The sequence below is a fragment of the Pyrus communis genome, chromosome 2 (genome assembly GCF_041283825.1).
Source record: "Pyrus communis isolate YQ-2024b chromosome 2, ASM4128382v1, whole genome shotgun sequence".
NCBI lineage: Eukaryota > Viridiplantae > Streptophyta > Magnoliopsida > Rosales > Rosaceae > Pyrus > Pyrus communis.
The window spans coordinates 21188404-21437451 of NC_142566.1; the positions used below are offsets into that span (position 1 = coordinate 21188404).

Sequence of the window (249048 nt, forward strand, 5' to 3'; positions counted from 1 at the left end):
CTGCAAGGCCTGATTGAATTTTTCAAGGTGAAGAAAAAGGAAAATGAGGAAGTTGATGAGGCTAACAGGAAACAAGAACTAGAGGCTAAGGAAAAGGAAAGCAGGGTTTCTCAGGAAGCTAAGAGTGAGATGAAGGGCAAGAAAGCAGATAATGATGAAGATATTAACGAGAAAGTAGATGATTAATTAATGATGAACGTTAGATTGATTTAATCGTAGTAGTTGGAAATCAAACCCTTGACTAATTTCTTTGTGGTTGTCACTTCCAAAACACTGTTGAGTTCTTGTAAACTATATATGAGCCCCTGTGATGCTTTATTTTAGTTTAAGTTTGTATTGTCGTATAGGGGGCCAATAATTAAGAATTATATGTAACCATGATTGGATGAGCTAACCATGTTATGTGTGTTCTGTCTTTATCTGTGATCATAAACTTTGTTGGAGTTCGTAATTTTATTTGTGAATTGGGTTGATATCTACTTTTATATTTTTTAATCTAGTTTTTGGACTGAACAAATAAAAGCAAAATTGAGGGACAACATTAATAGAGATTGCATAGTGTATACATAAATTACTCACTTTTTTATAATAAAAACCTTGTATATATCATGAACTGACGAGCTTTTATTATACAATCAGGGTATACACACGTATATTGCAACCAAATCAACGAAGCTGCGGAGATTTATTTGTGCATGAAAATCAGCTCCAATACTAAGAGGACCAAAGTTAGCAGGAGCCCCAAGGAAGAACTCGACAATCCCACTCGAGAAAGGCGATAAATTGGTCGATTGCTATGAAGGGATTGAGCTCAAATCATGTGATATGAACCTCTATATATTCCATTTATGCTTTGTCATTCAGTATATACAGTGGACCATCTCATCAAATGAAACTCAATTTGGAGGAAGCTCAATGGCTTTTACATCGAAAGGAACTTAAGCTGAAGCTGCCGGAAAGTCTGTCTTTGGATCTTTTCTACTTCGGACAAGAAATCCAATTTAATTAGATACTGTGTGTCATGTATAGGAAAATGATCCACTCTGAATTTTAGTGTTCGGAACCTCCTCATTAAGCAATATGTACTGTTGATTAGTGTGCAAATCAAATCAGGACCATCAGTTGTATGTTATGGACCCTAGATTGTTTAATGAGGAGGCTTCGGACACTAAGGTCCGGAGCGGATCCTCTTCCTCCTGTATAGTGCATATATATATAACAAAAAGGCCAAATTCTTTGACTGGCACAAGTCCTTTTGACCAAAGAAAACAGAAACCTAACATATTCGTTATCCTTCTTTTGGCACAAGTCTTTTTTTACTGTTACTCAATACTACGGTCAAACGGTATTCATTTTCATTTAAAAATAAGAGGTCTTAGGTTCGAATCTCGTGGATGGTGAATTTGATATCAAATTAGATTACTTATTGTGTAGTTCAGCTGAATTTCCCATCTTGTTAATATAAAAATATCAATGTACTAAAAAAAACGTATTCGTTATCATTCATTTTTTATTTTTTTAATATTAAAAAGTAATTTTATCAGTATACACAAAGGAGCCTAAAAAAATACATGGACCCAAAAACACACAAAACAAGCCCAAAATTTACACACACAAACCAGAAAACAGAAAAAACATGTATACGTGTGAACGCGTGCATGAAGACTAGTACTAATGTATATGAATCATGAGGAAAATGTTTGAGCTTGATATTTGTCATGGCTCAAGTATGAATGGAATGATGAAAAACAAGAATTAGGCTTTTTTTTGTCATATGCCCTGTATACTTGCACACAGCATCTAATTAGATTGGATCTGTAGACCAATGTAAAAAAAAATCCAAATACAGAGACTTTTCGGCAGCTTCCGAGACAGTTCCTTTAAAATATCCAAAGACAAAGACATTACGGCAGCTTCCAATAAAGTTCCTTTCGGTGCATTAAAAGCCATTGCGTTTCCTCCGAGTTGAGTTTCATTTGATGTGATGGTCCACTATATACTGATTGTCTCTTCCAAGAGATTTTTCAATAGGACTAGAGGATAAAGGGGTATACCACGTACTATTATATCAATAGTAAAATATGTGTGTTAAAATTAATAACTTAAAAAATACAATTTCTTACCATTTATATAAAAATACGTGATATACTACTTATGTTCCTATCATAATGAAAAATTTCTTATCTCACACATAATACTTTAATCATAAATGGAATTTACCATTCATATTTTACGTTAAGATCTAGGGAAATGGATATTCGGATCCTTATGCTAAGGATTTCCACATTGTATATCGTGCGATCAGTTTTCGTTAGGTACTATTTATTTTTAATTTTAAATAATAAAAGTCAAATGATTTATGATCGTACGATACACGATAAATGACTGAGATGTGAAGTATCCTCACATAATAGATCCGAAGATGATCAATTTCCAAGATTTAGGGATCTCACACTAGTAGATCACTTAAAGCCTCGTTTTGATTTATATTGCACTATAAACAATAAAGTTGAGTTCAATGCTATATTTTGTCACGCAATAAGTTAAAGAAGACCAAACTAAATAAGTATAAACAAAAACATCATAATTGCGTCACATTTTTATTGACGTTGTTGATCACATCTTTGGCAAAGTAGCTAGAGCCAATTAACGCGAGCAACTTTCAGCTCTATAAAAAACGTGATAAAACATTGTCATGTTTGTCATATAGATTCATATTCTTTTCCAAGCTAATTTTAGTCATGTATGCACTAGGTGACACTGTCAGGATTGCTTAATTTCATCGATGGCCCTTGGTCTAGTTGTGGGGACGAGAGAATTATCGTGTACGTTCACAACCAATCACAATAACAAGTTCGACCCTGCACTGGTGCGCCCTAGTTGCATGGACGTTCATGTTCACATGTCCTATTGTACCCCAGGTGGTTTTAGGCTTCTAGCTTCAATTACCTTGGAATTAAGGAGCACATTTTGTTTAGTGAGATTGAGGAACAAATTGAAGCCGTTCAAGTAACTTCGACAGAAGTGGCTGAGCAGCTGATCAATAGCGACGAGCCTGGCATTGCACTGCAAGGCCTGATCGAATTTTTCAAGGCGAAGAAAAAGGAAAATGAGGAAGCTGCTGAGGCTAAGAGGAAACAAGAACTAGAGGCTAAGGAAAAGGAAAGTAAGGTTTCTCAGGAAGCTAAGAGTGAGATGAAGGGCAAGAAAGCAGATAATGATGAAGATATTAATAAGAAAGTAGATGATTAATTAAGGGACACTTTGGATGCGGTCCCTAACTATCAATATTCTTTGACTGAAACCTTGTTAGTTTTTAGTTTTTTATCGAAGTTCCTGACATTAATGTAATAATGTAAGTTACTATATTTTTTAAATTAAAAATTAAAAAATTAAATTTGTAATTGTTTATATTAATGAGATTTTAAATAAAACCCCATAATTTGTGGGATTAAAAATAATAAAATATAAATTATACTCTATATTATATTGTGTGTATATATACATACATACATATATATATGGGTACATTCAGCAAAATTAACAAAAAAAAGTTATTGTACCAAAACATGAGTACATTCTTCAAAATCACAGAAAATAAGATATCAGGCTTAATAACATTAGTAAATTTCTTCGATGAAACTTGACATGGATACATTCTCAAATCAACAAAAAAGAATGTACCCATAGAAGTTTAAAAATGAATTAAAAAAATGAATATATTTAAAAAATGGTACATTTTACATATAATAAATTGGTATATCTAAGAATGGGTACATTTAAGATTAAAAAAATTGAAAAATTATATGAATGGGTATATTTAAGATTAAAAAATTGAGAATCTTTATATATATAAACCTAATAGGTACAAACTTTATCTAATTTTATTTTTTTATTATTTTGGAAATGTTTGAATTGAAATTAATTAGGAGTTTAATAGAGTTGTGAGTATTAAACCCTAAATTAATTACTAATTTTTATATTAAAAAGTTATGTAATAAACACTGTTCTAAAAAACACCCTAGACGGCGCCGTGGAATTGAGGAGATTTTGTGCAAAATGGCTGGAAATATCAAGGTGGCTCTACGCTGCCCTAGACAGTTGGGTGGTTTTTTTTTTTTTTTTTTTTTTTTTTGAAATTTGTTTAAAGTCTAGGTTCTAATTATACCTTGAAATTTTGTTAATTTTATAGAATAGGTGTGTTGTGTATCAACTTAAATTCCGGGATGCTAAAGATAAGTATCTTACATTACTAAATTTCCTTATTTTCCTCCTATTTTCCATTTTATGTTGTTTTAAATTGTGAACTTGTTGTACATGTGCCATCCTACAATACTCATCACTATGGTTATATGGCATATATGCTTAATGTGTTTTTAAATTTTGGACATGTTGGATACTCTTTTTGCATTTTATCATTCTTTTATTATCTTATCCATGGATTTCATACAAGTATACTTTTTTGTAAGTGTCAATATGCACTTATTTACAAGATATACAAGAAATTTACCTAAATTCGCCTAGCCCGCCTAAGCGCCGCCTAGCTGCCTAGGCGCTAGGTGCTAGCCCGCCACCCGACTAGCGCCTAGCGTTTTTAGAACCTTGGTAATAATCATGTAAATTCATTATCACATTAATGCTAGGGACTTTAATCAAAATTTGAAAACTAATAAGGTCTCAGTCAATAAACATTAGGAACTAGGGACCGGATACTGATTTTTCCATTCGGTTCTGGTCCTTAATCAACCTAATTGTTAGACTGAAACTTTGTTTGTTTAAATATTTTGATCAAGGTCCTTAACATCATTTAAAGATTTTAACTCATGCATTTATGCATTTAATGTCCCACAAATTATGAAATTTAAACAAATTCAAATAATATTTTAAAATATAATAAACACTTAAAAATAAATATTAGAGTAATATTGTTCTTCACAAAATTATAGCAAGAAAATAATGTACCCATATAATTATTAACATAATTTAAAAAATAACCACTGATATATTTTAAAACATAAAATGAATACATATAATTAGCATGGGTACATTTAGCAAAATTAAAAATAATTTAGAAGAAAAAGTTTGTGACAACCCATCCATAATTTTAAGTTTTTATAAATTTTAAAAGCGTGAATTTGCGAAAATGCCCCTAGATGCAAGAACTTTGACTTCCGTTGACCATCGTCTAGAGGAACGTATGACTTATTCATTTAAGTTATTGTGTAGTACTCGTTGGTACGAACGTATAGGCGAAAGCCGTTTGTGAGTCCGGATTATAACGGTATAATTACGAACGTTTGAAATTGGTTGTTTAAAGTTTGGTTATAAATTAATTAAACTCCCATCTTGTAGGAAAGAAGCCCAATCAGTGTCAAGGAAAGAAAATAGGGACCAATCAGATTTGTTAGAAGAAGAGGGAGCAACTAATCAGAAAAAGGAAAAAAAAAAAAGGGAAGCTCCCAGCCTTTCCGTCGCCCGTGTACTTGTGCACCAACTCGACTCCATTTCCAGCAATTTTTTCCATTCTTCCTGTTGAACCACCATCATCCAACACCTGAAATCCCTTCCACAACCTCCCATCTACCATCTCCACCCAAATTCAAGGGTTTTTAGGTCCAAAACCGTGTAGAATCTCATAAGAGCACTAAAGGTGCTCGATGGTGATTTCTCCGATTCGGCGAGTTTCACCACCCACCACCCCCCTTAATCAACTCCTCTTGGACATAGGAATAAGACCCAACTAATTGTAGGGGCGTCGGAGCACCGAGGAAGGAAAATCGAAGCACACCCATTCTAGGGTTTCCGGCGGGTTCATGGTGATTTGGGATTTTTTCCGGCCAAATTGGCCTTGGCCATAGGTAAGAAAGTTGTTCCTCTTATTGTGATCTTCATTTATGTGAAATTTGAGAATTTTTAGAAACAATAAAATTTTCTAACAAACCGTGGTGGCAGGCCACCACGCGCGGCGGCACGTGGGCCGATATCCCGTCTGGTCATCCTAGGCTAATTTTGAAGCTCCGATTCCATATTTGACATCCGTTTAGTGAAATTACAATGTTTTAATGTAGTTTCGTGGTTGACCATCTAGTTGGCCGCCACAGGATCTTTGCATGAATTGACGATCCGACCGTTGGATCGTCACCAACCCTTAATACTTTATAGTTCATTATATTTGAGGACCTTAGGAATTTACGGATCAGGAATCTGATGTACGAATCTTTTCAAATTATATTGGTAAGTTTGTAAAATAAAACGTCGGCTGCTACTTAATTGTAGCAATTGGCGGAGATCCGACCGTTGGATCGTTCTGAAACTTTAGGATGTTGTTCTAGAAGTATAATATGTATCTTTGGAAGTTAGGGATCAGAAATCCGAGGTACGGATCTTCCAGATCGAATTACGTAGGGTTGCAGACTCTACCGCTGACCTTTGACCGACGGTTGACTTTTAGTCAATGGGTTTCAAATCATTCTACAACGTCCTGGGGGATATGTTTTACATAAATTACACGTTCAGTTGATAAGAATTCTGAGTTGTGATTTGATAATTGTTCTAGGTGCAGATCGTTTGAGATACCTCGATATTTGTGATGAGGAGTTGTAGCGCGAACCCCAGGTGAGTAGGCAGTTTGTTTTTATACTTATATATAATTATAGTTTCCATGAATACATATTTACCTCATTTTTACGCTTATATTGCCAAGTATCGTTATTGTGATATTAAATGTGATAAATGCTACTCTATGGTTGGGATATTACTGTCATGACATTCATACATATTGTACTTGCTCATCATTACTGCACTGGTGTTAGTACTCGTCACAGGGCCAGGGCTAATCCTTCATATGTATGTTCACATCGCACCACACACTCACCTTGGATCCAAGTTAGGTACTAGTTCTGTCGTACATATTGCATTAGGCAATTCTGACTCGTATGTGACGCGCCTTAGTGACAGCCTTTACATGATCGTAGTACTAGAGTGTATAGATTACACCAGTCTTGTTCGTGTCAGAAATTATTTGTACGAACTCGTGTGCTAGCGTAGATGGATGAGCACCTAGTTATACTTGATTATCACATGATTATATTACTGTGGCATTTGATATATCATGACTTGGCATATTTCTGGTTATATTACTGTTGTACTGTTGTTACATACTTATGTAGTATGTTTTAAGGAAACTATACTTGTTTTACGACGATGAGTTACTATCTTCAAAATTAAAGGTTTTTACAAAACGTTATTTTGTTGACCTATTCAACTTTGTTTTTCGCCCTTCTAGGTTTAGTAGCTGTGCTTAAGACTCTGGCAAGATCTCAATAGATGGTTACCTTCAGTGGTATAACTCTCACCCTAATTACTGTATTGTTCTTATGCTCTAACATCACATGTGAAATGAGTTCAATCCCACTCACCTACACACTCTCTTGATTAGGCACCTTTAGGTTTAAATTTATTCACATTCTTTTTCCACTACACTACATTTTATGGCTTCGTCACCTTCCAGGTGTCGGCCAACATAACTCAATTCGGAGTCCAAGTGGACATTCTGGGTCAGGGTGTGTCAAAGTTACAATGGTAGTATAGAATAAAAGTTGGGAACATGGATTAAGGAACAAGAGAAGAGAATGTACCCAATGAAATTAAAATTGCGTTGATAACAATATAATGGTGATTTTTATTATTTTGCAATATGATGGTCATGAAGAAAAAGTACGTTTGAAATTTTTTTGGCAAATTTTATTTGAAGATACATATTTTGACACACCTCGACCGGAGTCAAGGAGCCCTGGCCGTCACCCGAAGGTGAAAGAACCAAAGTGCAGGTAAAGTAAAAAGGTGAATAAATTAAAACAGAACTAGAACTTAAATTAACTACTACAAAGAGTGGGCGGAGGTGGTTAAACCCGAAAGATACAATGTCAGAGCATAGATAACAAATAGTGCAGTCGAACTAGTAAATGTACGTAATACACAACTGGAAAACAGTTCCTACATTAAGGTGGAGATATGTCAGAATCGCAGGGTGATCCTCGTGAGCCATATAAAAGATCAACTCACTAGGACCTGGAGGGGCGAAAAACAAAAGGGTGAGTGGGCATAAAAAATAAAGATTTATAAAACCATTTATTTTTCCGAACATACTAACCCCTCGCTGTAAAACATATATACTTTCCAAAATATCATACTACGTATAAGTATGAAATCAAATGCATGCTGAATGTAAGTTCAAAAGTATGTCACAGCAGAAATTCTCAACAACAGTATAGATATGATCATGTGCTGTAATCTATACTAACATGTCAGTCGGAGTCACCTAATATGACATGTACGACTGCACCTATCGCTCATCAGTCATATGCTAACACACGAGTCGGAGTCACCTAATGTGACCTGTACGACATGACTAGGTGTAATAATAATCGCTTTAGTGATACAATCAGGTGAAGACTAGCGCTATGTACGGATCACCTACGAGTTGGAGTCACCTAATGTGACCTGTATGACAAGACTATCACCTACTTGGATCCAAGGCGAGCGTGCGGTGTTGGAAGGTGAGCATACACGTGAAATACTAGACTGGCCTAGGGTTGAGCACTCACCTGGGGTGTAGTAGTGATAAGCAGTCTATATGCAAAAGCATGCCATAGTGATTCAACCATTTCAATTCACCACATAACCTTACTTGGACTTACTGTAGACATCGAAATTTCAGTAAAACAAATGTTCACCAACGCATTAAAGTTTTGACATGTCAGGGCATACATGGCATACGCCACGTGTCGTACAAATTGTACACATGGCATGTGACTCAACAAAATAGGAAGAAATACCCTTGGATGATTAAACAAGTTTTTTCTTCTCAATTTGGGCAATGACAAGGCAAACACATTTCAATCCATTGAGGATCAAAACAAGTTTTTCTTCTCATGTTGGGCAATGACAAGGCAAGCACACTTCAATCCATTACGGATCAAAGCAAGTTTTTCTCATTTGGGCAATGACAAAGCATACACATTTCAAGTTTAAAATGGTTTTAAGTGGGAAATTAGGCCATAAGTTAGACCACTTCAAGTTTAAAATGGTATTAAGTGGGAAATTAGGCCATAAGTTACACCACTTCAATTTCAATATTGCATTAAGTGAGAAAATTAGGCAATGGTGCTTGGAAAGGAAAAAAATATTTTGTGGTGGTGATTCATTCTCAAAGCCTATAAATAGGCTTCTCCATCAAGGTATCAAGCATCAAGGAATTCACAAATACATTTCTCTACTCCAAAATTAGAAGAGAATTCCCCAAATCCTTGAAGCTTTGAAACTCCAAAGCTTCCAACCATCCAAATTTCCAAGAATTCCGAAGAATCAAGAAAGCTCTCTTCGTTCTTCGTTAAATCCTCTTTCAAGATCAAGCCCCGACGGCCCTTGAAGAAAGTGTTCATCGTTCATCCTAAGATCAAGCCCCAACGGCCCCTTGGATCAACAACACAAACAAATCCACACATCCAATCGTTCTTCAAGATTAAGCCCAAAAGCCCTTGAAGATCCGCTCATCCATCAACCTTCAAGATCAAGCCCAAAAGCCCTTGAAGAAATCCACACAACCATTATTCAAGATCAAGCCCCGACGGCCCTTGAAGAAAGTGTTCATCGTTCATCCTAAGATCAAGCCCCAACGGCCCCTTGGATCAACAGCACAAACAAATCCACACATCCAATCGTTCTTCAAGACTAAGCCCAAAAGCCCTTGAAGATCTGCTCATCCATCAACCTTCAAGATCAAGCCCAAAAGCCCCTTGAAGAAATCCATACACCCATTCTTCAAGATCAAGCCCAACGCCCCTTGAAGATCCGTTCATCAACTGTTCATCCTTAGATCAAGCCCCGACGGCCCTTTGGATCAACAACTCATCCACAAACCTACACCCTACGAAGATAGAATCAGAGGACCAAATTTGAGAGAGATCGTAACCCCAAAATCATAAACACAAAAATATTATTTTGTACACGTTATTCTGGTTTCTTGTTTCAAGGAAACTTTCGTGTTCACAAATTTGGCACGCCCAGTGGGACATCTCTACCTCTCATCTTTATCCTCAAATCATCGAAAAACGCAAATGGCATCAAGAAAGGATCAAGCTGTTCCTGCAATCAAAGCAAAGAATAAGAACATCATCGCCGCAAGTGGTGATATTTCGGGCACCATAACCCGAAGTAAGGCAAGAGCTCTTTTTGCCGCAGCTTCCGCCCCTGCATTAACTCTGTCAAAGGAACAAGAGCACCTGAGGCACGAGCCTGTGATCACCCTAGCCTCGCTAAGGGCATCAAGAGGGGAAAGCCTGAGGAAATACTCAGAGTCCCTACTCTCCGACGCTGATTCGAGCGGCAGTACAACCATGCAAGTCATGACCACTGGAGTAACTTCAATCGAGGAGCAGCTAGCTCAGATGAATGAAGCAATCGCAAAGCTCACACGGACTGCAGAGGAGAAAAACTTGCAAACCGTCGGACTCATCAACCGTCTGGAGGCACAACATGGCCTCAAAATGAAACCAAGCTCTCTTCCAACTAAGAAGACCGAAGAAGGCTTTAACCCAAATGCCTACGAACTCATGTCAAAGGCTAGGCATGACTTTGCTTCCTCTTCAAATCTTGGAAAGAAGGTTTCAAACACCGTCAATGACAAAGATCGTGACCTCACCGAGACTCAAAAGAAGTTGAAGGAGCATGATTACGGAGTTGACAACAACAAAGCTGGACTTGGCTTCACACCAAATAGACCCGTGAAGATTTCAAGCAAAGTGAAGAAAGCTAGCGTTCAACACATCAGCGTGAGCATTGAACAAGACCAAAAAGAGCCTAAACCCGCCCCTCGGACGTCGGTCTTCGATAGGATGAGCCATTCAAGCTCCAGAATTTCAGTGCTTAATCGCATTGGTAGTCAAGGCCGAACCTCTGTCTTCAAGAGGCTTAACGCGCCAACATCCCAAAGCTCTGTTTTTGAAAGGTTGTTAAAGCCTAAGAAACAAAGCAACACAGCTATCTCTCCTCTGCGACGATCAGCTTCGGAAAGATTTGAAGATAATGAGAAGCCTTTTGGAAAGAGGAAGACAACACCAAAGGAAGAAAAGTTCGATGGGTTAGCAGAAAAAGGCGACATTCGAAGCTTGATTCCTTCAAGGATGAAGCGCCAAGCAATCCTAGAGGTCAACACAAAAGGACCACTGAAAATAAGGAGGCGCATCATCGTCCACACTGGCAAATCTTCATGCCAACAAACCCAAGAGGACGGCACTGAAGATGAAATCCCTAAGAAAGATGTCACTTCTGGCTCTTTCGACTCAAAGTCTTCACCTCGATTGTTGGGGGCATGCTCCAAGTCAAGTGAAATTGAAGGATGGACTCATGTCACTCCGAAGAAACTGCACGAGAAACATATGTCTTCTCCACAAGTGCACCAATCAGAAAGGAGGGAAAGCAGCTTTCGCCAACCTCCAAAGCAATGTGAAAATGTTGAAGATAAGAAAATTTCAACACAAAGATCGTTCATGCGCGATCTCTTATTCATCGAAGACTTATTCAATTTCTCGATCAAGGCTCCTTGCTATGAAGATTGTGAGGAATGCCTTTCGAAGATCGCTTCAAAGAAATTGGACAAGCAGCAACCATCTTGTCCACAAGCTCCTTGTCTGCACGAGTTGAAATTGCAAACGACACCACAAGCTCCTCGTTCGCACGAGCCTAAAAGGTGACACCAAACGCTCCTTGCCTGCACGAGCTGAAACTGCAAACGGCACCAAAACGCTCATTGCCTGCACGAGCTGAAACTGCAAACGGCACCAAACGCTCCTTGTCTGCACGAGCTGAAACTACAAACAGCACCAAACACTACTTGCCTGACGAGGAGGTGTTCTACATCGACATCTTCCCAACATGGACGATGTTCTTCGACGGATCCGCACGAGCAGACGGAGCGGGGGCAGGAGTAGTATTCATGTCGCCACAAAGGAAAATACTACCTTACTCCTTCCAACTGAATGAGCTATGCTCCAACAATGTTGCTGAGTACCAAGCATTGATCATCGGGCTCCAAATGGCGATCAACATGGAAATCACAGCTCTTGAGGTATATGGCGATTCCAAGCTCATAATCAATCAACTCTTAACTGAATATGAGGTGAGGAAAGATGATCTCGTCCCATACTTCCGGCTAGCGACCCAACTGCTACAAAAGTTCGAAGCTGTGACACTAGAACATGTGCCAAGAAAGGAAAATCAAATGGCAGACGCTCTCGCCAATCTAGCCTCGAGTATGACACTAGGAAAAGATGAAGTTGCAGACGTGCCAGTTTGCCAAAGATGGGTGATTCCGCTCGTTAATGAAATGTCACTAGATGATACAAATGTCATCTCAGTACTTCCAGTCGATGCTGAAGAGTGGAGACAGCCGCTGATCGACTACTTAGAGCACGGAAAGCTTCCAGATTATCTCAGACACCGTTCTGAAATACGTCGACGAGCACCTCGCTTCCTTTACTACAAAGGAACACTCTATCGACGCTCTCTTGAAGGAGTGCTCCTGAGATGCCTAGGTGAGGAAGAAGTTAATCTAGCCATGGAAGAAGCACATTCAGGTGTGTGTGGGGCACATCAGTCTGGACCAAAGCTACATTTTCGGCTTAAAAGAATGGGTTACTACTGGCCGAGCATGGTGAAGGACTGCCTGGAACACGCCAAAAGGTGCCAAGCCTGCCAATTCCACGCCAACTTCATACATCAACCGCCTGAACCATTACACCCTACAGTTGCTTCATGGCCGTTCGACGCATGGGGATTGGACGTTGTAGGACCAATTACGCCAAAGTCATATGCAGGGGAAGCTTACATCCTAGCTGCAACAGATTACTTCTCCAAATGGGCTGAAGCCATCCCTTTAAGGGAAGTAAAAAAGGAAACTGTTGTTCGTTTCATTAAGGAGCATATCATCCACCGATATGGGGTGCCTCGCTACATTATCACTGACGACGGAAAGCAGTTCTCCAACCGACTCGTGGACGAGCTTTGCGACAAATACAAGTTCAAGCAGCACAAGTCTTCCATGTATCATGCTCCGGCCAACGGCCTCGCGAAAGCATTCAACAAGACGCTGTGCAACCTCCTGAAAAAGGTAATCGGCCGAACAAAGAGAGATTGACATGAAAGAATAAGTGAAGCACTTTGGGCATATAGGACTACGCATAGGACTCCTACCCAAGCTACACCTTATTCTCTCGTATATGGCGTAGAAGCTGTTCTACCGCTCGAAAGTCAAATTCCCTCACTAAGGATGGCTATACAAGAAGGCTTGACTGATGAAGTTGCGCCTTCAGGAGTTGGAAGCGTTGGATGAGAGAAGGCTCGAAGCTCAACAACACTTGGAATGCTACCAAGCACGGTTATCCAAGGCATTCAACAAGAAAGTCCGCCCAAGGTCTTTCCAAGCCGGAGATCTCGTGCTGGCATTGCGTAGGCCTATCATTACAACTCATAAGACAAAAAGCAAGTTCACATCAAAGTGGGATGGACCCTACGTAATACAAGAGATCTACACCAATGGCGCCTACTTAATCATGGCAGAAGACGGGTTGAAGATCGGCCCCATCAACGGCAGATTTTTGAAGCGCTACTACCCCTAAAGTAAACGAACCAGCTCCTGGCCCGCAAGAGCATAAACTGTGTACGGCAAAATCATCAAAAAAAAAAAAACCATCACTCATTTAAACTACGTCATGACTTGATCCCTCCTCAACCAAGGGTACGTAGGCAACTTGAAACTTCAAAACTTCAAGTACAGTCACATCATCAAAATAAAAAAAAAATAAAAAAAAAAATAAAAAAGGGAAATAACACATCTTGGTGATGTATATGTTTTATTTGTATTTAGCACAATACACTAAATAAAGTAAAGCATGTTCATTGATCTCCGAGAAATTACAAGTGCGTACAAAAAAAAAAAAAAAAAAAAAAAAAAAGAGATGGAGCTTTCATAAAGGTTGTTCATGTGAAGCCCCACTACTTGGGAAAACTACAGAAGCGGGAGGCATCAAAGAAGAGGCCTCAATACTTGGTGGAACGCTAGATGAGCCAGGAAAAAAGTGCCTCTGGAAGAAAGCAGCAAGCCTTTGACGGTCACTTTGAATTCGACCACTGGATTCTTGCAGCTCATCAAGCTTCCTCTTCATGCCCGTCGAATAGTTATTTGCAAGCACATGCAAACTTCTATTCTCGTTCTTAAGCTGTTTGATCTCTTGCTTAAGAGTTTCCACCTCCGTCATCAATGATTCCACTTGGCGGGATCGAGCAAGTAGGCGTTGGCCCATGTTGGACACAGAGCCTGCGCACTGAACACTGAGAGTTAGGGACTCTTGAACGGCCAACTCATCGGATCGTTCTGAAAGCAACCTACTATCTTTTGGAGTGAGGAAGTTCCTAGCTACTATCGTAGCTGTTGTTGCGTCCTTCATCACAGAATCTTCACCTGTCAAAGGGCCATTAGAAGATAAGAAAGAAGGGCACCATACATTTACCTGACGTGGCGCACTCGGATCACTGCTGAGACTCAAATCTAAGCAAATGTTAGACGGGTTAGCCATTGTCAAAAGGTTAAAAGAGAAAGGTGGATGGAGTAAAATCAGAAAGGGCCGAAGACGATTTTCACAAACGGGCGATCTTCAAAGTGTGCATGTTGGAGGTGATCGATACCTCTATAAAAAGCCAAGGCGACACGACCACCGATTCAAAAAATCAGATTTTCCTGCGTGAAGTTCGGCGACGCTTTCGCGGCTTTTCAGATAACGCGTTCAACTTTGTCAAAAGATCTCTGACAAAGTTGAAAACACGTGAAGGTTATCATCCCAACTACGCGCCTTTGCCAACAAGCGTGGTGACAGAGCCGCACCCGTGACTGCTTTTTCGAAGAGGCGCTCGCTCAGAAATCGAAGAGACGCTTGTTAAAAAATCGAAGAGACGTTTGTCGACAAGGGTAAAAGAACAGTACCACCACTTGCTATTGGGAAATCCCTATATATGTCGACCTTCATCTTTTATGGCAAGGCAGACCTGCAAAAAAAAAATGCCCAACTCTTCCTCACTTCTGAGGGCGCACTCCCAGCAAAGCTTTTCGAAATACTCAATTTTTTCTTCTTCCCCAAAGAAGATACCAGATGCCTGGAGTACAGATGACCCAGGAGGAAACGGTAGATTGAAGCATGTGGAGACAAGTACAACAAATACATGTGCTGATCCATTCGCCGTTTCTTCAAAAGCAAAGGTATCTCATATCATCAAGGGCGAAAGCAAAGGTATCTCATATCATGCTTTTTCCCTGTCTTTTCCTTTGCCCTTGTTCTCACCTGCCAAGACAAGGACAGAGAAAGCAATATGTCGGAACCTCCACTCAAACTTGCGCTGCCACCAAGAAGTGAGGGTCCATTCAAATGCAAGGTTTGCATTCAACTCCTGCATCAGAGGACAAATACTACAAGAGAAGATGCTAAACCTGCATAAGGAAATACCACTTCTGCAAAGGGAGCAAGTAAGGCAAGTGAAAATGATACATCGAAGCATGTGGAGACAAGCACAACAAATATATGTGCTGATTCATTCGCTGCTTCTTCGAAAGCAAAGGTATCTCATATCATGCTTTTTCCCTGTCTTTTCCTTTGTCCTTGTTCTTACTCGCATGGCAAAGTGAAAGAAGCAATCAGCCGGCACTTAGAGTCAGTCTTCCGATCTGGAACCGACTGCCTGGAATCTATTCCCTGGTTGCTTACCTAGCATTGCTCTCGAGTAGTCATCTTTAACGGTTGATACACTTCCAGAGAAGGGACCACTTCTGCAAAGGGGAGCAAGTAAGGCAAGTGAAAATGATACATTAAAGCATGTGGAGACAAGCAACAACTGCATATGCTGAGCTATCTTCTAACCCTCTTCAATACGAATTGGATAGATTGAACAAAGAAACAGAAAAAAGGAGTAAAACTCAGACCTTCGGGGGAGACCAAAAGAATCCTGCTGCCCAGTTCAAGAGTAGCACAAAGGAAAATCAACGATTGGAGGAAACCAGAAAATCTTCCAGTCGAACTCAAGATCAAGCCTCGATGACCCTTGAAGAAATTTCCAGCCCAGTTCAAGACTAAGCCTGTGGAAAATCAACGATTGGAGGAAACCAGAAAATCTTCCAGTCGAACTCAAGATCAAGCCTCAATGGCCCTTGAAGAAATTTCCAGCCCAATTCAAGATCAAGCCTCGATGGCCCTTGGGTTGACATCTACATTAAGGGACTTCAAAACGCATCTTCTACACGTGACAAGCACATGTCTACGATGCGCCTTGAAGTGGGGGCATATGTAGACATCGAAATTTCAGTAAAACAAATGTTCACCAACGCATTAAAGTTTTGACATGTCAGGGCATACATGGCATACGCCACGTGTCGTACAAATTGTACACATGGCATGTGACTCAACAAAATAGGAAGAAATACCCTTGGATGATTAAACAAGTTTTTTCTTCTCAATTTGGGCAATGACAAGGCAAGCACATTTCAATCCATTGAGGATCAAAACAAGTTTTTCTTCTCATGTTGGGCAATGACAAGGCAAGCACACTTCAATCCATTACGGATCAAAGCAAGTTTTTCTCATTTGGGCAATGACAAAGCATACACATTTCAAGTTTAAAATGGTTTTAAGTGAGAAATTAGGCCATAAGTTAGACCACTTCAAGTTTAAAATGGTATTAAGTGGGAAATTAGGCCATAAGTTACACCACTTCAATTTCAATATTGCATTAAGTGGGAAAATTAGGCAATGGTGCTTGGAAAGGAAAAAAATATTTTGTGGTGGTGATTCATTCTCAAAGCCTATAAATAGGCTTCTCCATCAAGGTATCAAGCATCAAGGAATTCACAAATACATTTCTCTACTCCAAAATTAGAAGAGAATCCCCCAAATCTATGAAGCTTTGAAACTCCAAAGCTTCCAACCATCCAAATTCCCAAGAATTCCGAAGAATCAAGAAAGCTCTCTTCGTTCTTCGTTAAATCCTCTTTCAAGATCAAGCCCCGACGGCCCTTGAAGAAAGTGTTCATCGTTCATCCTAAGATCAAGCCCCAACGGCCCCTTGGATCAACAGCACAAACAAATCCACACATCCAATCGTTCTTCAAGATTAAGCCCAAAAGCCCTTGAAGATCCGCTCATCCATCAACCTTCAAGATCAAGCCCAAAAGCCCTTGAAGAAATCCATACAACCATTATTCAAGATCAAGCCCTGACGGCCCTTGAAGAAAGTGTTCATCGTTCATCCTAAGATCAAGCCCCAACGGCCCCTTGGATCAACAGCACAAACAAATCCACACATCCAATCGTTCTTCAAGACTAAGCCCAAAAGCCCTTGAAGATCTGCTTATCCATCAACCTTCAAGATCAAGCCCAAAAGCCCCTTGAAGAAATCCATACACCCATTCTTCAAGATCAAGCCCAACGCCCCTTGAAGATCCGTTCATCAACTGTTCATCCTTAGATCAAGCCCCGACGGCCCTTTGGATCAACAACTCATCCACAAACCTACACCCTACGAAGATAGAATCAGAGGACCAAATTTGAGAGAGATCGTAACCCCAAAATCATAAACACAAAAATATTATTTTGTACACGTTATTCTGGTTTCTTGTTTCAAGGAAACTTTCGTGTTCACACTTACATATGCGTCCCGTGATACCTTAGCATTTCAAACATGCACAACATTTATAAGCAGGTAAAATGCATATAAATATGCCATGATGATGCAAAAACTCAATCATAATATAGCATTTTAAAATATATAAGTCATGGCATAAAATGCATAAAACCATTTTAAAAACATTTATGGAAACTATAAAGTATATACGTAATGCCCACTCACTAGTATGTTGATGGATCGTAGCCCTCTAACCTTACTTGTCCACGTACGTCCTCGGGATAAGTCTCCCCTATATGCGAAACAACTAATAACAATTAGTTAATAAGGACATACGCTAAAAGCTGCCAAATTCTTTGACTGGCACAAGTCATTCTTTTGACCAAAGAGGGCAAAACAGAACCTAACATTATTCTTTATCATTCAATTTCCATTTTTTGGTGTGTAATTGTATTACCAACAACGAAATAGTACACGCAAAGAGGCCCAAAAAACACACTAAATACAAGAAAACATGTACCCAAAAACACACAAAGCCCAAAGTCTACTTTGGAGCCCAACACACTCAAACCAAAAAAAAAGCAAAAAACATTAAGAATCCACAGCTACTGTAGCTGTTTTCCTCGCCACCGACGCTCCCCACATTGAAGCACAGAAACCTTCGCTCACCACCGTCACAGTCATCAGACCATCCAGATTCTCGAAGTTAGAGAAGAAATAGGCTGCACCATCCTCCACGGACCACCAAGACGAATGCCACTAAGAAACAAAGGAAGCCTGCCGGAAGAGAGATCCGACGAGCAATGTCAACAACAAAGGCGAACACTGGGAAGACCAAAAGGGTGGTGGTGTAAACACCCGAGCCAAACCTCTACACACCCTCCCGTTACAGCGAAAATCGCAAGCAAGGGAATCGAATTGAGAGAGAGTGGAAAAATAATGAAGCCAAATAGTGAAGATGGTAGATAAAAAGCACGATCTGCACATGGGGCTCAAAATGGTGGAATCAGCTTCAATTAAGGGGTAGATCGGAGAAACGGGACGGGGCTTATTGCAAAAGACAGTAAGGGAAAGGAAAAGTAAACAGCAGGAACTGCCACCAACCCTGGCCATAGCAGGACCGGCGGCTAAGCAGGAAACCTGAAATGAAAACTAGAACTCACACTACGGTGAGAATGTCTCTCACCGGAGGAGAGAGAAAACATCCACATTATCAATCAAGTTAAGCAAGCCATTACATCAGATTCAGAATTTTCGAATCCAACGATCCCTTTGCCGTCGTCGTCAACATAGTCATCACCATCTGTTTTCTACATTGCTGCTTCCCGATCTTTAATTTGGTTACTCTCTTCCTCCTTTTTTCGCTGCCTCTCGGCCTCCTTACATTTAAGGAAATCGACAAGTCCTTCAAGCACGACATCAGCGTCCTCGCTCTTCATGAGCTGCTCAGCAACTTCTGCAGGGGTCACCTCCGCGCTCTCTATCAACCCTTCAATTTCCCCACACAGCTGATGAGAATTTTCGTCACCAATGCCAAGGTAGTTGGAGGCCAAGACCTTGAATCCACTTGCGGTGCAGTAAGACAAGTGAATGTGCACGTCCATTCGTCCCGGACGCAACAATGCGGGGTCTAACCGATCCTTGTGGTTGGTAGTGAACACAATAATTCTCTCGTCACCGCAGCTCGACCACAAACCATCAATAAAGTTCAATAGGCCCGAAAGCGTCAATTTGGTATTAGAAGATTGTTGCTTCTCCTCCTCCGATTCACGATTTTCAACATCAATGCTGGAATCAATGTCCTCAATTGTTAAAATCGAACGATTTTTAGTAGACAACAATATCCTCTTCAATTCCGAGTCGTTGTGAATGCTAGAAAGCTCCAAATCATATATGTTAAAATGGAGATAATTTGCCATGGCCGCGATCAAGCTAGATTTTCCAGTGCCGGGAGGACCGTACAACAAGTAGCCTCTTTTCCAAGCCTTCCCCACCTTCTTATAGAACTCCCTCCGCCTCACAAACCTGTCCAAATCATTTTTAATCATCATCTTAAGCTCGGGGTCCATGGCCATTGTTTTAAACGTAGCCGGGTGCTCCAGACTTATCGAACCCCAATCACCATTGTCATCATCACTGTAGTACGAATATGAATGTCGTGTATAAATTTTCACAACTGTGTCTTGTTCTTTAATTGCATTGGCTCGATCAAGCACGTAAGGCAAGTAGGAGAGGACAACTTTGTCCTTGTGCCTCTTGTGGAATATTAGCTCGAATTGACGCTTTTGATCACGACCAGAGTTATTATCGGATTCAATGCAAACGTAACGCCATTTTAGGACAATGTTATCGAAGGTATCGATGACTTCTTGGCCTTTTTCGATGGCGAGGCTGATGATTTTCTGTCGAGGTGTTTTGCTGACCCGAAGATGTTCGTTCGAGGGACCGATCTTGGTTTGGAGGTAGACATCCGCGGCCTCGTAGACTTCGTTTCTTGTCATGCCAGCGTTCTCATCAATGACGAGAGTTAGGTCATGGGAAGCCAAGAGAGGGGTGAATACACGGAGAAGGACGGATTCTATGTATGCGTGGACCCTGTCGGGTACAAGGTTCATGAGTTCATTGGCCATGGTGCGGACCAACATCATGAATGCAGCGAATGAAGCATAGGCTGAGAACAAGGAGGACGCGTTTGTTGGCATTTCTTTGAGATTGAGAGAAGAAAACATTGTGTTTTTTTCAAGATGTGCAGAAACATGAAATGATGAGGCGTTTTTATTTCAATTTTTTTTGCGTAGTTTCGAAGCTATTCTGTCTTCTGAGTATAGATGCGGTTTTCTACTTGCTTAGTCTCTTCTGATTATTCATACGCGGTTTTTATATAGAGTAGTACTACACTTACCATTTTACTATAACATTATTTGTATCATCTTTTTAATAAAGATAGAGTTTGTCAACGCATGTAAATCTTATCTATATTAGAGAAATAGTACAAATAGATGATAAGAATAATATTTTTGTTATATAGAGTAGTACTACACTTACCATTTTACTATAACATTATTTGTATCATCTTTTTAATAAAGATAGAGTCTGTCAACACATGTAAATCTCATCTATATTAGAGAAATAGTACAAATAGATGATAAGAATAATATTTTTGTTATATATATATATACACACACACTAGTCTATTATGGGGGCGTTTGTTTGCCCTCATTAAAGTGTACTGGACTGGATTGGACTAAGGATTAGTCCAGTCCTATGTTTGCTCCTAACAGGGACTAGTTTTAATGAGACTAAGTCTCACTCGCCTAGACTAAATTCGGGACTAGCTGGCCTTAACGAAACCCCTTGAAAACCATGGAACTAGCTAAGATTGTCCCATCTCTCCCCCTCTCTCTCCCTCTCTCCTCCTCGCCTTGCTCCTCGACCACTCACCCTCGAAAACCATGGGATGCTTTTCACAACCAATTTTCATATAAAATACCAAATTGAAGATGGGAGTGAGGGGATTACGATTCTACCTGAATCGAGGCCAAAAGGTGGTCGGAGGTGGCTAAAAAATGGCCTGGAAGTCTTGGCCAATTTGGGTTTTTTTGGAATACATGACAGATCGAGCATGCAAAGCTCGAATATGGGACTAGAGATGGGGAAGAGTTTGTTAGTGGTGCAAACCTCGTCTAATCCGATGAGGTTTAGTTGGAAAACTCATCGGGAAACCTCAACTCATCGGAAACAATGAGGTAGGAGGTGAGGTGCAGAGGCAGTGAAGAGTCAAGAGGGAGAGGTGAAGTGTAGAGGCAGGAGGCGAAGAAGATGAAGTGAAGAGGTAAAGGATTTGCAATAAAAAAAAAAAAAAAAAAAGGAACAAAAATGGGAGAAAAGGGGAATGGGGAGGGAGAAGCGGAGAAAAAAAAATGAATGAAGAGATATGAAAGGGTTCTAGAAAAATAGGGAAAATGATAAAGTAATAATAAAATATTAATTGATATATTAAATTAAAAATAAAATATTAATAAATATAGATTAAATAATATAATATTATAATCCTCCTTTTTAGTTTGACACTGCATCAAACGCTTCACTAAGTCAGTCCAGCTTAGTCTAGTCTAAGCCAGTCCAGCTTAGTCCCTGAAGTTAGTCCAGTTCGAGACAGTCTGGTGCAACAAACGCACCTTATTTGTTATAAAAATGTTATATCATTTTTCTAAGAAAAAGAAAACATGTTTTAAATGAAAAAAAAAATTGTGTGTGGAAGGAGGGGAGAGGTTGAACGTTGAAGTGGGGGATATGGGGTTAAAGAAAACCTTCGCAATTATTTTTATTTAATTTTTTAATAGGATGTAGTATGTTTACATGGATGTGGGGTTTGTCTAAAAGAAAAACTAATCCTACACTTATTATCTAGTTATGCTCAGTGTTTGAAATATTCTAGATATGCTCAATATTTTCACGGAAATATCCAAAAATTCAGGGAACGATATAGAAAGAGGGGGTGAAGTCTAAATTTCACCCCATATCAACGATATTTATGGAAATCAGTCAATGTCCTTGATATTTTTGATATTTTCAGGAAATATCAAGTGTTCGCAAACAATTTGCAAAAAGTTTGCAGGAAATATCCATGAGTCTATGTATTCTTTATTTTTTAATTTCTGTCTTTATGGTATTGGTTTACTTTAATAAAACTTATGTTGCTTTCATAACGAAAATTTCAAATAAGTAATGTATAATTTATTCTTTCTAATGAAACGCTTTATTTTATTACTTGTCATTATAAGGAAGTTTTTCTTCTCACATATCACATACTTATTGTTTACGCTGTATCTAATTATTAATTCTTGATTTATACGTGTGTTGTGGCTTTATATGACATTCCCTAAAAAATAATTTTAAATTTTCATGTTTTTGAGCAAATTTTCATCATTTCCATCAAATGCAATCAATATCGATATAGATATATGATATATGATATATCCAACGATATTTCTACACATTTGCCTATCGATATTTCCATCGATAACAACCAGTCCCGGAATTTACGGAACGGAAGGGTATTTTCATAACTTTCACTTTGGGTTTAAGATATTTTGAATTGGGATGCTTTTGGGCCTTGTTTGGTGTGCCCAAAGGGGCCCACCTTTTGATTTTGTTCCCCCGGCCCAACAACTCACCTTCTTTCCTCTTTCCCCGTAAGGACTTCTCTATCTCTTCCCCTCACTTTATCTTTTTCTCTCTTGCTCTCCTCACCTCTCCCGAGCTACACACACACACGACACCACCACCCACACCACCCACCATCTCTGGCAAGCCCTTAAACCACACCCTCATATCACCACCCCTTGACGTTGGACCTCGCGAGCCACGGACCACATGCCATGGAACCCCACAGTGACAATCACTATTCATCAACTTTTCTCGATGAACTCTGACAACTTTTGTGGGTTTTCCGACGTGGCTAAGCTTTTAGAAACCTTGGAGTATGTTCTAGGGTTAGATCAAGGCTTGTTGTATGTTGTTTAAGCTTGTTACATGTTAAAATAACTCGGAGTAGGCTTTTCCCAGATTCCAGCGATAACCCGTGACTTTCAAGGCCTTTTTTGACCAAACCACGATGAGTTAGTCATCATGCAAGGTACCATTCTCTACATTTCATTCAGTAATACAACTTTGGTTTTTGAATCAATTGATTTGGTTGAGTATCGGAGAAGTTATGGGCGTTTGAAGTTGTGCCTAGAAACCGGGCAAACCTTGGCCTGAAAATGGGTTAAACCTAGATCCATAAACCGTAGCCGGCCCAACCTAGACCTTTGGGCCATGCTACCAAGCCCAAACCCATATCTGTGACCCATAACTCAGTCAAGAAACCAGCCCAAAAACCCTTGGGCCAGCCCAAAACAAAACCCCGGCTTTGGGCCATGGAATCCAGCCCAATACTCTAGGCCCAGACCCAGTGAACCCATGCCCAAACCCTAGAGAGAACCGGCCTACTAACTCTCAGCCCAGCCCAGCTGAACCGGCCTAACCATAGAACCCACGCCGCGTGTGGGTCTACGCATGGGCGTTTGCCTTGGCCGATTCTTGGAGCACACCTCCACCGGACGTACTGTGCTCTGCCGCCGTCCACGGCGGCACTGGCGACCCAAAATGGTGCTTGGCGGCACGTATGGCAGCATGTGGCCGTTGGGGCCGCCACCCAGTGGAGGAGCATGAGAGCACGTGCGGCAATGCGTGGGGGTACCCGAGGTCCCCATTCATGTTTTTCGACGTCCTAAATCCTGTTATGACATCCGTTTTCTGAAATTCAATCGTTATGGTAGAGTTTTATTAATTGGACCCTTTATGTGCTTAGGTGCATTTGTTAGTGGCGTTTCCATCCACCCTTGTTTGCACGGCTCTTCGCCAATGGTGTAAGGTGAGTGGATCCCTTCTAAAATGCATATTTTACTATTAGAAATACATACATGAAAAGCATGATTTAATGGGTATGTTTTATGAAACGCTTTATGATATTCATGCTTTATCGATTTTACGTTCTTCGTAGTATATATGATTGATGACTATATACTATGAATAGGTTTTATGTTATGACGTTTTAGCTACTGAACTCCGATTATATATATATATATATATATATATTAGAAATATTATGTTAATATTCTTATGTACTTACTTAGTGGTTATTCATACGATCTGACTACGGGGCGTATGTCCTGCCTATGGGCGATTGATACATATGCTTTCGGGTGGGTGCTGTAGGAGTATACGGGCAATTGAAGGCCTTCGGGCGAATGAAGTGTTCCAAATGAAGTGTTCTGAACGAAGTATTTTAAATGAAGTGTTCTGAATGAAGTATTCTAAATGAAGTGTTCTATATGCCTTCAGGCGATACTGATACCACTACTTTAGCACACTACATATAATATATGTTTTATGAAAGGTTTTATGGCATGCTAGGGTTTTTGGGAAAAAAAACCTATTATTTATTATGCTATACAAGTTTTCTAAACCTGGAGATTAGTACGTTAAAAATTACTGTTTTGCGTATTACTTATATATATTAATTTAGTCCACTCATGTTTTGTTTTGCGCCCCCTCAGAACTTAATATCGAGGCTTACAATCCCAGCGTCAATGATATGAACCACCTAAATTTTAATTCATCACTCACATATCATTCTTGTAAAAAAGAAATTAGACAAATCTAACTTCATTGAGACATTCTGGACAAAACATATATATATATATATATATATAAACAAGACTTATTGAGACATTCATTTTTAGTAAAAGAAAATTGACAAATACAGTTTTACAAAGAAATATTAAATTTAATTTAACTGTCATATGACTTTAGATTTGAATGATTTTTAGTAGACATGATCTTTGACGTAACACATAAAAGATAGACGGTTAGATCATGTCTCATAAAAATATGTGCCAAAAATGTATATCTCTGGATTCCAACCCATTAAAGATATAATAAACACAAAATACTTTTTTTTTTCTTATACACATCCAGGTTTAATCATATGTATATTATTTCTGTTAGTGTGAGAGCCTGTGATAATAGCTCCCTATATACTAATATATATGAATCATGAGTAAAATATTTGAGCTTGATATTTGTCATTGCTGAAGTATGAATGGAATGATGAAAAACAAGAATTAGGCTTTTTTTGTCACATGCCCTGTGTACTTGCAGACAGCATCTAATTATATTGGATTTGTAGACCAATGTAAAAAAGACCCAAAGACAGAGACTTTCCGGCGGCTTCAGAGGAAGTTCCCTTAAAAGAGCCAAGGACAAAGACTTTCCGATAGCTTCCAAGAAAGTTCCTTTCCAAGCATTAAAAACCATTGCGTTTCCTCCAAGCTGAGTTTCATTTGATGTGATGGTCCACCATACACTGATTGTCTCACACAAAACACTTCAATCACAAATGGAATTCATCGTTCATATTTTCAGCAGCGGAGTGAGAATTCTGAACGAGAAAGAGCCCTTCACAAATAAATAAATATATACACACACTTGTATGTAAAAGTTGAATTCATAACATGTTAATATATATAATTTCTGTAATCTTCACAAAATTGAAAGACTTCTATTAAATTCATTACTAAGAAGAAAAATATGTACAAACCTAGACAACCAAGTAAGAGGTAGACTGTGGAAGGCTAAAGAAAATACGAAGAAGTTGAAAAAGAAGGATAAGGGGAAGAGGTCTGCAAATAAAGAAGAAGGTGGGTTGCTTTAGAAAATTATAGGGTGTATGTTACCATTAGCTGAGAGAATCGAACCAGTAGTGGGGTTGCTTTTCCCATTTAAATTGCACGTCCCTTTTAAAAATTCCCCTACCAAACTCATCATTTCATTAAATAGTTAAAACAAATTCAAAACCAAAATAGCCTAATGACGTCGTTTGCTTCATCTTCTTCCATGAGGTTCACACCTCCGCAAATAAAAATTTGGGGCCGCTGGTTGATTTCATACACCTTTCATAGAAATCAGGATGGGCCTGAGACTACCCTAGTCTCTTGGTGGCTCTGCCCTGCATATTTTACATTAATTTTAGGGTTCTCACACTAGTATATCACTTAGGCCATCTCCAACCAAAGGGTTCAGAGGGCCAGAGGGCTGAAAATAGCTCAAAAACCGTCTCCAACCGAAGGCTAGGCCAGATGGCTCGTGGAATTTGAGAGGGCCCCACGGATTCTGAAAGGGTTGGAGGACTGGCTACATGCAGCCAGCCAGCCAGCTTGGGGCTGGCCAAAAAAATAAGAATTCCTGTCGGTTATACGTTAGCTAGCCGTTGCTAGTTGGTGACAATTACCGTTGGATTCAATTTTTTTTTTTTTTTTTGGGCCTTTTAAAAAAAAAATCTATTTTTTTTTCTATAAATACTTAAACCATTCCTCACACAATTTTCACCATTCCTGCACCATTTCTGTGACAACCCGTTCCAAATTTTACGTTTTTATTTTATTTTAAAAATGTGAATTTACGAAAATGCCCTAGAGGCAAGGATTTTGACTTACGTTGACCATCGTCTAGAGAGACGTATGACTTATTCTTGTAACATATTCTCGTAGTACTCGTTGGTTTGAATGCATAGGCGAAAGCCGTTTGCGAGTTCGGATTATAGCGGTATAGTTATGGGCGTTTGAAAATGGTTATTTAAAGTTTAGTTATAAATTATTTGAATTCCCACCTTCTGGGGAAGCGGCCAATCAGATTTTAGGCACAAATAGGAAAGACCAATCAAGTATAAGGTCAAGGAACCAATTAGAATTAGAGGGAGAGGGTGAGACCCAATTAGAAAAAGAAAAAAAAAAAAAAAAGGGAAAGCTTCCCGTCCACCCTTGCCCAACCTTGTGTGACCACCCATTTTCCAAGGCCGATTCCGGCCAACTCCGGTGGAGTTTTTCAACGCCACCACCTCCAACTTGAAGCTCTCATTCCCCTCTACAAAATCCGCCCAAGAACCACCTTGATTAACCTTTATATGTGGCGGTTTGAGGCCACGAAAGTTAACGGTTTTCACGGTGCCCTGGCCACCCTTTTTGATTTTCCGGCAAAACGGCAAAGCGATGGCCGATGCCACCACTTGGGCTTTGTAGCCCATCATCCCAGAAGCAAATCCCAACCAACATTGACCCCGTTGGTCCACCGTAGACGACGAATCGACGGCGGGAAGTTTTAGTCACCGTCGGCTTTGTGGGCAAAATTGATCATCTTCCGTCCACTTTTGAACTTCATGGCAGGTATAAAAGTTGCTCTACTGACTGAGATCTTCATTTTTGTGAAGTTTGAGAATTTTTGGAATTAGTAGGATTTTCCGGCGAGTCAGGGCGGCTAACCGCCACCCACGGTAGCGCGTGGCCAGTGGGCCACCAATGCTATTTTTAGGCTATGTCGAATGTCTTGAATTCAGTTTTGATATTTGAATGACGTAGGTTGATCGTTGGAACCTAAATTTGTTATGATACGTTACTTAATAAAAATGTGAATCGACAATCCGATCGTTGGATCATCACCAAACTTGGATACATTATAATACGTAATATTTAAAGATCATAGGAATTTATGGATCGGGAATCCGACGTGCGGATATTCTCGAATTGGATTTGTAAGTTAGTAAAATAAATGTTAACCGCCACTTGGTTTTGGGCAATTGGCAGAGATCTGACCGTTGGATCGTAATGAAATTTTAATATGTTATTCTAGAAGCATATGGTGGATCTTTGAGAGCTGCGGATTAGAAATCTGATATGCGGATCTTCCGGGTCGAGTTATACAAGGTGTAGACCCTACCGTCGATCTTTGATCGACAGTTGACTTGTGGTCAATGGGTCTTGAACTATTTTAGAATGTCCTTGAGGATGTGTTTGACATGAATTACGTATTCTATTGATAAGAGTTCTGAGACGTGATTTAATAATTGGTCACAGATGTCAATCATTCGGGACGCTTTGATGCGTGCGCTAGAGAATCATAGCGTGAACTCCAGGTGAGTAGATCTTTTCCTGTTTATCGTACATATTATTGATAGTTCCATCGACACTTTTAAATTGATTTAGGTATATTACCTTCATATAATTAATGTGAATGCTTGAAGTACTAATATGAACTACGAATGGCTTGATCCCTATTTAGGGTACGTAGGTAGTCTAACGAGACGTTAGATGCAGCCATAATATATTTGAGACAAAAGCCTTATTTGGGAAATTGAGTAATGCGAAGGAAATTGGTTAAGACAAGTTTTAGTTTTGTGAATTAGTTAGTTAAACTAATGTTAATTGGGCTTGTCACGGATAATTATCTCTGAAAATAAGTATTTCGGGAGTAGGTGTTATTGATTGTACTTTTTACACCGTATTGTATGTAATTGGAAATGCTATGACATGGTTGAGTATTAGATTGCATCATGGTATATCCATATGTATATTACCTGCACATAATTATTGTGAATGCTTTGAAGTGCAAAGGTGAACGCAGGACACCCAGGTAAGTACAAGTGAGTTTATGGTATGAGTTGAATCGATAGAGTTATAGCATGACTACAGTTATGTGTTAGGCAACTCCAACACTATCGTACTGGTTGCCCATGAGTTGTACATGTTATATTAAGATGATTGGTGAGATATGGATACCTGCACTCCGGTGTTAGTGCTCCCGCCCATGGACAGGGCACAATCCTTCACGTGATGTCACCTCCCGCACCTTACGCTCACCTTGGACTTAAGGTAGGTGCACAGTCCTGTCGTACAGACCACTATAGGTGGTTCCGACTCGTAGGTGACCCGCGATTATTCGCACAGTCTTTACGTGATCGTAGCACTTGAGCGTACTTATTTACACCCAGTCCTGTCGTACAGACCACTAGAGGTGGTTCCGACTCGTGTGCATGGATGATTGGTGAGATATGGATAAGTCGTACAGATCATTATAGGTGACTTCCAACTTATATGCTAGCATTGATTGATGAGATATGAGTACAGTCATACGGGTCATATTAGATGATTCCAGCTGATATATCATTTATATTGATCAAGTTCATTTAGCCTACTTGTTAATGCATGGTAGAGTTGATGGACATGGCATACCTGTGGTTTTGGCCATTTTGAGCATGAGTGGATATATATATATATTTGTGTAGTATTGTCTTATAGAAAACAATAAGGGATTTATAATGAGGAGTTATTACTGTTAGAAAGGTAATAGTTTGGTTTTATTGCTTACTCACGCTTTCTTTTTTGTAGCCCTTCAGGTTTTAACTGCTGAGTTCGTATCAACAAGGATATATGGCTAATCTTAGTATTGGTGGCTACTTTTAAGGGTTTGATTCTTACTCACACTACTGTACTTTACTTATACTCTGACATCGCGTGTGAAATGGGTTCGCTCCCACTCGTAGCGCACTCTGGTATTTAGACACTTTTAGGTTCAAATTTATTTACATTATACACTATCACATTTTACGGCTTCGTCACCTTCCAAGTGTCGGCCAGTACAGCTCGATTCCATGTCCAAGTGGACTTTCCAAGTCAGGATGTGTCAATTTCAATTCTCATATTTTCCTTCCTCTTTCAAATACAAGAAAGGAAGTGTAGGCATGAAGAACGGGCCAAACAAATACAAGAAGAGATGGATGATAAGAATATGGAAAGGAACACTTTGAATTACACTCCAATGAGTAAGGCCTATTTTGATAGGAAAAAAAAAGAAGAAATTATGAGCCGACGACAGTTATTTACCTCTGACTATACTCTTACGATGCCGGATGATGAAGATGATGTTAATTATGGATATTAAATTTAAGTTGTTGTAGTTTTTAAATTTAAGTTGTTGTTTTTAAATTTAAGTTGTTGTAGTTTATAAATTTAAATAATAAATTATGTTTGGCCTTATGGTCCTCGGTTGGAGACGGTTTTTTGTGACAGGGCTAAAACGAGCCCTCTGGCTCTTGGTTGGAGATGGAGGCAAATATGGGCATGTACTGTTCATTAAAATATTAATATCTTGGAGGGCCAGAGGGCTAAAACGAGCCATCTAGCCAGCTTTCGGTTGGAGATGGCCTTAAAGCCTCGTTTTGAGTTATTTTTTTATTGCATTATAAATAATAAAGTTTTGTCACTTAGTAGTACGGTCTAGTGGTATTCCACTTTATTTGTAAGTGAGAGGTCTTATATTCGATTCTCACCAAAGGCGAATTTAAACCACATTATTATAACTCGCCCATTGTGAGGCTTAGCCCACCACCCCCTCCTCTTAGTGTAGATAATATCGCTTGATCCAAAAAAAAAAGTTAACAGAATCAAACTATATTACAAAAAATTTGACCAAAAAAAAAATGTTAATAATAATAATAAAGTTTTTTTTTTGTAATATAGTTTGATTCTTCAAGACTTTATCACTGATATTACAAGTTGTGGAAGACAACTAAATAAGTATAAATAAAAACATCATAATTGGGTCACATTTTTATCAACATTGTTGATCACATCTTTGGCAAAGTAGCTAGAGCCAATTAAAATGTGAGTAAATTTTAGCTCTATACAAAACGTGATAAAAATTGTCGATATTGTCATGTTTGTCATAGATTCATATTCTTTTCCAAGCTAATTTTAGTCATGTATGCAATAGGTGACACTGTCAAGATTGCTCAATTTCATCAACGGCCTTTGGTCCAGTTGCGACGACGAGAGAATTATCGTGTTCACAACCAATCAAAATTACAAGCTCAACCTTGCAGTGGTGCGCCCTGGTCGCATGGACGTTCATGTTGACATGTCCTATTGTTACCCCATTTGGTTTTAGGCTTCTAGTTTCCAGTTACCTTGGAATTAAGGAGCACATTTTGTTTAGTGAGATTGAGGAACAAATTGAAGCTCTTTAAGTAACTCTGGCGGAAATGCCTGAGCAGCTGATCAAGAGCGACAAGCCTGACGTTGCACTGCAAGGCCTGATTGAAATTTTCAAGGTGAAGAAAATGGAAAATGAGGAAGTTGCTGAGGCTAAAGAGGAAACAAGAACTAGGGGATAAGGAAAAGGAAAGTAGGGTTTCTCAGGAAGCTAAGAGTGAGATTAAGGGCAAGAAAGCAGATAATGATGACGATATTAACAAGAAAGTAGACGATTAATTAATGATGAATGTTAGAATTATTTAATTGTATTAGTTGGACATCAAACCCTTAATTAATTTCTTTGTGGTGTCACTTCCAACACACTGTTGAGTTCTTGTAAACTAAATATATAAGCTCATATGAGGCTTTATTTTAGTTTATGTTTGTATTATCATAAGGAGATTAATTTGTGCACGAAAATCAGCTCCAATACAGAGAGTATCAGTGTTAGCAAGAGCCCCAAGGAAAAGAACCTGAGAAATGCGATAAATTGGTCGATTTCTATGAAGGAATTGAGTTCAAATCGTGTGATGTAAACCTGTATATGGTCCATTTATGCTTTGTCATTCCGTATACAGTGGACCATATCATCAGATAAAACTCAATTTGGAGGAAGCTCATTAGCTTTTTACATCGAAAGGAACTTTCTCAGGAAGCTAAGAATGAGATTAAGGGCAAGAAAGCAGATAATGATGAAGATATTAACAGGAAAGTAGATGATTAACTAGTGATGAATGTTAGTTTTATTTAATTGTATTAGTTGGAAATCAAACCCTTAATTAATTTTTTATTTTTGGAGCAATTAATTAATTTCTTTGTGGTGTTGCTTCCAACACAGAGTTCTTGTAAACTAAATATATAAGCTCATATGAGGCTTTATTTTAGTTTATGTTTGTATTGTGATAAGGGACAAATAAGCATGATGTCTTACCATGATTGGATGAGCTACCCATATTATGTGTGTGTGTTTTTTTTTTGTCTTTCTCTGTGATCGTAAACTTTGTTGGAGTTCATAACTTTATATGGGGGGGTTTTGATATCTACTTTTATATTTATTTAATCTAGTTATTAGACTAAACAAATAAAAGGAAAACTGAGGGACAAAATTAATAAAGTTTGTATAGGGTGTACATAAATTACTCACTTTTTTTAATAAAAACCTCGTATATCCCAAGAACTAAAGATTTTACTATACCACAAGGGTACACGCGCGCATTTTGCGCAACCTTGTCTACGAAGCTGCAGATAATTATTTCTGCACGAAAATCAGCTCCAACGCTGCGAGTATTAGAGTTGGCAAGAGCCCTAAGGAACAGAACTTGACAATCCGACCAGAGAAAGGCGAGAAGTTGGTGGATTTCTACTGATTTGGATCCTCTTATGAGCTAATTGAGAGGATCCTACTGATGAATCATTGTGGATCGTTGAATAATTATTATAACTTTAAAAGAATCTTCTATTTGTAATCGTTGAATAAAAATCTAACGGTTCATAATAATTGATTAGAAGAGAATCCAAATCCGATTTCTATGAAAGGGATTGAGCTCAAATAATGTGATATACACGGGTATATATTCCATTTATAAATGTTTGGTCATTCAGTATACAGTGGACCATCTCATCAAAGGAAACTCAACTACTTGGAGGAAACTCATTGGCTGTTTATGCATCGAACGGAAATTTCTCTGATATGACAAAAAAGACCGAATTCTTTGACTGGCACATGTCATTCTTTTGACCAAGGACGGAAAAATAGACCCTAACATAGTCTGTGTCGTTCAAGTTACGCAAGCCATTACATCAGATTCAGAGTTTTCGAATCCAACGAGTCCCTGCCGTCGTCGTCAGCATTGTCATCACCATCCGTTTTCTGCATTGCTGCTTCCTGATCTTTAATTTGGTTACTTTCTTCCTCCTTTTTCCGCTGCCTCTCGGCCTTCTTACATCTGAGGAAACCGACAAGTCCTTCGAGCACCACATCAACGTCATCGCTCTTCATGAGCTCCTCAGCAACCTCTGCAGGGGTCACCTCCGCGCTCTCTATCAACCCTTCAATTTCCCCACAAAGCCTACGAGGGTTTTCGTCACCAATGCCAAGGTAGTTTGAGGCCAAGACCTTGAATCCACTTGCCGTGCAGTAAGACAAGTGAATGTGCACGTCCATTCGTCCGGGACGCAACAATGCAGGGTCTAACCGATCCTTGTGGTTGGTAGTGAACACAATAATTCTCTCGTCACCGCAGCTCGACCACAAACCATCAATAAAGTTCAATAGGCCCGAAAGCGTCAATTTGGTTTTAGAAGCTTGCTGCTGCTCCTCCGATTCACGATTTTCGACATCAATGCTGGAATCAATGTCCTCAATTGTCAAAATCGAACGGTTTGTAGTAGACAACAATATCCTCTTCAATTCCGAGTCGCTGTAAATGCTAGAAAGCTCCAAATCATATATGTTAAAATGGAGATAATTTGCCATGGCCGCGATCAAGCTAGATTTTCCGGTGCCGGGAGGACCGTACAATAAGTAGCCTCTTTTCCAAGCCTTCCCCACCTTCTTATAGAACTCCCTCCGCCTCACAAACCTGTCCAAATCATTTTTAATCATTGTCTTAAGCTCGGGGTCCATCGCCATTGTTTCAAACGTAGCCGGGTGCTCCAGACTTATCGAACCCCAGTCCCCATTGTCATCATCATTGTAGTGCGAATATGAATTTCGTGTATAAATTTTCACAACTTTGTCTTGTTCTTTAATTGCATTGGCTCGATCAAGCATGTAAGGCAAGTAGGATAGGACGACTTTGTCCTTGTGCCTCTTGTGGAATATTAGCTCGAACTGACGCTTTTGATCACCACCAAAGTTATTGTTGGATTCAATGCAGACGTAACGCCATTTTAGAACAATGTTATCGAAGGTATCGATGACTTCTTGGCCTTTTTCGATGGCAAGGCTGATGATTTTCTGTCGAGGTGTTTTGCTGACCCGAAGACGTTCGTTTGAGGGACTGATCTTGGTTTGGAGGTAGACATCCGCGGCCTCATAGACTTCGTTTCTTGTCATGCCAGCGTTCTCGTCAATGACGAGAGTTAGGTCATGGGAAGCCGAGAGAGGGGTGAATAGACGAAGAAGGACAGATTCTATGTACGCCCGGACCCTGTCGGGTACAAGGTTCATGAGTTCGTTGGCCGCTGTGCGGACCAACATCATGAATGCAGCGAAGGAGGCATAGGCTGAGAACAAGGAGGACGCGTTTGTTGGCATTTCTTTGAGATTGAGAAATGAAAACATTGTGTTTTTTTCAAGATGTGCAGAAATATGAAGTAATGAGGCGTTTTAACTTCAATTTTTTTGCTTAGTTTCGAAGCAATTTAGACACGGTTTTCTACTTGCTTAGTCTGTTCTGATTATTCAGACGCGGTTTATATGTATACTAGTCAATTATCTGTTATAAAAAATATTATATCATTTTTTTAGTACATCGAGATTTTTATACTGAGGATGTTGAGAGTTGTTACACATTGGTAAGAGACAAGATTTACTATGTGCTTATATAGTCTTAGGCTACTCCTTATATTGCCAATTGATTTTACGATGGAACCCTAGTTTCATCATGGTATCAGAGCGGGTTGTCCACTTGCAGGCTTGAAAATCCGCCACACATGCAGGAGTGTGTTGAGAGTTGTCCCATATCGGTGAGCAACAAGGTTTGCTATGTGCTTATATGGTCTTGGGTTACTTCCTATATTGTCAATTGATTTTATGATGGAACCATAATTTCATCAGGGGATGGAGATTTTGATTAAGCCACATAATAGACAACCTAATTTAGTATCGAAATTCGCAATCCAAGAGATTCGAACCTAAAATCTCTTAGTCTGAGTGGCATCTTTTTTTTTAAATAACGAACACTTTTTTTTTTTAAATGAAAAAAAAAAATGTGCGTGGAAGAACGGGAGGGGTTGATGTGGGAGACCTGGCGTTAAAGAAAACCTTCGCAATTTTTTTTATTTAATTTTTAAATGGATGGAGTATGTTTAAATGGCTGTGATGTGAGGTTTGTATAAATAAAAAAAGCAAAAAATTTGTGTTGTATGTAATCACAAAATTGCCCATGCTTTTTGTTTTTGTTCAATTTTGATGAGAGGTTTAGAATGGTAACTTTATGAAGTTTTAATTGACAAAGAAAATTCTATTAACATATAATTTAGAATAAAATTTTGGTTGATAAAAAGAGTTCTATTAACAAGTAGGCTAAAATGGTAATTTTATGAAGTTTTGGTTGACAAAGAGAGTTTTATTAACATGTAGTTTAGATGTTAAAGAAGGGGTATGATATAGGACACATGCTTTTGACTATATTTTGACACACGCTTTTGTGGCTCTCATACCATAATTTTTTTCAAGGATCCAAACCGTCTATATTTCAATTCATTCACAGGTCATTTTTGTAAAAAAAATTAGACAAATCTAGCTCTATTGAGACATTCCTTTGTAGTAAAAGAAAATGGAAAAATACGGTTCTACAAAGAAACGCTAAATTTTGTCCAACGGTCATATATCTTCAAATTCGGGTATTTTTGGTAGACAAATATGATCTTTAAGAGATAGACCGTTAGATCATTGAAATGCATTACGAAGCAAACCCCATAAAAAAATGTGTGCCAAAAATATGTATCTCAGAATCCTAACCCATTAAAGAAACAATAACACAAACATACTATTTTTTTTATACACGCCCATGTTTAATCATGTTTATTTTTTCTATTCGTGTGAGGCTAAAAGAGCGTGTGATAGTTTACTCCCTGTATATAGTAATGTGTATGAATCATGGGTAGAATATTCGAGCCTGATATGTTTCATGGTTGAAGTGTGAATGGAATGAGTCCGGATCCTTGTTGGATCCTCTTTGTGAGGATCCCGAAGATCCGTGAATCTTATTCAATAAACATAAATAGTATTTGATAAAAATTAACTACACGATGTATGATAAATGAACATAATTCACGAATCTCTAATACTCTCACCAAAAATATCCGGTAAGGATCCTGTTGGGAATGGAATGATGTGAATAAAGAATGTGCTCGACTGACTTAGATTACTCTCTACTTGGTAAACTTTATCAGGAACTTCTCTCTTCCACGCCGAAAGTAGCAAGATGTGCCCCATAAGTCAAGTTTTAAGCAATATAATATGCATGTTATAGACTTGATAAGTGGTTTGTGTTGTTTGTGGTTTTGTGGATGACGACACTAAAAAAAAGGAGACCACTCCAAGCTAATAAAGTTAAAAGTAAGAAAAAGTCCAAGCAAAACCCAATTTGTTCAAATGATGCATTTAGAAAGAGAACATTAACCTTTTGTTGTTCACTTGTGTGTTGTAGGATTTTCAATATTTTTTTTAAGTATTCAGTGATACGTAGTGTTTGATAAATATTTGAGCATTAAATTTAATCTATTGGTTTAAACTGAATAATTGAAGACCGTTAAATCAAGTTTTGTATCTTTGAGAAGATCATTTCGAGCCCTCTCTTGGAATGATTTGTGCCGGTATTAAGTAACTTTGGTTTAACATGTAATGCCTAAATTGTTTCCGATCAGAAAGCGTGGCCTTCATAGGACAATCTTTGCAGGCCCAGTTTAATGGTAATAATTTTAGTGATATATAGTTTGATTCTTTATAGAAAAACTCTTCTCTAGAGTGGATGGGTGGCTTTAGGAAGATATGCATGACATCCTCATATATCCTCTCAACCAAATGAAGTTGGCTCTTTAGCCTGTACCTCAAAATTCAAGCACGTAACCCTCAAAGATTGCAAACTCAGAATTTTTTCCCTACCATAATGATGAAATTTTCTACGGTGCTCCAAAATATTTTATATCATGAATCGGTTGTTTTTAAACATTAATTTGTTTAACATAAGATACTCAAGAGCGTCAAAAACTTTTGCCGTAATAATTCATAACACCAAAAGATAAAAGTAGAAGCAAATCTTTGGCTCGTCAATTTCTTTCATTCTTACTTACTTTTCTTGTGAAAAGAGTAGTGAAATGGTTTTTAGACGTGTACCTATCATGCAATTAATTTTGATGAGAGGAACTTTGTGTATATACGTTGTATGGAAGAACTTTACATCAATTACTTGCGCTCGAAGCTTTTCGGAAACTGACCTTAGCTTTACCTTTTCTAGTGTTTGAATACAATAATTGAACTAGAGAAGAAACCGAAACGAGACATAAAAAGGAAGATATTAAATTAGAATGGGATGGAAAGAAAGAAAGAAGAAACATGGGATGATGGGATGCTGGGGTCTATCTCTGTTTTGGAATCCACTCACGCACACGCACACATCCACAAATGTACATTTTTATTGACTACCTAAAATTCCAAACAAAGAAGAAACTTTTGTTATATTATATAGTCATTATTCACACACCTCTCCTCTACACAAAAACTTGAGAGAAAACACAAGCTTGTAACCATGAACTTGTTGTCCTCCAGAGAAATGCCTTCTCCGTCGTCGTTGTTCTCTGCCTACGCCTCCATGGCAGCGTCAATCATGCTCTTCCGGTCCATGGCGAACGAGCTCATTCCTCAACCAGTTAGGGGCTACCTTTTATCTACCATCAGATACATCTTCAAGACTCATTCTCCTAAACTCACCCTAGTCATAGAGGAATCGAGCGGAATGTCGCGCAACCAAGTCTACGAAGCTGCGGAGGTTTATTTGTGCACGAAAATCAGCTCCAACACTGAGAGGATCAGAGTTAGCAAGAGCCCCAAGGGGAAGAGCTTGACAATCCGACTCGAGAAAGGCGAGAAGTTGGTCGATTTCTATGAAGGGATTGAGCTCAAATGGAGTTTTATTTGTACAGAGTCCAAACAGAACAACCCTAATGATCCATGTCCTCCTCCGAGGTCCGAAAAGCGCTACTTTGAGCTAACATTCCACATGATGCACAAAGAAAAAATTTTGGGATGTTATTTGCCTTATATTCTTGAAAGGGCCGACGCAATGAAAGATGAAGAAAGGGTATTGAAGATGTATACATTGAATTCCAATTATCCTTACAATGGCATCAAATGGGAGTCCATCAATCTCGAACACCCTGCAACGTTCGAGACTCTGGCCATGGACCAAGAGCTCAAAAATGCGATTATTGATGATCTTAACAGGTTTGTGAAGAGGAAGGAGTTCTACAAGAAAGTAGGAAGGGCGTGGAAACGAGGGTATTTGTTGTATGGTCCTCCGGGCACTGGAAAATCGAGCTTGGTAGCAGCCATGGCTAATTATCTCAAGTTTGATGTCTATGACCTGCAGCTGGCTAACGTTCTTCGTGACTCGGACCTGAGAAAACTGCTGCTGGGCACCGCGAACAGGTCGATTCTTGTGATCGAGGACATTGACTGTACCGTTGATCTGCCCGATCGTCGACATACAGACGGAAAAAAGCAACATGATGTACAGGTTTGTCATCTTTTCCTTATATAAATTTGTTGAGTTTAATGCTTTGAACTGATCTTTGTGATTTGGCGGATCTTAATTAAGGGTTATATTAGTATCCGATTGGTTGTATTAGCAATAGCATCTTACAACTAGCTCAGCAGCACCAAGCATTTCACAAAACCTTAAAGATAGATACTTTCACAATTAACCAACCCCACCTCACTGTCTTTCTGCACTGCTGTTTTGTTTTTTTATTCGAAGGGGGAAGCACTAGCACCCTCAGAGTTTGGTAGGAAGTCGCTTTCTTTCTATTTCCCTTCAAGATTGTTGTTTTCCCAATGGTTTAGAAAGAAAATCGCTTGTTTTTACTCCGAAAATTTTACTCTGCACCGGTGGATGTATTAGAGCATCAGATGGTTAGATTCTAGTATGGCGTTGTACTAAAGTGGTGGAAAGTAATCATGTCTATGCATCCTAGTGCGGGTTTGATTCCCACTGATCCCCCTCCTTCTAGCAACTATCAATTTAATCCACTAACGTTATTGGTTGTCCCCAAAATAAAAAAACCCTATAAAAAACCCCTTTTTTCTCCAGCTTTAATTAACCCCGGAAAATGCACTCAGTACAAAAGAATTTTAACTCTAACGTCTTTGGCTTCCTGCAGTTAACACTATCTGGACTACTAAACTTCATAGATGGCTTATGGTCTAGCTGTGGGGATGAGAGGATCATAATCTTTACCACTAACCACAAGGACAGGCTAGACCCCGCCCTTCTGCGGCCGGGGCGCATGGACATGCACATTCACATGTCCTACTGCACATACCACGGATTCAAACTCTTGGCCTCGAACTACTTGGGCATCCATAACCACCATCACCTCTACGGAGAAATCCAAGACTTACTCAAGGAAACGGAGGTGACTCCAGCGCATGTTGCGGAAGAGCTGATGAAGAGTGAAGATGTTGATACTGCACTCGAAGGGGTTGTTAAGCTTCTAAAGAGGAAGAAATTGGAAGGTGATGAATGTGAGGCGGAGGCTGAGAAGAAGACTGCAGCAAAAAGGCAGAAAACTGGGAACCAACCGAAGAAATCTCTGAGGAATAACAGAAGAACCGCCATGAAAAGAAGCAGCAAACGTTTGTCCGCTAGAAAACCCATTTTGGGTTAAACCAATCATCTGTTTAGATTGAGATTATCTCTAATCCTATTACAAACCGATGCTAGATGTTGGGGCTTGGTATCACTACTACTGCAAAATAAATGAGTACGTTCATTCAAATATTAGTCGAAAAATATTTTCTTTAGCTCTGTTATTATGCTTTATGCTGCTAAAACAATAGCTAATATCATGAAAAAAAGGGGCATTCGCCTACGATTGGAGTACTTGTAGGCTGCCGCCGGGAATAAGTTCAAAAACTAAACTCTGTTTCTTTCAAGAATAACTTTCTACTTCTCTGAAGAAGTCCAAAACAGAACAATCTTAAAAAAGGTTAGTATGTTTGCATCCACTCTACATATTTAAGTTGCCAGATCGCCACGATACAGAATCTGCCACTCTAGGTGGAGAAGAAGGGTTCTTTTCCTGTATTTTGGATATCCCAACGAGATTAAGCTATTTCTCCTGTGTCTGGAATTTTCGGAAGATCTAGGGTACGCTGCTACCTCGGCATGGATGACAAAAATAAACTTTGTAAGGGATAGCAGGAAGGTGAAAGTGTATCCTTTCTTGCGGACGGTCTCAATTAGTTCTTGTATTTGATGTGTCAGTATAAATACTTCATCAACGATCTTCTAGCATCCTACATACCATTATCTTATAAAATTAGAGGACAAGGAAAACAGACACTGGAAAGAGAGTATACATAAAAATTAATCAGAACTAGATAAACCTCCATCGCATAGCAGACTAAAACACACGAATTTACTAAGCCGGAAGAAAAATGCATTCCTCTTTGTCCTTACCCCTAGATTTGCATCATTTTCCAAGATGAGCTGTGAATAAGAATTTGAATTTTTTTTTTTTTTTTTTTGGGTTAAAATGTTCACAAAAATATTTTACGAAAACTTAATGTTAACATAAACAAAAAATGTGCACCTAATCAAATTATCACATAATATTGTAAAAACCTCAAATTTAGGGATTCTATTATAAGGACTCTCCCATTGAAGACAATATTCTTTTAAGGACACAAAGATTCCATGTAAGTTCTTAAATGAGTACTCAAAGATGGTGGTAGGAGTCCCTAAGAGCAATTCCACCTCTAAAGACTTTGTGTCAGCACCCAACGTATTTATCCACTTAAGTGAACAGTAATAGACCCCAATGAACAGTAGTAGGCCAAAGCATCTCCACCCCTAAAAAAATGTATTGGCACAAACGATATCCACCCCTACAAAATGCGCTGGCACCCGGTCCATTTAAATTTTTTTATAAAAGAATAAATAAATAAAATAGTTTTAATTTCGGATAAGATTTTAACCAATCTCGTAATGTCACGTGTCATTATCCAAACGTACTATTTGATCAATAGATTTCCGCTAAGATTTGCAACCAATCCCGATGCGCCACGTGACACTATCTGTTTACAATATTTAGCCAAGATTATGATAAGATTTTCAACCAATCTTATTACGTCACGTGTCATTATTCGAACGTACTATTTTGTGGATAGATTTCTAATTAGATTTTCAACTAATCCCGACACGCCACGTGTCACTTCCTGTTTGCAATAATTTAGCCAAGATTTCGATAAGATTTTTATCCAATCACATAGTGCCACGTGGCATTGTCCAGAACCTCATCATTTCTTTTTTTATCCATATGAACCCTACATCTCTACATCCATCCTCACACCAAATTCAATCCTTCTTTTTAGCTCAGAATCTTTCTTCATCGTTTTCAAATCTTGAGTTTTTTTTTTTTTTTTTTTTTTTTTTTTTTTACAATGTCTTCTTCAAGAAAAGTGCATAAACAATTTGTGGAGCAACAGAAAAGATTGTTGGCACAACAAGAAGAATTGATCAATCTCGAGGAAGGTGGAGGTGGAGATGAGGCTTTCGCAATGGAGGAGGACTTGAATGATGACCATAGAAGGCAGATGGCCTCACATTCCTGCCGTGTCATGGAAGTTATGGGTCAGATAGCCAAATTCAGACGTGTCGCAAACTTCGATAGAAAAAGGGAAAAACGAGGTAAAAATCTCTCGGAAGATTATTTTATTCACAATAGCGTATTCCCTGATCATGTTTTTAGATGTCGTTTTATAATGCAACGAAGTTTGTTCAACAAAATCATAAGTGCTATTTGCAACCATGATCCATTTTTTGTGCAAAAAAAAAGGATGATTTTCGTGTTCTAGGTCTTTTTCCAGAGCAAAAAATTACGGCTGCCTTGCGAATGTTTGCATATGGAGCATCTGCAAATCAAGTGGATAAGATCGCGAGGATGGGAAAAACAACTGTTTTGAAGTCCCTGATGTGGTTTTGCTCTGCAATTGAAGCCCTGTACACCAATGAGTACCTCTAAACACCCACGCCAAGGGACATGCGAAGGCTTATGAGGAAGGGTTAGATGCAAGGCTTCCCTGGCATGATTGGAAGCATCGACTGCATGCACTGGACTTGGAAAGACTATCCAAGTGCTAGGCAAGGAGCTTATGGCGACAGAAAATGAGACAAATAAATAAACTAAAATATTGATGCAGGTGGAATACATATAAATAAATAAAAATATTGTCACATGATCCGCTAAACTTGTCCCACTACGTAGATTACCGGAAGCATGAGAGATGGCGTTTTTCCAACAAGTAAAGGATGCATTGAGTTTTTTCCAACGACCTTGAAGACCTTGACTACTTCTAGCGTCTTTTCCATGTACATCACAAAATGCTTTCATAATTTTACTCCACATTTCTCGCTTATTCATCTCATTACCCGTAATCGGGTCATGAGTTGTGTGAACCCAACATTCACACAATGCAACATCTTCAATGAGCTTCCACGTAGACATTTTTTTCTCTCAAAGTGTAGAAAATATTTAAATGTAGAAAGTGTAGAAAATATTGAAATGTAGTGTAAGGTGGAAGATGAGGGTTAGGTATTTATAGAAAAAAAAAATTAATTTTATGTATTTTTTAAAATAAATTTTCTGTATTTTTTCATAATTTTTAAGAAATTTTAATGTAGTTAATTAATTTGGACCGTTGGATTTGAAAAATATTCAAATCCAAGAGCCAAGGAGCTGCCACGTGGCCAACGGTCATAATTCTGACCGTTGGGCCTTTTTATTTTTATTTATTTTTTATTTTTTTTTTTTTGGGGAAAAAAAGTGGACCATTGATCTGTGATCAAACAGCAAGCCGCGCCGCCTGCACCTATGTCCCCTACTTGCACCCACTGGCGAGTGAACTGCATGAGCTAGCCAAATGGGCTGGTCTCTGGGTCTGTCAAAAATGGGCTGGTCTGTTGCCTAGCTTGGACTGGGTGCCAGGCAAGTTTGTGGGCTGGAGTGAATGGACTGACCCCCAACTTGGTTTTTTGACTGGGTGCTAGCACATTTGCACCTCGGTGGAAGTGCTCTAAATAGGAACTCCCATTAGAGATATCCTAAGGCACCTTGTGCTAACAAGAGTTCACCACTCACTTTCATTTCAGGGGGAGGTTGTGAGAGGATCCTGCATCCCAACAGCTACATTCATAAATAAAGATTGAAATTAATATCACAAAGAAACATGAAACTTTCAATAGTTAGGTAAGTACAATTTAACTAGCTCAAACAAGAAAACAAATTCTTACCTCAGGGGACTTGCAGTCAACTTGAATCAGCAATTTCTGCAGTAAAAGTGAACTCCTCTACACGATAACAGACTCTTCGCAGCAATTTTGTTTATAAAAACCACAAGAAAAGAAACTAACAGTCCCGGTTGACAAAAACAGAGGCACGTCATTATACAGAAACCCAAAGAAAAGGCATTAACATAACAAAATGTGCACACTTTCCACATGATAATTCATGTCCTTAAATATCTGTAATAATAGTAGCCCAGAAAACCAATGTATTCGTCAACAATTACCAACAATGGCCAACTCATGAAGCACCGAAAAGACCACAACTTTGATAGGACTTTGTTCAATCACTCCATAACTTTGGGCACCTGTGCTGTCTGCGGATAACTTTGGGCACCCGTGCTGTCTGCTGATAACTTTGGGCACCTGTGCTGTGCTGTATGCTTATAACTTTCGGCACCTGTGCTGTCTGCCGTGCATCTTTTGAGATAAATTTGAAGCTCCATCTCTTCCTGTTAGTGTTTTTGGTCCCGTATAAGGGGTGCTGTATGCTTATAACTTTCGGCACCTGTGCTGTCTGCCGTGCATCTTTTGAGATAAATTTGAAGCTCCATCTCTTCCTGTTAGTGTTTTTGGTCCCATATAAGGGTAGTCTATTATATTATGTGTTAATGACTTAGAGTAGTTGGTTTATGATAGTTAAGTTCTATTATTTAAATAATTTATCATCTTATAAAGAATATTGCAATTATCAACCAAGAGCATCTCCATCGACGTGCTCAATCTAGCTATATATCTAGACTTTCCTAACCATAATTCCCAATTTCTATGCAACAAGAGAGACAAATTAACCTTACGTGCCAGACCGACGTGCACAAGCTCTCTTTTTTGGGCTTTATGAAATTTAACCCACTCAAGTGAGGAAATAAATTGGTATCGTATTCATTATTCACGAGATTCGTATTAAGTTCTCTCACTTAAAATAGAAAATAAATATTACTATATTATAATACTAAATGACCACTTGAGAGCAGTAGGACTTGGAGCATTTCTCAACTAGTCTTGAGAGGGGTCAACTCTTTTTCTTTTTATGAAGGAAATGATTACCATATCTCAGTTTCTTCCTTTTACACATTCATGTTTAATTTAATATGATGGTCAAAAACAAAAGCTTATGGACATATAAGAGAAAAAGAAAAAAAAAAACATGTGTGTTTTTAAACTTTAAATTTTTTTATTTTTGGTTAAAACAACAATATTCTACTCTAGGATACGAGATTGTGCCAAGTCACATAATGAGCCATTGAGTTCAACAAAAACATTTACGTTATGGTCATTACCATAGGTACATATCTAGTGGCTATATATCATATTCATAGATTGGTCAAGTTGACCTTAGTTTTTGCTTTCAAGTTCTTTTGATTTGAGGACCTGTCATATTTAAATGAATAGTGTTCTCTTTGAAGCTTGTATTTTTTTTCTTAACATTCTAATAAAACCAGATTTGAATGTTAAAGAAACAAAATGCAAGCTTCAAAGAGAACATTATTGATTGAAATCTCAAGGGTCATTGAACCAAATGGAAAAAGGAATATAATTACTAATTAGGTTATAATTATTTGAAATTATTCCTTAGTTTTGATTAATTACATAATAATTGAAAAATATTATAATTAATTTTAGTATAGTATGATTGTGTAACCCTAAATAGAGATTGTAAGTAAGTTGTAGTTCAGTTGGTTAAAGCATTTGCTTATTCACTTGAGGCCGCAACCAAAATACTACATCACACGAGCCTTCTCCTTCCTCTCTCTCTAAAATCTTGGCCGCAACAGAAATACTACATCACACGAGTCACACCCATACCTTGTTTGTCCAAGTATAGGCTATAAACAATATTACGGCAAATTGAGGAGAAAGTAATCAGAAGAGAGAAATTGCTTCTAGACTAAGCAACTAGAGAACTTAGCCGCGTCTAAATAATCAGAAGAGAGAAATTGCTTCGAAACTAAGCAATATTTGATTCACAAAATTTAATTTTGTCTCTCATACTTCTCACTACAAATTAAAACGCCTCATTACTTCATTTTTCTGCACATCTTGGAAAAACAAAATGTTTACACCTCTCAATCTCAAAGAAATGCCAACAAACGCATCCTCCTTGTTCTCAGCCTATGCCTCCTTCGCTGCATTCATGATGTTGGTCCGCACCGCGGCCAATGAACTCATGAACCTTGTACCCGACAGGGTCCGGGCGTACATAGAATCGGTCCTTCTCCATCTATTCACCCCTCTCTCGGCTGCCCATGACCTAACTCTGGTCATTGACGAGAACGCCGGCATGACAAGAAACCAAATCTATGAGGCCGCGGACGTCTACCTTCAAACCAAGATCAGTCCCTTAAACGAACGTCTTCGGGTCAGCAAAACACCACGACAGAAAACCATCAGCCTCGCCATCGAAAAAGGCCAAGAAGTCATCGATACCTTCGATAACATTGTCCTAAAATGGCGTTACGTCTGCATTGAATCCAATAATAATCCTGGTCATGATCAAAAGCGTCAATTCGAGCTAATATTCCACAAGAGGCACAAGGATAAAGTTGTCCTCTCCTACTTGCCTTACGTGCTTGATCGAGCCAATGCAATTAAAGAACAAGACAGAGTTGTGAAAATTTATACACGAAATTCATATCCGAACTACGACGATGATGACAATCATGATTGGGGTTCGATAAGTCTGGAGCACCCGTCTACGTTTGAAACAATGGCGATGGACCCCGAGCTTAAGACGATGATGAAAAATGATTTGGACAGGTTTGTGAGACGGAGAGAGTTCTATAAGAAGGTGGGGAAGGCTTGGAAAAGAGGCTACTTGATGTACGGTCCTCCCGGCACTGGAAAATCTAGCTTGATTGCGGCCATGGCAAATTATCTTCATTTCCACATATATGATTTGGAGCTTTCTAGTATTTACGGAGACTCAGAATTGAAGAGGGTATTGTTGTCTACTACAAATCGTTCGATTTTAGTAATTGAGGACATTGATTGCGGCATTGATGTCGAAAATCGTGAATCAGAAGAGCAGCAACAATCATCTCAAACCAAATTGACGCTTTCGGGCCTATTGAACTTTATTGATGGTTTGTGGTCGAGCTGTGGTGACGAGAGAATTATTGTGTTCACTACCAACCACAAGGATCGGTTAGACCCTGCATTGTTGCGTCCAGGACGAATGGACGTGCACATTCACTTGTCGTATTGCACTGCAAGTGGATTCAAGGTCTTGGCCTCGAACTACCTTGGCATTGGTGACGAAAACCATCATTGGCTTTGTGGGGAAATTGAAGGGTTGATAGAGAGCGCGGAGGTGACCCCTGCAGAGGTTGCTGAGGAGCTCATGAAGAGCGATGACGCTGATGTGGTGCTCGAAGGACTTGTTGATTTCCTCAAATGTAAGAAGGCCGAGAAGCAGCGAAAAAAGGAGGAAGAGAGTAACCAAATTAAAGATCAGGAAGCAGCAATGCAGAAAACGGATGTTGAGGACAATGTTAACGACGACGGCAAGGGCTCGCTGCATTCGAAAACTTTGAATATGATGTAATGGCTTGCTTTACTTGAATGATACAGAATATGTTAGGTTTTGTTCTGCCCTCTTTGCCAAATGAATGACTTATGCCGGACAATGAATCTGTCTTCTTATGAGAATTTTTAGAGATTCAAATTATTCAACTGGTTTTCTAAACTAGACACATGAATAATTTCATTCGCATTTTGATTTTCCATTAAAAAACAAGACACTTGTGGGCTTCCAACAGCTCGAGTGATAAGAGTATTTACTTCTCCACGTCATATTTCGTTTTTTTATTTTATTATCCTCTCAAACAATAGAAAAATAAAACAAGCCTCAATCTACTTAGTATTGTCGAATAATATTTCTCTTCATTTATAAATTAGATGTCAAAGTTCAAGTATCATAAACTGTGAGTTCGTCACTAATTTATTCGTCTCACGTAAGCCTCAAAGATCTTTGATAGTAAATAGGCTATTGGGGATTTAGGCTTTCTTATTGTCCCTATCCTGTTTACATTTTGGGCCTCATCCGTATTGACTTTGACGACCTCGCATTAACCACACACGTAAATCACGGCTATGGGCCTTTAAGCGTTCAAAGGCTCAATATATCTTCCATTTTACATCTCAATTGTACTTAAGAAACCAACCACGCACTTATCTTTCATAAGGTTTTAAAAGATGTTACGTGCTAGTCGGACAGTAAATTGGGACCTAACGCTTAGACGGTTAAACGGGATCTAGGTGGATTTAAGTAAATTTAATAGATATCGTATAAATAAGTGTCTGCTTATACTTCCTAATTGCACTGTGATACATAAATTGAAAAGTAGAATGACATACCGTGTATAAGGTATTAGAACATAATGGAAAGTAAAAATTATCTATTTTAAATCTAAGTGAGAGTTGCAATCTAGACAGATGCCTAACCGGATATGGAAGGACTAGGCAGTCTAGGCACTATTTTTAATTTTCAAACGCTTATGGACTAATCGGAAGCAATTATATTGAATAAATCCAATTGAAACTACAAACATGATAGAGGGAGAAAAACAACGCATTGTTATCGTTTCTTTGTACATATACCCTAATTTTCAATTCATACCTAACTGGTATTCATTCATATAAGAAATGCTAATATTAATTGATCATAACTATTCTTGCTTGGGTTCACAGCTAAAATGAGGTGAAGGAGATATTTTTTTAGTGTGATTGGAACATAGGATATTACATCACATGTCACTATATAAATGGTAGAATATGTGTGTTAAAGTGTTGATAACTTAAAAAATAAAATTTTCCACTACTTATATAAAAGGAAGTTTTATACTACTCATATTTCCGTTACAATAAAAAAAATTCCGAGATGAAGGTGACGCCTGACAGGTGCATCAAAATTTAGAGAGTCCCAAATCAAACTTCTAAGGTCATCTCCAACCGATCAAGCCAGAGGGTCATAGGGCCGAAAATAGCCCAAAATGACATGAAAACCGTCTCCAACCGAAAGCTAGGCCAAAAGGCTTGTGGGTCCATCGGGCCACAATTGGATTTGGGTCAACCGACTCACCCAAACCAGCCAGCCAACCAGCCACGGGCGGTCCAACATTTTGAATCCTAACGGCTAATTGCTGACTTCAACTAGCCGTTAAATTTGATTTTTTACAATTTTTTTTTTTTAAAAAAATTTAATTCTTTTTTTCTTTTCCTATAACTACCTAAGCATTAAACAACATTAAATAACATTAAGTAACATTAAACAACATTAAATAACATTAAGTAACATTAAACAACATTAAACAATATTAAAAAACATTAAATAACATTAAGTAACAGTTAACAACATTTAACAACATGAAACTTAAACAACATTAAAAAAAAAAAAAAACATTTAACAACATGAAACTTAAACATCTATTTTATGCGTCTTTTGACCCAAAGATGTGCAACAAGATCCTGTTATAGGTACTTGTTTGTGGCACGCCAACGTATCATCCTATCGCGTCTCATGTACTCATTTAAAGAGATATTACCAGTTCTTGGATTCAAAGGCAAATTAGGCACATTGTATATTTTTCCACGAGCTTTTCTTGACCTATTTGGATCCTCTTGGTCATCATCAAACTCTCCATCAATATACCCATCTCGCTCATCCTCCACAATCATGTTGTGTAATATGATGCATGACATCATGATGGAATTCAAATTTTCTCAACTCCATCCTCTTGTTGGTTCCTTAATGATCTTCCACCGTGCTTGTAAAATACTGAAAACTCTCTCAACATCTTTCCGGTATGCCTCTTGGTGTAAGGTAAACCAACTTTCGGCGTCATCCGCAGGGTTTGCAATTGATTGGACAAGTGTCGCCCACTTTGGGTATATGCCATCTGCCAAGTAATACCCCATGTTATATTGATGTCCGTTGCCGTAGTAGTCAAGTTGAGGTGATTTACCCTCTATCAGGTTATTGAAGAGGGGTGAACGCCCAAGAACTGTAATATCATTTTAGGATCCCGAGACTCCAAAGAAAGTATGCCAGATCCATGTGTCAAACGACGCAACCGCCTCTAACACAATAGTTGACTTTCTCAATCTTCCGCTAAAGCCTTTTTGTCATCTGGTGGGACAGTTCTTCCATTGCCAATGCATGCAATCTAATGACCCTATCATGCCCGAAAAGCCAGGATCTTCAATTTTGTGAAGGAGCCGATCTCGATTTGCTTAATTTGGTTGACTAAGGTACTCCTCTTTGTAAAGCTGAACAACTGTGTGACAAAATTCACCACGATTATTAAGGCATGTAGACTCAAACATATCATATGTTGGAATTCATTGCAAATTTGAATTGAAAGAGATATTGGAGAGGGCAAAGCTGAAGGTGTGTGAATTATAGGCCAATATCCACCCTATTTATGGACATTTGAAGCTGAAGATAAGAAGTGTCACGCAGATAAAAATCCTATCTAAAATTCCCACAACCAATTACATCTCAGTATGTGACACTTGAAATCCTATCCGAAAAATTATTGAGATTACTTATCGACAAGAAATCTGCAAAGTTACTCACAGATCGACACGTGACACTCAAAGCTTGAGACGTAAAATTATTGAGATTCCTTATCGACAAGAAATTTGCAAAGTTACTCACAGATTGACAAGTGGCACTCGAAATCCAAGATGTAAAATTATTGAGATTCCTTATCGACAAGAAATCTGCAAAGTTACTTATAGATCGACACGTGACACTTGAAATCTGAGACGTAAAATTATTAAGATTCCAACTCGAAAAATTATTTAGATTCCATCTCGAAAAATTATTGAGGTAGTTTAATTTAAGTAACCATATTCATTCAATTAAAATAACAAATTATGTTTGGCCTTATGGTCATTTGGCCCCCTCAGTTGGAGATAGTGTTTTGTCACAAGGTTATGTTTGGCTTATGACCCTCTAACCCCTCGGTTGAAGATGGTAAGAAATATGGCTTGACACTGTTCATTAAAATATTAATTTCTTAGATGACTATAAGGCTAAAACGAGTCATCTGGTATTCCTTCAATTGGAGATGGTCTACGACCATAGTGACTATTTTACTTTTACTCCACCTTTCCTTTGGCCGTAAGAAACCGCAGCTGCAACATCAGCTCGATAACCCAATTTAATTACAAAACAGTCCATACCATTCTTCTCTTAGCGAAAAAAAAAAAAAAAAAAAAAAATCATCACATCTATGAAAAATTTAAAACTCTGCATCGAATTTGGATTCTTGCCGCCGGATCCTTTTGTGAGGATCTCAATGATTTGTAAATTACATTCGTTCATCATATATTATGCGGTCAAAAATTATTTAAATATTTTTATTTAAAATTAAATATAAACAGTATCTAATAAAAACTAACTATATAATATACGATGAACGGACACGATTTACGAATCCTCAAGATTCCCACAAAAAAGATCGATCATGTTGGCTCTGCATCAAAGCACATGTCTCAAACTCTGAAAACAGACCTTCCCTCTGCTTCCACAACCACCAGCTCCATAAATTACAAAAGCGCTTTATTGCACTGTCAAAAAGTAATTATATTTATGCATTATGTGACGAGTTTGATCCTTTTTATTTCAACAATTAACTATTTAATAAAATAACGCTATTGCTACTGTTGGTAAAAAAATTAAAAAAAAAAAAAGAATTTTAATGAAAAATCCGCGGTATTGTTTACTTTAACGAAAAATCACATTTTTACATTAAAAAATCAATTATGATACTATTCACTTTACTCTTTATTTTATTCTTATCATTAAAATTTAAAATTTTCAAATTCTTTTTATTAGTTTTCCTAAAAAATAAAACAAGCTTTATAATTTAAAATTTAATTCCCATCAAATCCCTCTATATTTTCTCCATTTCTATCTCCTCCATTTTCCAACCCACCATTTTTCAGAAAACCGCCAAAAAATGTTCTCTCTACAACCTGAAGGACCAGATGCCGACGACGGCGTCGTCTATGTTCTCCGCCTACGCCTCCGTCGCCACATTCATGATGCTCTTCCGCTCCGTCGCCAGTGAGCTCATCCCCGCCCCCTTCCGCTCCTACATCTACAAAGCCCTAAACTACCTTTTTGCACCTCTCTTCTCCTGCGACCTCACTCTCGTCGTCGATGAGCTCTCCGGCATGACCCGCAACCAAGTCTTCGACGCTTCCGAGCTCTACTTCCAGACGAAGATCGGCCCCCACACCGAGCGCCTTCGTATCAGCAAGGCTCCCCGGAAGAAGAACATCGGCGTCGCCATTGACAAGGACGAGGAAGTCTCTGACACTTTCGACGGCGCCGTCAAGCTCACGTGGCAGTTTATCACGGAGACCAAGAAGGGGAAGAACGACAGGACATCCGAATGCGGTATTTTGAGCTGACGTTTCACAAGAAACACATGGACAAAGTGATTTCCTCATACCTGCCTTATGTTCTCACTCAGGCTGACGCCATTAAAGCAGCGGAGAAGGTGTTGAAGCTCTACACCCGCCACATCTGGTCGAGATACAACGACGATGACGTGGCGAATTCTGAATGGGGGTCGGAGAACTTGGAGCACTCGGACGTTCGACACGATGGCGATGGACCCGAAGATGAAGAAAATGATTGTGGAGGATTTGGAGAGGTTTGTGTGGAGAAAGAAGTTCTATAAGAAGGTGGGGAAAGCTTGGAAAAGGGGCTACTTGCTGTACGGGCAACCGGGGGCCGGAAAATCGAGCTTGATGGCCGCCATGGCTAACTACCTCAAGTTTAATGTGTATGATTTGGAGCTCATTAGTATTTATAGTGACTCTCAGTTGAAGAAGGTTTTGCTGTCCACTACCAATCATTCTATTTTGGTCATTGAGAACATTGATTGTTGCAGGGTGGTTGTTGGCAACCGGGGTTTAGATTCCGATTCGGATTCCGATTCCGATTCTGATCCCGATTCGGACAGGAGCCGGGTTGGTACTCGTTTCCTGAATTTCTTATGTTTGATGAAAATCTTTTACTATATGTAAGGCTAAATTACGATTTTTTACTGCAGTAGGCTGAAACCCTTTTCCAATTAGGTTGTTTTAGTTTTGCCTTTATAATATACAATTGCAATTAATTCCTAATCAAGCTCCAATCTTTGTTATATAAAAGGGTAATTACAAGTTTTGATTGCAGTAGCTTGATGATCCCTATTCCTCCTAGGTTCTTTTAGTTGTAATTTTGTAATTAACAATTGTTATTAAGGCCTAATTAGGACTTTTATATGTTAGTCTGACGGAATTTGGGCCTGTTTCTCGTCACGTAACTATGATTACACTGAAGGATCTTCCTTATTTATCGTATTACCGTTAAATGGGCATTGACATGGTGTTAGAAGTTTACGTGTGATGATCTAATTTTCAGGTTACACTATCAGGCCTACTGAACTTCATAGATGGGTTGTGGTCAAGCTGTGGAGATGAGAGGATCATTGTGTTCACCACCACCCATAAGGATCGATTAGACCTGGCATTGCTGCGTCCAGTTCGAATGGACCTGCATATTCACATGTCCTACTGCTCCACAGCTGGGTTCAGGACCTTGGCCTCTAACTACCTTGGCATTCAAGACAACAACCGCCATTGCTTCTGTGGAGAAATTGAAGGGCTGATTGACAGCACAGAGATCACCCCAGCAGGGGTTGCTGAGGAGCTGATGAAGAGTGATGATGCTGATGTTGCTCTTCAAGGACTTGTCAATCTGCTCAAGGGTAAGAAGGCCAAAAGCAAGAAGAAGAAAACATCGCTGCTGCAGGTCAAGAAGCAATGTCGTCGCAGGAAAGGGATCAAAAAGTTGCAGCACTTCCGTCTTCAATGGTCTAAATTCTGATGCTCCCATGTCCAAGTTTAATGTTTCAATCTTAGATAATTAACCCTTAACCCTTTTGGAAAGCCATAGATAGTTTCAATCTCTCTTTTGTGATATCTTACCTGATGTAGTGACTTGCTCAACTTGGTTCTGTGAATTCAAGAATGTAAACACAGGAAAATTAGAGGGAATTGCAGCAACAGAGTTAGACCTACCTTTTTCTTTGGTCAATGTTAATGGATGTGCAAATTTCTCATGGAGTGTATTTGGGTGTCCTTTGCACTCACGGTGGCGGCTGATTAGGTTGCTTAATAAGCAGATGATTTATTTTATTTGTTTGTCGTGACGAGGGATCAAATAAAATTAATCATTTTGCATAAAATGTAATTTGTTGCTTGATGAGTAAATAACCTTTCATTGGTGTCATCATCCTTCTCCCTATCACACCAATCTGAAATTACCAAAATGTTTTCGTTTGATCTAAAAAATCTGCTCACAATAGCATTCTCCCTGTTCTCAGCCTATGTCTGCGTTTTGCAGGATGTTGGATATTTATCACCAAGAAGAAAAAGAAGAAGTCCGGCCAAAGTTCGAAGCGCCAGTTCTTTGAGCTGACATTTCACAAAAAACACAAAGTGACGGACACCTTCTTGCCTTCGGGCGAATGCCATTAAAGAAGGTTGTGAAGCTTTGCTCTCGTCATTTATGTTCGTACGATGATGGCGACAATGGTACATAGGGCTCGATAAATGTAGAGCACCCCGCTACGTTTGAGACGATGGCAATGGACCCCGAGATGAAGAAAATGATTGTGAAGCCTTGGAAAAGAGGCTACTTGTTGTATTGTCCTCCCGGCACTGGAAAATCGAGCTTGATCGCTGCCATGGCTAGTTATCTCAAGTTTGATGTGTATGATTTCGAGATTAGTAATCCTTCCACTGACTATATATTGAAGAGGGTGTTGTTGTCTACTACATATCGTTCGATTTTGGTGATCGGGGACTGGGGATCGATTGTTGCAGCGTTGATATACAAAACCGGCAATGAGAGAAACAAAACCCAACTTCTAACACCAAGGTTTGCTTCAATTCCTGCGGACGGTTTGAGCGGTCGGAAAATGATCAGGCCGAGTGTTCATCTTCATCGTTAATGATTAAGACTGAAGAGTTGGTAGGCTGGGCGTATTTGTTACATCACTCGGTAACCTACGTGTGGCGCTCGGTGATGAAGCCTCTCGGGTTGATATTGTGGGCCTTGTGACCCGGCCCATCTTTCTTTTAGATGTTTGTGGATCAAGAGTCAAAGACCATGTGTTATTTTTAATGAGACCAAAAGGGTTATGTGTGAAATGGACTTGTATCGATGTTAGTGTGAAAAATTAAAAAGATACGCGGTAGTTTTCTTTCACGTGTCATTGTATTATTAATGTAAGAAATAAGTTAAATAATCATGATAAAATGTCTATATCATATAAGTTGCTTTCATTGATCCAACTTGCACGTCAAAGATCTGTGAGGAAAATTCCCTTTTATTCATACGATTCAAATCATGTGGGACATAGCAATATTGTGCTCTTTATTATTGAGTAATACTACACTCATCATACTTTTATACCACATTTATATTATCTTTTTAATGAAATAAGACTCACCAACACATGTAGATTCATCTCTATTATAGAGGTGGTAATGAATGTGGTGTGAAAAAAAATATAATAAGAGTAACATTTTTACGATCTCAAGTATACATATTAAGATGTTAAAGACCTAGATTAATGACAGTAAAAAATAAAAATAAAAATAAAAACATTTTTGTTTTTATTTTATTTTTTGTCTGGTCAATTTATCACGCGTTTTAAGGCAATGAAAGGTTGGCATATTTGTCTGGAAAACTCCTTCTCTTGGAAAAAAATTGACTACATCTAGCCGCTCTCTCTCTGCAGGTCTGAAACTCTGAAGAAAAAAAACAGACAGAAAAAAGATATCGCTCTGCTTGGAGATTAAGCAACTTCCAATAATTAGTTGATAAATATAAATTGAGTAAATTATAGCAATGAACTTTTAACTTTAATTCAATTGGAACAAGGTTTCTCAACTTAAAATCTATTATCATTGATCTCTCAACTCATCAAAATGTGCAACTATGGTCCCTCAACTAAAAATTCATTATCATTGGTCCCTCAACTTTTATCCAACTAGAGAAATGGTCTCTCAGCTTTAACTCAATTGGAGCAATGATCTCTCAATTTTAACCCAATTGTAGCAATGGTCATTCCAACATAACTCATTTTGACAAAATTCTGACGAAGTTGACGAAAATGATCATAGTTACAGGTTTTGATGAGTTGAGAGATCTCAATTGTAACCATGATCCTTCCAACATAACTTATTTTGACAAAATTCTGACGAAGTTGACGAAAATGACCATAGCTACATATTTTGATGAGTTGAGTGACCAATGGTAATAGATTTTTAATTAAAAAATCATTGCTCTAGATTAATTAAAGTTGAAGGATCATTACTACAATTTCCTTGTATAAATTATACATACAATTCACTCTCGACTTCTCAACTTCTTAAGACACCACTTTGTAAGAAGAAGATTACAACACATGTTTTCTCTTAATAATCTTAAAGAAATGCCCACCACGGCGTCGTCTCTGTTCTCAGCCTACGTCTCCGTCGCCGGATCCATGATGCTGGTCCGCTCCATGGCCAACGACCTCCTCCCGCCGCCCCTCCGCTCATACATTTCCTCCAAACTCTCTTACCTTTTCACCCCACTCTCCTCCATAACTCTCGTCATCGAAGAGTACTCCGGCGCTGCCTGCAATCAGGTCTACCAGGCCGCCGAGGTCTACCTTCCGACCATCAACATCAGCCCTTCTACCAAAAGCCTCCGTGTCCGAAAAACAAACCGGCAGAGGAGCGTCAGCTGCGCCATGGACAAAAACCAGCAAGTCGCCGACACCTTCGAGAACGTCAATCTAACATGGCAGTACACGGTGACGGAGAATAAAAAGTACGGGAACACATGTCAGTTCGAGCTCAGCTTCCACAGGAAGCACAGGGACAAAGTGATAGGGTCCTACTTGCCGTACGTGCTTGCTAGGGCTGACGCCATCAAAGAAGAGGAAAGGGTTGTGAAGCTTTACTCCAGCCATTTGTGCTCCGAGTACGATCGTTCGTACAGCAAGAGGAAATGGGGTTCGGTGAATCTGGAGCACCCGTCGACGTTCGACACGGTGGCGATGGAACCGGAGATGAAGAAGATGATTGTGGAGGATTTGGACAGGTTTGTGAGGAGGAAGGAGTTTTATAAGAAGGTTGGGAAGGCTTGGAAAAGGGGTTACTTGCTGTACGGTCCACCGGGAACGGGAAAATCGAGCTTGATCGCCGCCATGGCTAATTATCTCAGGTTTGATGTGTATGATTTGGAGCTCAGTGGCGTTCAGAACAACAGTGATTTGAGGAAGTTGTTGTTGTCCACCACGAATCGTTCGATTTTGGTGATTGAGGATATCGATTGCACTGTGGATTTGCAGAACCGGGATAACTCGGAGGATAAGTCTCAAGACCCTACACGTTCTACTTCTAACAAGGTCAATCTCTTCAGTTAGTACTTGTGTTTTTGTAATCGCTTATATCTAATCCGATTTTTATTTCATACTTTGGTAATTTGTACATATTAAAGCCGTACTATGTTAGATTTTCGTCTCTCAACTCTTTGTTAATTAGATGATTTCGGATTAGATGTTATGTTCATTTGTTAACCCTGAAAAATTGGCTGCCGCAGTTGACGCTTTCGGGGCTACTGAATTTCATCGATGGTTTGTGGTCGAGTTGTGGCGACGAGAGAATTATCGTGTTCACGACCAACCACAAGGATCGGTTAGACCCTGCATTGCTACGTCCAGGGCGAATGGACGTGCACATTCACATGTCATACTGCACTCCAAGTGGATTCAAGGTCTTGGCCTCTAATTACCTCGATATTCATGAGGACAGCCCTCATAGTCTTTGCGCGGAAGTCGAAGAGTTGATCAAGAGCACAGAGGTGACCCCTGCAGAGGTTGCTGAGGAGCTCATGAAAAGCGACGATGTTGATGTTGCCCTTGGAGGACTTGTCAATTTTCTCAAACGTAAGAGGATCGAGAGCGAAAAAAGAAAGGAGGAGGAGGAGGAGGCCAGAAAAGCGAAGAGGCCGAAGACGGATCACAATGCCAGTGATGAAGGTGAAGCAGTCGAGTAATAGCTGGTTCAACTTGGTTTCCAAATTACTAAAAGGAATCAAAGTACAACGACATGCAGTGAACTTGAAGGTTGTTAATTAGATATAGAGTTAGTAATTGAGAACTACTTAATTAAGCTAATTAATTGGGTTTGATATATGCTTTTTGGTATGCAGTTTGAAACTGGAAATAGTAGTAAACGTGGTAATTGGTTTAATTTAACTCAAGTCAATTTCTAGTCCTTTTCTTGTTGGGACTACCATTATTGTTTGTTGAGCTGGAAGGAGCAGGAAGGAGCTGTTGTCGTGCGATGCACATTGCACAGGCACAGTCCAATTTGGTCCGGAGGTTTGACTCACGTCTAATATTTGGAGGACATGGATACTCTCCCGATTCAGTTGTCCTAATTCACCTAGTCAAATCATTCGGGCTATTGAAATTTGATCTAGTGGCTACAATCAGAAGCTCACTTTAAAAATTATAATAACTTTAGTCATTTGATCAAATTTAATGTCTCGGATGATTTGACTAGATATATTAGAACAACTGGATACAGAGAGGATCCATGTCCATATTTGGAAGTTGCACATTGCACATGCAACCTTTGGAGAGATTTTTCAGTGCGACTAGTAGACGAGATGATACATCACGTGTCACTATACAAATGGTAGAGTATATGTGTTAAAAAGTTAATAATTTAAAAAATAAAATTTCTCACCACTTCTATAAAAACTCATGATGTACCACCCGTGTTCCCATCACAATAAAAAATTTCTCTAGTCTTTAGAAGTTGTTTTTGGGCTGTGGGTTATAATATTATGGGCTCAAAAGTTCTGTTTTTGTTCTTGTTGGTTGAATAGGAAATTGTGAAAATTCTCTTCTTTTTTTTTCGCAAGTGAATAATTGAGATTTAACTAAATGAGCTTTAATTTAATGTTGGCCGCTTTGTTGACGAAAAAAAAAAAAGTGTTGGTCATTCTCTTCTATGAAATAAATGGGCAGGAGAACAAGGCTTTAGAAATTGATACATTAATTGTGGAGGTTTAGTTGCGGTTGAGCATGATTTAGTTCAATTTGAATTTCTTTGAACATCTTAAAAATCGAGCCCTATATTTAACCGGATAGGTACATTTGATCTTCCACAAGAATGACCGTATCAATTTGATCAACTGAACCAATATACAAATGGTTTGATTTGGTTTGGTCGAGTTTAGTTTGGCTCACATTTATTAGACTTTTGAGAAATTGGGTTTAATATATCTCTTGTACAAACCCACCAATCGGGAATATCCTTGCTCCCTTCAGATTTGCCAACCGTTGCTCCCTCAACCTCTCTGTGTTGTTTTTTTGTTTGTTTGCTACAAGTTTAGAGGGAGATTGGTTACTCTCACCACCAATTTCAGGGTATATTCACAACTTCGAGCTGGAAAGGTTTATGCGTGGCACCTAACTGCTAGCTGCCACTGATTTACGTAGAAATTTACAGGTCGTGCACCAACAAAAACTGCTGGCAATAGGACTCAAACCTTGGTGGGGCGACACACAAGGTAAGGACCTTACCAACTAAGCCAACCCTTGTTTGCCTGAGCATTTTCATCATGATCAATTCTATAAGATTCACTATAGAATCACCCATCAAGAATAAGACATGTAGAAAATAAAATTAACAAAATAAAAATAAGATAAACCGGTCTACTTAATTTCATATTAGATTAATTAGCCAAGAATCGTAAACCAACCCGAGTATACCCGGTTCAGTTTGATTTTGGGAGGTTCGAGCATCTCCAATGGGAGTCCCTATTCCCATCACCACTTTTGAGTACTTAAAAAGAATCTTTGTATCCTTAAAGGAATATTGTCTCTAATAGTATAGAGTTCTTATAATACAAGCCCTAAATTTGAAATTTTACAATTTCATGTGATAATTTGATTATATGCACATTTTTTGTTTATGTTAATTTTTTCTTGAATTAATTTAACATTACGTTGTTGTAAAATATTTTTATAAACATTTTAATTAAAAAAATTCAAATCTTGACACCAAATGTTTTTCGCTTGTCGACGAAGTTTCCAAAAAACACTAGCATTCAAAACCTAGATTTTGTTTTTGGTCATCATTCAAAACCTAAATTTATGCTTGTCTTTTTACCACAACTTGAAAAATGATTGCGAGATACCAAACAAGCCCTTGAGAAATAATCCACAACGTTTGAAATTTTAAGGGGAGACGTAGGTCATTACCAATGTTTGTGTTTTTCACTTTTGTAAAAGGCCATGTGCGCTGGGAGTTTGGGACAGCAGCAAGCAAGTTGTTGGGCCAGCTGCAGGCGAGCCGTGGGAGGGGACCAGGATTCTCTTCGGATCCTTTTTATGAGGATTCAGAGATTAATTAATCATATATGTTTATTGTATTTCGCACGATCAAATCAGTTTTAGTTAGATATTTTTATATTTAATTTTAAATTTAAAATATAAAATGATTTTAAACTGTAAAATGTACGATGAACGAACACGATTAATTCTAGATCCCCACAAAAAGAATCCGAAGAGGATCCTATTCCCGTGGGAAGCGATTGAACTCCAACCGCACAACAAAAACCAAGGTTGTTGGTCTTGTTTTCTAACGAAGGTTGAGCCCCTATACAGTCCTTATATTTAGATATATACACCAAGTATTCAGTGAGTCTCATATACTTTAGAGACTCATTTGCCGATCCATTAGAGATTCATTTTGTCTCTATATTTATTTTATACTCATTTTATACCGTGATTGTTCTTATTTAAGAACTCTGCTGGATGGATTGAGTTTGAGCTGGAATTCATACTGACACATACATTAATGTTGTGCTTACTAACAAGCATGCGAACTTAAGAATAAAAGTACACAACCTCATGATTAACTTTCGGTTAGCTTAATTAAGTTCAAACGAACTAACCAAATTAACGGGCACATATGAACAACAGATGGATTAACAATCCCAGGTTCAAACTGATACGACATGAAATTAACGTTGATGTCTATAAAAGCATAGATGAAAGAAAACTAGCTTAATTAATTACTCCTCTGAACCTTAATCTCCTTGCTTTCCCTTAATCCTCCGTTTCATTGCTCTTGGCGGTCTTCTTACATTTGAGCAGATTGGCAAGTCCTTGAAGAGCCACATTAGGATCATCATTTTTCATCAGTTCCTCAGCAACCTCTGCCGGGGTAATCTCTGTGCTCTCCATCAGCGCTTCAATTTCTCCGCAGAGGCGATGACGGTTGTTTTCTTGAATGCCAAGGTAGTTGGAGGCCAAGATCCTGAACCCAGCTGCGGTGCAATAGGACATGTAAACGTGCAGGTCCATTCGACCTGGACGCAACAATGCAGGGTCTAGCTGATCCTTGTGGTTGGTTGTGAACACGATAATTCTCTCGTCGCCGCAGCTCGACCACAGCCTATCGGTGAAATTCAGTAGGCCTGAAAGTGTCAACTGCTATATCCAATTTGTCATAACATGTCAATGCATCATCATTAGGGGTGGGTTCAAAAAACAAACACAAAAAAAAAAAACAGCCAAACTGAGGCTTAAAAAGAAAGGAAAAAAAAAAAAAAAAAAAAAAAAAAGTAGTGTCGAATAAAAAGAAATCCGAAACGAATCGAACCAAAATGAACGTAATGTAATATCATCTTCACCTAGCTTTATATGTGCAATGCAAGCCTTATCCCAATGCATATAACATTTTGTGCCTTTCAACCAACTGATTTTGTTTCAGAATTTTTACTTTAATCTACTGTATTAGAGCGTGTAAATTTGTTACTTAATGTTACTTAGTATAATTGAGCTACATTAGATAAGCGTCTCGATGATTCTGATACCATGTTAATTGAGTTATAACATCTTGTTGACCCTAATAATTACAAAACCTACGTGGCGCGCAGGCCGAGCAACTAGTAAGCTAACTACGTCCTTCGGTTGAATGCGGGGCGTGCCAACTCGTCGGCCGAGCTCGGCCGAGGAGTACAATTTGTTGATGTCGCTTGGAGCGCGTCGTTGACTTCTGTATCTTGCGATTGCGACCGAGGAAGGAACGCTCTCGGTCTCTGAGTTCTACAGCCTGAAGACAAGGCTGCCAATTCTGCGGAGTTCAATAATCGTCGGAGCCCGATTCGGTCACCGTGATTATATTCGTGAGAGTATAAGCACGTCGAATCGAGACCAAGGTGTATGGGCACAGGTACTCGAACGTGATGTATGTCTTGATGGTAAACGTAGTTCGGCCGTCGGAATGCCGAACCCTGAAACCTACTTGCGAGTATCCAATCATAAAACCACTCGGCGTCCTGTACGCCGAGCAAAGCGATTCGTAACACCTAACTATGCCGAGAAAGCTTAGCAAGGTGACCTCTGCCAACAAAGGTTCGAAAACCTTTCTCGACCGAGACTTGGATAGATAATCGGTCGACCTCGACGCAGTGCTGTTTATCCAAACTGAAGGTGCTTCTCGGTCGGCTGATTCTGCGGCAGCAGTGCTGTTTATCCAAACTGAAGGTGCTCGCCGGGCGCTTCCACAGTGCTGTTTATCCAAACTGAAGGTGTGTCGGCAGGAAAAGAAAAGGAAAAAACTCAAGGTGTTTGAGAGGTTTTGCGTAGGGCAATTGTATGCTGATTGTGAAGGTCTTTTTCTGTTGCATGATTTCTTGTATTTATAGTCCCCCATTCCTTGAATCTGACTCCGATTTGGATCGGGAGTCCTTTTCCCAATTCGCCTCTTCCTCGAACAATCCTACTCCTACTGGGATTCTGAATTTTCCTTCTTTTCGGGACTTCATTCCTTGCTGGTCGAGAATCCTAATTGCATCAGGATTTCCTCGACCTTTCTATTTATCCTGATTACCTCTGATGGGATTTGGCCGACCCTGCCAGCTGGCCCGGGCCTTATTATTCGGCCCATAGTATTTATCATCTCCTTGGGCCGAGCACATCCTGCTGCTCGGCCCAGCAATAATATTTCGGGCCCAAACATTGCCCCCTCGCTTCTGAGGTCGCCGACTGTTAGCTCTTGGTCGGGCCTCGACCTTGAAGAAGCGAAAACGTTTATTGCTTTTTTGAACTTAATGACCGTTATTCCTGCGCATTTATGAAGCATGATTGCACTTTTCTTGCTGCCCCCAAAGCGTGGCCATGTGTCGATTCTCCGCCGCTCTTAAAACTTTCAATCGTGGGCCTCGAAACCGTGCGCTAACTGAAACGTCTCATCCTTATTAATGCCTTAAAACTGGCGTCGCACGCAATCGTGCGTCCTGGATTTTCGACTCCTCGATCCCCTCTTCGCAGTTTCCCAAAATATCCGAAATGATTGAGCCTTTCCCGGTTAAATTTCCCCCCAATTTGAACCAGTGCCTTTTGAATCCCAGACGTTTGATATTCATCCTGAAAGGCCTATAAATACCCATATTTCTGCCATTTGCCTTTTACGCTTTCAGAAATTCTAAAATCTCAAATTCCTCATCCTTGTTCGTTCAAATCAAACCTTCCAGTTCTTCTGCAATACCTTCTTTTTCCAGAAACATCTCTTCTCCACAAATGGCCTCCTTCATTTCAAAGTTCTCTGATGAGATCAACAAGTGCAAGGATTTCGTCGACCGGAGCGCCGTCAAGACGCTACGATTTGAAGAAGACATGGCCACGACCCACCAAATTCTGGGTCCCCTTTTCAGAGACACAGTGCCGTCGTCTGTCACTAACCTGCTCAAGGAACAGTGCCTAACACCCCTGCTGCAGGGGTTCGACTGGTCGAAATGGACTCTGGCGCGGCCTCAGGGAGCCTGGCCGTCGACTACTGCGGCTTGGGCTGCCTGGGTCGACCGGATGAGCACATTCTTCTCCAAGGAATGGAAGGCTTTAGGTATTTATGATGCCATCATCCTGTCGACCATGGAGGTCGCCATGGATAAGGAGCTGCTTATGGCGGCCCTGAGTCTATGGTGTTCGGCCACCAACACCATGATCCTGCCTTTCGGCCCACTCGGCCCCACAATCCTTGACGTCTCGGCCATCCTTGGGACTTCCCCGACCGGCCTTCCTATTGACGCTGCCCTTTCCGGATACCCTTCTCCTCTCGACCTGAAGGCACTATTCGACGAAAGGGCCGTCGAGACGCTAAGCCGGGACGACCGGGAGCCCTCAAGGGAAGAAGTTCAGAAGCTGCACAAGAATTTCTTCAACTATAACACGCTCATTCTTCACTTCGCCGGCCGAGGCGAAGAAGGTCTTAGGAAGGGAGAGCACGAGGCCTTCCTCTTCTACTGGTACAACAAATTCATCTGTTGTACCAGGTCAAATAAATGCCTGGTGGAGAATATGCCGGTGGCCCAGGCACTGGCTAATGGTCGCTTGCTGGCGCTCAGTCCAGCCATCCTCGCCAACCTCTACCGCTGCCTGGCCGAGGCGACCATTGGCAAGATTGACCCGCACCAGAACGGACCCCTCTGGGTGTTCCAACTCTGGTTGCAGGTCTACTTCTCCACCCTTCGACCGAAGGTTCCTGCCTTCCAGCGAACGGCCGCCCTCGGCCTTCAACTGGCCTCTCGACCAGCGCCACCTCACCGGGCAGCCGAGGTTTTCAAACACTTCCTCAGCCTCGACGTCCTCTCGGATGACGAGTTCTTGGTGTGCCGGCGCCAGGAGTACCCATCCTCGCTTAGACTCCCTACGGCAGCATGGGCCGAGTCTGAGGATGCGGGCATCCGCCAGCGCTGGGGGTCGTTTGTCTTGGCTCGCGACCTTCCTCTTGGTTGCGATGCTCGCCGAGCCAGCTGGGAGGTTTATCACCCTCATTTTCTCGCCCGGCAGCTCGGCTATCTTCAAGGCTGTCCAGTCCCCCTGCTCGCCTCTCGGTCGCTCCTAAGTCGGGGACGTCTTACTGGTTCCTCTGAAAGGGAATGCAAGACGTCAGACCAGGAGTTCCAGGAGAAGTGCAGGAAATTTCGGCTTCGGCCGACGGTTCCTGAGTCTTTGGGAACTGACACCTTCGGGGATTGGTGGGAGGAATATACCGGAGACTTCTTCGGCGCCCCGGCCGAAGATCTGGTAAAGAAAATCTTCGGCGATCGGCCCAGATCAGCATCCTCGACTCACCCTAAGGAGTCGGCCCAAGGTAGTATTTCCGTTTCTTTCCTCCTTTTGTTTTATTTCTCGTCCCTGTTATTAATTACTTTGCTCCAGGGGGTCGTGGGTCGAAGGCGGTCGAAGTAATCGCTGCGGTGCCAAAGGCGAAGAAGCTAGTGCCCAAGAAGGCAATCCTTGTCACCGAGCGAACGGTGCCTTCCAAGCGCCCCCACCGAGAGGCCGAGCCTGCGGAGGAGACCCCTCGCCCTTCTAAACGTGTCAAGAAATTGGCGAAGAAGGGCGACCGGGAAATTCATGTCGTTCCCAGTGATACTACTGGGACGCCTGCTCCCGCCGGCTCTCCATCTGTGCCGGCAGCTGCGGCCTCCCCAACCTCGAATCCTCCAGCCGTTTCCCCGGCAGATCCAAACGCCGCACCCGCTCTAGCTTCGGAGTCGGTCGCGGCACCTGAGGCACCCTTGTCTCCACCGGTCGTTTTGGAGGTATAATTCTGTTTTCACTTGCTTCCTTAGGTTTCTGATCGTAATGCTAACTGTTCTCTTTTTGTTCAGGATGTCGAGAGCGAGAGTGACGAAGTCCCGCTGCAACGCCGCCGTCGACCAGTCAACTCTCCTCCCGTCCATCCTCCTCCTGTAGTCGAGGTGACCGCTCGACCACGTCCTACTGCGGCGGAACGTGGCAAGAGACCCATGGTCGATCCTGAGGCCACGGCTGAGTCACCGATCCACCCGCAGGACGAAGACCCTCCCATTCCTCCACAGGAAGTCTCTTCGGCCTTTGTAAGTATTGTTTCTTTTGTGTTTTGAGTTTTTTGTGACATTGTTTTTGAAACGATATTAAATGTCAGGTGCCTGAACATTCATTTCACCGGCAATTTTACGCGCCGAGGGGCGTTGTCTATATTTCCTGGCCGCCGTCGTGGCCATCAAATGTAGATAAACTCCATCGGCCGCGTGAATTGCGTAGCGGTCTAAGGCACTGGGCTCGGCCATTAAGCTCCCTGGGTTCGAGCAATGACCCAGAGGGCATGGCCGAAGTCTCCTCTCAGCAGGTCTAAAACAATCCCCTTTTTCTTTATGCACCATATCACGCCTTACTTTCCCTAATATTTTCCTTTTATGCGCACAGCCATCGTGGGAAGTGGAACTTGACGCTCTGCTTCAAAGCACGACCGGGGAGGTCGGCTCCTCTGCAGCTCCGGCCGAATCGGCAGGAGACACGCCCGCCGAAGTCTTCGTGAAGCTGCACGAAGTCCTATCTCTGACTGCTTCCCAAGCTCTCCGGAGCAAGGGCCTTGACTCTGTTGGGGAGTGTCTTAATGACCTTGCCAGCGGTGGTCACCTGAGCCCGGAGGGCATCTCTTTCCTGACCGACCTCCTGGAGCGGACTCGACAACACTTTCTTATCTTTGAGCGTGCCCTACAGGCCGAGGACGATTTGAAGGTGGCCAAGGTTGCGCATGAGGCTGGCCGAGTAGAGATGGAGGCTTTCAAAGCGAAGAAAGCAAAGCTGACCGAGTTTGATCTCCAGATCTCTGACCTCCAGCGTCAGATTTCTGACCTTCAACGTCAAAGGTCGGCTGCTGCTTCCGAGCTTGAGAAGGATTTTGAGGCTAACAAGGCTCGGCTGACGGCCTTCGCTGCCGGCGCACGGCGTATCCAGCAACTGCAGTGCAACAAGAAAACGCGGCAGTCTGAGATAATTTTGAGCGAGGCGAAGTGGCTGGAGCTGAAAGCTGCCCTTGAGACTTACCTCCCCTCGACCCCTTAGGAGTTCATCATTGTATTTGTACTTGTAATGATTTTCTGTTATCAATACAATGGTCGTTTTGCTATACAATGGTCGTCTTGCTCTCAATACAATGGTCTTACTCTTGCATTTCCCATGTAATTGGATAGTACTTCTTTAAAAACTTTCCATTAATCGGTAATTTGTGAACTGAACCCGTCCGATCTCTTAGATGATATGCCCCCTTGCCGAGGACTTTGTGAACGATGAATGGCCCTTCCCAATTTGGCGACCACTTGCCAAATCTGGGGTCTTTTATTCCAACAGGCAACACAGTTTGCCAAACCAGTTCTCCCTCGCCGAACGTTTTTTGTCTTACACGCTGATTATATGCTCGCTCGGCAATTTTCTTTTGTGCTATCAACAAGTTACCCGCGTCGATTCGACTTTCTTCCAAGTCTTCTAACTCTTGTCGCATCGCTTGACTATATTCAATACTGCACAAATCATTCTGCTCAATTACTCGCAACGAGCTTATACTCAATTCGACTGGTAACATAGCGTCGTGTCCATAAGTCAACGCGTAGGGAGTGGTTCCAGTAGCCGACCGGGGTGAAGTTCGGTATACCCATAATGCTTCATTTAACTTCAAATGCCACAACCCTGGTTTCTCTTTTACCATTTTTTCAAGGATGCCGATCAACACTTTATTGCTTGCCTCGGCCTGCCCGTTTGCCTGTGGGTAATACGGCGTAGATTGCTCCAGTCGGATATTCAAACTTGCCGCGTATTCCCTAAACCTATCGGCCGTAAATATAGTGCCATTATCAGTTATGATCGTTTCTGGCACGCCGAATCTGGTCACAATATTCTCTTCTACGAAGTTGCATACTTCTTTAGCAGTTAATTCGGCGTATGACCTTGCCTCGACCCACTTAGTGAAATAGTCAGTTGCTACCATTATCCACGCGTGTTTCGCTGCCCCTGATGATGGCGTGATTTTGCCAATTACGTCCATTGCCCAACCCCTGAACGGCCAAGGTTTAGTGACCGAGTGTAGTAATTCGGCCGGGGCTCTCTGTACAGGTCCATGAATTTGGCATGGGACGCATCTCCGTGCATATTCGATACAATCTTTTAATATATTGGGCCAGAAATAACCGTGTCGTCGGAGCAACCAACGCATCTTTCGTCCGGACTGATGTGCCCCACAAATTCCTTCATGTACCTCGGCCATTACTTGGGTGGCCTCTTGTGGGCCGAGGCACAATAGTAGTAACCCGTCCTCGCCCTTGCGGTATAACTCATTTTGGTACGACACGTAATTCGTGGCGTGGACCTTCGTTCTTCGGTCATGTTTCCCATTGGGGTTATCGAGGTATCGTAACATCGTCCTTCTCCAATCATCTGGTTCTACTTCGACAGCACATATTTCCACGGGATCTCCTCGTTCTAGTAAGGATGGGAGAGACATTACCCTTGTGCGTATTACGTGTGCGCGCTGGAGAGTTTGCCGATTAATCAAGGCTGGGTATGAGCGCAGACTTGTGACTGCAATTCGGCCTAGTTTGCCCCCCTTGAGTTGTGCTCCGGAGGCGATCTGGGCGAGTTCGTCGGCGTCTGTGTTGTGGATGCGTGAAATGTGTTCAAATGTGATCCGTTCGAACGACTCGGCCAGGTAGGTGGCGACCATGTGATAGGGCGCTAAAGTACAACTCATGCAACGAAACAGGCTGTTTATCTGGTTAATCACCAGTTCGGAATCACCGAGGACGAGAACGCGGGAGGCCCGTAGATCGTGTAAAACGTGGAGGCCGATAATGAGGGCTTCATATTCGGCCTGATTATTGGTGCAGCTGAAATCTAACTTGAGGGAAAAATATCATCGGCAGTGGTCAGGCGATTGAATTGCAATTCCCACACCCGCCGAGGTCGAAGTGCTGGAACCATCAAAATGCATAGTCCAATGACTATCGCGCGTGGTGATGAAACCGATATCGACGTTGTCTCCCTCAGAACCATAAGGAGAAGGGTGTTGGGCCAAGAAATCGGCGAGAGCTTGCCCCTTGACGGCCTTTTGGGGTACATACTGAAGGCTGAACTCGGATAACGCGAGCGTCCATTTCCCGATTCGGCCTTTGACAATAGGCCGAGTGAGCATGTATCGAATTACGTCTGTTTGGGCGATGACCTGCGTTACTGATGGGAGCATGTAATGCCGAAGCTTGGACGCAGCAAAAAACAAAGCTAAGCACAGTTTTTCGACAGGGGAGTAATTGAGCTCTGGTGAATTCAGATTTCGGCTAAGATAAAAGATCGCTTGTTCACGCCCTCCATTGTTGTCTTGAGCGAGGAGACAACCAATGGATTCAGTAGCTGCCGAAATGTATAATTTCAAGGGTTTGTTGCGACATGGTGGAACGAGCACGGGTGGGGTTGAAAGAGCCACCTTGATTTGTGTAAATGCCATTTGATGTTCTTCGCGCCATTCAAATTTGTCGGTATCCTTAAGTTTCAAGAGCGTAGAGAATGCCTTCATCTTACCCGCCGAATTGGCGATGAAGCGACGGAGGAAATTTATCTGCCCGAGTAACGACTGGAGCTGCTTCTTTGTCGTTGGTGGTGGGGCGCTAATGATGGCGCGAGCTTTATTTTCGTCGACTTCGATACCGCGGTGGTGCACTAAAAATCCTAGGAAATTACCGGCCGAAACACCGAAAGCACACTTGGCCGGGTTCATCTTGAGGTTGTTCTTGCGCATGCGAAGGAACGCTTGCCTCAGGTCGTCCAGATGTGTTTGACGACGTTTGGATTTCACGACCACATCATCGATATAAACTTCGACGATTGTACCGATTAAGTCGTGGAAGATCATATTCATGGCTCGTTGGTATGTGGCGCCGGCATTCTTGAGGCCGAAAGGCATGACGACCCATTCATAAGTACCAAGTGCCCCCGGGCATCGGAAAGCCGTCTTGTGGACGTCAGCTTCGGCGATGAAAATCTGGTTATAACCCGCATGACCGTCCATAAAAGAGAGCAGTTCATGATTAGCTGCGGCATCAATTAATAAATCTGAAATCGGCATTGTATACTCGTCCTTGGGAGTAGCCAGATTTAGATTACGGAAATCGATGCAAATGCGAAGGGCACCGCTTTTCTTTAACACGGGGACGATATTGGCCAACCATTCGACATACCGTGCGGTCCTAATAAATCCGGCTTTCAGAAGCCGAACTAATTCTTCCTTAATGCCGAGCTGTACTTCGTTCGAAAATCGTCGAGGAGGCTGTCGAAAAGGTTTACACCCCTCCTTGATGCGTAGCTCATGCTCTACAAGGTTTCGGTCGAGGCCGGGCATTTCATGATAGCTCCACGCAAAGCAATCTTTAAATTCGTGGAGTAACTTCCGTAGTTCGACCTTCATGGACGGTGGGAGTAACGCGCTAATAAACAATGTTCGAGGATCCTCGGCCGTGCCTACGTTAACTTCCTCCAACGGGTCCTTGACTTGAGGCCGATGGTCTTCGAGTTCGGCCGGCGCAGCCTGAACTTTATCGAAAGAAAGAACGGGGCCGTTATCTGCTTCGGCCAGAAATTCGATTAAATTGACGCCCGAGTGCGGTTGCTTGGTAATGGCGTACCAATGGGCCAGCAGACGTTCCATTGTAGATGAAACCGCGGCCTGACGCCTTTCTTGCGTGGTGTGCTCAATCATCGGCGTTGGTGACTAGATCTGCCAAGCCAAGTCTCGCCGAATCCTGTTGGACAGTCTCGGCGCCGACCTCAATTACTTTCTGTACCGAAATTCTCGTCGGCCGCCCATCCTCGTTAAGGCCTTGGAGGGTGATGTAGCCGACGTGATCATCGTAATAGCGAGCCTGAATCATGTTGGTTTCAAATGGCTGGTTATCGGCTGGGTGGACCACGACCGATTTGCCATCCCAAAAGATGAGGACTTGGTAGAGTGATGACGGAATGCAACTGGTTTGGTGGATCCAGTCGCGACCAAGTAATGCGTTATAATCGGTCTTGGAATCAATGACAAAGAAAGCTGTCATATGTTGACGACCGGCAATGCTAACTTCCAACGGAAGTACGCCTTTGGTCTGAGACTTGTCACCGACGAAGCTGCTCATAGTAATCCCTGACGGAATGAGTTCACTATCAGAACGGCGTAAAGCCTTCATGACGGAGATTGGCATAATGTTGACTGTGGCACCGCAGTCGACGAACACCTTAGAAATGGGGAATCCTTCGATATGAGCCGTGACATACAACGGCTTCAGGTGTTGGAGATTAACCGAAGGGGAGCGGGGAAATAGCTCGGCCAAAGCCGCCGTAAGGTTGTCCCCGCTTCGGTTTTCTCTATCGTCGTCGTTTGCGACGAAGTCTACTTGCGTTGCTTCCTCGGTAACTACGTCCCCGTCCAAGAAATTCGACTGGTGGGTACCTGGCTGGAATTCGGCTGGTAGGACGTGGACCATACTGATCTCCATATGTTCGAGGACCGAGGGACCCATTGGCTCGTGGTCATCGTCGTCTGCAGAACTAGCCTCAGTAGTAGTTGGCGGAACATCCTGAATTAAACTTTTGAGTTCCTCGGTAAGAGCCGGTATCTGAGAAGTAGGAACCAAATCGAATGTGGGTGGGCGATTTCCTTCGACAATGTTGACTGCCGAAGATTCATGTTGATCCTTGGTTACACGGGCTCGTTCTTCATAGGCAATACGGGCGTTCCTCGTGTCTAGATACGTATCCAACCGTGCTATCCGTTGTTCCTCGTCGGCCGTGAGGCCAAAAAGCGATACAGCCGAGAAAACTTCGAAATGATAACGTAAATGCTGGAGGTCTTCAAGCGAGAAGGGTAATTCGGCGGTGTCGATATCTGTATAAGGATCGACCTCAAAACCCAGGACCCGAGCCTCCCGTATATGTTGAAACCGAGCTTTAATGGCTGGATCAGAAGTTTTCTGGATAATTTGCTCGGCATCAGGACAAGTCAGCGCTAAGTCGAGGGCTTCCTGACATGCCTTGGGGAGTCCGTACAAATCATTTGCGGAGTATTTCTTATGAAATTCTCGCATGTATTCCATGGATGCACCGAGGAATGGAGGGTGTAAGTTGCGCCGTATTTTGATAAACGACTCGCGCGGTGGTAACGGAGACAGTTTCCTTTCGGCCTCTTGTGTAAAGTACTCTAGACGAGCTCTCGTTTCCCCAGGCCGGAGAAGGATCTTAATACGTTTCTCAGCCTCCTCAATGGTGGTTTCGAAATTAGCATCCGCTACTTTCTTGCCTTCGGCTAACTCGGTCATGATAGTCGGGGTTGGCCGTTCGCTACTATCTTCCACGGCCTTTTTTGGTTGCCATTTGTTGGCCGGGCTGGCCTGCGCTTCTCGTCGCCGAGCCATGCAATCTATCCGTTGACGACGACGTTTTTGGGATTTGGACAGCGCCGTATACAAACCTGTCGGAGAATTGTAACTGTACCAGCGTTGATCCGATGTCCTTGGTGGTTTGAAAGTTTTGCGATCAACTGGCGAGCCCGAACTGTTGGCATTGCGCGAATAATAATCCTCATTGTAGAAGGGTGCGGCGAAGTCAAGACGCCGCCTGACCGAGGTCTGTTCTTTCGGCTTTACTTGTGGGCCGAGTCGGTCGAACACTTGACGTCGTGGACCTAATCCCTTTGATGACGCCGTAGGGGCCGTTGGTGGGGTTGAAGATTTCTTCCCAGGTTCAACTGTTGTTTTACAATGGTCACATAAAACCTTCGATCCACAAGTTTCGTCGGAATTTGACCTCGTCATCGGCTCATCGGCGGGTCGCACCGATTGTTCCGTTGGTGGTGCATTTGAAAATATATCAAGCTTTAGTCTTGTTTGACCATTCCTTTTACGGATATGCTGCACCGGGACATATTCGGCCTTCCCTTTGTTTCTGGGAAGGTGAGCATCCACCATACCAATCGTTGCGGAAGGGAAAGGATTAACATCGACCGCCATCTTTTCCGGAAATTTCAACTTTCCTTTTTCGATCCAACTTTGAATTGTGTCCCGGAACACAACACAATTATTGGTTGCATGCTTATTAGAATTATGATATTTGCAGTATATCTTTCCTTTTAATTCATCGGCCTTAGGGATAGTATGTCCCGGCCGAAGCTTGATGATTTTTGCTGCCAATAATTGATCGAAAATTGCATCAGCCTTGGTGATATCAAAAGTGTATACTTTTGATGACTTACTCGTTTCCTCGGTGGCCAAACGGGTTTTGGCGTCTTTGGTATTTACTTGCGCCAAGGCCTTGCAAACATAGGGTTTGTCTATTATTATCTCGGCCGCATCCACACTAACATACTGAGGGTCTTCACTTTCGGCCGATGCATAGCTCACCGTGGGGTTCTTATACAACGTCCCCCGGGATGGTGACTTGGATATCTTTTCTTCTCGGAGCAGATACTCATATTGTTCGACGTGTTGAGCAAGTTCGTACATATCTCGAATATTTGCCCCCAGAAACTTCTTTTTGTACTCCACGTCTAATCCGTTAAGGGCGATCCTGACGAACTCCACCTCCGGGAGTGGTACTCGGCACCAATTCCTGGCCGACTTAAACCTTGTTAGGTATTCCATTGGAGATTCGTCAGATGCTTGAGCCATCCTGGCCAACGATGATACGGACATCTCCATCCCTGGCCGATAAAATTGTTCATGGAACTTTTCGACCAACTCTTCCCAACTTTGCACGGAGTTGGGTGGAAGATTAATGTACCAGGCGAAAGCTGAGCCTGTCAGTGAAAAGTTAAACAACCGTAGTTTGTAGAAATCGCTATTGACGTCCCCACACTGCGCTGTGAACCGAGCCACATGTTCTAGTGAGGATAAAGATGATTCACCGGCGAAGAGGCTGAAATCGGGGATCTTAAATCCTCGTGGGTATTCAAACCTTTCTACATAAGCTGGGTATGGATGGATAAATTTTGGAAACTTCGCCCCTTTCTTCAGGGCCGAGTCAATCATCCTCTGGACTTCGGAGATGTTTACGGAAGCGGCTTCTTCTCCCTGGCTTGGTCCCTCGGCTCTATTTCCTGGTCCTCTTCTTTCCAAGAGGACTGGTTGTGGCCGAGCGGACCCTCTCTCGGCTGGGATGGGCAAATTCGTCGGGAGCTGCCGAGGCTGGCCGACCTGGCCATCTTCGAAGGCTTTACTAACCAGTAGTTCAAGCATTCTGGTCTGTGTATCGCTGTTACTACGTATTGCGTCTAGCAAATCATTCATCTTCTGACCAATCGACTGCTCGACCTGACGATATTGTTCATCTAGTCGTCTCCGAAGGAATGTCCTAGTTGGTGGATCGGAACCTTCCCCACCATCGTCATCACAATCTTCCACAATCCCTTCCATGAACATCCCAGCTGTTTGATTCGGGACTGCGGGGTTGTAAGGTTGCCCGCCGAGACAGACCTCATTCTCCCGGCGTGTTACACTTGTGGCCTCGGGCGGCGCAATTATGATCGGATTTTTTGTAGAGTGCAAATCCTGCCCAAGGCCTTGCACTGGCAAGTCAGTCGTTGACTTTCCCATGGTTGTTTTCTGCTTCGTAGACCGTGTCTCAATGGTCATGAACTCCGAAGGTTTAGCACAAATGGTCCCACTGGGCGTGCCAAAATGTTGACCCTAATAATTACAAAACCTACGTGGCGCGCAGGCCGAGCAACTAGTAAGCTAACTACGTCCTTCGGTTGAATGCGGGGCGTGCCAACTCGTCGGCCGAGCTCGGCCGAGGAGTACAATTTGTTGATGTCGCTTGGAGCGCGTCGTTGACTTCTGTATCTTGCGATTGCGACCGAGGAAGGAACGCTCTCGGTCTCTGAGTTCTACAGCCTGAAGACAAGGCTGCCAATTCTGCGGAGTTCAATAATCGTCGGAGCCCGATTCGGTCACCGTGATTATATTCGTGAGAGTATAAGCACGTCGAATCGAGACCAAGATGTATGGGCACAGGTACTCGAACGTGATGTATGTCTTGATGGTAAACGTAGTTCGGCCGTCGGAATGCCGAACCCTGAAACCTACTTGCGAGTATCCAATCATAAAACCACTCGGCGTCCTGTATGCCGAGCAAAGCGATTCGTAACACCTAACTATGCCGAGAAAGCTTAGCAAGGTGACCTCTGCCAACAAAGGTTCGAAAACCTTTCTCGACCGAGACTTGGATAGATAATCGGTCGACCTCGACGCAGTGCTGTTTATCCAAACTGAAGGTGCTTCTCGGTCGGCTGATTCTGCGGCAGCAGTGCTGTTTATCCAAACTGAAGGTGCTCGCCGGGCGCTTCCACAGTGCTGTTTATCCAAACTGAAGGTGTGTCGGCAGGAAAAGAAAAGGAAAAAACTCAAGGTGTTTGAGAGGTTTTGCGCAGGGCAATTGTATGCTGATTGTGAAGGTCTTTTTCTGTTGCATGATTTCTTGTATTTATAGTCCCCCATTCCTTGAATCTGACTCCGATTTGGATCGGGAGTCCTTTTCCCAATTCGCCTCTTCCTCGAACAATCCTACTCCTACTGGGATTCTGAATTTTCCTTCTTTTCGGGACTTCATTCCTTGCTGGTCGAGAATCCTAATTGCATCAGGATTTCCTCGACCTTTCTATTTATCCGGATTACCTCTGATGGGATTTGGCCGACCCTGCCAGCTGGCCCGGGCCTTATTATTCGGCCCATAGTATTTATCATCTCCTTGGGCCGAGCACATCCTGCTGCTCGGCCCAGCAATAATATTTCGGGCCCAAACACATCTATTCCAAAGTCATCTAGCTAACAAAGAGTTACAAACAACAAGATTTGACGATAGTAAAATACTATTCATCTAAGATTATGGATTGAAGGTTAGTTAAATATCCACTAAAAATTAGATTAGACTAAAAAAATTACGAGAACTATTGAGGACTCTAACCTTGTTAGAAGCAGATCGTTGAGAGATATCTTGAGACCTTTTATTCGATTCCCGGCTCTGCATATCCACAGAGCAATCGATATCCTCAATTACCAAAATCGAACGATTTGTCGTGGACAACAAAATCCTCCTCAGCTCATTGTTGTTTTGAATGCTAGTGAGCTCCAAATCATACACATCAAACTTGAGATAATTAGTCATGGCGGCAATCAAGCTGGATTTTCTGGTCCCGGGCGGACCGTACAGCAAGTAGCCTCTTTTCCAAGCCTTCCCCACCTTCTTGTAAAACTCCCTCCTCCTCACAAACCTCTCCAAATCCTCCACAATCATCTTCTTCGTCTCGGGGTGCATCGCCATCGTGTCGAACGTAGACTGGTGCTCCAGATTCACCGAACCCCATGTGCACCTGCCTTTGAAATCAATATCAGACATTAAATGGCGGGAATAAAGCTGCACAACCCTTTGCTCTTCTTTGATGGCGTCAGCCCTAGCAAGTACGTAGTGTTAAGCATTAGCCATTAACCAAGAAAACGAAAGAATTTAGAGAGAGACAGAACTTAGAGAGAGGAATTTCTATAAAACTGTATTTCTATATTTTCTTACTTGAGCTATTACTTCAGACTATTATTTATAGAAAAGCCATTACATCACAACTGACTCTCCAACAATCCTAACTAATTGCTCATATCTTGAGCTGACACGTGGCAGTATATCTACTCTTGATTATACTCTAACATCCCCCCGCAATCGCATGTTTGGATGAGCCAAGCATGAGATTGTTACAATGAGTGTGAAATAAGGGTGCACTAAGACCCTTAGTGAAAATATCTGCAAACTGTTCCCGAGATGACACAAACTGAACTCCAAGCTACTTCTTGGCAATCCGCTCCCGTACAAAATGAACATCCACCTCAATATGTTTCGTCCGTTGATGCTGAACAGGGTTAAAGGACAACGCTATAGCCGACAAGTTGTCACAAAAAAGGACAGGTGGAGAAGATATTTGAACCTGCAGAAACTCAAGGAGTTGTAATATCCAATCAATCTCAGCAGAGGTAGTAGACATAGCCCGATACTCAGCCTCTGTGGAAGACCGAGAAACAGTTTGCTGTTTCTTGGAAGACTAGGAAACGGGATTTGAACCCAGAAACACTACCAATCCAGTGGTTGACCGGCGATCATTCGGATCACCCGCCCAATCCGCATCACTAAAAGCTCGTATTGTCAAGTCACTCTTGGAGTAAGTAAGACCAAGCTGCATTGTGCCTTTCAAATAGCGTAGGATTCGCTTTACGGCAGTAAAGTGAGAAACCATAGGATTTTGCATAAACTGACAGACTTGGTGTACAGAGAATGAGATATCTGGACGAGTAAAGGTAAGATATTGTAAAGCACCAACAATACTTCTATAGGCAGTTGGATTATTATACGGAATGCCATCATCTTTCAAAAGCCTGTTATAGGGTAAGCATGGAGTATCACAAGGCTTGGCCTCGAGCATTTCTGTCTTCTGCAACAGGTCCTGAATATATTTAGACTGGGAGAGAAACAAACCAGAATCTGTTCTAGTGATTTGGATGCCAAGAAAATAATGTAACTCCCCAAGATCCTTAAGATCAAACTCAGAAGTAAGTGACCGGATAACCTGTTGGATAACAGTGATGGAGCTTCCAGTAATTATAATGTCATCAATGTAGAGTAACAGAATCACAACATCACTACCAATGGTGTTTAGGAACAGAGAAGAATCAGAATATGTTGTTTTGAACCCAATTGTTGGAAGAAAGGCAGTGAACCGTTCATTCCATGCTCGAGGAGCTTGTTTCAAGCCATAGAGAGACTTATGAAGCTTACAAACAAGATGGGGATGGCTAGAATCTTCAAAGCCCGGAGGTTGTGACATATAGACCTCCTCTTGCAAAACACCATGCAGGAACGCGTTCTTCACATCTAATTGCCTAAGAGACCAGCCAAAGTGAGCAGCAAGGGATAAAACTAACCGAACTATAGTTGGTTTGACCACAGGGCTGAAGGTCTCCCCAAAATCTAAACCAGGTTCTTGGCTAAAGCCCTTTGCAACCAAACGAGCCTTATGTCGACCAATTGACCCATCAACATTCCTTTTGAGTTTGAACACCCACTTACAGCCTACAAGATTCTTCTGAGATGGTAAGTAAACCAGGGACCAAGTGCCTTGAGAGTGAAGTGCATGAATTTCTTCCTGCATAGCCTTGTACCAAACTGGAACCTGAAGAGCAGTCTTATAGGATGTGGGTTCAATAACAGATAAATCCACTTCACTGGATTCCTCCAAGGTGGCAAGTAATGCCTTTCTTTTGACAATACCACTTTTGCTCCTAGTTTGCATAGGATGCAAATTAATGGGAGCAATAGGCAGGACCACTGGCAAGGGCTTAGGACTAAATGTGGAGCCTATAGAATCAACATGACTATGTATAGAATCCACATGGAGCGTGGAGGAAACATTGTGACCAGCAGTAATGGACTGTGATGGTAACTGAGGCTGAGATCCTGCAGGAGAAATAGATGCTAGTGGCACTGACTCGTGGGTTGCAGAAACAGTGTGTGTATGATCTGAAAGAGGGCGGGTAGAGGAGGAGGAAACCAAAATGGTATCTAGTGTGGGAATTAATGAGGAATGTGAAATAGTGCTAGAAGACTCAGGTAGATAAGACTGATGCTTCTGAGACAACAAGGCTTTGTATGGAAACTCTAACTCATTGAACACCACATGCCTGGATATGTAATACTTGTGCCATGAGACATCAAAACAAATATAACCCTTGTATTGGGAAGCATAACCAAGGAAGACACACTTGATGGTCTTGGGTTGTAATTTAGATGCATTATAAGGGCTGAGAAATGGAAAACATGAACAGCCAAAGATCTTAAGATGTGAAATGATAGGGAGTTTACCATACAAAGCTTCAAAAGGGGATTTATTTTGTAAAACAGTGGTAGGCATTCGGTTAACAAGATACACAGCAGTTTGACAACCAAAAGACCAGAATTCAGGGGGTAAAAAAGCATGTTGAAGTAATGTGATTGTGGTTTCAATAACATGCCGATGTTTACGCTCAGCTAAACCGTTTTGTTGAGGTGTATAGGGACAAGATTTGTGATGTAGAATGCCTTGATGTTTTAAGAAGGAATGCACCCTGTGATTGACATACTCACCACCACCATCAGTTTGTAATATTTTGACAGTAGTAGAAAATTGAGTATTAACAAAAGAACAGAAACTCACAAAGGTGTCAAAGAAATCTGATTTATTTATAAGAGGGAATATCCAACAAAAACGAGTACACTCATCAATTAGTGTGACATAATACTTGAAACCATCAATAGAACTACAAGGAGCAGGACCCCAAAGGTCACTGTGTACAATTTCAAATGGAATGGAAGATTGATGAGTTCTAGGGGAAAAATGCAACCTGGTGAATTTACCCTCTAAACAACTTTGACACACAGTGGACACAACATCTTTAGCACATGTGATATGGGCATTTTTCAGCATCAATGAGGTAGTAAGATTAGAAGGATGACCAAAGCGGTTGTGCCAAACACCGGATTTGACAAGCTGTCCAAGACATGCAATAGCCGGATGAATTGAAGATCGGGATTGAGAAAGAGTTGGTATGGGATAAAGTCCATTACTGCAAAGGCCTTTGTGGAGGATCCTCCCTGTGGCTTTGTCCTGGATCCAAAAATAATAGGCATCAAATAAGAGCCAACAATTGTTATCAAGACAGATTTTATGAACTGATAACAGGTTATGAGTCAACTTTGGTACATATAAAACAGAATTCAATTTAATGGGATAGGTAGAAGGCTTGATAACACTACTGCCAATATGAGACACAGTCAAACCTTCACCATTGGCAGTTTGCACAAGCTCAGTAGTGGGATATGGTGAGGCTAAAGACAGATTTTGAAGGTCAGCAGTCATATGGTTTGAGGCACCCGAATCGGCAAGCCAAAACTGGGGAGAGTTCTGAGAAGAAGAGCCTTGAGAGTGATGATTAACCACAGTATTCATAGCATGCATATGAGGCAGATTTGAAGACTGAGAAGCAGACATTGATACTTGGGAGGGATGAAACTGTGAAGCACCAATGTAATTTGGCCCCTTGTCATTATAAAAACAAAACCAAGTGGAGTGGTTTGCCTTTCCACAGATATGACAACCTTGTTTTGATTGAGATCTCGATCCACAAAGAGATGCAGAGTGACCATATGTGTTGCATAGCTGACAAATGACTGAAAGAGATCCACCACTATACCCATTTGGAGAAGAACCAAGAACTCCTGAAGTTGAATTAGGATACACATTATAAGACTGTCTGTTGAATTTTACTCCTTGATGAAACTTGCCCCTGCCCTTTTGTTTGTGATGAGTAAACTGCCTGTTCCCTCCTGAGAAGAAACTAGATTGACCAGGATTATCATGAAACTGAGATGGAGATCGTTTGATAGCCGAAGAATGATCTGCAACCATAGCAGACAAAAGTGGACCCTGAACATGAGTTTCAACAATTAGCTCCTTAGCAAGAAGTTGAGATCTAAACTCCTTAAGAGATATAACATTCTCACGGCCCCGAATCACACATCGAAAAGTATTATATTCGGGAGGTAATCCATTAAGTGCAAGAATCACAATGTCCTCATCTGCAAAGTGTACCCCGGCAGCAGAAAGATAATCTCGAGCTTCTTTGATCTTGTGCAAGTACTGAGACACACTATCAGATCCTTTCTTGATTGTTTGTAGATTGGACTTCATTTGAAAGATACTGGTTCGAGAAACAGTGGAGAATTGTTCCTTCAATCTAGTCCACAAATCTTGAGAACTAACACTGCCAATAGCACAGGAAACAGCAACTGGAGATAAAGTTGCAGTGATTAATTGCATTAAAGCCCGATCATGCATTTTCCAGACAATGTAATCCTCATTTTCCACAGTAGATAAAACAGGCTCAGTGTTCGGATCAACATTAGAATTTCCAGAACGTTGAACAAAGCGAGGAGGACAAGGAGTAGATCCATCAACAAATCCCATAATCCCATGTCCTTCCAACAACAATTGCATTTGAAATTGCCAATTGAGGTAATTAGAATCATCCAATTTCACATGAACAGATGCAGAAACAGTGGCCAATTGAGGTAATTAGAATCATCCAATTTCACATGAACAGATGCAGAAACAGTGGAAACAAGAGAAGTTATGGGAGATTGAACAATCTGAAGTTGAGAGGCAGTCACCATAATTTCGTATATTAGTTGAGAAATTTAACAGAGGCAATATCACAAACACCTGGCGGGCAGAAAAATTGTAATCTTGAAGAGAATCGAATGACAATACCAGAAACCCTAGAAATCGAATGAGAAGAAACCAATCCAATCTTTGAAGAACCACAACACCAATTGCAGAAATCGTTGTGGGAAGAAGACGAAGAACTCGACGAGCAGCAAGTAGCGGAAGCAACTAGAGGATCGAAGATGCGCAAGCAATGCAGGCGATTGATACCATGTTAAGCATTAGCCATTTACCAAGAAAACGAAAGAATTTAGAGAGAGACAGAACTTAGAGAGAGAGGAATTTCTATAAAACTGTATTTCTATATTTTCTTACTTGAGCTATTACATCAGACTATTATTTATAGAAAAGCCATTACATCACAACTGATTCTCCAACAATCCTAACTAATTGCTCATATCTTGAGCTGACACGTGGCAGTATATCTACCCTTGATTATACTCTAACACGTAGGGGAAGTAGGACTCCATCACTTTGTCTTTGTGTTTTTTGTGGAAGCTCAGCTCGAACTGACGCTGTTCAACACCAGACTTTTCCTTCCTCACCTTGACACGCCACGTCAGATTCACATTGTCAAAGGCGTCTTCGAGCTGTCCGTTGTTGTGTAGGGCGAGGCTGACGTTCTTTTGCCGGATATTTTTTCCAACACGGAAGCGGTGAGTGGAAGGAGCAATGTTGTTGATGGTCCGGAGGTAGACCTCGGCGGTGGCGTAGACCTGGTTGCGTGCGGCACCGGAGGACTCTTCTATGACGAGAGTTATGGAGGAGAAAGGGGTACTGAAAAGGCGAGAGAGTTTTGAGAAAATGTATGAGCGGAGGGGCTGTGGGAAGAGGTCTCTGGCAATGGAACGGACCAGCATCATGGATCCGGCGAAGGAGGCGTAGGCTGAGAACAAAGACGACACCGTTGTGGGCATTTCTCTGGGATTGTTGAGAGAAAACATTGTCTTCATCTTACAAAAAGGTGTCTTGTGGAGAAGTTGAGCTAATTATATATTTAAATTTTGAAATTTATATTTTAATTCTTGGAGGTAGCTTAGTGTCCAAGAAGTGATCTCTTTCTTCTGTCTCTGTTCTTAGAAAGTTTCAGAGAGATGCAGATCAAAGTTTGAATTGGTAGTAAAGTACACAAGCAAAAATGGCAAGACATACAGAGAGTACGAGCATACAAATTTCAGTGTCTAAACAAAATATCTTGCCTAATATGTTGTCCAAAAATATTTTCATTCACGTGAAGAATCGGTACATGCTGTACCACAGTGGTTTGAATTTTGACTATGTTTTCGAGATGGGAATTGTGAGTTGGACCAAGAGAAACAAATTGAATGACACGAGTTTATACATGTCTATGTATTATTGAGACGGGACACTCATACAAGTTATTCTCTACATCTAAAATGAGAGAGAGAGGTGTTAGGTTTTATGTCTTGCATGCGCGCAACCCACCTGCAAAGTTGCGCAACATCAAAACATGAGTAACTTAAAACCAAACATGATCTGCCCATGACATCATAAAATAAACAAAAAATATGATTACACCCCTTAGAATTCAATTTTGTTTAACTAAAACTCATCATGGTAAGTTTTTCTAACAAAAACCCAATGACTAGGCTCCAACTAAGCAATAGCCATAATTAAGTTTGACTTGGCAAAATTTGTATTTTTTATGTCTAAATTACCCCTAATAACACTTACTTTGGGTCTCTCACTTATTATCTACATTTTATTTTACATTATTTGTCTTCAAATACATTATGGGGATTTGGAAAAAAAATTAAATGTCATGATTCCTATGCATTTAATAACAAAAATTTACATGATACCATTGGTCCTTATATATTTGTTTTCTCATGATGCTAACAAGTAAATTAGTATATCCTACAAATATCAAAAAGTTATTTTATCCAAAATTATCAATATTTTAAATATAACATAGGTAAATTATTTTGCACAACATATATATAATAACAATATAAGTTCCTCGTAAATCATGTAATAACACGTGCAAAATAATTTAGCTACAAAATAAATAAATACTTTTATTCAAAATTAATTAAATACCAATATTTTGTAAAAAAAAAAAAATATATATATATATATATATAAATTTACCTACATGCAAATAATTTACCTACAAAATAAAAGAATGTCGATTGATTGCACACTCTATGTAATAATAACAAAATGTGGCTAGTATATATGTATTATCACATGACAAATAGTTTACCTACAAAATAAATAAATGTTTTTAGCCAATTGATTCAAAATTAATTAATTACATATTATTTTACATAAAAATATAGATAAATTATTTGCACGCATATATATAATTTTAACAAAATGTGCCTAATGCATACATGCAAAGTAATTTACCTACAATGATTGTCAAACAAATAAAAGAAATGAAACATATGATGGTAAGAGAAGTATAAAGTAGATAATTTTATAATAATAAGGCACTTATTTACCACAATTATGGTGGATAATTAAATTAAATTCATTAACATAATTAGAGTGTTGTGGCGCAATTGTAAATAGTTTGAAAATAATAGATATTTATTTGTTTACATGGCGGTCTACTTCAAACTTGGGTTTTATTTGGATGTTTAAAATGAGATGAGTTTTTGTCAAGGAAATAAATGTTGCACGGAATTATATCTGAGGGACCCTAAAATAAAATTGTCTTCATAAAAGTTTTGCCACGAACTAGTGTAGATGCATTATATAGGGGAAATGATTAGGGTTGAAGACTACAACCCTAAATTTATGTCTAAAAGTGAAACCGCATACTTTTCTATGTATTTATTGCATGCTAATTTATAAAAATTATATTAATATACATACATAATCGGATCGCATTTGGTTGGGAAATAAAAATACCATCATCGCTTTATATCCGACTCAGATTTTTTTTCAAATGTCCGAACCCGACCCAAACCCATTTATTATCCTGAACTTGCCGTTAACTCTTCCAGCCCCTGTGGTTTAATGATGTTGGTCTTGTCGATCCATTTTTTGACATCGACATAAAACGTGCGGTTCCTTGTGTGTAGAATAGGTGAACAATTATGCCGAATGTGTGTGTAAGCTACTTGTTCTATCTTGTTTAGATTAACAGATTTTCTCCACTGCACAACAAAACTACACAATAATTTGCAATTGAATAGAAGGTGTTACATTAATTGATCTAGATGTACTCCTCAGTTCCTGTAAATTGGTCTGGATAGTGTACTCCAAGGACATTTTTCAGCTGTTTCTGGGTTCTTAAGTATATTCTCTCTTTTATTTTTGCTTATGACTTTTTGACAAACGATACGATAATTACATTAAATTATCTAAAATATGAGAAAGGAGATTCAAACTTGAGTGCAAAGGTGGAGCATAATGCTCTAGCAACCTTGGTTAAATCATGTTTGCATGCATGATAACTTTTTTAGAGTACCAATAACAGTTCTAAATTGTTTTGTTTTAAATCTTTAAACTATTGTGTACTTACAAGAATATTAGAAGATGGCACCTCGCTTACTTTTTGCAGATGTTCAAGGTGCCAAGCATTGAAAAAACTGCTTGCGCCTTTGGATTTTGAAACCATTTTCCCTCTATAAAAACCATTTTTTGCCATTGACGTCGATTTGAAGGATCTTTATCTCTTTCATTACTGTCAAAACACTGCACTTTCCTTGTTTCCTTGATTTTCTCTGCTTCATCGAACTACCTTGGGTATTCACAACGGCAATCGGCATCGTCTTTGCGGAGAAAATGAAGGGTTGATACTCGATAGGGAACTGACGCTGCAGAGGTTTGTGAATGAGAAAGGTTGAAGGGACTAATAAAACTGAAACTATTGATCGAGAAGCAAAAATGCAGGAAACGTATCGCTTTCAGGTTGATGATCAGGATAGTGAGAACTCGTTGAACTAACATGAGCTGGGCTAGGGCAGAGAATAACTAGTTCTATTCGGATAGTTTTCGGTTACCTTTGTTGGCCTCAGACTCTCACAAGCACCCTGATCATGGTTAATTCGGCCGGTCCTGATATTTTTGAGGTCCAGGACGACGCTAAAAAATATGCCCTAACTTCATATAAGGAAAATTATTTGTTTTCACACATATGACTTCGATAAAATCTTATTTAGAAAACCACTTCAAACTCAATATTTTAGAAATACAGAAAAATTAATTTAATTTGTGTCAAGAGAAGGGAACCAAAAAACCCCGGGATTACAAGTAAATAGATGATAAGTGAAATTGAAAAAAATAAACATACACATAGCATTTCGAACTTAAGACCTCTTGTTAATTTAAAACAAAAAAAACATTGTTTCTGATTAAACATCTTGATAATTTAGCCAAATTTCATAAATTTAAACTCTTATGAAAAGAAATTTGTTAAAGTTGGAAATTAAAAAACATACCGTGTTTCGAACACAAGACCTCCTTATTAATTTTAAACAAAATAAACACAGCTTATGGTCAAACTTTTTGAACATTTAGCCAAATTTTATATATTTATACTCTCAATAAAAGAAATTTTGTAAAAATTGAAAAGTAAATAAACACGCATGATGTTTTGAACCCAAGACCTACTAATTAATTTCCAACAACAAAAACCACATCTTCTAGTTAAATTTATTTGTCATTTAACCAAATTTAAAAAATTTATACTCTTATGAAAACATATATGAATATATCACTCTAATAATTTTAATACTCCCAATTCTTTTAGGCCCAAACGGTCATCTAGCTCGCATTGGGCCTGGACTGGCCCTGTTCGGCCTCACTCGTGACAAGATCTTGCTCATACACTGTTTTTGGTTATATCAAAAGGTCATGAGGCATCTTAACTCGAGGAAAAGAAAAAAAAAAAAAAAAAAAAAGAAGAATGAAATTGCTAAATGTTCTTAGTTTGATATGTGCCCTTTATGTGACATAATAAATATATAGGTTCGATTTTTATATGACAAATTATATATATATATATATATATATATATATGTATTTTATCTAGCCTAAAAAAATTGGGGGCATCAAAATTATTAGAGCGAAAAATCCTCATAAGGATAAAGTAGAAAATCCTTATGAATATAGGTTTGATTTTTATCAAAATTTTACAAAACTATCAAAATTATCAAAACATCACTCTTGGGTTCAAAACATCACTCTTATCAAAATTATCGAATTTTACAAAACTATCCTCATAAGGATTTTCTACTCTACCATTCTAATAATTTTAATGCATCCCGTCACAAAGGTAAAGTAGAAAATCCTCATAATGTTAGAAGAACTAAGGAGGCAAGAGGGATGGAGAGTAAGGAAATTCCCTCCCTATAATGTCCCCATTGAGTTGGCAAAATACATTGCAAACAGAGACTTTGGCTTTGGTCTACAAGTAAGGCACCAAGAAGCTTCATCAAACATGAAGAGTTGACTTTGGGTCTTTTTTACGCGTTGACGAGGACTGTTGAACAGAATTACCATCTTGCCCTTCTGAAATTCGAAACCCACGGATAGCTGGTCTACCTAACGAGGATAGTTTTGTAAAATTTGTTGTTGAACTTGAACCTGTTAAGCAGATTAAAGAAGCACAAAGGATTGCAGCATCAAGTTGTCATAAACAGATAGAATCACAAAGGATTGCTCAGAACTTGAGTTGTAAGTTCCTCTTTGATCCTAAGTTTTGTTAATAATTAACTCTTGGATTTTGCTTCATTATTTTTAATTATTCATTTATTGCCTTGATTTTGCTCTGATTAGTAGTAATCTTATGGTCTGCAGAGAAAATTAACAAAGTGAATAAAACCCAGTTGATGCAACTTTTAATTTCCTTGATTTAACATTACAATTTCTTCTTCTTGCATTATAATTCGCTAGTGCAATTGAATTCTCTCTGTAAATGGCCGTTTGATAACCATTTCGTTTTTTCTTTCTTTCAGAAAAGTTAATTGAAAGTTGAAATAGCCATCAAACGAGCCTAATTTTTATAGGTTTTACCATGTGGTTGTTGTTCAAATGTATAAGGGGATTGGAAACTGTTAATGTTAAGGAGGCAATTGATGTTAGGAAAAAGAACTGTAAAATATGATTGATAATCTACTAAGTTGCAAGATTGTATATTCTCAAATGTTCAAAATTCATGACATATTTTTCTTTTAATCTTATTAGATTTCTGCAAGATGGTGGATGCAGTAGTAACTGTGTTCTTGGAGAAGCTGCTAGGAGCTTTATCGGAGGAGAGCCGAATTTTTAGCGAATTCAGGGGCCAATTCGAAACGTTACAATCCGAACTCCAACTAATGCAAAGCTTTCTCAAAGATGCAGAGCGGCTCAAGAGGAAGAACGAGACCGTTCGCAGCATCATGGCTACTTTGCGAGAATTGATTTATGAAGCCGAAGACATACTAGCAGATTGTCAACTTCACTCAAGAGATGATGGTCCGCTTTCGAGTGGTTGTTTCATGTGCATCTACCCTTCGAAAATTCCATTCCAATATCAAACCGGAAAGAGCCTTGCAGAAATCAACCAAAAAATTGGTAATATTAAGCAGAACATTATGTCGTATCTTGGAGTTCCACTTTTGAATCAAGTGGAGCCATTGGATGCACAAAATGACCTATTGCCTAGATGGAGCGGTCCTGTGTATGATCATACGCAGGTCGTTGGTTTGGAAGGTGATGCGAGTAAGATCAAACAATGGTTATTTGAAGCTGACAAGGGCATACTAGCCATTGGAGTTGTGGGAATGGGTGGACTTGGCAAGACTACTATTGCTCAAAAAGTATTTAATGACAGGAAAATTGAGGAGCGCTTCGAAAGAAGAATTTGGGTATCGGTTTCTCAAAAATTCGATGAAGAACAAATCATGAGAAGTATTTTACGGAACTTGGGAGATGCTAGTGTAGGAGACGACAAGGGTGAATTATTGAAGAAGATAAATGAATATCTTTTAGGCAAGAGGTATTTGATTGTGATGGATGATGTGTGGAGCTTGGATGTTGCTTGGTGGCTTAGAATTTATGAAGCGTTGCCAAAAGGAAATGGAAGTAGTGTCATCATTACTACGAGGATAGAGAAGGTTGCACAGAAGATGGGAGTGAAGGAAGCAAGATCACATTGGCCCAAATGCCTCAGCAAAGATGATAGTTGGCTGCTCTTTCGGAAGATTGCATTTGCGGCAAATGGAGGTGAGTGTATGTATCCAGAGCTAGAAAATGTTGGAAAGGAGATTGTTGAGAAGTGTAAGGGCCTTCCACTAGCAATCAAGGCGGTTGGAGGAATAATGCTTTGTAAACCATCGCGCTATCATGAGTGGAGGCGAATTGCAGACCATTTTCGTGATGAGTTAGCAGAAAATGATAACTCGGTTATGGCTTCTCTACAATTGAGTTACGATGAACTTCCATCTTACTTGAAGTCATGCTTCCTCTGCTTGTCACTTTACCCGGAGGATTGCATCATAGCCAAAGACCAGTTGGTCCATTGGTGGCTTGGAGAAGGTTTTATTCCTTTGAGAAGTGGTAGATCAGCAATTGCAGCAGGGGAAGATTGCTTCTCAGGGCTAACAAATCGATGTTTGCTAGAAGTGATCAACAAGACTTATCATGGAACAATCTCCACGTGTAAAATTCATGACATGGTACGCGATGTGGTGATAAAAATGGCGGAAGATGATGCATTTTTCAGACCGGATGATAGAAATTGCCGCCATTTGGGCATTACAGGTAGTATGCTTCAGAAGGACAATCATAAGTTGAGAGCATTGTTGTCTACAACTAAGACCGGTGAAGTGAACAAGATTGCTTCACACACTGCAAAGAAATTTTGCAAGTCTAGATACCTTCGCGCAATGGATATTTCGAGGTCAATCTTCAGTATGCCTCTCTCTAGTCTTTTAAATCAGATTGGATTTTTGCAGCACCTAACTTACCTCAACTTAAGCAACACGCATCCATTGGTTCAACTCCCGCCTTCGCTCGACAAGCTTAACAACCTTCAGATATTGGATGTCAGCTACTGTCAAAACTTAAAGACATTGCCTCCCTGCATTGTGACATTCAAGAAGTTAAGGGTTTTAGACATAAGCAATTGCGGTTCGCTCAAATATCTACCTAAAGGCTTGGGAAGGCTTTCAAATCTTGAAGTGTTATCAGGATTCAAACCCGCCAAATCAAGCCAGTTAGAAGGTTGCAGGATCGGCGAGATCAGAAATTTAATTCGACTTAGGACACTCGGGCTTCAACTAACCTGCTCCAATGAGATTGGAGATACTGAGGTCAATGTGTTGATAAATCTACAAGAACTGCAGCATCTGTCAATAAGTTGTTTCGATAGTCACAGCAATGATGATCTCGTCACCAAGCTTGACAAGTTGTTCCCTCCTCAGCAGCTCCATGAGCTGAGTCTAAAGTTTTATCCCGGACAGATTAGTCCAGTCTGGCTCAATCCCATCTCGCTTCCTATTTTGAGGTACCTTTCGATATCATCAGGCAATCTTGAGAAGATGAATGAAAGGTTTTGGGGGCTTAATGACAATGCTGTTTGGAAAATTGAGGGCTTAATGTTGGAATCTCTTTCGGATTTCCACGAAGAGTGGGCTAGGGTTGGACAAGTTATGCCGGCGTTAAGAGTTGTGATTGTAAGTTGGTGTCCGGAGTTGGTTTCTTTTCCGATTGAGGATGTCGGGTTTAGAGGTGGTGTCTGGAAGGAAGAAACGAAAACATGAAAACTTCATGTGCCATTGTTGGAATTCTAGTAAATGTTCAGTTCAGTTTTCCTTCTTGTGAATAATCATATGAGGCTATGAACATATCTTCGTGTTATATGTTGCATTGATGTCATCGTTCATTTGTTACATTGTGTAAATCGTTTGGTTTGCTGTTCATCTTCATGGTTTCTCTTTTATCTACGACGGAACTTGACCTAAAAGATTATAAATACTCTCGCATTTACGACGAGGCACCTCAAGGACATCAACTCAAAGACAACGAGCGATCAATTTACAAGAATATCAGCCGTACGGGTAATGGCTCATTTGAGATTTGTTTTATAGGGCTCTTTTGAAAATGCTTTTAAATGAAGTGTTTTTAGAAAAAATATTTTTGGATTCCGAAAGCACTTGAAGTGCACATAACTTCAAGTGCTTGTCCAATATTCACTTATATTTTTACTAAGGATTAGTTCCATAAACATTTTACCAAAAGCATTTCCGGTTATTTTAAAAACACTTTCAAACGAGTACTAAACATATATATATATATATATATATATATATATGCTCATAAGTGCCTCTTGCGTCTTTTACTAGAATCACATTAAGAATTTATTAAAAATACATGCGTTTTTGGAAGGAAAAAAAAAAAAAAAAAACCAACAACAACAACAACACTTGCCTTTATGGCTAATTAGAACTTTTCTGCCAAATGATTCTAGACATATTTTTAATCGACAGAAAATGCTTTTAACCTTTTTAGAAATAGAAAAAATTTCTTCAAAAAGGGTTGAGTGGTAAGCGAAATTGGGTGTTTTGATTGAAATGTGGGTGCAATCTAGAAAACCTACATCAGGGAAAGATGCACTGAAAATAGTATTATTTGGGCCCAGGCCCAATCATATACTCTCACCCGAACACCAAAGCCTTTTTGATCAAGAGTCTTCTTCTCCAGAACCAAAACCTCCACTCAGCGATGGTTCGCGCTTGAATTAAACCTTGACTCTAGATCTGTAAGTCTCTATCGATCACTGAAGCACACTACAATCAACTTCCAAATTCGAAGAATTTCCCATCTCCAGGAATCATGGATCCCGATTCAGTGAAATCCACTCTCCAAAATCTAGCCTTCGGAAATGTAATGGCCGCAGCGGCCCGCAATTACCAAAAGGAATTGCTCTCCAACGAGAAGGCGGCCGCCACAAGCTCCGCCAACCAGGAGGTCGACCTTGACGAGTTGATGGATGTAAGTTCCGAGTTTAGATTCGATTTGATTCAATTCTGCATCTTTCATGTACATTTCGAGTTCCCAATTTGCAAGGCGATGATTTGTGTGATTATTTTGGATGGGTAGGATCCGGAGCTTGAAAAACTGCACGCGGATCGGATAAATGCTCTAAAGGTTCGATTTTTTTCGTGTTTGATTGATTTGGGGATGTGAGGTTCTTGGATTTGTGTTTTTGTTTGGAGGGTTTGGTTTAAATTTTTGAATTTTGGAATGAATAGAAAGAAGCTGAGAAGCGAGAGGCTTTGAAGAGGAAAGGGCATGGAGAGTACAGGGATATAACTGAGGGGGATTTTTTGGGTGAAGTTACCGGAACGGAAAAGGTCATCTGCCATTTTTATCACCGGGAGTTCTACAGATGCAAGTAAGTGCATTTTGGTCTGGAAAATTATGACATGAATTAGTGAGTGTGTTTCGAACTTACTTTGCTTGGTTGTTTCTAGGATAATGGATAAGCATTTGAAGACGCTTGCCTTGAAGCATGTGGATTCTAAGTTCATCAAGCTGGATGCTGAGGTTGGTGTGTGTTGAGAAAAATTAGATTACACAATTTAAGTGTTGGAGTGACAAACAAGTAGACAAATTACTTGTGTTACACTCACAAAATATTACAACATTTTTACCTTTTTTTTTGGTTGTTATATCCCACAAAGATGCATCTGATTGCCTTCTTGTCTAACTTGCTACATAGATGACTAGGAACAAACGCAGCACACGCAACTAAATACTCGAAAGTAGCTACCTATAGGTTTCATATCCCACAGTTTCTCAAAGGGCGAAACAAATTCTAACCTTGGTTGAGGAAGCTTGTTGATCACATGAGCGGTAGTTCTCATGGCTTCATCCCTAAACCTTTATGGTACATTTTCCCCATGTAGCGTACTCCGACATATCTCTGCAAGATGTCAGTTCTTCCTTTTTGCTACACCAATTTGTTGTGGTGTGTTGGCACATGTGAACTGGTGGCGTATTCTCCATTCTCGTAGAAAAACTCATTCAAGGTATATTCTCCTCCATTATATGTGTGTAGGCAATGGATCTTCTTTCCCACTTCTCCTTCGATTGTCTCCCTAAACTCTTTGAACTTTGAAAATTTGTCTAAGTTTTCTTACATGAAGAAAACCCACATGTACTTGGAGAAGTCATCAATGAACGTCACCATGTACTGCATCCCACTTATCAATGGTCGATTGACAGGCCCAAACACATCGTAGAAAACTAGCTCTTAACGGTTCTTTTGCTTTGAACTTCGACTCCTCGTATGGTAGTTGATGAGTTTTACCATACTGACATCCTGCACAAACTGTGACTGTTCTGACGTCAAGCTAAGGTAGCCCCTTAAGCATTGACTTCATCATCACATTTAGCTTGTGACAGCTAACATGATCAATCTTATGTGCCATAAATCTGTTGTCTTGTTCTTCCTTGTCTTGTCTACGTATGCAATTTCTGCTGATATTACATAGACTGACTGTAGTTGCTGTCCCTGAGATCTTGAGGTGCCAATACACCTTCACAAGATATCTTGTGGACCAACAAGACGTAATTTCCTAGTGATGTCAACTATGGCACTGAAAGCAGATTTTTCTTCTTGCCTAGAACACAGTAGACGTCTTGAAGTAGCACCTGGTTAGTGTTGTACTAGGACACAATTACCGTCTTACCAATATAAGCAGTCGGTAACCTTGAGTCGATGGTTGTCACCACCAAGCGGCCTCCCTTGTACTTAGTCAGATTATGCAACTTCTCTTTATCATCTGTTATGTGATTTGATAAGCCTGAATCGACGATCCAATCATTGTTGTGGTCAATCGATTATGGATTTGTTGTTGTGCTAACTCCTGGTCCTCCATAGTGAACGATGCTTCACTTTTCTCTGTTGGTCTGGAAGTAGCAGCATTGCTTTTTGCTTGCCTTTTAAACCAGCAATCCTTCGCCGGGTGGCCCTTCTTTCCATAGTTGAAGCACTTGCCCTCAAACCTTTTATTATTCAGGGGCTGACCACGGTTGCGGTGATATTTTGGAGCTCCCTCTGCTAAGAACTTTCACCTCCTTGATGACCTTTTGCCATGTCATCATTTCTTTTAGATCCCCCACCAGTATGTTGCTTAAAGCTTCCTTTACTTTTGTTGGTGTAGAGTGCTTCTTCCTCACCTCTTGACGAGACCCCTCCCATTTGCTTAGCCAGAGCATCTTGATCGGCAGGCAAATTTTCAAACTTAACAAGTGATGGTTGGGTCGGCCATCCTTGTGCAAGGGCAACAAAGCCTTGATATTCGGGTCTCAACCTATGGATAATTATTCTTTTTATCCTGGATTCCACAATGGCAGTAGTAGGATCTAATTCAAAAATTTCACAGCATTCGACTTAACCTTGTGGAAATACCTGGAAATAGTCATATTCCTTTAGGCCACCGATAACAACTCATTCTCAAGAAGCTGTAGTCTTGGATTGTTCCTCTTTGAAAAAAGTGTGACGAAGGTATCCCATGCTTCTTCCGGTGTTTTAGCTTTTCGTATGTGCTTCAACATATCCTCTTCAACTCTGGGTTTTAGGGTGATTACGGCCTTCCCTGCCTTGATCTTCCACTTCTGCAAAGTGCCTCTGGTGTCTTCTTTCGGCTGGGTAACTTCTTTACCGCCTACGACCTCCCAAAGATCTTGGTCTTGTTGGTAAGACTCCATACATGTCACTCATGTGTTGTAATTTTTATATTTCAACTTCTTGATTCCTCCAACAACTTGAAGACTACCCATTGTGCCGGCAAAACTTCGATATGCCGAACAAGATTAGTCAACAATCTTGCAAATTACTAAACTTCTTATGATTCTCAAAAGCTTTAATAGAGTCGGTCCTTGATCTTACCGCTCTTATACCTGTTGAGAAATATTAGAGTACACAACTCTAATATAAGTATTGGAGAGAAAAAACAAGTAAACAAATTACTTGTATTAAAAAAATAACACAAATTCTCAAGATACAATTTGAAGTTATGACGCTCTTTCAGTTTCTATAGACATACTTTAGAACTCACACTCTTCTTACTTCTCACCTGCTTCTCTTCTTACTTTCTTCTTTTCTTAATTCGTTACACAACAACACACCTATTTATAGGTGAGTTTGCCGACTTAAGCCATTGTCCACCAACTTGGGACTTTGCAAGTGGGCACACAAGTTGCTAGCTTCTAGGTCATTGTAACAAACAAACCTATATTATATTATACTAGAACTTTCTAGCTTGCTAATCAAATATGCATGCTCTACTGACATAACCTACTAGAATTATCTAGCATATCTAATACGCATGCACCGCCATTTCTATTGCTAGAATTATCTAGCAAAATCTTATGCATGAATCTTCTAGAACACCAAGAGACTTCCATGATGGTTAGTTGAGGAAAACACTCTACAGTCTGAAACAAACACCAAGGGTGTGGTATGGTAAGATTGCAGAATTTCTCACACAAAGTGGTTACTCTGTGACGAATGCAAATTCCAGCTTATTCGTTAAAGCTAATGGAAGAAAGTTAGCTATCGTACTGGTGTGCGTGGATGACCTAATCATCACTGGTGATGACGAGGCAGAAATTTGTCGAACAAAGGAGAATTTGTGAGTTCGGTTCAAGATGAAAGAACTTGAACAACTCAAGCACTTTCTTGGACTAAAGGTTGATCGCGCACAAGAAGGGCTATTTCTTTGTCAACAAAGTATGCAAAAGATTTGTTGCAAAAGTTTGATCCACCTGACATTTCTTATGCAATTGGTGTGATGAGTCGTAAATGCAAAATTTAAAGAAGCCTTGTCTAGAAGCGGTTTGACGAATATTGACATATGTAAAGAACACAATTGACTATGGTCTCTTGTACAAAAAAAAAAGAGAAGACTGTAAGTTGGTTGGCTATTGTGACGCAGATTTTGCAGGAGATCAACCACTAGTTGTGCCTTCAAAATTGGTTCTGGAGTAGTTTCGTGGTTCAATAAGAGACAGCCAACAGTATCTTTGTCAACCATGGAAGCAAAATTAAATGATTGAAGCAACTAAAGAATGATATGTGTGGATTATGAAGTGTCATTATATTGCGACAATCAATCAGCGATTTGTTTAGCGGAAAGTCCGGTTTTTCATGTGAGAACTAAGCATGTGGAGATATATATTTTATCAGAGAGAGTTTTAGAAGAAATTGAGATGTGGCTGATTAAGATAGACAAAAGTTGCAAACTTGTTCACAAAAAGGTTTTGAGTACCGGCAAGTTCGAAAAGTTTCGTTGTCAACTCAACATGGAGAAAAGAATGAGCTGGTGTTGAGGGGGAGTGTTAAAGATCAACGCTAGCCCATTAGGCCCAGCCTATCATGGAAGTCCTTGGTGTTCTAGAATGCATAAGATTTTGCTAGATAATTCTATCAATGGAAATGGCGGTAGATGCATATTGAATACGCTAGATAATTCTAGCAGGTTATGTCGGTGGAGCATACATATTTGATTAGCAAGCTAGAAAGTTCTAGCTATAATATTGTTTGCTAGAATGACCTAGAAGCTAAAACTTGTGTGGTCATTAGCAAAAGCCCAAGTCGGTGGGCAATGGTTTAAGTCGGAAAACTCACTTATAAATAAGTGTGTCTAGTTATGTAACGAATTAAGAAAAGAAGAAAGCAAGTGAGAAGTAAGAGGGTGAGTGTTCTAGACTAGAGTGTTGTCTCTAGAAAGTGAGAGTGTCATAGCTTCTAAATTTTGTCTTTGAGAGTTTGTGTGTTGTAATTTTTTAATACAAGTAATTTGATTGCTTGGTTCGTCTTTCCAGCAATTATATTAGAGTTGTGTACTCAAATTGTTTGTCAGCAGTGTGAACTTCATTCCCCCATTTTGTGTTGTTATAGTTGATGCAAGTTTTCGTGTTTACTTGGATTGAGCTTTCTTGATTGCAACCTTCCGTTTTTTGGTCGCTTAGTTTGTAAAGGGTTTAGAATTGGGAATTGAGGATATGATGATGAACTGCAGAATGCGCCGTTCTTCGTCACCAAGCTGGGAATCAAAACTTTACCTTGTGTCATACTCTTCAGGTCAGGCAATCTCTCTATTAATTATTGTAATTCTGTATCCATGTTCATTTCGAGCATTAAAGAGGCTTACCAGCATGCACCATTTCGCTGTTGTATGAAAAGGCAATTGAGCAACGAAAGCTGGAAATATAGTAATAGCGCAATTATTTGAATTTGCCACAAGAGCATGTGAAATCCGTCATGCTAATTTCATCATGCACTTGGATCTTCATTGAAATTATTTACGGATTCAAGGGCTTGGCGTTTGCAGAAAAGGAGTTGCTGTGGATAGGTTGGTTGGATTTCAAGAAGTGGGAACGAGAGATGATTTCAGCACAAGGGCGCTCGAGGTTGCATTAATCAAGAAAGGTAATGGCTTTGTCAAGTGTGTTTTCCAATTCACATCCTGTTGCGGAGTCTCTAAACTGCCAATTTAACAGGTATAATTAGTGAGAAGAAAGAAGACGATGATGAAGATGATGGATATCTTGAAGGCGGTCGTAGGACAGTGAGATCGTCTGTGAATCTTGATTCGGATTCAGACTGAAACCGGAACCTGAGTTTTCAAATGCGTTGTACACTTGTTTTGACATCTAATTTATGTTACAATATGATTGGGATCGATTTTGTTTTCTCTTTTTGTGGAACGCATTTGCAGTGGAAATTTCTTCTCCTTGGTAAATGGTAAATGTAAGCTGGTCCTAAGATTTAACTAGGTAATCCAAATCTCAAGATTATTCTTCCATCAAATCCCAATTACGTAGATTTGGAAATCTACTGTTCTGTATGAACACTCAGAGGAGTCTGCTGGAGCGTTATATAATGGGAGGACGTTGGTTTCCAACTTCTTATCCCCAAAAATAAAAGAAGGCAGCAGGTGAAGAAAAAAGACAACAAATACACAATCTCTCTAATCCAGTTAGTTGAAACACTCTTATTTTGCTGCATTACTCTTCTTTATTTTGGTTTGTTTTTTGTTGGTTTGAGGTGCCTCTGATTTTATTGATATTGCGTTCTTTTAGAAGTGATTTTAGATAACCAAAACCGATTCTCATAATATTTAACATGAATAGTTAAAATGCTTCTGGGTTAGAAAAGCATCCGGTCGTGCTTTATAAGAAAAGCATTTGCCAAATGTTTCTTTCAAGAAATATTTCAAGTGTTTTTTGAATTTTTATTAAATTTTTCAACGTATTACGATGGAAGTGCTTCTAAGCATGTTTTTCAAAGTAGCATTTCTAAAGGAGCCCGATATTAGTAAGCCATGATCAAATTACATGCCCTATATTGTTTCATGATTATTGTTAATAAAATTGTTCTCGTACCTTCGAGATTTTATAAAAATGAAAACAAAACCATGCATGACATGAAAGCAATACAGTTTTACCGGGAAAATTAAAGAGACGTTATTTAAATTTGAGTGGAGGTGCCTTGCGTTTCGCCTTGTGTCGAGACCTCGTCAAACATCAAGCTCTGAACTGAATCGAAACCTTAAAAAAAGAAAACAAGATTTACTAATTTTCTTCTGTCTCTCTTCCAAACATGTCTACCTCACTGTCTCTCCGCCATTTTCTAAGAACTCTCAAATCCCAACTAGGATTCAGGATATTTGTATCCATCCTTTTCTCTCTCCCCCCAAAACCCTATTTGTTCTTTTGTCTGGGACTCCCCCCGCCCCCCAAACACTCTGTTCACGAGAGGACAGAGGTAATGAAATCAGTAATTCTATTAATTCCATTTTGTTTTTCTGTCTTTTTTACTAAATTGGCAACCCAAACCAACAATGTTGTTTGCTTTGCAAAGAGGTTGTTTCCACGACTCGAATTCATGATCTTTCGGTCACAAAAGAGCAACATTTTTGTTGGGCCAAGGCTCGGCCTCTTTCTGTCTTAATTACCGCACAATTTTATTGAATTAATTTTATCTTTCGTTGTTTTTTCAAATTTTAGTTTAGGCTGCATTGTGGTTGTGATTTTGTGAGTGAGAATGTAAATGCAAGCATTTTGTTATATTGGATTTCCCTTAAGTTTTCTCATTTTTGTTACTGCTAAAATTTACTTGGAAGTAATTTGCCTTTCTGGTTGGGAAATTGCCAAAACGATCATTTTTTTCAAATTCTAATTGCAAAATAATCAGTTTTTCAGTATGTCATTATTATTTGGTCACTATGTCGTCGATATCTTATTTTGCAATTGGGTTTTAATTTCTGATCATTTTAGATGATTTCCCTTTTCGGTTTGGTTGTTTCTTTTTTTTCTTTTTTTTTAAGCTGCATTTGGTTACAAGTGGGACTGTAATTGCAGGCATTTGGGCAGGGTTTTGCTTCTGGATCTGCATCTGTGAATTGTGATATGAGTGCTTGATTCTTCTTCTGCCCTTCAGCTACTACTTACGCAAAGTTTTCGGACAAGTAAACACCATTTTCCTCACAAGTAACACCATGTCTGGACCTCTACCAGGTAATATTTCATTTAGAATCAACGTATTCTCACATCTTGATAACTGTATGCTTCAAACGTGAGGACTTGTCTTGAATTTGTAATGCGCGTTGCCACTTTAAAGGGACCTTAGGATGTTGGAATGAACAAAAAGCCTTGGAATTTAATGCACTGATAGGTAGACTTATAAATCTTTGCATATTAGGATGCCTCACGTTTGATGCGCATAGATATGAATCTCTTATGTTGTGTAATTTCAGTATCTGATGCTGAAATCTCTGAGGAAGATAGAAAGACTAAAGTCGGGTTGTTGAAGAAGAAAGCAATGAATGCCTCTGTTAGGTTCAGAAATTCTTTTTCAATAAGGGGTAGAACAAGTAGTAGTAAAGTCTTGTCTATCGACATTGAGGATGTGCATGACTTAGAGGAGATACAGGCTGTTGACTCACTGCGGCAGGCTCTTATATTGGAGGAGCTTCTTCCTTTCAAGCACGATGATTATCATAAGATGCTCAGGTTTCTTCCACTTCTTGTTCCACTAGAAGTTTTTGTCGTCGATGGTTTTTTATGATAGATAGTTCATTCTTATTCAATCTAACTTAACCATGGGAAGACAGATTCTTGAAGGCCAGGAAATTTGATGTCGACAAAACCAAGAAAATGTGGTCTGACATGCTCGAGTGGAGGAAGGCATTCGGTACTGACACAATCATAGAGGTATTCTCTGCAGAAATAGGTTCTTAGGCTTTTGAAGTTTGCTAATTATTTCATTTTACATCTTTCCGTTCGATTTTTATGTTTGTTTTCTTTTAGTAAAGAGCAGAATTTCTTTTGTTTATATTTGTCCATCAATCTAGTTACTCATGTATCTATCTTTTCTTCTAGGACTTTGACTTCAAGGAACTCGATGAAGTCTTGCAATACTACCCCCAAGGACATCATGGCATAGACAAGGAAGGACGACCTGTGTACATCGAGAGACTAGGCCTAGTAGATGCGACCAAGCTGATGCAAGCCACAACTATGGACCGCTATCTCAAGTACCATGTGCAGGAGTTTGAAAGGACATTTGCGGTTAAGTTTCCAGCTTGTTCAATTGCAGCAAAGAAGAACATTGATCAAAGTACAACCATCCTCGATGTGCAAGGAGTGGTATGTGATAACCATAACCGCTACTTATACTCAGCAAATGATTTGAAAAACAAAAAACTAGAATCGCCAATGGAAAAACAAGGGAAAAGCTGGTATATTGTTTATAATTGTTCCTAAGATGTGCTAAGATTTCAACTATAAGGGATATTACTTCAATGAATCTTGAGAGGCATATGTGTTTTACGCAGTTTGCATATGCTGGTGCAAGAAAAGCCTTTTTTCCTTCTAAATTTGCTTGAAGTTATATGCAAGTTAAATATTTTTTTTTAAACATACTGTAATGCCTCAGGGATTTAAGAATTTCAACAAAGCTGCCAGGGAACTTATTACTCGCCTTCAGAAGATTGACGGTGACAATTATCCTGAGGTACTGCCTTAACATCTTTTGGTCTATAAATTTCGGGACTTCAGAACATTTTTTGTCGATGGCAGAAATATGATGCCACATAAATTGTTGTTTTTACCGCAGACCTTGAATCGCATGTTTATCATCAACGCTGGCTCTGGCTTTAGAATGTTGTGGAACAGCGTGAAGTCATTCCTTGACCCGAAGACTACAGCAAAGATTAATGTGAGTATATACATTTTGATGCTAAAAGTGCTTGTTTTCGTCAGGGCTACATTAATCGGGGAAAACTATCATCCTCCAGGTCCTTGGCAACAAGTATCAGAGCAAGTTGCTTGAAATAATTGATGCTAGGTAAGTTTGTTCAAAACGAGGCAGACTTTTTAGGATCTTCACTACCATATAAGTTGCTTCATCAGTTCGTTTATTTTGATGTACATATTCTGGCTTGACTTTGCTCCAGCGAATTGCCCAAGTTTTTAGGAGGTACATGTACTTGTGCTGATCAAGGAGGCTGTATGCGTTCGGACAAGGGACCCTGGAAACAACCTGAGATCGTGAAGGTAGATAAAGACCGTTCTGTTTCTTTCTTCTTCTCTTTTTTTCCTTTATGCATCATTACTTCTATGCTTATTTTAACCTCTAATTTAATTAGAATTCATAAGTATCGATTTATGTACTTGCAGATGGTTCAAAACGGCATTCATAAATGTTCAAGAAAACCTGAACTTCAAGTAGGTCTTACTTGAACGTATCTTCTACTTTTCTTTTTCCTTATAAACCTGCCCCTAGTTGACAAGTTTTTTGGATTGTCACATTTCGGACATGGGATCATCTCAAAATTCTCAGTCGCATGATTTTGAAAACGTAAATGTCATCTATACCTTGATCATATAATCTTCCCAGGGACTCGGTGCAGCTCTAAACATTGGACCTTCCACTCCTAAACTTAATCATGCACTTTCTCGCTTCCATGAAGAAGTAAGTGCAAAAAACTTCCAAGTTCAATTTAATTTTCAACCGAGCAATTGTCTCATACACTGAGAGCTTTCCTTTTTTCATTTATATGTTTCTAAGCATAGACACACATATACTTGTTATCTGCGTACCTTGTAGCTGAAGTTTACCTCCTCTCTTGTCGTGACAGTTCTAACTTCCTCTGTGAAATAATTTTCGCAGGTATCCCTAGCCAAAACTCTCGAAGCATCTTTCAGGCGCAAGGACAGTGCCTCGATGGTTGGTAAATCTGTGGATTCAAGTTGGCCAATGGCGACGGGGAATGTTAAATTTGCCCTCTCAAACGCTAAATCATCTAAGAATTTAGGTGACCTTGTATATTGTGTTTCCTTTCCTTTTCTAGCTCTAAGATATTCCGTAGGGTCTGAGTTTCCTTTACTTGCAGCAGGAGATTGTTTCGCCAGGAACGATGCTTGCAAACTTCCTGAAGGGTTCGGCTCTCAGATTATGGCTGCTATTCTGACGTTTCTTATGGGCATTGTCGCCATGGTCAGATTAACACGTAGCATGCCGAAGAGGCTCACTGACTCCACCTTCTACTCCAGCACTGTCTGCGATGGTGACACAATGGTCAAAGGCCAGGGCTCTTCACACGCTGCCATCTCCGGCTCAGATCTCATGACTGTCATGAAACGCATGGCTGAGTTGGAAGAGAGAATGACTGTTTTGAACATGAAACCAGCCGCCGTGCCAGCTCAGAAGGAGGAAATGCTGAATACTGCTCTAGGCCGGGTTGGTGCCCTGGAGAAAGAACTTAAGGCAACAAAGCAGGTAGGGTTTCTATAAGTTCCTCTATAAATCATGAAACAGAATCCAATAGGAAAGTAAAAATCTGTCATTTACATCAATCAATAGCAGGGTACTATTAACGTTAGATGTGTATGATCCTCATTTGAATTGTCTTCTTGTTTAGGCTCTTGAGGAGTCGCTTACCCGGCAAGAGGAACTCTTGGGCTCTCTTGACAAAAAGAAGAAGAGGAAGAACATGAAGAAGAAAATGGTAAGCAACCAAAGCGAAAACATCACTTATTCGACTTTTAGGTGGAGTTTTTAACATTTCTAATATGTTTTGGGCTGTAATGCAGTTCAATATCTGGTGAAGAATGTTAGAACAGAAGAAGATATGTTTTGGCTATCAAAACCCCCCACCCAAATGCGTCCCTGTACTCTACTTACTGTTCCATCAAACTCTTACCACATACATTATGAATGCACAAAGTTTTGGCCATGTGCATAGTTTGCAAGTTTATCACTTTTAACTATTATAATTTATGTAAATATCTTTATTTTTTCAATATAAGTTTCCAATAGGCAATGAATATTGGCCTAGCGGCACTCAGTCTCTATTTTGTTAAAAGAATCATGTGTTCAAAACTCATGGACGGACGATAGTTGTTGGAAAAACTATTTAGGGTTTGGTACAAACCCAACTGGATTTTGGGTGCATGCATGATCTGATCATGTTGTAGATGACCTAATTTTAACGGACATTCAATCTCTATTTTGCTGGAGTCGGTTCTGAGTTCCAATCTTGTCGGCGAGAGTTGTTGATGTAAGTATTGATTGTTTGGTACAAACCCAGCTGGGTTCGTTTGGGTGCATTACGCACGATATGATATCATGATGTAGACAAAGACTTTGTGATTTGCTTGTTGGGAAGCAAGTGAGAGTTGAGCTACTTCTCTTTAGATTATTAGCATCTAGATGGATAACAGAATAGGGTTTGCTCATGCGGGTCCCACCAAGCAAGATATGCAAAACTCAGCAAAGGAACCGGCCTGGCAGCTACCGCATCTCCACGTGGCTGTGCCGGTTGCTTGAGAGGTGGGGGAGGGCGGCGGAGGAAGTGTGCGTTTGGAGAATGTTTCTTTGAAAGATTCACACGAGAGAGTGAGATTATTGAATTGTAGGGAAAGCAAAGGCAACACTCTTCTCACAATCTTTACCATTTCTTCAAGTTGGACTGCTTCCCTTTAGTTTTAGGCTTTTAGCCATTTGGTTTGGCTCAGCCAAGTCCACCAAAAGCAAAAGGGTAACGTTGTACGTACCATCTATTTGTACAACATCTCTCTAATAGGTTGGGTCAGCCAACATATGTAGGTCTCATCTCTATTAGAGAGATGATACAAATGATAATACAAATATGTGGTAAGAGTAACATTTTTAACTTTAATACTCCCTACACATATAATTATACATCAAAAATTACAATATTAATACATCATATTCTTTTTTATTTACATGTAAATCATGAATCATTAAGACGATAAGAGTGCGATATGATCAGTATCACAAAATTCTCGCGATGGTTATTAGCATTGATTTCTAAAATCAAATGGGTTAAATATGTTTCCTTAGATGTCAGATTACACAAACCGTTCATGTATTATGTTAATGTTACTCTTGTGGCGCATAACTCTTAATAATACCATTGTAGTTAAGTATATGTTACCCCAGTGGGAAAGCCATATAAGAGCAAGGAGGGGCGGTCACATGTGATCCCATATGCTAATAAATAGGGCGTTGAATTTTTATCCATGTATCCCGGTTTGAAACTCCATCTTCCCTTAAATTTTTATAATAATTGCGAACTCTCCCACTCCCATTAATAATAGTAAAATAAAAAATTTAAGATATGACCACACTTATGGAACTTAGCATTATAAAATGTACCGATGAGTACGAAGTAATAGGTCTCCTAAAATTACACGTTAGAAATACTTAAAAACATCAACCACGAATTGTTTAGCATTATCTAAAGAGCATATACATCCTTATTTCCAAATATGTCAAAGGAGATGAGATGGGTTCGTAATTGAAGAAGAATGGCGGAGATGACTAGCATTTCTTTATCATGTCAAATTGGACCACAATTTTGTTAGTGGTAAGTTTCATCGATGAGTAACACAACTTCTACCTTCAAATTAAACACAGTTTTTTCATTATATTTCTTCCAAAAACATATCCTAAAAACCAATTGAGGCCAAAGTTTCTAAACCAAATGTCACTAACACATGGAGAGCGGTATTCTTCTTACTGTGAAAAATCTCACATTCAACTTCATCAAATAACAAATTTGATATTTAATTATTACAACTAGCATATTTTGTAGCTCCTTAACTCAAGTCATCCACCCCTCAAGTATAAAAATATGAATGAGGACCCTCTCCGGATACTCAAACCGTATAAAAATAAAACATTTACCATATGCAAAAATAGATAAGTACAATGAATTCTTGTGCCGTTCGTGGTATAAATTTCCAAATAAGTAGAGTTGAAAAAAGGTACATTTGCAAATTACAAAAACGAGTGAAGTGAGATGAACTGACAAGCCAGCCGAGCTGAACCGGAGCCGTCAACCGACGGCGTGATAGCAAACTCGAGAGCATGATTTTTTAGTGTTTGATTGATTGTGCATGAAGCAACAAAAACGAAGACCGAAAGAAAGCGTTGATCTTTTAAGCTGTCGTTATTGTGCTATTCGATATATACACCCCACCCATTTTTGCCGTGCTGGTGTCATTGGTTTGGCTCCTTCTCCTCTCTCTCTCCCCGAATTCCCCCAAACCCCCCAAAACCCAAAACTAATTTGTATTTAACATTAACCCCCTCCATCTCTCCTCTCTCTCTCTCTCTAAGATCTCTCTCACTGATCACGACGAGATAACGAATCATAACTCGTGATGATCTGATATCACTGTGAGCTTTTGAGCCATTTATATAAATATATATATGTATTTATATACATATATATATATATATATAGATAAGGGAAGATCTATTTACATGCCAGTTACTTGTCCCCACGACTTTTGAGGATCTCTCTCTTCTCCTGTTAATGTTGCTCGCCAATTATTGAGGTTTGTTCTTCTTTCGCTTCTGGGTTATTTTTTTGCTATTGAATTTTGTATAAAGTTTTAGAATTTAGCTATGAATTCGTGAATTGGGTATTGGGTAAGTGAATTTGGGAGCCTTCATGTTGGTAAAAAGTAAAACTTTGGTTTCTCAGCTAGTGTTTTGATGCGATCGATATTCTACTTTAAACTAATTTAAATTCGGGGGAGGGAGTTCGAACTCGGGGAATAAGTGTGCTTCTCAGTTTCAGTTTTGAGTTTGGTTTCTTGGGTAGGTTTTTAGGGTGTGTGGAAGTTGGAGAATTTGTGGTGTGAATGGGATTGGAAAATTGCTAGGTTGAAAAGTAAAAGAAAAAGATGAAAAAATTAGGAGTTGAAAGTAAAAAAGGAAGCCAAAAGTGGAAGTGAATTGTATGTAATTAAAAAGTAGGAAAAAGTAGCAAGAATGTCACAAACAGGGAATTGGGTGACTGCAAAAGATCCAAGTCTAGAAGTGGAAAGGGCAAGTAAGGATTGATTCCCTTTTAAAGCTTACTTCTTCTTAACATACACCTCCCATACATCCCGTTTTCGGTTTCTGTGGAATTTATCATCCAGTGCTTGTCATACACCGGATCATCTATGTTGTTTGAGGGTTTTGTAAGAAGTATTTATGTTTTATGTTATCAGGGGTTTTGAGTGATTTGGATCATGTTACAGTGGTTTGCAGGAAAATGGCAACTTTAGTTGAGCCTCCGAATGGAATTAGGCAACGGGGGAAGCATTATTACTCAATGTGGCAGACATTGTTTGAGGTTGACACCAAGTACGTACCAATCAAACCCATAGGGAAAGGAGCATATGGTGTAGTGTGCTCGTCGATCAATAGGGAAACGAATGAGAAAGTTGCAATCAAGAAGATCAATAATGTGTTTGAGAACCGCATTGATGCATTGAGGACTCTGAGGGAGTTGAAGCTTCTTAAACATATCCGGCACGAGAATGTGATTGCTCTGAAGGATGTTATGATGCCTATCCACAGGACAAGCTTCAAGGACGTGTATTTCGTTTATGAGCTCATGGATACGGATCTTCATCAAATTATAAAGTCCTCACAACCACTTTCCAGTGACCACTGCAAATACTTTCTGTTTCAGGTACAGGCTTTCTCTCAACTAGTGTTATTTTATCTCATTAATTCTTTAAGTAGTCATCCTAATTGGTTGATGCTAATTTTGAGCTGAATTAGTTCGTCGAAATGTAAACGATTCTGGAAAAGATTTAGGATCTGAATGAGTAGAAAGCATGTTACCAAAGCACATTTTGACCAAGTATGAGGAGATGTTTCAGCTTCTTGCATTTTCTTATGTAGAACTTAACACTCCGGGGTTTCTATGCATTTCAAAGCTTCTAAAAGTTTAATTTGTTACCAAGCTTCAGTTAATTTGTGAGTTCTATTCTTCTAATAGCTATTCTGCTTGTGACTAATCTGATTCTGCATTGTAGTTACTCCGAGGGCTCAAGTATCTTCATTCAGCAAACATCCTTCACCGGGACTTGAAGCCTGGGAACCTGCTCATCAATGCTAACTGCGACCTGAAAATATGTGACTTTGGGTTGGCTCGAACCAGCGGAGGTAGTGGCCAGTTCATGACAGAGTATGTTGTCACTCGCTGGTATCGTGCACCAGAGCTGCTATTGTGCTGTGACAATTATGGAACATCCATTGACGTCTGGTCCGTAGGATGCATCTTTGCTGAAATTCTTGGCCGGAAGCCAATCTTTCCTGGAACTGAATGCCTCAACCAATTAAAACTAATTATCAATATTCTTGGTAGCCAGCAGGAACCTGATCTTGCATTCATTGACAACCCAAAAGCCAGGAAGTACATCAAATCATTGCCCTATTCCAGAGGGACACATTTGTCCCGTTTGTACCCTCAAGCTGATCCTTTAGCCATAGACTTGTTGCAAAGGATGCTTGTGTTTGATCCAACTAAGAGAATCTCCGTCTCAGAAGCACTCCAACACCCTTACATGTCAGGGCTATACGATCCAAGATCCAATCCTCTAGCCCAGGTTCCCATCAGTCTCGACATAGATGAGAATATGGGGGAACCAATGATCAGGGAGATGATGTGGAACGAGATGCTTCACTACCATCCAGAAGCTGCTCAGATGCTTCACTATTATCCAGAAGCGGCTTTTGTGCATGCCTAGGTAAACTTTCAAAAGGCTCTGTTTCTTTGTGCAATGTGTTTATTAATTATAGAAAACCTTGCATTAGAGCAACGTATTGTTGGTCATGATGATCTTTCCAAGATTTTGCATTATCATGTTTGGTAGCTTGAGGTCTCTGTGCGGAACATTCTATCATGTAACTCTGTATATTATTACGCTTGTTATTTGTAGTCTACGGCTATTAATCTGTATTACGGATAATGCATGTAAGACATTTCCTGATTATAACCAAGGGAATTGAATAAAGACGCGTCCATTTTTATTCCGTTCTTCTCTTCTGTTTTCATTCTCTCTTTAGGTTTCTTTACTCAGGCGAAGATGCGTACATGTGTAATGTTAAACATATATAATAGGTAGATGTGTGCACCCTTGCTCAAAGCTTAGTGTATATGCAGAAGCATATGCTGGTTTACCTGAAGGCGAAAGGTATAATCGTTCCTAGAATTTCACTATATGATTTGTGTCATTTGCTTTGTACTTCTGTGGTAGGCACTAATCGGAGACTACGACCGCCCTAGAGTTATGAAAACTTGATAGAGATGTCGAGAAAGGGGAGAAATGAGGGATGAAGAACGGTGGAGTAACGGTGGTGGGAGGGAGGTCGAAGATGTGCGTATGCAATGCTACATAAAATGAAAACGAAGAACTAAAACAAACTTTTAAGTTATAATTTCGAATTTCTATTTTAATCATCGTCCTTTGTTTATCCCTCGTTTGTACCTCCACCCTTCTTCGTCCCTCTTTTCCTCCATGTAGTTTCTCTATCTCGAACAAAAATTGAAAACTAAAAACCATTAACGGAAACGTTATTCCTTAGAGAAGAAAACCATATATGAAAGTCTGAGAAAGTAATCTTGGGAATTCCTGTTTGTCTTGTGTTTTGGATAATATCCAGAGGTGGATATGGATGCATAGCACAGTGGTTAAACAGCCCCTCGTTTTGGTTTAGAAATTGAGTTGGTCAATGTCTATCGGAACTGAATATAAAGTCGTCTGATAACTATTTTGTTAACAATAAAGAGGAAATATAAGAGAGAAACGATGGATGGCCAGAGGTGGAGGATAAATGGTGGGAATGAAATGGACATGGAAGAATACACAAAATAAAACACAAAAAACTATGTCTAGTATATTTTCTCTTGTTTTTATTTCCTATATTCTTCTTCTTTATTCCTTGAACCTTCACTCACCATTCTTCATTTCTGTATGCATTCTCTCTTATGTAGTGCTATCCACACTCTTTTTTACTTTTTACACTCGTTTCAATTTTTAATCATCGAATCGGATGAATCGAAGAAAATCAAAAAATAAAAATTAACAATGAGTATTTGAGAAGTAAAAATATGCAGTGCAGATAACATCACCCTATTTCTAAAGCTGCTGCATGGATATGCTGCCCTTTTAAATTTATTTTGGCAAACAAACTAGGGAAACGTCCACCATATATATTTATATCCTACTATATACACAAAAAAAAAAAAAAAAAAAAAAAAAAAAAAAAAAAAAGAAACATGACACTCTAAAGTGCACTGGAAAGGTAAAAGAGCACACAAGTTGAGACCCAAGGAAAGAGACCTCCACAGAAAAAGTTGATGAGGATGGATATTTATGTCTCCCAACTTTTCTTCTCAACCCGTAACACCCCACCACTCACTGACCTCTGCTCTGCCGACCTCTTGAGTCTTGCCCGCCTGGTTCCCAACCCCTACTTTTTTCAATGACTAGGGGCCAAGCCCTCCAAGGCAACTTGCAATACCATGTCCTTTTTTCACAGGGCTTTAATAAAAAGTTTTTAATATTGTTCATTTTAACGAAAAATTACATTTTTACACTAAAAAATTAATACTGATACTATTTATTTTTCGTAAAGATTACTTGGTATTCAGTTAAAAAATCAAGTTAGAGTTTTAAAAAATAATGAAATGTAACTAAATTACTTCATGGTTGTTTTTTAATAAAAGAAAATAGGGTCCAAGAAAGACTTCAAATATGCCGAGTTGCTTATGATTTCACTGGCTTTTAGATTCGGTAGCGATTTTGGTACTGTCATTTTAGCTTCTGACACTATAAATGGTTTGTTTTATTAGGAGATTCTTTCAAAAATATGATTTTTCATGTACTCTTTGTTACCTTATACTTTTAGCATAATATATTTATAATGTTAGCACAAAAATTGACGTTAAAGTGTGAGGTGTCAGAGATTCTATGGAGAGTCCCATTTTGAGAGTCTTCTTGGCATTTCACTTGTTTCATAATTTTTCTACACAGTGAAAAACAGTGCCATGCACGCTAAATTTATAGGAATATTTTTGCTTACCAGTCTAAACTTTGGTGTATACTCAACATACACCTAATCATTTGTCACGTATCCTTTCAATTAACCTTGATTAATTTTTTTCAAAATTGAAAAAGTAACATTTATTGTAAACGTTAACTAGAGTTAGGTGAAGGACACATGACAACTGATTAAGTGTATAGTGAGCATACACATAGTTATGGTGGTGACCAAAAATGCCACCCTAAATTTATGGGACCATTTTTTCTCACCATTATAGTGTATGCTTATCATACACTTAATCATCTGTCACATGTCATTTCACTAAACTCTAGTTACTTTCATATTAAATATTATTTTTTTAATTTTGAAAAAAAAAAATTAATCAAGGTCAAATAAAGGGACACGTGGTAGATTATTAACTGTAAAATAAGCATACACTATAATTTATAATGAGTGAGAAAAATGCCCGCCTAAAATTTAGGAAACTTTAACGAAAAACTCTTGGTATTGTTCACTTTAACGAAAAATCATATTTTTATACTAAAAAATCAATCATGATATTATTCATTTTATCCTTATTATTAAAACTTAAAATTTTCTAATCCTTTTCTTTAATTTTCTTTAAAATTTACGGTGTGAAAGTCACCGTCTTACTCTTTCCTTGTGTTCAGTGTTGAATATGAAAAGTGTGCTTGGGGAAAAGTAACTAGGAGCTGGCATCTTTAAATGAAAGATTACCTAAATCTTAAGCACATGGCATATAAAAAGTGGAATATCCTCTCTCTCTCTCTCCCCACCATATATATATATTGTATGGATCATGTATGAATGTATGTATGTGAGCGCACAACAAGTAAAAGGGGGTAGACCTCAATTACGAATAAAACTTGAGGAAGGGTCCAATAAATCGTATGTGTTTTCCAAATTCAAAAGTTCAAAGTCCTAAGGAGATTATTGTTTATAAGACAAACAAAATTGGTCACCTAAAATTTTAAATATCTAAAACATGCAATTCATGCTCAAACTAAATTATAAACACATCAAACATGAGAATTGACTGACTAAAAACTAAAAACATCAAGGGTTTAATTGGAAGCTTCTAATGCCCTCGAGCATAGCTTATTTAAGAGTAGTTTGAGCATTGCTCGAAGGCACGAGAACAGCTTGACAGGGACTCCAGTGGCTATATTTTTTTTGACTTTTTCTTTTTATGAAACGCATCTCCATCGCTGGGCAGCCAATGACCACTGGTTTTGGGGCCTAACCTGTGAAAGACGTTACCCTTCGTATTATTGATCAATTGTAAGGGGAAAAGGATCCTCGCAGGTTCCTTTTCCTAAGGATTTTAGAGATTCCGTGATCGTGATCGTTCATCGTATATCGTGTCGTCAGAAATAAAGATCCGACGATGATCATTTTCCATTGTAAGGGACCATCTCTCAGAATTCTGACCACATGCGCATGCCCCATGTACTGTTGGTGTTGGGATTCAACAAGAACAGCAAGTCAGCAACTATGTTAGCACAAGACTCTTGTGCCACTTTTGGTTGGTGTAACCTAATTTTGCAACACTCGTCCACTATATGATGGATTCTTGAGGAAAAAAAAATATCATCTTATGTTAAAAACATAATATCCAGTTTAAAGGTGAGTGATTATGTATTTTTTTTAATTATCTGGTGATCACAATTCTCACCTTATTTTTATTATGCCAAGATTTCCAATTCATAGCTTCTTCAAGGAAATGCTTACATGTTATAATTTATATTGTTACATAATAATTTAGCCTTAATTGTAACAATAATCCATAATTATAGCATAGGTTAAAGAAAGTATTTCTCAAGTCATATATCAATATATAATTCAGGGACGATTGTTACATAATCTAAGATGAGAAGAGAGGATCACAGTTTCTCTTAAGAAGTTTCAGTTTACAAGTTTATCCTAACCCTTTCATACTGAATGTGTCGTACAAAAATCAGTGGAAAATATTGACTCTTTGGAGAATACATATCCGATATGCAACTGTGAACTTTTCAAATACCGAGGACTTGGCCATTAAGAGTCACATTCTATGTTTTTCCTTTTTCCTCGTAATTATATTATATAAGACAATTAGACATGTTCTTAAATTGTTTTTGGTAGTTTATTTATTTTAGGTGGGCGTTGCTGGCCTATATATTCAACCCTCGACCACTCTTCAAAACCTCCTCTCCCTTATCTTTCCTGCCTACCCCAAGAATTTGATCTCTTTCTCTCTCTTGTCTGTCTCTCTCTCTCTCTCCTCTCCTGGTTCTGAAAGCCTTGTGTCTACTTCAAAGTTCATAACATTTGTTCTTCTTCTTTCTCTCCAATGTTTAATCTACAAACCTACAGATTCAATCATGTCTCCGGTACTCAGTGAAATCCTGCTCTCTGGGTGTATGATAAACTCCACCCTCCTTCGCAGAACCCACCTTGTCCAATCCTTCTCTGTTGTTTTCCTCTACTGGTTTTACAACATTTTATAAACAATTTTTTTACTTTTTTCTTAATTATTTTTTAAATCTAGCATCTGTGTTTTTCAAATAATAACTCTTAACTTTCTTGGGTAAGTTTAGGTTTTTTTTGTTTTTTTTTTAAGCATATAAGTATTTCAGACATGGCTTCTTCAAGTGGGGTTTCTTCAGAGTCAAGCAAGCTCCAAAACTCAGGATCTGATGAAGATCTTAACCAAGTCATGGACCAGAGAAAGCGCAAAAGAATGCTGTCCAACCGGGAATCGGCACGTCGATCCCGGATGCGAAAACAGGAGCATATGACTGATCTGACGGCTCAGATTGGTCTCCTGACAAGGGATAACAACCAGATCATCACATCCATGAACGTGACCAACCAGCTTTACATGAAGCTCGAGGCAGAAAACTCAGTCCTCAGAGCTCAGATGGATGAGCTCAGAAACAGATTGCAGTCTCTCAATGATATTATGGATTGTATTAATTCAAGCAAATGGATCTATGAGGAAGAAGATAATCATAATATTATTGGTGGAGGTGATGGGTTTCTGAACCCATGGAGTGCTGGCTTTTTGAATAATCAACCAATCATGGCCTCTGCAGACATGTTTATGTGCTAAATTCAGTCTGGTTAATCATGGATTAAGTGAGAGATTTGTGAAATTAATTGAGGTGTAACTACTTAGAACATCCACGTCTTGTGTAAATTTGGTCGTACAATGATTGATAAGTAGGTTATGGGTTGTTGTTTTACTGTTGAACATGTAAGGATGTGTAAGCGATCACTTATCTTTTGGCTTCTGGTTTTGTTGCCAATTTATTTATTTAATAAAATACTTCGTGTTTGTATACATTTTGCTTCTTTTTTATTTTTAGGCAATACATTTTTTATTTAAATTTCCCGTGTCAATAATGTTGGCATATACTTTATTTTATTTTCTTAGAAATTAAAAATGCTGGCATATTGTGTGCTGGAATTTTGTGTGGTTTTCAAAGTTGGAACTTAGATGATAAAGGTTAGACAAATTTAGCGGACTCTAAAGTTGGAACTTAGATGATAAAGGTTAGACAAATTTAGCGGACTCTAAAGTTTTTATTATTATTATTTTTATAGTTTTTTAAGAAGCTCTTTGGATATATCAATGGACATTAATTTTATAAAAATAGGCCATGATTAAAACACAAATGTTAGTTCTATCCGCACACTCAGTTTTATTTTTCATACATCCTTCTCAATTTTCAGTCATTTGACCGAATGAATTGAAGAATATCAATAGTAAAAATTAATAAGAGTGTGTGGAAGGTAAAAATGGATGTGCTAATTGTAATGATCCGAAATTTCTAATTCGGAAGCCAAACACACAAGTAGGCCACAATAAATTAATGGTTAATTATAATTCTAACTAACCACACTAAAAAAAATAATCATTTTGCTTAATTTATGGTTGCATCTAACATCCTAGTTAGACTGCTTACGTATCCTAAACGAAGGGATCAAGTCATTCGTAGTTCACCTTACGCTTCTAGAACAACATACTAAAATTTCATTTTAATCCAACACTCGGATCTCCGCCAATCACAAAATCAAGTGGCGGTCAATGTTTTATTTTACAAACTTGCAAATCCAATTCGGGAAGATCCATATGTCGGATTCTCGATCTGTAAGTTCCTAAGGTCCTCAAATATTATGTATTATAATTTCTCAAAGTTTGGTGAAGATCCAACGGTAAGATCATCGATTCTTATATTGACCTAATAACGTATCGTAGTGAATTTAGGTTCTAACAATCACCCTACATCATACGATTACCAAAAATGAATTCAAAACTTCTAATTTAGTCTAAAGATAGCATTGACGGCTCTCGGGCCACGCGCTGCCACGGGTGGCAGTCGGCAGTGCCGACTTCCCGGAAAATTTCAACTATTTCTAAAAATTCTCAAAATTTAGAAAAATGAAGATCTCAAAGAGTAGAGCAAACTTTATACCTGTGGCCAAGTCCAATTTAGCCGGGAAAAGCTCCAATTTGCCTCGAAACTCACCAGAACCCTAGAAATTGGGTGGCCTCGATCTGCCACCTCTGATGCTCCGCCGCCCCAACCAAGGCCTGGGACATGTTCCAGGGTTCACAAGAAGTTGACCCATGGTGGTGGTTGACAATGGTGGCTTCAGAAACAGGTTGATCGCCGCCATGGGTGCCTTCGGACTCGCTGGAGAAGACAACAAGAGTTCGTCATGAAACCTCAACCTCAGCAGTCCAACTTAGGTGGGAATGGAAGCTGGGACGACGAGGAGTTGATTGGTAGTGATGGCGTCGCCCAACTCGCCAGGAAAAAGCCAGAATCGGTGTCGGAGGTTTGGTTATTCAGGTCAGGTCACGTGGGTTGAGGAAACTTGGTTTCCTCACCCTCATTTTCAGGTTCTCTCCTTTCATTCCCTCCCTTGGTTTCTAATTGGGCAGTGTCCATTCCTTTCTCTCATAACCCTCCACGTGGCTTCACTAGAATTATCTGGAGAAATCCAGATTATGGTTAAATAACCATTTCACCCCTGACTTTGTTAGTTTATAACTTCTCCATTATAACTCCGTTTCACGAACGGTTTGTGCCTACGTGTTCGTGAAATCAAGCTCTATCCAAATATGCCAAGAAATACGATAAAGTATATGAGGATAAAATACGTCCTCGTATAAATTCAATTTAGCCAACCAAGACATTTTCATCTTTGCCCCTTTTTGATAAATTTTTCCACATAAACATATATTTAAAATTTTTCAGGGTATTACACTAATAGCACTATCCTTTTTCTAATAAAAAAAAAAATAGCACTATCCTTAATCTAAACTATATTAAATAGAACATGTTTATCAACTAAAAATCAATAAAATTACTGTTATACCATTTTATACATAAGTGAACGAAAATATTAGAAAATAAAAAATATGAGTATTAAAGTAACTTTGAAACAATTAAGTTTTTGCTGTTTTTCTCCTTCTTCCACTAACACGTAACCATAGTTTTACTTCTCCACTTTCTTTCTCTCACTTCCTACATTTCTATTTATTAATTTTAATTCAAATTCCTTTTTTATTTTTTATTTTTTTAACAAATGATATTATCTACATTAAGGAAATGTGGAAGTGGGTTAAGCATCATAATAGACCAACAATAATATGATTCAAATTTGCCTCTTTAACGAGAATCAAATTTAAGACCTCTCATATATTTAAACAATCTCTCATATTTAAACGACCTCATAATGGGTGGCTTTTATCCAGCCATTTTATATGAAGAATAAAATATAATATATAAGGATACCCTACAGTCAATAGTTAACAAGTCCTCACATGTCCTATGAACTATTCTCCTTCAAAAAGAAAAAAATGATCATGTCAGGAGACAAAATTGAAAGTTTATCAAGGCAGAATCATATTTTTATTTTATCAGGCCATGAGAAATGAATCAAAAATGTCACATTGACCAAAGTCTTGATGTTAAAGTCAGAAAAGATGCGCCATAATTAGTTAATTATCAGCTAGCTATAGTTAATTACCAGACTCCCGGTTAATTACCAGCTAGCTAACTACTAGTCTACTATTACAGGCATGATATTGTTAGTTGGTTGGATATTTTAGTTGTGTTAAGAAAGTAATATTTGGGTGTATTCGAAACACAGCTATACGATGTTATTGTTGTTCTTGAATTGTAAATATGTGTCTCTATTTATTATTAATTTATTCTAGAAGCGAAACATATGAATACCTACAACACATCCTTATTATAACATATAAAATTATACACCACATAATTCGTCTTTCTAATAGCCATAAAAGTTTAACGTATTACGAACACTAGCCATTTGCCATATTATGTTCCTTCTCTACATATCGCTTGAACAAAACAAAACAAAATATGACAAAACAAACTTCATTAAAGACAGGAAAAATTACAAATGTGGTAGATGGACTAAGTTCAAACAAAACACAAAACCTTTAAAAAATAAAAAGGAATAAAAGAGTAAAAAGGCTCAAGTAAAATGAGAGCTACAACCCAAGATACAATAGAAGACCCATAAGAACTTAGGCCCAAAATGAGAGATACACCCTTGTTTCGAAGTGAATCTTTCCACATTTGCCCAAAATTCTCGGCATGCTAGTTTAGCAGTGGGCTATGAGTGTAAGGTCTTGTGTTAAGATTGAGTTCAAAAACTTTGAGATCTAGTTGATGATTATGGGTTGGAAAGAGGAGGGAAAGCAAAGGAGAGGAAGGAAAAGCACGGCCACATGAGAGGGATGAAGGAAAACTAAAAAACGAAAGGTAGTGAAAACTGACGTAAAATGTTGGGGATGTGGCGAAAAATGCCTAAGAAGGGGTATGAAGTTCAAATCTAAGACAAGCTCCAGAATAAATAAAGACCAAGCTAAAAAAGTTTGGGATAACACTCGAAGGAAAAATGGAAAGATAGAAAAAGGGAAGAAGAGAAAGAGGGAAGTAGGAGAAAAGGGAGTGGGGTTGCCATCGGCACCCAAGCCAAAGGTTTAGGGCCCGCGACTATGACTTTTCCTTTGTTTGTGTTTTCAACAGGAGAGAATGGAGAGCTTTTTTATTTTTTATTTTTTTAAATATGAATAAATAAGGCTTGTGAAGTTAGAAGTAAATAGTGTTTGAATATAAGTGGATAAACGCTTAAAAAAATTATTTGCATTTTTATAATAACATATGACATACCATCTATATTCTGAATACATTGTAAAATCTCGCTATCCGTAGGGCCCGGCCAAGGCAATAGTTGCCGCCCACTACATTTGGAAAAGAAAGGCTAAGCATGATCATTAGTTATTCTTAATTGACAGGTTGATAAGAGCATGTGGCCAACCAATTATGACACCAATGCTCACATGAGCAAGAAAGTTTTAATTATAATAAGCGAAATCCAAAGCGTGTTTAGGGTTTTTAATTCTCGATTAAGATTAGGCTTTGATCATCTTTGGAGTACCTAATAAATCAATTATTGGCTTGACATGCCTTTCTTTTTTTTTCTTCTTTCCTCTTTTGAGTGAGGACTTGTCTTGAACTAGATTTTACCTAGTTTATTGCCTTTCAAAGGGACGTCATGTATATTGCACATTTGTTTTTTGAATTGGAAGGAGTTGAAACCTATACTTTATTTTTGGGGTAAGTCTTCAATAATACAGATTACTGGGATGTCTGGTTTTATATCAATTAGACTGACAATTAAGTAAAAATAATATATCATACAATCATAAACGTTAATTTTTGGTACTATTGAGTAGTTCATATATTGAAAAAAAAAAATTGTGTATTTTGATCTTAACCAATTAATTACTTTACTCTTGCTCAATTCCAACACATTACTTCACTCTCGCTCGCCACTTGAGTTGACCATCGCGGCTTATATATTAAAAATCTTTGGATGCAAAGAAACGCTGACATATTCTTCAATAATTGATAAGTAATCAACTCCTATGGTGATTATGATTCTACTTTGGAAAAGAGATGGGTGGTGTCATTTCTTTGTTTTAGGTGCCAAAAATGTGGAAATCCGATCGGATCCTCTTTGTGAGGATTCCAAAGATCCTTGAATCATATATGTTCATCATATATTGTGCAGTTAGAAATCATTTTAAATATTTTTATTAAAAATTAAATACAAACATTAGCTGACAAAAACCGACCACACGATATATAATGAACAGACATGATTTATAGATCCCCAGGATTCTCACCAAAAGAATTCGGAAAGGATCCTGTTGGAAAAATGTGAACCGAACCACTAAAAAAAAGTGATTTATGCACTCTTGTATTTATTTTTAATACGAATAACGTTAGGAAGACTAAAATTTTATACCAAATTTGCAAATTAAATGATGTGTTACTAATAAGAAATAAGTATGTTAATCACACTTAAGTAATAATTCAATCATCAGCATCCACATCATTTGGTTTATAAATTTGACCTCTCTAATATTATCCTTTTAATATTTAGATTGAATCAATCAAAACAGAATCAAACAAAAATAAAAAACTTAGACCACTTGAGTACGAAGAAAAAGAGTGTAAAAATTATTTTCACACTCAAAATTGGACCAGAGATTGAATTTGAAACTTTCTAACATATATAAGTTATAACTACAAAAACCATTTGTTTGTTCATATTCCCTTTTAATGGAATAGGGTCCTATTCGGATCCTTTTTGTGAAGATCCTAAGGAACACTTCGTCGTGTCTGTTCATCTATCATCCTGTGGCCATAAATCTATTTGATTTTTTTATTTAAAATTGAACACAGACAGTACCTAAAGAAATTTGGCCACAAGATGTATGATGAACGGACACGATAAAGGGATCCTAAGGAAAGGAAATAACATTAATACAGAAAGCAAAACAACCTCTAAGTATACTCCCCTAAAGGCTGTGAAGGGGTATCCCAAACATCGTAAAATTAAGCTTCCAAAACTGCAAGAGTCCACTCAATACTACGATCTGGTGATATTCCTCTTCGCTTACAAGTGAGATGTTTTAGGTTCGAATCTTGTGGATGTCAAATTCGATACCAAATTAGACTACCCATTATATGGTTTAGTCAAACTCTCATTCCCTTTAGTGTAAAAATACGAACTAAAAAAATAAAAAACTGCAAGAGGAAGACCTGTACGGATGGGAAATGCTACTTGTTCTCTAGAAGAAGCTCTGAAGCTTGCAAAAAAGGAGGAAAAAATGAACAGAAAAATATGCATCTACCGTCTTCGTATTCAGCCAGATGAAGGTCCAGATTGGGGTCCGCTCATCCTGTTGTAACACCCAAAACTTTGGGCAACCGCAGCATCGTATGATGTATCCCATACCATAAAATTCAATCATATACCAAAATTAGCCATCGGCATCCACCATAAAAAAGCCGCCTTTCAAACTAATTTTGACGGATGTGACGGAATAAGGTAAAGTGAAATGAAAATTAATTTTTGAAGTGATTAATAAGTAACATATTTTGAATTATAGGTGGCAAAACTGAGAATAAAGTTGATTTTCGAGAGTTGTGGGCGTAAATAGGTCTGGCAATTCCTGACACGACACGAAATTAACAGATGTTGGAGTCGACACGATAACGAATCGTTAATATTTTTTTTTTAACAAATGATATTATCTACGTTAAGGAACTGTGGAAGTAGGTTAAGCATCATAATAGACCAACAATAATATAATTTAAATTCGCCTCTTTAACAAAAATTAAACCTAAGATATCTCATATATTTAAACGATCTCTCATATATTTAAACGACCTCATAATGGATGGCTTTTATCCAGTCATTTTATATGAAGAATAAAATATAATATATAAGGATACCCAACAGCCAATAGTTAACAAGTCCTCACATGTCCCATGAACTATTCTCTTTCAAAAAGAAAAAAATGGTCAGGGGACAAAATTGAAAGTTTATCAAGCCAGAATCATATTTTCATTTTATCAGGCCATGAGAAATGAATCAAAAATGTCACATTGACCAAAGTCTTGATGCTAAAGTCAGAAAAGATGCGCCATAATTAGTTAATTATCAGCTAGCTATAGTTAATTACCAGACTTCCAGTTAATTACCAGCTAGCTAACTACTAGTATACTATTACAAGCATGATATTGTTAGTTGGTTGGATATCTTAGTTGTTAAGAAAGTAATATTTTGATGTATTAGAAACACAGCTATGCGGTGTTATTGTTGTTCTTGAATTGTAAATACGTGTCTCTATTTATTATTAGTTTATTCTATAAGTGAAACATATGAATACCTACAACACATCCTTATTATAACATACAAAATTATACACCACATAATTTGTCGTTCTAATAACCATAAAAGTTTAACGTATTAAGAACACTAGCCATTTACCATATTATGTTCCTTCTCTACATATAGCTTGAACAAAACAAAACAAAATATGAGAAAACAAACTTCATTAAAGACGGGAAAAATTACAAATGTGGTAGATGGACTAAGTTCAAACAAAACACAAAATCTTTAAAAAATAAAAAGGGATAAATGAGTAAAAAGGCTCAAGTAAAATGAGAGTTACAACCTAAGATACAACAGGAGGTCCATAAGAACTTAGGCCCAAAATGAGAGCTACACCCTTGTTTCGAAGTGAATCTTTCCACATTTGCCCAAAATTCTCGGTATGCCAATTCATCAATGGACTATGAGTGTAGGGTCTTGTGTTAAGATTGAGTTCAAAACTTTGAGATTTAGTTGATGATTATGGGTTGGAAAGAGGAGGGAAAGCAAAAGAGAGGAAGGAAAAGCATGGCCAAAGGAGAGGGAGGAAGGAAAACTAAAAAAACAAAAGGCAGTGAAAACCGACGAAAAATGTTGGGGATGTGGTGAAAAATGCCTAAGAAGGGGTATGAAGCTCAAATCTGAGACAAGTTCAAAAATAAATAAAGACCAAGCTAAAAAAGTTTGGGATAAAACTCAAGGAAAAATGAAAAGATAGAAAAAGGGTAGAAGAGAAAGACGGAAGTAGGAGAAAAGGGAGGGGGGGTTGCCGTCGGCACCCAAGCTAAAGGTTTAGGGCCCGCGACCATGACTTTTCCTTTGTTTGTGTTTTCAGCGAGAGAGAATGGAGAGCTGTTTTATTTATTTTTTTTTATTATTTTTAAATATGAATAAATAAGGCTTGTGAAGTTAGAAGTAAATAGTGTTTGAATACAAGTGGATAAACGCTTAAAAAAATTCCTTGCACTTTTATAATAACATATAACATACCATTTATATTCTGAATATATCGTAAAATCTCGCTATTCATGGGACCCGGCCAAGGCAATAGTTGCCGCCCCCTACATCATTTAGAAAAGAAAGGCTAAGCATGATAATTAATTATTCTTAATTGACAGGTTGATAAAAGCATGTGGCCAACCAATTATGACACCAATGCTCACATGAGCAAGAAAGTTTTAATTATAATAAGCGAAATCCAAAGCGTGTTTAGGGTTTTTAATTCTCGATTAAGATTAGGCTTTGATCATCTTTGGAGTACCTAATAAATCAATTATTGGCTTGACATGCCTTTCTTTTTTTTCTTCCTTCCTCTTTTGAGTGAGGACTTGTCTTCAACTAGATTTTACCTAGTTTATTGCCTTTCAAGGGGACGTCATGTATATTGCACATTTGTTTTTTGAATTGGAAGGAGTTGAAACCTATAGTTTATTTTTGGGTAAGTCTTCAATAATACAGATTACTGGGCTGTCTGATTTTATATCAATTAGACTGACAATTAAGTAAAAATATATATATCATTCATGAACGTTAATTTTTCGTACTATTTAGTAGTTCATATATTGAAAAAAAAAATGTGTATTTGATCTTAACCAATTAATTACTTTACTCTTGCTCAATTCTAACCCATTACTTCACTCTTGCTCGCCACTTGAGTTGACCATCGCGGCTTATATATTAAAAATCTTTGGATGCAAAGAGACGCTGACATCTTCTTCAATAATTGATAAGTAATCAACTCCTATGGTGATTATGATTCTACTTTGGAAAAGAGATGGGTGGTGTCATTTCTTTGTTTTAGGTGCCAAAAATGTGGAAATCGGATCGCCGGATTCTATTTGTGAGGATTCCAAAGACCATTGAATCATATATGTTTATCATATATCGTGCGGTTAGAAATCATTTTAAATATTTTTATTAAAAATTAAATACAAACACTACTCGACAAAAACTGATAACACGATGTACGGTGAATGGACATAATTTACGGATTCCCATGATTCTCACCAAAAGAATCCGGAAAGGATCCTATTGGAAAAATGTGAACCGAACCACTAAAAAAAAGTGATTTATGAACTCTCGTATTTATTTTTAATACGAATAACGTTAGGAAGACTACAAATTTAAACCAAATTTACAAATCAAATGATGTGTTACTAATAGGAAATAAGTATGTTAATCAACACTTAAGTAATAATGCAATCATCAACATCCACATCATTTGGTTTATAAATTTGATCTCTCTAGTATTATCATTTTAATATTTATATTGAACCAATCAAAACAGAATCAAACAAAAAAATAAACTTCGACCACTTGAGTACGAAGAAAAAGAGTGTAAAAATTATTTTCACACTCAAAATTGGACCAGAGATTGAATTTGAAACTTCCTAACATATATAAGTTATAACTTCAAAAATCATTTGTTTGTTCATAATCCATTTTAATGGAATAGGGTCCTATTCGGATCCTCTTTGTAAAGATCCTGAGGAATACTTCATCGTGTCTGTTCATCTGTCATCCTGTGGTCATAAATCTATTTTTTTTTTTATTTAAAATTGAACACAAATGGTACCTAAAGAAAATTGACCGCATGATGTATAATAAACAGACATAATAAAGGGATCTCGAGAGGATCCTCATCCCCTTTTAATAACAATTTTTTTTTTAAGTGCATCGATATATTTTTACACTAAAGAGAGGAAATAACATTAATACAGAAAGCAAAACAACCTCCAAGTATACTCCCTTAAAGGCTGTGAAGGGGTATCCCAAACATCATAAAATTATGCTTCCAAAATTACAAGAGTCCACTCAATACTACAATTTGGTGGTATTCCTCTTTGCTTATAAGTGTGATGTCTTAGGTTCGAATCTTGTGGATGGCGAATTCAATACCAAATTAGACTGCCCATTGTGTGGCTTAGTCAAATTCCCCTTCCCTTTAGTGTAAAAATATCGACGTACTAAAAAATAAAAAACTGCAAGAGGAAGACCTGTACGGATGGGAAATGGTACTTGTTCTCTAGAAGAAGCTCTGAAGCTTGCAAAAAAGGTGGAAAAAATGAACAAAAAAATATGCATCTACCGTCTTCGTATTCAGTCAGATGAAGGTCCAGATTCTGCTCATCTTGTTGTAACACCCAAAACTTTGGGCAACCGCAGCATCGTATGATGTATCCCATACCTTAAAATTCAATCATATACCAAAATTAGCAATCGCCATCCACCATAGAAAAGCCGCCCTTCAAAATAATTTTGACGGATGTGACGGAATGAGGTAAAGTAAAATGAAAATTAATTTTTGAAGTGAGCAACACATTTTGAATTATAGGTGGCAAAGTGAGAATAAAGTTGATTTTCGAGACTTACATCTTTCGTATCACGGGCGACTTCTATTGTTCAATCTAGCAGATTTTCCCAATCCACCCAACATATGGTGATCAGCCCAACATCACTAGGCCACAAACAAGGCCTATTGGACCCGTATGTCGGCTACCACAACTTGCTGAAATTGGGCCGGTTCAGTAATGCTTACGAACCAAAGGAAAATATCTATCGACGTGGGACCCGATGAACGATAATATCTTTGGTACCCATCCAGTATCTAAAGTTAGTAATATAAGATCAAGATTAACCAAATACCAACACGTGTCGAAATCTGACAGGTCTCACCTCCCCAGTTTCAATACACAGAGAAATTTTTTATTTTACGATTGCTTAATCACGTATTTTTATGTAAATTATGAGAAATTTTATTTTTTAAGTTATTAAATTTTTAACACACATATCATATCATTCGTATAGTAATACTTAATGTATCATCTCGTGTGCCGATCACACTGAAAAATCTCTTCAATACACAACGGATTTTGATGTACGGACGTAAGCTAGTCCACAACTATCGCATATGGAAGCGGTGAACCGTCACGAGCCTTCAGGTTGACGACAAAAGAATGGATCTTATCTTGTTCGACTCTAACACACTACACGTGTCGTCATAAAAACTGCCAGGTGTCCTCAGCTGCTAACGTGGCATGAAGGCATGGATTTACTCTAGTGCATGTCTACGCAGTTTGCCTATATAACCATCCGTGTCTGAGGTCAAATTAATAGGAAATATTTCATCAAATTGCCATCAGTTTGAAACAATGGCGCACTATCAGAACCAATACGGTGCAACACCCCAAGAAACAGATCAGTTTGGAAACCCAATTCAACATGGCACTACCGGAGCCACTGGCTTCGGTACCGGCACAACCGGGTACGGGACTACTAACGACCCGTACACAGGAGGGCAGCAGCAACAGGAAAGAGGGATGATGGACAAGATCAAAGACAAGATTCCAGGGACTGGTGGGGCACGTAGGGCTGACGACCCCTACTCATCGCATGCCCATACCGGTACTGGCACGACTGGAACTGGGTACGGGACTACTGACGCTCCCTACACCGGAGGGGAGTACCGTGAAAGGGGGTTGATGGACAAGGTCAAGGACAAGATTCCAGGGACTGGGGACCGTACGCACGATCCTACACCTTACGGTGGGACAACCTACACCGGAGAGCGCCAGCATGAGGGGATTGTGGACAAGATTCCGGGGACTGGGCATAGGGATGAAGCCTACTCATCTCATACGACCTCCACCACCGCACCATACGGTGGAACCACCGGAGTGCACCATGAAAAGAAGGGCATCATGGACAAAATCAAAGAAAAACTTCCCGGTGGACACCACTAAATACAAATATATGCATATGTGTGAATTCATATATTTGAATTCTAGGGCCAGTCAGTTGTTTTAATATGCTAATAACCGGTGCTTGGCGTGACTCTCTGAACTTTTTTCTTACGTGCACGAGTAAGCAGCGAGCGGTTCGCAGTGTCGTTTGTGTTTTTGTAGTGTTTACTTTCTGTCGTTTTATCAGTGGAGCAATAACATTCTGGTTTCTGTTTAGGCGTTCTTTGATTGGCAATCTTACCATACCAAAAGATAAGTTAAATAAACCTCCAATTCTATAAATTTTACTACGCCTCCACTGAAATGGAGCATAATCTAGAGGAGGGATAATCATTCTCCGGCAAAGTGAAACTCATAAAATATCATTGAATTCCATACTAGGGATACATCTCCAGCAAAGTCAATATTTTTTTATAATTTTGATGGTAAGACTTCCTTTATTGTATAGGTTGGGCACGATAATCGAAAGCAACCTCTTCAAATATATAGCGCAAATTAATGTGTGTAACTGTTTGGGTCAAAATAATATTGTTGGGTCGAGTGTAGGTTTGTGATCGGCCTAAAGCTGCCTGACGATTCCGGCCCATTTAGCAGGGATGGTCGAGTCCTATCGCAAGAAGGAGTAATCCAGATAAACAAAGAGGGTTGAGGAAGTCCTGGTGCAATTAGGATTCTCGACCAGCAATGAATAAAGCCCCGAAAGGGGGGTGAGTTCAAAATCCTAATCGGAGTAGGGTTGTTTGAAGCAAAGCTGGAACGAGGCAAGGACTCCCAATTCAGATAGGGGTTTAATTCTATCTCAAGGAGTTGGTGCTATAAATACAAGAAATCATGCAACAATTAGGGATCTTCAATTCAACATACAATTGCCCTGCGCAAAACTTCTCAAACATCTTGAGATTTTTCCTTTTTTTTTTTTTTTTTTTTTTTTTTTTTTTTTTCCGCCGACACACCTTCAGTTTAGATAAACAGCACTGTTGTCGTAAAATCAGCCGACCGAGGAGCACCTTCAGTTTGGATAAACAGCACTGCGTCGAGGCCGACTGGTTACCTATCCAAGTCTCGGCCGAGAAGGGTTTTCGAATCCTTATTGGCAGGGGTCATCTTATCAGCCCTCTCGACGAAGTAAGGTGTTACGAGTTACAACATTCGGCGTACCAAACGCCGAGTGATTTTATGATTGGATATTCACAAGTGAGTTTTAGAGTTCAGCATTCTGACGGCCGAACCACGTTCACCATCAAGACATACATCACCTTCGAATATTTGTGTCTGTATAATCTGGTGTCGATTCGACGTACTTATACTCTTACGAATATAGTCACGGTGACCGAATCGGGCGTCGACGATTTGTGAACTTCGCAGAACCAGCAGCCTTGTCTTCAGGCTCTAGAACCCAAAGATCGAAAGTGTTCCTTCCTCGGTCACGGTCGCAGTCGCAAGATAAAGAAGTCAGCAACGCGCTCAACACAACATCAACGAATTTTACTCCTCGACTGAGCTCGGCTGACGAGTTGGAACATCCGCATTCAACCGAATGACGTAGTTAGCTTATTAGTTACTCAGCCTGCGCGCCATGTAGATTTTGTAATTTTTAGAGTCAACAGTAACCTATTAGATGTAGAGAGTATCACCTCTATTTATGGTTTGGTCAATCCATTTTTAGGTAGTAGTTCTATTCTAATTACAATTAAAAATTGCATCTTATAGTACATGCGATAAAAACGAAGATGGTTCGAATTAATCAATCTAATCTAACGGTGGTCATCATTCATCATGGAGGACTTTGTAATCCGCACTTAAATGTAGACAGTAGAGAGAGTGAAAATTGAAGAAGGGTATATTCAAGAGAAATAGTTCTAACAAGTAAAATGGACGAGCTACTTCCGAATGAATAGTAATTTGCTTGAAAAATAATTCTATTTAAACACGTTTGCGTCAAAGAAAATGGTGAGGAGATATCTTTGTATAATCTTGTGTATTACATAATGTAACAAGTGATCTGACATGCCAGGTTAATTGATTAATTTTATTTTATTAGATGTTGGTTATATACATGTATTATTTTCCATTATATGTGATACATAATATAAAAAAGTGGTCTTTCTAACATTACTCTTGAAATTAATTTTCACCATTATTTTTTTTTTCAACAAACCATATTATTTACACTAAAGGTGAGAGGATGAGCTTAACCTTGGACTAGTAATAATGTGGTTTAAATTCATTTTTTGTGATAATCAAACTTTAGACCTCTCATATACAAATAAAAAGAAATTTCAATAAATCGTAATATTGTGTGACCTACTTTTATTCTGAAGTGTAGAAAATTTGTGTGTAGCAGAAGATTTAAAGGTGTGGAGTTTGTCGACATAGGATTCTTTTTATTAATGTCTGAGTTGTTCTAATCAAAAGAAAAATTAAAACGACAATATAACTTATAGGGTAATATCTTAGATAAACTAAATTTAGAATTAAAATTTACAAACTAAATAATGTGTCACCAATAAAAAATAAACACGTTTATTAATATTTAAATAATAATTTAATTATTAATTTTCATATTCTTTAATTTCTAAACTTTTTCTATAATTTTAGCCTCTATAATATTATCCTTTTAACTTATAGCATGTCGGCAAGACCTAGAAGATCTGGAAGTTTATGACCACTAGATGCACCAAATTACCAACCAGTCAATTTTTCCTAAAAAAAAAAAAAAAAAAAAAAAAAAAAAACCAACCAGTCAATAAGACCTAGGCTAAAACCAATAGATACTACCCACGTGGGAGCTAGCTAGTGGAACAAGGACAGAGGGCACGTGTCACCAATCCCATGGTCACCGGTGGAACAGGTATTCGTATCTTTTTCTTTTTTTTTGTTCAAACAGGTATTCATATCTCTCTTTATCCATATGCCCCCACCCAAAAAGCAACAAAATATCTTGCCGACCTTAATTTTCACTTGTCATCATTTTCCCAGCAGTGCCATGTCTCCAAGTTGTTAAAATGCCTTATGCTCACCGCTATATTTCCATGCCTTGCTGGTGCAAATCAGTTGTCTATATAAACCAACCAAACCAACTCCTAATCAAACACAGCATCCCAATCAAATCCCTAATATTGTCACTGCAATTGTTGTATTAGTCGCAAAGCATTGTTACTACAGTTACTGTTTGTTGTTCCTTTGAAAAATGGCGAATTATGGTTCAACACCCGAAAAAACTACCGAGGAGTACTACGGGAACCCGACTTATAACGGTAGTGCCGGAGCCGGTAGGACCGACGAGTTCGGGAACGCGGTTCAACACAGTCGGACTGATACTGGCTACGGGACTGCTCATGCCAAGACTGGTGATGAAGTGATTGTTGGACGTCATGGCGGCCCTGCCGTACTTCAGCGCTCCGGAAGCTCTAGCTCTGTAAGTTCTCCTCTTTTCACCTCTATATAAATGTAGTTCTAAGCTAATTCATTAGATGCATGGGCTATGCTGCAAATCTGTGCGTCCTATGAATAAACTTTTCTTGTAAGAGGTACTTATGTTGCTAGAAAAATCAAAGAAGTAATAATTTTGTATTTTTGTATTGTCAAATTTAACACTTTTGCAAGAAAAATTGCGCGCACCAACGATGGTCTAATTAGTGATCTAAATTAATAACATCTTACAAATTCGTATCTTGAAGAATATTGTTCGGAAAATTAGTGTATTTTGTTTTCTTGTTAGATTTGTGCATCCCTACCCATTTTGTCTTTTCAATTATCAACACGATCAATGCTTCAAATTCAAATATTACATCAACATGTTATCTTTACTAGATGGAACAATTTCTTAGGGTTAAAAGTGTGATATGTGCATTATATTTACATATATTTTTTGTAACAAGGTCTAACATTCTATTATTGTAGTCTGAAGATGATGGGCTAGGTGGAAGAAGGAAGAAGGGACTAAAAGAAAAGATAAGGGAGAAGCTACCAGGTGGTGGTAACAAAGATGACCAGTACACTCGTGGAACGCAGACCACTACCCCTTACGGCGGTGGGACGACCTACACAGGTGAAGGAGAGCACCACCAGAAAAGGAGTGTGACGGACAAGGTAAAGGAGAAGCTGCCAGGCGGTGGTAACAGGGACGACCAGTTCTCTCATGGAACGCAGACCAGTACACCTTATGGTGGTGGGACCACCTATGCAGGAGAAGGAGAGTACCACCAGAAAAAGGGTGTGATGGACAAGGTTAAGGAGCAGCTGCCAGGCGGTGGTAACAAGGATGACCATTACTCTCATGCAACGCCAACCACGGCTGCACACTACGGCGGTGGGACCACCTATGCAGGAGAAGGAGAGCACCACCAGGAGAAGGGTGTGATGGACAAGGTAAAGGAGAAGCTGCCAGGCGGTGCTAGCAAGGATGACCAGTACTCGCATGCAAAGCCGACCACCGGTGCACATTACGGCGGTGGGACCACCTATGCAGGAGAAGGAGAGCAGTACCAGAAAAAGGGTGTGATAGACAAGGTAAAGGAGCAGCTGCCAGGCGGTGCTGGCAAGGATGACCAGTACTCGCATGCAAAGCCGACCACCGGTGCACATTACGGCGGTGGGACCACCCATGCAGGAGAAGGAGAGCACTACCAGAAAAAGGGTGTGATGGACAAGGTAAAGGATAAGCTGCCAGGCGGTGCTAGCAAGGATGACCAGTATTTGCTTGCAAAGCCGACCACCGGTGCACATTACGGCGGTGGGACCACCTATGCAGGAGAAGGCGAGCACCACCAGGAGATGGGTGTAATGGACAAGATAAAGGATAAGCTGCCATGCGGTGGTAGCAAGGATGACCAGTACTCTGATGCAAGGCCGACCACCGGTGCACATTACGGCGGTGGGACCACCTATGCAGGAGAAGGAGAGCGCCATCAGGAGAAGGGTATGATGGACAAGATAAAGGAGAAGCTGCCAGGTGGGCATAAGGATAACCAGTATTCTCATGACACGTCAACTACTGCTGCAACTTATGGTGGGACAGGGAACACAGGAGAGCACCAGGAAAAGAAAGGCATAATGGAGAAGGTCAAAGAGAAGCTTCCTGGCGGCCACAAGAAGTAGATCATCGTCTCGACTCGTGTAACTTTGAGTCTGGTGTATAATAAGGGAGTGTCTGGTGTGATCTCAGCTGTGTGAGACGCAGTCGTCCAGCACTGTCTTTTATGTATTCTGTTAACATGTAACTTTGTGTTTCGTTCCCTTTGTATAAATATTGTATTTGTGTGCGCCAATTTCTGGGAGCAGTATTAATTTATGCTAAATGAAATTTAATGATTCAGTACGTATGACGTAATTTTAGTAAAACCGAAATAGCTCTAAGCGAAAAATAAAAATTTAATATACCGTATGAAAATTAATAGTTAAAAGATAAAAGATGTTCACTAATAATAACTTGAGGTATGTGAATTTTTACTTACGCATGCGAAAGGGGGGTTTTTTTTTTTTTTTTTTTTTTTTTTAATATTACAGCGTGGTACGGTGGTGCATAAATTTTTTTTATTTATAAAAACATTTTGATAATTATAATGCATTATGGGCGACGTACAATGTTTAATGTTTAATGTTCACACTAAACCTCATTGCATTTTAAGAATTTCAAAAATTACAATTGAATCAAAAGAAGATAAAAGTAATTCACCACATTTTAATTTTGAATGAATTTAAAATTTAAAACTTAAAAAAAATAATAAATAAATAAATAAAAAAAACCAACAACAACAACAAAGTACTCCCATTGGTGGGTGGTTTCATGTTTTTGCTTCATTTGTAAGCTATATGTTTTAGTTTATTTATGTACAATTGGTATCATTCTTCTAATCACACCCCTTAAAAGATGTCTTGCATGAGTTGTTTTTCATTGTAATTGTTAAGATATATTTTTCCAAAAGTATGGTACCAAGTATGTATTAAGGATAAAAATGTAATTACACCTACAAGAGATAATGCTTATAGGCTTAAGGAATCTTAGTTAGTTTTGGAGGTTTTTCTTGTTTGTTAGTTGTGATAGCTTTTGTATAAATACCCAAAGTGTAATGTTATTCATTTGATGAATGGAAAATTACTTTTCTTAATATGGTATCAACCGCCTCTAGTCTCACGACACCTCTTTGATCCAATTTTCCCGCTTCTCTTTGCACCGCCTAATTTTCTTCATCTTATCTGATCAATGGATCGATTTCTTGATCTTGATCGTGCTTTCTTCTTCAACCTACAACTATGGTGACCTCTGCATCTCCTTCTTCGGAATTGGATTCTCCTGTTTATTTGTTTCTTTATGCAATTCCAAATCATAACTCTGTGATTTCTTCTTCCATTACGATCCAAAATATTGGATCCATGGTTCCAATCAAGCTCACTAGTACAAATTATCTAACATGGAGCGCTTTGTTTGCTCCAATCTTCCGTCATTACAATCTCACTGGTCTCATTGATAGAACTATGGTGACGCCGCCTAAATTTCTCTCTTGATTTGTTAGGAAATCGAACTGCAACTCTCAATCTAGCCTATGTCACTTGGTTTGAGAATGATCAAAACATTCTTATCTGGATTAATTTAACTCGTTTTGAACCTTTAATTCCTTAAACGGTTGGCGTGACTTCTGCCTGAGAACTTTGGGCGAAATTGGAATCGCGACTCGCTTATGCATCTCAATCTCACATTCACGAGCTTCGATCTCGTCTTCGCAGTCTTGTTAAAGGTGAATCAACGACTGTTCAATATATCCAGCAAATTGAGGAAATCGCAGATGCACTTGCAAGTGTTGGTGCTCCGATTGAAGATTCAGAACTAATATCAGTCACTCTTCATGGATGACCTCCTGAATTTGACTCATTTGTGGATGATATTCAGTTTTGTATTGGTTCTACGACTATTAATGAATTGCACAGCTTACTTTTTAGCAAAGATATTCAACTCAATAATCAAAAGAAGACAGTTTCAACTGCACCGTTTCAGGCGTATAATTCTTCTGCTTGTATGTTTCCCTTGTCTGCAAACCCTAATCCTCAAGCTTTTGTTGCTCAGCATGTTTCTCATTTCAACAATCAAGTTCGCAATGTGGAATGAAATTATCAGAATCCAAATCGTGGCAATTATCCAAATCATGGCACCTATAGATTCAACAATGGCAGGAACAGCTATTCTCGCAACACCACTCAAAGACTTAATTGCGGGGCTCACAACAATTACTCTTACAACGGAAATGCAAGAGGCGTTTAATGCTCTTCTCAAAACTGGTACCTGGTCTTGTACCCTCTTCTTCTTCTTATAACCTTGTGGGATGTAAGTGGGTTTTTCGGATTAAAAGGAAACCAGACAGTTCTATTGACATGTATAAAGCCCATTTGGTTGCTAAAGGGTTTCATCAGCAATAAGGCTTGGACTATATTGAAACTTTTAGTCCAATAGCTAAACATGTGACTATTCGGCTCATTCTCACTCTTGCAGCACAATTTGATTGGTTCCTTAATCAACTCGATGTAAGTAATGCCTTCCTACATGGCACACTTACTGAATTAATGTTTCTGCAACAACCACCTGGCTTTGAAGATCCAGCAAAACCAAATCATGTTTGTCAACTACACAGATCACTCTATGGTTTAAAATAGGCTCCTTGAGCCTGGTATGATAAGCTTCATAATGCTTTGCATTCTCTGGGATTCACAGGTTCTCAAAGTGATCATTCTCTATTTGTGAAGATATCTCCTTCTTTGGTATTCATCCTAGTCTATGTGAATGAAATATTGGTGACTGGTCCATCTTCTGCAACATGTCAAGAAGTTATAACACAACTCAATGCTCTTTTCCCCATTAAGGATCTTGGTGCACTCCACTCCATTCTTGGTATTGAGGTCAAAAGATCATCATCTGGTTTCTTTATATCTCAAATAAAGTACATTTTGGATCTTTTAACAAAAGCAAAAATAAAGGGACATAAACCTTGCAGCACTCCTCTCAGTACAACTAAAATTGATCACTTATCTCTTCTTCTTGAAAATGTAATCGAATACCGATCTTTAGTTGAAGCTCTTCAATATTTAATCTGGACAAGGCCTGATCTTAGTTTTGCAGTCAATTTAGTGTGTCAGTTCATGTATAGTCCAAGAGTTTCACATATGCAAGTAGTTAAACGCATTCTCAAATATCTCAAGGGTTCCATTGATCTTGGTTCATGGTTCTCCAAATGTTCCACAGCTTCATTTATTCAAGCATTTTCTAATGCCGATTGGGCATCATGTTATTTGGACGAAAGATCTACTGGTGGTTACTACATCTTTTTTGGCAATTCACTAATTAGTTGGAGTGCCAAGAAGCAACCAACTGTTGCTCGATCTTCAACAGAAGCTGAATCTTGGTCTCTTACAAATACAGCTGCTGAAATCACTTGGATTTGCAAATTGCTATTGCTTATTCTGTGCCTTATTCTCCATAGTTATGGTGTGATAATGTCTCTACAATATCCTTAGCAAAGAATCCTATTTTCCATGCTCGGACCAAACATGTTGAAATCGATTATCATTACATTCGTGAAAAGGTTTTGGCAAACCAAGTATCTGTGCATTTTGTTTGTACACAAGACCAAATAGTTGATATTTGTACCAAGTCTCTCTCCAAGCCCAAGTTCTTGCTTCTAAGAGACAAACTTCAACTTAGAGTTCCACAGTTTTGTTTGAGGGGGGATATTAAGGATAAAAATGTAATTACACCTACAAGAGATAATGCTTAGAGGCTAAGGAATCTTGGTTAGTTTTGGAGGTTTTTCTTTTCTGTTAGTTGTGATAGCTTTTGTATAAATACCCAAAGTGTAATGTTATTCATTTGATGAATGGAAAATTACTTTTCCTAATAGTATGGAGGTGAGGGCTGAAATCTGCATGATGGATGTACATAACTAGGAAGCAAAAATTTAAATCTATTGATGTGGATACTCTTTAACACACAAAACAGTAAGGTTGGGCATGGGCCTAATTTTGAAGGGACCCGACCCGACCCAAGTACAACAAATTTTAATATAAGAACCAGACCCGTTTGAAACGGGTCAGGTCCATGGGTTTACGAGTTCATTTTCATATTTTTTTTTTTTTTGGTTAAGGACGACCTCGTTGAGGTCGTCTTCCTCAGCACAGAAAGGGATCAAGATTCCTTATTTGTCCTTGTCTCTTTTACTCATCTTTCCCAATCCTATATCGAGGTCTCTGTCTCTCGACTTCGATCGACAACGAAGATGCGAGGCTCCAGATTAGAATATGACTCAAATCAACGATAGCGCAAGGCTCCAGATCGATTCAGCAGAGATCTGATGCAGTCGACGCAATCAGCACAGTCGATTTGAATGGTGGAAGGGAGAAAAGAACGAAGAATGGGTAGTGTCGTCAAGGAGGACATAACAACTTAACCAAAGATCTCGATATCAGTGATAGGGTGGTGGTTATTGCTGTGGCGGTAATGGGATGATGATGAATCAATGGTCTGGGTTTTCGATGATATCGTCAAGGGAGATAGAGATGAGTCTGAAATATAAGATGAATGTCGGTACTGTGGGACTCGGGAGGGAGGGAGACTGGGAAAAGAACAATCAAGAAGATGGGTCGTGGTGGTGGTTGCCAGACTTGTGACGGCAGTGATGTTCTGGGTGGTGGAGAAGATGATTGACGAAGATGGAGAGTGGGTGGAAGGGAGGAGACGTAAGAAAGACTCGGCTTTGATTGAAACCTACGGTATAAATTGACGCTTAAGATTGGATGATATTATACTCTTCAATCTCCTCCGTCCGTTACAATTACAAACGGACTAGTCTGGGGCCCCGTTTTTCTATATATCTGGACTTGGCCCGCCCCTAAAATGGCATCACCCCACCCCACCCCGCTCTGTTTTCCCTCTTAAAAAATTGGAACCGACCCATACCCACCCCGAACCTGGATTACCAACCCTAATTCATGGTTTCTATACCCGTTTGCCTACCTTTACTCAGCAACTCCTTTAACTGTCTTCTCTAACATTACCTTCGCAAGCATGTAGATATATATTAACTTCTTTTCTTTTTCCTTGTATTTTAAAATCAGGTAATTTGGGAATTTATTGCATGGGAAGGTTCATAATATTTTCATTGGCCACTTCACTAAGGCTTCTATTCGGCAAATGATCATGACATGATGGGCATACCTCATTGTACCATTGTAAAGGACCAAAAACATACTCATGAGTTATTGTCTTTGTTTGTAAAAGAGTGCGTTAATAAGGGAAAAAAATGTTTACCAAAATGTAGAACAAAGGTGAAATAAAATGTGGGAGAGCAGTAAAATATGATGTTTGTGGGGTTTTTCCTATACTTGGGGATGAATGTTATTTTGTGTTTTGTTTTGGTTTTTTTTTAATGTAAATTCAAATTTTGTGGCTGATGTTGTAGGTGATTTTTCAATGGAATTGCATCGTGGTTTGTGGGAAACAAACTAAACCTCCATGTTATGTGCAAAGACCACTCAAAGTTTGGTTTGATGGGAACCAATTGGCAGGAAACATGTTGACTTTTGTGTATATATTCCTGTAATCTTGGGATTCTTAGTTTATTATGATTTTATGTAAATTATTTCTTTCCTCAGTGATAGGATTGTAACATCTTATAAATCCCTCCGTAAGAGATGAATAAAGACACATTCATTCCAAACAAAAACATTCTCTACTTGGATAGATTTTTCAATGTGACTGGAACACGGATTGGTACACCACATGTCACTATATCAATGGTGGAATATGTGTGCTAAAAGGTTAATAACTTAAAAAATACAATTTCCCACCACTTATATAAAAACACGTGGTGTACCATTCATGTTCCTGTTAGAATGAAAAATTTCTCCTCTACTTGGCACCAGAGCCTAGGTTAGAGAAAAGAAAAAAATAGTGCGCGCAGAACCACAAACATCAGCCGTGCAGCCAGTTGTGGAGCGTCGTCCGACCAGCGAGCGATGTCGTCGTTGCTGACCAAAGAACCACCAGCTGCGCAACCAGTTGTGCATCGTGCCCTTCTGACCTGCGAGCGACTCCTTCATTGCTAACCCCGAGTCCACTGCGTCGACCTTTGCATTCACCCACTACGGCCTGTTGCTGCATCACGAAGCCATATCCGACTGCCCCAAATCAAGCTTGACCCATAACCCACAGACCCGTACGTTGCTGTTGTAACTATCCATCTGACCTAAAACTACGACACTCTTTACACCGTACCACTATCTGAGGAGTTTCTAGACCTCTGCAAACCGTATCGTACATCCCCTAAATTTAAAACCTAACCATCTTCATCTGCAACACACATGCTTATTGCTGCTCCAAATTAAGTGAGTTTGGTTGTCAATTTTTTGTTTGTACGAAGAAAACATTGGACAAAGGGCAAAGAGACAAAAGAGAAAGGAAAAATTAGTTTTTTTTTTCTTGAGGCCCACATAGGCTAGAAAAAGTGATTGGTTTTAGTTAAATTATAATTTTTTAATTGGCTATTCGTGGTTGGTGGGCTATCTTGCTTATTGGCCCGTGCTAATTGAAACTAATTAGGCTCCTTGGAAATTTGGGTTGTATTAATCACCTACTAACGAATTGGTTAAAGTTACTTGGGAATGGCAGTCTGGACTTGTACCTCTTCAAATCGATCTATCCGACTCAGACATGAGAATAAGACCACGCATACCTCGTTTGTTAATGCGAAGGTAGATTCTGAAAATATAGTTGCGAAAGTGTCTGCCTCTACTAATACAGGAAACAATGGTAAGGCTTTAAAGGTTTCTGCCTCTGTTACGAATAATACGTAGATAATTGATTCTGGTGCTGTTGAACATATGACTTGTGATTTTAGACAGGTATAAAACCTAAAACCATCCACCAAAACTGTTGTGAGTGTCACCAACGGTAATTCTGCCCTTATTATCGAGGAAGGAACCGTCTCCATTTCAGATACCCTTAGTCTTGATACCGTGCTTGTTGTTCTTTCTCTTGATTATAATTTATTATCTGTTGCTCAAATAACCGTCGTCCTACATTGTTTTGTGATTTTTTGGCCTTCCTTTTGTGTCTGTAAGGATATTCGGACTCGCAAGACAATTGGTTATGGTATTAGAAAAGAGAAGCTTTACTACTTGGAGATAACATCGAATAGTACCAAGATGTTGACACAAGCTCTTACTATGGAATGACCTCAAGGGAAGCAAAACAAAGCTTTGGAGATTTGGTTGTGGCATCGTAGACTTGGACATGCTACTTTCGGTTATTTACGGAGGTTGTTTCTTAGCCTATTTCTTAAGAATAGTGTTTCTAGCTTTAAATGTGATGTTTGTGAATTGGCTAAAAGTCATCGTACTTCATTTCCACCCAATTTGAAAAAAAGTTATGTTCCATTTATGATAATCCATTATGATGTTTGGGGACCATCTAAAACTGCTACATTTGGTGGTGCTTATTGGTTTGTTACTTTTATTGATAATCGCACACGTATGACTTAGGTTTCTTTGATGAAGTCCAAAAGTAAAGTTACTTCCTTGTTCCAGTAATTTCACAAAATGGTGTAAGTGCAGTTTAAGTCATGAATAAGGTTCTCATAAGTGATAATGGTGGCGAGTTTGTGAACTCTGAACTTCATGTCTTTTTGGATCATCAGGGTATCGTTTATCAAACTACGTGTCCATATACTCCACAACAAAATGAAGTTGCAGAACACAAGAACCGTCACCTTCTGAAGTTTGTTCGTGCTTCCTTACTCAAGGCACGTCTCCCGTTGTCATATTGGGGAGAAGTTTTCACCTCAGCTGCGTATCTCATTAATCGCGTTCCATCCCGGTCAGTTGATTTTCAAACACCACTTTAGGCTCTCTCTTCACATGTTGATGCTCATGCAGTACCAAATCTTTCACCTCATGTGTTTGGCCGTGTGGCCTTTGTTCATCTCCATAAACAACAGATGAGTAAGCTTAAACCTCGAGCCTTACGGTGTGTGTGTTGTGGGTTATGCCTCAAATCAGAAAAGATATCGTTGTTATCATCCTCCGACTGAGAAGTTGTTTATCACTATGGATGTTGCATTTCATGAAAATGATATGTACTTTGCCCATTCCGAGTCTGGACTTCAAGGGGAGAATCAGGAAGAAGTTTAAACTCTTGATTATACTATTCATGATATAGATATTGTGAATCATTTGGATTTGAGTGGTGATATCTTAGAGACAAGTGGTGATGATTCACAAGAAAATAATATTGTGAATCATTTGGATTTAAGCGGTGATGTCTTGGAGACAAGTAGTGATGATTCACAAGAAAATAATGATGTGAATAACTTGGAATTAAGTGGTGATGTCTTGGAGTCAAGTGGTGATCATTCACATGAAAACAATGTGGAAAACTTCGAAAGGGACGAACCGACACAACTGGAAAATTCACTACCTTCTTCACCATTGGACAACTATTTGCCAACTTTCTCACTGTTGAACAGCTCAGTGTTGCCGGCTACCTCACAGTCGATCTCACCACATTTGAGCCTTAATATCCATAATAAATTATCTTCGCTCCTAGATAGACCACCACCATGTTGTCTCCCTAATCGTGTCAACCGAGGTATTCCTAGACTTACTTACGAAGCAGACCCTAAATGCAAAACTAGGAACCCAATTAATAGACCAAACCTAGAATCTAATGTGTTATACCCGTTAAGTAATGATGTGTCTACCAGCCACATGTCAAACTTAAGTAAGTCATCTGTATATCAATTATCTACTGTATATATTCCTAACATTGTGTAAAAGGCTTTAGCTGATCCACGTTGGCAAGCAGCAATGAATGAAGAATTGAAGTCTTTGAAGAAGAATGCTATCTGGGAGATCATGGACTTGCCAACTGGAAAAAAACCTGTGGGATGTAAATGGGTCTATATTGTGAAATACAAAGATAATGGGACGGGAGATCGTTTCAAGGCAAGACTGGTAGCAAAAGGGTACACTCAAAAAAATGGAATTGATTATACAGATATATTTTCTCATGTGGCCAAGATCAACACAGTTCGTGCTTTGTTGTCCTTGGTTGCAAATCCTAATTGGCCTTTACAGCAGTTCAATGTGAAAAATGCATTCTTGCATGGAGATTTGACATAAGAGATTTATATGGATATTCCACCATGATGTAATGCTCCAAATAATTATAAGAGAAAGGTGTACAGGTTGAAGAAATCCTTGTATGGTTTAAAGCAATCTCAACGAGCATGGTTTGAAAGATTCACAAAATCTATGAGAGCGTTTGGTTATAGACAAAGTAACTCTGATCATACTCTATTTTTTAAAAGGCGAAACGGGAAATTTACTGCACTCATTGTGTATGTAGATGATATGGTGGTAACAGGAAAAGATCTGGAAGAACGTGCGGCCTTGCAAAGATACCTGTCTACAAAATTTGAGATGAAGGACCTTGGATCCCTAAAATATTTTCTAGGGATTGAAGTGTTGAGAAGTAGTTTTGGAATTTTCTTGTCTTAGAGGAAGTATATTATTGATTTGTTGCACGAAACCGGCATGTCAGCTTGTTAGCCAGTAGCTACACCATTAGAGGAAGGATTGAAGCTTAGCGTTAATCCTAATGAAGTGCCATTAGACAAAGGAAGATAACAAAGGTTAGTAGGGCGTTTAATGTACTTGGCACACACAAGACTGGACCTTGCCTATGCCTTAAGTGTAGTGAGTCAATACATGCATGATCCTGGAGAACAACATATGAATGCAGTGATGAGAATCTTGCGATATTTGAAGGGAAGTCTAGGAAAAGGAATTTTATTTTAAAAGAATAAGAATCTTAGAATTAAAGGTTATGTTGATGTAGATTGGGCATGTTTAATGGACGACAGACACTCAACATCAGGTTGCTTTACATTCGTTGGGAGTAACTTGGTTACATAGAGTAGTAAGAAACAAATTATGGTTGCCTGTTCCAGTGCAAAAGCTGAATACAGAGGTATGGCCTTGAGGATTTGTGAAATTTTGTGGCTTAAGCTTTTGCTAAGAGATATGGGTATAGAACATGATCAACCTATGAAATTATTTTGTGATAATAAAGTTGCCCGTGACATTGCACATAACCTGGTACAACATGATAGAACAAAGCATGTTGAAGTTAACCGATTCTTTATCAAAGAAAAATTAGAAAGGAAGATAATTGAGGTATCAACAATAAGAATTGACCATCAGTTGGCAGATATTCTCATAAAGGCTGTTTCAAGTCATAAGTTTTTAAGTTTCTTACACAAGTTGGGCATGTGTGATATATATGCACCAACTTGAGGGGGATTGTTGACTTTTGTGTATATATTCTTGTGATCTTGGGATTCTTATTTTATTATGATTTTATGTAAATTATTTCTTTCCTTAATGATAGGATTGTAACATCTTATAAATCCCTCCATGAGAGATGATTAAAGACACATTCATTCCAAACAAAAGCATTCTCTTCTAAACATACATGAAGCCTTTGGCGTCTATCCGAATCTTCATTATATAGATAAGCAACAATCAATTATATGGTAAAATCTCGCGTAACTGGAGAGAAAATGAAACTGATTATAAACGTAAAATGAAGTCAACCTTCTTATGATTGAGTTATATAATATGAACATTCACAGACTAAAATACACAAGATTATAGTAATCATGTAAGACAGATATTGAATAGAAAAAAAAAATGATTGCCTGAGCCATAAGTGCTTTTGGGCAAAAGGGGGATAGTAATATTAAATTGTTTTTGGTTGATGTTTGTAACAAACCGAGGAATACAGAGTATGGAGAAAAATCATGTCTTTGTACGACATCTTACCACTCACGTCCGCATTGGTTGTGTTGTCGAATAAGATAGAAACTCTTCCCTTGGCTGAAACGTTCTTCTAAAAAAGTCGTCTGGTGAAAAACCGATGCATGTTATCCCTTGTGGCATGTGGCCCCTCAAAATTATTTAAGCGTACCCATCAAGTCAAATATTTTCTGCAATGGAAGTCCATCTCTTCCTTCTTTGTTTTCTTTTTCTGGCCACTGAAACGGCCCTATCAACTCTCTAGTGCGTGTAATCATTATCGGATTAATCTTTCTTTGGAGCAGCAGGATGGATCGGTTCCCCCCACCACCTCTCCTCCTCCTCCTCCTCCTCCTCCCAGTGCGAGAAATTTTTAGTTATCACAAGAACACGAGTGGTACATCACGTGTTTTTATGTAAGTGGTGAAATTTTTTATTTTTTAAGTTATTAACTTTTTAACACACATATACTACCATTTATATAACGACACATAGTATACCATCTCGTTTGACGGTCACGCTGAAAAATCTCACCTAAAGTGCATGTCGTCTTCTTCCTCCTCTGGATTTCTAGAGTCGCACGAACAGTTTTACATTAAAATGATGAGGAGAATGCAAAATGGGGTTGTAGAATGAGAGAGCGACGCGTCCTGAGAGAAAACTGGCTTTTGTGAGGATCCCATGTTTTCATATGATCAAATGATTAAATGATTATGGAGTTAATCCACCAAGAACAACTTGTCCTTCTCCTTCGTCCATGCAACACCTTCCCATATCAAAAACCAACCAATCCAACAATTAGTCAAGTAAAAATAATTAATTCAAAATAAATGAACAAATTGAGATAATTAAACTCCAGATTAGATCACGTTGAATCAAAGGAATCAATAGAATTGAACAAATTAAATAAGACAAATGTGCAAATAGAGCAATAACACTCTGGCTTCTGTCTAAGCGTTGTTTGATTTGTGATCTCATTAATCAAAAAGTTAAGTTAAATAAACACCCAATTCTTTAATTGCACAACGCCTCCATTGAAATTTACAACTAGCTAGTGGAGTATGATCATTATCCGACGAAGTCCAAAGGTGGATAAATGGTTATATCAATCCTATTTAAATAAGAATCTTACACTAATTACAATTAAAAAGTACAATCTTATATACCTGCAATAATGATGAAAATAGTTTTGAATTAGTTAACTCTAATTCGATGAGGACTTTGTAATCCACACTTAAACGTAGAGAGTACATAGTGAAAATGAAAAACCACAACAAGTGACTCAGTGATAAGGGCACATATTGCAACTTCCCAATAAACAAAAAAATATGGGAGGTCTTGGGTTCAATGCTCTGAGCTGAGGAGTTTGTTTGACTGTGGCCATGAGCAGGATAAAATTTTCCATAGCTTTTCCGGGCTCAAAATGAGTAGATAATCGTGATTTGCCACCAATTGTCTTAATTTTTTCTAAAAAATAAATAAATAAAATACAGTGAAAATGGAAGGAGGGTATATTCAAAACAAAAATAGCAAGTGAAAAAAGGATGAGCTACTTTTGAATGAATATTGATGTGCTTGAAAATAACACTATTTATTGCCCAAAAAATGAAAATAATACTATTTGAACAAATTTATATCAAAGAAAATGTTGACAAATTTTTGCACCATTTTTTATGTATCACTTGATGTGACAAATTATAGTACATATTAGATTAATTAATAAATTTTATATCATTAGATGCTAATTATATACCTGCATCATTTGTTACATTATATAATACATCAATATGACATAGAAATGTTATCATACTCAAATTAATTTTATGTAAAAAATATCACTTTTATTTGGAGTGTAGAAAATTCGTGTGGAGCAAAAGATTTAATGGTGCCAAGTCTGTCGACATATGTCTAAGTTAGGAAAATTCTATTCACATACTTTTATTAATTTTTCATCATATATTTTTTTTAATTTATTCAATTGAATGATTGAAAATTAAAAAAAATATATAAAAAGTAAAGAAAGTACGCGAATATTGTAAAAAAATTGTGATCATACTCAAATTAATTTTTATGTAAGAAAAAGTACGTGAATATTGTAATCTAAATAAAAATTGAAACGAGAAAAGCTTGCAGGATAGTGTCGGCAAGATCAAGAAGACCTAGAAGGCTATCACCAACAGACATGCCACATTACCAAGTCAAAAAGCTCTAAGTTTCATAGCAAAGTTATGAGTTTACATTTTTTTTCTTTTAAAAATGAACAGGTTGGTAACTTCACTACAGTAATTTGTCTTTTGGAGAATGAAGAAAAACTTACAGAGGCAATTTAGCTTTCTCTGATCATCATCGTACGATTTATCAGTGGTAAGAATTGAACTTAAAACATATTATGTAGAATATAAATCTGAAATTCGTCTCTCACCACTAAATCATTTGGTAATGGTTTTAAGTTATGAGTCTTATGACTATAGGCTTCTTGAGAAATTATAGATCAAATTTGAAAGGAAATTATTATTAACATTCCAAAAATCTCATTCTACATATCATACTTTATATATTAGAAAAATATATATTTATAAAGAATGTAGAATGAAAATTTTAAAATACAAATAACAATTCTGATTTGAAATTACTTAACAATATGACCTAGAAGGCTAGAACCAAAAGATAGTATCCACGTGGAGCTAGCTAGTGGAACAGGTACGGATGGCACGTGTCACCAAATCCATGGTCACTAGTGGAACTGGTATGTATATCATTCCTTATCCATATGCCCGACCCAAAAAGCAACAAAATATCTTGCCGACGTTAATTTTTCACTTGTCATCATTTTCCTGGCAGTGCCACGTCTCCAAGTTGTTAAAATGCATTTACGCTCACATTCATATCTGCATGCCTTGCTGGTGCAGGTCAGTTGTCTATATAAGCCAACGAATCCAGACCCAAATCAAACGCATCATACCGAACAAATCACAAGTATTGTCAATTAAGTTGTATTAGTCGCAAGGCATTGTTATTACAGTTTCATTTGTTTGTTTATCTTTTGAAATATGGCGAATTATGGTTCAACACCAGAAAAAACTACCGAGGAGTACTACGGGAACCCGACTTACAATGGTAGCGCCGGAGCCGGTAGGACCGACGAGTTCGGGAACGCGGTTCAACAAGGTCGGACTGATACCGGCTACGGGACTGCTGATGCCAAGACTGGTGATGAAGGGATTGTTGGGCATCATGGCGGCCCCGCGGTGCTTCAGCGCTCAGGAAGCTCCAGCTCTGTAAGTTCATCTCTTTTCACCTCCATATATATGTAGTTCTAAGTTAATTCATTTAATGCATGAGCTGTGCTGCAAATATGTGGGCACTATGAACAATTTTTTCCCTAGACGTATGTTACTAGGAAAACCAAACAAGCAACAAATTTCTCTTGTCCAATTTAGCACTTTTGCAATAAAAACTGTGCGTACTAATGATGGTGAACTTAAGCAGTGATCTAAATTAATAACACAATATTTGACGGTATAAATGTCTTATCTCGAACAATGCTATTCGGAAATTAGCGTATATTGTTCACGTAACTTATGCATCTGCGCATTTTGGTTTTTCGAATATCAACACAATCAATGCTTCAAATTCAAATATTGCATCAACATTTTATCTTACTAGATGGAACAATTTCTTTGTAGTGAAGTATCATATGTGCATTATATTTACATATATTTTTTGTAACCAGGTCTAACTAACATTCTATTATTGTAGTCGTCTGAAGATGATGGCATAGGTGGGAGAAGGAAGAAGGGACTGAAAGAGAAGATAAAGGAGAAGCTACCAGGTGGTGGTAACAAGGATGACCAGTACTCTGGTGGAACGCAGACCACTACCCCTTACGGTGGTGGGACGACTTACACAGGTGAAGAAGGGCAACGCCAGGAGAAGGGTATGACGGACAAGATCAAGAAGAAGCTGCCAGGTGGGAATAGGGATGACCAGTATTCTCATGACACGTCAACTACTGCTGCACCTTATGGTGGGACAGGGCGCACAGGAGAGCCCCAGGAAAAGAAGGGCATAATGGACAAGATCAAAGACAAGCTTCCTGGTGGCCACGCCGAGTAGATCATCATCCCGTTTCACATAACTATATGTAAATGCCAGTCAGTGTATAATAAAAGAGTGTCTGGTCTGACCTCGGTTGCGTGATCCGTGCGTGGGTGATCCATCGTTGCGCACTGTTGTTTTTGTTTCTGTTATGTGTAATTTTGTCTGTCGTTCCCTTTGTATTAATAGTATATTTGTTTGTGCTATTTTTGAGATTAGTATTATGCTTTTAAGTTTAACTGCTAACAAGTAAATTCAATGATTCAGCGGGTTTTACTTAATGTCAATAAAAACGATATACCAATCGAGTAAAAAGAAAAATTTGATATGTTGAATCAATAGTTAAAAGATAAAAGATATTCATTAATGATGACACGTACGTGATCTATTGGTACCTCTCTTATTTATAAGTGAGGTTTTAAATTAAGTAGATGATGAATTTGATACCAAATTAGGTTACTCATTGAATGGTTTAGTCGAATTCTTTTTTTTTGCTTAGTGTAAAAATATAGATGGACAAAAAAAAAAAACAAAAGGTAAAACCTAAAAAATTTTGAAAATTTAATACAAGAGAAATACATAGAAGAGATTTAAATTTTAACACGAGATTTCTATTTTAATTACACTGAAACGAACATAACTAACAGAACAGTCTGCCATATGCATCAGATAATTTTTATTTAGCTTAACAATTATCCATTTTTATTTTATCTAACATAAAAGAATGAAGCAAGTGGCATTTTACGATAATAGTGTAAATGTGTTGAGTTTTTGTATGAGGACGAAATCTTAGCTAAACTAACGTATAATTTAACAAAATCTATAATTTGAAGAAAGAAAAAAAAAAAACATAAAAAGAATGAAAGTGTTTATTTTCTCTTTTATCCCCTCACCGCTGGAGATAAAGACAAAGTTGCCCTGGTCAAAAGATTAGGACATTTTCATTCTTTTTATTTTATCTTTTATCCCCTCACCGCTGGAGATAAACACAAAGGTGCCCTGGTCAAAAGATTAGGACATCATCAATATGACTTTTACAACACATTGACGTGTAGTCCAAAAATGCTATAGACATAAAGATGATCCTTCCTTTGCCAACGGGAAACTATTTAACGAGATGATATGTTTTTTTGTTTTTTGGGAAACTACGAGATGATATATGTTAGGTCCAAAAATTTTATGTACAAGTTTAATTACATCTTGAAGTCCGATTGTGTAAAAATAAAATAAATTAAGTTTACACAGAAAAATAAAGAAAGAAAACAAAGATGAACATTTCTAAAAGAGAAATTTGTTAAAATTGACTAGAAGATTGGTTAGTGTGTTCAGCGTAATCTTCACGAGGCTAGTAATGTTCTTCAACCTTACACCAAAAGGGGAAGTTATAACTGCACTCATGGAAAGAAAAAAAAAAAAGACTTAAAGAGGGAGACAACATGAAGGGGGGATACAACGCAGAGGAAGAGGAATCAAGACAAGATTGCACCAAACACAGCAAATTTTTCTCTTTTAAGTGTGGAAAACCTTGATTCTTAAATGAGGAATTATCCTCATCTTCCAGGGATTTCTTCAAGTTTTCCTTGTATTCACTTCAAATTTCCCATACCATTAAGATTTAAGAACTCTCAAGTTAGCCATTCCTAAAACCATGCAAGCATGTACAAGTTTTCTTATGCTAAATTGATAAGTTTTTAGCTTTCACGCTCAACTTCATTTAGGCAATTCATAATTTGCCATAATTATTCAGTCATTGAGTCATTAAATTAACAATTATTTCTTAAGACACGCTAATTCTTTAAAAATATCTCAGAACTTAGTACTGGAAACGAACTAGAGGGACTAGAAGTTTCCACATGGCCAAAATTCAACTAGATCAAAAGGTTCCCAACAATGTACAAAGATTATCCACGCGAATAATCTTATATATGCTACGTGATTCCATGGTTAATAGGCGGATACCTTGTGTAAATCGTTACATTTACCCATCGATCGTCTTATCAAATTAACTATAAAATATTAATATGAAAATTATGACGGCATTTGTGCTTGTGATGACATTTCATGAGCATTTACTGTCACATGCCTTGCAGCAAGATAGACTCAAACTCACCGCATAATCACCGGTTCGTCACCAATCTGTGATTTAATTTTCCAAATCCTATGCCATCAATTCCAATTTCTTTTCACCATCTTTCCCATCCTCCACCTCCCAGACTTTCCTCAAACCCATTTGATTTCGGATTTGTAGCTACTTTTCTTAATCGCGTTTTGTCGCCATTTTTTCGGGATATGCATAGAGCTTCGGTGCAGGTGACCTTACCACCACCTCTCATGGATCGGAAAAGTATGTTTTGCTCTGGCTCGGGTGTTTACACCACCACCTCCCATGGATTTGTCTTCAACGACTTTGTTGCTTATGAGTTCTCTCACTAGCTTCATGTGTTTCGCTACAAATCTGTCATCTGTGGTGCTTTGTGAAGGTTGTTGGAGTCGTGTCCATCATTTCTGTGGAATAGTTTGGCTAGATTTTTGGCATCTGTTGGACCGACGTTCTGTGGCGATACATCGGTGGCGGTTACAAGGAAAGTAGGGTTTTCTGTTTATTTTGCTCTTTAATTATGGGCTCAAACTCATATTTTCTTTTGGGCTTTTCTTGTAATGGGACCTCACCTGTTGTAAATTTTAGTGTGGTTCGGTAATAAATCTTACACTTTTACCAACAAAAAAAACCTATTGGCCATGGACTCTAAAGTTTCTTTTGCAAAAAGTTGTAACTTCTATGTATTACATAGCTCATTTAGAAGTATATTTAAAATGATTGAAAAAACATTTTCAGTCATGTTTTTAATCAATTTTTATTAAAAATTCAAGTGAGAAGCATATATCTTTTTTTTTTTTTTTTTGAGAGAAACAATAATGTTAGTAAGTTAAATATTAGATTAGTCACTAACAAGGTTTGAACTCATGCCGTCATGTAAGGGCACAACACATTTTCATCACTGTGGTAAAGGGCCACTTGCAAGAAGCACATATCATATGCTTCTTTCAAAAAACACTTTAAAATGTTTTTAAAATCTACAATCCATGCCATAAGAAGCGATTTTAATCATTATAAAAGTACTTATAAATGAAATCTATAAGTTGTTGTGATTAATTAAAGATATAAAGAAATCAATAAAAAAAAACTAATGAAAAGGACTTCAAAACTTGGAGTTTTAACAAAAAATCATGCTATAACTTTATCTAATGATAAGGACAAGAGGAAGAAAAACAAAACAAAAAACAAAAAAAACCTAACTAAAGGCGCGGGCAAAGAGCACCTAACCAATCCTTCAGTTGCATAATCCTTTGACATAATCCAAGCATATTTTATTCCTCTAAATTAAAATTTCAAATTGAAGGTTTCGTTCAATTCAGAACCACATTTGGGGCGGTATGGTTAGGAGGGAGTTGGTTAGGTGTGGGTGTTGATGTTGATCTTTATCATGTTTTTTTTTTTTTTTTTTTTTTTTTTGTTTTTGTTTTTTTTACCTCTCTTTTAACCATGCATGACTTTAACGGCGTAGACGTTTATTACATTCTAGTGAAAGAAATTGAAAATCTGGGACGAGCATCTACTGTTAAGTTTCATAAACAGTGTAGTATCGTTAAGTTTCATAAACAGTGTAGTAAGTTTCTTAAACAGTGTAGTACAATTAAGTTTCATAAATAATATAATAAGTTTCATAAACAGTTTGTGTAAGGAGCGCGCATGTCCACACATAAGTTTTTTTTTTTTTTTTTCAAATATTAAAATTATGTTTTTTCAATAAAGTTTAAATCTTTTTCATTAAATAAAGTTATAGTATAGGTTTTTATTAAAATAAATTTAATCTAAATTCTTTTCATGAAAGTTCTCATAAAAAAATTCTAAATTAATAAAAAAATCTAAATCAAGATAATTACAAAGCAAGTGTACGTAGTCACCCTTCATCCGTATCCAAATTCCCCACGTCTATAGAAAAGAAAAATCAAGATAATTACGCGGCCATGCATGTGTAAAAAACGTAAACCATGCCATGCTTTCCAAGTTCCAATCTTGAACATATACAAGAGGTCGTTATCTATCAACCACGTAAAGTCACAGACGCGGTGGAGTGTCTCGAGCTTTTTAACTCCGTGATAAGGACCGACTCCCTCATCCAATCTTATCTATCTGATTATTCTATGCCGACAGCAAGATACACTTGTTCCTCTCTCACGTCGCCAGGTGTCCCAGTAGCCAACGTGTCATCATGATCGAAAGTCACTATTCACGTACGTGTAAGAAGTAAGAAACCCTACCGTGACATGCGTGTTTTGTTAATTCCCTATATAATCCCGCCATATTTTCACTCCAATCCCATCAAATCCCAAACAAAATTATCCAAACTTCCAGACTCAAATTGTGTTTTTGAAAAATGTCGCATCTGCATAATCAACACGGGGCACAGCCAACCGACGCCTACGGCAACCCGATCCAGAGAACCGACGAGTACGGGAACCCACTTGGCGGTGCTACTACAGGTGCCACCACCGGAGGATACGGTGCTCATGACACAGCCGCTGCGACCACTGGTCACGATTACGGCAGGAAAGAGCACCATGGTGTCACTGGGGTGCTCCACCGCTCTGGCAGCTCAAGCTCTAGCTCTGTAAGTGATTTCTTATTTTTTCTCATATGAAAATGTGATGTTAATTTACGTAGGATTCACTTAATAGCGTGTACCATGATTTTGTCTATAGACCAAGTTAGCCAAAAAGGTTAGGCTTAATTAGGCACATACACACATGAATTTGTATTCAATCCTATAATATAAGCACGTAGAAAATTTTCAATGCGCCTGTAGCAGGGTCCGGTACCCCAATATAATTGTATTATTAGAAACTAGTAAAAATTTTAATCGGTAGTATTAGACCTGGTGTATTAGGTGTGTTCTGATACAATAAAAAATTTCTCTATATGTAGGAGGTCCCCTATTGTTATTTGTATCATGTTACCTGGCCAATAAGCAAAAATTTTAATGGTAGCATTATTAGATCAGGTTTATTAGGCGTGTTCCGATACACTAAAAAATTTCTCTACAAATAGACTATGTACACCTTGCAAATGCGGATTGATGTGCAACATTTAGGGATATATTCATGAGAATGATTGTACTGTAGCATGTTGACTAATTTTTAATTAATACAACAAGATAGATTTCATTTAAAACAGAAGTTATTCCCTCGGAAATTTTTAACTTGTATACAATGGCACATACCGCGTAGATACAATTTTTATGCAAGATCCAACTCTTATTGGCAGGATTTGATCATCAATTTCTATTATACTCGGTGCTACGTATAATTGTAGAAGAATTGTTTCCTATACTCTTGGGACACTAATTATAATATTAATATTGTTAATTAACTTGTAATTCCCCCTGAAAAAGAAATTCATATGTCGGCGTGTATTTATTTTGGTGTAGTCGGAGGATGATGGGCTAGGTGGGAGGAGGAAGAAGAAGGGGTTGAAACAGAAGATAAAGGAGAAGCTCCCGGGATCAACCACGACTGATACAACTTACGGCACCGCTGGCACCACCTATCCAGGAGGGCACCAGCAGGAAAAGGGGGTGATGGACAAGATGAAGGACAAGCTGCCGGGTACTGGCCACAAGGATGACCCCCACTACTCAACCACAACACATGCTACTACGACCACAACTCCCTACGGCGGTGCCACCTACACGGAGGAGCACCACGAAAAGAAGGGGATCATGGACAAGATCAAAGAGAAGCTTCCCGGCGGAAACCACTAGAGATTATATATCATTCCTGTATTAATAAAAGCCTACAGTATGTATACAGTAGTTTAGTGTTGTTGAATCGTATAATAAGCTAGCGGAGCCTGGTGCGAGCTGAGCTCTGGTGTGGCTAATGCACCGAACACTACGCAATATCGTTTGTCTTTGTGATATGTAACTTTGTCTGTCGTTTATATTAATATATTTAGTGCTCGTTCGAGTAACGGTAATTCCGGTTTGACTATTGTTGCAATATTGGTTTAATAAGATCCTACAAATGAGTAGCAATAAGAACATGAACATGTTATTTAGTTTGCCCGCTTGCAAACGCCTCCGCTGATATCAATATCAAGTTCGAATTCCTCTTTCTCACACAGCTGCTCATCTAGAATAGTCACTCGCTCTACGGGCTTTTCACACAAGATAAGTTCACACAGAGGAGAGCCACTCGCTCTATGGTCTTGTCACACAAGATGAGCACGCCGCCCGCCTACTGGGAGCGGTTTCATTGATTGATTTGAGTTAGCTGTAGCTTGCTTTTATTAACAGCTCTAAGGTTCTCACAAGAACAAAGTAAACAAGCAAACGAAGAAGAAGAAGTAAGAAGGAATCGAGCTTCAATTTCTCTGATTTTCAATAGTTCATACAGATTGAGTTTTTTTTTTTTTTTTTTTTTTTTTTTTTTTTTTTTTTTTTTTTTTTTTTTTAACATGGAAGAGTCTAATGGTTATAGGATTTTTTGATATGAGTCCAAAGTAACTAAAAATTGGACCTATTTCAAAAGTTAAAAGTCATTTCAAAAGGTAATCTATAAAATTAGACCTATTTCAAATTTTCTCATGGTTATATATAGTAACCAATGACTTCCTACAATTACAAGAGCACTCTCTAACGACCTCATTCAATTACAATATTACCCTTTTAACCAACTCAATTCTGAAATAATTTTGTAATTAACCACTCATATTTGTTTGCCAAGTGTCATTGGTTAATAGCTTTCAAGTGCATTTCTTTTCATTCATTCATTCAAGGTGGCTGTATAGCTTGCTTCCAAATGTTGGAAGTTTTGAGTAGAAATTTTATTATTCCACTTTGGTTATTACAAAAAGATTCTTACTTTATAAGACTTTGTCCCTTATAGAGAGTGAATGGAGTAATGAACAATAGAGAATAAAATTGAGCTCAACCTTGGGATTGAGTTTTATAATTAAAAATAAAGCACCCTTTAAGAAGATGTCTCCCACCAAACTCATCTCATTCTTATACCTGTTGCGAACATGCATAAACCTATTATATATATATACATCCATCTGCATTACATTTAGAACATAAAAACATAAAATTCTTCTACAATCCCAAACATTATTAGTGAGAGAACCACAAAGAAATTCGCCAGCAGTTAAGTTTTCAGGTGCTAGAATTCTGACTTAGATCATTGAATACTGGTGAAGCAGACGTCTGTAGAACTACAAGCACTGAGTAGGGGCGAAATTTCTGTTTCAAGGACATTGTTGTACGCAAACCTTGATCTTCAATTTGTCTGTCTAATATTATTTCGTTATATTCATACTCCGGTAAATTATTTATTCGTATTTATTATTTATTAACATATATAAATTTATCATTGATTATTGATATTTATCCAACATCGAGTACACTAGCGATAGAAGCTAGTTGCATGAACAATCCAATTTCTATTATTTTTTTATGTCGGGAGTTGCTTTGAAGGTATTGGTAATGTGAGCTATACGACATGTCTAACACTATTTTTGCTGTCGGGAGTTGCTTTTGTGGCAATGTGAGGTATACCGTATACGACATGTATACAGAGAGAGTGGGGATAGTTTTACAAATTATTGAAGTTTGGCAAACAGCAAGAACCCTACTGTGACGTGCATGTTTTGTTAATTTGCTTATATAAACCGACCCAAATTGTCAGACTTCATCAAAATCAAATCCTCATCGAAGCATATTCAAAATTTTTCAACAAGAAGAAAAGGTTTCATTGTGTTTTTAGAAAATGGCGCATTTACAAAATCATCAATACGGGGCACCACCCAACGCCGCCTGCGGCAACCCAACTCAGGGAACTGACGAGAACAGCAACCCCCTGGTTCCCCGAGTGGACAAGTATGGAAACCCACTTGGCCATCACGGTGCTACTACTGGCATCACTCCTGCCACCACCGGAGAATACGGTGCTCATCACACGGCCGTTGTGACCACTGGCTATGCTGCCACCACGGCAGGTGGTCACGGCACACTTGGTCACGATTACGGCAGGAAAGAGCACCATGGTGTCACTGGCATGCTTCATCGCTCCGCCAGCTCAAGCTCTAGCTCTGTAAGTAATCTCATTTTCCCATATAAATATTTGATCTTAATTTTTCTTAGGATTTTATAATTTGTACCATTATTTTGTCTAAAAAGATTAGACCTTGCTAGCAAAAAATTAGACTTAATTAACTACATAATTTTCACGAAAATGAATGTGTGTAAATCCTTATACAATTAGCCAGGATACTAATGGTATTAATTTTGGGTAAATATGTACAATTATTTGAATCATCTCACTGATCAAATTAATTTCATGTACTGTACTCTGTAAATGCAAATCAACGTGTCACATTTTATTAGAATTGACCATAGTCACTAGAAAGAATAATATTTGCATTCCTCTCTTGGGAAATGAGCTCATTTCCCCAATTGCGTCTTCATCCTAGAAGTTTTATAATCGAGGTCATTCAATTTTTAAATCTTAATTTAAAGATTATCAATCCCTACGAAAAGCTCATTTGAATCGAACATTATTTAGTCATCTAAATTTATGGAATAAATGAACGGTTGATCTTTATAATGTTACTTGGTATCTACATTGTTGATGTATGAGATATATTTGAATGACTAAACGATATCCTATTCAAATGATTTTTCTACATTGTTGATTTATGTGATACATTTGGATGACTAAAAACGATATTCTATTAAAATGATTTTTGTACACATAATCTTAAATTATCCTATTCAAATGATTTTTGTACACATAATTTTAAATAAAGATTAAAAAATTAAACTGTTCTTATTATAAAAAATTTTCGGTGAAGATAGGTTATGCAAGTATTGTTCAATAAGGCATTCAATTCTTCCGGTGGATTTTTTATGGACTTGGTATTCCAATTTCAAGAGACATAAGGAATGTAAAATTTCCCTTGAAATTGTCAACTTGTATTTTTCTCTTGGTGGTTACATGTTGGGTATTTAATTATTGTGCTGTAGTCAGAGGATGATGGGCTAGGTGGGAGGAGGAAGAAGAAGGGGCTGAAACAGAAGATAAATGAGAAGCTCCCAGGTTCAACCACAACTGACACAGCATACGGCACTACCAACCCAGGAGGGCACCACCAGGAAAAAGGGATGATGGACAAGATCGAGGACAAGCTGCCGAGTACTGGCCACAAGGATGACCCCCACTACTCACATATTACTACGTCGACCACCACACCCTCCGGCGGCGGCACCGCTTACACGGAGGAGCACCATGAAAAGAAGGGGATCATGGACAAGATCATAGAGAAGCTTCGCAGCGGACACCACAAGATATAAATACAGTGGTTTGTTAGTATTATATCGGTCGTATAATAAGCTACTGGTGCCTCTAGGTGTGAGCTGAGTTGTTTGTGTGGCTAACGCACCGAGAGCACTACGCAATGTCTGTCTTTGTGATGTGAAACTTTGTTGTCTATTATGTTAATATATAAACTGCATTGGCTGAAGCATTTGCCTTCCATAGATGATCATATTACACACAAAACCGGCCTTCCGCCATATCAAACATTGCACTGTAATCTTCTTCCAACAATCATTATCTGCAGGTTCAATCACCAAAAGTTCCCGCAAGAGCATGTCCCGTTGCGGAAGTGGTGGAATCTCATGCTACCTCTCACGACAATCTCCCTCCCTGTAACCTAGGACGTGCCGCACATGAACGAATGACAGTGTCCGAAATCCTAATGTTCTTCATGATCTTATTGGTGGAACCAGAATCTCTACTGAGCAATGCATATGCTAAAGCTAGCTTTTCACTATGAGACATTAATATACGCGTCTTTTCTTCGTCTCCCACAGCATAAGCGGCCGAATCCAGGTTTGGCTGGTAGCCATGAGCTTGTAATCTGTCCAGAATGTCATCCAACGTCGTCTTAATCTCGGTGTACTCTCGATGGGTTGTTTCACCTGCACAGAACTCATGAGTTACCCCTTCGTTTGTTTCAACCCAGCATAAGACCGAATGACTTGAAGTTCTTCTAATATACACTATTAGTCATGGGATTTTAAGGAGTTTTCTTGAATTTTTTCAAAAGATGGTTATGAAGTGGCTTAGTTTGGTATTGTTGTGCTTTTGAAAAAAACAAATGTTTTTGTACGAGAATAAACAGCTGTAAATTAAATTTGTTAAGTGTTTGGTAAATTTTTTTTATGTAAAAATGTTTTTAACAAATTACAAAAAATAATAGTATCTGAGTGTTGAGTAAACTTAATTTAAATAAAAAAAACATTTTTTTTTATTTTACCAAATATATTTGATGCTTAAAACATTTTAATAAGCCATTTTTTTATAAAAGCACTACAATCTCAAACCAGCTCTCGAGTTGCAGCTTTTGGTATATTACAAAGTCAACATTCACACAATAAAAATTAGGAGGACTAAAATAAACTCGGCGTACATTAGAGAGACCAAAAGTGAAATTTTGTATTTGATAAAGAGACGGGATGAGAACGCTGCGTTTTGTTCCTCCCTAATCTCTAGACCCTTTTCTATTCGCACAGTGCCAGCACAGCACAACTGCACTCCTCTCAGCCCAAACTCCTCCTCCCGTTCCTCCTCTAAACGACGACGTATCGACTCTCCTTCGTCTCTCTGGTTTATCGGAAAAACCAGGTAATCGTCTCTCCTCTCTGGTTCTTTGATGATATGATTGTTGCCTTCTTTTTTTCATTTCTGAAAATTTTGAAGTTGGAAGTTTTGAAATTTTAATGGCTGAGAAAATTTTGGGGAAGAATCAGACAATTATTTCAATTTAATTTTGCGATTGAAAATATGAATTAACATCTTTTTTAGCGAAATGGGCTATTTCGATTTTATTGAAAATTTTGGGATTCATCTTAAATTTTGCACCTTTATTTTGTTAGGAGTTAAATTTTAATTTTATTTACATAAATTAATTATTCATTTATGATTAGGCTGATTTGAGCTAAATGGATAGTGATTCTCAAAAGGAATCATTAGAAAAAAGCGACAATGACGAAGTTTTCGGAGAAATTGATGAACTGAGAGTAGGAATGGAGGTTAGTGATGAAGCTGAGGCTTACCAGCTATGCAACACCTATGCCTTCAACAAAGGTTTTAGTATTCGGAAAGGTCATCTTCGGAGAGATTCGCAGAACAATGTCCGGCAGAGAGAATACACGTGCTCGAAAGAAGGGTTTCAAGTAGATGAAGACTTGTGTGAAGCGAGAAAAGTTCGAAGATTGGACACGAGGACAGGTTGCAAGGCTGTGATTCGGTTCAATGTGGAAAATGGTGTATGGAAGCTCTCGTACATTAATCCAATTCATAATCACGAGTTCGCTAGGCCTGAAGAGCGACAGTTTCTGAGGTCGGGGAGAAATATACCAAGTGTTCGTGCAACTATACTTGGCAGCTCTAAGGTTGATGGGAGTATACGACCAGCAAAGTTGCAATCATATTCAGGAAAGGAATTTGGAAGTGCTGAGAATGTTGGGGTTAGTAATAAAGATTCGCATAATTGTTTGCAAAGGGGGAAGGATGAATGGATTGCAGGGGATGGACAAAGCTTGATAAACTATTTTAAACGTAAACAGATGGAGGATCCGAGTTTTTTCTACAGTGTACAGGTGGATCAGTTTAATCGGATCACAAATTATTTTTGGAGAGACGGTAGATCAAAGTTGGATTATGATTGCTTTGCCGACGTTGTATGCTTTGACACTACGTTTCGAACCAACAACAATCTAATTTGTGCTCCATTTTTGGGAGTTAATCACCATTGGAAGAATATCTCATTTGGTTGTGCTTTTTTATTGGACGAGAGCACTGCCTCATTTACGTGGTTGTTTGAAACATTTTTGGAGTCAGTGGGAAATAAACAGCCAGTAACCATTTTCACGGATGAGAATAAAGCAATGGAAAAGGCAAAGGCAATTGAGATTGTGTTTCCAGAGACGCGCCATCTGTTAAGCAATTGGCAAATCTCCAAGAATGCTACACAACATCTTGGTAGTCTTTATGCTGATCCTGAATTCCAAAAGCACTTCAACAAATGCTTTTACGATTGTTTTACTGAACAAGAACTTCAACATGCCTGGGATGACATGATTAAAATGTTCAACCTTGAAAGCAACTCGTGGCTAAAGATGTTGTATTCACTTCGAGAGAAATGGTGTCCAGCATTTAGCTCAGATGCTTTCTCAGCAAATATTGGATCAAGCCAGAGGGGTGAGAATACGAACACCATTTTCCATCAAGTTTCCAGAAAAATAGTGGATCTTGTTAGTTTTGTACAGCACTATGAGCAAAAAACCAAAAAGATGCGGTTCACAGAGTTGGAAGAGGATTTTCGTTGTAAAAATGCGAAGCCTCGTCTTAGAGTAAATAGTAGTATATTTAAGCATGCAGCTACTGAATACACTGTCAAAATGTATTCATTCTTTGAAAATGAGCTTATGAGCATTTTTGGGGTGAGGATGGTGGAAGTTGGTAATGACGGCAACCAATATATTTATGAAGCAGTCGAAGAGGGTCATCAAAGAGTCTTCATGATTCAGTACAACTCTACTACATCCACAGTTTCTTGTTCTTGTAAGTTATTTGAATCGATGGGCTTGTTGTGTCGTCATGCCCTCAAAGTGTTGGATTCTAAAAACTTCACAAGCATACCGACACAATACATAGTGAAGAGATGGACTAGAGAGGCCAAAAAAGGGATTGTGGCGAGTAATAAGTTCAGTAAGTCACCAGATGGAAAGGCGAACTCTTCTCAATCGTTGCGCCTAAGTGAGTTGATGCATGAAGGAACGAATGTTTTCAGTATAGGCTCATTGTGTGATTCGGGAAAAAGGATTGTCAAACAAAAGTTAGCGGAGACCATAAAGTTGCTGGAAAGTGACGAGGAAACTACCTACATGCTAGGAAATTTGAGCAAAGTAGATGACCAATCTGTTCGCGATATGTCTCTTGATAATGGGAGTGTGGAATCCCCCGGTTGTGACAGCTAAAGGACAAGTCTCCTAGATTGAAAAATTGCACTTCATTGCATAAGATGTTCAGAATGAAAGGTTAGATTCTTATTTTTCTTCTTTTGTAGAAGCCAACGTTGTACATCGTTTTCTTTTTCTAGTGTCGGTTCATTGATGTTAGATGTATCCGGTTATTAGATTTGTTGTCAATACTGGAGTTTGAAATCTATAATTTATCTTGGTTAATCTTTATATACTTTGTATCGCCGTTAAGTGCTATAGTACATTAATATTAATGGATTTTACTGATCTGAAGTAGCATCTTTTCACTTGTGCGCCTGTTATAATTTAATTTATGTGCAGCTGTGTTATTGCTGTTTAGAACAAACTTGCTGTCTTGGCATTTTATTTCTAGGTTATGTGGTAATGAAAACTTACAGAGTTTTGGCTAGAAATGAATATAAACCCTTTGAGTGCTTCTGGAGTCGGGACACACTGGTTTCTCGACCTTTAAGCACGGTGTAGAAGAGTTATCTTGATTCACTTGCAGTATGGATGGCACAACATACACTGCTACGGTGGCATTCTGTGCCAACGATACAAGGTACGTGGAGAGAAACCAACATTTTTTTTAATTTTTTGAAATGCAAAGATAACTAACACGTCTTTGTACTATTGGCAAGAGACGCCACACTGGACCTGTGCCATGCAAGTTTGAAAAAAGCAAAGAATGGTGATATAGGATGATTCCCACATTTCTTTATTTTTTGGTAAAATTAAACGTGAACATGCTATTTAAACTGGAACTGGAAGGTTGGGAAGAAAACAAAGGTGGTGATTTGACACTCCCACTTAAGTTTGTATTACTGTACCGCTATTTTTGCTGTCACATGTTGATTCTGAGCTTATGTCGAAATTGGGGCGTGACAAGAAGACTAGACACGAGAACAGGCTGTAAGGCTATATGATTCGATTCACTGTGGATAATGGCGTGTGGAAGATCAGTCACCTCAACCCAGATCGTAATCACGAAGACAAATTCTTCGATCAGGTCGACATATACCAGGTGTGCGCGCAGCAATCCTTAGCTCTATGGTCGATGGGAGTCGAAAACCAACACCATTGTATTCCTACTCGGGAAAAAAAATTCTGGTAGAGCTGACAACGTGTTAAATTAAATGAGTAATATGTCACGTGACGCTTTTAACCAACTGCAAATTGTTTACCATCCATCTCGTATTTTAAATGACTTTGAACTAATATATGTTTTGCACCGTAGAAAATTTTCACAAATAAACCGCTTATGAATATGGTCGAAAATAGGACCAGAGGGATACTCTTCTTCTTTTCCAGAATGATGCTAAATCGGTTTATATTCGTTTTTTTTTTTTTTTTTTTAAATAAACGATATTATTTACATTAAAAGGGAGAGATGAGATTTAGTCTCACAATAAGCTAGAAATAATGTGATTCAAATTCACCATTGGCGAGAATCGAAGCTAAGATAAGTGGGAGGAATAATACTGGACCAGATAAGTAGGAGGAATACTACTAGATCGTAGTACTAAGTGGTTATATAGGGTTTATTATATTTCTATTTTATTCTAGTTGGTTCTCTTTTTGTCAAAAAATTGTGACGGGTTATATTTGTTAGCCCACTCTCTTTAGCAAAAGGGAAATCGGAAACATGTTTGGGACAGCGATCAGGTGCATCGCTCGGAAACCAAAACCTCCGATGAAACCCATAGAGCTCAATACCCCACCTGAGCAGACACAGGCCATCACCAGGGCCATCTTCGACATCGTCAAGGAGCACGGCCCTCTCACCATTTCCGAAACCTGGGATCACGTCAAGGTAATCTCAGTGATTTCGTTTTCGCGCACCAAGTGTTTGATGAAATGTCTGAGTGGTTTTTTCTTTCAGGAAGTCGGGTTGAGAGGGTTGACGAGCAAGAGGCACATGAAGATAGTGCTGAGGTGGATGAGGGAGAGGCAGAAGCTCAGATTGATATGCAACCATGTAGGGGCTCAGAAGCAGTTTCTGTACACCACTTGGTTTACAAAGCACAACAACTTCAAGCAGAAGCCGAAGCCAGGAAGTGATTCTCCACAACCCAAGTCTCCTTGAAGTCTTGCGGATCTTCTTACTACCTCAGTAGCTTTGTTCTGAGTTGTAATGAAAATTTTGAACTTTTTGCTGTAATGTAAAGCTTAAGCTAAGTTCTTAGTCGTAATTATTTTTTTCTTTTTAACATGTCAGTGATTCTGTAGTTTTACTTTGAGTAAATTGTAGTAATGGTCCCTCAACTTTAATCAAATTAGAGTAATAGTTCTTCAACTAAAAATTTAGTATCATTGGTCCCCCAACTCATCAAAACGTGTGGCTGTGGTCTTTTTCGTCAACTTTGTCAAAATTTTGTTAAAATGAGTTATGTTGGAATGACCATTGCAACAATTGGGTTAAAGTTGAGAGACAATTTCTCCAATTGGATTAAAGTTGAGGGACCATTTCTCCAATTGGATTAAGTTGAGGGACTATTGATAATGGATTTTTAGTTGAAGGAGCTATAGCTGCACGTTTTGATGGGTTGAAGGACCAATGTTAATAGATTTTTAATTGAGGGACTGTTGCTCCAATTGAATTAAAGTTAAGAAATCATTGCTACAATTTACTCTTTTACTTTTAATCCAAGCGATTTCTAAACGTGAAGGTTCGAACTCCGCTGCACAAGGGAATAGATCCACTCTAACCAATATGGCTCAGCGAGCTCGAACCCAACGCTTTGTTCAGGATGTTCTTTTCAAAAACTTACAAATAAAAAGTTGGCAAAACCGCAAAAATCTTGCCCATGCCCGTTTCATTTTTGCTATATCATGCGACAGATACGTGAGCTTATATATGAAATACCCCGTTTCATGAAACGAGTGACGGCAAGTTAACCATCCTACCCGCCCGTATAAAAGATGATAAGAGTTAACAAGCATAAATGCACATAATGCAGTCACAAGAGAGTTGCAAGCATGTCAATCAGATGCCAAATTTTCCAATCCCATGCTATAACAAAATCGATCATGTCATTAATGTCAACCTTTTAACAAGCTACAATCTCGAACATGCCTTGATATGCACATAATGTACAGCCCTATTGGAAAATAGAAAAGTGAAAAACCCGAGGGCCGATTATGTCGCCATAAAAGGAAAATCGACCTACTTAAGCGCTGAAATCTCGACATGATGAGGAGAAGAGAGCATGTGTTAAGAATCTGAGTGGCTGTTTGATTTGCGCAACACTTCCTTCAGAACTGCAGCTATTCTATTTGCCATATGGTGTTCTAGGAACCTTTCTTTGACCCTTTCGTAGCCTCTCTTCCCCATCGTAAGCCTCCTCTCAACGTGAGTGGCGAGTTTTACCATATTATTCGCGAGAGGAGCGATCCCTGCTTTCCCAACAGGATGCAGCAAACCTGTCGTTCCGTTCACTACAATCTCTGTGGTGCCACCTGCCGCTGTTCCCTGATAAATATTTTATTTGAAAAAAAAAAAAAAAAAAAGACAATGAAATAGGACAATAAGATAGGCAGCATCAGTATTAGATATTACGCGAAATGAAAAGGAGGAAGGTTCATTACCAATACCGGCAGCTGAAATGCCATGGCTTCAATAGTTATCCTACCAAAGCATTCTCCCCGTGCCTGTACGGAATGAAAAAAAAAAAAAAATACAAGATGAAAATGGATATTTTAATAAAATTTATGTAATTCCAACCACATTAGGGTCAAACTTGAAAAAGAATAATCTGAACACCTATTTGTATGTATCTTATTCTTTATTCGTTGGCTAGTTGAGAATTCTATATGCATCAAAACAAGATAGAATAACACAATAAAAAAGGAAAATGCTTCTAATACCTGCGAATTTTGAACAAGGACATCAATTGCAGCCAGATACGGAGCTACAGTCAGAGTTTTGTCTACAAAATGAACACGATCTTGAATTTTCTTCATCGCTACAAAGTTACGTAATTCATGCTCGAACTTGGTGTGAGCAGTCATGTCACTCCCCACAATTACAGCATGCATTTTTGGCAGTTGCAGCTTCTTCTCTTGGATCAGTCGCAAGCTTTCAAAGAAGGAACGCAAAAACAAATCCTGGCCTTTTCCGCGTGAAACACCTATAGACATGAAGTGTAATTTAGTGCTCACAATGTATGCATAAACTAACTAGAACATTACTTTTATTTGTCATATCCCCATGGAAATTAACACAAATTTCACAAGCATATTAGAAACAAGATAAAGATAAAAAACAAACTGGTAAATTCATGGTCAAGCATTATAACCAAATTCAATCAAACCATCAAAATAGACCAAAATACATACTGTTAATGATGGCAAATACTAGTTCTTCACTTCGAACTCCAAGAGACTCCCGGACATGCTCACGCAAAACCCGCTTTGCTACATTGTCCTCAGCAACTTCCATAAGTTCCTTGCTGTTTCCAAGGTGAACAACAAAGGTCTCGGGCATTTTGAAACTGCAGAGAGAAAATGAATGCAACAGTAAACCAAATATTGATATAAAAAAGAAAAAGGAAGAATATTTGAAGCCTACCCCAAACGTTCTCGAGTCCTATTCTCCCAATACTCTGCTGTTACATGTGAATCTATCATAGAACCTGCAACAAGTGGGAGGTGCTTAACATAATCCAATTTGAAGTAATGGCCACGCATTTCATGAATCCACCACAACACTTTTGGGAGAACACGGGGAACATTTTCCCTAAGAACAACATCCAACCATTTCCCAGAAACTGCGGTGTTCAATACAACCAAATCAGCTTTGAGAGCTGTATTTACAGTTTCTTGGCCATTTTCAGAGAGGACCTAGAGATGTATAGAAGCAGTATTAGAAACATGGAGAAGTTACAGAGAAATGTAACCTATTAAGGCCAAAGTATAGATCAAAACAGATAGGAAGCTAGATTTACTTAGCATAGTTTCCTTAGCAAGTGGCCAATATAGTACGGTTGGACAACAGAATGCTTCCAAGTCATGAAATATTGAGATAATAAAAATAACTACGTAGAACAACAACTAGACTGCAAAAGAAGACGTCCAAAATAATCTCTTAAAAAGTTAAAAAGTGAAATTTGTACCTGCACTCCTCGGTCCAACATCTTATGCTCCAAACTATATGTTGCTGCATCTGTATCTGACGATTTCATGGTCGTAACCCAATATACTTCAGTGCCAACACCTCTCAATAAAAATGCTAGCTCCATCAACAACAAAGGTCCACCTGGAAGAATGTTCAATATATTATCCCCTCAGTAGAGTTTGTAAGATATAAAGAGCAGATATTGGTTGGATAAAATATACTCTTCAACCAGATATCTGGTTAAGGAGAAAGATAGCTTTCATCAGTTGGTACTACTCCATTTATTTCAATGTGCCGATAAGTGCAAGTAAATATCACAAAAAGAACGCATCAACATCAGTAAAAGTTAGTCTGTTGATGCCTGCAAGAATATTGACTCAATAAGTTCTCAAACCAAGGACAGAAGGTTCTCAACTGAAGAAAAAGAGCATTCTTCAAAGAACACATTGTATTACAAAATGGATGACAGCTCAAGAACAAGATTATCGGGTTATTGAATTAATTAAGTTACAAAAATACATGAACAGTAGAACAATACAGATGCCGTCTTATAAGAATCAACAATCGCAGAGAAAGTACCGTACTCAGTTCTTCCATTCTATAATCTTGACATCACATAAATCCCAAATGAAATCATTGATTAAACTCGAACAAAATGGAAAGGCATGCAACTGCACCAGGCCATGTTTCCAAATTCACAAACAAATTAAACTCAACTGGGATGAAAATGTATCAAACAGCATTAACACACTAAGGAACAAGCTACCTCTCCATAAATACTGGAATAAAACAGGAAATTTAAAAGTAATGAGGCACAGGAAAGGACTTTTTGTTAAATGGGTTATCGAAAACCATCCAATAGTTCGAAAACCAGTTAATGCTCACAGATTCCACCGATACAAGTGGTGTTTTTCATCTAAAGCTGCTAACTTTCTATGTTTGTATAATCTAATAAGTCATTAAAAACTTAACACAACTAATTAAGCTAATCGCTAAGCTGCTGAAGCTGTAATCAATAACTTTACACATGATTAATATAAAAAAGGCATTAAATTCATAAAAAATAATAACAATATAATGGAGACAGAGACATTACCAGAAAGAGAAAGCTCGTGGGAGACCAAGAGCACGAGCTTGGACTTCATGAAGCTGAGGGGGCTAGGACTGGTCCCAATGGGCGCCCCCAGCGGAACCCTCTTATCGACGACGCCGAGGCCGCCGCGATCGCAGGTGTCAAACGCGCCTCTGATGAAGAAGGCGATCAAGGTAGAGAGGGAGACCATGACGAGTAAAGCCAGAAGCCACCGCTTCTGCGCCGCGACCCACCCGACGGAATGCTTGGCCATTTCTAGCGTTTGAAAGTTCCGTCACTGCCAGTCCCGGCGGCATAGTTCTAGGGTTTGGATTTTCGACTGCGGCCGGTGGGGTTCGTACATTTGGCTCTCTGCAACTGAAGACGCTTGTAAATAATGATAGTTTCAAGGTTTTTGTCGAAGTTCCGATGGATTTTGGCGCTCAAAATTGTGAAATTAATGGGAAAGTTTGAAGCTTTAATCGTAATTCTTCTGTTCGATTGTGTTTCTTTACAGAGAATCGGAGCGCGGAGCTCGAGGTTGAGAGGTGCTGCTTCTCTCTGTGTGCGGAGGCCTTTTTGTTTTTGTTTTTTGGAATTTCCAATGCTTTTATGGTTTTTTTGGTTTTTTTTTTTTTTTTTTTTTTTTTGTGGTTTTAGGAATTTGGGAAAATATAATATGGAATGGAATTTGCATTTTGGAATATGGTTTCTTGTGGCTTTTTCTTTTTGGGTTGTTTTTTTTTCCTTTTTCCCTTTTCTTCCAATTTTTAACACTTGTTTGTTGTCGTCATCAATTCTCACTTTTCTCTTTTTTCTTCTTTTACTTTTGGAAAATTTCTCTACCCTTTTTGGTATGAGTAGTTGGAGCAACCCCACCTCTTCCAATCGCCCTTGCAATTGAGTGATTCAATCCTCCCGCTTCAACAAAAACAGCTACAGCCTATCCAAATCAGTGGGGCTATTCAGCGGGCCCGCCCGCCCTCCGGAGACACATATTATCAACGGATTTGAGCTTAGGGATCAATAGATCCAGACTATTAAAATTTGATTCAACAACTATAAAAAGGAGACGTCCCTAAAAGTTATAATAATTGTAACTGTTTGATCAAATTTCAATAGTCTGGATCTATTGATCCCTAGGCTCAGATTCAGAGAGGATCTGTGCCCCCCGGGGGACCTAGCAATTGGGGCGAGGTGATCTGACGTTAGCCACGTTCTTCATATTTTTTGCATTAGGCGCGTGCGATTCACGCACGAGTTCAGGCGTTGGGCCAACCAAAAGCAGGTAGTGAGGCCCGCTTGGCAGACACCCTCACACTAGTCTGAGAGGGGTGACGTGGGATGTTTTGGGGCGTTGGATTTCCAACTGCTATATTTTTAGGCCGTTGGATTTCTAACAATAATTTTTTTTTTTAATTTAACATAATTTTATTATATACATTTTAAAATAATCATGCAAAAAAATAAATTAATCACATTAGAGACATGGTTTAGTTATCAAATATGTATTAAACAAATCAATGAGAAGTTACAATAAAAATCGTTGCCATAAACCGTCATTTATGAAGACGAAGTGACCTTTAATTGGATTGATTATTTTGCACACATAATCTTTAAATGGTGATTAAGAAGTTGAGTGTCACTGATAGTGACAGAATTACTTTTGTATGTAACAATTATATAGGAAATAAAAACACAAGTGAGTCTCATACAATATCATGAATTTAGCTCTTAATTTTGAATAACAACTTATCACCAATTCATCTTTTACCCATTATATCCTCGCGTTATTTTCAAAAGTTTTAAGCTTGCTCATTTACTATTATATAAAATAGCTTGAACGAAAATTCGAAGTTTAATTCCTCCACAGTTCAACTCATCATCAATTCATTATAGTAAAGTGTAATGTTAAATATTTGTTGAGGCAATCAGTACTATTGCGCCAACTTTGAATATTTGATCTTATTTTGCTGAAGATGAACAGCTAAGATATCAAAACCCCCTCCTTATATTGAATGTCAAGGAAGTTGAGTACCGAAAATGTGTGAAATTACCAGAACAGAATATGTATCATCTAATTATCCAACACATGCTGCATGTTGAATGATAGCTTGGGGACTAATATGTATGTTTTGTGAATTTGCAGGTTTACGATGACATGACTCAATTAGGCTGTGAAAAGTCTCACTGCGAGTTTAGGTACGGGATGAGTCGTTTAACATCTCCTTCCCCTAACCCAGAAAAGAAAAAGTAGTCTCCATCAATCTGACCTATAAAGTGCATTTTGCAGCTTTGGGACCGAACAGAGACATGTAACCCTTTGTGGCGGTGGATTGGCTATCCTTCCATTTCTATACTCTCTTCGTGTCTTTTTGTTTGTATGGTCACGATTAGGGTACGTTAATATTTTATATTTTTATTACATTTTATTTTATTATTTCTATAAAAAATTAATATAAAATATTGAGATGGCTTAACCGTGACTACACATAATAGGAAAGCATAAGGAAAATATGGAAGTGGGAGGGCAGACAATCCTCCTCCTTCTGTGGCTGCAATATTGCTTCCTTTTCCACTTTGGTGCAAGGGCCTAATATTATTATATTAAGGTGCTCGACTTCCGTACACTTTGATGCATATGCAAAACCATTTACAAGTAAATAAAATGATCGAATTATCTGTCCTTAGTTTGATTAAATATTTGCAGGTCTTACCAGAAAATGGCCTGGATGTTAAGTTATCAGGGTCGGGAGCAACTGGGAGCCCCCCTCCAGCTTTGTCACTCTCACCAACAATGTTAACTGTTGCATGGAGATGCAAGGGTATCTTTACTGCAGTGGGTGTTGATATCCCTTACAACAACGTCTTCATAATTCCTATTTAAAATTTTCAGGTGAAAGGGATGAAGTTAAATATCACTATCCCAGTGGAGGGTTATGATCCCATCCAGTTTTGCTTGCCAAAATGTGCGGTAAGCTCATATTGCTCTTTTAAAACTCTCGTGTTTCAAACTGTGGAGAAACATGTTAATACCAATCAAATGTCAAGTACAATTTATTTCGAATAGAAATTTCACAAGGATACAATGTATATATCTCACAATATAAACAATTAATAAAACTGAATTAATAAACCACAAAACACTAACTTGGTTAGGAAGATAGAGGCTTGCAGTAGCAATCTCTTAAGACAAAAATACGCCCCTACACCAATGCAGTAGTTCAAATGGACATCTATCTTGCAGGATACAACTATCTAATCCAAGTTCTTGCACACGAACTTGGATTCTTGGCGAATTGATTGAGTGTTTCTCTGTGAAATATGGAGAAGGAAAAAGAAATTGATGATTCAGTTTCTGATTTTATTGCCATATGTACAATGGCATAATTTGAACAAATACAACCGTTCATGCTTATCAGTTTTTAAAACAAAAAAAATCGAATGTAACTGTTCAATCAGTTTTATCCTTTCGGAAAAAATTGAATCCAAAAAATCAAAAACGTAATTTGTGTTTTTCGTCCATCCGAGCCCAGGCCCATCTTTGACATTTAATATATACACCCAAACCCTCCAAGTCTAAGGCCCAAGGTCCATGGCTTTGGCCCAATTCATTTCAAACTATAAGTGAGTTCGCTCACTTATAAAGGTGATGTTCACTAAAGGTTTGGGCGATGTGGGACTCCAAGTCCCATATAAAACACAAGTTCCAACAATACCCCACATTTTCTATTCAAACTTTAGCAATACCCCACATTTGAATTGAAAATAAGATACTAGCTAAATTAGTAATGTCTTTCCAAAGAACTTAGATATGATACGCATCGAGATAGGTGTCTTTTGGACTTGAACCTTCTCTAGTGAGTGCTTATCGGTTTTACCTAATGAAGCAGTGAATTTACTATCTTGAACTAATCATTCTTAGTAGTAAAATCGAAACAATAAGTATCACACATATCACATCTTAACACATGTCAATTCATATGGTTGTGTTCATTTTGGTCCTGAACATATCTTGATTTCATGAGACCCTTAAAGAATTGTAGCCATACCAATTCTCAAATATGCGACCCCACATCAATCTCATATAGGTAATGCTAATAAAGAATATCTTGTTTTATTCATCTTAATCATACCAATTCCCAAGGCCCATCTTTGACATTTAATATATACACCCAAACCCTCCAAGTTTAAGGCCCAAGGTCCATGACTTTGGCCCAATTCATTTCAAACTATAAGTGAGTTCACTCACTTATAAAGGTGATGTTCACTAAAGGTTTGGGCGATGTGGGACTCCAAGTCTCACATAAAACACGAGTTCCAACAAAACATAACCAATCCTAAGAGAACAAGTTCTAGAGATGCAATGTGCTAAATCGTATTAAAGCGATACTTCTTGCAGTCGAACTTGCTGGTGAAATGTAATTGGCTGATTGAGTGGGTATATGTTTCGAAAATTGATACCAGCAGTGGTTTGTAATAATATCAACTGAAAGAGCTTGGTTCACTCAATCGCAGAACATAGGCAGGAGAAAAGTGGAGAGACTACAACGGGATGGACTACATTTGGAGTGTTATCCTGCATGTAAGCCAGTTCCTACTGAAAAATACTAAAAAGTATTTTTCGCCATGCTAACATTCGATAACTAAAACATGTGATGTGAGCACCTACATCATATGTTGTATAGGCATTGAATGGCAACAAACAGATTAAAAGGGCGACCCAAAGCAAACAAGGTTTCCCGTTTTACGAGGGACGGTGGGATGGTCTATCATACGCATCCTTATATATCAATCCAGTATAGCCTTATTTTTAGCTGAAGTTGATGTTTGAGCGATCTGTCTCGGATCAGATTCACTGCATCGTCGACACTGTTTTGTTGTGGAGGGTTTATATACAAGACTCGAGTTGAACAGAAGGTAGGCCTTATTTCTTTGGCTTAAGTATCTTGGATGGTTTTTAAATTTCCAGTTTGTCATCATAGATTCATAGGCTCAATTGGTATGTCTTCAGTTATATGTTTAATATTTACGCTTGATCAAATGCAGCGTGGGATAGAAGCATTGCCGGGCATGACAGATTCTATCTGCTTGTTTAGAAACTGTAAGCATACATCACTAGCTCATTAAACGCGTTTTCAGTCATTTTAAAAGCACTTTTAAATGAATCCATTATTTAATCAACAATATTCTTATGATGAGTACTCTTTGCTTTCCTAAAAAGAAAAGCGGACTACACAATAAGAGGCTCAACCATAAGCCCGGGAGGAACTGAAACATGTTGGGCACCATTACTTAGGTAAATGTATTGGTTTTATAAGGCAATAATTGTTGGATATATGTCAACAATCTATGATAAAATTATATATGCTAATAAATAATAAATGCAAATTTCGATTCAGTACATGTTTCACACTGATGATTAAAATGAATTTCGAATTTAGGTAATTCTAATTTAACCATTCTTTGCATGGAACGAAAACTAACATGTCCTAATCTAGCATGCCAAATATTAGAAGACTCAACAATATAAGTAGAAACATTTATTTTATTAGCATCATCAATGGCAATTACATTGATTCCACGAGGTCATCAGCCACATAACCCTTTCCAACAAACATCCCACCCTTGGTAAGTACAAATTTGTTGGATTCCATTACAAGTTTAAAGCCCTTAGCAATCAGAATAAGTCCAGAAACCAAGTTCCTCCTCATTTCAGGAACATGCAACACGTTCAGCAAGGTGAGACTCTTTCCAAATGTGAATTTGAGTACCACTTTGCCTTTGCCCTCCACCGCAGATAAGGTAGAATTGGCCATATACAACTTTTATACTCAGTTAATTTCCTATTTGCATTTATTATTTATTAGCATATATAATTTTATCACAGATTATTGACATATATCCAACAATAATGTTATTCTTACCACAATTTTATATCATATTTCTTTACCATCTTAGATGGCAGATGAGTTGGACAACCACATCATCTAAATTAATTAGCATTTAATCAAAATGTTAATCAATAATTAATAAAAAAAATTGTTAATTAAATGATAATTGTGGTATACAAGGAGTCTCCTTCTTCCATCTAAGATTATTTAAGTGTTTTAATTAATAAAAAGATTGAAATTAAATGATGTAGTTTGTCCAACTCATCTGCCATCTAAGATGGTAAAGATATATGGTATAAAATTGTGGTAAAAATAACATTACTCTTTATAACATTTTTTTGTACAAAATTGTGATTTTTTCTGATTGTTAAGACGGCAATTTCCCTGCATTGTCCTAGAACATTTTTTTGTTAGACTCGAATTCTTAGGAACAAATAGATCCTGCAAGATGCTTTAGTTTTAAATTGTAGAGAAACCTTACAAGGCAACTGAGCTTGATCAGTGCCCATGTCCACTGTATACTTTCTAATGGTTCTTGATTTGGGGATACAAAAATAGGTGAGTGACACAAGGCAAAGCTACACCCGACACGAAGATCTTAATAGTGCCTTTGCCAGTGAAGCCTCTTGGGAACGTTCTCCTTCTCACTCCTACTCGAGGAACACCGAGGCCCAATGAAGGAAGATATGGTGCAATTTGACAGTTATGACACTGAAAACACTGAATATCAGCTAACTTGTACCAGTATAACACACAAAGGTTTAGAAGTTTCACTGCAAATTGTTTGTCTTTCAACGAGATCAAATTTTCATAGCACGGTAATATCGTGATTCAAACGAATTCATTTCATATTATGTTAATTTGTTTTAATTAACAATTATAGTTTATAAGATTTGAAATCAGAATCTTTTTTAACAAAATAAAGATTGAATGCAACTAGACCAAATAGTCTAATGCTCGTCGGTTAATATGTCAAAAGCAATGTTAGGGATTATACTTGCTATATGTAATGGCATATGCTTTTATCTATATCTATATATCTATATATATAAAGGGAGAAGGTCAGTTTGGTGAAGCATTCAAAATGCCAAGAATGCCCTCACTTTAGGGAAAAAAAAAAAAAAAAGGCAAAATCATCTTAATAGAATATGGTTAAAATCGTAATGCGCAAATATAATAGGGCTGAAATCGTAATACACAAAATATAATATTCAGAGATGTTTTTACAACCGTTAGATGAAAGACATCCCCCATTCAAAGAAATTGTCACCCTTAAGATGAAAGACATTCTACAAGCAGTTGCTACAATGGAAACTGCAACCGACCGCACGTTCAAGAGGCCACGACGGCTTACTCAATCCCCAATATTCATAGAAAAAGGAGAAACAAACTCAACTGCACATAGCCGTTTCTCACATCATCTGTTTTATGCTTCTTCTTCGTCCACTTTCATCGTCTTAAATTTCCTATTCATTTTGCTCAATTTTTGTTCAATTTCGATAAGGTATTATAGCTCGGAGCTGATTTACAGATTTTAAAAATGGTGGATGCTAGGCAAAAAATGCTTGGACAGGTAATTCAATTTCAATGCCAAGACCGTTCATTTCTTTTGGATAATTTTGATCTTCTGCTGATTTCGACGGAATTCTAAAAAAAAATTAATTTGCTTAGTTTAATTTGTAGTTGTTCATTTATGATGAAGAGCTGTGAATGTTATGAATTGCTACAGGTTTAAACTAACGATCTGTTCAACAATATGAAATTGCTTTGTGTTTTAAGATCTTCATCCGAATAAAGTTTCGTTATTTTGTATGTTAACGGACACCCATTTCCAATTCGAAGCCGATGTGCGTATTTTGAAGATGGTGTATGCTGGGGCCAAAACGGCTTGGACAACTAATTCAATTTCAATGGCCAGACCGTTCTTTTTTTTTTTTTTTTTTTCTTTTTTGCGTAAGTTTGGTCTTCTGCTAATTTCGACCAAAAAAAAATTAATTTGCTTAGTTTAATTTGTAGCTTCTTTGCACGAAGCGTCCTCCTTCCTCCTACTACCCCACATCACTCTCTTCTGGAAGAATTTGTTACGAATTGAAAGATTGAATTGCTGCTTGGAAGTTCGGCCAATTTATGGTTTTTGTATGGTATTTTAGGTTTAGGATACAAAAAGATTGTGTCTTTGATGTATAATTAATATTGAATTTGATGAACTTGATTATATTTTGCATTGTTTTAGGCCACTGCATATTAAGTCTGTGATAAAAAGTAGGGATTGTTTGTGTGATTTTTTTCCATATTCATAATTGTTCAGCATAATCGAAATTAGAGTTTTTTTTTTTTTTGTGTGCTGATTTTCAGGTACTCTGTATTAGTAATTGCTTATTTCAAAAGGGAATGCGGGGATATGATAGAGATGTAACCAAATTTCCAATCTTCAACTGTTGACTTTTTGTATGTAAATTTTTTATCACGATACTCTATTATTTTTTGGAATAATTAGTTTAACAATTGATATCTGTTGTTTTGGCATAGGAATATGGTCGGTCAAGCGATGAATATGAAGATTATGAGGACAATGAGGATGGCGAAGACTATGAAGAGGAAGAGAAAAAAGAGCCTAACAAAACCAAGAAGTTTGCTTGGTGTTGAAATTTAGAGGAAGCCAATGCCATCAATAGTCAAAACGTGAATAAATAAAAAACGAATGAAAGGGAGTTAGCTTGACTTTGGACATTAATGCAATTAATTAGCCACAATACGTAAACGGTATAGCTTTAGCTATTAGAATGAAGAACATCTAACGCAAGACGTTTTTAGAGGCGCTACACCGTAATTAAAAAAAAAAAAAAAAAAAAAAAACCTCTCGCGAGGTGGAGTGGAACAACATATATAAAACATTAGTTCATGCAAAATGAAAACAAAAAACTTGACAAATTCTTAGAACATGCATGATAATTAAAAATCTCTCTTGACAATTACAATGACAAACAAACAATCAGAGAAACATCTTTAGGGGTGCTATACGTCCATGATTAAAAAAATGTCTCTCGCACGCACGTTAAATGATTTAATCATGCATTTTACACACAACTTAAATATGTTTTATTTACAACGTTAAGTTCTATTTTAATTTTTATTTACATCTACTTACTATTGTTCATGGACTTTAGGTAGGAACTTGCATTCAAAATCCCATGTTGTTTGACAATTGCATGAATAACATTTAAATCATTACTTTACGCAAAGCGAAAATAAAAAACATGACAACTTTTTAGGACATGCATGTAAAGAAAATGCCAAAAATGCGTGTGTGCGGAGAGGCTAATATATACATAAATGAAACAGACAATAAACTTAAAGTCAAACTGAAAATTATATAATTAAATTAATCTGATCATCCAAAAACGCCTTGGCTTTTTTTTCTTCAGAAGACGACATATTTATACATAATGGGCAGGTGCAAAAAGACTAAGTTAGATGATTGAACATAATAAAAAATTGAAAATAATAAGAAATTGTTGTGATGGACACAAACACAATTTATAAAATAATCACTTAAGAAATATAAGAATATCTAAAACAACACATCTTTAGGGCGCGTAGTGCCCGTGATGCAAAAATGCCTCTCGCACGCACGTTAGTGCGTGCAGAGAGGCTAGTTTACAATTAAGGGATGCTTATAGGAGTAGTTCTCCTACCCAGCCTACGATATCTTTATTATAGATTGGACCGTCCAGATTAACGTAATATTCCCGTTATCATATGCTTTGGATTAAACCAACTTTTCTAATATGCCCAAACAGGCGGTTGTATGTAACAGGACAACACATAGAACGCACAACAATTATCTATGAAAATTATTGATCCTCGAGTCAAAAGGCCACGAAGCTTCATGATTAACGGAAAAAATTAATGATTAACCAAATAATGGAATCAATGTGAACTCATGAAACAGTAGGGAAAGCAAAAGGAAACAATAAGACAAGGCAAGACATGAATGCTAGGGTTTTTTTTTATTTTTTTTTATTTTTTATACAAGCATATTTGGGGAGCCGGAAATTGGGCAATTTTTACACTAGGCGGAACTAGTTGGGGATCAAGTGAAACTAAATGCAAGGAGTTTCTTGTTTTTGCACAGAGTACTTATGAATGACGTGATCGAACACCAATATTGAAGTATTCTCATTTAAAAAATATGAAGGATGCCAATCTCCTAATGAAGTGAAAGAGGCTTTTAATGTTTCTTTATAATGAGTACATGTCAATCTAGTTGGATTTCGGATTCCAAATCTAAACCACCGTGTGGTATAACCAGTTCATGTGTTATGGTATCATGAATATTTGATTGATACTGTAGCCATTCAACTCTAAAGAACTGTGGTTAGTTTATATTGTGATACGTAAACTGATTATACCATGTGATTGTATTCCAGTATCATACTGTAAAATTTTCAAAAGATCTGATGATCTTGCAATCAATTAGTGTACCAAAATATTGTACAAAGGATGTAAGCTGTCCATTGTACTTATTATCATCTTAATTAGAAACGAAGTTACCATAATTATGATTTGTCATCTGCTCAAAAGCATGAAAGCTACCACTCCAACCTTCTCTTTTGACCCAGTCTACTGGTGTAGCAGCTTGCAAAAGTAAGCTACCAACTCCATGCAGCTTCTCTCTCTCTCTCTCTTTCTCCCCCCACAAAGTCCCTCTATAAATTTCATCAATCCAACCAAAGGATTCATCAAACCAAAGTCTTCAAATTTCAAGTCTTTTTCTCCAAGAAACCACATTATTATGGCCAACTCTTTGAGCTTCCTTCTAGCCCTTTCTCTTCTTGCATTTTCTCCACTATGTTTCTGTGACAAAACTCCTGGTGGGTATCTCTACCCACAGTTTTATGACCGCTCCTGCCCCAGAGCCAAAGAGATTGTCAAGTCCGTTGTTGCGAAAGCCGTTGCTAGGGAAACCCGAATGGCAGCTTCTTTGCTCAGGCTGCATTTCCATGACTGTTTCGTGAAGGTATACGATCACAAAAAGTGTCCCAGTTGCTTCTAGTTACACGTACATCTATGTGAGTGAGGTACTTAAGATTGTGTTGCCAATTGCTACCTATTTTGCAGGGTTGCGATGCATCACTTCTGCTGGACAGCAGCCAGAACATAATCACTGAAAAGAGGTCTGTCCCGAACCAGAATTCAGCGCGAGGGTTCGAAGTGATTGACGAAATCAAGTCTGCATTGGAGAAGGAGTGCCCCAGCACGGTGTCTTGTGCTGACATTTTGGCTCTTGCTGCTAGAGACTCAACTGTCCTGGTAAGTGCTTCTACAAATTTTAGCTTTTTTTGTAAGTTGCATGGTGTGTGACAAAAGCCTAAATTCTAACATATGCTGTCTGTCAATTGTTGCATAAAATTTTGAGACTGGTGGGCCAAACTGGGAGGTCCCACTGGGAAGAAGGGATTCAAGAGAAGCAAGTTTGAGTGGCTCCAACAGCAACATTCCTGCCCCAAACAACACATTCCAAACTATTCTCACCAAGTTCAAATTGAAAAAGCTCGACATTGTTGATCTTGTTGCACTATCTGGTAAATTTTTTCCAACACACCATTTTATATATACTACATTGTTTTACAGAAAATCGGTGTGGGTCCACTATTAAACCTGATCTAACACCGATATTAATCTCAAATTTAACATTCAAGGATAAAACCAAGAATTTTCATAAAAGTGGACTATAATTTATCCTTTTACAATCTATGTTTGCTGAGTGAGTGACCTTGTTCGGTGTTATTAGGGTGGAGTGCGCCAATTTTCACTAGGGTGAAATAGGATTATTTTCACAAAATGGATGAACTTTATAAGAATGGATCCAGATCCTTTCTAGATCTAAGGATCTTGAACTTAGGGATCAATTAATTCTGCTCGTTGATATTTGATCCAACGGCTACAAATAGGGGATCTTACTAAAAGTTATAATAATTATAACCGTTGGATTAAATTTTAACGGACCGGATCGATTGATCTCTAAGCTCAGAATCCTTAGATCCGGAATGGATCCGGATCCGATAAGAATTAGCACCAAGATTCATTTCCCATTTTTCGCAGTATGTTGGAGCCCACCTAGTCTGACAGTGGCTCCCCCTTTCTAGGTTGTGTTAACCTACTAAACCTATTTAGATGTCGGGTTGTATCTCAAAAGAATTTGGTGCTATTGATAATCACTAACGTTTAACTTGTATCTAGCCACACAACTCCAACATGCAAAATAAAAATTACCCATATATTAACATGCCCTAAACTTTGTGTTCATGCAGGAAGCCACACCATTGGAAATGCCAGGTGCACCTCCTTCAGGCAGAGGCTCTACAACCAGTCGGGCAACGGCCTGGCTGACTTCACCCTCGACCAGTCCTACGCCGGCCAGCTTCGAACCAGGTGCCCGAGATCCGGCGGGGACCAGAACCTGTTCGTGATGGACTTTGTGAGCCCTACAAAGTTCGACAACAACTACTTCAAGAACCTGCTGGCCTCCAAGGGGCTTCTGAACTCGGACGAAGTTCTCGTCACGAAAAGTCAGGTGTCGAAGCAGTTGGTGCAGCAGTATGCAGAGAACAATGAGCTTTTCTTTAACCAGTTTGCCAAGTCCATGGTTAAGATGGGGAATATTTCTCCGATTACGGGGTCGAGGGGAGAGATTAGGAAGAGCTGCAGGAAGGTTAACTCTTAAGCTTATGAGGGTGCTGGAAATTTCTATGGAGTATTTTTTTTTTTTTTTTTGTGTGTGAGTGTGTGTGTATTTTGTGCTTTCAAGAATAAATTGTGGGCATCCCATGATGTAATTTAATGGAAATTGCACTATTTTCCTTCATTCATTTGGCTTTTTGGAAATTTTCTTCGGTTCCTAATCACATATTTGACCGTTGCATTTGATTTAGCTATATTTAATCACTTAATATATGCAATTAGATTAAATTTAATGATCAAATATGTGTCAATACTGAGCTCTTGTAAGTAATCAAGAAAAATCACATCTCATTAAGTCTATGAGTTAGGACAAAAAAATTGAGAAACGTAAGACGGAAGGTCGATTAGGACATTAAAATAAAAACTCACATGAGCATGGTATTTTTGGGCCCCAAAACGGATTTGGGCTCATAATTGATTTTACTTCACAAAGCCCAAACATAACCCTTCGTCCCCGTAGGGTTTAAGCCTGCAGGCTTCAGCGGGTTACTCCCACTCGCGCCATACCAGTCACTCTTCACTCTTTTTCTCAGAGCTTCAAAACCATGGACGCACCAACCTTCTGAAATTCTAAGCTCCGACGACAACCGCCATGCCCGGATAGCTTCCTCAAATTCCCTAAAATCGCATTCCCGGGCCCAAAAAAATGAGATATTTACGATTCATTTCCCCATATTTTTCCCGCATTCAAAATACGCTAAACCCCCCAACTCCTAATCCCATTTCGTCTCTCCAATCGAAGCCCCAAATTTTCTCTCATGTAGTGTGCAATTACACCACCGCTGTACCGGAGCAGAGGCCGCCGCCGTCCGAGTCGTTGTCGGCGATCGCGGACGAGATCTCGGGCCTGACTTTGCTCGAAGTCTCGGACCTCACGGAGGTTCTGAGGGAGAAATTGGGGGTGAAGGAGATGCCGGGGATGGTGATGATGATGCCCGGGATGGGATTCGGCGGTTTGAGGGGGGCCGGAAAGGGCGGCGCGGCGGCGGCCAAAAGTGAGGAGAAGGCGGAGAAGTTGGTGTTTGATGTAAAGCTCGATTCTTTCGATGCTGCGGCGAAGATCAAGGTGATTAAGGAGGTGCGGACGTTTACGGATTTGGGGCTGAAGGAGGCGAAGGACTTGGTGGAGAAGGCGCCTACGCTGTTGAAGAAGGGGGTTACGAAGGAGGAGGCCGAATCGATTGTTGCCAAGATGAAGGAGGTTGGTGCCAAAATTTCAATGGAGTGAGGTAATGTCTGGAATTCTGCTCTTGCGTTTTGTGAACTGGAATTTGAATGTGTGGTGTGCATTGTAGTTTGGCATTAGGAGCTATAAACCCTTGAGCTTTTCGTTGTTTTTCGGGTATCATTAACCCGGAAAGTTTTGTAGTATGTTGGTTTAGAATTCCAGTTTTGGCCAATATGTTTAACAGTAAAGTTGGAAATGATGAGTTTGTCAATGGCGGATTAACTAAGCACTTGATTGACTTTTCACATAAATGAAGCCTTCCGGCTAGTCTTAGGCTATTTATTGTTCATATGTAAAGGTTACTGAGAATTTAGGGAGGATATATAGGTACTATGAGTTTCGAGTCATGTCCCGAATCCCGTGTTCATCCAGTCTCTAAATAGTGAATAGGTTTCCTTGGTATTTAGGGCTTTATAGCATGACCTTGTTGGGGAGCTGGAGAATGTCATAGAAGAATTAGTAGGAAAATCTGTGTTTACCTTGGAAATTATTTGAGTGTCCAAACGTGCATTCGGCTACACACGTCGGTTTTGCAGTACACATAAGTTGACAATAGTGTCACCTAAGCAGCCAAATCACTTATCAATGGTTTCAGGAAATGGCTTTTGACAGCACTTGTTATCGTTGCACGTTACCGCACTCTTTTCTGGTTCAATGTGGTTATGCAACTTCAGTACCTGATGGTTTATATTTTCTTTTGGTGACTCTCCAGGAGGAGAGATGCCTGAAGAAGTTCAAGGTTTGGGTGGCAAGGATTGTTAAAATGTAGAGTGGTAAAATAGTGATTCATCACAGTGGAAGTGCAGTTAACCTAGTCTATTAGGAGACTATCGGAGATCTTCATGATGAAAAGCATTCGTTTTTTGAAAGGCATTCATCGATACAGCTGCTTCGCTCATCTTTCTTAGAGTTAGAATAATGTATCTGCACAAGTTTTGTTTCGATTTGTTACATTCAGTCCTATCGTCTACTCCATTACGTTTACTTTACCAACTGTTGTAGACCTAACATTTTCGTAAATTGATTCACAAAGTTGAATTTATGATATCTACTTTGGTAAAGTTACACCGAGCATTTTGATAAATGGGTTCACAAAAATGATCTTGATCCATGTGTGCACCTCAAAATTACAAGTTGATCGAACCGGAACCAAATGAAACTTCATCGACATTTTAGAGCTTTTCATGCTGCAGTCCATATCTCAAACAGATGACAAAGCATAGCTTTCCAGTTGTGGATTCCTGCCATGATGGTTAACAAAGTGTTTCCAACCAACACTGGTAAGGGCATGAATATTATTGCGGACTCTTGTGGCCTTAAACATCATCTTGTACTCACTACCAGCAATGTCGTATGCTGTGATCCAGATTCCTTGTTTAGGGTCCTCAGACGGGTTCAACAACGGCAAGATGTGCTTTTCCACATCACAATCCTTCAGCCTTAAGTCTCGCGTCGCATCAGTTTGTGCTAACTGCTTCTCAAAAGGCTTGCTGCATATTTGAATCAGGTGTTGGATGCTTGGGACCAGTGGGATCTCAGGAGGCACGTAGTTGACATTTTTATAAAAAGATCCCGGTTCCAGTTTTGGATGTTCTTGTGCAGCAGCAATGGCTTTTTGGGATTGCTGGGCTTGTGGAGCAGGCAGGTTTTTGAAGTTATCATTAGGTACAGAGTTCTGAGTTTCAATGGCTTTTCTGGCTTGCAAGACATGAGGGGCAGTAGGTAATTATCCGAGAAACGGGTCAAGGGCCCACTTCCAACAACACCGATACTGTTCCCAACTTAGTAATTACTACTTGCACAATCCGTCAGGTGTGGGGTTTTGTTACAAAAGGCATCGGTGTTAGTTGAGGAGGGGTTAGGATAATTAAACTATTATTTCTCTTTTTGTATAGCCAATGTGGGACTCAACAGGATGGAGTGTCGGAGGCTTGCTACTGGTGGCAGGAGATGAGGAGGTACAGAATTTCCATAAAGCCAACTTAGTCCAAGTTCTTCTTGATGTTCAGGCATTCCTTGTGCTGCAACGGCTTCTTGGGCTAGCACGGCAGTGTACGAGGCCGCAGGTTCTTGTCTTGTGAATGGTGGGAGATCATGAGGGACATTATTACGAATTCCGTGGTGCGAACCTATCCCTCTTTCTTGAATTCAAATACGATGAGTTGAAACTAGCAATTTTTCTTCCGATGCAACAAGTGCAATTAGGGTTTGGATTAAAATTTGATCCAGGATTTGAAATTTGTGGACTAGTTATAATATTCGTCGGTCTAAACCCTAGTTGCACTTTAATATTATAAAAATTGGGAACTATGGAGTGCAAGTTGGATAGACAATTTTGAATTGGTTAATTTTTTACATGAAAGCTTTCAAATTTGGCGTTATCCGAATCAAATTTGACATCCGAAGTCTCGTATACCAAAAACTTTCAAGACAATTTGTATTTTGAATTGGTTAATTTTTTACATGAAAGCTTTCAAATTTGGCGTTATCCGAATCAAATTTGACATCCGAAGTCTCGTATACCAAAAACTTTCAAGACAATTTGTATTAGAATTGAAATGTATGTTAAAATTCAGAATCCCAAAATTTATTGAGGTTTCAAAACTTGAAAGATAGGACCCAATTAGTTTGAAAATAAGCCTAGTCTAGACACTTCCCAACGACACCATCTAAGTATTGGTTTGATAATGATGTGTTTAAAAAAAAAAAAAAGTATTAAAAAAAATTGAGCTAAAAAAAATGTTTGGTAAACATTTAAAAACAATTTATTTTCATAATTTTGGATGAAAAAAAATTGAAAACATGAAGCAACAAAAATAAACTTATTTTCGCAGCACAACAGAAACAATATTTTTTTTCTTTTCAAAACACAGCAATACCAAACCGGATGTTAGCCACGTTGCACACACAACGGCACGGTCTGGGTCACCGCTGAGGGCACTCAAGAGTCGAGAGGCAAAGCCAGCCACTTCGTTCCTCGTCAGTTGTCACCGGTAAAATACCTGGCGGTTTCGATTTAAAATCGTAAAACGACGACGTCGCGGTCGATTGCCGAGAAAACCCTGCTCGCTTCACTCTTCAGAACTCAGAGCTGCACAACTTAGAGTACGGTTCGTCTACTAAATCTGTCGTGAAATACAAATGTCGTCGGCGTCGCAGTGGCAGTGGGAAACCGCCACCGCCGGCGCCGTCGCAGGATTCGCCACCGTCGCTGCCATGCATCCCCTCGACGTTGTCCGTACCAGGTTTCAAGTCAACGACGGTCGAGTCTTGAATCTTCCGACTTACAAGAACACGGCTCACGCCATTTTTACCATTGCTCGAGCGGAGGTAAAAATCTATCCTCCTGCAAACGCCCCAGGGGTTTTTTTTGTCAGATGATGATTTGGGATCACACTTCTTTGTGTTTTACAGGGCCTGAGAGGACTCTACGCAGGCTTCTCTCCTGCGGTTCTAGGTTCCACTGTTTCATGGGGTTTATATTTCTTCTTGTAAGTAGAAATGTATGGTTTTTCTAGTATAAAATTGGAGCTTTTTTATTTGATAAATATTGAGATATCAAAAGGGTTCGACTTTCGCAATGCAGTTGAAATTGGGTTGCTTTCAATTTTGGTCTTTTCATTGTTTTCAGAAGGAAGTTATGAGTGAACCGAAAACTTCTGTTGTATGTAGCTATGGAAGAGCAAAAGAAAGGTATTCTAAGGACAGGGAAAAGCAGCTGAGCGCTGGCCTTCATCTTGCTTCTGCAGCAGAAGCTGGTGCTTTGGTGAGTCTTCTGCTAACTTCGAATAATATGATTGTAGAAAATGTTAATGGAACGTTCGGTTGTTAATTATCAAAGTTTTATGCAATCCTGCTTGTCAGTTCTATCTGCATATTGCATATCGTGCCTATCATTGTTAGTTATCCAACTTTTTGTATGCTGAAATCAAGACACCATTGGAGGGTGGGAAGTTAGGAAATCACATTTATATGTTTCTTTCTAATACTTTTAGAAGGTAGCCAGACGTTTAGTGGATGGTTGCCTATAGATGATAGCTATGTTGTGATTTTGTCAGGTTTCTTTGTGCACGAATCCTATTTGGCTTGTAAAAACAAGATTGCAGCTTCAGACTCCTCTCCATCAAACTCGACCATATTCTGGGTTTTATGGTCTGCTTCTTATCTTACTTTAACTTGATAGGAATGACTGCAATATCCCCTTTTTAGTTCGTTCGGCTCACTTACTAGTTTGTTGCATGCTAAATATTCCTTATTTGTTAATTTGTGCTGAAAATAAACTATTATTGATGAGGACTTCTAGAATTGGAAGATAACCTATTTTATAAGATTGGTCTGATTGACTATAAAGTAAGACATAGACGATATGACAGGATTGTAATTGTAATGAAGTTTGCTTTGCTTTGACGCTAACTTGTTTTTAGAAAGATGAGCATAATGATATCAAGCATATACCAAACTTAAAACTTCCCGGTTCAAGGGAATTTGCAATAACTATCACCTAAAAACTTTTGCTCAATCATCTGTGACATGTCTGTTTTAGAGAATTTTTCTTCATGTACTTATGTTCACAACCTTTGTTTTACTTCACTTTCTAATTTCTTTTTTTTTCATATCTCAGATGCCTTAAGAACCATAATCAGAGAGGAAGGGTGGGCTGCGCTTTATAAAGGCCTTCTTCCCAGTCTCTTTCTGGTATGCTTTTTGTCTATGATCTTATTGTGTTTTTAATATGACTCTCTTTGTACAGCTTTTGTAGTGGATTTGGGGTTACTTTCTTGTCTCCCCACAGACACTAACAGCCTCTCTGTACAGCTTGTATGCATCACTAAGTCACTACAAAAAAAATACCATATTCATAGTTGTGATGTCATGAAATGATTGTGGCAATTTATACTCGAGTTAATCTTCATATTTTGTTGAATATTTGAGTTAATCAATGCAAAAGGAAACTGAAGAAATATGTGAAGAATTTGTTATGGAAAAATATGGGAGTATCTGACATATCTAATGATTTACAATGCCGAGCGGAGAGATGGAAGTGCTTCTGGCGATTATTTTGTATTTCTAAATTTAATTGCATGTTAAGACTATACAAGTGCATTTGCATTAGAGTATACACATGTCTCAATTGTGCCAAAAAGTTTCCAGTCTTTAATGCTTTAGAATTTGCAGCTTACAGTCTTCTTATTGTTTCAGCAGGTTTCTCATGGTGCTATTCAATTCACAGCATATGAAGAACTCCGTAAAATCGTTGTTGACTTCAAGTCTAAAAAAAGCAGAACGCATTCTGGAAGTGCTGATACAGTGCTGGTATTTATAGAATGGCTCTATTTCCGTCTATACATCGAGAACTTCTGGATTTTTTTACTTACATTCCCATATCTTGTATAGTTCGCTATAGTGGTCCTTTTTGGATGTTGGAAAATTTGTCCTCTAGTCATTGGTTAGGATTCACTGCTCCAAATGAAGAAATCCCAGATTGGTGGGGAAATGAGATTTGTTCTACAAATTCGTAAACAAGAAAAGAAAAAAAATGTGGATATTTGGGTAATAACAGGATTTGGATTATACTATAGTACGCATCTTCTGCTCAATATACCTGCCCATTCATAATTGAGAAAAACACACATTCCTCGTGCCTGTTCATCATCAGTTTAATTTCTTTTCATCTACACTTGCACTCACAGGGGAACAGTCGTTCAACTTTTTGTCCACTTTAGTTCATCTGAAGAATTTGGAACTTTTGCTTTATTGATTTACTTAGTTGAGCATATTAAATTCCTGACGATGCATCTAGGAGAAGTATAAGTATTTGCACAGCTACTGCAATGTAGACCACCATTTGTTACACGGTAATATATGTTTGTTGCTCTTTTGCCAATTAGCAGCCTGGTTATGGAATCTTATGGCCCATTGATTTTTGCACAGAATTCAGTTGACTATGCAGCATTGGGTGGATCATCTAAAGTTGCGGCCATTCTTCTATCATATCCATTCCAGGCACGCATAAATACATTTTATTAGCTCTGGTGTAAAATTCTTCTAGATGTTCATTTCAATTTTTGATTATTACTTATGCAGTTTCGATGACCTGGTTTTTTTTTTCTTTTCATGTTTTTTCAGGTGATACGATCTCGATTGCAGGTTGGTATATCCATATATTTTTCCTCTTTACATGGTCTCAATATGTGCAAGTTTCTCCAGTCTGAAACAGTTTGAGCTTTTATTATCATGATGGGTTCAGGAAGATTACTGAAATCCCTTTTTACGCAACTTCTGAAGTTGCCCCTTGTGATTCTACATGTTTTATTCACTCGTATTCCTTATTAATGATTGGAACTTTCTAATGTCTCATTTTGTCAGCAACGACCTAGTAGCGAAGGAATTCCAAGATATATGGATAGCTGGCATGTAGTAAGGGAAACTGCACGGTAAGGATGAAATTTACTCTGGAAAAAGAAAAAAAGAGATTAGTTATTGAAGGCATTAAGTTGGTCTTATTCGATAAACTCCCCTTTGATTTTGTCTCGGATGCTAACTTCTCTATTTCCATATCTTCCTGCTGCGGCTTGTAGGTTTGAGGGCATTCGAGGTTTCTACAAGGGAATCACACCAAATCTTCTGAAAAATGTTCCTGCTGCTTCGATCACTTTTATTGTATACGAAAATGTACTGAAATTTCTAAAATTGGCTAGAACGAACGAATAAGGTTCTTCTCTTCATCCTCAATTTTGAGTACTCTTTCTACATCAAACATTATTTCAGTTGAAATTTCAAAAATTAAGAGTATCGGAAGGTATTTTTGGAAAAAGCATGTAAATAGTTGTGAATCGTATCACTATCGGACAAATACTTGCAAATGTCATACATTGTATTAACATTGAAAAATAGGTAAGGCAAAACTCTCACTTAGACTGGCAAACTCTATTCTGTAGAAAACTTGCGTAGGAAGGAAAGAATCTCGTCGGAGACTTCTTGAGCTCTCTCTTGCTGGATACAATGGTGGCCGTCTAAGATCACGACTTCCAGGTTCGGCACAAGACTCTTGAAAACACTTCCTTTTACATATTCCATTGTGCCCACAACTTCAATACCAATGTCTTTGTCACCCACAATGAACTTTGCTGGAACATTAATCTTTGAACCTTGCCATGGCCCCATGAGCTCCCAGTACCTGTTTCCATTTCCAAAGTTAACAGCTGTCAAAAATTAGCAATAGCCATTGAATACTATCGAACGTTATGACCTGAGACTAAGTAGAGTATTAAAGTGATTGAGCATATCAACAATACGGTGCAAGCTAAATCAAGCATGTGAAGTGATTGGTAAAGTTGATTTCTATGTTTGAAGCCCACAAATTGAGAGAACCGGACCACTCGATTTCAATCCTACGACTCTAATTAGTCAATTCCATTGGCCCACTTTACAAAAATCCAAAAACTTGAACAGTCCGAATCTCTTTTTCTCTCTCTTGAATGGTCCGAATCTCTTGGTCTACGGCCTTCGGACATAGAGATCAGGAGTGGATCTCATTTTGAATTAAGCACACCCAAGCCCTTCGGTTAGTAGGGTAAACCCGACCCAAAATTCAACCCATTTTGGTTGGTAGCAAATCAAATCACCAAATCAAAACCTAAAAGCCATTGAAGATTCTTTAGGGTTGACAATTGCAATTAAGCCAGCCCCAACACCAAACCAAACCGCGTGAAGAGAGATTAGGTCAGGTCACGTTCAAAGAGACAGGTGCAACAGGTAAACCAAGCCCGTGACATCGGAGTGGAAGATTCGAACTTAGGTGCATAGACGAGAGCAACATGGCTATACTTACATTTCAATTGTACGAAAATAATTGAGAGCACCAGTGAAGCCAGATTCCTCAAACTTTTGAGCATAGACTTGGAGGTCCTCTTCAGAAATCCATGGCGGCAACACTGCCGGTGTCTCCAGATAATCGATTATCTCCATTCCACGAGGAGCCACCAGATAATCTGTCTTGTTATACAGCAGGAACTTCTTCATCACCGTCAAATAATCGTATCTCGCAAACGATTTTTCTGCTCTTCCTGGCTCCTATACCATAGAAAATCCAATCATAAAAACACACATTTGTTAAGACACAATTTCTACATGTTTGTGTTTTGCTGTAAAAGAACCTGAAACTGATGAACGTAACACCCCTCGCCGAACAGCTGCCCCATCGAATCGGAATTCCTGGTGCTTGAAGACCTTTCGAAGTATGGAGCAGATAGTGCAACGACGGCCTTGACTCTCTCGGGCTTGAGAAGGCTCAGGTGCCAAGCTGCAAAGGCTCCATAGTCATGTCCCACCACAAATGCCTTTTCCAACAAGACACACAAACGATCAAACTCTCTTGCTAAAAACCCAACTCTCCGCTTTGTTAGATCGTAGTTCAAATCTCATGAACAACAATTGTCAAGTAAAAGAAACAATCAGAGAGAGAGAAAGAGAGAGAGAGAAACCTGTTGTCCACCAAAATGATCAAGGAGGCCAACAAGGTCGCCGACGAGGTGGAGAATGGAGTAGGAGGTAGGGTTGAGAGGGGCGTCGGTGTCGCCATAGCCTCTCATGTCAGGAGCAACAACATGGTAGCCATGCTTAGCCAAGAAACCGATCTGGTGGCGCCACGAATACCATATTTCCGGGAAGCCGTGGAGGAGAAGCACCAGAGGCCCTGTCCCTTGCTCCGCTATGTGCATCCATATTCCATTAGTTTTGATCCTCTGGTGAGTCACCTCATCATTCATATTTCCTGAGAGAGAGAGAGAGAGAGAGAGAGACAGACAGACAGAGAGAGTGCACTATTCTATGTACAATTTGCAGAAAAATGAATGGGAGGTTGGTGACTTGAACATTCTGGTTGCCAAACAGTCAAAGATGACAAATTTGAATCAGACCAGAGAAGGGTAACGTATCAAATGCTCCAACCAGAGTTATGGTGTAGAAAGGTACAATTTGTTGACCCAATTACTAATTTTCTGTAAATGTGATTAAACTAGTTGGTCGGTGTATACCTTCTTATATTTAAGTTCAAATCTCCCTTTAAATAAATTAATATAGTTTAAAATATCGCCTTGTAAAAAGAATATACTAATTAAGGATGATTTCATTTACTTAAATTTTAGTGCTTTTCTATGTCATTTTCCTAGTACTGATATCCAAGAATTTTGCTTCTTTTTTGTATAGAAAAGTGTTTCAGTTATGGTTTTTTCTGTGTTTCACCATGCCCTTGTGATTATATTTTGGAAATGCGACATCTGCTTACATCACAATATTTTTTTTCTTTTTCGTTCTGATTTGGGTTTTCATATCACGGATTGTTCTCTCTGTGTACATATTAAGGGATGATTTTTTAACCAAAATGGTCTTTGAGATTAGTATAACTCGTCATTTTGGTCATTGAGATTTAAAATCGATAAAATTGGTATTTTGTTATTTTGGTCTTTTATTTAACAGAGATTTTCATGGAACGATGAAAACGATTGATTGTGAACAAATTCAGGGACCACTTCTATAGTTTTCAAATCTCAAGGACCAAAGTGAGAAGTTATGTCAATCTCATGAACTATTTTGACTAAAAAGACAGCCATATAGGATTGCATTGAACTGATTTATACTGAACAGTAAATTGTATTGGATTGTATTGTAATGTGTCAAGTTTCTGAACTTCTTTTGTGGAACAAGGTTTATATCCTTCCTCAAACTAACTAGTTGATTTTTTATTGTAATTGAATCCAAAGAAGTTTACAGAACTTCTCACTTTAATCCTTAGCATTGAAAATTGATCGATATCATCCTCGATGATATGATCCGCATCCCTACCCTAGAATTCCATGAAAACTTCACCAGTAGCAATCACATGAGGTTATAAACAGATTTCTAACATGTCTTAAGAAGAACAATAATTATACAGCATGCAGAAATTATCATTGACGCAGAAACACACTAACACGTTTCACTGATCTGCAGGATGTTCACGGAGGAAGGAAAGTATTTGGCTGGAGACTTCTTGAGGGTTCTCTTGTTGGATGAAATGGTGGCCGCCCACAATAACCACCTCCAGGTCCGGGACAAGGCTCCTGAACTCATCACCTTGCACAAATTCACTTGTTCCACCTGATTTAAACCCGAAGTCTTTGTCACCGATCATGAACTTAACGGGTACCATGATTTTCGATCCTTGCCAGGGCGCAAGCAGCTCCCAAGTCCTGTTTATCATGGTAAGTAGTATCACTATCAACCAACAAAACAAAAAGACCAAAAAGGAAGGCAGGACAGGAGGGTTGGCTACATTTTAAGCGAAGATAAGTTAGTTAGAGCAGTGTGTTCCCCTGTCTACACCAAGTTCGAATCATCCTTTCCCCAGTTTAGATTACTTTAGAATATCACTCAGAATAAAAAAAAATATTCTCTGGTTTTCTTGGATATAGAAGCCGGTAACTCGAGTATATTCTAATTGCAATTTGGATTAGAACAAGTCTTCAAGCATATGGTGGTTGTATCTAAGGCATATTTTTGAAGAACAATTTCAGCTTGAGAATACACAGAGAAATTTCTATAACTTACAGATCCATTGCGCGATAGTAGTTCAAAGGACCGGTGAATCCAGACTCCTCAAATTTTTCGGCAAAGACCCGGATATCCTCTTCAGTTAGCCATGCCGGCAGTGAAGATTGTGTCTCCAGGTAATCGATAAACTCCATGTCCGGAGGAGCTATCATATTATTGGTTATCAACAGGAACTTCTTCATCACCGTCATATAGTCATACCTCGCGAACGCTCTCTCCGCTCTTCCCGGTTCCTTCTCAGCCAAGAAACAATAATTAAGTGAGATATGCATACATATATTTGTTAGATTGAGAATTTGGACCACACATTCAGGTAAGAACCCAATCAATGACAGTCTGACAACATAAATATTTCGGGTGGGTGCGGAGTTTGATACAAACATCTGGAGAGAAAGGAAGTACCTGGAATTGAATTACATGACATCCTTCACCAAAAATTTGTCTTATGGCTTCGGTAGTTTTGGTTGTTGGAGATCGTGGAAAGTATGGAACTGAGAGATTAACCAGCGCTATGACTCTATCAGGCCTAAACAAGCTCAAATTCCAACCAGCAACTGCTCCCCAATCATGTCCCACCACATATGCCTTCTCAAATCACAAACCATTACATACGATTCTCAAAAATCCTTAAACCCCTCACATACATAACAACATGGATATGTTCATATAAAGTTTTAAATTTTCTTTAATTGAGGTTCGACAAAGGAAAATGATTTCCGCACAACTCCTTTCTCTTTCAACAGAACCTGTTTATATTTGCCCCTTAGTTCTTTGTTTGATTTTATTCAATCGAAATGTCAGAATATACATGGGAGGAAAAAGTCGTGCGGAGATCACTTCATGTTGAAAAAAAGCTTCTCACCTTTTGTTGACCAAAATGATCAAGTAGGCCGATGAGGTCTCCAACTATGTGGAAGATGGTGTAGGAGTTGGGGTTGAGAGGAGCATCAGAGTCGCCGTAACCTCTCAAATCCGGCGCCACCACGTGGTAGCCGTTTTCCGCCAAGTATTCGATCTGGTGGCGCCAGGAGTACCAGAGTTCTGGGAAGCCATGAAGCAAGAGAACCAGAGGACCTGTCCCTTTTTCTGCTACATGAAGCCATATTCCGTTCGTTTTGATCCTCTGGTGATTCACCTCTATCATGAAATCCATGGTTGTGAGAGAGAGAGAGAGAGATTGGTCAATGGTCTGCGGAATGATGAAGATGCTAATATACATAATTTTTTAAAAGTAGTTTTAACAAACATTTTCAATATTGTTCATTTTTAACGAAAATGATATTTTTACTTTAAAAAGTCACTTCTAGTACAATTTTACTTCCAACATATTTTTATTATTTTGATTAAAACTCAAAATTTTTAAACCCTTTTCATTAATTTCCTTAATTTGAATGTTTAGTCGTCAAAAGGATGTTGTAGTTGGTAGATTTGAAGGCAATAGTGTAATACTAAAAGATGAAAACTTTGAGACGGCCTAAATTAATTGGTTTAGCACTAAATAAACTTTGTCAACAATTATTTTGTACTTTATAATCTTTATGATTGCTCCGTTTTTAAGGGTTAATTACACCTAGTACCCTTAGTGATGTGGAGCCAAAGTCAATATAGGCAGCCTTTGAAGATTCTGCAAAATATTGAATTACTTTCCGGGTCAGAACAATGTGCTTGTTCCCTCGCACTCAAGTTAGAATCTCCCTTTCCACTTAGTAAGCTGTTCTGCAGGCTATCGGGGCTGCTCTACAGTGGCGGCTTCGTGATTCTCTCCCTTCTTCTCGTACTCTTTTCAAAGTGATTGAAACCAAAAACGGAACAGTCGCAGCAGTACTAGTAAACTCGGCATCTGCTGCATTGTTTTCATATTGGTTTTTATGCCTTTGCTTCCTCAGTTTTCTCTTAAGACTTCCATTCACGTTTGGTTTATTATTTAGTGGATTAGTTTGGCGCTGCAGATGCTCTTCTTCCTCATCTACTCCTCTTCCTTCTTTTTGGTGTCCACCTTCTTTTTCAGCGCATCGAGGCGCGATGTGTCTGCCTTCTCGTCCGCAATCTTTATGAGTTTCTTCTCGCCCAACAGAGTGAAAGCATTGGCGAAATTCGCCATAGAGGGTTCAATAAGGCTTGACTTGTAGTGGTTCTCATCATAAGATCAGAATACATGAGAAGAAGGGTTTGGCCTCTCTCTGCGCGGGTGCGCGCACACACACACGAGTCGGTTATTACTTCATCCCCAGCGAGAACCATAAAAGACTTTATTCCATGAGCAAAATGGACAAATTTGGATAAGGAACGAAGATAATTTGATTTTTGTTGAATTTTTAGATTACAAACGTTTGGATCTTTCTTAAGCAACGCACAAAATGATCTTTGTTGCTTGTAAATTAATTTTATTTAACCCACTAACGCTTTGTCAAATACAAAGTGTTCAGTTTCACAGTCTACTATTGTTCTACAAGAATTTTAGCTAAACGTTTCTCCCTCTGCCCCTCATATGTTGTCCTTATTGCCAATTGGCAGGCACAAAGTTGAGAGACTCCACCACCCTTCTATCACTAGTAGTTACTTGGAAAGACAAACTTTTTCCTTCCAAACCTCCTCCAGTCTGCCAGTTTTGTCCCCAGTTATGCGTCATTTGTATCCAACCAGTGCTCAAGCCTTTCACTTTTACATCTACCACTTCACCAGCCCCTCCAACGTTGCATACCAACGCAAGCAGGAAATTAGGGCTCCCACCGAGATAGAACTTGATCCCTCCCCTCTTAAAGCATGGCACTCGTTGAAAGCGAATGGGGACTATTCCGGCGGCCACGAATTTTGCAATCTTTAGAAACATTGGTTGGGACAACTCGAAGTGTTTTGAAGGAGGATTGCACCAATTTGCACTAGGATTTTTGGATGGAGGACACAAGTTGGTTGCTGTTACTTTGATGGTGTCTGGTAGGCACCATTTTGGATCATCCATTCACGTAACCTCGAAACAAGCCCCGCAAGTTTGGCCATTGTTGAAGAGAGCAGAATTTAGGGCTGTCGTTTCCACCCCGTAGCCTTGTTCGTTGGTATCTGTATATATATCCGCAAGCTCACCCTAATCATAGTTGAATGCATGAAAGATCCAAAATCAGTATTGCACTAGAGATAAATTTGGACTAGTACATATTAGGTTTTGGGTTGACTAATATTAAACGTACGTATTTCGAATAATAACTGATTTCTTCACAAAACACAATCAAACTAATCAAAGGTTCCTCCGCCCTGTTTATCACCATAAAATGTTACATGCCCGTTATCGTTAAGCCATCGGCCGATTGCCCCGCCAACGTTGATGATGACAATATTGGCAATGAACATGATACATGCTGGTACAAACTGAGAGTTAGCCATCACGACAATATCCAAGTATGCAATTCATGGGTAGGCGAACTAGGTAAAGCGTATTTATATTGTTATGGTCATCAGTGGTTCATGATCGATCCAATTCTTTGTGCAATATATGTTTATGTCAAATTCTATGTATGATTTGATAACCTATTTATCTCTATATATAAAACCAACAACTCCTTTTGGGGCCAGGGGCTTCACAAAAAATTTTTTGACAAAAATATGCCCCCCAAACAAAAAAAGTCAAAAACAGCCCAAAATAATGCAGGGGTATTTTTGTCATATAAACAATGTTTTTTTAATAATTAATTGGCTTTTTAGCCAAAATGGTCCCTGAGATTTGCATAACTCCTCATTTTGGTCCCTAAGATTTCAAATCAATAGAAGTGGTCCCTGAGATTGTCCACCATCCATCATTTTGATCATTCCGTTAAAAATTCCGTTAAGTGTCTTGGAGCTCTTGGCTGGAAGTTTGGGCAATTTTCAAAACTTTGTAACTCAATCGTTTCTTAACCAAATTTGACCCATAATATATCAAAATGAAGACAGAAAAGTGTAGAATAAGATTATATCTATTTGGAAGCCCAATGGTTGCCGGAGATGGTCGGAAAATAGCCTCAAAGTTGGTCCAAGGGAAAACTGGAAAACTCGCCGAAAATTGGGCAAACTTTAAACATTCATAACTTCTTCAATACGCAACAAAATTAAGTGATTCAAAAATGAAAATCATTCTCAAAGACACGAAGAGAATGGTACCTTTTTAAGCGGCTAACTCTCTGTGGTTTGGTTGAAAAACGGCTCGAAACTGACTAACTAGGTTGAGTATTATCTTTGTCTCGTCTAGAAGTATGATTTTCGTTTTTGAATCACTTTATTACGTTGAGTATTGAAGAAGTTATGAACGTTTAAAGTTTGCCCAGTTTCCGGTGAGTTACCCAGTTTTCCCTCGGACCAGTCAACTTTGAGGCTATTTTCTGACCATCTCCGGCAACCATTAGGCTTCCAAATAGGTATAATCTTATTCTACACTTTCCTATCTTCATCTTGATATATTATGGGTCGAATTTGGTTAAAAAATGATTGAGTTACGAAGCTTTGAAAATTGCCCAAACTTCCGGCCAAGAGCTCCGGGACAATTAACGGAGTTTTTAACGGAATGACCAAAATGATGGATGGTGGACAATCTCAGGGACCACTTCTATTGATTTGAAATCTCAGGGACCAAAGTGATGAGTTATGCAAATCTCAGAGACCATTTTGGCTAAAAAGCCTAATTAAAATCTTTTGTATAGTTTTTTTTTTTTTAATAGTACCTCACAATAGGTTAGCAATAATGTGATTCAATCAGTTATTTATTAAATATTATGTTCTTTTTTGAAACAAGTTCAAAACATCTTAAGAAAGCGTGTAGTGTTGGTTATAAAAAAAGGTCTTTCGTACACACATAATAATGTGATTCAATTAGTTGTCAAATGATTTTTTTTTTTTCCGAACAAACGATATTATCTACATTAAATGGGGGTGAGCTTAGCCTCACAATCAGTTAGCAATAATGTGATTCAATCAGTTGTTTATTAAATATTATTTTCTCTATTTTAAACACATTCAAAACATCTTAAGAGACGCATACGGCCGATGATAAAAAAGGGGAAGTTTGGAAAAATAACCAAAATTTGGACTTCAAATAGAATTATAGCTATCCTTTGAGATTTATGATAAGGATAATCAAAAGTTGATATAAAAGTACTAATATATCTTTACATAATAATTGTATTAAAATAAAAACTCAGAAAATGGATATTTAAATCTATTTCCACTGCAAGTTCAAAGACAAAACATACCAAAATCATATAATGCAGAAGAGAAATGCCAAATAAAAAATGATACTAAATTCAAAATCGACAAAACCCAACTTATGGATAATCATCTTCTTTTTTATGCTAGTTAGATGCCCCAAAGCTGTAAAAAAAAATTGCGAAATGTAAATGAATCAATGTGTGTGGTGGGGTGGTGCCGCAGTAAATCTATATAGACATGCTCTCCAAGAGGTATCAGACATGAGTGTTCACAGTTGAAGCAATCTTCCTCAGTTGTCCACGAGGTATTCGCGGAAACAAATGATGTTCGATAGGTGTTGCCGGAGAAATGACTCGATGTGAACTGGATGTGCTAGAGCGATGTCAATGTAAATGCTGCTAGCACAAACATAACACTCTCACTGGGCAAACACGAAACGAGGAGAGGAAATCATAAAACTAGGATACCCATGATGTTCAATCCTTTATTCGGGACATTCTGCCTCGAAAACAAGAGCAAGATGTCTGGATAAACAAACTAACCCTCCCCACCATCTTAACCAGATAACAAGTTTTGTTTATCACGCACAAATCAAACTGAGAAAATCCTTGTATTTGAGTTTTTTTGGATCTATATTCAAACACTCTCCTTATCTCTCAATTTCTATTTTAAGGGTATATTAGTATTTTTATATCAATTTTTTATTATAATTATCATAAACTTAAAATTATGGCTATAATTCTACATGGGGTCTAAATTTTGGTTATTTTTCCAAATTTCCCATAAAAAAAAAAGGGCTTTCACACGCTCACAATAATGTGAATCAATTAGTTGTCAAATGGTCTTTCTTTTTTTTTTTTTTAACAAACGATGCGATCTACACTAATGGGTGGATTTAGCTGCTTTGAATACACATTATATGCATGTTCCCCATGTTTTTATTATGTTTCAATACTTCATAATATATATGTCATTCTATTTTGTATTTTATAAGAAATTATATATATTTAAGTATAAACAGACACTTATTTACACTAAATATAATAGATTTACTTGAATCCGCTGAGTCCACCTAGGTGCGCTTTAGTTTGCCGTCCGATTAGCGCCTAGTGTCTTTTAAAACCTTGCATGTAGCACATCATGATTCATAAAATGTCTTTTGCTTGCACGTGAGCGCGTGCATCTAGTATTGATTAAATGAGGGAATTTGCGTAGTTGGATAATACATTTAATCATGAAATTTGTAGTTGAATTAACGTATATTCAAGAGACTTGCATTGCCTTTTTATTTAAACCCTTAACATAATACTTGCCCTCGCAATGAATGGACAATATACGAAATGAAACTCAGTACCAAGACTTCATGTTTCAATTAGTTGACTCAAGGGGTATTGTCTAATGAGCAATGCTACACTTACTATCTAGTTGTATCATCTTTTATGCCATTTTTCTAATAGATATAGGACCCCTCAACGCGTGTGGATCTCATTTCTATCAGAGATATAATACAAATAATGGTACAAATATATGGTAATTAAGAATAGCATTTTTGTGCAAGTGGCCTTTTACCACAATGGTGAAAAAGAGTTGAGTCCTTGCATGGCGGCGTGAGTTCGAATTCCATAGATGGCTAAGCTAATATCTAATATAACAAAATTTATCGTTTAACCAAAAAAAAAAAAAAAAAAAAAAAAGAATAGTATTTTTGTTGTCTAATTGTTAAAATTTGAATTTAAAGGGGAAAAAAATTAGAGAGCTAACATTTTTGTACCATATTGGTGTATCATATAATATGGTAAGTGATGTGTACTTGTCACGTCAATTAATTAATCTATCTAATTAAATGTTAGTTGTATGCATCACTTTACTACATGAGATGATACATTGTTTTAAATTTTTGATCTCCTTATTATTACTCGAATTTAAGAGGTGATAGATTTTTTTATGTTTCATTAATTTTGTTTCTTTTACTCGAGCCATATGTATTTTAATATAGTGTAAAATAATTTAAGAAAACTCCTGAATTATTAGCCAACTAGGCTATACGTAGGTCTAATTTTGTTTCTTGCAACTATTTTTGGATTTTATACTGTTTGAACTAAGCTAAAGAAATACACCATGTGGATGTGTGTTTAGGTCAGTTTGTCAGATCTATGCGATAACATCCTCAAACTCAAATTCAAATCTCTATTTTTGTAATAATAGAGGATTTTAAAATTTGGATCGATTTGTACACTTCGTAAAAAGACATCATCCGCAAGGTCATTAGGCTGGTGCTTAATGTTGTGAATGGTAGAGAGAGAGAGAGAGAGAGAGAGAGAGAGAGAGGGAGAGTTCATTTTTATATGTATAATTTGCAGAAAATGATTGGGAAGTTGTGACTTGAAAATTCTGGTCAAACAGTCAAGATGACAAGTTTGAATCGGGCCACAGAAGGGTACCATATCAAATGCTCCAATACGAGTATGGTGTAGAAAAGTACAATTTGTTGACCTAAAGACTAATTTTTAAGGAAACGTGGTTAGACTAGCTCGTCGGTTATTGTGTATGCCTTCTTGCATATAAATTCGAATCCCGCTCCAAATAAATTAATGTCATTTAAAATATTGCCTTGTAGAAAGAATATGCTGATATTCTCTGGATGATTTCATTTAATTAAATTTTAGTGCTTATCCATGTCACTTTCCTGGAAACTGCCTTCAAAGAATTTTGCTTGTCTTGTATAGAAAAGTGTTTTGGTACATGGTTTTCAATGTGTTTCACCGTGCCATTGTGATTATATTTAGGATAATTAATGAATATGATTTGAAAATTTTAAGTTTTAACGATAAGAATAAAATAAAGGGTAAAAGTAAATAGTACCAAAATTGACTTTTTAATGTAAAAATGTGTTTTTTCGTTAAAGTAAACAATACTGAAAACTTTTCGTTAAATTTCCCATTATATTTTGGAAACGCAACATCTGCTTACATGACGATATTGTTGCCTTTCTTGTTCTGAATTTGGTTTTCATATCACGGATTGTACCTCTATAGTAAATTGTATTGGATTGTATTGTAATGTGTTGAATTTCTGGATTTCTGTTACGGAACAAGGCCTATATCCTTCCTCAAACAAACTAGTTGAGTTTTTATTGTAACTGGTTTCTGAAGTTTACAGAATTCCTCACTTTGACCCTTAACATAAAATTGATCAGTATCATCCTCGATTATATGATCCGTATCAATGTTGTGCCTACCCTTCAATTCCATGAAAACTTGTCAAGTAGCTATCACATGAGGTTATTAACAGATTTTCGGCGTCCTGCGAAGAACAATAATTATACAGAATGCAGAAATTATTATTGAAGCAGAAACACACTACGAAAATTTCACTGATCTGCAGGATGTTGACGGAGGAAGGAAAGCATTTGGCTGGAGACTTCTTGAGGGTTCTCTTGTTGGATGAAATGGTGGCCACCTACGATAACCACCTCAAGGTCCGGGACAAGGCTCCTGAACTCATCACCTTGCACAAATTCACTTGTTTCGCCTGATTTAAACCCGGGATCTTTATCGCCGATCATGAACATCACGGGTACCATGATTTTCGATCCTTGCCAGGGCGCAAGAAGCTCCCAAGTCCTGTTTATCATGATATACATGCATCACCATCAACTGACAAACAAAACGACCAAAAAAGAAGGCAGGACTGTTGAGTTGGCTCCATTTTACAGACTTGAGCGTAGACAAGTTAGTTAGAGCAGTGTGCTTTCCCGTCTACACCAAGTTAGAATCACCCTTTTCTCAGATTAGATTAGAATATCCTTCCAATCAAAAAAATTCTATGGTTCTTTTGGATATAGAAGCTGGTAACTTGAGTATATTCTAATTGCAATTTGGATTAGAAGTCTTCAAGAAAATGGTGGTTGTACCTAAGGCATATTTTTGAAGAACAATTTTAGCTCGGGAATAAACGGAAAAGTTTCTATAAACTTACAGATCCATTGCGCGATAGTAGTTCAAAGGACCGGTGAATCCAGACTCCTCAAATTTTTTGGCAAAGACCCGGATATCCTCTTCGGTTAGCCATGCCGGCAATGACGATTGTGTCTCCAGGTAATCGATAAGCTCCATGTCCGGAGGAGCTATCAAATTATTAGTTGTCAGCAGGAACTTCTTCATCACTGTCATATAGTCATACCTCGCAAACGCTTTCTCTGCTCTTCCCGGTTCCTTCTCAGCCAAGAAACAATAATTAAGTGACATATGCATACATATATTTGTTAGATTGTGAATTTGGACCACACTGTTCAGGTAAGAACCCCATCAGTGACAGTCTGACAACATAAACATCTCGTGTGGCTATGAATTTTGATACGAACATCTGGAGAGAGGAAGTACCTGGAATTGAATTACATGACTTCCTTCACCAAAAATTTGTCTTATGGCTTCGGTAGTTTTGGTTGTTGGAGATCTTGGAAAGTATGGAACTGATAGGTTAACCAGCCCTATCACTCTATCAGGCCTAAACAAGCTCAAATTCCAACCAGCAACTGCTCCCCAATCATGTCCCACCACATATGCCTTCTCAAATCACAAACTATTACAGAAGATTCTCAAAAATTCAAACCCCTCGCATACATAATAACATGGATATGTTAATATGAAGTTTTAAATTCTTTGATTGGGGTTCAAGAAAGGAAAATGATTTTCGCACAACTCTTTTCTCCTTTAGGCTTTGCTTATTTTTGGCCCTTAATCCTTGGCTTAATTTATTCAATCCAAACGTGTAAAATATACATGGGAGAAAAAAGTAGTGCGGAAATCACTTCATGTAGAGAAAAAGCTTCTCACCTTTTGTTGACCAAAATGATCAAGTAGGCCAATGAGGTCTCCAACTATGTGGAAGATGGTGTAGGAGTTGGGGTTGAGAGGAGCATCAGAGTCGCCATAACCTCTCAAATCTGGCGCCACCACGTGGTAGCCGTTTTCCGCCAAGTATTCTATCTGGTGGCGCCAAGCATACCAGAGTTCTGGGAAGCCATGAAGCAAGAGAACCAGAGGACCTGTCCCTTTTTCTGCTACATGAAGCCATATTCCATTGGTTTTGATCCTCTGGTGATTCACCTCTATCATGAAATCCATGGTTGAGAGAGAGAGAGATTTTCGATGGTCTGCAGAATGATGAAGATGCTTTTATACATAATTGAACTGTTTAGTCATCACAAGGTTGTCGCAGTCGGTTGATTTGAGGGCAATAGTGTAATAGTCGAAGATGAAAATTTTGAGCTGGGCCAAATTTATTGTTTTAGCACCAAGTCAACAGCTATTTTGTACTTTATAATCTTTATGATTGCTCTGTTTTTAAGGGTTAATTATACCTCATACTCTTGGTGATGTGGAACCAAAGTCAAAATAGGCAGCTTTGAAGATTCTGCAAAATATTCTGAAATACTTTAGGTCAGATGGCCAGAACAATGTGCTTGTTCCTTCGCACTCGAGTTAGAATCCCCCTTTCCACTCCGTAAGCTGTTCTGCAGGCTGTCGGGGCAGCTCGACAGCAGCGGTTTTGTGATTCTCTCCCTTCCTTCTTGTACTCAAACCGTAAACTTGTTTTCTGCAGGAACAGTCACAGTAGCCCTAATATACTCGGCATCTACTGCATTGTTTTCATATTGGTTTTTTATGCCTTTGCTTCCTCAGTTTTCTCTTAAGACTTCCATTCACGTTTGGTTTATTATTTTGTGGATGAGTTTGGTGCCGCAGACGCTCTTCTTCCTCCTCTCCTCCTCTTCTTATTTTTGGTGTCTGCCTTCTTTTTCAGCGCATCTAGGAGCGACGCGTCTGCTTTCTCATCCACAATCTTGATGAGTTTCTTCTCGCCCAGAGTGAAAACGTTGGCAAATTTCGCCATGGAGGGCTCAATAAGGCTTGAGTTGTAGTGTTTCTCATCTTAAGATCAGAATACATAGAACGAAGATAATTTGATTTTTATTGAATTTTTAGATTACACCCGTTTGGATCTTTCTTAGGCGACTTACAAAATGATCTTTGTTGCTTGTACATTAATGTATTTAACCCGCTAACGCTTTGTCAAAAAACAAAATGCTCAATTCACGGTCTACTATTGTTCCACAAGAATTTTTAACTAAGAAGTTTCTCCCCTCATATGTTTGTCCAAATTGCCAATTGGCAGGCACAACATTGAGAGACTCCAGCGTCCTTCTATCACTAGTTGTTACTTGGAAAGAAAAACTTTTTCCTTCCAAACCTCCTCCACTCTGCCAGTTTTGTCCCCATTCCCCAGTTTACGCGTCATTTGTATCCAAGCAGTGCTCGAGCCTGTTACTTTACATCAACCACTTCACCAGCCCTCCAACGTTGTGTACCAACACAAGTAGGAAATTAGGGCGCCCACCGAGATAGAACTTGATCCCTCCCCTCTTAGAGCATGACACTAGTTGAAAGTGAACAGGGACTATTCCAGCGGCCGCGACTTTTTCAGTCTTTAGAAACATTGGTTGGGACAAATCAAAGTACTTTGAAGAAGCATTGCACCAATTTGCACTAGGATTTTTTGGACGAAGGACACAAGTTGGTTGCTGTTACTTTGATGGTGCCTGGTAGGCACCATTTTGGATCATCCACGCACGTAACCTCGAAACAAGCCCCACAAGTTTGGCCATTGTTGAAGAGAGCAGAACTTAGGGCTGTCGTTTCCACCCCGTAGCCTTGTTTGTTGGTATCAGTGTATCCACAAACTCCCCCTAATCAAAGTTGAATGCATGAAAGATCCAAAATTAGTAAGCACAACAGATAAATTTGGATTAGTATACAGTTGTCATATTAATACAAAAACGTACGTATTAGGTTTAGGGTTGACTAATATTATACATACATATTTCGAGTAATAACTTATTTCTTTATAAGCACAAATCAAACTTATCAAGAGTTCCTCCGCCCTGCTTATCACCGTAAAATGTTGCCATTAAGCCATCCGCCTTTTGTCGCACCAATGTTGACGATGACAATATTGGCAACGAACATGATACATGCTGGTACAAACTGAGAGTTAGCCATCACGAACAATATCCAAGTCTGCAATTCCTGTGTAGGCGAACTAGGTAGAGCGTATTTTTGTTGTTAGAGTCATCAAAGGTTCATGATCGATCCAATTCTTTGTGCAATGTTTATGTCAAACTCTATGATTTGATGACCTATTTATATTGTTTAAATAAGGGAATTTGTATAGTTGGATAATACGTTTAATCATGAAATTTTAGTCATATATACAAAAACCGAATAAAGATATGTTGAAGAGAGATACACTGCCTTAAAACAACTAGGCTACGCCTAGTCTAATTTTGTTTCTTGCAACTATTTTTGGATTTGGTATTATTTGAATTTGGCTAAAGAAACACATCATGGGGCATGCATGTGTTTAGGTCAGTTAGATAAACGTGGCTTGCCACCCGTTGTCATTTTTTAAAAAAGAAAATGGGGCTTCTTTGACTCTTCTATTGCAAAAAAGTATAGTTCAAGTAAGAACTATGAAAGTTTAATAAAATTTGTTACAGGACTGCAAATTCCGTGGCATTCAGGAAATATCCAGCTCTGCCACCTCCGCTTGCTGCGAACAATTGACATAAACCTTGGCATCAGATTGATGGTTCATCCAATCTCGGCGTCGGCGCCATCTACAATCCTTGCCTGCATTGGAGACTATCAATCCATATAGCTGATCTTTATGTTTCTGGGATTGATATTTAGGCTTTTGGGGCTGCTCGACAGTGGCGGATTTGTCATTCTCTCCCTTCTTTTTCTCATACTCTTTCAAAGTGCACGATGCAGAAAACTTGTTCTCAGCAGGAACAATCAGTGTACTTGCAACCTCAGCAGCTGCCGCATTGTTGTCGTCTTGGTTTCTTTCCAACTTCTTCTTTAGTTTTCTACGAAGACTTCGTTCACATTTGGTTTTTTATTTTTCAACTGGATTTCGCGTTGCAGACGCTCTTTCTCCTCTGCCTCCTTCTTCTTCTTTGCATCGGCCTCCTTCTTTGCAATCGCATTCTTCTTCTTCAAGGCTTCTAGAATCGAAACATCTTCCCTTTCATCAACCACCTCGATGAGTTCCTTGACAGCTTCGCTTTCGCTCTCGCCCAACAGAGCAAAAGCGTTTGGCGAATTTAGCCATGGTCAGAGCCCAAAGGGTTTTTCGGACGCAGCACGGCTTGAGTTGTAGTGTCTCTGCTCCTATGCTCAGAGTACAAGTGAAAGAAAGGTTTAGCTTCTCTCTACATATAGGCACTCAAAAAGACCCACTACTTGTTTACTTGCTACACAAGGAAACTCAAATTCAAATCCTAATCTGAAAAGGGAAAACTAAAACCAAATCCTGATTGAAACCCAAGAACTATTACAACTAGGAAAGACAAAGAAAGTTACCATTATCCTTATGCGTCAAGGAAAACCGAACTTCCCAGAAACAGGAAAACAACACGAAACTGGAGAGTATATACGAGGATAAACCAAAACGAACTAAGTAACATAATCCTTCCAAAATATGACTTAAAACAAAATACTTAACATAAGAAAGATGTTCGGGAATGGATCTGGTGACATGTTCTTTTTAATGTTTTAATTTCTATCCTTAATATTAAAGTCAAAGAGTGAATGACCGAAAGAACGAAACTCAGTTCTTGATTATCAATTGACTAAAAGATCGAACCTCATACAGAAGTGCGAGTGGCAAAGATTCACATGTTATTACTTTTTAAAACAACACACTCGTTTTTTTTCAATGAACTGGGCTGATGGACTGTTGGGCCTAAAATTTTAGTACATTTTCATCTGGGCTTTTCAAACCTTAAGCTGATTCGGATTTGCAATTTCTTGAAAAGAAAAAAAAAAGTTTTATTTGTACCCTTTTATTTTTGTTTTTGGTCAGAAACTCATTCAAAATTACGAAAGAAGCCCACATCACAGGCCGGAGCAAAATACAACGGAACAGAGGTGCTGGAAAAAACTGCGATTTCAAACTCCCTGAAAACAAAAAACGAGTGTAAGTTTGGAGCAACCTTCGATTTCCAAATCCCAGATTACTGTTTAGTTACTTTGATTTTAACTTTCTAATTATCTTTGAGCAGTTAATGGAGTCGACCCAATCCAAACCCGGCCTACTGTGCAATCCCGAAGGCTCGCAGAGAACCCTGTATGCTTTCTTAACGTTTGATTTTTAAGTTTTTATGTGCATTTTTGGTGTATGGGGATTTGGGTAACTGGAGTTTTGCGGATTTAGCTTTTTGTATGAAAATTTCAATCCTTTAATTTTTTATTTTGTGTTTTTTTTTATTTTTTTAAATTTTATAATTTGTTTGATTGAAGGTACCCATATGTAACTGGTACATCTGTTGTGGCTCTCAAGTATAAAGATGGAATTTTGATGGCTGCTGATATGGGAGGTTAGCTTCCAACTCCATTACCCTTGCATCACAAAAGCAAGTTTTGATTTTTATTTTTGGGTCCATTATTTGATTTAGCTTCTTGTTTGGTTACGGGAAATTAAGATTTGATGTTAATGCTGAGTATATATTGTTCCTGGTGTTTGAAAAAAGTGGGATTCTTTCCGCCATTTCTCTTTAGCTTCTTGTAGTGAAAATTGTTATGAAATCTTTGGAGTTGTTCGTGTAGGCTTGTCGTATTTGTTTCACTTTCTCTGAAGGAGAAACAGTTCAAATGCGAGTCTTTTCAAAGTTAGATACATTAGTTTTTGTGTTCTTGTATAGTGCCCCGCTCCGGCTCTTAATGGTCAGACTGGATTTTTAGATCACCTAATGTGGTTTTCATGTGTCTGTTGAGGTTGTCTTACAGTATCTCCTATTTTTACGTTATGGTTATGGCTTTTTCAGTCATAGACATCATATTTTTTTTTAGCGTCGGGGATCCTATTGTTCATGACTCAAAAGTTAGACGCCCATGTATGTTCCTTTTTATGTGTCTGTTGAGGTCTCTTAACAGTATCAAAATGATGGACGTGTTGATAGGTTCTTATGGCTCTACCCTGCGATACAAGAGTGTGGAAAGAATGAAGCCAATTGGAAAGCATTCTCTTCTTGGTGCAAGTGGAGAAATAAGTGACTTTCAGGAGCTCTTACGTTATCTTGATGAACTTGTGTAAGCATTATTGAATAAGAAAAATTAAGAAAATAAGCGTTTGGCTACCTTCTATAATGTTTCCATTGTGATTTTTTCTATGCTTCTTTTATTATTTGAAACAGTTGGTTTAGGATTATTCATTTCGATTTTCTGGTTGTAGCCTGTATGACAACATGTGGGATGATGGGAACTCTTTGGGACCTAAAGAGGTGCACAACTATTTGACCCGTGTGATGTACAATAGGCGTAACAAGTTCAATCCATTGTGGAACTCTCTTGTCCTCGGTGGAGTGAAAAATGGACAGAAGTACCTTGGCATGGTAGACCTCCCTTAATCCTTCCCTTGACACATTGTAGTGTGCTGTGTGCATCCTGAATCAGTTGACTTAGTTGCTTGTCATACTTTTTATCTTTATTCAGGTTAGCATGATAGGTGTAAATTTTGAGGACAATCATGTGGCTACGGGATTTGGAAATCACCTTGCACGGCCTATTCTTCGTGATGAGTGGCATGAGAACTTGACTTTCGAAGAGGCTGTAAAGCTGCTGGAGAAGTGCATGCGTGTCCTTCTCTATCGAGATCGGTCTGCTGTGAACAAGCTTCAGGTAGTGATTACTTAAACGTTATTTTCTGTCTTTTGGCACCCTATAATAATGACAATGTTATAAGTTACAGATTTCATAGTTTTTAGGCTGTTAAGAACAACTTAGATCTTTTTGCTAGCAATTCCTGTGGGAATTCTTATCTGTCTATCAGTTTATTTTCTTTAACTGGCATATAAAGCCGCCTGTCTGTCGTCTTTGATGTTTTTCAGCATTTATAAACCTTGCTATTATTGTCCATGTAAGTTCTCATATCTCTCTCTGTCTTTCACACACGTGCACGTCCAAATATTTCTTTTTGCTAAAGATTTGTCGTTCTGTAGTTATGTGAGACAAGCTACAGTACTAGGAGTATGCTTCCTCCTTGTCTGCGCTCATTTTTTAGTGCAGGAAGTGTTCTAGATTGAGGTTGAGGAAGTATATAATTGTTTTATTTCTACACTTTTTCTTACACTTTTTGAAATGATTATAACTGTAGTGGGAAAGTCTTTGCGTTCAAAAATTAGTATCCTTAGTAAATTGAGGACTTCCTACTAATTTATTGTCACCCTTGAACATGCATCGGTACTAGTAAGATGACACATTTTAAACTTGGTAATTGCAGATAGCTAAAATCACAGAAGAAGGCGTAACAATTTCACAGCCCTACTCTTTGAAGACATTCTGGGGTTTCTCTGCGTTCGAGAATCCAACATTGGGCGCTGAAGGATCATGGTAGAGAGCCAACTAGGAGCTACTGTTTGATGCGTTTCTCGAGTTGTTGGAAGGCATTGTGCTCAATGTGTGCTAAATTGAACAACTTTCCCTGAAGCATTGCATGTTCAAGACAAATTGTAAACCTTGAAAGACGAAAGAGATTCATAGAATTTCACTTCCAGAGTTGCCCAGAAAATAAACCAGAACCATAAGATGGTCGAGATTTTCGCTCTCTTTATGTTACATTGGAAGAAATTATTTTTATCATATATTTCATTACCCTCAATAATTGCACTGCGCACTACATTTCATGCTAAATACGTGAAGGTAAATTAGTTTGTTATGAACACGACTTTCATTTCTTTTCGCATGAATTTTATCTTTTTTGTGTGAAATTTTAACGTGATAGTTAACCACAAATGCACAAGAACAAAGTTTTCAAACAAAAGATTTTGTTTTTCTGAAAATGTTTGAGTCATAGATTTAGTTCAGATTCTCGTTAAGATATTTGAGGAAATTAAAGTAATATGTTTAGTTTCATTTTGAAATAGGCTTAGGGGTGTATTGGAATAAAATTCTATGAAATTTTAAATGGAGTTTTATCATGCACAAACTATATCTCCAAATAACATCATCAATTTAGTGATATTTTGGACTCGTCCACAAACAATGGAAATATCGTTTTGTTGTTTCAATTTCTTCTACAGATTCCATGTGGACTTTTAAGTGAATTCTCACGAAATCTAGGCTAGATTAGTCTTCTTGTTCCAATTTCTTCTACAAATTCCATGTGAACTTTTAAGTTAATTCTCTCAAATTCGGGGCTAGGTTTATCAAAACCTAACATACACAATCACAAGATAAGACATTGGGAGAAGCTAATTTAAAGCCTAACATTTCAAGTTTTAACCAAGAATTGAAGAATGTACCGTATATCTATTCAATGAAAGTAACAACTGGGAAACCAGGGCTAACAATTCATATTATTTTATAATGTAAAGCACACCCTATAAATGAATAACCTTTGTATAATTTTCTATCCCAACCTGGGCAGTCATATATAGAAATGAACGTTATAATTTTTTAACCGTGTTCACCTACTGCAAAAATATGCAATGTCATAAATAAAGATGAACTAAAATACTTAATTGTTTGGGACAATTTTCTTAGAATTGATATCACTCATTTGAGCTTGCCGGTACGTAATCACTCGTCAACATTGAACACATACTTGGTGAAGCCATAATGTTTATTGCTTCTCTCAAGCATGTTTACAAATAAGTATTACATACATGCATTAGATTTCAAAAATTGAGTGCCTTTTTTTCCATGTTACATCTTGAAAATCACAATATCGCATTGCACAGATGAAGATATACGAAAATTTTAAAAGCCAGGCACTCAACACGACAATATTGGAATAGTATAACAATCGGGAAGACACATGCCATCAGTACTCACGTCCCTTACAGGAGGTGAGCACTTCGGAAGAAAGGGGGCATAAATCATAAGCTTATAGCAACTTCTGACCTCAGTTTGTTCCTTAGAAATCGGTCGAAACACAAATTGTTCCCTTTGATTTACAAGTACCGAGCATTGTCAATTTATAAGAGTTACTGAGCAATTGGGACAACTCCCAGTTTTTATCATTGCCTTTTTTCTTTTGTCTTCGTCCTCCTTTGAACAGGAGGACAGTGCATGGTTTTACACTTTATCATCATGGAACCACCACCTCGTCTCCTTGGGAGATCTGCCATTTCTACAGTTCTTTACATATCGGTCATTATCTTCTGGGCGTTGCTGCAGGCAAATACAAAAGGGCTTCAGATACACATCCCCAACACATTTAGAATCTACTATACCATTGAATTGATAATCAACAAGGGAACGTCCATCTTTCACAAATTAATGATCGGTCATTTCCCCGTTTGATAGTTTTAGCAGACTAAATTGATGGGACATGATCTAGGCTTGCTAGTTAAAAGAACTGAAATCACCAAAGATGCAAAAATTGAAGTGGAACACCAACCTTCACAGTCGAGCTTGATAGCATGGAGAGAATGCTAATACAGATGGAACTAACAGTCATGGCTGGTGACCATGAATCATACAAAATATCTACAAAATCCCATATCAACCATAGATCACATAATATGAGGGCCGTGATAGTAAAATGAAACAATATATTGTTCTAAATACGGTATAACTAAAATTCAGTCAGTGGATTCATAATGGATCAAGATATTGTTTGATACAGCATGCAGTAAGTAATGACAACCTAAATCTGTTGTTAAGCGGTATAGCGTCCCCAGTTTAGTATCTAATATCTACCAATTATTCAAATCTCCGGTTAAGATAAATTTAGCTTAGTTGACAGACAACATAAACCAACATTCAGTAGGATTTCCAAGGCCAGCTTTATAGGCAACCCCCCTTCCCTATCCTCTCCTCTCTTTTCCTCAGTTTATCCCTCCCCGTTTGCAATAGGGTCTTGAAAGTCATCACAACAGCTGATAAAGGAGTGAAGGCCGTATTATCTCAAACAACATTTATATCAGCTAGCTGAAAACGACATGTTTTCAGCAAGAGATTGAGATAAAAGCACAATACTTTCAGGCAACACTTACCACATGTTTTAAGCAATGATAATAAAATTGTGTGTTAAATGAAAGAAAAAACAAGAAGAAGCAACAAAGGAAGATGTGAGCCCATTATAAAGACAACTATCACTTTCAGGTTTCAACAAATGAGCGAATGCAGCAAATCAAGCAAAAGAAACATTTTTGTGCTGTAACTAAATACAAATCAGATATCAAACGCTTAACTGAAACCCATAAATTACCTAAACAAATATGACCGTTGCTATAAATATGAGGATGTAGTGGAGCTGGAGGGACAAATATAACCTGTTCAAACCAGCCACAAGCAAACAGACCCAAAACCGGTTAAGTGCTTCATGAAAATCAAAATCTACCCAATGATATCATTCGCAACATATATCTTGAAAATCACAATATCATTCTCAACATATATCTTCAAGCAAAGTCATATCACACAATCTAATGAATTTGCACAGACCTGCGGGGCTTCCATCGGGTAATGCTCAGGAAAATCAACCTGAAGCTGAAAGGTCTCATTAGAATAGAGAGTTCCAGGAGCTCCATTGACTTCAATCACCCACCTTTAGGATCACAAATACCAAAACACAACAATTAAAATTGAACCAACTTAACTAAAGCCGAAAAGCACGAACATTGAAGGACAAAAATACACATCATAAACCCTAAAGAGTTGGATTTCAATTTCCCTAAACAAAACAGTTCAAAAGGGGTAATTTAAACTGAAAACCCAATAAGAGTAAGATTATGTAAATTCCGAATTCTCCTTTTCCTCCAATTCCAATGAATTATCTTTTCTCGATAAACAAACAGAGAGTAGAAGAAAAAAAGAGAAGACCTTTGGAGATTATCGGTGACTTTGTGCTTGAAGCCCACCGGAGGATTGACCTGCCACTCCAGAAGCTCTTTCTGGAGCCGATTGCAAGCAATCTTACTCAAAGTCTACAAATTCCAAAACCCAACAAAATCAACAACCAAAACCTAATAAAAAAATCAAAACCCAGAAACAGAAATTGCATGGAAAAAGTGATTGGGAGTAAAATTAGGGCAAACCTTGCGGCCAGAGGCGGAGGAGCTGGTCATGCTTTTCTCCGGAAATTGGTCGAGAGAGAGAAATAGAAGAGAGAGAGTTTTAGAGAGAGAATGTGAGGATGGAGGAGGTGTTGACGAGAGAGGGAGAGAGGGAGAGAGGGAGAGGGGGAAAAGGACAAGGGGAGGAGAGGGGGAGGGCACGGTTGATTTCACAACTGGTATCGGGTGCTCCCCACCATATCCGATTTCTTTACTTTTATATTTTCTTTATTCTTTATCTTTGCCAAGGTGCTGCCTCGGTAGACGACGTCGTCGCCTCGTTGATCTACCATCACACCGTCCCTCTCTCTGTCTTTTTTATTTTTGACTTTGTCGTGGTGGTTGTCGGACTTTTTCAAGTATTTGGACCGTTCAGTTCCTACTCATTGTTGTTTGGCATTTTAGCTAAAATGATTTTTAATATTGGCATAACTTTTGATTTTAGATTTTGAGATTTGAATTCAATAGAAGTAATTTTTGAGTTTGCACACCGTCAAGTATTTTGATCATTCAGTGAAAATTTTTTGTTAAAGAATAACCAAAATAACAAAAATACCCTCAATTTAATAAACAATAAGCTAAAATGATTTGATAAAAATTGAAGATATTTTGGTCATTTTCTCCTTATTTAACAGAGATTTTTCACTGAATGACCAAAATGATTAACGGTAGACAAACTCAGAAATCAATTGTATTGATTTTAAATCTTAGGGACCAAAATGAAGAGTTATATCAATCTCAATAACTATTTTGGCTAACAAGCTTTGTTTTAACCATCTTTACTTGTTGAAATGATAGATTTCAGATTCAGTTCGATAAGTTTGATAGGTAATCATTATGACAAATCGTTCTGTGAGCTTATCGTAAAATTCCACTAGAGTATAAAATGAATAAAAATAAACACAAATCCTTATTTTGGTTTATATACATTGAGAGTGCGATTTCTACTCGAGATTCTCCAATGCAAAGGAGCGGATACACAAAGGTAACTAACTTAATTGACAACAGCAAGTGCAAACACTTCCTTTTTATGCTCTACTGATAAAATTACATTAAACAGTAAGAGATTTGAGTTAAGACACAAAACAAATAAATAAGCTATAATAACTTGGTATCGAACTCATCTACACAAATCAAACCCGCAATTTCTCACTTACAAATTAAAACAAAAATCCCACATTGTACTATTGTAGTGTTAAGTGGCAAATGCTTTTTTAATCTATGCATCTTGATAGGTTCATGCTTACACCACTTGTATGTAGGGACTTTCTATTTGCCTTCACTTTCCGTCAACAGAGAAGAAAATGCACTTTGCCTTCATTATTTCTTTTCAGTATATGCGTCGGCCACTTTGCTTAGAAAGAAGAGCTCCAGAAAGTGAAAGCCGAAAGGCAGTTTGCACCTTTGAACTAAGGTTCCACTTCTTCCACCCAACTTCATGAATATTTGCTCACACCAAGCACTTTCACAACCAGGTGGATTAGGTTGAATATTTAAGTGACTTTCGTAAAGAATTTGATTCGTCGACTATATTGTCAGCGGTTGGAAGGATTGGAACTTTGAACCTTTTTAAATATTAAGGTTTTTAAACTATTGTTGTAACGATGAGTCTGCATGGTAGGCCGAAGCAAAAACCGAATCAAAACTAAGTGGCAGCTGAGGCAACTTTATGCTTGATAACTGTTTTTAGTATCTTTAAGCCACTCGTATTAGTGCAGTGCTGACGGTGGGTAAGAGTAGGCTAGGTAAAAAGTTCGGAACCCTCCAATGTATCCAATTAATATATTATAAGAGATTAAAGAGTTTGAAACTATTGCAATAATTTAGAAGATGAAGAGTTTTGAATAACAGACACACAGATAAAAACTCAATACCCTACCACTAACATAATATAATATAACGGAATTGGATCCGCTTCGAACCTATGTGTCCAGAGCATAAGGATCAACTAATCTGGGCCACACAAATTGAATTCAACGGTCTTCATTAACTCATTTTCTTGACCCACCACACACAACCAACAACTCTGATTTCCTTTACACACCAATCAGCAGCCCATATAGATTGATTCTTAGACTTCAGACGCTAAGGTCCAGAGTAGATCCAATTCCTAATATAACACCCGAAAGGGCTAGTATCTTTGAATATTTCTACCAAGTCAAGAAAACCAATTTGTAAGGTCATCAGTTTACTTTTCCTCTAAGTTATGGACATAATTAGGGTTAGCATATTCCTGCCTTGATTAATGGAAATGTTCCCGGATAATTTGTCCATTGGGAAGCCAATCTTGCAATATTTGATTATATTCTTGGAAAGTCGACATTCTTAATAGGGAGATTATATTCACACATCCCAAATTACTTTTTCCACATCTTTTTAATTTTTTAATATTTTTCGATCAAGTGTTAGTGATGTGTAGAAAATATTAAAATATTAAAATGATGTAGGAGAAGTAATTTGAGATATGTGAATATAATTTCTCTCTTAATATCCTTTACAAGTATTCTTTTTCTCTCCTCATTATAACCGTTGATCTTTTTTATCTTAAGAGTAACCATGAAATGGTGTCATGTTTTAAACCGTACGATTTTAGAATCATGTGGTGTTTAAACGTGTCAAGTTTGCCATAATTAATAATTTTTTTTTATCTATATTATAACGAATACAGCTTTTTTAACGTCATCGCCATCGTTTCTCTTGATCAACGCCCACATTCATGTCACATATTCGACGATATTTAGAATAAATGAAAAGAAAACTTTTCTTTTAAGGGTAGAAGTTTGGATGCCAAATCGTAACAGAAGATGGAGTTTGAATGTTTAATTGTAAAAGGATTTAGTTCATATGGTAATTGCACAAAAACTGAAAAGTTCAGGTGCCATTTATGTTATTTTCCCATAGGTAACACAAGTGAGAAGCGTTATTGGGCCGGCCCAACTAAAAACGACATGTCGTCTCTCACACTATTACGGGTTTCTTTCCTGACAGTCGTAAATCGTTACTCCTATCCAACCCTCTCTGACGCAGAGAAGCTGAGAAGCGCGAACGCAATCTCGCCAATGGCGTCGTCGCTCTCGTCGTCCCTGTCCTCGATCCTGAACAACCCACACTGCGCGCTGCGCCTGAAGTTCCAGAGGCCGTCCTGCTTCACTCTCGGGTTCCTCAATTGGGGACCGGAGAAGTCCGGTTCCCGATGCTACCACCGCGGCCAGCAGCTGCAGCCTCGGCCACAAAGGAGGAGTCTTGGCCGCAGTAGCTCCAGAAGCTTCTCGAATTCTAGTCCCAACGCTTCTTCTCTCTCCGGCCAGTCCGGTGGCCCCAGCCTCCGCCACTTCGTCGCTCAAGCTGCTCTCACCGGTGCTGAAGCCCAGCCCCAGTGAGTCCACAGTTCATAGCCACACATACAGTGTCATTTTTGTAAATTTCAATGTATTTGTCAAATTTTAAGGAGTTTATGCGGTAATTCGAATTGGGTTATCTTAGAAAGACTTAAAGTAATGATCTTTGTTATATAATCTGCCGCACAGAAGCAGCTTTTTTCTTTGTTTTTTTTTTTTGGGTGCGCAAAAGCAGCTTTTTTAAACATCCAAAATTAACTGGCTGTTGAGTTATAAGAGATGTAGCAATGCTAGTGCATTTGGTCCAAAATGTTACTGTGATGTTTTGCCATGTTTGTAGGAGAAATTTTCCGGATAGTTCATAGACGAAAATTGAACATAAGGGAACAATCCAGCAACTCTTGATCAACGTCTTTCGATGTTCTTACACCCGAATTTCATATTGTGCACACTCTATTTCATGCTTAGCTTTTCCCTTTTTTTCTGTGTAGGAATGTGAATGTGACTGCTACAGAAGTTGCTCCAATAGGTCGTATCTATCACGAGACTTATGGGTGTCAAATGAATATTAATGACATGGAGATTGTTCTGTCTATTATGAAGAATGCTGGGTATAGTGAAGTCGTTGATGTCCCTGAGAATGCAGAGGTTATTTTTATTAACACCTGCGCTATCAGGGACAATGCAGAACAGAAGGTTTGGCAGCGGCTTAATTATTTTTGGTTTCTTAAGAGGGAATGGAAGGACAATGTTAAAATAGGGAGGTCGCAGTCCAAACGTCCTCCAAAAGTTGTAGTTTTGGGATGTATGGCGGAGAGGTTAAAGGACCAGATACTCGATTCAGACAAAATGGTTGATGTGGTTTGTGGGCCTGATGCATACAGAGACTTGCCGAGATTATTAGAAGATGTGGACTATGGTCAGAAAGGAATCAATACTCTTCTTTCGCTGGAAGAGACTTATGCTGATATTAGTCCTGTTCGAATCTCCAAAAATTCAATTAGTGCTTTTGTTTCTGTTATGAGGGGATGTAACAATATGTGCTCATTTTGCATTGTTCCTTTCACTAGAGGCAGAGAGCGCTCGCGTCCTGTGGAATCTATTGTGAGGGAGGTGGGAGAGCTTTGGGAAGAAGGCGTGAAAGAGGTAACACTGCTAGGCCAGAATGTAAACAGCTACAATGATGCCTCTGAGAATGAAAAGGAAGTTGAAGCAGGAACTAATTGGCGATACAGCGAAGGCTTCTCCAGCACGTGCAAGGTGAAAAAAGTTGGTTTGCGTTTTGCTGATCTCTTGGATCGACTGTCCACAGAATATCCAGAGATGAGATTCCGATACACATCCCCACACCCTAAAGATTTCCCTGATGAGTTGCTGTATTTAATGCGAGACAGACCTAATATCTGCAGAAGTATCCATTTGCCTGCACAGACTGGGAGTACCGCAGTGCTAGAAAGAATGCGTCGTGGCTATACCCGTGAGGCATACTTGGATCTTGTGCAAAAGATACGGAGAATTATTCCAGATGTGGGCATCAGCAGTGATTTCATATGTGGTAGTGTTCTTATCAATGTTCTATACATTCTGGTAATCTTGCTTACAAAACTTGCATTCAACTTTCAGTGAGAAGAAACTATCAGCTTTTGTTTTCTCTCTCTACCATATTTCTGTATATGTCATTTGTGGTGCCCTGTGGAAATCTCTTACAAGGTAATAGTAGTTTTCAAATATTCTTGGAAGGAGGGTTTTGCTTGAAATATCTAGTTTCTCTCTTCACAGGTTGTTAGAGATATCAGAATTTTATGATCAACTTCGATTTTTTTACTTGGGAAGGCTACCAATGCATGAGATTGGTTAATTGATCCTTCGTCCTCAGTTTAGAGTTGTGCATTCCTCTTTTCCTTTTGATGTTTAACTGTGGGTTCATGTTTGTTAAACTAAGTTCAGAGTTCTCAGCTACTCATTTATCTGCAACTGATGAATCCTACCTGCAAACCTGTTAATTACGTTTGTCCTAATTTCATGTGGATTGTTTTCTAGTATTCTCAAGATTATGCTGCTTTTTTTTTAAGTTTACTGTGTAAATTAGGGAATTGCATTGAATTCTCACTTTTTCAATGTCCTTACATAATGTTGCTATGTATTTTCAGTTTTTGATCTGGATTTTAAATCTGAACCGAAAAGCGGAATTGTTATTTCTTATTAATTTTCCACATGTATTTATTATCATACCCTTCTTTGCACAAGAATGTTCTTATGAATGTCGTTATGGCCCTTTACCAGATAATCGTAAGCTTACAATATCTCATTTCTCTTTAAACATATTGTATTCCCTTCTGACATGTTTGTTTCTTATTACAGGGTTTTGTGGGGAAACAGAGGAGGACCATGACGACACACTGAGCCTTGTAAAGGCTGTTGGCTACGATATGGCTTACATTTTTGCATATAGCATGAGGGATAAAACCCATGCAAATAGAAACTACGATGATGATGTTCCAGAGGATGTGAAGCAGAGGAGGCTGGCGGAACTTATCAAGGCTTTCCATAAGAGCACAGGTCAGTGTTACGACTCACAGGTGGGAACTACCCAACTTGTCTTAGTAGAAGGACCTAATAAGAAAGCTCCAGATACAGAACTCATGGGCAAGAGTGATAGAGGTCATAGAGTTTCTTTTGTTAACGTGCTGTTAACACATCGAGATGCTGATTCAAATGAGGAAAGGAATCCCGTGGTGGGTGATTATGTTGAAGTTCGTATATTGAAATCAACAAGAACATCACTATTTGGAGAGGCTGTTGCGATAAGTAAATTGAGCTTGTTTTACAACAATGTGGAGGAAGAAGCTGTTGTCTGTGGAAGCAGAAGTTGAACCGAGCTGTTCACAGATGCGGGAGAATAGTTTTTGGTTTTTCTTATTTGTATAGCATATCACTACCGATTAGTTTATTCATGTTTTGTCGAAAGCGACACTTGGAGCAGCTTCTTGCTTGAGGGTTGAGAATTTGTGGATGCTTGTAAAACGGCGATCGTTTTCAAAATTTGCCGATGAAAATCGGTTCACTCTCGAGACTATTTTAGAGTGACATGATTTGCCTCTTTCCTCCACTAGAAAAATAGATATTTAAAAAAAAAAAAAAAAATAGTCGTGCAAACCGCAAATGTTAGAGGGGTTATATTTTTGTGGACCACACTGTATTATTTTCGAAATAAAAATAGGGCTCACCAGTACAAGTAGATTTCATCTTTATTAAAGAGATCATATAACCTCATGGTCCTCATCTCCCTAATATTTCTCTCGAAATAGATCCATTTGCCCCTTTATCTTAAGAAGGACTTGTATGGCATAGGTAAATCGACATGGTGATATTCCATTCAATTAATGCAAGGATCGCCAACAAGGGCGTTCTAGTGTATTGTATATTCTTATCCAAGACTTGTATTATTTGATGATGTCATATGAATCATTAGAAACATATAAAGTGTACGGCTAACCCAATAACAAAAGTAGAATATGTGGAAACAAATTAAGAAATGGCCGTCTTTGAAATTTCTGAAGGAGCTTTCTTAAGATAGTCTTCCAATTTTATTTTTATTTTTTACAATATTTATTATATTGATTTTTTTTTGTTTTTTTTATATGAAGAAGAAATTTATTAAAGCTTAAAACCTCTAATACAACCGTTTCCCATACAATCAAAATTAAAAGCCTCCGTAGCTGAATTCGAAGGACAAAAATCCCAAAAATGTGGGTTGGCAACAATGAGGCCCACATGAGCTAATGCGTCTGCCACGAAATTAGCCTCCCTATAAATATGCTTCTAATTGACATGCTGAAATTCAAAAAGCAATCATTTGATGTCCTCTATGATAGTCTTAAGATGCCAGGGGGTATCCAAACATCTTGCACCACTTGGATAACAAGCTTAGAATCCTCTTCCACCATCAACTTCTTCATACTTGTGCACCTAGCGAACAAAAGTCATTCCTTTAAAGCAACGGCCTCCGCAACCGAAATGATGGCGCCATCAAGGTTCAATGCCCCAGCACCAACAGGTTGCCCCTCCTTATTTCTAATAACAAAAGTAGTTGCAGAACGATCTAAACTAACTGACCATCAAAGTTTAATTTCACATAGCCATGGGGGAGGAGGACGCCAGCAAATGGAGTGTTGGTGGCAAGGATCATCCCTAGAGATCTTCTTACAACTAACCTTAAAAAAAGATAAGCCTACATTTGCGGCAATGGAGATACTCCTAGCCGGATTAGGAATCATACTTCTAAAAACTTTAGTATTTCTTTCTATCATTCCATATTTTCCAACAATTCAAAATCGCTTTACTAAGATCACTTAAAGCATTGCATTCAACATTATTAGTTCCATCCAATCTAACACATTATTAAACTGAGTCAAATTATTCTTCCAATGACTTACCAGAGATAGGTTCCACATTTATTTAGCATGCTTGCAATTAAGAAAAATGTGATTTTGAGTCTCATCCTTGTTGCCGAACATAGGGCAAAATTTGTCAATATTTTGAATAAATTTACTCAATCTCATCCTAGTATGCAGTTTTTCATGAGTAAAAAGCCATGCAAAGTTTTTTACCTTTGGAGGTATCATTAACTTTCATATCTTCTTAAGGAGCTTTTGCCTTTTAATTTCTTGATTATTATTATTCTGATTCCAAGTCGCCAACTTGATTGAGAACTCACCATTAGAGGAGTGTTCCCACACGAAATTGTCTCTTTTATTTTGAAGGGAAATAGGCACCAGACAAATTTTCCTCACAACATCTAGGTCCAACACTTGAGAGAGACGAACTCTATCCCAACTTTTATTATCAATAAACTCACTCACTTTTAGTGTCCCAATTTATGTTCTGTCGTTAATTTTCAGGAATTAGCTGGAACAATGGATAAGGAAAAACCCAATGATGGGTCCAAAAAAGGATATCCTCACCATTACCCATAACCCATCAAAATTTCCTGTGAATAACATGTCTACTATTCAAAATCCCTTTCCAGGTCAAAGAGTGGTTCTGCTTGACTTTGCAACTAAAAAAATCATCTTTCTTTAAGTACTTTTTTTTTAACAATTTGCACCCACCAATTGTTTTCATCCTTTAAAACTCTCCACCCTAAATTAACCAAACATGCATTATTGAAATGATCCGCTTTTCTTACACCGAACCCCCCTCCCCCTGCAGATCCTTAGAAGTACACATTCTTTTCCAAGCCATAGGTTTTAACTTCCTATCTCTCCCCCAAAAGAAGTCCCTACACTCATTGTTTAAGTTCTTACTTACTCGAGTAGGACATTTAAAGCAAGACATGATATGGTTCGACATACCATATAAGTTGGACTTAATGAAGGTTAGCCTTCCTGCCTTAGAGAGAGTATTAGTCTTCCACCCAGCAAGCTTTTGCTTAACTCTTTTGATTAATTCACATTCATTCACTGGATCTTTCCAAAACACAATATTATGAATGCCCAGAAATTTGCCAATGGTAGTTTTATGTTGAATATGTAAAACATTCACAATAGCATTTCTAGTTTGAGCATTAGTATTTTTTGAAAAATAAAGCGAGGATTTGTGGAAATTTACCTTTTGACCCGAAGCTTTGGCAAACATATTAAGAACATGAAGTACATTCCTAGCACCTTTTGTAGTTGCCCTAGCAAATAACAAACAATCGTTTGCAAAAACTAGATTTGATATTCTAAATCCACTAGGAGAGGACATAATACCAACATGCGATTTAGGGGTAGTAGCCATTTCATTAGGGGTGTGCTATCCACACACCCCTTTTAAATTCTCACACATCCTCTTAATTTTCGGTCGTCGGATCAAATGAATTGAAGAAGATCAAAGGACAGAAATCAATAAGGGGTGTGTGTGGATATCACACCTCTTTCATTAAAGTGTTTAATCAACGGTTCCATGCAAAGAATGAAAATAATAAGGTGATAAAGGATCCCTTTGCCTAATTCCCTTCTTAGGATACAAGTAACCATGAGTAGAACCATTAATCAAAACCAAGAAGGAAGTTGAAGTAATGCATTCCATAATTAAACTCACCAATCTTTCCGCAAAACCAAATCTAAGAAACACATACCTGATATACTCCCAATTAAGATAATCATATGCTTTTTCCAAACCAACTTTATTCCCATTGCTCTAGTCCGTCCTTTCTTACCTTTCAAACTAGAAAATATTTCATGCGTAATCAAAATATTATCATGAATAGAACATCCCAGAGAAAATGCCCCTTGGTTTTCAGATATGCAATGGTCGAGAAGTGGCTTTAACCTTTTAATGATGATTTTCGTGATTATTTTATAGCTCACATTGCAAAGACTAATTGGTCTATAATTAATTACCACCTCTAGATTTTCCACTTTTGGGATGAGGGCAATGTTGGTATGATTAATAAGCCTCAAGCTAGTACTATTTTCAAAAAAGTCCTTAATTATAGCACTCACCAAATCTTTGATTGTATCTTAGCATTCATGATAAAAACTTGCACCAATTCCATCAGGACCTGGTGCTTTCAGCGCACCAATACTTTTAACTACATCCCAAAAGAGATATCTATGAGAGCAGGGGACTATCACAAGGAAACCGCAATTTAAAGTCCTGTACAAAAACTAGTTCTAGACCCTCACCCTCATTCCACCAAAACCCACAACTATCCTTAATCTTTCTAATTTCATTTCTCTTTTTTTTTTTTTCAAACAGTTGCCACCGTTTGGAAATACCTTGTGTTATTATCACCTAATTGCAGCCAATTGACTTTAGCTTTCTACGCCCACATGACTTCTTCTTGTCTTAGAATTGAATTAAGTTCCTCACTAAGCTTTAATTCTAAACCAATCTCTGAATCAACATTTTGATTTTTCATGATGGTTTCTTGCACCTTAGCAAGGTAAGGATTTTTTTCTTACTTTCCTTTAAATTACCAAAGTTGTTTTATTCCAAACCTTAACCATATATTTGAAAGTCCCAGCACACACCCTAAAAGTTTCAATAGGACCAAACACTCCATTTCACCACCAAGCGTTCTTAACAAAATCCTTAAAATAAGGATGAAGAAGCCACATAGTTTCAAATCTAAAGGGATAATTATTCTTATAACAATTTTTTAAGTTGTAGGTTAAGAGAATAGGTCCATGTTCAGACCCATAAATTGGGTAGTTATGCAGGTTATAGCTCGGGTTCTCATTTAACCAATATGTATTAGCTAAAGCCCTATCAAGTCTCTTATAAATTCTGATGTTATCAACTTGGTTATTGCACCAAGTAAAAGGGACACCATAAGCATTTAGAGATAAAAGGTTTCCTCAGTTTGAAAATTTGATGAACCTAGTCATATAAGAAGTTGTAGCTTGGCAACCACCTTTCTTCTCAGTTATGCCTACTATATTATTGAAATCCCCCATTAAACACCACGGTTTATTCTTAGGATCAAGTTTAAGAATATCCTTCCACAATTCCAATTGTAACTGTTTTTTAGGAAATGCATACACAAAAGTAAAAAACTGATCTTGATTAGAACAATGATCATCCACTAAACAATGCAAATAATGAGAAGTAAAAGTGATAGCAGCAACTACAACCTTGCACGAGTTCCAAACTAAACAAAGACCACCAGCCCTACCAGTAGGGCTACAACTAAACATCTTATAAAAAAAAAACCTTCTATAAAAGTTTCCCTGGACCTTCTCCGCATCTATATTAGTTTCCATTAAACAGAAAAGGTCTACCTTAACGCTAGCACACAAAAGATTAAAATTCTATATATACTAAAAGCCGGTGGATTGGCACTGTTCATTAACAGTGCCAATCCGGTTTTGCCCCTGATCTAACGCATGGTTTTCAGCCCTTTAAGAGATGCTACATGAATTGGCGATTTTACCCCTTGGTAGAGTGAGTCTACATACGGGAAGGTGCTCGAACCCTCTCTCATTTTCTTCCGTTGCTTTTCCCTTTCACCTGCTCTCTGTTTCTCTCTGCTTTTCTCCCTGTTCGATCTTCGTGTTTCCTTGCTTAACTCTCTTCCATTTTCTTCCGTCGCTTTTCCCTTTCTCTTCCTCTCTGTTTCCGTGCTTTTCTCCCTGCGTCAATCCTTCGTGTTTCCCTGCTTCTCTCTCTGCGTCGATCGTGTGTCGTATGAAGAGTTTCTCCCGGATTGCACTGTTTCAGGTGGTTTCTCTACTTATATGTTTTTTGTCTTTTCTTTGATTGGGAAGAAATTTGCAGATCGATCGCTGTAAAATTAAAGTCTTTGCGTTGATTGTTTCCTTTCTTTTTTTTTTCTTTTTTTTTTTTTTTGATGTTTTCAGTGTGGCTGTTTGATCTGATTGGGGTTTTTTTGTTTCAGGAAAATTGGTGTGCGAATTTTAGGGTTTTTGTGTACAACCTTGCAAACCCCTTCTGATTAAGGTCTCTGAGTTTTTTCTTCAAAACTTTTCTTCTTTTTTTTCGATGATTTGTGTGTGGCTGTTCCATCTAATTCGAATTTTCGTTTTAGGAAATCTTGGTCTTCGAGATTTAGGGTTTTCGTCTAGATCGATTGCTCGATCGATGTAAAATTAAAGTCCACTGTTTTTTTTTTTTTTTCCTCTAAAACTCTGTTTTACTGTGTTGTTTCTGTTGCATTGGTGGTGTTTGCTTGGTTTTGTTCTCTGGTCTCATAAATTGAATAGTTTTTTTTTTTAGTGGTTTCGTGCTATCTTGAACTCCAAGTGGAAAGCCCAGGGAGCAGAAAATGGACAATCACAATTATTATTGGTTTTTATATTTATTTTAAACTCATTTTAATTAATTAATTTTTTGACCAATTAATTTGAAATATGTGGTGAAATGATCATATATAATTAAGTTTATTAGTTTGCTAATTTTTTTTTTTTTTTTTTTTGGGTGTGTTTTAGTAGGTGGATCGGATTTGAAGTATTTTTTAGGGTGGGTAAAAAAAGTTGAGCGGAGTTGGGAAAATTCCTAAGGTAAAGTTCTTATGCCCTTCTCTGTCTTTTAAAACGAAGCCTTTAGGCACACAACTTCATTTTTCCAAGTTTTTTTTTTTTTTGTGCTGCTGTTAAGAGTCGATTAGTTTTTAGGCACACAAGTGATCATATGGATTAGAATTTGACGAAATTACACTGATTCAGATGATATTGATCAAAAGAATGAGTTAGAAACTGAAAATTACAATAGTTACAGAGGTTTTTGGAATCAATTTTTTTGTTTTTTTTTTACAGTTAAATCTGTTGATTAGTTGATGTGGAAAGAGTTTTTGGTTGATTATTTATGTGCATAATACCTATTAGTCTTTTTTCCTATGTAGCTACAAACTTATCAATTTGATGTCACTATTCATTAACAGTGAATGCATTGCAAGAAATAAATGACAACTATTTGTTTAATCCTTGGTATAATACATTCCACCATAACATGTTAACAATTGTTTTAAACCAACATGATCTTACCCCATTTCCAAACCAAATTAAAAAGTACGGATCAACTCACATGTTAAAAAAATTATAAATTTAAAGAACTAAATTTAACAACCATTGCCTGTTTAGTTTAACATAGATTTCCTCTGTTTGATTGCCAAAAAAATGCTCAGAAATAAAACAACTTAATTTCCGCGCTATTGTTGTGATGGATGTTTATTTTAACTAGCTTTTAAGTTTTTAACTTATGAATTTAAGATCTTCAATTTTAATATTTAATCATTAATGTTTTTTTTAGTGCAGTGGTTAAAGAAGTGTAGAAGAAACGTTCTGTTTATTCCTCCAGAAAAGATTAAGAAAGGTGAGTTGATCATAGGATTTAAATTTTAACGATTCAACTTTAAATGCTAGCATATGATGGTACATTGAAGATGGTATTTCAACTTTGAGTTTTAACTCTTTACTGTTATTTTTTTTTATTTGGTCTTTGGCATGCCATCATACATAATAATATAACTTAGCATTTACCAAAAGATTTAAACATGTAAACTAACTTAGCATTTACATTTTTCTTTTACAGTTGGTGGTCACAAATCAACTGACTCAACTTTATATCAACATTGGAGCATGCCTTACAAGTGTAAATCAACTTTTTTATTCTATTTTATAGAATGAATTAAGTTCTGAAGTTTATATATTCTGAAACCGTGTTCGTCACTGGAAGTTAAGCAGCTATGCAAAGGGTTACGTAGTGGAACTTGGATTTCAAAGATCACAGTGAACAGGGTGATAGGTGTATTTCCTCATTTTTTTACCATTTTAGAACTTATATTAGTGATAAATTAATTCGAATCATGTGGCATGAACTTAAAGCTCTGTTTGGGAAAGTGGGCTCTTTACCCCAAAGATGCTTGCTTTTGGTAATATTTGGAATTGTGCTCCTAAGCTGTTTTTCAAGCTTTTGGCCATACAAAATGGAGCTAAGTCGAACAGCTCTTCAGTTGCATTGTAGTTGCTTTCCTAAATTGATTGTTCATTTGTTGAAAAAATTTTAAGGGCGAAAATTATGTTTCAAATTGGATTTAGATATGAGTATTACACATTCAAGGTGTTGAATTCATCTTTGTTTTGGTGTTTGTGGTTTTGAATGTCATTTAGTGCAGTATAGCTTTAACTTAAATGTGGTTCTGTATATCTTAAGTACTCATTTGGATTTTGAGCAGTAGGAGAGAGTTTAGCATGTATTTGAGGAAATGCGAAGAACTTTTTTTGAAATGGTTAGAGTTTGAGATTCTCAGAAGGAAGCTCCTATGAGTTTTTGGTTTTTTGTGTTGATATTGAGTATATGGCTCATATGAAGTAAGAGTTTCTGGTGATAGGAATTATCGGGTATCTGCAATAATGAGAATGCAAAGTAATAGGTTTGTCATTTTTTATTTATATTAATTTCTTATTGTTTTGTAGATTAATAATTATGCATCTGATTATATTTTATTGTGTTAATGTATAGCAAAATAGAGTGAGAGTGAAGAATGAATAAGGGTAAGATTTTCAAACTATCCAAGGGCTTTAGTATAATAAAATGTCTCGACAATTTTACCTTATTTTTTCCTATTTACTTTAAAAAAAATTTAGCCTCTCAAATCCATTTTGTGCATTAGTTTTAAATTTTCACTTTAATCTCATTAGTTTGATTCTAATTCAATAAATTTATGTAACATACAGTTTTCTATTAGAAAAATAATTGACCTTTGAATAGAAGACGTTGTCTTGCTTGATATTACTAGACTAGCAGGTCAAAAGATCAACCTTTTCCTATCTCTAAATGTTGATTCCTCTCTATTCAACAGAGTAATTCCTTTTTATTTTCAAGCCTTGAATTTTATAAACTATTACATTTTAAAAGTGTAAGTTGATGATTACATCTGTCCATTTCTTGAAAAAAAAATTAAATTATCAGATGATGTCTCATGATACCAACTCCCCTTACTAGGGCATTATGAATCCAGTCGAATGTAACCTTCTCATTCCCTTTTCCCAACATTTAGAATAATTTTTTTATCATGCATATTACCGTTCTTCATTCTAGATTTGATTCGTTTAGTATTAAAGCTGATGCAAGGATTAATATCTCATTGTACCACTGCAGCTATTACCACAGTTGTCACAATTGCAGAGATTCTCAAAAACAATAGATTTGCTGTTGAGAAAAGTAAGACATCTGCTTTTATTTTCCTCCTTTCAAAATGAGACAATCAAATTAATAAGTGTGGAATATCATGTTTATGACATCTTACTTATTAAGAAAAAACTTTACATGTGCAATTATTAAAAAATATCTAATTGCGTAACAATTAGTTTTTTGGGCTAGGGTTTTTGAGTTATTTCACGATTCTCTCTCTCCTCTTTATTTTTTTTTAATTACATGTAATAGTTTATGGTCAATGTGATTCCGTGTCTATTTGATTAATTATATTCTTAGATTATGTAGGAAGGGTAGCAAGTAGCAATGATGATGCTTTTTAAGTCAGTTACTCTTCTTATTACAGACAAAGTCATTCGGATAATAGCCTTGCATATAACATCCTTTCAGAAGCAATCCATATGTCCATATTGGTAAGCATCGTTTTCCTATTTTTCTTTTATTATATATTTTCAAAGTGTAGTATTTTGACCAATAATTTGTTATTACAAGGGATTTAGATTTTTTATACGTGAACAATTTTTTTGAAGTGTTAATTAAAATTGTTAATTGATGGGTATTACTTACCTATGCATATTCTTGCTTAGTATTTACTATGCACATGCATATTCATGTTATACTAAGTATAATGTTCACTGTCATTCACTTAATCACCAGATATTTAAAAATATTTTCTTTCTTTCCATTTTTTCTTGCTGAAGTGTTAAGCAATATAAACTAATACAAATTTGGTTTTTTCATTGTTAATCTACTCATGCTAGGGATAATTTGAGCTTTTACAGTCTTTTGAACATTTTTCATATTTAACTTGCAGGATCAATGTCACTATACACTTTTCTGCAACTGTTTGTTCTGTCTTTCTCCCTTCCTTTGTGTAATTTTAGTCAATTGAACTACTCTTTTTAACTTAAGATTGATCTGAAGTGCTAAGAACTTAGTTAAATAAAAGTTTACATTGGTTTGATGACATTTAGGTGTTTAGTGTTAGGTGCATGATTATTAGCTCCACGACCATTAGATACATGATCTTTCATATGTTTTTACTATAACATATCATAATCCCGCAGCATCGCGCGGGTAGCACTTTCTAGTTACTTCTAAAATCAATCTTCCAAGACCCCTGCAATTCCACGTCATGCACTTCATTACTAACAAAAGAACTCAGTTTACCTCAGAAATTCTTCGAGAATTAAAAAGGACGCACCCAGAGTGCAAAACTGAGCTTTAACAAAACAAACTAACTTTTCCCCAACCTAATTTAACAGAGCCAAGAAAAGCCCCAAATTTGGGAAAACCCTAACCCTAGAACTTGAAATCAGTTTGAAAAACCCGGCAAAACAAATCAAGGGCTATAAAACAACCTCAAATATTGTAGATAAACAAATCAAAACCCAGAAAAGACCTAAACGACAAAAAGAATTCGAAAATTTCACAGTGGGAAGCAACGATGAGAAGACGAAATTGATAGAAAGAAATTATCAAACCCCCAGATTATCAACTCCCAAATTATCAAACTAATTAGCTCACTAATTAACCAGTAGATTAGCCGAATTGAGTAGAAAATTACCTTTGGTAGGTTTGTTGAATTTCTCTTTTATTGTTTTCGTGTTTAACTATGTAATTTAACAAAAACTTTTTGGGCGTTTCTTAAACTTTAGAGTTCTGTATGGCCGAACACTTTGTTTCTCCCGACCCCGACCCCACCCCAACTTGCCCTTGTACTATTGACACGAAAGGCCTCATGTCAACCATGCATCACCCATTCATATACCGCCTAGGCTATCTTGAGCTTGAGTTGACTCACACCATCACATTCACAATTATTTCATCGGGGCGATTCCTAGACAACTTCTAATCCCCTTTGATTTCTATGTAACTCTGCTTCTTGAAGTCTAAGATCTAATGAATTAATTAATTAGTATGTGTGTGTGTGTGTATATATATATAAAATTCGATTTTAGTTTTTTTGGATCATTTTTAAACTTTCGGTACTGTTTATTTTAACGAAAAATCAAATTTTTACACTAAAAAGTCAATTTTGGTACCATTCACTTTACCTTTTATTTTGTCTTTATCGTTAAAACTCAAAATTTTCAAATATTTTTCATTAGTTTTTTTTTTTTTTTTTTTTTTTTTTAACAGTACTGCTGGTATGTATATAACAACTAGAACAATTTATATATACACTGCAAATTGGTGCCCTGTGTTGCATTATGTCGTCTTAGCTAGTTAATTAACCGATCAAGCATTCTTAATTACCACTATTATACTTCAAATAAGGTCCATCTTAAATCCACGCCTAACTACGAGATAATTAGATATAGATCCAATTTAATTTGTCATCAATTATTAGATTTATCATGAAGTTTATGCGTATCAATCCAGGTCTATTGGCTTTCTTACTTTTATGATAATGTGTTAGCCTAATTCTTTTTTTTTAGCAAACGATATTATCTATACTAAGGGATGGGAAGTGGGATAAGTCTCAAAATAGGCCAACAATAATGTGATTTAAATTCGCTTTTGGCGAGAATCGAATATAAAACTTTCATATAAGTGCAGAATACCACTAAACCCTAGTAATAGTGATAGTGTTAGCCTAATTCTAAAGATGTGTTTTGTATTTTTTTTTTTTCCGAGTAATCTATATACTCTTGGGCTATATTTGTAAATCTAAATTGTTGTTTTAAATTTATGCACGGTTACACGATCTTAATGCTCTTTTTTTGAGTACTTTGTCTCTTTGTTTACCCCATTTGACTTTCACTGTTTATAAGCTATTGAGACATTCGTGATTATTTTAGTATATTTAGACTTTTTTGTTAGTGTGCTTGGGACCTTGATTAGAGGTATCATGTATGAAAGTTTTGGTTTGCTTTGGTTAGCATGTTACACTCTCCTAATTTGTGTTCCTTATTGGGGGACTAGCGAAAATGGGTCTGTTCATCAAGATCAAGTGTTGGGTAAACTTGATCTCTTATCGTATTTCGATGACATCCCTTTGTAATATGGTTTAAATAACTCCAAAAATGACGGCATGCACATTTTTATGAAATATGAAATATTCTGATTCGGTTCCTCATCCTCAATATAACACGGCAAAATGTCGACAATGGTCTAACCTAACTTGCATCAAGCTTAGAGTAAGGAATAAACAGTGCATAAAAGTGTTACTTGGTAGACCACGCTGATAGGGCCATTAACGATGATAGGTTCACTAACAAGGAAGTTTCACGTGCTTAGGTTCACCAACTAAAGCAAAAAAGTAAATCATAGAAAAAAAAACGCACTTCCACAATCAAAACCATTTAAAACCGCATATCCAATTACCTTAATTGGGGACACAACTCTAGCCCAGGTTCACTAATTATAGGGATATACGTTCACTAATGGTAGAATCGGTACTGGTTCACTGATTTTTATAACTTATTACACAGGTTCACTAATTTGGTGTTTACAAATATGAAGGGAGGGAGCTGGTTTAGGACCTGTAATTTGTAATGTTAGAGTTAGAAGTAAACGCTGGCAAGGATTTAAGATGTGAGTCATATTTATTAGCTATAAAAATAAATTTTACAACCAAGATATGGTGGAAAATAAAATAAAGTAATCTATAATGATTACGCAATACATTGTATAATACTGGGTAATAATATTTACAAGATAAAAATATTGAGTTTACTACATAAAATTTATTGAATATGCAACCGAATAAAATTAGTGTACAAGTTACTTTACAACCAAAACTACTAATAAAATAATAATTAAATTATAAAAATTCTTTGAAATAATGCAAATGAGATGGATGAATGTACTCACTTCCATCTAATCCCGCTAACACATACCTAAGGCACCCAAACCTGCACGTCCCATACCATCCACTTGGCTCCAAATACATTAGAATATGAGTTAACTACCGTTCATCCCTTAAGCCCAATTTTCATAATTAAATTCTCAGTTTTTCCACTTTATTATATATGCACTTCCCTGATGCTCAATTGTATATTCAGGTCTTTTCCCCAATGCCTGACATATATAAGATTTTATGATTTTATATTCAAAGCCAGCCCTTGAATATCTTCACCCCTCAAACACTTTACACAATTAAGTGAGTACTTGACACAGCATAACTTTTTTTCTTGCTTTGCATGCTTATGAATATGCAAAGTAATATGGATATGATCACTAATCGCATGCTCTATATTAATCATACAATCTGCAAAACTAATCAAAATAGTTAGTAGCAAAAAATGGTATTATTTTATCAATAATAACGTATTTGATAACACACAACAATATAATTGAGAATATTATTTTACCATTTTACTCCATCTTTCTCAAGGCGATATTGATGCATAACTCCATTTGGGTGCCATAGAGCAATTCTGTTGGAATATAGCTTGATCGGTTGTACAAGTCTTAACCTCAATATCGTCGATGTCCGCCATGGCTCCCATTGTGGTGAGCATGACAGGCAAAGGCAACGTTGTCGTTGCAGGTTGGCGTCCCGACACTTCGAGCTTCTTGCTGACAATGCAGCTTTTGGTGGTGTTGAATATTTTATGACGATATGTGAGTATCTGGTTTTGTTTTGTAGAAACTTGATATGTGAGAGATGAGATTAAGTTGAAATATGTAAAACACAATGACATACTGAATTTAAGTGGTTCACCAATTCGGCTACGTCCATTAGAGTTGCATTTGCATTTGGATTTCACCATGTAAGGGAGATTTACAAAATACAATGAAGATGACCTAGAGACTATGGTGGAGAGTGGTCTGAGAAGGAGAGATATTTCTTGTTGCTGCTGTGTTGTTTTCTGGCGTGGTGTTGTTCCTCCCGCGTTCTTCCCTCCGTCTGCCTTTACGGAGAAAGAAATCGAATCCTCAATTAAGCGTGAGTGGGTGAACACTAGATAATTGGTGGACAGAAAAGTGAGGGAAACAAAGGATCCAACTATTCAATGAAAGATTGCTGGAAACAAAGGATTTAACTATGTTAAATTGTGTGAGTGGGTGGGCAGGTATCACCTTTTTAGAAAGGCTTCAACGACCGGAGGTGACGTTTTCCCCATTTTATATTCTCCTTCGGGCGACTCATCTACTATTTGGTTTCTGGACGTGTAGGTCTTTGTTTAAAAATAAATTTTTGCGGTAACCAGAGTCCAGATCCAACGCAGTCCTTTGGTTCCGATATGTATAAACCATAAATCAAGTATTTTCCTTACTTTCTTGGCTGCTCTAAGTAGGAGTAGGAATGGCAAAGAAGGACTTGTTGAAGGAATATGATGAAGAATCTCATGAAGTCTGTCGCAGTGACTTTCCTCCCAACTTCGTTTTTGGCGTTGGCACTTCCGCGTATCAAGTTAGCGGCTGTTTTTCTTTTTTTTTCTTTTTAAATTGATTTATTTTCATTCATTTATTTATTTCATCAACTGGGGAAGGGATCCAAATTGGGGACCTCTTCCAATATTAATGCAGCAGAAACACCAGACCAAAATCTAGTTGCTGGAATTAATTTAATTTGATTATGAATTCCGTTTTTCTTTATTTTATTATTTTGATCAGTTTGTTATACAGTGGAGTTATTTCGCTTCTGATGCATTTGATTGCGTGTGGTTTCCAGCAATCTTTCATTGAATAGTTTTAATTTACGTTTCTATAAATGAAATTCTAGCCATCACAATCTCAGTTTTTGCTGCATTGCATGTTACTCAGCAATTTTATTTATTGTTTGTTTGTTTGTTTAAGTATCTGTACATGTTTGTTTCAAAATATGTACATGATTGCATGGTTAAAAAACAAGTGAACACTAGATAATGTAGTGTTTGTAATTGTGAGTATCCTGTCTTCAATCATATTTTTGCAAAATAACAAAACTCAGAGTCTATGAATTTTGGTTTAGGGGCTTCTTGTTTATCTGTAGGTAGAGGGAGCCTGCAAGGACGGTGGTAGGGGTCCCAGCATTTGGGATGCCTTTTCACACTCAAAAGGTACCTTTTCTTCATTGAGCTTGTGATATTATCTTCTAGGACCTGAATTTTTCTTGATGTTGTCCAATCTGATACTATTTTAGTTAGCAACTTACGGAACTTATTATGTGTGTCTTGGTTCGTTAGGGAATATCATTGATGGAAGCAATGGGGACGTTGCAGTTGATCAATATCATCGGTATAAGGTTAGTTGAAAGTTGGTCATAACCGAATCAATCCTTTTGGTCTTTGGCATTATGTCAGTGCTATCTTCCCAAAACTTCTAGTATTTGCGATTTCTCTACTAGTTTTCAATGTAATTTCCCCCTATTTATGTTGATGGTTTAGGAAGGGGAAGAATGTGGTCAGTTCTGGCCTCATCTGTTAGTAGTGTTTTCTTTTCATAATGGTTTAAAAGAACATGATAAAATTCTTACACTTGCCGTTCTTCATTCTGTTCAGATAGTTATGCAAGTCTGAAATTTCAATTCATCTTAGTCATTTAACACAACTCACAATCTATTAAATGCTAACAGGAAGATGTTGAACTCATTGCCAAGTTGGGATTTGAAGCTCATCGTTTTTCCATATCATGGTCTCGAATATTCCCTGGTATGCTACCTTTTGCCATCTATAGAGTTCTTTCTAGTGCTAAAACGCAGGATATTATCAATTCACTGTCGTCTGGTTTTATGTTTTAAAATTACTTTCCCACTTTCATTTCCTTTTTAGCATTTACCTTCTCATTTGACTCTTCTTGACATCCTACCTCTGGGACGTGATCTCTGCATTAAAATATGGTAGTGAAGGTGATTTGAATGGCATAGATGCTTGAGCTAAGTTGAAATGTTATTGATCAAATCTTCAAGATTAATGGTAAATAATAACTTCAAGATTGAATGGATCTTTCACAAGTTCGGCAAATACGAATGGACAATGTTTTGGTGATGTTTAGACGAAAATATTTATAATTGGCTCCTTAGGAAAACTTAAGATAGTTGTGGCAGAAGTCTCCTTAGCTGTCTAAAGTTTTGAAAACATGTGGAGATTACAATATGAGATGTTTTAAGTTTATATCCCCAAGCAGAATTCAGACAAGGACTTGAAAAAGTTCTTGAAGCGTATGTCCATGTTTCATTCTCTTGACGTAGCTTAATTGTGATAACGATTGTATATTTCTTCTGGTTCTGTTTGTGCAGATGGTTTGGGAACCAAAATCAATGAGGAAGGGATTACTTACTATAACAATTTCATTAATGCTCTCCTTGAAAAGGGTATGAATTTGTTTATTTTCATTTTCTTCTGGTTGATTGGCTCCTTAGAAAACTTAAGGATAGTTGAGGAAAAACTTTTCTTGAAGTGTATTTGCATGTGTATTCAACAATTTGTTCTTGCAGGCATCCAACCTTATGTAACACTGTACCATTGGGATCTACCCTTGTACCTTCATGAGAATATGGGAGGGTGGCTGAATAAGCAAATTGTGTAAGTTCTATATCATCATTTAAATATCAATTTTGTCTTGTTATTGCACAAGTGAAAATATCTACTCAATTCATTCCAACTCTTTTCTTGAAATTGAAAGCAATAGAGAAAAGTTTATGTCCATGTGCCAACGAATTGCAGAGTGTTGTAAGATCCTTCCATCGTGAATTTTAGACAGATATGTTAACATCGCATGACGCCTTTCCATGAACAACTGCAATCATTTCTGTTAGACAAACAATAGACTCTATAGCAAGAGTTAGGAATTATTCTAACATTAAATTATAATATAGGACTACCTAACACTTAATTCATATGTACAAGGCACTATAGGATGCAAATGATGAAGCTGAGGTAGGAATTAAAATAACAATTAGGAAGAAAATTAAATAACTCACAAATGTTAACACACAATTCCAGAAATACAAAAACGATTCACCGGCAAGGTAACAACCACTGTAAGATGCTTGATTCCTCAAAGAATGCTGCACGTTTCGGATTGGGTCTTATGTGGTTGTTTACGTCCACAACAACAGGCTAAAGTTAGTGTTTAGTGAGGTTGAATTGTGGGAATGTGGGCATAACTTATGTTGGAGGTATGGTAATTTGAAGCAAACACAATATTCTTCATGGACTGAATTGTATAAGTACAAAATGGGTCTTATGTAGAGCTAGATAAATACCGGAAGGCTAGTAATTAATGACTCCCACTAGAGACTTACAGGAATTCTAAAAGTCTAATTATATTGACTGATAAAAACAAGACCATATGCCCTAGGAAAACTAAAGAAAGCCTAGAAAAACAGTGTTAAAACATGTAGAAGCTCCAGCATTTTCAAATAAAATCAGACAAACTCTGAATTCTTCTAGAAGCTCCAACAATTATGGATTCATTTGGAAGTGCTTTTAAAATGGCTGAAAGTTCTTTTGGTGAAAATGTTCTTGAAGCTCATCCTTGGTAAAAATGCAAGTAAATCCTGGAAAAACACTTAAAAGTGCTTCCTGCAAGAAGCACTTCAAATGCTTTTAGAACTGCTTAAAATTTTGTGAATCGATCCACAAGAACCCAAGTTGCAAGTTCATCCCTTTTTTTCCTTTTGGACGTATTTTAACTCAAGGCACGTGAGCTAAAATATATTTCCGCCTTTTAGAGCTCGATCCATCGGTATATATGTTGCTTTTATTTGACCACCCGTACATTGTTCATTCTCTTGGACAACCCCGAATTGCTTTTTGTACAACTATTCTGTGAAAAACTTCATGAGAGAAAAGCAAGTTTTTTGTTAGTGTAGTGTAGACTTATATCAGGGATCAACACAGAGGCCCTTTCTTTATGGACAAACTGACTAAACATATTCAGGATGAGCTTTATATATGGTCAGACTATTGGCATATTCTTTTGATTTAATAGACTAAAACATGCAAGAATGCTATAAAAAAAGAGTAGCAGAGAGAAACTTCAGAAGCAATAGACTTAAGATAAGTAGATATAAAACTGAATACGTAGAATACAATTATAACAAAAGAAGAAATACAGGTGCGGAGGTGGCGACAATTGTGAGTCAAAAGAACTCCAAAAGAGAAGAATTTGTGCCATCTGCGCTCCATCATTGATAGAGAGATTGAGATAATGCGGCTTAGAGTAACTAACTCGTATATGAGAAGGTTAAGTGGCACCTGTAGAAGATAAAAAAGGAGACATGGGCTATGGTGGTTACTAGACCCAACGAAGATTTATAGAGCACCCATTAGAAAGAATGACTAATTCAATAGAGAAGGTAGTTCTATAGAAGAGGAACAGAAACTCTAGGTAGCAAGAGCATTAAGGGTCTTATGGCTAATATTAAAGGTTCTATTAGGGGATACAGGTTATTAGCAATCAGAAAATCATCTACAATACAGCAGTTTGTCTGCATGCATCAGTATTGGCAGGGAAAAAAAATGATATGCAGCACAAACTTCCATTACTTTCAGGAAACAAACATAGTAATTTTTTGTATGTGTTTAAGTCATTGTTAGACAATTTCCTCATAGCCTATATGTTATCTAGTGCTGTGAGATTCTATCATACAAGTAGTCAGATTTTGTGAATGCAGAGAATACTTCTCAGTCTATGCAGACACCTGCTTTGCAAGCTTTGGCGATAGAGTAAAGGACTGGATCACTTTTAATGAGCCTTATCAGACTGCTATTAATGGTTATGGTGTTGGGAGATTTGCTCCTGGAAGGCATGAATGCTCGTCAACAGAACCATTTTTGGTTGCACACCACCAACTATTGGCACATGCTGCTGCTGTTTCGATATACCGAAGCAAGTATAAGGTTTACTGTTTATTTCTGTGTCTGCTTGTCTCCTTGTTACTCTTTTTATCACTGACCAAGCTTCTGGTATTTGCCATTGATTTCATCACTTTATTTATTAAAGGCAAGATGTTTTACTCAACAAGGGAAGTAATATATTAGTCAGCATTTTAGTAATTTATAGCTTCCTTCTTGTGTAAGATTAGATTGTGATTCTGTGAACAAGCAAATCTTAACACCAGGGAAATAGATTGTGTTCTCTCTATTTGTTTTTCCTTTATTTGTTTTTCCTTTCATATATGGGAAAGTGCATGTAGTCAGCTAAAGAACTCATTTAGCTGAAATCCAGAAATATTTCACATAATTCGTTTATAAGTTTAGGATATGTTTTTAAGTAGAACTGACATCATATGGGAAAATGTAAACCTAATAAACCGTGCTCAAATATTTGGGCAATGATTGTGAAATTGATTGGAAGACAGTCAAGGTTTAAGATACATAATATAGATTTCTGAATATGGACATAGTTTAGTAGCGGTATCTTCTTTCTCCACTCCACTACCCAAATATTATATATTGTTCTTACTCTTGCTGCTACTATTGTCTTTCAGGACAAGCAAGGGGGACAAGTTGGCTTGGTCGTAGACTGTGAATGGGCAGAGGCTAATTCAGACACAATTGAAGATAAAGCTGCTGCAGCAAGGCGCCTAGATTTTCAGCTTGGATGGTAATTACTTGTTCCCTAAATTATGCAACTGTTTGGTCACAAAAATACTGTTAACTAACTATGTAAGTTCAGATAATATGGATGGATCTCTCTCTCTCTCTCTCTCTCTCTCACACACACACGCGCGCGCACACGCACACACATACATGAGCCCTCATACAGACACTCATTCTCAACAATTTTAATGTGTATTCAATATTCATACAAGTACGCTAAATGTGCACAATTAAAGCATCCATACGGTCAAAGTACATTGGAAAACCTCATGGTAAATTAGCAGGAGTAACTGATCTCAGTGTAGTTATTTAACTGGTGAGAGTAGGGCTGTAATTAATGACAAAACAACATAGAAATACAAAGTTTGTATCTTAGTTATGAGCAGATCCATAAGTTTTCATGTATCGTGCTGTTTATATTGAGTATTCCCATCTACTTGCAATGCAACCATATTGTCTTGTTGCCTTCTGGTGAAACCATATTAATTGAAAGATGCATTCTATTTGAATCCTTATAAGATATAAAACCTACTCTGAGACATATAAACAGCATATTGGCCGCATCATTGAATGGGTGCAGATGATTTTAGCAATTTCTCCAGCTCTGCTTGCTGCCAACCCAGGCAGTTCGTTAGATGAATTTAAATGGTTTTCTCCTCTTAGTATTGTTTAGAATCCGTCTCAGCTGATTCCAACGCAGGTACTTAGATCCAATATATCATGAGGAATACCCCAAAGTTATGCGTGAAAGACTTGGAGATCGGCTTCCTATATTTTCAGAGAAAGATAAGGAGTTGCTTAAGAACTCAGTAGACTTTATTGGTCTGAATCACTATACATCGAGATTTATTGCTCATGGAAGAGATAACCATGATAAGGGTGATTTTTATAAAGCACAAGGGATAGAGAAAATTGGTAAAATACTGTAACTACTACTGTCATTGGTTTTCACAACAAATTTTCTCTTGATCTTTATATAATATTCTCTTTATCATCAGTTGAATGGGAAGGGGGTGAGGCTATTGGTGAGAAGGTATGAACTCTCTCCTGCAGACATATTCCACTAACTGTCCAGTCTACTGAAATATTTTGCTTGGCAGGCAGCATCAGAATGGCTGTATGTTGTTCCTTGGGGCATGCATAAGGTTCTGAATTACATAGCGCAGAGATACAATAATCCCCCAATATATGTTACTGAGAATGGTATGCTTGGAGAAACTTTACTTGGAAAACAAAATTGAATCTAGAATTTCAATTGTGGTTTATTGCATTTGCCCATTATATAAATGAAATATGTACTGAGGTGAAATATATATTGATGAAATATATTGAATTAAAGTTCTTTTGATTATTGGTCTGGAAAACTCTAGGAGTTTGTACTTATTCAACATTATGATTCTTTTAATTTCTTTTTTAAATTACAGGTATGGATGACGAAGATAATGACACCTCCCCACTTCATGAAATGCTGGATGACAAACTGAGAGTTAGTTACTTTAAGAGATACCTTTCAGCAGTTGCCAAAGCGATAAGGTAGGTCGACTTCATTTTATCCATTTTATCATACGAACAAGCTTTCAAGTCATTCTTTAGTAAGTCCTGCATGAAAGACTTCACAAATTCCATCTAGGTTATCATGTCATTCATCCCCTGCATGGAGTCGTGCTACCATTGCAAGGTCGATGAGTACTTAGTTGCAGCATCCGTTGTCTTGGATGTATGAGGCTGAGGCTTTGCTGCTCATCTATTTATGCCTGAAAATATGCATGTGTACACGGCTTGTGATATTAAGGTCGCATAGATGGGTTATTAGGAGACACGTGGGTGGCTGATACACACCCCCAACCCAAGCCAATCCACTGGCGTCCCCAGGGTTCCATCCACGGCCGTTAGGTTTCTAAACCCTAGTATCCTGTCAAATTCAAAAATCTTGCATAAATGGGAGGTGGGTTTATAACTGTTGGCTTGTGCTACTCATCTATTTATTTGTAGTGGGAAACTGCAAACGGGGAAAGACATAGATGTTACATTTCACAAAATATCTTCAATTGTTATTAACCAAAGAAAAGATTTAGTTGGTCATTTTGTTTCTCCATCTTGAGCATTTTCACATGTCTAGTACATATTTTCACCTTGTTAAAAAGTAATTAACTCATATTAGTGTGTGAACAATGACCTGAAAAGGTAGGTATAAAGGAAAACCAATACTGTTACATTTTTCCTGGACAGGGATGGGGCAGATGTAAGGGGATACTTTGCGTGGTCATTACTGGATAACTTTGAGTGGGCTCAAGGATATACCAAGCGTTTTGGTTTGGTTTACGTTGACTATAAGAATGGGCTTTCAAGACACCCAAAATCTTCTGCTTACTGCTTCTTGAGGTTCTTCAAAGGTGTTGAAGGCAAATATGGAAAGGAAGAGTAATGGACACTTAGGTCCTTAATGCTAGCCTCATGGACTTCACCCATGCATTGTACCAACTTTAACTGCTTGATGCTTCCGTTATTTTGAAGATGGATAGGGACTCCCCAGGAAATTGTCTCTCTGGCTTTTGAAAGTTACCCGGAAGTTTTGTTTATGTACCAACTCACTCTTATCCCTAATTATGCCAGCCTGAAATGTAGTTTTTTTTTTTTTTTTTTTAATGTCACAAACTATTTGTTCTAATTATTTAAATCACCCCAATTGGGCGTTGGATCCCTATAGCATGCAGTGCAGCTGCAGACTGGTGTTATAACTAACTACTCGAGGTTTGTATGCGGATGTTGTGCGATGCATAATGGCAATGGACGGATAGGCTCAACACAACCCCTCGAGTGTGACATTCTTTGACATCTTGCCTTACACAATAATATGTACCATACATGTCTCATTTCAGCAGGAAGGAAGTGACGCCACTATTTCTATGGATCAATGAAGTAGACTCTCTGCCCGACAATAGGCCACTAGAATTCAGGGTTCTCAACGATGCCTGTGAAATCCTACCCCCAGATTCCACTATTTAAAATTATGTATTTCGTATTATTAGTTTGACGCGTTTATACTTGCAGCGCATAAATTTATTTCAGTAAAAGGATGAAAACGCCCTTAATAGACTAAACAAAATTTTCAAGAACGTATTTGATTTGCATATATTTTCCTACTTTTTTTTTACGTATTTGGATAGTACCTGTCGATACGAGCGCATGAGCGCTAACGGAACATAATTTGGAGTTATAACGAACAAGATATTAACGTTTAAAGTCGGGGGCATTTTAGTAAATATAACCTTCACTCTAGAAGGCTCCAATTTTTTTGGATCAATCTGATTGAGCCACGTGGACGGTTGTGATGAAGAGTGGAGGAGAGAAAGGAGAGAGATGGACAGAAGAGAAGGGAAAAATGAGAGAAATGAGGGAAGGAGAAAGGGGGAAGGCACCGGATAATTCTACCCATTTCCCCTTGCGACCCGACTTGGTTGGAAAAAATGGAACCCGTTGGTTCCTCTAGCCAAATTTTGGCGATTTAAGCCAAGCCACCACCTTTTTACCATTTCCACCCCAAATTTGAAGAAATTGGGCTCGGAATCACGAAGAATCGCACCAGTGGGTGCGACGGACCACGACGGTGATCGGCCATTTCCAAATGCAATCACATCGATATCCACCACCATTAGACTCTCCTTGAGGCCAAGAACAAAGCCCAAACAACCTTGGAGGTGGCGAAGCATCGGAAAAGTCAAATCGAAGCCATCCATTTCCAGGGTTTCCGACGGGTTCGTGACGATTTGAGGCTTTTCCTGACCATTGGCTTTAGTGTAAGAAACTTGTTCCACACATCGAGATCTTCATTCTGGTAAAATTTGGAATTAGTTAAATTTTCTGGTGAGTTGGGGCGGCGGCGCTTGGGCTGAGAACCCATGGGACCATCCTAGGCTAATTTTGATGCCCTGTTTCCATATTTGACATCCGGTTAGTGAAATTCCAATGTTTAACATAGTTTTGTAGTTGATTGCCTAGTTGGCCGCCACGGGGTTATTATATGAATTGAAGATCCAACCGTTGGATTAGCACCAAACTTTAACAAGTTATTATTCGTAATATTTGAGAACATTAGGAACTGACGGATCAGAAATCCAATATACGGATCTTCCTGAATTGGATTTCTAAGTTTGTAAAACTAATTGTTGATTGCCACCTAATTCTAGTAATTGGCAGAGATCCAATCGTCGGATCATGATGAGATTTTAGTATGTCGTTATATGAGCATAATGAGGACTTTAAGAAGTTACGGATCTGAAATCCGATGTGCGGATCTTCCAGATCTAATTACGTAGGGTTGTGGATCCCACCGTTGACTAAGAGTTGAATATTGGTCAACATGTCTCGAAACGTTCTAAATACTAAAATTAGTACTACGGGGGACTAAGTGAAGTCTAGTGGGCCTACATCGATTAGAGAGTGACTTGAATATATGTGATATGGTTATTACCTTGATTTCTTACATTGATATCATTTGTGAATATGAATTGGTTTTATATATGTGATTTCTATTTAAATGTGATTTTTATATATTTAGCCATTGACCTATGTTTATTAAACGTGATTTGACTTGTGTATTGATGATATTTGTGAAATGTGATTGACGTGCATATTTGAGATGTGGTTTGATTTGCATGATTGGTATGATGTGATGAAATGTGAGGGCTAGTAGTGGACCATTAACCCATTGTCGTGGGGTTTGTTGCTTTGGAGCTTGTTTCATATCCCATTTCATTGTTTCATTTCTCACTTTATTGATCCGTTCTAAATTTAGTACTTGTGCTTTGTTTCATTTCGTTGAGCTTTTGTAAATTGAGCACTTGGTTCATATTTTGTTCTTCGAGCGGTTGATATGTTTCTTGGCCTTCCGCTCGGTTCTATTAAGTGATCTAAAACTGGGTATCCGATGGGGTTCCGTTGAGTGGTCCGGTTCCCTGCTCCATCTGGATTCTGTTAAGTGGTCCAGAATCCCTTATGATCCGCGATTCCGTTGAGTGGTTCGGAATCGTATCCATCTTGAATTTCATGGAGTGGTTTGATATACATTGTACTCCATAATTCCGTTGAGTGGTTCGGAATCGTATCCACTCGGATTCCGTTAAGAGGTTCGGAATCCCGTCTACTCCGCGATTCCATTGAGTGGTCCAGAATCGTATCCTGGTTTGGATTCCATTGAGTGGTTCGGAATCCCACTTGGTGTTTTGGTTTCGTTGAGTGGTCTGGAACCCGATTTTGATGGATTTCGTTGAGTGGTCTGAAATTGCATCATTTGACTTGTTGGTTCATTGGATTCTAAATCTCATTCTTCAGAGATGTAGGCTTAGGCCGAACTGTGTCGCTCTAACCCTGCATTTCGGTGTATTATATGTGTTATTGATTAGTGTGATTATTGGATGGTGTTAGAATGCATATGTGTGGGTGAATGGCAAGATGACTAGAGAATATTATTGTGCTTTGTTGAATGTTCCTTGAGATGCTACATGCTTGAATTATGGTATTATGTTAAGACGTAGTGAGATATGCGATGGATGTTTGAGTGTAGTGAATGGTGAACTACGAATGGCTTGATCCATATTCAGGGTACGTAGGCAGTCTAACGAGAAGGTTAGATACAGCCATAAAGTATACAAAAATTACTACGCAATTCGAATCTTGAGTTATACTCTATACATATCCTGGAGGCAGGGTATGTTGGAAATACGGATACTCGATGACGTCACATGTCGATCCTGAACATATGTCGGGATCAGAGCATGACAATGCCTCCCAGTGCATCTTTGAATTAAGGGCAAGTCTCCCAATCGAATTCAAGAACGAGAGTTCTCCTCAAATGAAAGTGCTAGATCAGGGACAAGACACTAGTCCGAGCATCATCTCTAATCGGCATGAAAGAGAGAACCTTATCGATAATATCTTCTAGAAGATTCAAAAAGTAACCCATATCTTGTTTGGAAACCGTGAAAATCTAAGAAAATCTTCGAGAAAAATGTGCCATACCCTTGGGTTGAGGAAAAATAAAAGCAAGGGAAGTGATTGAAAATGCTAAAAGAAAATTGGTAAAGTGATAAAAAAATATTTTCCTGAGAGAGAAAGTCTTCTGAATATGATGATGAGGTTTTTTCTATAGCAAATAGTAGACACGCTATGATCTTTAGCTCTGTGCAAACAATAAAAGCTCAATGAAAATTGTAGCTGGTCCGGTTTATCTCCTAAATCGGAACTAAAACCAAATAATATAAGGTCATTTCTAATCGAAAAGGCTAAACGTAATCCCGTTCAGAATTATAGATTTACAAAAAATTATTTTTAAATGCACAGTGTCAGGGCATACTCATATACTATCTTTAACCTAAACATATCCCCCTCAATAATTTATTAGTTTCAAGTTCATACTTTAAACTTATTGATTAATTTAATTAAACTACCATGAGATGTTTTCAAATCTAGTCGTTGAATTTGAATAGATTATTACAATTGAGAAGCTGGACTCCAAACAAAGAGCTAAGATGGCTACATTTGGCTAGCGTGATGCCCCTTTGGCCAAATAATGGTATGTGAGCTTTATAGAGTTACAGCCTAGTCATCGGTTGGAAATCAATTTTTGGGTAAATCATGCCATTTTTTCACTTTTAGACATTTAGCTTTCTCCATTGGAAATGACCTAATGACTCACCCCGACCTAGATCAGGGCATGCTGGCCGTCACGTGGAAGTGACGTAGCCATGTGCACAGTGCGGAAGCCAATAAAATAATAATGGAAATAGTAATACGAATAAATAAAAACTAGTTTTACATAAAGTAATAACAAATGCAAGCGTAAGTGTGACGCTAAGTTCAGAGCATAAAGCCTAAGCAGTCCAAAAGAAAAAGACGCAACAATAGTACACCCGAAGGTGGTCCTACGCTGGTGATCGTCTGTCAGAAATGCCTGGAAAATCCTCTGGGAAACCACCAAACCTGCTAGTCAACTAGAACCTGGAGGGGCGCAAAACAAAAGCGTGAGTGGGCAAAAACAAAGCTTTTCGAAAACCATTTAATAAATAGTTCTAACCCCTTGCCGTAAAACCTGTATACTTCCTAGAAAATAGATATATATATATATATATATATATATATACATATATAAATATATTTCAACCATGCTCAAGAATATGTTATGCCAAAACCTCAAAATGAAATGTAAGTGCTCAGGTATAATCATATCACTATCATATAATCTGGCAGCCGGAGTCACCTAACGTGACCTGTACGACTGAATCTATAGCTCAAATCTCAATCTCACTAACTAGACCTGCACACGAGTCGGAACCACCTAAAGTGGTCTGTACGACAGGCCTGGGTGTAATATATATATATATATATATATACGCTCAAGTGCTACGATCACGTGAAGGTTGGGCGAATAATCGCGGGTCACCTATGAGTCGGAACCACCTAAAGTGGTCTGTACGACAGGACTGTACACCTAACTTGGATCCAAGCTGAGCGTGTGGTGCGGGAAGTGAACATCACGTGAAGGACTATGCCCTACTCTGGGCGGAAGCACTAACATCGGGGGTGCAGTTATGAGCTCTCTATGCATCTCACATCACTACTGAATGTAAACATAAATTACACCTACCTGACACTTACCTGTGCGTCCGCAGCACCAATATATACACATATATAAATGCAACTAACCATGCATAACAAATGGCAATATAATATATGGCATATAACTAATAACGTTTAAATCAATTTCTGGGAAAATATAAGTATATAGGTATATACGGAAAACCAAAAGCCCACTCACTGGTATGTGGAAGGGTCGTAACCCCCTGCCTCGAGTGACCACGCTCGTCCTCGGGATAGGTATCACCTATATGTGAAACAACTACAAAAACGTTAATTTTAAAGCACATAACCAACCTTTAGAAATAACTTCTCATACAATGCTCAAATGAGGTGTATGAATACACCAACGTGATCTACTCAACCTCAGGAACATCCCCATATTTTTAAAATAATTTTTCACCGCCGCACGCGCCCCCACACGCGGGCCAAGGCACGGCCACACGCGCCGGCCACGCGCAGGCACGTGCCTGGCACGCTGACGGCGTTAGTTGATGCCATTAGGAATATTCCGTTATACCTAACAGATTCCGTCAACGGCGTCAGGAATATTCCGTCAGATTTGACGGAATATTCCGTCTTCTTCTCCGACGAGGCTCCGGCACCGGAAAATCGGGAAATTTTCAAACCTTTGTAACTTCTTCGTTTTTCACCCAAATTTCACAAAATTGGTACCAAAATGAAGCTTACAACGAGAGGAACACAATCATACCACTTTCAAGTGCTAAAATCCACGAAATCTCACCTGAAAAATCACCCCAATTCCGGCCAAACTCGAAACTTGTTATCCCGACGTCCAAAACCTTCAAACGAACCACCCCGAGCCTCCTAGGGACCTCACCAAGCTTCCTACAAGCTTGAAATTCCCAAAATCGTGAGAAATTACGTGTGCATGAACAGTACCAAAATCGGGCATCGTGAGTTCGACGTGAAAACGAAGGTATTCTCACCTGAAATAGGTATGGTTGGACTCCTACGAGCCTAACGAGCATGAATATGTGCTTGGTTTCTTCGATCTGTGGAGGTTTGATGGGTTTGTGTGTGTGTCCGTACGTTGTATGGAAAATGGGATGGGAAAGGGAACTCGGGACAGGTGCAGAGAAAGGGAGAAAACAGTGAGGGTGAGTGTGGGGAGGAGTGTGTGGTGCAAAACCAGCCACACCTAGCCAAAAAGAATAACGACACAACGTAAAATCACGCTAGGGGCAAAATCGTCTTTTCACGCGTACGTTTTTAAAATTCCCGGGACGGGTTGTCACACCTAAGCTGTTCGGTTTGGTTCTACTAAAAAATAAGAAAAACCACACGCTTTGGTTTATCCGATTTCCATTTTGATTTGACTTGTTTTCAGTTTTAATCGAATATTTTATTTTATTTCAAAACCTATCATTTCAACACACTAGACCCATGTATTTTTCACCCAAATTAAAAAAAAATACATGTGCAAGTGAAGAGAAGAAGAGGAAACAAGAAGAAAAAAAGATCAATGACCCATGGTGCGAGCGAAGAGAAGAGATAGGAAGAAAAAAAAAAAGACAGAAGAAGAAATAAATAAAAAGTGAAAAAAATGAAATAAGAGAACGGCTGATAGGGTTGGGCATGTGGGACAGAAAATTGAAACCGATACACGAATTAAGTTGGACCACACCAAACGGTTCAATTTTTTAAGTTTAAATAGTTTCGGTTTGAAATTGAACAGAAAGTTAAAACAACGGTTTGGTTTCAATTCCTAATATTTGAAACCGAACTGAACCACATAATAAAAAATATATATTTAATTTAATTAACCAATTAGGTGTTTGGGTGTAATTGGTTATTTAGTGGAGTTCATACATGGATTTGGATTTGGATACTTGAATATCAGTATAGTGGTTATTGGTTTCTGAGATTTGTTTTTTTCCTTTTGATTTTGAAACAAAACCAGAAGGGAGTTCCTTGAGTTTTATTATGGTGGTTATCAATTTTGGGTTTACTTATTGTAAATTGCTCTTCTCTCTTGTTTGGGGGGCAAAACAAATTGAAAAACTATAAATTTAAATTTTTAAAAAAAAAGTTGGGAACCCCGAACTGAAACTAGGGCTGGTTTGGTATAGGATACCAAACTGAAACTAGGGCTGGTTTGGTATAGGATACCAAACTGAAACTAGTATGCCCAATCCCAAACCGAAATTTTTCGGGACTGGAATTTGAAGACCAATCCCAAACCAAATTTTTGGGAATCCTAAAATATTTTCGGGACAAATCGGGATTAAATTTTGATTTTGGGCTTTTGGACTATACATACAAATATGTCATATGTGCAATCTATTTTGAGTCACCAATGCAATCTATTTTGAGCCTTCTACTTCATACATACCATACCAATCTGTGCAATCATAGATTTATAGCCCTAATTGAAATATGAAATTATGAATTGTTCTTCAAATATATTCAACTATCAAACTATTTAAATTCAACATTCCACATGCATGCAACAAAAATAAATTAAGTAACAGACCCAAAAGCAAAAAATTAGTTACAAGCCAAAGTTTCAAAATAAATTAAGTTACAAACCAAAAGCAAAAAGAAAAGCTTAAAGTTTGTGAAGATTGTTGGCCTCTTTGGCCCCTTCAGCCCCTTGATCTTGTTGATGGTTGTGGTTGCTCCCTTACCATGTTTATTGTTGTTGATTGTTGACCCATTCCCCTTCTTGTTGGTACTCTTCCCCTTGATGTTGATGGTTGAGCCCCTTCCCTTAAAATGGGTGCTCGTGGAGTTAGTGATTGATTTTGACGTTGTTGAACTTCAACTTGAGGTGGTTGAGGAGGTGGAGGTGGCATTTCATTTCCTTGTGATGCCACCTAAAACAATAAACCACAAATCATTTAGATTGAATTATAGAAATAGATAATAAATACTAAGAAAATAAAAGAGGAAATTAAATTATTTACTTATTTTTTTATAATCGTTCAAGTTCCTTGTAGAAAATGAATTCGTCTAGTGTAGGCTCCTTGTTGAAACAAAATTTATTCCCTCTAAGCCAATCATTAGTACACACTAAAGCCTCAACCGTTTTAGGTGTTAAGGAAGCTCTAAAAGGATCAACAACTCTCCCACCAAGACTAAAGGCATTCTCACAAGCAATGGTGCTACTAGGAAGAGCAAATACATCCTTAGCAACTTTACTAAGAGTTGGATATGTACCACTATTTCCTTTCCACCAATCCAAAAGATTGAAACCTTCATATGTTAGGCTTTGATGTGGATCTGAAGTACATATCCACTTCATTAGCTATCTCATTTTGTTATGTTGTCACCCTCTTTTGTTGGATTTTCCTTATCATCCTTTTAGCAACATCAATATCTACCACCCCTCATCATCCACTACAACACTTGATCTTTGATCCACATTTGAAGTAGCACTAGTACTACTACTAAGGACCACTCCCTCCTTATATGCATTATACAACTCGGTTATTAACCTTTGCTTTCCCTTCCTTTATTTTGTCACATCCATAGCCGAGCTCTTCTAGATTTGTATCCAACATTTCAAATTTGTACCTCGGCTCGAGTGCTTGGGCTACAAACAGAATAGGGTTCACCTTTTCAATGTCACCCTAATATTTGTCAAACTTGAGCTTCCACACTTTGCAAAGTGGCATTAGAGGTGTTTAAAATTTGTTCTTCTATCTCCACTTGCAAAGCAATCACTATGCTAAGTATTAAGTGTGACGTTGAAGTGAAGGTTGCACTCAATGTCAAGGTGGCATCATAAAACTTTTTGAGAAAATGAGTAAAACTCACCGACCTTTCCGATCATCCACCTCCGGATGACCCACCCGCTTAGTCTTTGTTGTCACCCCATCAACCTCTTTCAAAACCTCCTCTTTAAAGTAAGCAATAAAAGAGTCACACTCAAAGGCCATCTTAGAGAACACTTCTTTAAACTTGAAAGCACTATTAAGCATTTCCTAGGTGGCATTCCACCTTGTGACATCATCAAAAGGTTACTTGACATCCTATCAAGTCTCAACAAGACACAATATTCCCTAAAAGACTCCAACCTTGCCGGGGATGAGTGTATAAACTTCACATAATTTCTGGTGGCATTAATCTCACAACTAAGATCTGTTATTCCATCCTTAACTATCAAATTGAGGATGTGACAAGCACACCTCATGTGCATGTGAGCCCCGTCAAATAAAAGAGTACCATTTGACTTGAGTCTTCTTTTCATGTATGCAATAGCTGTGTCATTTGCACTAGCATTGTCAATGGTAATGCTAAACACCTTGTCTATGCCCCAATCTTTCAAGCAAACCTCTAGACATCTTCTAGTGTCATCACCCTTGTGAGAAGTAACTTGGACAAAGTTTAGGATCCTCTTATGCAATGCACAATTAATGTCCAAAAAATGGGCCGTAATGACCAGGTAGTTTATCTTTTGGATCGAGGTCCAAGTATCGGTTGTGATACTCACTCTCAACCCCTCAATCAGACTTTCTATTTTTTCCTTCTCCTCGAATAACAACTCCAAAACCGTTATCGCCACCTTATGCCTATTAGGAAGTTTTCTCTTTGGATTCAAGTCACGAATAAAAGCTCAAAAGTCATCTTGATTGACTACCCTAAAAGGCATCTCTGCTATTATAATCCACCTCACATATCTCATATCAAGTCTTTTTTGATTGAAAGTATGAGTGACAAATGCACCTCCCATCCTTGCTTGTGCAATGTTGGTTGGTTCAGATCTACACTCTCAAAGAGATTAGAACCCAGGCATTTCTTCAAATGCTTAAGAATTCCCACCGTCCCATGATTTCTAGGGTGTGCCGATACTAAGAGTTTGCAATGTATGCATTCGGCCATGTACAATTTTACCCTATTATTATCGGTGATAGTTACCCTTTTACCATCGTTCCACGCCAGACTTGGGCCCTTTCTCCTATTGTCCTTTTTCCGAGGAGGACCCTCCCATTCTCTCACTACTTCTACTTATTCTTCCCCCTCTTCTCCATGTTCTTCTAATTGTTCTAATGCAATATCCTCCTCCACATCTGGATCATCATCCCAACAATCTTCATAATAATCATCATGCAGATAATCTTGAGGTGAGGGAGTGTCTAGTTGAAGGGTACCACTAGGTTGGATTTGTTTTCATTTTCCTAATACCGAGAACATAGGTGTACTAGATTGGCTACTAGACCTATCCATCCTAACAAATAAACTAACAATGCACATTAATATATCACAACCACATTTCAGCATATATCCAAATTCCAATTCAATAAATCACATATTCAATTCAAGTGCAATAACATATTCAATATGTGCAAAGTAAGCACAACATTAAATTTTAAATCTATTCATGCTAAATGGCATTTCTTATGAGGAAACAATTAAAGAGAATTCATATATATTCATAAAGAGGATTCATATTTATTCATATCTAAACAATGTCCATACGACATAAACAACACAAACATGTGAATGCAAAATGAAACACGTGCTATATCCTTGCAAGAAGCATAAATTTCTCAACAATGAAGATAGAGTACTAACCTTAAAAAGCCTCAATTCAAACCAAGGACCGATCTCCTTAAGCTCAATTCAAGGCCAACTTCACCTTATACAAAGACCTCCTAGTGTCAATTGAAGCAGACAGAATACACTTGTCAATTACAACAGGTAACAGAGTGGTGCAGTCGGTGCTATAAATCTCAGGATTGAAGCAAAACTATTAAAGCATTCAAGACAAATTAGCAGAGAAAAGGATTGAAGAAAATCTTTTAAAGCATTAAAGACAAATTAGAAAGTTGAAAAGTATATAGAGATTCCATTTGTTTGATGAACGTGATTACAGCAGATTTTACCACAAACTTATCCATGTTGTTTCTAGAGTAAATTGTTTGCTTCATAATTCTTAAAAGGCAGAACGTTGCAAACATAAAATACTTGATGGAAGTTCTTTTTGAAGCAGCATCTGTTAAGTGCTCTTTAAGTGCTATTTTTAAGTAATAATCGGATTTTTAATAGAGCTTGCTGTGCTTCTAATAAAGGGACTTATAGCATAAGTACTTTCTGCAATAGCAAATCTTAAACGGATTACATCTTCATAACTTCTGGTACCCTTTCATATCTCTGCCAAACTCCGACACTTCAAAAGATTGAGATCCCAAATTTGGCAGGATGGTCCTTTTGACCCAAATCCCCAACAATAACACTAATGATGATGACAAATCAATCAATTTTGAAAGCAGTCAGAAAATAATGCAAATATGCAATTGGGGTTTTACGGGAAATACTCTCGTGTAACCGATGACTTCACATTAATTATACCGATGATATTAGTATAACTATGTGTTGTTGTAAGAGAAAATTTCTTATACAACCGGTGGCATCACTAAAATTATGCATTTGTTGCCGTGAAATTTATATAGTTGAGTTATCACGTGTTCATGATGATCATCATCAATATGGTAATGGGTGACATTGAAGTGTCATGATAATCCAAGGCCAAAGCAGCAAATGAAAAGGGGTCAATGACTTATGAGCAGCACTGGCCCTTCAGAGTGCACCACCCAACAATCATTTTTTAGCTAAGTGCTTTCACATGCTGGCAACCCAAACCACTAACACTTATGGCATCCATTCATTTCTTTTTGCAAAAAAGAAACCATCATTTCTTAAATTTCAATTGCTAAAACAATCAACTTCTCAGTATGTCACTAATATTTAATTGTTGTGAGCAAACATTGACAACATATTGAAAAATTATCATTTTAGTAAAATAATTTAAAAATAATCGTTTCAACATATTTTTCATCAAAGACTTACGGACATAATCGTATGCATCACACATCCTTACTGGAGGATTCACGTTGAGGTCAAAGGGGTCGATTGATCCCGTGGCGGCCAAAAAAATTGTTGAGCTCGCCTCCGATGACTTCTTGGTCGTTGAGGTGTAACCACTTTGTGCACTTAAAATGTTTGACAAAGTGCATGAGTGAGACTTGGCAACAATTGGCATTGCCTTTGTGTGCTTTGATGTCAACATTTTCGACAAAGTTTCTTGCATATGTGGACATTTATTGACGAACTCAATCGGAAGTTGTCGAAAGCTGCTATTTACGTTTAAAATGATCATTTCACTCTTTTTTTTAGTTTAAAAAGAAATAAATGTGTTTGACAACAATTTTCTTTTACAATGAGATAGATCTACACTAAGGGTGGAAATAAATTGGTAATGAACTCATCAGTTTTAAAATTCGAAGCTAAAATCTCTTATTTACAAATGAAACATAACATCACGACATCATATTTATTAGCAATTTCCATTCTATAAACATGAAGTTCATGAAGATAATTTGGCTCATATTTTCTTGGAGTAGACTCGTCTGTCACCACTCATACCATTCAGCAATCTTAGTAGTCATCAAAACTTTGAAATATCTTCCACCCTAAAACGGAAAATGAACGAGTGATATTTAAAGAAATCAGAAATTAATAGTTTAGCGTCCTAAAAATCACGAATTAGTGTAGCATCCCTCATAAAACTTAATATAAAACATAAAGACTTATGGGATGAGTTCTAACTAGAATGTAAAGAGATTTGTCCCACCTGACTCCAATAAATTTTTTATACGAAAATTAATTTAAAACATCCAAAGTTTAATCGATTATAAGTATTTTATTTCTCAAAATTAATTTAAAACATGCAAAGTTTAATCAATTATAAGTATTTTATTTCGTTGAGATTCTGAGTCTAAATCTTCTCTATTCGTTAAAAATCATATTAGCAACTCTAGAGTTCCACTTTTCTCCCTATAGGCGTCATAATCAAAGAACACGTGTCTTTGCACTGACGAATAATGTTGAGGATATGATTGGTGTACTAAATAAATAGTAAGTCGTTTGGTACTTTAGGTCACACTCACTTAATCATTATGGGCAATGTGAATAAA

The 249048-nt window shown here is 38.2% G+C and overlaps 28 protein-coding genes and 5 pseudogenes across 45 annotated transcripts in view; 24 read left to right on the forward strand and 9 right to left on the reverse strand.

Moving 5' to 3' along the window:
- Nucleotides 1-443, forward strand: part of LOC148698719 (AAA-ATPase At3g50940-like) — a 3999-nt gene extending 3556 nt beyond the window's left edge. Inside the window, exon 3 of the mRNA XM_088686626.1 lies at nt 1-443. This exon is cut by the window's left edge and continues 309 nt beyond it. Within this exon, the coding sequence (XP_088542752.1) occupies nt 1-186 (186 nt within the window). The 3' untranslated portion in view covers nt 187-443.
- Nucleotides 444-18097: 17654 nt separating this feature from the next.
- On the reverse strand, nt 18098-20452 carry LOC137747611 (AAA-ATPase At2g18193 pseudogene; annotated as a pseudogene).
- Nucleotides 20453-32628: 12176 nt separating this feature from the next.
- On the reverse strand, nt 32629-34598 carry LOC137747610 (AAA-ATPase At2g18193 pseudogene; annotated as a pseudogene). Its single transcript, XR_015957110.1, has one exon. The product of XR_015957110.1 is annotated as an AAA-ATPase At2g18193 pseudogene (transcript).
- Nucleotides 34599-37392: 2794 nt separating this feature from the next.
- Nucleotides 37393-39879, forward strand: LOC137747657 (AAA-ATPase At5g17760). The gene is made up of 2 exons (XM_068487799.2): nt 37393-38593; nt 39237-39879. Exons 1-2 carry the CDS (start codon nt 37607-37609, stop codon nt 39741-39743), a joined length of 1494 nt encoding a protein of 497 aa, XP_068343900.2. The 5' UTR covers nt 37393-37606; the 3' UTR covers nt 39744-39879.
- Nucleotides 39880-45381: 5502 nt separating this feature from the next.
- On the forward strand, nt 45382-47108 carry LOC137749007 (AAA-ATPase At2g18193 pseudogene; annotated as a pseudogene).
- A 4229-nt stretch (nt 47109-51337) lies between these two features.
- On the forward strand, nt 51338-53553 carry LOC137748727 (AAA-ATPase At2g18193-like; annotated as a pseudogene). Its single transcript, XR_015957115.1, has 2 exons — nt 51338-52408; nt 52845-53553. The product of XR_015957115.1 is annotated as an AAA-ATPase At2g18193-like (transcript).
- A 2265-nt stretch (nt 53554-55818) lies between these two features.
- LOC137747490 (AAA-ATPase At2g18193) lies at nt 55819-57746 on the forward strand. The gene is made up of 2 exons (XM_068487612.2): nt 55819-56889; nt 57084-57746. The coding sequence occupies exons 1-2, from the start codon at nt 55900-55902 to the stop codon at nt 57537-57539; spliced, it is 1446 nt and encodes a 481-aa protein (XP_068343713.2). The 5' UTR covers nt 55819-55899; the 3' UTR covers nt 57540-57746.
- Nucleotides 57747-60394: 2648 nt separating this feature from the next.
- LOC137747491 (AAA-ATPase At2g18193-like) lies at nt 60395-81753 on the reverse strand. The gene is made up of 3 exons (XM_088686682.1): nt 81099-81753; nt 75319-75812; nt 60395-60993 (listed from the first exon to the last, which is right to left on the reverse strand). Exons 1-3 carry the CDS (start codon nt 81604-81606, stop codon nt 60610-60612), a joined length of 1386 nt encoding a protein of 461 aa, XP_088542808.1. The 5' UTR covers nt 81607-81753; the 3' UTR covers nt 60395-60609.
- Nucleotides 81754-86187: 4434 nt separating this feature from the next.
- Nucleotides 86188-89470, forward strand: ZAR1 (HOPZ-ACTIVATED RESISTANCE 1). Its single transcript, XM_068488503.2, has 2 exons — nt 86188-86305; nt 86816-89470. Exon 2 carries the CDS (start codon nt 86827-86829, stop codon nt 89371-89373), a length of 2547 nt encoding a protein of 848 aa, XP_068344604.2. The 5' UTR covers nt 86188-86305; nt 86816-86826; the 3' UTR covers nt 89374-89470.
- An 821-nt stretch (nt 89471-90291) lies between these two features.
- LOC137747469 (thioredoxin domain-containing protein PLP3A) lies at nt 90292-96366 on the forward strand. The gene is made up of 7 exons (XM_068487582.2): nt 90292-90604; nt 90713-90760; nt 90865-91007; nt 91087-91159; nt 95644-95705; nt 95956-96053; nt 96125-96366. Exons 1-7 carry the CDS (start codon nt 90446-90448, stop codon nt 96229-96231), a joined length of 690 nt encoding a protein of 229 aa, XP_068343683.2. The 5' UTR covers nt 90292-90445; the 3' UTR covers nt 96232-96366.
- A 971-nt stretch (nt 96367-97337) lies between these two features.
- Nucleotides 97338-101976, forward strand: LOC137748539 (phosphatidylinositol/phosphatidylcholine transfer protein SFH12). Of its 4 annotated transcripts, XM_088686696.1 has the most exons (15): nt 97338-97489; nt 97988-98143; nt 98383-98638; nt 98740-98839; nt 99008-99274; nt 99564-99641; nt 99744-99845; nt 99925-99974; nt 100084-100183; nt 100307-100354; nt 100527-100601; nt 100800-100944; nt 101023-101408; nt 101551-101637; nt 101723-101976. In XM_088686696.1, the coding sequence occupies exons 2-15, from the start codon at nt 98125-98127 to the stop codon at nt 101735-101737; spliced, it is 1728 nt and encodes a 575-aa protein (XP_088542822.1). In that variant the 5' UTR covers nt 97338-97489; nt 97988-98124; the 3' UTR covers nt 101738-101976. The 4 variants fall into 4 exon arrangements, with proteins under 4 accessions (XP_088542822.1, XP_068344807.2, XP_088542831.1 ...); XM_068488706.2 differs by lacking the exon at nt 97338-97489 and having other exon boundaries at nt 97764-98143; XM_088686705.1 differs by lacking the exon at nt 97338-97489 and having other exon boundaries at nt 97992-98143; nt 101026-101408.
- Nucleotides 101977-104368: 2392 nt separating this feature from the next.
- On the forward strand, nt 104369-106976 carry LOC137748128 (mitogen-activated protein kinase 7). 3 transcript variants are annotated; one of them, XM_068488213.2, is made up of 3 exons: nt 104369-104497; nt 105191-105627; nt 105977-106976. In XM_068488213.2, exons 2-3 carry the CDS (start codon nt 105205-105207, stop codon nt 106688-106690), a joined length of 1137 nt encoding a protein of 378 aa, XP_068344314.1. In that variant the 5' UTR covers nt 104369-104497; nt 105191-105204; the 3' UTR covers nt 106691-106976. The 3 variants fall into 3 exon arrangements, with proteins under 3 accessions (XP_068344314.1, XP_068344316.1, XP_068344315.1); XM_068488215.2 differs by having other exon boundaries at nt 104381-104497; nt 105201-105627; XM_068488214.2 differs by having other exon boundaries at nt 104386-104497; nt 105161-105627.
- Nucleotides 106977-111182: 4206 nt separating this feature from the next.
- LOC137747361 (bZIP transcription factor 44) lies at nt 111183-112335 on the forward strand. The gene has a single exon (XM_068487459.2). The coding sequence runs from the start codon at nt 111631-111633 to the stop codon at nt 112102-112104; it is 474 nt and encodes a 157-aa protein (XP_068343560.2). The 5' UTR covers nt 111183-111630; the 3' UTR covers nt 112105-112335.
- An 11029-nt stretch (nt 112336-123364) lies between these two features.
- Nucleotides 123365-124225, forward strand: LOC137748499 (dehydrin Rab16B-like). The gene has a single exon (XM_068488659.2). The coding sequence runs from the start codon at nt 123419-123421 to the stop codon at nt 124007-124009; it is 591 nt and encodes a 196-aa protein (XP_068344760.2). The 5' UTR covers nt 123365-123418; the 3' UTR covers nt 124010-124225.
- Nucleotides 124226-126886: 2661 nt separating this feature from the next.
- Nucleotides 126887-129279, forward strand: LOC137747042 (uncharacterized). Its single transcript, XM_068487044.2, has 2 exons — nt 126887-127427; nt 127913-129279. Exons 1-2 carry the CDS (start codon nt 127200-127202, stop codon nt 129107-129109), a joined length of 1425 nt encoding a protein of 474 aa, XP_068343145.2. The 5' UTR covers nt 126887-127199; the 3' UTR covers nt 129110-129279.
- Nucleotides 129280-142746: 13467 nt separating this feature from the next.
- On the forward strand, nt 142747-144153 carry LOC137747602 (uncharacterized). The gene is made up of 2 exons (XM_068487739.2): nt 142747-143127; nt 143609-144153. Exons 1-2 carry the CDS (start codon nt 142900-142902, stop codon nt 143963-143965), a joined length of 585 nt encoding a protein of 194 aa, XP_068343840.2. The 5' UTR covers nt 142747-142899; the 3' UTR covers nt 143966-144153.
- Nucleotides 144154-148316: 4163 nt separating this feature from the next.
- LOC148698720 (dehydrin Rab16C-like) lies at nt 148317-149984 on the forward strand. Its single transcript, XM_088686754.1, has 2 exons — nt 148317-148620; nt 149437-149984. The coding sequence occupies exons 1-2, from the start codon at nt 148387-148389 to the stop codon at nt 149767-149769; spliced, it is 567 nt and encodes a 188-aa protein (XP_088542880.1). The 5' UTR covers nt 148317-148386; the 3' UTR covers nt 149770-149984.
- A 1611-nt stretch (nt 149985-151595) lies between these two features.
- Nucleotides 151596-153527, forward strand: LOC148698721 (uncharacterized). The gene is made up of 2 exons (XM_088686743.1): nt 151596-152098; nt 153031-153527. Exons 1-2 carry the CDS (start codon nt 151775-151777, stop codon nt 153355-153357), a joined length of 651 nt encoding a protein of 216 aa, XP_088542869.1. The 5' UTR covers nt 151596-151774; the 3' UTR covers nt 153358-153527.
- Nucleotides 153528-154489: 962 nt separating this feature from the next.
- LOC137748438 (protein FAR1-RELATED SEQUENCE 5) lies at nt 154490-157326 on the forward strand. Its single transcript, XM_068488588.2, has 2 exons — nt 154490-154693; nt 154996-157326. The coding sequence occupies exon 2, from the start codon at nt 155011-155013 to the stop codon at nt 157048-157050; it is 2040 nt and encodes a 679-aa protein (XP_068344689.2). The 5' UTR covers nt 154490-154693; nt 154996-155010; the 3' UTR covers nt 157051-157326.
- Nucleotides 157327-158524: 1198 nt separating this feature from the next.
- Nucleotides 158525-159281, forward strand: LOC137746454 (uncharacterized). Its single transcript, XM_068486468.2, has 2 exons — nt 158525-158866; nt 158936-159281. The coding sequence occupies exons 1-2, from the start codon at nt 158699-158701 to the stop codon at nt 159137-159139; spliced, it is 372 nt and encodes a 123-aa protein (XP_068342569.2). The 5' UTR covers nt 158525-158698; the 3' UTR covers nt 159140-159281.
- Nucleotides 159282-160067: 786 nt separating this feature from the next.
- Nucleotides 160068-163929, reverse strand: LOC137747659 (uncharacterized). Of its 2 annotated transcripts, none has more exons than XM_068487803.2 (7): nt 163266-163929; nt 162168-162310; nt 161624-161895; nt 161392-161546; nt 160921-161183; nt 160642-160704; nt 160068-160525 (listed from the first exon to the last, which is right to left on the reverse strand). In XM_068487803.2, the coding sequence occupies exons 1-7, from the start codon at nt 163513-163515 to the stop codon at nt 160268-160270; spliced, it is 1404 nt and encodes a 467-aa protein (XP_068343904.2). In that variant the 5' UTR covers nt 163516-163929; the 3' UTR covers nt 160068-160267. The 2 variants fall into 2 exon arrangements, with proteins under 2 accessions (XP_068343904.2, XP_088542891.1); XM_088686765.1 differs by having other exon boundaries at nt 162168-162530; nt 163266-163860.
- Nucleotides 163930-173744: 9815 nt separating this feature from the next.
- LOC137748990 (peroxidase 72) lies at nt 173745-176003 on the forward strand. Its single transcript, XM_068489172.2, has 4 exons — nt 173745-174155; nt 174257-174448; nt 174555-174720; nt 175450-176003. Exons 1-4 carry the CDS (start codon nt 173799-173801, stop codon nt 175860-175862), a joined length of 1128 nt encoding a protein of 375 aa, XP_068345273.2. The 5' UTR covers nt 173745-173798; the 3' UTR covers nt 175863-176003.
- A 273-nt stretch (nt 176004-176276) lies between these two features.
- LOC137748479 (uncharacterized) lies at nt 176277-179693 on the forward strand. Of its 8 annotated transcripts, none has more exons than XR_015957202.1 (4): nt 176277-177108; nt 178242-178387; nt 178475-179225; nt 179538-179693. XR_015957202.1 is itself a non-coding variant. In XM_088686785.1 (2 exons), exon 1 carries the CDS (start codon nt 176526-176528, stop codon nt 177105-177107), a length of 582 nt encoding a protein of 193 aa, XP_088542911.1. In that variant the 5' UTR covers nt 176277-176525; the 3' UTR covers nt 177108; nt 178242-178430. The 8 variants fall into 8 exon arrangements, 3 of the variants coding, with proteins under 3 accessions (XP_088542911.1, XP_088542907.1, XP_068344738.2); XR_015957201.1 differs by lacking the exon at nt 179538-179693 and adding an exon at nt 179437-179506; XR_015957203.1 differs by lacking the exon at nt 179538-179693 and having other exon boundaries at nt 178475-178892; nt 179003-179506.
- A 310-nt stretch (nt 179694-180003) lies between these two features.
- Nucleotides 180004-183921, forward strand: LOC137747184 (folate transporter 1, chloroplastic). 2 transcript variants are annotated; one of them, XM_068487232.2, is made up of 10 exons: nt 180004-180437; nt 180522-180598; nt 180780-180873; nt 181166-181259; nt 181729-181802; nt 182307-182420; nt 183039-183110; nt 183234-183254; nt 183474-183541; nt 183686-183921. In XM_068487232.2, exons 1-10 carry the CDS (start codon nt 180249-180251, stop codon nt 183816-183818), a joined length of 936 nt encoding a protein of 311 aa, XP_068343333.2. In that variant the 5' UTR covers nt 180004-180248; the 3' UTR covers nt 183819-183921. The 2 variants fall into 2 exon arrangements, with proteins under 2 accessions (XP_068343333.2, XP_068343334.2); XM_068487233.2 differs by having other exon boundaries at nt 180015-180437; nt 182310-182420.
- Nucleotides 183922-183930: 9 nt separating this feature from the next.
- Nucleotides 183931-186668, reverse strand: LOC137747183 (epoxide hydrolase 2). Its single transcript, XM_068487231.2, has 4 exons — nt 185591-186668; nt 185264-185446; nt 184939-185180; nt 183931-184284 (listed from the first exon to the last, which is right to left on the reverse strand). Exons 1-4 carry the CDS (start codon nt 185873-185875, stop codon nt 184035-184037), a joined length of 960 nt encoding a protein of 319 aa, XP_068343332.2. The 5' UTR covers nt 185876-186668; the 3' UTR covers nt 183931-184034.
- A 154-nt stretch (nt 186669-186822) lies between these two features.
- On the reverse strand, nt 186823-188898 carry LOC137747182 (epoxide hydrolase 2). The gene is made up of 4 exons (XM_068487230.2): nt 188560-188898; nt 188100-188282; nt 187695-187930; nt 186823-187336 (listed from the first exon to the last, which is right to left on the reverse strand). The coding sequence occupies exons 1-4, from the start codon at nt 188848-188850 to the stop codon at nt 187084-187086; spliced, it is 963 nt and encodes a 320-aa protein (XP_068343331.2). The 5' UTR covers nt 188851-188898; the 3' UTR covers nt 186823-187083.
- A 1260-nt stretch (nt 188899-190158) lies between these two features.
- Nucleotides 190159-191075, reverse strand: LOC148698722 (expansin-A24 pseudogene; annotated as a pseudogene).
- A 4871-nt stretch (nt 191076-195946) lies between these two features.
- LOC148698723 (epoxide hydrolase 3-like) lies at nt 195947-198015 on the reverse strand. Its single transcript, XM_088686796.1, has 4 exons — nt 197705-198015; nt 197252-197434; nt 196848-197083; nt 195947-196492 (listed from the first exon to the last, which is right to left on the reverse strand). Exons 1-4 carry the CDS (start codon nt 197993-197995, stop codon nt 196240-196242), a joined length of 963 nt encoding a protein of 320 aa, XP_088542922.1. The 5' UTR covers nt 197996-198015; the 3' UTR covers nt 195947-196239.
- Nucleotides 198016-201774: 3759 nt separating this feature from the next.
- On the forward strand, nt 201775-204593 carry LOC137747684 (proteasome subunit beta type-4). The gene is made up of 7 exons (XM_068487840.2): nt 201775-201911; nt 201997-202061; nt 202235-202311; nt 202894-203023; nt 203166-203325; nt 203426-203611; nt 204213-204593. Exons 2-7 carry the CDS (start codon nt 202000-202002, stop codon nt 204324-204326), a joined length of 729 nt encoding a protein of 242 aa, XP_068343941.1. The 5' UTR covers nt 201775-201911; nt 201997-201999; the 3' UTR covers nt 204327-204593.
- A 1112-nt stretch (nt 204594-205705) lies between these two features.
- Nucleotides 205706-208292, reverse strand: LOC137747037 (putative ubiquitin-conjugating enzyme E2 18). The gene is made up of 6 exons (XM_068487036.2): nt 207976-208292; nt 207761-207864; nt 207383-207485; nt 207147-207210; nt 206334-206422; nt 205706-206104 (listed from the first exon to the last, which is right to left on the reverse strand). Exons 1-6 carry the CDS (start codon nt 208003-208005, stop codon nt 206009-206011), a joined length of 486 nt encoding a protein of 161 aa, XP_068343137.1. The 5' UTR covers nt 208006-208292; the 3' UTR covers nt 205706-206008.
- Nucleotides 208293-210966: 2674 nt separating this feature from the next.
- LOC137748350 (CDK5RAP1-like protein) lies at nt 210967-214400 on the forward strand. The gene is made up of 3 exons (XM_068488496.2): nt 210967-211369; nt 211823-212886; nt 213693-214400. Exons 1-3 carry the CDS (start codon nt 211053-211055, stop codon nt 214202-214204), a joined length of 1893 nt encoding a protein of 630 aa, XP_068344597.2. The 5' UTR covers nt 210967-211052; the 3' UTR covers nt 214205-214400.
- A 4907-nt stretch (nt 214401-219307) lies between these two features.
- On the forward strand, nt 219308-227564 carry LOC148698724 (uncharacterized). Of its 2 annotated transcripts, none has more exons than XM_088686813.1 (7): nt 219308-219539; nt 221093-221150; nt 221370-221429; nt 221514-221582; nt 222939-223001; nt 223339-223405; nt 227335-227564. In XM_088686813.1, exons 1-7 carry the CDS (start codon nt 219507-219509, stop codon nt 227342-227344), a joined length of 360 nt encoding a protein of 119 aa, XP_088542939.1. In that variant the 5' UTR covers nt 219308-219506; the 3' UTR covers nt 227345-227564. The 2 variants fall into 2 exon arrangements, with proteins under 2 accessions (XP_088542939.1, XP_088542935.1); XM_088686809.1 differs by lacking the exon at nt 227335-227564 and adding an exon at nt 223807-223961.
- Nucleotides 227565-228149: 585 nt separating this feature from the next.
- On the forward strand, nt 228150-236175 carry LOC137748719 (beta-glucosidase 42). Its single transcript, XM_068488897.2, has 13 exons — nt 228150-228357; nt 228919-228985; nt 229112-229170; nt 229501-229576; nt 230164-230238; nt 230362-230449; nt 232546-232771; nt 233362-233477; nt 234174-234388; nt 234472-234506; nt 234574-234676; nt 234898-235006; nt 235703-236175. Exons 1-13 carry the CDS (start codon nt 228250-228252, stop codon nt 235896-235898), a joined length of 1473 nt encoding a protein of 490 aa, XP_068344998.2. The 5' UTR covers nt 228150-228249; the 3' UTR covers nt 235899-236175.
- Nucleotides 236176-249048: the final 12873 nt, after the last annotated feature.

Excerpts from the sequence above, each read along its gene's own strand:
- LOC137747183 (XM_068487231.2), bottom strand. The coding sequence starts at position 185,875 with ATGAATGATGAGGTGACTCACCAGAGGATCAAAACTAATGGAATATGG. Across the intron at positions 185,181-185,263 it reads GTTACGTTCATCAGTTTCAG|GAGCCAGGAAGAGCAGAAAA; the intron begins GTTCTTTTACAG and ends TCTATGGTATAG. Across the intron at positions 184,285-184,938 it reads TATTTTCGTACAATTGAAAT|GTACTGGGAGCTCATGGGGC; the intron begins GTAAGTATAGCC and ends AAATGGAAACAG.
- LOC137748438 (XM_068488588.2), top strand. The coding sequence starts at position 155,011 with ATGGATAGTGATTCTCAAAAGGAATCATTAGAAAAAAGCGACAATGAC.
- LOC137747042 (XM_068487044.2), top strand. The coding sequence starts at position 127,200 with ATGGCGAATTATGGTTCAACACCCGAAAAAACTACCGAGGAGTACTAC. Across the intron at positions 127,428-127,912 it reads GCTCCGGAAGCTCTAGCTCT|TCTGAAGATGATGGGCTAGG; the intron begins GTAAGTTCTCCT and ends CTATTATTGTAG.
- LOC137748539 (XM_088686696.1), top strand. Across the intron at positions 99,975-100,083 it reads CTTGAAATAATTGATGCTAG|CGAATTGCCCAAGTTTTTAG; the intron begins GTAAGTTTGTTC and ends ACTTTGCTCCAG. Across the intron at positions 100,945-101,022 it reads TAAATCATCTAAGAATTTAG|CAGGAGATTGTTTCGCCAGG; the intron begins GTGACCTTGTAT and ends CTTTACTTGCAG.
- LOC137746454 (XM_068486468.2), top strand. The coding sequence starts at position 158,699 with ATGTTTGGGACAGCGATCAGGTGCATCGCTCGGAAACCAAAACCTCCG. Across the intron at positions 158,867-158,935 it reads AAACCTGGGATCACGTCAAG|GAAGTCGGGTTGAGAGGGTT; the intron begins GTAATCTCAGTG and ends TTTTTCTTTCAG.
- LOC137748719 (XM_068488897.2), top strand. The coding sequence starts at position 228,250 with ATGGCAAAGAAGGACTTGTTGAAGGAATATGATGAAGAATCTCATGAA. Across the intron at positions 232,772-233,361 it reads TATACCGAAGCAAGTATAAG|GACAAGCAAGGGGGACAAGT; the intron begins GTTTACTGTTTA and ends ATTGTCTTTCAG. Across the intron at positions 235,007-235,702 it reads GCAGTTGCCAAAGCGATAAG|GGATGGGGCAGATGTAAGGG; the intron begins GTAGGTCGACTT and ends TTTCCTGGACAG.
- LOC137747037 (XM_068487036.2), bottom strand. The coding sequence starts at position 208,005 with ATGACCAGCTCCTCCGCCTCTGGCCGCAAG. Across the intron at positions 207,865-207,975 it reads CCTCCGCCTCTGGCCGCAAG|ACTTTGAGTAAGATTGCTTG; the intron begins GTTTGCCCTAAT and ends TGGAATTTGTAG. Across the intron at positions 206,423-207,146 it reads CAACGGTCATATTTGTTTAG|ATATTTTGTATGATTCATGG; the intron begins GTAATTTATGGG and ends GGGATTTTGTAG.
- LOC137748499 (XM_068488659.2), top strand. The coding sequence starts at position 123,419 with ATGGCGCACTATCAGAACCAATACGGTGCAACACCCCAAGAAACAGAT.
- LOC137748479 (XM_088686785.1), top strand. The coding sequence starts at position 176,526 with ATGAGATATTTACGATTCATTTCCCCATATTTTTCCCGCATTCAAAAT.
- LOC148698721 (XM_088686743.1), top strand. The coding sequence starts at position 151,775 with ATGGCGCATTTACAAAATCATCAATACGGGGCACCACCCAACGCCGCC. Across the intron at positions 152,099-153,030 it reads CCAGCTCAAGCTCTAGCTCT|TCAGAGGATGATGGGCTAGG; the intron begins GTAAGTAATCTC and ends ATTGTGCTGTAG.
- LOC137747184 (XM_068487232.2), top strand. The coding sequence starts at position 180,249 with ATGTCGTCGGCGTCGCAGTGGCAGTGGGAAACCGCCACCGCCGGCGCC. Across the intron at positions 182,421-183,038 it reads GAAGTGCTGATACAGTGCTG|AATTCAGTTGACTATGCAGC; the intron begins GTATTTATAGAA and ends ATTTTTGCACAG. Across the intron at positions 183,111-183,233 it reads TTCTATCATATCCATTCCAG|GTGATACGATCTCGATTGCA; the intron begins GCACGCATAAAT and ends ATGTTTTTTCAG.
- LOC148698720 (XM_088686754.1), top strand. The coding sequence starts at position 148,387 with ATGTCGCATCTGCATAATCAACACGGGGCACAGCCAACCGACGCCTAC. Across the intron at positions 148,621-149,436 it reads GCAGCTCAAGCTCTAGCTCT|TCGGAGGATGATGGGCTAGG; the intron begins GTAAGTGATTTC and ends ATTTTGGTGTAG.
- LOC137747602 (XM_068487739.2), top strand. The coding sequence starts at position 142,900 with ATGGCGAATTATGGTTCAACACCAGAAAAAACTACCGAGGAGTACTAC. Across the intron at positions 143,128-143,608 it reads GCTCAGGAAGCTCCAGCTCT|TCGTCTGAAGATGATGGCAT; the intron begins GTAAGTTCATCT and ends CTATTATTGTAG.
- ZAR1 (XM_068488503.2), top strand. The coding sequence starts at position 86,827 with ATGGTGGATGCAGTAGTAACTGTGTTCTTGGAGAAGCTGCTAGGAGCT.
- LOC137747491 (XM_088686682.1), bottom strand. The coding sequence starts at position 81,606 with ATGAAGACAATGTTTTCTCTCAACAATCCCAGAGAAATGCCCACAACG. Across the intron at positions 75,813-81,098 it reads GTCCTACTTCCCCTACGTGT|TTGCTAGGGCTGACGCCATC; the intron begins TAGAGTATAATC and ends AACACTACGTAC. Across the intron at positions 60,994-75,318 it reads AACGATCTGCTTCTAACAAG|TTGACACTTTCAGGCCTACT; the intron begins GTTAGAGTCCTC and ends TGGATATAGCAG.
- LOC148698724 (XM_088686809.1), top strand. The coding sequence starts at position 219,507 with ATGAAGAGTTTCTCCCGGATTGCACTGTTTCAG. Across the intron at positions 221,583-222,938 it reads CACAGTGAACAGGGTGATAG|CTATTACCACAGTTGTCACA; the intron begins GTGTATTTCCTC and ends GTACCACTGCAG. Across the intron at positions 223,002-223,338 it reads TAGATTTGCTGTTGAGAAAA|ACAAAGTCATTCGGATAATA; the intron begins GTAAGACATCTG and ends TTCTTATTACAG.
- LOC137747469 (XM_068487582.2), top strand. The coding sequence starts at position 90,446 with ATGGATCCCGATTCAGTGAAATCCACTCTCCAAAATCTAGCCTTCGGA. Across the intron at positions 90,605-90,712 it reads ACCTTGACGAGTTGATGGAT|GATCCGGAGCTTGAAAAACT; the intron begins GTAAGTTCCGAG and ends TTGGATGGGTAG. Across the intron at positions 95,706-95,955 it reads CCTTGTGTCATACTCTTCAG|AAAAGGAGTTGCTGTGGATA; the intron begins GTCAGGCAATCT and ends TGGCGTTTGCAG.
- LOC137747684 (XM_068487840.2), top strand. The coding sequence starts at position 202,000 with ATGGAGTCGACCCAATCCAAACCCGGCCTACTGTGCAATCCCGAAGGC. Across the intron at positions 202,062-202,234 it reads GAAGGCTCGCAGAGAACCCT|GTACCCATATGTAACTGGTA; the intron begins GTATGCTTTCTT and ends GTTTGATTGAAG. Across the intron at positions 203,612-204,212 it reads CTGCTGTGAACAAGCTTCAG|ATAGCTAAAATCACAGAAGA; the intron begins GTAGTGATTACT and ends TGGTAATTGCAG.
- LOC137747490 (XM_068487612.2), top strand. The coding sequence starts at position 55,900 with ATGTTTTCTCTTAATAATCTTAAAGAAATGCCCACCACGGCGTCGTCT. Across the intron at positions 56,890-57,083 it reads CACGTTCTACTTCTAACAAG|TTGACGCTTTCGGGGCTACT; the intron begins GTCAATCTCTTC and ends TGGCTGCCGCAG.
- LOC137747182 (XM_068487230.2), bottom strand. The coding sequence starts at position 188,850 with ATGGATTTCATGATAGAGGTGAATCACCAGAGGATCAAAACGAACGGA. Across the intron at positions 188,283-188,559 it reads ATCATTTTGGTCAACAAAAG|GCATATGTGGTGGGACATGA; the intron begins GTGAGAAGCTTT and ends TGATTTGAGAAG. Across the intron at positions 187,337-187,694 it reads TACTATCGCGCAATGGATCT|GACTTGGGAGCTGCTTGCGC; the intron begins GTAAGTTATAGA and ends CATGATAAACAG.
- LOC137748350 (XM_068488496.2), top strand. The coding sequence starts at position 211,053 with ATGGCGTCGTCGCTCTCGTCGTCCCTGTCCTCGATCCTGAACAACCCA. Across the intron at positions 211,370-211,822 it reads GGTGCTGAAGCCCAGCCCCA|GAATGTGAATGTGACTGCTA; the intron begins GTGAGTCCACAG and ends TTTTCTGTGTAG. Across the intron at positions 212,887-213,692 it reads CAGCAGTGATTTCATATGTG|GGTTTTGTGGGGAAACAGAG; the intron begins GTAGTGTTCTTA and ends TTCTTATTACAG.
- LOC148698723 (XM_088686796.1), bottom strand. The coding sequence starts at position 197,995 with ATGGATTTCATGATAGAGGTGAATCACCAGAGGATCAAAACCAATGGA. Across the intron at positions 197,084-197,251 it reads GTCATGTAATTCAATTCCAG|GAACCGGGAAGAGCAGAGAA; the intron begins GTACTTCCTCTC and ends TTGGCTGAGAAG. Across the intron at positions 196,493-196,847 it reads TACTATCGCGCAATGGATCT|GACTTGGGAGCTTCTTGCGC; the intron begins GTAAGTTTATAG and ends CATGATAAACAG.
- LOC137747659 (XM_068487803.2), bottom strand. The coding sequence starts at position 163,515 with ATGGCCAAGCATTCCGTCGGGTGGGTCGCGGCGCAGAAGCGGTGGCTT. Across the intron at positions 162,311-163,265 it reads CCACGAGCTTTCTCTTTCTG|GTGGACCTTTGTTGTTGATG; the intron begins GTAATGTCTCTG and ends ACATTCTTCCAG. Across the intron at positions 161,184-161,391 it reads AGTATTTGCCATCATTAACA|GTGTTTCACGCGGAAAAGGC; the intron begins GTATGTATTTTG and ends TCATGTCTATAG.
- LOC137747657 (XM_068487799.2), top strand. The coding sequence starts at position 37,607 with ATGAACTTGTTGTCCTCCAGAGAAATGCCTTCTCCGTCGTCGTTGTTC. Across the intron at positions 38,594-39,236 it reads AAAAGCAACATGATGTACAG|TTAACACTATCTGGACTACT; the intron begins GTTTGTCATCTT and ends GGCTTCCTGCAG.
- LOC137748990 (XM_068489172.2), top strand. The coding sequence starts at position 173,799 with ATGCAGCTTCTCTCTCTCTCTCTCTTTCTCCCCCCACAAAGTCCCTCT. Across the intron at positions 174,156-174,256 it reads TCCATGACTGTTTCGTGAAG|GGTTGCGATGCATCACTTCT; the intron begins GTATACGATCAC and ends CCTATTTTGCAG. Across the intron at positions 174,449-174,554 it reads CTAGAGACTCAACTGTCCTG|ACTGGTGGGCCAAACTGGGA; the intron begins GTAAGTGCTTCT and ends TAAAATTTTGAG.
- LOC137747361 (XM_068487459.2), top strand. The coding sequence starts at position 111,631 with ATGGCTTCTTCAAGTGGGGTTTCTTCAGAGTCAAGCAAGCTCCAAAAC.
- LOC137748128 (XM_068488213.2), top strand. The coding sequence starts at position 105,205 with ATGGCAACTTTAGTTGAGCCTCCGAATGGAATTAGGCAACGGGGGAAG. Across the intron at positions 105,628-105,976 it reads GCAAATACTTTCTGTTTCAG|TTACTCCGAGGGCTCAAGTA; the intron begins GTACAGGCTTTC and ends TCTGCATTGTAG.